This window comes from Neoarius graeffei, chromosome 9 (assembly GCF_027579695.1).
Source record: "Neoarius graeffei isolate fNeoGra1 chromosome 9, fNeoGra1.pri, whole genome shotgun sequence".
Classification (NCBI taxonomy): domain Eukaryota; kingdom Metazoa; phylum Chordata; class Actinopteri; order Siluriformes; family Ariidae; genus Neoarius; species Neoarius graeffei.
This window is the reverse complement of record NC_083577.1, coordinates 76,307,641-76,565,966: the sequence shown is the minus strand read 5'-3', so window position 1 is coordinate 76,565,966 and position 258,326 is coordinate 76,307,641. Positions and strand designations below refer to the sequence as shown.

At 41.4% G+C, this 258,326-nt stretch overlaps 4 protein-coding genes across 9 annotated transcripts; 1 reads left to right on the top strand and 3 right to left on the bottom strand.

Moving 5' to 3' along the window:
- The first annotated feature begins 30,149 nt into the window (after positions 1-30,149).
- On the top strand, positions 30,150-38,083 carry LOC132891359 (receptor activity-modifying protein 1-like). Of its 2 annotated transcripts, none has more exons than XM_060928870.1 (4): positions 30,150-30,508; positions 36,232-36,314; positions 36,681-36,825; positions 37,598-38,083. In XM_060928870.1, the coding sequence occupies exons 2-4, from the start codon at positions 36,254-36,256 to the stop codon at positions 37,824-37,826; spliced, it is 435 nt and encodes a 144-aa protein (XP_060784853.1). In that variant the 5' UTR covers positions 30,150-30,508; positions 36,232-36,253; the 3' UTR covers positions 37,827-38,083. The 2 variants fall into 2 exon arrangements, with proteins under 2 accessions (XP_060784853.1, XP_060784852.1); XM_060928869.1 differs by having other exon boundaries at positions 30,153-30,504.
- An 11,588-nt stretch (positions 38,084-49,671) lies between these two features.
- On the bottom strand, positions 49,672-254,502 carry slc4a3 (solute carrier family 4 member 3). 5 transcript variants are annotated; one of them, XM_060930294.1, is made up of 25 exons: positions 254,343-254,502; positions 251,952-252,053; positions 209,159-209,378; positions 170,574-170,728; positions 136,422-136,578; positions 131,979-132,226; positions 107,246-107,424; positions 103,651-103,871; positions 88,622-88,764; positions 84,534-84,714; positions 81,165-81,300; positions 71,790-71,943; positions 70,656-70,758; positions 69,934-70,118; positions 68,808-69,030; positions 64,103-64,318; positions 63,388-63,536; positions 62,824-63,018; positions 58,512-58,724; positions 56,990-57,079; positions 56,598-56,764; positions 54,659-54,912; positions 54,313-54,482; positions 53,670-53,843; positions 49,672-51,931 (listed from the first exon to the last, which is right to left on the bottom strand). In XM_060930294.1, exons 4-25 carry the CDS (start codon positions 170,625-170,627, stop codon positions 51,854-51,856), a joined length of 3,690 nt encoding a protein of 1,229 aa, XP_060786277.1. In that variant the 5' UTR covers positions 170,628-170,728; positions 209,159-209,378; positions 251,952-252,053; positions 254,343-254,502; the 3' UTR covers positions 49,672-51,853. The 5 variants fall into 5 exon arrangements, with proteins under 5 accessions (XP_060786277.1, XP_060786278.1, XP_060786279.1 ...); XM_060930295.1 differs by lacking the exon at positions 254,343-254,502 and adding an exon at positions 252,585-252,622; XM_060930296.1 differs by lacking the exon at positions 251,952-252,053.
- On the bottom strand, positions 217,632-219,816 carry LOC132892021 (putative nuclease HARBI1). Its single transcript, XM_060930299.1, has 3 exons — positions 218,734-219,816; positions 218,509-218,605; positions 217,632-218,350 (listed from the first exon to the last, which is right to left on the bottom strand). Exons 1-3 carry the CDS (start codon positions 219,459-219,461, stop codon positions 217,889-217,891), a joined length of 1,287 nt encoding a protein of 428 aa, XP_060786282.1. The 5' UTR covers positions 219,462-219,816; the 3' UTR covers positions 217,632-217,888.
- Positions 240,841-245,932, bottom strand: LOC132892194 (uncharacterized protein K02A2.6-like). Its single transcript, XM_060930585.1, is given in 3 exon segments — positions 240,841-242,152; positions 242,154-244,482; positions 244,513-245,932. Coding segments are annotated over 3 exon segments (3,822 nt in total). The 5' UTR covers positions 245,553-245,932; the 3' UTR covers positions 240,841-241,699.
- Positions 254,503-258,326: the final 3,824 nt, after the last annotated feature.

The window sequence follows — 258,326 nt, the reverse complement described above, 5'->3', positions numbered from 1 at the left end:
GGGGGACACACTGGCGGGGGGTCCTCTCCCAGAAAATTTTTAATTAATTAGATGCCATTTCAGGGCAGCACGGTGGTGTAGTGGTTAGCGCTGTCGCCTCACAGCAAGACGGTCCGGGTTCGAGCCCCATGGCCGACGAGGGCCTTTCTGTGCAGAGTTTGCATGTTCACCCCGTGTCCGCGTGGGTTTCCTCCGGGTGCTCCGGTTTCCCCCACAGTCCAAAGACATGCAGGTTAGGTTAACTGGTGACTCTAACGCTACGTTCACACTGCAAGGCTTAATGCTCAATTCCGATTTTTTTGTGAAATCCGATTTTTTTGTGAGGTCGTTCACATTAACAAATATATGCGACTTGTATGTGATCCTCAGTATGAACGAAAAGCGACCTAAAAGTGTTCCGCATGCGCATTGCAGGATACGACGACATCACACGCAGTGAGCATGGCCAGTGTTTATGGAAGTAAAACCGCCCGGTTGCGGTATGACCCATCCAATCTAGCTTGAATAGCTGTATCCCCCCAAATGGAAATCAGCTCCCTAACCTCTGCGTCCTTCCATTGAGAAGATTCAGAACTTTCACAGCCCAAAGCGTCCCTCGCATTGATGTCATGCGCAGGGGCGCAGATACGTTTTTTGAACTGGGAGGGACAAAAAACTGGGGGGGGGGGGGGGGGGAACAAAGCTGCCAGCAAACCAACCCCAACCCCGATATGCCTGTCAAACTCGTTGTTAGTAACCATAGCAACCAAGCTCGAGCTCGCAACCTGTGCAGTCTGCGCAGCTCAACCAACCGAATATCAGTCTTTGTTTTGTTTTATGTGAGTTGTTGCAACTATTTATATACTGCTGTGCACCTCAATAAACCGAATGGTAATTAGTCTTTTGATTTTTCCGTGAGGTTTGCCTTATGCAAAGAAAGACAGCATAGACGTTTTTTCCTCCCTATAAGTGGGGGGGACCGAACGAGGTGAATTTAAATCTGGGTGGGACGAATCCCACCCGTCCCCCCCTCTATCTGCGCCCGTGATTATGCGCCATGTTGTTGTAACTTTTTTGAGAGACCCGCCGCCTACTTCAGCGCAGAATAGTGACGTTTGTGGCTTGTTGATGTGTAAGTCGGATGAATGCGACCTGGCGGTTCAGACTGAAGTCGCATATGAAAAGAGCGGATAGGAATCGGAATTAGGACCACATATCCAAACGGCCTGGGTCGGATTTGAAAAAATCGGATCTGTGTCGTTCATATTGTCAATAAAAGATCGGATACAGGTCACATATGGGCGAAAAGATCGGATTTGAGTCACTTCAGCCTGCAGTGTGAACGTAGCCTAAATTGACCGTGAATGTGAGTGTGAATGGTTATCTGTGTTTATGTGTCACCCCTGTGATGACCTGGTAACTTGTCCAGGGTGTACCCCACCTTTCGCCCGTAGTCAGCTGGGATAGGCTCTAGCTTGCCTGCGACCCTGTAGAACAGGATAAAGCGGCTAGAGATAATGAGATGAGATGAGATTTTGGTAGAGGTTACCGGTGGCATGTGAAGGTCTCTTCAGGGGAAAATGCATGATGATGAAGTCCTCCTGGTGACACCACAGAGCTGAATATTCATTGCATCGTCATGATTATTTACCTATCAAACCGTGTTTTATGAAGAAGGGAGGTTTTCTGAATACAATACAGGGTGTTTCAAAAACTTTGATCTGTCAGAAGCATTTTTAATGTGGGGGGGACACACTGGCCGGGGGTCCTCTCCCAGAAAATTTTTAATTAATTAGATGCCATTTCAGGGCAGCACGGTGGTGTAGTGGTTAGCGCTGTCGCCTCACAGCAAGACAGTCCGGGTTCGAGCCCCGTGGCCGACGAGGGCCTTTCTGTGTAGAGTTTGCATGTTCTCCCCGTGTCCGCGTGGGTTTCCTCCGGGTGCTCTGGTTTCCCACACAGTCCAAAGACATGCAGGTTAGGTTAACTGGTGACTCTAAATTGACCGTAGGTGTGAATGTGAGTGTGAATGGTTGTCTGTGTCTATGTGTCAGCCCTGTGATGACCTGGCGACTTGTCCAGGGTGTACCCCGCCTTTCGCCCGTAGTCAGCTGGGATAGGCTCAGGATAAAGCGGCTAGAGATAATGATATGCCATTTCCTGCATTTCTGGTGTATTTTTAACAGGTTGTTAAACACCTAATTTTACCTACAAAAGTCACTTAATTCAATGACTATTTTAGAGACTCAACAATAAGTCCTCATTCAACTAGTCCATATATTCATCAGCCAAACCCATTGCTCTGCCTAAGATAATGAGATGAATGTGACACAATTTATCAACAACAATGACTTTATGGCTGCATTTTACTTTTTATTTTGTGTTTCCTTTTTTATTTAGTTTTAGATGCAACATAACATGCCACTGTGCCAAGCAATAGTGACACTCAACTGTGTGTTTAAAAATAAGAATATTCATAATTTCACACAATGAACAGGCATGACATGGCATCATGCAAACTTCATAACACAAAATCACACTGTGTCAAGCAACGGTGACACATAAAAAATAACTTCACACAATGAACAGGTGCAATTTTGTTAACCACCAACAGTAACTTTAGTGGGTGCATTTTACTTTTTTCCGATTTAGTGATACTCATAACAAAAATGGCATGGCATCATGCGGTCTTCATAACACAAAATCACACTGCGTCAAGCAATGACACATAAAAGATAACTTTACACAATGAACAAGTGCAGTTTTGTCAACCTACATGCAATGATGGTACTACAGTAACATTTACAGATTAGTATAACAAATAGATTTATAGATATAACTCCTTCTTACATTGGTGCAACCACAATTTCTACTACTTCATAACTTTTATCCCCCTTTCCTTCACAAGCCACCTGGAATAACATCCATCTCTCTCCATTGCTTTCCTTTCTACTATTCCTTCCCCATACACTGATTTCCCATGTTACTTTCCAGAAAACTGGCAAAGACCAGACAAAACAAGTTCTTCAAATCACAACAGGGAATCAATAAATATCATCAGAGCAGACTTGACCTCATTCTTGGCATTACAATAAGGCAGGCCTACTGGGTTTGAATTAAATGACAGCTAGCATTAAGCTAGCTGATACGTCTCCTAACATTGACTAGCCAGCTAACTGCACTAACATTTCCATTAGGACAAAAAAATCCCTGTCCTGTGGGGAAATTTTGACTTACTTTCCGCTTCTTTGTAAAGAATTTCCTTATGTCCATTGTGTCTGGGGAGGGAGCAAATATTGCAAACAATTCATCATCAACCAAGAATACTCCATTAGGCTAAGCTTATTTCCTTGTTTAGTTGAACAGTAATTTAACGTGGCCTAGGGTTAATTATGAGGGCATATAACAAAAGAATAAGGTTTTAGCAAAACCTAGACATTGTGAGGTGGCAATGGGGCTGACGTTACCTCCTCCACTTTCGAGCAGCCTGCACCTTGCACCAAAATTTCTCTGCTTGCACTGAGATTCACTTCACTTGTGCGCAGTGAGTTGTTGTAGGTAACGCCCGGAAAACCCGGAGTGGATTTTCAGTGGTATGTGTATTCTCTTATCGATCAAGTGGAATGGATTCTTTCACAAAGCAATAGAAACAGCGCTGGGTAAACTAATATTTTATGTTATATGTGGGGGGTCCAAATGAAGAATTATGAAATGTGAAAGGGACATGTCCCCTTCACATTCAATGGTGGCGACGCCCATGGTCTAGGCAAATGAAATTGAACAAGCTTAATGTTGCGCAATATAAGATTTATCCCTCAAAATTTGAACGAGAAATTAAAATGTATATGGATTCCATGAACCATTTCACAAATTTTCAATATGCGTGCCGTCTGAGACACGGCACATGTCAAGTCGGTAGTCCAGCTCCTGCCAAACACACTGCAACATGTCTTTGGTAACAGGCTTTTCTGGTAACAGTGCATTTTTAGAGAATTCTCTCATTGGCAGCACGGTGGTGGAAGTGGTTAGCGCGGTCGCCTCACAGCAAGAAGGTTCTGGGTTCAAGCCCAGCAGCCGGCGGGGGCCTTTTCTGTATGGAGCTTGCATGTTCTCCCTGTGTCTGTGTGGGTTTCCTCTGGGTACTCTGGTTTCTCCCACAGTCCAAAGACATGCAGTTAGGTTAATATGGGATGGCCTCGGGCTGAGGTGCCCTTGAGCGAGGCACCTAACTCCCAACTGCTCCCCGGGTGCTATTAGCATGGCTGCCCACTGCTCTGGGTATGTGTGTGTGCTCATTGCTCATGTGTGTGTGTGCACTGCTTCAGATGGGTTAAATGCAGAGAGGAACTTCACAAGTGTGTGATGAATAAAGTTGTGCTTTCTTTCTTTCTAAATGCACACTGCACAGTCTTGTTCAACTAGAGTAGACTAGAGCGTACTCTAACACAAAATGCCTTTTCTTTTCCAGTGAATGGCATTTCTATACCTAAAAAGATAAAAACAAAAAACATTAAACATAAAATTTTGACCTGATTCCATACATGCTGTTAAAATTTGAGGTCAATTCAACAAGAAATGGCAAAGTTATTAGATTGTGAAATGATATCAAATTTTTTGAAACTCCCTGTAGAATAGAATAACATCAGAATATTGTATTTCTTACAGAAAGAAGTGTCTGATCACTGCAAAACAAAATACTATAATTTCTATTAAAAACACAGGCAAAAACTGACAGTGACAGTATGTAACTCTTTTCAGGGAAGAGTACCTAATGCATAATCAAAGAGTCACAAGAAGTCACAAGGTGATGTCATAGACTAATTTGCATATCCATTATATCAACATCATTATTTACATATCAAAACAAGACACATGAAGAAGGAAGATTTTCTGAAGACACAGAATATAATAGAGTTTGATCAGAATAGTACATTACATTACAGGCATTTAGCAGACACTCTTATCCAGAGCGACGTACAACATACCCAGAGCAGCCTGGGGTGAGGCGCCTTACTCAAGGGCACTTCAGACATTCCTGTTGGTCCAGGGAATCAAACTGGTGACCTTTTTGTCCCAAAGCTGCTTCTCTAACCATTAGGCCATGGTTTCCTCAATATTAAAAAATATTAGTATATAATAATAGTAAATAATATTATTTAGTAAATAATAAATTATATATTATTTCTTATACTTGTAAATATAGCCAAGCAGAAACTTTTAAACAAAGAACAATAAAAGTGTGCAGGTGGGACAAACAATGGTGATCAATGATTGTTGAGAAGAGAAATGATCAGTTGTTGTTTGTTAAGAAAAATGGTGATCAGTGATTGTTTTTTGGGAACAATGATGAAGTATAGAGTTTATTCTTATTTCATGGGCACCTGTGTATGAATACAATTTGTCTTCATGGTGAAGGTGAAATATTTACAAAGGCTGGTCCCAATCTGATTTGAACTTAATTTTAACTTAGCTTTTTTTGAATAGAAGAAGCACCTGTGTTATTTGTCAAGGTTCTAGTATCACTGCCTTGTACAGCATGAACCATTTCCATTTGTAGCAGTCATCAGTGCTATTTTGCAGACTAACTTATGTTTTCTCACTTCTGCTCCTTCCCTACCATCAGCCCTGTAATTGTAGGGATCAGCTGTAACAAGACTTGTAGTGAATGGGAGAGCTGTACTTAGGGCTAATTAGTTTGACTGGAGCATTTTTCTGTTAGAAAATGACTACAGTATGGGCTATACTGCCAGTCAAGGGTTTCTGAACACCTGGAGTTTATAATGTTTTATTACACCTTTAATCAGTATTGGTATTACTGGAAAAAGCCAAGGGCACAAAATGGCATTTATTTAATGAAAAAAAAATATGAGAAACAAGTGTTTTACTGAACACATACATCTCTTGGCAGCACAGTGGTGTAGTGGTTAACACTGTCACCTCACAGCAAGAAGGCTCTGGGTTTGTGCCCAGCGGCCAACGGAGGCATTTCTATGTAAAGTTTGCATGTTCTCCCAGTGTCTGTGAGGGTTTGCTCCGGTTTCCCCCACAGTCCAAAGACATGCAGGTTAGACTAATTGGGGGCTCTGAATTGACTGTGCCCATGTTTACATTAGACCGTATCAGCGGATCATCAGATTAACGTTTTTAAAACGATTAGTGTGCACACAGCAACACCAATACACGATTTGCGTGCACATAGCAACGCCAATACACGGATACGCTCGGCTCCACAGGCATCCTGCGCTCCAAATCACTCCGCCCTGAACAGCGAGTGCCCTCTGGAGGGTGCGCACTCCGGCCCTGCGCAGCTCACACAGCGCGCGAGTGAAGTGCACAAGCCACGATTCGGGACTGAGCCGCTGTGTGTGTGATCCCAGCGCATATCACTTACCACTTGCAAGTGGAAGGATGGCAAGCCTAAAGACAATCATAACTACACAATGGGCAGTATTTGCATCAGTATTTGCAGTATTTTCATACTTTTATACTCTTTAATGAAAGGTGATACAAGGCGGAAGTCCGCGCCGTTTTTCAGCAGTCGCGTCACATGACCAACGCCAGCGAATCAGGAAGGTGGATGTCACAGTGACGTTGTCTAATGAGACGCCAGCTAGAGCTCAGCACAGCGTATCCGCGTATTCTGAATGTTTGCACAGCACCGGAGCTGACACGATCTAGATTGAATACGTGGACGCTGGCGGATTCCCGTTTCCCGGCGTTTCCAGGCGGTTTAATGTAAACAGACAGTGCATCCGCGAAGAAAACGAGACAGATACGGTCTAATGTAAACGTAGCCTGTAGGTGTGAATGGTTGTGAAGCTGCTGCAGGCCTAGCAAGCCTCGTGTGTGTGCTCTTGATAGACGCAGACAGCCTTGTAAGAGGCTGGTAACTGACAGGCCAATTGGCCTACAGGGCATCAGGATGAAAAAAAATATACATCTCTCAGATTTTAATGGGAGTTTAAATGAATGCTTTAGCAAAGACATATGCACTTAGCAGGTTAATAAGTTATTTCTGTAAACAAGTGTAAGACAAGCATAAATTATGTTCAAGTGTCGAATTAGAGTCCAAACTTTTTTCCAATTAGATCCAGATTATTTCTAAATGCATTTGCTTACACTGTAGAATTTCTCATTTTAGATTATGTCAACAATCCCATTGCTTGAAAGTAAACTAGTAAGATAAAATATTTAGGGTGTTCAAACATTTTGGCTTGCAAAGCATGCCCATATCTTCTGTAAGAACACAGACATACTCTCAGAAAAAAAAGGGTACTAAATTGTACCGTTCCTTATCACTGGGACAGTACCCTCAAGCATGCACCTTTTGTACATTTACAACCCCAATTCCCAAAAAGTTGGGACACTGTGTAAACTGTAAATAAAAACAGAATGTGATAATTTGCAAATCATGGAAACCCTATATTTCATTGAAAATAGTACAAAGACAACATATCAAATGTTGAAACTGAGAAATTTTATTGTTTTTTTTTTTTTTAAATGTATGCTCATTTTGAGTTTGATGTCAGCAACACATTTCAAAAAAGTTGACAGGGGCATGTTTATCACTGTGTTGCATCACCTCTATTTTTAACAACACTTTGTAAAGGTTTGGGAACTGAGGAGACCAATTGCTGTAGTTTTGAAAGAGAAATATTGTCCCATTCTTGTCTGATAAACAATTTCAGTTGCTCAACAGTTCGGGGTCTCCTTTATCATATTTTGTGCTTCATAATGTGCCAAATGTTTTCAGTGGAAGACAGGTCTGGACTGCAGGCAGGCCCGTTTAGCACTCAGACTCTTTTACTATGGATCCATGCAACTTTTATCTGTGCAGAAAGCAGTTTGGCATTGTCTTGCTTAAAGAAGGAAAGCCTTCCCTGAAAAAGATTTATATCACTTAGCATTAATGATACCTTCCCAGATGTACAAGTTACCCATGTCATGTGCACTAATGCACCCTCATACCATCACAGATGCTGGCTTTTGAACTGTGCACTGACAACAAGCCAGGTGGTCCCTCTCCTCTTTAGCCTAGAGGACATGGTGTCCATGATTTCTAAAAAGAATTTCCACTTTTGATTCATCAGACCTTGGGACAAATTTCCACTTTGCCTCAGTCCATCGTAAAAGAGCTTGGGCCCAGAGAAGGTGGTGATGTTTCTGGATATTGTTTATATCTGGTTTTAAATTGCAATTGTGGATGTAGTAATTAACTGTTTTCACAGATGATGGTTTTCTGAAGTGTCCCTGAGCCCAGACAGTGATTTCCACTACCAACACATGTCTGCTGTTAATGCAGTGTCTCCTGAGGGCCTGAAGGTCACAGGCATCCAGTGTCAGCTTTTAGCCTTGTCTCTTGCATACAGAGATTTCTCTGAATCTTTTAATGATATTATGTACCATAGATGATGTGATCCCCAAATTCTTTGCAGTTTTACACTGAGGAACGTTATTCGTAAATTGTTGTACTGTTTGCCCATGCAGTCTTTCACAGAGCGGTGAACCTCTCCCCATCTTTACTTCTGAGAGACTCAGCCTCTCTGGGATGGTCTATTTATGCCCAATCATGTTACTGACCTGTTGCCAATTAACCAAATTAGTTTTTTTTTTTTTTGTTTGTTTGTTTGTTTGTTTGTTTGTTTTTTCCTCATTACACAACTTTTTCAGTCTTTTTCTGCCCCGTCCCAACTATTCTGAAATGTGTTGCTGACATCAAATTCAAAATAAGCATATATTTTTCAAAAAACAATAAAATTTCTCAGTTTCAAGATTTGATATGTTGTCTTTGTACTATTTTCAGTAAAATATAGGGTTTCCGTGATTTGCAAATCTTCACATTCTGTTTTTATTTGTTACACAGTGTCCCAACTTTTTTCAAATTGAGGTTATAATTTGTATTTTGTATGTATAAATGTGCATAGTGTACATTTAAAGCTTTACATGGTCCAATTATGTACCGTAAATCTTTTTAAAAGTACACTATATGTATGTTTCCAGATGATATATACATATTAAAGGTACAAAAGATAAGTGTACGACCACCATGACAAGGAAAGATACACTTTAGTATGCGTTTTTTCTGAGACTGAAGAGAGGAACTTTAATGGGCCATATATAGCAATTTGCCACTGTAACAGCAGCAGCATTGCTATCTGTCTTCTTCTTGGCTCTTCTGAGATTTTCCCAAACCTTTGAAGGAATTTCCACCACGTAATCTGTATATGATCATAGCAGACAATATCCAGCTGATCTATGACTTTCAACATGTAGTAATTCATCTGATTAAATAGTCCTGCTGGAGCAAGTGTTGGAAATACATTTTTCATTTGGTTTTTAATTTAAATCCATTCATATGGTACCCAAGGGTTGAGCAACTGGCAGCAAGGCTGACCTATTTAAAGTAAGAGCCAACTAAGCATGAGGAACAATGTACTCTTACACTTTTGCATGGTTAACAAGCTTCCTGCCTGTGACCCACGGGTAAAGTCTGCGCTACTTAGCACAAAGCCATGTAGCAGAGTAAGAGCTGACATCTGGACCATCTCAGTATCTCAGACTGCGATGATGTAATGTCTAACAGGATACTTCATCATTCTGCCTTCCGTGGCTCACCTGATGGCATAAAAATAATAATACATTGGTAATGCTTTAAGCCCTGTGATAGATTGGCAACCTTCCCAGGGTGTACCCCACCTCTCACCCAAAGTTGACTTGGTTTTTCTCCAGCTTCCCCTGCAACCCTGACGGATAAGCAGTATTGAGGTATTTCACCTGACGTCACAGGGTCACGTGACGCCCCGGTGTCCACCATTTTGGACGGCAAGCTAGCTAATGTCAACAACAGTAGCTAGTATGTTACTGTAGCAATATTTACGTTCAGTCATTTGGATGACTGTTAAAACCTTTCAGTCTCAAGTTTTTCCTTTACTGGATTTACTAGTTTACTGAGCTAGCGCGCGATGGCTCCCGGCTCGGCCGGAGAGCGCGCGATGGCTCGCGGCTCGACCGGAGAGCGCGCGATGGCTCCCGGCCTGGCCGGAGAGCGCGCGATGGCTCCCGGCCTGGCCGGAGAGCGCGCGATGGCTCCCGGCTCGGCCGGAGAGCGCGCGATGGCTCCCGGCTCGGCCGGAGAGCGCGCGATGGCTCCCGGCTCGGCCGCCGAGTGCGCGATGGCTCCCGGCTCGGCCGGAGAGCGCGCGATGGCTCCCGGCCTGGCCGGAGAGCGCGCGATGGCTCCCGGTTTGGCCGAGCGTGCTAGCTCAGTAAACTAGTAAATCCAGTAAAGGAAAAACTTGAGACTGAAAGGTTTTAACAGTCATCCAAATGACTGAACGTAAACATTGCTACAGTAACATACTAGCTACTGTTGTTGACATTAGCTAGTGCTAACAGCTAGTTGCTAATACACTGCTACAACACAGACACCGACCCTAATAATACAGTTCTTGGTCATTGCCTGGTAACAGCAAATTTATAACGGGCCATGTCTCAACAGACTAAGAAGTTATTTCAATGTCATTTAATAACATTTTGTTTATCCTGAGGACCGAAAGTAAATGAAAATGTGAACAAACCTTAGCTGTAATCAGATGACGGCCACCGGCTCCAGGGACGACCCGCTGATGTAGGCATGTTACCCAGCCTGACACAAAATATTTGTAGGCATCCAAACTCTTATACGCTTTCAGATCAATACCTGTGTATGGCGATGGGTTTTTAACGACATAGGTATACAGATCATGTGGGCCGAAGTCAGGTAAAGACGAGGGCTTCGTGTACTTCCGTACGTCAGTGAACAATCCTGGTGGAAGCAGGTAAACGTTGTTCTCTAAGCCTGCTAACCTCAATTTTTGCAAATACCTCTCCCTCTGCTCGCCCTGTAAATGCCCTACGTCGCTGGATAGTGAAGGTGTTTTCTGCATCTCGCTCCTTTTTCTTTTGTTTTTCGTTTGTCGCCTTCCTCGCATTCAAACTGATTCGAGCCGTGCCGTCCAAAATGGCAGCATCACATGACTTGGTCACGTGAGTGAAATACCTCAATAGATAATGGACAGATGGATGGTCATGCCTTATATTAAGGTTGACTTAACTTGCATTTACTGCAAATGACAACTATAGATCATAATTCATTTTAACAAAGTACCTTTGAAAGTACTTATAAATTGACATTTGTTTGTTTGTTTGTTTGTTTGTTTGTTTGTTTGTTTGTTTTTCTCCAAAAGTAAAGTAACAGCATGTTCCTAAATGTTGATAACATACTGAACTCTGGTCTCTGTGTGTAAATATTGGAATTTGCATTTCAGCCTCAGATCTGGATTTTACCATTTAACCATTGCAAAGAAGTTCATTAAGTTCATTGATGCTGTTGTCATCTATGTTGTTGTTAATCAATGCTCTAAATAATAAGGGAAGAAGAAGCCTTTATTTGTCAGATGTACACTCAAGCACAGCAAAATTCCTCCTCTGCATTCAACCCATCTGAAGCAGTGAACACACACATGCACACACAAGTGAGCAGTGAGCACACACACATACCCAGAGCAGTGGGCAGCTATGCTGCAGTGCCCGGGGAGCAGTTGGGGGTTAAGTGTCTTGCTCAAGGGCACTTCAGCCATGATACAGAGGGAGGGGAAAGTGCTGTTCATTCACTGAACTCCCCTCACATTCTTCCTGCAGGTCCTAGGAATCAAACCGGCAACCCTTTGGGTCCAAGGCTGCTTCTCTAACCTTCAGGCCATTAAGAGACCCTTAAAGTAAACTGTTACCAGTAAAAATATAGTCCTTGACTGTTTTATTTAGCATGGCTAGTAAGGCATCTCTCTGAAAATGATAAATCAGACAAATCTCTGCAAATGCAATGGCAGCGACAAGCTATTTCTTTGTCTGTGTTGTCTATGCATTTGCAGAATTGAACAGAACTGGATAGCCTGTGACTGTTACAGTCTTTTGTTACTAACTGTGTGGTACTTCACATCCTTGCCTGTGACTGAGTGGGTTTCCTTTTGGTTCTCCAATTTTGTCCACCTCCCAAAACTTGCCAGTAATTGGACTGGTTAGACTAAATAGCATATAGATCTGAACAAATGCCCCATGACCCTGACCAGGATAATGTGAATGAATGTGCAAATTGACTTTTGTCTAAATTTGCTTTTTGTATTGTGGCTGCACTTCCAGTTAATGACTGTTCTACTAATAGAAATTCCTACAGACCTTTTTAGGTAGAATTTAAAGTCTGCATATTTTATGTTTCACTAATTATCCTTATTTGCCATAATTACTTTGAGATAATTTCCTTGTGGCTGTTTAGTTGACTTTGAACTTTGCTTTGAACCATGTTGACCTCTTTGCCATGCCAAAACACACAGTCTCTTATTATATTCAGATATAAATAGTTCTGCTGAGTGTGGAGAATTGTCTGAACATCCTCTTTCTCAGGCTCTTTGAATACTGGTAGGACAGACTTTATATTGTTAAAGAGGTTTTTAATGAAGCTCTGTGGAGTACTTATAGTGGACTGAGGTGGGGTTCTGCCTCTGGCTGCTACTTGTGGGTGTGTATCTCAAAAAAAAAAAAAAGATCTGAAGAGACCTGAAAAATTAGTTTGTGTTTCTGTGTCTCTCTGGGTTGTATGCATGCATGTACTGAACTTGTAGTTCTATGGTTATCTGGATTTAAATCCAATTACATCTATGCACATGTGCAATTTGCAAATCACTTGACCATAGCTTACTTCTGCATCAATCCTGTTTCCAGTTGTTTCATGCAAATGTTTTGCAGCAGTGGCTTTGTGTAACAGTTTTAATTTCCTTAAAAGTACCAAGTTTGGCCAATGCATTGGGAGAGGTTTTGGATGTTGAATGTGGTATGGAAAGAGATTAATTTACACTTGTGGCTAAAATGCATCTCAGACCCCCTGAAGTGGTGAGCTGAGCTGATTTAATTATTATTATTTTTTTTTAATTGGTGAATTCCTTGAATACCTTGGTGAATTTAAATATGCAATTATGTGGATCATCCCCAAGGTCACCTGGTATAAATGGGCTAATAGGGCTAAGCCCCTGTGGGTTTGCCCATCCTGGACCTCTTTACTGAATTAAATTAAGGATATTAGGTAGTTTTATGAGGTCAGAATTGCAAAGGACTTTGGTTTGTGTAGTAAAGCTTATGCAAAAGTCAGTGTGATTAGTACTAAATGATAGAAACAAATACAGGGAGTGCAGAATTATTAGGCAAGTTGTATTTTTGAGGATTAGTTTTATTATTGAAAAACAACTATGTTCTTGATGAACCCAAAAGACTCATAAATATCAAAGCTGAGTATTTTTGGAAGTTGGAGTAGGGCTTTCTTAGTTTTAGCTATCTTAGGAGGATATCTGTGTGTGCAGGTGACTATAACTGTGCATAATTATTAGGCAACTTAACAAAAAACAAACATATACCCATTTCACTCATTTATTTTCACCAGGGAAACCAATATAACAACTCAACATTCACTAATATACATTGCTGGCATTCAAAAACAAACAAACAAAAAAAATCAGTGACTAATATAGCCGCCATTCTTTACAAGGACACTCAAAAGCCTGCCATCCATGGATTCGGTCAGTGTTTTGATCTGTTTGCGATCAACATTGCGTGCAGCAGCAACCACAGCCTCCCAGACACTGTTCAGAGATGTGTACTGTTTCCCCTCCTTGTAGATCTCACATTTGAAGAGGGACCACAGGTTTTCTATGGGGTTCAGATCAGGTGAACAAGGAGGCCACGTCATTAATCTTTCTTCCTTTAGACCCTTTCTGGCCAGCCATGCTGTGGAGTACTTGGATGCATGTGATGGAGCATTGTCCTGCATGAAAATCATGTTTTTCTTGAAGGATGCTGACTTCTTCCTGTACCACTGCTTGAAGAAGGTGTCTTCCAAAAACTGACAATAGGACTGGGAGTTGAGCTTGACGCCATCCTCAACCCGAAAAGGTCCCACAAGCTCATCTTTGATGATACCAGCCCATACCAGTACCCCACCTCCACCTTGCTGGCGTCTGAGTCGGACTGGAGCTCTCTACCCTTTGTTGATCCAGCCACGAGCCCATCCATCTGGCCCATCAAGACTCACTCTCATTTCATCTGTCCATAAGACCTTAGAAAAATCAGTCTTGTGATACTTCTTGGCCCAGTCTTGACGTTTCATCTTGTGTGTCTTGTTCAGTGGTGGTCGTTTTTCAGCCTTTGTTACCTTGGCCGTGTCCCTGAGTATTGCACACCTTGTGCTTTTTGACACTCCAGTGATGTTGCAGCTCTGAAATATGGCAAAACTGGTGGCGAGTGGCATCTTGGCAGCTTCACGCTTGACTTTCCTCAGTTCACGGGCAGTTAGTTTGCACCTTTTTTTTCAACGCGCTTCTTGCGACCCTGTTGACTATTTTGAATGCAGCGCTTGATTGTTCGATGGTCACGCTTCAAAAGCTGGGCAATTTTAAGAGCGCTCCATCCCTTTGCAATATATGTCACTATTTTTGACTTTTCTGAGTCCGTCAAATCCCTCTTCTGACCCATTTTGCCAAAGGAAAGGAAGTTGCCTAATAATTTTGCACACCTGATATAGGGTGTTGATGTCATTAGACCACACCCCTTTTCATTACAGAGATGCACATCACCTGGTATGCTTAATTGGTAGGAGGCTTTCAAGCCTATGCAGCTTGGAGTAGGCCAACATGCATAGAGAGGGTAATGTGGTCAACATACTCATTTGCCTAATAATTCTGCACTCCCTGTATAAATAGAGGGTTATCAATCAATCAATCAATCAATCAATCAATCAATCAATCAATCAATCAATCAATTAATGTGATGTTTTCTATTTTATAATAATATATTATATATATTTTTTATTTCAAATATAAATAATATTTATAATCAAATGTATAATATATTAGGGTGAAGAATATGGGACATATAATGAAAGGGTTCTTTTGTCCTTTTTTAAACTTCAATACACATTTTTATTTCAAAAATTGATATAAATATGAAAATACTATGATATGACCTGATCATAACAGGCATTTTTCAGGGGATGGGTAAACAGAAAAAGTATCCAATAATCTGGAAATTTACCCTAAAAAAACACAGAAGTTCCATAAAAATCATTAAAATATCCAGACAGAAAATAACCACCTGTAAACAGCAGGGTCTTTGTTTTGCCTGCTTTGTTCAGTTTCACCATTTTCTAGAGGGACCACCAAAACCTGTTAATTTCTTCCAAGACAATTGATGATGAAAAGTACCAGTGGTGTCATCTAATCTCTGTCTCAGATCATTAAAGTAGTATGTGTGTAGGAGATCTATTTTGTGTGGTGTATATAGAAGAGTCGCGAAGTGCACAAATGGCTGCATGCTAGATCCTTCAAGTACAAAAGGGGCAACAGCCCACATTTACAGCATGTAAACTGCTTTTTTTTCCTTCCAGATATGGCACAAACTGTGAAAATATGAAGCCTGTGGTTAGAAACTCTCATACATGTGGATAAACCTCTAGTTTGTTCACAGGATTATGCCTTCATCTTGCTGAACGGATTTTTTTTTCTTACAGGGACTCGGAAATGTCTCCTAATAAATAGGTTGCAATTATATTATGTGCATGTTGCTTGGCAACTTGAGCCAGATGTACATTAACTAAATCAAGGAAACATTCAGTTTTCCACTACAAAAATAGCATGCATCGAATAGAGCTGAAAGGCATTTTCACAGCTTTTAGAGAGGTTTGTCATTCATGTGACAAAGAAAATCAGCATTTCACCACTGCATACTATTCATGTTTAACAGTAAATGAAGCAAACATACAAAATAATAACTTAGCCAAACAAATAGCCAAGACATAGGTTGAATTGATGGAGGATGCAGGCTCTTTATGAGAGGTCAGACAAAGAGTGGTTCAGAAGGACCCTTATGAGAGAAAAAACAGGTATCCGAGTGCCCTCGCCCGGATCATGGATACCGGGGCCCCATCCTGGAGCCAGGCCTGGGTGAGGGACCCATCGGCAAGTGCCTGGTGGCCAGGCCTATGTCCGTGGGGCCTGGCCGGACCCAGTCCAAATGAGCAACAGAGAACCACTCTCCTGTGGACCCACCAACCACAGGAGGTGCCGTAAGGGTCCGGTGCACTGTGGATCAGGTGGCAGCCAAAGGCAGAGGCCTTGGCGTACTGACCCCCGGCTGACAAAACTGGCTTTTAGGACATAGAATGTCATCTCTCTGGTGGGAAAGGAGCCTGAGCTTGTGTGTGAGGTTGAGCGGTACTGACTAGATATAGTTGGGCTCACCTCAACGCATAGCTTGGGTTCTGGAACTAATTTCCTGGAGAGGGGTTAGACTCTCTTCTATGCTGGAGTTGCCAAGGGTGAGCGGCACCGGGCAGGGGTGGGGCTATTGGTAGCCCCCCCAGTTCGGTGCGCTAAAATCAGAGTTCTCCCCAGTGAATGAGAGGGTTGTTTCCTTGTGCCTTCAGGTCGGGGAATGGTCTCTGACTGTCATTTGCGCTTATGCTCCAAATGGTAGTTCAAAGTACCCAGCCATTCTTGGAGTCCTTGAGTGGGGTGCTAGAGAGTGCACCATGAGGGGACTCCGTTGTTTTACTGGGGACTTTAATGCTCACGTGGACAATGACCGTGAGACCTGGAGGGGTGTGATTGAGAGGAATGGCCTGCCTGATCTGAACCCGAGCAGTGTTTTGTTGTTGGACTTCTGTGCTATGCACGGTTTGGCCATAATGAACACCATGTTCGAGCATAAGGGTGCCCATAAGTGCACATGGCATGAGGACACCCTAGGCTGTAGATCGATGAGTGACTTTGTAGTCGTTTCATCTGATCTACGACCGTATGTCTTGGACACTCGGGTGAAGAGAGGAGCGGAGCTGTCAACTGATCATTACCTGGTGGCGAGCTGGTGGGGGAGGAGGCCGGACAGACCTGGTAGGCCCAAACATGTAGTGAGGGTATGCTGGGAATGTCTGGCGGAGGCTCCTGTCTGTCAGATCTTCAACTGCCACCTCCGGCAGAGCTTCAACTGCATACCAGGGGAGGATGAGTCCAATTGATGAGTCCATTGAGTCCAAGTGGACCATGTTCCACACCTCCATTGCTCAGGTGGCTGTGCAGAGCTGCGGCTGCAAGGTTGTTGGTGCCTGTTGTGGCAGTAATCCCCGAGCCTGGTGGTGGACACCTGTGTTGAGGGGAGCCATCAAGCTGAAGAAGGAGTCCTATTGGGCTTGGTTAGCCTGTGGGTCTCCAGAGGCAGCTGACAGATACCGATGGGCCAAGCAGAACATGGCTCTGGCAGTCACTGAAGCAAAAACTCGGGTGTGGGAGGAGTTTGGTGAGGCCATGGAAAGTGATTTTCGGTTGGCCTCAAAGAGATTCTGGCAAACCATCCAGCGGCTCAGGAAGGGGAAGCAATGCTCTGTCCCTACTGTTTACAGTGAGGATGGAGTGCTGTTGACCTCAACTGGGGACATCGTCCGGCAGTGGAAGGAATACTTTGAGGATCTCCTCAATCCCACCTTCATGTTGTCCAAGGAGGACACAGAGTCTGAGGGTGCTTGGGAGGACTCGCCCATCACAGGGGCTGAGGTTGCTGAGGTGGTTAAAAAGCTTCTTGGTGACCGGGCTCTGGGGGTGGATGAGATTCATCCTGAGTTCCTGAAGGCACTGGATGTTGTTGGGCTGTCTTGGCTGACATGCATCTTCAACATTGCGTGGAGGTCGGGGACAGTGCCTCTGGATTGGCAGACTGGGGTGGTGGTCCCCCTTTTTAAAAAGGGGGACTGGAGAGTGTGTTCCAACTATAGGGAGATCACACTTCTCAGCCTCCCTGGGAAAGCCGATACTGGGGTGCTGGAGAGGAGAGTCCAGTCAATAGTCAAGCCTCAGGAGGAGCAATGTGGTTTTCATCCTGGTCGTGGAACACTGGACCAGCTCTTTACCCTTGCAAAGGTACTGGAGGGTGCATGGGAGTTTGCTCAACCGGTCTAAATGTGTTTTGTGGACCTGGAGAAGGCTTACGACCATGTCCCTCATGGTGCCCTGTGGGGGGTGCTTCGGGAGTATGGGGTTCAGGGCCCACTACTGTGGGCCATTCGGAGCCTGTATGACCAGAGCAGGAGTTTGGTTCGCATTGCCGGTAGTAAGTCGGACTCATTCACGGTGCATGTGGGACTCTGCCAGGGCTGCCCTTTGTCACCTGTTCTGTTCATAACTTTTATGGACAGAATTTCTAGCCGCAGCCAAGGGGCAGAGGGTGTCCAGTTTGGTGGCATCAAGATCATGTCTCTGCTTTTTGTGGATGATGTGATCCTGTTGGCTTCATCAATCTGTGACTTACAGCATGCACTGGGATGGTTTGCAGCCAAGTGTGAAGTGGCTGGGATGAGGATCAGCACCTCCAAGTCCGTGGCCATAGCGCTCAGCCAGAAATGGGTGGAGTGTCTACTTCAGGTCAGGGGGGAGTTGTTCCCTAAAGTGGAGGAGTTTAAGTGTCTTGGGGTTTTGTTCACGAGTGAGGGTAAGGGGGAGTGGGAGTCGGACAGACAGATCAGGGCAGTGTCAGCAGTGATATGGATGCTAAACCAGTCTGTTATGGTAAAGAGAGAGCTGAGCCAAAAGGCAAAGCTCTCAATTTACTGGTCCATCTACATTCCCACTCTCACCTATGGTCACAAGCTGTGGGTAGTGACCGAAAAAATGAGATTGCAGATGCAAGTGGTTGAAATGAATTTTCTCCACAGGGTGGCTGGGCTCTCCCTTAGAGACAGGGTGAGAAGCTTGGTCATTCCGGAGAGACTCAGAGTAGAACCACTGCTCCTCCACATCGAAAGGAGCCAGTTGAGGTGGTTTGGGCACCTTGCTAGGATGCTCCCTTGACGCCTCCCAAGGGAGGTTCTCTGGGCATGCCCCACCAGGAACATACCCTGGGTCAGACCCAGGACATGCTGGAGAGATTACATCTCTCGGCTGGCCTGGGAATGCCTCGGTATTCCCCGGAAGAGCTGGTGGAGGTGGCCGGGGAGAGGGAAGTCTGGGCTGCTTTGCTTAGGCTGCTAACCCCGTGACCCAGATCCAGATAAGCGGTAGAAAATGGATGGATGGATGCAGGCTCTTTATAATTGCATCTTTAATTAAATGAAATGTTATAGGGCTGGTCTCGAGTGATGTGATCCAAAAGAATTAGTGGCAAATGACTGGGTTTACCCATCCTGGACCTCTTTACTGAATTAGATAAAGGATATTAAGCAGTTTTAAGCAGTCAGAACCCCAAAGTACACTGTTTGCTGTAGTAATAATTATACAAAATTCAGTGCAGTTAGTGAAGTAAATAGAAAGGAATGTCAAGAGGGGGAATTTATGCAAGTTATTATTTTCATTATTATTCTATATATTTATTCATCTCAAGTATTAAGAATATTTATTAATTAATCAACAGTATAATATAAAGTAGTAAAATCAGGTAATGTGGAACATTTTATGAAAGTGTTCCTTTTTTTACTTGATTACACTTTTTTGAGAATTGGCAGATTAGATTAGATTAGATTAGATTAGATTAGATTAGATTAGATTAGATTAGATAAAACTTTATTGATCCCTTTGGGTGGGTTCCCTCAGGGAAATTAAGATTCCAGCAGCATCATTACAGATAAACAGAGAAAAGAAATAGAGAAAACTTCTAGATAAATTAAAATAAATTAAGTATTTACATATGAGTGATTCCACGCTTATGGGTACTGAAATGGGGACATGAACTTATTTTTAAAAATTCACATAAAACCATTTCTTTTTTTTACCATCAGGTCACAAAACATGTAATCTTTAATGAATGATATGTTAAAAGATAACTTTAATTTTCTGAGATGTAATAAAAACATATTTATATGCCAAAGTCAGAACGTAACAGAAGTGTTGTGGACATATATATTCTCAATTTTAACAATGTAGAATTACTTTTTGAAACATAGGAAGATGATGTTTTAGCAAATATAATTAATAAACATGTGTAGTAGAATAAACATACACATTCTTTCAATAAGATTAACATGGTATATAGCTAGATTGTAATTAATTTGTAACAGACGCGAGATGGACAATCGTAACAGAAGTAATGTAACAGACATCATTTTGGAACTCATAGGCTTGACTTTGGCATATAAATATGTTTTTATTACATCTCAGAAAATTAAAGTTATCTTTTAACATATCATTCATTAAAGATTACATGTTTTGTGACCTGATGGTAAAAAAAGAAATGGTTTTAGGTGAATAAGTTCATGTCCCCATTTCAGTACCCATAAGCGTGGAATCAGTCATATACAAATAAAAAGAATAAGATATGGGGAAGAGAGGAAGGGGGAGAGGGGAGGGAGGGGGAAAAAAGGTGGGGAGAAGGGGGGGCGCAGTAGGAGAGATATTGCACTTTATATTGCACATTGTCTGATATTGCTTATTGTTAGGCTAGGCTACTGCTCCTTCCCGTCCTCTGTCCTCCTGTTACCCCTCCCCCCCAGAGAGGATTTGTACAGTCTGATGGCGTGAGGGACAAAGGAGTTTTTCAGTCTGTTTGTCCTGCACTTGGGAAGGAGCATTCTGTCACTGAACAGCCTCCTCTGGTTGCTGATGACGGTGTGCAGAGGGTGACTGGCATCGTCCATGATGTTCAATAGTTTGTCCATAGACCTCTTCTCTGCCACTGTCACCAGAGAGTCCAGCTTCATGCCGACCACAGAGCCGGCCCGCCTGATCAGTTTGTCCAGCCTGGATGTGTCCTTCTTGGATGTGCTGCCCCCCCAGCACACCACGGTGTAAAACAGGACACTGGCAACCACAGGCTGATAGAACATCCACAGGAGTTTCCTGCAGATGTTAAAGGACCGCAGCCTCCTAAGGAAGTATAGCCTGCTCTGTCCCTTCCTGTATAAGTGTTTGGTGTTGCAAGTCCAGTCCAGCTTGCTGTCCAGCCACAGCTCGAGGTACTTGTAGGAATCCACAGCCTCCACCTCGACTACCTCGATCAGAACTGGTTGTGACCTTGGTCTGGACCTCCAAAAGTCAATGACCAGCTCCTTGGTCTTCGAGGTGTTGAGCTGCAGATGGTTCCTGTTGCACCACACAGCAAAGTCCCTCACCAGGCTCCTATACTCCTCCTCTCTGTCATCACTGATACACCCAACAATGGCTGTGTCATCGGCAAACTTCTGAATGTGACACAGCTCTGAGTTATAGCAGAAGTCCGCGGTGTACAGGGTGAAGAGAAGAGGGGCCAGCACTGTGCCCTGGGGTGCTCCGGTGCTGCTAATCACAGTGTCAGGCGTGATGTCCTTCAGCCTGACTTACTGCGGCCTGTCAGTGAGGTAGCTGGAGATCCAGGTAACCAGGCAGGGGTCCACTCACATCCTGTTCAGTTTGTCCTGAAGCAATAGGGGCTGGATGGTGTTGAAGGCACTCAAGAAGTCCAAGAACAGGATCCTCACTGTGCCATTTCCCTTATCCAGATGCGAGTGGGCTCGGTGTAGCAGGTAGAGGATGGTGTCTTCCACACCGACACCTGCCCGGTATGCAAACTGCAGACAGTCCTGGGCATGTTGTACCTGGGGTCTGAGGAGGCTGAGGAAGAGCCGCTCCAATGTCTTCATCAGATGTGAAGTGAGTGCCACCGGTCGGAAGTCATTCAGCTCGCTGGGCCGATTCTTTTTGGGAACTGGAATGATACATGATGTCTTCCAGAGGGTGGGTACTCTCCCCAGCTGCAGGCTAAGGTTGAAGATGTGTTGGAGTGGTTCACCCAGTTCAGCAGCACAGGTCTTCAGTAGTCGGGGACACACCTTGTCCGGGCCTGCTGCTTTCCTGGGGTGAAGCTTCCTCAGTTGACCTCTGACCTGGTCTGCAGTAATGCATGGAGGAGTCTGTGTTGAGGTGGCGGAGGAGGGGGAGGAGGGGGCTGCTGTGATGACTGGGGGGAGGTGTGTTGAGGGAAGAAGGAGAGATGGCTGCAGTGAGGGAGAGGGTGGGGGGACGTGGGCTGGTTGAACCGATTGAAAAAGTCATTCAACTCATTCGCCCTCTCCACTGTCCCCTCAATGACTCTGGTCTTTGTATTGTAGCCTGTGATGGTTTTCACACCTTCCCAGACCTCCCTCATGCTGTTCTCCTTCAGCTTCTGCTCCACCTTCCTCCTGTAGCTGTCCTTAGCTTCCCTCACGCAGCATTTTACCTCCTGCTGTGCTGCTTTCATCGCCTCCCTATCCCTGCTCCTGAAGGCAGCCTTCTTCCTGTTGAGGACAGCTTTGACTTCCTGTGTTACCCATGGCTTGTTATTAGGGTAACACCGTACAGTCTTAGCGGGGGAGACCACGTCTGCACAGAAGTTAAGGTAATTCGTCAGACAGTGTGACAGCCCCTCTATGTCCTCACAGTGTGGGCTAAGCAGCACATCCCAGTCCGTGATGTCATAACAGTCCCTGAGGGCATCTTCCATTTCATGGGACCACCTCCTGATGGAGCTAGTTGTTGCAGGCTGCCTTTGAACCAGGGGGGTGTACTTCGGCTGTAGAAGAACCAGGTTATGGTCAGACTTCCCTAGTGGGGGGAGGGGTGTGGCTCTGTATGCATCCCTCACATGAGCATACAGCAAGTCAATTGTCCTGTTGTTCCTTGTTGGACAATCCCCAGCCTGGTAAAAAGCACCCAAAGTAGAGTACAAAGTAGCATGATTAAAGTCCCCAGACATGATGATAAATGCCTCAGGGTGCTGTGTCTGCAGCCTTGCTGTGACAGAGTGAATCCTCTCACATGCAGCAGCTGTGTCTGCCCTCGGAGGGATGTAAACACAGATGGTGATCACATGACTGAACTCCCTCAGCAGATAATATGGCCGCAGGCTAACGGCTAGCAGCTCCAAGTCTGGGCAACATAAAACTGTCTTTACGGAGATGTGTCCTGGGTTACACCAGTGATTATTAACATAAATGATGAGTCCCCCACCTTTGCTTTTCCCGCATGTGTTAGTGTCTCTGTCGGCTCTCACAGCAGTGAATCCCCGCAGGTCCACATTAGCATCCGGTACGAGGTGTGTTAGCCATGTCTCCGTAAAGATAAATAAGCTACTCTCCCAGTAAATCCGCTGGTTGTTCAGAGTGGAAAGCTCGTCGACTTTATTCGCAGCGAGTGCACATTCCCCATGATAACAGAGGGAATGGATGGTTTGTAGTGCTGCCGGTTGCCCGCTAGCCTAGCCTTTAGCTTAGCAGCCCCTGGGTTTCCTCCTCAGCTCGGCCGGGATGGGGTGTCATATCCCGGCTCGTCCCATTGTTTTCAGGGCCAGCAGCTCCTCTCTCAAATAAGTGAGAAAACTGGCTCCTGGTTGCGTGTTAAAGTTAAAAATATCCATGTTATATAGTAAAACACACTCTGTCTTCGTAAGAAGAGCAGAAAAGTAAAAAAAGGTGTAAAAAAAGGTTTAAAGAGCTAAAAACTACAGAGCTACTGGAGAGGCAGCCGTCTCACACAGCGCCCAATACCATACCATACTAGAATACAATAATGTGATACCTCAGGCTTCATTGTGCATTTAAATGGAACTCTTTTTTCTTTCGACTGAAGGCAGACACAGAATACACTTGCTGTTCATGTGGTTATAATTGTGAGAAAACTGTCACTACACAAACTAAGAAATATCCATATATCCAAATATTTCAGCCAAGGGTAAGCTAGTTTAGGATTGAGACTATGGATGTAGCTATGGAATGCCATTTACAGTACTGTGCAAAAGCCTTAGGCACATGTAAAGAAATGGTGTAGACCAAAAATGGCTTAAAATAATGAAATAAAATGTTTCAGTATTTAAAAAAAATATTATAAACAGCAGCAAGCCATAATAAATTAAACAAAGTCAATATTTGGTGTGAGATGACCCTTTACTTAAAAAAAAAAAGTTGTCTCAGGTACAATGAGTGCAATTTTATAAGGAAATGAGCTGTAGGTTTTACTGAGCGTCTTGCAAAACCAGCCACAGTTCTTCTGGACACTTGCTTCTTAATTTTGCAGCAAAATCCAGTAGCCTTCATTATGTTTTCTTTTTTAATCTGAAAAGTGTTATGTAATATGCTGTGCTTTTGTAATATGCTACTGATGAAGAGTTTCATGTGTTATTTTGTCCCATTGTTTCTACAAACAAATCTTAAGGTGTGCAACAGGGTTGACATTGTCATTTTTCGTTCCAAATTCACCACACACTCCCTGTTGAGGACAAGAGGGGACAGGCACCCTCTTCTTCCACAGCCATGACATTGTAATGTGTGCAGAATGTGGTTTTGCATTGTCTTGTTGAAATATCCCTGCAAAAGATGTTGTCTTGAAGGCAGCATATGTTGCTCCAAAATCTCAATGTACTTTTCTGCATGAATGCTGTCATCACATAAGTGCAAGTTACCTTTGCCAAAGGCACTGACAAAACCCCATACCATGACAGACCCTAGCTTTTGGACTTGTTGCTGGTAACAGTCCGGATGGTCTTTTCATCTTTGGTCCGGCTCACACAGCGTCCATTTCTTACAAAAAAAAAAAAAACATGGAATACTGATTTGTCTGACCACAATACACATTTCCACTGTGTGATGGTCCATCCCAGATGCCTCCAAGTAGAGGTCTGCGCGGGTCGGATTTTTCAGTCCCGCCCCCGCCTGCACCCGCATTGTGCAGTCCCACTCCCGCCCGCGCCCGCAAAGAATTATGATTTTCAGTCCCGCTCCCGCCCGCGCCCACAAAAAAATTATGATTTTCAGTCCCACTCCCGCCCGCAAATCCCACATGATGCAGACGTTTGCGTTATTTCTCAGGAAAGTTCTTGTCTTGACACAGCGTGATGGTGCCCCACCCCCTACTTTGAGTGGATTTGAGCATAAATATCTACAGCTCATGTTTGTTATTGTTTACCTTGTTTCTGAATTCAGCATGTAGTATCTCTAATAATAATAACAAGTGCTGTCTAATGATTAAAATATTTAATCACAAATCACACATTTTTATCACATGAGAAACCATTGTAATTCTCTGATCAGCATAAAAAAGTGAATGGGCTTGCTTTGTACCAATGTTTTTTTTTTATTGCAAAGCAGAGCTAGTAAAAGAAGTGAATTGATTTACTGCTTGCGTTAGTCTACAACTTTAATCAGAGAGACATGTTACACAGTGACGGTAGGCTTGACTCAATGCTATCCCAGAAATCCTTCCTGTAATATGCAAATTTGGCCGCCTCTGATTGGACAGCCAAATTTGCATATTACAGGAAGGATTTCTGGGATAGCATTGAGTCAAGCCTACCGTCACTGTGTAACATGTCTCTCTGATTAAAGTTGTAGACTAACGCAACAAGTAAATCAATTCACTCATGGTTCTCTTGCTAGCTGGGTATGAACTGCGAGTCATTAGAGTGATCAATGGCAAGTTTAAGATGCTATTTCTCTGGCAGTCTGACTTTCTCTGCAAGTTTAAGCATCTTAAAATGTTTTTATTAATGCCAAATAAAATATCCAGCACAAATTACATATGATAGACATAAATTAATAATTTATAAATTTTATTTCAAGCACGTTTTTAGTTAGCGGGACTGCAGCTTATCACCGCTCCCACCCGTGCCGCATATGTGCACTTCCGGTCCCGCCCGCAATGAGCTTTCAAAATTTGTCCCACGCCGCACTGCTTTGCGGCGAGTCCCGCGGGACTCCCGCAGGAGTGCAGGGCTCTACCTCCAAGCCCAGAGACAGCGTGTCTGGGCACAGTTAACATAAGGCTTCCTTTTTGCACAGTAAGGTTTGAACAGGCATTTGTGAACGTAACTCTGTATTGTAGTGCTTGACAAAAGTTTACCAAAGTAATCCCAAGCTCATGTGGTTATATCAGCTATAGATGAATGATGGTTCTTAATGCAGTGCTGTCTGAGGGATTGGAGGTCATGGACGTTCAGCTTAGGCACGCAGTACATGCCTCAGATAGCAGTCACATGCAGCACCTTGGTCAAGCTTATTAGGACTAATTGCCATGTACCTGACCAGAGCGCTATCCTTGCTCGCACTTATAAGGACTCTCAGTAATGGACAGACTTTGAAAAGTATACCCTGTGTCTTACATTACCAAGCCTTTATATTCTGTATTGCTATTCTGGTCTGACTTCATTTTGTTTATTTGGATTCTCCATTTTGTCTGTGCCTCTGATACTCTGTTTGTACCTCAGCTGAACTCTGCTTGTTATTTTACCATGATTTTGCATCACATTTTGGATCTGTTTGCCAGCATGCTTTTTAATAAACTATCTTCCTACACTTGCATCTGTTTATGCCCCTTATACCTCCTCACCATTGAGCACGCATGCCTCCAAGACTCCATGTCCTTTGGTAAAATGCTTCTGTACCAAGCTCTAGAGAAGGAGGATCCCATAGTATTTTTTTTTGGGGGGGGGGCTGGTACTCCAGAAGCCTACACGCCAGCAGACGGGGAGACCTATGCTCCAGAGGTCCTTCCTGAGGCTGACACAGCAGCAGATGTGGAAGCCCTCACTGCAGAGCTTGCACCAGAGGCCAACAGGGAGGCCTCTGGCTCCAGAGCTCACTCCTGAGCTTGCTCCAGAGCCCGACAGGGTGGCCCTTGCTCCAGAGCTCACACCAGAGGCTGACAGGGAAGCTCTCACACCAGATCTTGGACCAGAGGCCAACAGAGTGGCCTTTGCTTCAGGCTCAGGGTAGGACAAGATCATCATGCTGCCAACAGGCTTCAGAGTGGACAAGATCACTGCTCATACCGTGCCATACCACATCTCTGCCAATTGCCCTGCTCACATCATGTATGTTCCCCCACACCTCAGGGGACATCAGACCGCATGAGCTCACACCTCACCTGCCATGGGCCACTTAAGTATTAAGGGCATGTACCAGCTCCTCAGGTCCAAATACTGGTGGCCCTACATATTCATTGACATGCATAATTATGTCTCATCCTGTGCTGAATGTGCCCGTACTAGTATGCCAGAGTCCACACTCATACCTAAATCTATGCCTGTCTCTGAGGCCATGTTGGAACCCGAATCCTTGCCTAAGCCAGAGTCCATACCCATGTTGATGCCTGGGTCCATGCCAAGGTCAAGGTCTAAGCTGAAGTCTGAGCCCAGTTCCATGCCTGAGTCCATGCCCATGTTCAGGTCCATGCCCATGGTGAGACCAGGGTCCATGCCCATACTCAAACCCATGACCATACTCAAGCCTATGTCTATGTCTGAGTCCAAGCCTGAGTCTAAATCCTTGTCCAAGTCCATGCCAGAGTCCACATTCTTGAGGAAACCCATTCCCTTGTATGAATCCAAGCCTCCACCTACATCCATGGCCCCGTACCAAACCAAGTCTGAACCCGAGTCTCTGCCTAAGCCCATGTTCCGGTGCCACATCATGCCAGAGCAGAACTCCAAGGGACGCTCCCGATCGTCATCTCCAGGGCTAACCAAGGAGCTTTTTAGCTCTTGGGGGGGGGGGGGGGGGGCTTCTGTTGCATCCATGTGCATTGGTGCTCAGACTGTGTAGCATGCGCCTTATACGGCAACTAGTGTGCAATGCCGCATTCAAGTTTATTATGACTAATTGCCATGCACTTGTTCCTGATCAGAGCACCATCACAGCTCATGCTTATAAAGACTCTCTGTAACACACTAACTTTGCAAAATATATGCTCTGTGCCCTGTGTCTGATGCTACCAAGCATGTTATTTGATCATGATTTTGCATAACATTAGATCTGTTTGCCAGTGTACTTTTTTAATAAACTATCTTCTTGCACTTGTATCTGTCTATTGCCCCTTAACATGATAATGATATTATGCCCCATAGAGGGTGAAATATTCAAATCCCTTCCTATCTTTCTTTGAGGAACATTGTTTTTAAACATTTCAATAATTTTCTCATGTATTTGTTGACAAACTGGAGATCCTCAACCCATCTTTGCTCCTCAAAGACTAGGCCTTTCCAGGATATTGATTTTGTACCAAATCATGATTACAATCACCTGTTGACATCACCTGTTTCAAATCACATAATTATTTCATTGTTTTCCCTCATTATTAGCTCTAAAGTGCCCCCATCCAAATGTTTTTGGAATGTGTTTCAGGCCTGATATGCATGAATGGATGTAAAAATTGAAGTGAAGTTGACCAGATAAAACATGAAATATCTTGGGTTCATACTGTCTGCAATGAAATATAAGACAAAGCAAATTAGAAATCACTGCTTTCTTTTTTATTTGCATTTTCCATACAATCCCAACTTTTTCTGATTTGGGGTTGTACTTCATAGGTTTATTTATTTATTTATTTATTTATTTACTGTATTTATTTATTATTGACTTAAATGGCATTCTGTATGCAGGAGGATAGCTTGAAACTATTAAGCCTTTCTAAAAACTATTTTTTAAAAAAGCCAGATGGACAGTGGAAACATGACAAAAATCATGTGAAATATCAATATTTTCCTCAGATGTTTTGGTCAAGTACTAGAAAGAGAGTGTTTATAGCTTACACTGTAATTATGCTTAGTCCCACATCCTGAATTTTGCAGAAACATCAACTGTTTGTCACAACTTGTGAACTTGGACTTATCAGAAAATCTCTGTGAATGCTATAAGAGTGGGCCAGTCATGTGTAATCTTCTGATGCTGGCTGATACAGTATACAGTATTATGACATTCCTAACCACAAAGTTTATATTCTCATGGCTCAGCTGTGTGTAATACTAGGTAGAAATTAAATGCCTATCAAGGTTTGAAAATCAGTCCGTATAATCAGCTCTTTCCATCTAGTCCTCATAAGTCTTCATTAAAGGAGTATGGCTGTTTTTGTTATAGACAACCTAACGTTGTTCGATGTTTATCTAAGATTACTATAAAAGCCCGGCAGAAAGAAAGTGGGACAAAGCTCTTAAATAATGACGGAAGACTTGTTCCTCTTGTGAAATTGGCTGCAGAATATTTTATGATCAGAATTCAGAGAAATGTTTATGAAAGTATTTCTAGGCACCACCCTGCAAGAATCAGCCCTTTGGATTTCTTTGTCCCCTTTTTCACACACACACACACACACACACACACACACACACACACACACACACACACACACACACACACGTCTTACTATTATTGTCAGGAACGTTCACTGAAATATACGTATGTATTATATTACAGAAAAAAATGCCATGTACAGTAATTAGAAAGTGGGTAGTGCAAACTTTTTGAGTGTCTAGTCTACATCTTAACTAAAATAGACAAGTATCAGCTTCTTTTCCCAAGCACCAGGTGTTTACCTCAAAACCTCGTATATACACGCACTCTAGTTTCAACCGCAGCTGCCTTGAATGCAGTCATAGTGTCTAGTGAGAGATAAACAATATGGGTGATTGGGTCTATGGACAAACTTTAAGTATCCTTCTCAACTGCTCTGAGGTCAGTTGAGAACCAGCAATCACTGCTGATTGGATAGTCTTGGAATGCAGGTTTTTCCACATAGTTGACTACAATCTGCAAATACATTATCAGGATGTCAGTGTTTCCGTATTGAATTTGGCAACTGGACATAAACTATGGGAGAGGTAAAAACAAACTTTTCCAAAACTAACAAAGCTTACTAATACTTGGTGTCCTCATAACTGATTACAACCATATTGACATAACTATTAATGCAGCTAATTCCTGCTTTGCCCTAAACTTGACTTCAGTAACCAAAAGAAAAAAATCAACGAGCATCAGCTTCTTTTCCCACGCGCCAGGTGTTTACCTCAAAACCTCGTATATACACGCACTCTAGTTTCAACCGCAGCTGCCTTGAATGCAGTCATAGTGTCTAGTGAGAGATAAACAACACACACACACACACACACACACACACACACACACACACACACACACACACACACACACACACACACAAAACTACAGTGAATTGCCTGTTTGTAATTCATCAAAGTAACTGACATAGTATTTGTGTGTATGAGTGGGATGATTATAATGGTGTGGGGGGAAAGGGGGTTTACCATATTTTTAAACGCAACTGTTCATGCATCTTACCAGTAGACAATCCTTGATAGTTGTCGAGTGAGATGGTTTCTTCTTCGTTAGAGCCTGCATGAAGGTATTGCCCATCTTTCAACTGGGAGGGCTCATTTTCCCAGTTCACATGGAATTGGCAAAAGACTTGAATATGCTTGAGAAAAATAAAAGGGATTACACCGCAGGGACATGGGAAAGGAAGCAGGGACATGGGAAAAGTCTAGCAGCTCAGGGTGGGTAATTGCGAAAGCCAGTTTCATTCCCATTGATAACACAACAAACTGCCAGAGGGTTTCACTCGGGGCTTCAGGAACAGCAAATGCTTCCTTGGTATTACTATACACACTGAGGAAATCTTCCTCTTAAGTTTTTCACAGGTGACATGAAGTAAGAATATATCCAAAGCCAAGGTAAGTAAGTACAACAGTTAAAATTTATTCTGTTTTGTTAGAAAATGCCATAAAAACAATTATCTCATATATAGCTACAAGTTTGGAAGATAAAAAATTGACATGTTTAATGACTGTAATTCGATAACTCTAGCTTTTTTTATTGCATGAATGTGTTTTGAATTACAGCTCCTCCCTTTTATAATGTGACATAAAACCACAAGTCTGTCTTTCCTCTCACTAAGCATAGCTGAATGAGAAACACTTGTGTTACATTTTGAGAATTGATTTATTTGATTTTTTTCAATATTTTTCCAATATTTTACGTGTGTTTGTCATTTATCAAGTCATAATTTCCTTACACAGAAATGTGTTTTAGGAATGTTCCATAGCCCCACAGCTGGTCTTGTAGACAAACACCATCTCTAGGGATAACTTTGTTACTGAAAAGAACAACAAAATCAGATTCTTCCAGAAAGAAAAAGAAAATGATCTGTTGTAGAGATGAGTCTTCCCCCCCATACACCAACATAAGCTTCTTGGAATGTGTAGAAATTTTGATCTGAAAATAAATTTTAGGTCAAAACCATACAAGTTGGACATAAATGTAAGTGTTGCTTTGTGTATACACATTGAGCTCTTTAATTCTATGCGTGGTTGCCATTTAGCCCTTGTTACTCTGCAACATTCATGCATTTATCCATTCAGAAATGCATTTTGTTCATAAATGAGTAACAAGGTTGATATTTTTCACGTAGGATTAGCAAATGCACAAAATATGGTTAGCTAACATCAGTGATAATCGAATGAAGACATTAGGAACATTCTGCTGATTTACTAAAAAAAATGTGTCTTTATAAATGAGTATTTTACTCTGTAATTACTTTACCTAGAATTTGAGTAATAGTCCTGTACATTCAAAAACTTTCATCAGCCAGTATCAAAATATTATTGAAAATGAAAAAAGAAGGCAAGAAAGTACTTTTCCTTTTCATATGATCTTCAGGAAATTTGGATGTTTCAACTTCCTAATATATTCATGGGGTAAGTGAATGTTGCAATATTAGAAACATACAGGAGCTATGTGAGTTTAAGATTAAGTTAAAACACCATCTTAAAGGACCCATGGCATGGTGGTTTGTTGATGCTTTAAACGGGATCGTGGAGGCTTCCGGATGTTATATCCGCAGCCTTTCTCAAAATGAACACTCGGAACATAGATATAGCCTCCTGGAAGAAAGCCCCATTTCAGCGCTTTTCCCAGTGCGTCGTTTTGCTAATGAGAAGCATGGAGGCGGGGAAGGGTAGAGGGTGGGGGCGTGCCATGGGGGGAGGGGGAGGGGCTGCCGTCTGCCTCCCAAGCCGGTCGAGAGCGCTCCTCGTCGGGCACGGCCAGGCAGGCGAATGCCCTGGTCCGTCCGCCCTGTCTAAAAAAAATGGTACAACTCGAGCCCATGGTAAAACTGGGACTTTGTCGGGTTTTTTCAGCCTGAGGCCCATGGTAAAACTGAGCAGTTTTACCATGGAGGAGTGGGGACTTTGCCATTTCCTCCCCCCAACTCGCCCCTGGGAGAACTGCTGCCTCCACGGGCGGGCGGTGCCGCTGGAGGGCCGCCCGCGCGACCTCGGCTCCCGACAAAAGATTGGATCTAGGGCTGACTTTCAATGGATTGCAGCGATGGAGCTGCTCTGCCACTCACGACACCCCGGCCCAGAATCAGGGAAAAATACCGCGCGCTGATGTCATTAAGGTGTGACGCGAGGGAATAAAATAAATTCAACAAATGTTTGGGTTTTTACTGAACAAACAAACAAATAAAATGAACGAGTGACTTAAAAAAAAGAATGTGGGTGTCTTTGTAAAAACTGTTTTGATTGGCTATTATAACAGAGGTAGCGCAGAGTACCTGGCTAACTGCAGGAAGCGGTTAGCTGCACAGCTAATGTAGCCATTGCAAACGCACCGATTTTAAAACACGGCAAAACGACTTAACAGTTATACACTTACTTGTTTGGTGTTTGTGGCTGATGCGGCAGGGATGCTTAGTACGGACCCAGGCTTCAGTGACAGTTGATGTGCAAAACCTGCCCTGTACTGTCCCAAGTTGTGGAAACATTCCTCAGGAAAATGCTTCCGACAAACATACACCGTCTTAGGTAGACTCGACGACGTATTATTGAAGTAAATAAAATTAAGCCACTGCATCTTCAGGGGCTCTCCCGTCAGCAGTAAAAACAGACTCTTTTCTGTGTTGTCACATCCATGTACAGCGCAATTTCCATGTTTCGCTCGCTTAGGTGGTGCCATGTTGTTGTGTCCTCTATGTGTCCTCACTACAACTGGGCGGGGCAATCCATACAGTGGGTGGGAATCCAGAGGGGGGGCATGGGGATCATCTCCCTTGCTGACGTAGTAAAGGGAAGAGCTTATCAATGCGCCGTTTTGACGCACCATTCTCAAATGTTGGGCATAGTTTGGTTTACACATTATGAAATTTCTAGCCACTGGGGTGACTTAAGAAGGTCAGAGGAACTCATTTTAACATTAAAAAACCTCAGAAAGTGAAAATTTCATGCCATGGGACCTTTAAGCAGTAACATTGCACTTTAAGCGATTTTTATCTACTTTGATATTGTGCTTTATTGTTTCCTTTTACATTACGTTACATTACATGGCATTTAGCAGATGGTCTTTTCCAGAGTGACATACAACGAGTGCAAAAGTCAGGTACACGAAGTGCTGAACTTCTCCACAATAAAGTTCTAGTGCTAACTGAACAATTGACAACAATACCTACTGTAATATTCTGTTGAAGTATCAATACTCAAAAAGCCAAAGAAACAAACCAACCATATAAAATACAACTAAATAGAGAACTCAAACAGCTAACCTCAGGGTAGACCGTACACAGCCTGGGTTGGTCTAGGCCGAAACGCAGTTATACAGTGGCCAGGGAAGGAGGCGAGTTGGCAGTTCTGAACTCAATGGGAAGGTCATTCCACCAACAGGGAACCAGGACAGAAGGCAGTCTTGAGCAGGCTGGGCAGGAGAGTAGAGGAGGAGGAGCCAGGCGACCAGTAGTAGCGGAGTGTAGGGATCTGGCTGGTCTGTAGGGGTGGATCAGATTCTGGAGGTATGCTGGCCCTAACCCCTTGACAGCCTGGTAAGCTAGCACCAATGTCTTAAATTTGATATGAGCTGTGATAGGTAGCCAGTGCAGGTCGGGAAACAGAGGGGTGACATGGGAAGAACGAGGGAGGTTGTAGACCAGGTGAGCTGCAGTGTTCTGGATGAACTGTAGGGGTCTGATGGCAGAAGCTGGAAGAATGAATTTAGAATGCCTTGCAAATTTTAACTTTTTCTTCTTTTCATTATATTTACATTCATTATGCTATATCAGGGCGGCACGGTGGTGTAGTGGTTAGCGCTGTCGCCTCACAGCAAGAAGGTCTGGGTTCGAGCCCCGTGGCCGGCGAGGGCCTTTCTGTGTGGAGTTTGCATGTTCTCCCCATGTCCATGCTCCGGTTTCCCCCACAGTCCAAAGACATGCAGGTTAGGTTAAGCCTAGGTCACAACCGGACGTACGATTTTTTGGCCGTGCGATTTTTGGCATTTCCCAAATCGCTGCGTTTTTTTTGTTCGTGGAGAAAGACGCACATTGGCCGTAAGTTTGTCTTGCAACCTGAAAAAAACATAAGCGCCTGTAGAGTTTGTTTGACATGACAAAGAACCTCTGCGGCCGGTCTGCGGCCAGTCTACGGCTCGAAAATCAGCACGTCACACACGCGCCCTCTGTGTGTTTCATGCGCTCCCTCCGTGCGTTTCTTGCGTTTTTTGCACGTATACCGGCCGTAAGAGCACGTACAGCCGGTTGTGACCGAGGCTTTAACTGGTGACTCTAAATTGACCATAGGTGTGAATGTGAGTATGAATGGTTGTCTGTGTCTATGTGTCAGCCCTGTGATGACCTGGTGACTTGGCCAGGGTGTACCCCACCTTTCGCCCATAGTCAGCTGGGATAGGCTCCAGCTTGCCTGCGACCCCGTAGAACAGGATAAAGCAGCTAGAGATAATGAGAGGAGATGAGATGTTATATCAGAGGGTGGCACGGTGGTGTAGTGGTTAGCACTGTCGCCTCACAGCAAGAAGTATCTGGGTTCGAGCCCAGCAGCCGACGGGGGCCTTTCTGTGCGGAGTTTGCATGTTCTCCCTGTGTCTGTGTGGGTTTCCTCCGGGTGCTCCGGTTTCCCCCACAGTCCAAAGACATGCAGGTTAGGCTAATTGGTGGCTCTAAATTGACCGTGAGTGTAAATAGTTGTTTGTCTCTATGTGTCAGCCCTGTGATGACCTGGTGACTTGTCCAGGGTGTGCCCCGCCCCTCACCCATAGTCAGCTGGGATAGGCTCCAGCTTGCCTGTGACCCTACACAGGATAAGCAGTTATGGATGGATATCAGGACTCCATTTAAACTAGCAATGCTAAACTGGATGTTCCTATATAAATGTTGATTTAAATAAATAAAAAGTAAAAAAATTGTCAAACTAAAATGTCCATTTTTCATAACCTATAATGGAAGGCTCATGGAAAGTGATATTTCAAGCATGAAATATTAATTGTAGTTATACATTAATGCCAAAAAAAAGACCTTGAGGTATTGTAACAAGTATATATCATGTTAAAGTGTAGTTGTAGGTTGGTGTTTTTTTCCAAATGCTATAAGTTTTATTGACGTTTTGTGAACATTATTTATCTGGAATATGCTTATAGGTTGCTGTGAATGACACTTTATGTTTAAATTGTCATATCTTTCATTTGTAAAATTAAATATCAGTGGGACAAAAATGGCTTCACAATCATGGAACCACCCTTTTGCTCTTTCAGAATGAAATAATGCCTGCTTGCAAACATACATGCAAGAGGCAATATACATTTTCCCAATGACAAATAAGTCAGGCATATCCAGGAAATATAAATCATAAGATATGGGAGACTCTTCAAATGCACAGTGACCAAGGAGCTCTTGAAACATGATGAGGCACACTCCTGGAGAAAGCTCATACAGATGTCAGGACATTGCAGATATCAAAGTCCTTCCCCGCACCATGTGGCGCATCGGGCGGCACCGATCTCCATTTCTATAGCCCTCAGCCTCTCGCCTATTACATAGCTAGGGTTACAGTGGGGGGCTAGTCCTCTGGTAACCACGAGAGTTTAACTCCCCACTCACATCTGTATTGCAGCGTGCCTTGCCAGATGGTAGTAGGTACCATTTTTATGATGGTCTTTGGTATGACCCGACCGTGAATAGAACTCCCGATCGAGAGGCGGACACGCTACCACTAGGCCACTAGCCCGTTTGCAGATATCACATCCGTATTTCCCCCCATTAAGACCACCCTTTTAACTTCCTGCAGCCTTGCAGCTGTAGTGTTAGTTCAGTCACTGATGATATGCCTTAGCAACCATAATGTTATGAGTTCAAATCTCAGAAAGCCATTTTTGGCCCTGGAACAAGGTATTTAACCCCTAGCCACTCAGTTGTATGCATGGATTGATTTCATCATCACTTAATACATTATGGATAAAAGTATTTGGCAAACAACCAAACCTGTGCACACTTTCCCTTCCATCACATGCTGTGAGAACAAGCAATCAAATCCAGAAGTCAAAATATCATGTGTAATTGCTCCAATGTCTTATGTGTTTAACTGTAACTTACTTTTGATATTCTTCTTCTTCTTCTTCAGCCTAGCCTGAAAGTGTGGAGACATGGCGCACATCGTGACCTCGCTGATTTCTGCCACTTTAATCATGTGCTTAGCATTCACAGGTAATCACAAACAGATGCTGGGAAATGTCACCAGTGACAAGATGAGTTCCAAGAGAAGTATCAGCTCTTTGAATATGCTCATTTTAAACAGTGCTTCTGCTCTTGGCCTTTATGCCATCTAAAATAATTGAAACCATACTCCTAAAGTTGGCCACAGTGAGCAACATGCTGGACTGAGGTTTGTTTTTCCCACTCTTCCCTTCTTTAGTAATGGACCAGGATTTATGCACAAACTAATTTGTTTATAGAGGAAATGGCCTTTTACAGACATTAAATCTAAGACTGTCTAATTTATTGCTCTATCTAATGGATGTTGGTTTTTTTGCAGTGCATCAGGGAAATTTTTTATTGATTTTCTTTATTTAGTTGCACAGCTTGATGGGTCAGATGCTTCGGTCTGTGACAGGGCCACGTTTGATTCTACCGTGCACAGCTCCTGTGTATCTATCTACAAGGAATTCATGGCAGCCACCAACTACCAGGATGAGTGTCCATGGCCCAGCACTCAACGGTGTGTGTGTGTGTGTGTGTGTGTGTGTGTGTGTGTGTGTCCTTTAAGTTACAGAAGACCTGTTGTGGTTCCAGATTTACTAACCTCACTCTTAAAAGTACAGATAATTTTCTATTTGTTTGTTGTAGTTATTGATTTATTCATAGTATTTACTGAATAATTTGCTTCATGGCTGGATCAGCATACAGCAGGTAGCATAGATACCTCACAGCTCCAGATCCCCTGGTAGATGGATCGGCCATGCTAAAATTGCCCAGCATGGTGCCCTGCAATGGACTGGTGTCCAGGCCAGTGCATATTCCCACCTCACACCAGAATCAGCACCATCCTGACCACCATTCAAACAGAATTTATGAATGAATAATCTTTAATACAAATAGCTGTTTAATAAATAGAGACTTTAATGATTTACTGCAATTACAGATAAGCTAAATGGAGTGCAAAGTAGAGAGTAAATATAGCAACCATAAATTTCTTGAATGATCTGTGACCAGTTGTCATGGGAAAGTCATAACTTTAGGTTTCCCAGGAGTAAGTTTTGATACTCCATTAAAGCTATGTCTGTGGGGATTGACTTCTTAAGAAAAAAAATGTTTGTTCTCCTATGTATTCTCGGTAGCTACATAAATAAATAGGAACACATAACCCAGTTCATGTACATAGCAGTGGTGGTGACAATTTTTGGATCAGCGAGAGAAAGAGAGAGAGAGAGAGAGAGAGAGACTAGTGTGTGCTGGGAATCTCCCTAATTCTGTTGTCTTTCTGCCCTCAGATACTACAATAATTTGGACTACTGTGTCACAATGGTGGGTAATATCACATCATGTAATGAGCCATCTCTGAAGAACAAGATCTTTTTGGATATCCACCACACATATTTTTTTCACTGCCCCTTCCAGAAGGATCCTGATGTGCTTGTACTGCTGTTGTTTACGCTGCCCTGCATCATCATCACTTTTATCATCCCCTTTTTCTGCACCTACATCACCCACAAGGAATGATTAACTCACATTGCTACAAAGGGTCTTGTTAGAGTAGAATTACTACTGATCCTTCTGACACATTTACATGACTGACTGACACCTCAGCATTTGAACACCTGCCTATTTTTTATCTTGCTTTTAGTTCACATAGCAGAATTAGATGTTGTAAGAACAATGTATTCATGTCAGTCACTTTTGTAATCTCAGGTAAATGTCAGTTCCAAATGTAACCTGTTTGCCATTAGTTGCTGACTGTTAAATTCTTCATTTTTATTGCTGAGTTTTTAATCAGTTTTTAATTTTCTTTTATTAAAGTATCTATAAAAAAAGCATGCCAGCATGTCTCATCTCATCATCTCTAGCTGCTTTATCCTGTTCTACAGGGTCGCAGGCAAGCTGGAGCCTATCCCAGCTGACTACGGACGAAAGGCGGGGTACACCCTGGACAAGTTGCCAGGTCATCACAGGGCTGGCACATAGACACAGACAACCATTCACACTCACACCTACGGTCAATTTAGAGTCACCAGTTAACCTAACCTGCATGTCTTTGGACTGTGGGGGAAACCGGAGCACCCAGAGGAAACCCACGCGGACACGGGGAGAACATGCAAACTCTGCACAGAAAGGCCCTCGCCGGCCATGGGGCTCGAACCCGGACCTTCTTGCTGTGAGGCGACAGCGCTAACCACTACACCACTGTGCCGCCCCATGCCAGCATATAAAGAACCAAATAATTTCACAGAATAGGACACAGTTTTTCACCTGAAGCACCTGCATTATCTATTATGAATTATTCAGTAACTACAGTGTCTTAGTAAACCTCCAGAACAGCTTTAATCTGCCTTGGTTTAGATCCTGCACATCTGTGAAACTGTATTGGCCTGAGTTTCCCAAAAGCATCGCAGCACAAAGATAATCGTTAAATGGTAGAGCGAGCAGCACAATGAACACTCTCTCCTAGTTAAGATATTCTTAGCGTTAAGAGGCTTTTGGGAAACCCACCCCTGGACTGATGAATGCCATTCTTCCAAAAGATATTTCCTAAGTTGCTGTGTTGGTAATGGTAAGGGAGAGTGTTTTCTAACATTCAGCAGTCCCTTGTTTCCTGTGGATTGTTGCAGCATCGTTCAGGAAAAGACCACTCCTGTCAGGATAGAAATGTTTATTTATAGAATAAAAGTGATCAATCAGAAGACCTTTTGATTAATTTTTCAAAACTCTTCCCTGAAAACATGCCAGCAAAATGCTCCACAGCACAATAGATCCACCATTTTTTCCTTTGTCACCTGTCTGTATGTACTTACATGAGTGAGAAATTTGAGTTTGTACCTGCTAACATGTCCTGAATGTTTAAAGACCTCAGCGTGGTTCATGCAGAGATTATTTTCTGCTGGCTTCCACAGAAAGTATGACATAATTGTGAAGCGATCAGGCATCGTGGGGAGGCTTCATTTGCCATCTGGGCGATCTCCATGGATTAATAGACCCCTTGCACTGACGTCACATTTACGTTCGCAACTGTTGCTACCCTATACCTGGGGGACAAGCGAACTTTGTTTACATACTGTTCACATACTGAAGCCGAGCAAAGATGTCTGTGTGTTGCTGTTGTCCGAAGAAAACTACAGCTAAAAAAGCTCTACTACCGGATTACTTGGATAATCTTAGTCAGAAAGAAGCGAATGCTAGATATAGGTGGAAATTAGAGATTATTAGCAATCATGATCCATACAAAATTCCTCGAAATGACTGGAGTGACAGTGCAGATTTGTGGCCTAGCATTAGCATTAGCTACGTGTTGGAATATACCTTCTTTTTCCCAAAGAGTCCCGGCACAGAAGAACAGCTAAAAAAAACCCTACAGAAGCAAGAAAACCTTCTTTGTGTAAAGACTTTTTTCTGACATCAGCTTTTGGGATCAGAATGTTGCGAAAGCCAAAGCATTTACTCTCAAAGGACACCGACCTGAACTGTTGGGTAGATGGTAAGCTATTCCTAGCCCTCTCTGACTCAACAACCCCGAGGACCTCTAGTTACAGAGCTATTTGCACTCTATCACTTATCCAGTGATGCTTATTATTGTTAAAACAATATCTGAAGTGTTATTATTTGGAAAATAATAAAATATCTTGCTCAAGACTTTCAAACAATATTGTAAGATCTTATTTAAATTTTATCTAATAGTGGATGGTACAATGATTACAAAAGCTAACAGAATCAGCACATTCCAGTTGTAGTTACAGCATGGGCGATTGCTCTAAGACAACGAGGGAGGCTCAGCCTCCTCTAAAAATGACGAACATCGTGTAGGATGAATTGCGCTAGGCTTATGTTATAGCCGACCTTATAACATTGCTATTTCAGATCCAGACTCATAGAAATATATGTGCTCAACCCACTACAGTGCGAAATCATTCCATTATAACTTTAATGTGCGCGTGAGTTTTTCCCCCTCATGACACTGCGATGCAGCGCAGCCTCAGTGGACTTCAATGGCATTTGGGAGCTATGCGCTTTTCAATCTCAAAATGCAAGATGGTTATTGGACAAATACTGCGAAAATGCCCGCCCACGGAGTCTCACGGACTCCCAGCCTCAGTGGACTTCAATGGCATTTGGGAGCTATGCGCTTTTCAATATCAAAATGCAAGACGGTTATTGGACAAATACTGCGAAAATGCCTGCCCACGGACTCCCATGGACTCCCAGCCTCAGTGGACTTCAATGGCATTTGGAAGCTATGCGCTTTTCAATCTCAAAATGCAAGACGGTTATTGGACAAATACTGTGAAAATGCCTGCCTACGGACTCCCAGCCTCACATGGGAGGGACATGGCAGTTTCCGCGAGGAAACTGGTGATTGGTGAAAGCGGCCAGATATTTTCTTTGATTGACAGCTTGTTTCAAATATAGACAGGCAGCGGTGAATTTCAGTTCAGTCCCATGCGGATTCGCAAGTGCTGTGGTGTATTGTAAGAGGTCAGCTTACATTTCGATTTCATTCATTACATACGGTTTCTACCAGCTTTTTTAGTTTGTATATATTTTCATTGTAAATAAAGTGTAAATATACTGTTGTCAAGTTTGCTATCTTAGTTCCAGAAATTTCGTTTATTTGAGTGACTGAACTTGAACTTGAGGGGGCTAGTCAGCTAGCAAGAAAGCTGCGCACGGATGCCAAGCATTTCTGATTTAATTTTGGCGAAGCCATTTGCCAGTCTTCCTTTCGAGGAAAAAATTAAAATTAAAGAGCAGGGTAGACCAACGCCTCAAATTGACTTGGTGAAAAAGGTGGGGAATAATACTCGTTCCTTTCAGCTCTCCTGGTACGAGAAAGTGAATTGGCTAACAGCAAGTGACCCACATCAACAACAGTAAATAGGCTACTTTAGTAATATGTCATGGATGGACCAAAAATATAGAATCTATTTAAAATGTTTATGCTGAGTATATTATATTGGAATATATATTTTTCTGGATATGAATTAAACACAGCTACAATTTGGAAAACATTTTTAAACAAAAACACAGCCGAGAACATTTCACACTACAGACCTGGATTAAAAGTGAAGGGTTATCAAAATTGTCAATAAAACATTTCTCAGTCAAAATAAGTAAAACATAGGGAAAGTGTCATTGAATGAAATGTGTGGCACCCAGCTCTACTGCTGAGGTTCCTGACAAAGAGCTGCTTTCAATAATGATCAATTTTTAAACAACATGCCACAATTTTAAAATATAAAATGTTAAAATATACCCCCCCTCCCCCCAACACCACCATCATGTATATTGGACAGTAGGCTAATGGGCCAAAAGAACCTGTTATTTCACAGTTTGTGACGCTGCCAACAATCAGCCAGATCAGAGGCAAGAGTATGAGCAAAATTGATGTTTTTTCTTTTAAAATCTGGAAATATCGTAACCGACCAGCCTCCCCTGTTTGAAAGACTACCAGCCGCCACTGTTACAGTCATATAGTAGCTATAATCACCCTTGCAATAATAATTTCAATAAACAGTTAATGTTCAGTTCCCTCTTCATTTATTCTCTATTCAAAAGGCACAACTGAATCACACAGGTTGATCAGTGTGTAACGGACAGTAACAGTTTTATCCAAAATAGTTTTTCCTGCCTTAGTTGATTTATTACCATTTCACATGCATGCAGCTATTGTAAAGTTCAGTCTGTTTGTGCAGAACTCTCTCGAACTGTAGGTTCATTACTACACTCTGGCTCCATGGTGACATTTTGCATAGGACTGGGTTCCTCTGATAACAGAAACAAAGCTCCAGCTCTCTCTGCTCTTAATCTTTTCTGTTCTTTCAGGATATATCGCGCATGTTGCTCCTTGTTTTTTTTTTTTGACTGAGTTATGTCCAAGTTGTTTGAAACAAATCTGGATTTTCCATGTCGAATAAGGAAGCTGCTTCACCTGTAAGAAAATCAAATGCTTTCACGAAGAAGCTAACTTGAATGTGAGCAGAAAAAAACGAGATTCTTAAGCAAACTCTTTCATTCTCAATTCCAACTTTCTAATTTTTTTAAAAATACATTTTAAATACAATCATGAATTTCTCTGGAGTTTTCAGGCTTAGCTCCTCTCATCGTATTCTTTTAACCACTCATTTCTTCATTGTTCTTGAAGCATTTGCTTTTCTTCGTGAACATTTTTCTTGATAGGGGGGAGATGGTAATACCTTTTATCTATTTCTCGATTTGAACAACCAAAAACAGCACAAAAATGACTCATATTGAAGACAGATTAAGCCTTGCTCACACAAAAGACGGTGTCTGTTTGACCCCCAGATGTAATTATCACGTGATGCATGACGTTATGCACAAGGGGTCTATATGCTACTCAGCCAAGCCTGTGATTGGTTAGTACAAAGGCATACCCAAGCTGATTCGTTGACAAGATGGGTGACATTTAGGAGTGCCAATCTTATTCATTAGTACATTGTAGTTGTGGAAATTGTGATTAAAAAATGTAATAGTGCCACCTGCAAAATGGGAACATTCCAACACAAGAACCAGTATCAAACCACAAGTTTGTAAATTGGCTTTGCACAACCCTCTGAATCAACTATGTTGAGGACTTAACAGGTTCCAATAAGAGCAGGTTTTTTGTTTGTTTGTTTGTTTGTTTGTTTGTTTTTTGTTACTCCTATAATAGAAAAAAAATTTACAACACAAAAATAGGCTGAAATCAATGTCTGTTGAAACACATAAATATTTATTTTGAGACAAAAAAAATAACAATTTGTTTTACAATGGTTTGAAAACATATTTTACAGTCATAGTAATTTCTACTGCTATTAAAATATCCACATAACGTCATTATTTCTTTCAGTATTGCTAACGCTATAGTAATACATTACTTATCATAAGAACTTGTTTGCCTTTTTGACAAACTATACCTCTTACCATAGTTACAACAAGGCAACACTGAGTTATACAAGTGGTCTGTTTGGGACTGACAACATTTAGACAGGATTTAAGGATAGCTTGACACATGGGTGCTGAATGAATTTAAAGCAAACTATACATTATATGCACTACAGTCCCAAAGAATGGAAACTACCAGGTGATATTTATAGGTTCAACAATAATTTACAATTAAGTCAATTTTCCAACAACCAAAATATTACATTGGTGTGCTGTTATGTACTTTTACATTTAATAGGGAAAAGCCTTCATTGTCTTTGCTGAGAGCAGCCCCTTAACTTGACCAGATGTTTGAGAAAAAAAATACTAATAATCTGATTCAGTTAATCAAGCTTTATGGAACATTTGAATGTGAGTCTGGTGTATATAAGGGTTGCAATAAATAAATATTATAATAAATATTGTCTCATCTTTTGTTTTTACTTCATTACATCATCTCAGTTTCTAGCTGTGCTTCCAAACTTTTAGCCAGTCGTATACGTCTCAGTACAGTCATTTTAATTTGTATCTTTTTTTGTGTGTGGTAAAAGTGCTATAACTAAGTCACATCTGTTTAAGGTTGACAGAAAGAAAGAAAAAAAACTTTAATCATGTGTAGGGATACATCAATGCCAATACTGGTATCTGATGGTCATGCTTATTTACTCAGACATACTTGTAAAAAATACCATCTGTTACCATGTGATATTATGTTACATAAGCGTGCTGGATGTTGACAAGTTAATGAACAGCCAACATAAATTGACAGCAATCTGGATGAGTTTCTTGATTAATGATGGCAATCGAAGCAAAGCAGGCTGATAACGGTACTCTGCAAATATATCAAGCGAGGGAACTAGTGCCTTCTTACTATATAAGTAATCTGATAAAACATCTAATGCCATTTAAACGGTATCTTTGATAGAGAGCAACAGGGTGAGAGCACTTCAGTTCTGTGAGCACTAAGACATGTAGTTCCTTGTGTCGGTGTATATACTACTGTACACTTGACACTTATGATTCACGCATTCTCTCTATTACCGAAACTGCTTAAATGCCATTACATCTTAAACACAAATCTCATCAGGAGGAGTTCAATGCTGGCAGCACATGATGCTCCATGTTCCGTGAGGTACCTGATTGCTTAATACTAAGTAAGTTACACATTTCTGTATCAGTATTGATATCTGCAAGTACCAGAAAACATGTACTACTGTAACATGTACTATTCATATTTGGTCTGAAGAACTTAAAAAGGTATCAATGCATCCCTAATCACATGCAGGTCTACTTGAATGGTGACAGAGGTTAGCACTGCCATTTTCAGTGGGTTAAAGAAATATTAACTTTCATGTGTAAAAAAAAAATCCTTCAGGTTTCACAGTATTAAAAGTGTGCTTGAAAATATGGTACATAAAAACATTTCCTCTCTTAAAGCACAGAATAACACAACAAACTTTGCTTTGAGAAACCACACTTCAAACAAATGAAAATATTTTGAATATATTCAAATGTATTTCGTATTTCCTATTACAAAATGACCATAAACCTAATATAAGACTATTAAACCTATATGCCTAGACATGTTTATTAATTTTTAATTACTTTTAATGTTTAATTAATTTTGTTATTCTATTGGCAAATAATTTTACATCTTTCTAAAAATAAATGCTTACAATTAACTGTCAGTAATAGCACCGCAAGTCTACGTTTGGAGCAGCATCCAAACATGGCCACTCCGAATGACATCTCCCAAGCGCCACAGCACCCCGCCTCTCCTGAGTATTAGGAGCGCACCCGTTCCCCATCATATCCTGAATCACCACTCTACTTACGCCCTGCTAACACTCACCTCAGTGCGAAGTATTGTTCTGTTTCGTTTTCACCCCAACCTTGACTTCATGCCTGCTCTTTGATATTCCGTCTGCACATCTACTGACCCCTGCCCGGCCCTGACTACGTATTCAGCCTTTCTATATGAATTTGGTTTCCAGTTTGTGATGCATCCGTTCTCCCCTGCACCTTCATCTCTAAGTGCCTGCACCCTGACATTAACAAGCTTACAGTATTTGCCAGTGGAACAAAACGGACAATTTTGAAATAAATTTTTAAAAAGTCTAGAAATAAACTTATTGTTTTGTTGTAATTCTGTAGGAAATTGTAGATAAATTTGACTATATTCAAGATATTTTCAAGATATTTTCACATTATTGCAAACAGGATGTCAATTTATTTGCAGTAATGTGAGAGAATATTTCCCCCTTTTCAGTTAGTGCTTGCTGAGGTTAAACCTGATGCAAAGATGATTAGTTTCCAGAAATGCAGCAGGGATATAAATTGCAAATTAGGGGTACACCTTGTGACAGTGTAACTGAATAATAATGGTGTGTGTGTTGTGTTGTTTATCTCTCACTATTCTTTGCACAAAGCCATATTAAATGATAATTAAAGGTGATAAAATACATAGGTAAACTGTTCAGTGTAGACATGACTGTGTGACCTGTTTGATGTAAATGAAAACTTTATCACAGGTTCTCTTTAAATACTATTGGTGATGTTTGGATGCACTCCTGGGAAGCCTACAGGAGGCAATTTTTACACTGTAGCCTATATTTTAAGACAGCTGTTTTCTGGTGGGTTTGGACTTTATATATGCAGTAAACTCAACTTCAACTTCTAGCTTATAGACATGAGTTAAATGAACATAAAAAAAACTCACAAGTAGTCAAAACAGTGGGGTTTCTTTCTTTCTTTCTTTCTTTCTTTCTTTCTTTCTTTTTCACTTAAAAACTTGAGTTCAATATCCAAAACTTTCGCATAACTTAATGGGGTTATCATACACTGCCCAGCCAAAAAAAAAAAAGTCACACACTCTAATATTTCATTTAACTGCTTTTAGCTTTGATTACAGCATATATTCATCATGTCATTGTTTCAACAACCTTATGAAAAGTTACAACATTTATTTCAATCTGGAGTTGCATTAATTTTTTTGCCGAAATCTTGTCTTGACAACAGGAGAGTCAAAGCAATCTATAAAGTCTTCTCCAGCACATCCTACAGACATTCAATGGGGTTAAAAACAGGACTATATGGTGGCTAATTCATGTGTAAAAAGGATTCCTCATGATTCCTGAACTGCTCTTTCATAATTTGAGATTTAATTTTATGCCTGTGCCAGCAGAGAATAAAAAAATCCATTGATAGGATAACCTGGTCATTTAGTTCATCAGCTGACTTCATTTTGTTGTCCCATAACGTTGCTGAGCCTTGACCTGACAAATGAAGTAACTCAGATCTTAACACTGCCTCCAGAGACTTGTACAGTGGCCACTATGCATGATGGGTGCCTCACTGCATGAGCTTCCCTTCCCTGATGCACCCATCACTCAGGAATAGGGTAAATCTGGATTCATCAGATCACATGACTTTTTCCATTGCTCTAGAGTCCAATCTTTGTGCTCCCTAGCAAATTGTAGCCTTTTCTTCTGATTATCCTCACTAACAAGTGGCTTTCTTATCGCCACACAGTTGTTTAGTACCAATCCTGTGAGTTCTTGTCGCACTGTGCATGTGGAAATGCTTTTAATTTCACTATTAAACAGCCATGATTCGACTTCATCAAGCATTTAAGCAATCTTTGACCACAGTCAGTCAAGATTATTCTGATGACATTTCTTTAATCAGTTTGATGGCCCACCACTATCCTTCCAGGTTTTAATAATGTGTTGGACAGTTCTTAACCCAATTCCAGTAATTTCAGCAATCTCCTTAGTTGTTTCCTTTGCTGGATGCAGGCCAATAATTTGACCCTTCTGAAACACAGTAACAACTTTTCCATGACCATAGGATACGTCTTCCAACATCTGTTTATAAAATGAGAAGCTACTCACTGCATCAGTGTAGTAACTATCCAGTCAATATCTCTTAAGTATTTGCTTATTTAAATCTAAATTGTGACTTTTTTTCTGGCCAGGCAGTGTAATTTGTGTGTGTATATTATATAAGTTTGGACACACCTTGTAATTCAATGGTATTTCTTAATTTTTATTAATTAAAAGGTCTCTTCATGTCTTAAATTAATGATGGACTGTCATTTCTCTTTACTTAGTTGAGTGGTTTATGACATATGGATAACTACAGTTGTGGAATAGGGCTACTTACTGTATTTTTATCATTTACTATTTCCTGTTTGATCTCAAATGCATTATGAAGGCAAGAAATTGCACTAATTAACTTCTGACGAGGCACACCTGTTAATTGAAAAGCATTCCAGGTGACAACCTCATGAAGCTGGTTAAGATAATGCCAATAGTGTGCAAAGTATCAATAAAGTTTCATCTAATCTAATCTAAGTGTCACCAAGGTAACTGGTGGTTACGTTAAAGAATCTAAAATATGAAAAACTTTGTTTTTTTAATAAATTCCACTGACAGTAATATGTTTTTATTTACCACATAACTCCATATACATTCCACATGTTACAGTGTTGTATTTCATTGTTTTGATGGCTTCGGTATTGTTCTATAATGTCGAAAATAGTCAAAATACAGAAAAACCTATGAGTTGGTGTGTCCAAACTTTTAAGTGGTACTGTAAACAATATCAACTTGGCCCTAATGTTCTGTTGGTGGAAAAATAACAGGAATAAAAAGCTCTATGGTGCCAATAAATAGCAAGAATATTATTGTGCATGTTTAAATAATTGTATTTGAATAGTTGGACTATATTCATAAAATAAGTCTGGGCTGAGGGGTCAGTGGAATTTATTTTACAGTTTAAGAGGTCCCTGGCTCCAAATTATTTTGAAAAGTTTTATTTTCAAGATATTGTGAAAATGCAGAAACTATGTTTTGGAAACAAACAGTACTTTCCATTGAACTCTCCCCACATTCTCTGTCTACTCCTTCCACACTGAATCTAATGCATTATGTAGAGTTCGGTACGATTGTGGTTTGGTTGACTGCTCTGACTGCTGAATATGCTGAAGAAGGAAGGTTGGAGAATTAATACAATCTGACGCCATCCATTTTTCAGTGTCATTACTTCCCTTTAAGTGGGGCTCTCTGGAAAGTGAAGCACACATTCACTGTCAAATGTAATAAAGGAAATGGGAGAAAATTGAAAGCAAATCATTCCGACATAATGTTACACAATAACACATCATTTATGAGACTGGTTTGGTGGGCCACACAACTAGGGTGGCATTAGTCAATTAGACCCATCTTGGATTTTTTCATCATGATTCAATGTCTGAAAAACCACAGATAGGAAGTAGGTCTGTGCCTTTTATTTTCTCACATAATACCCACACACCTCTGGATTCTTTTCCAGACTTAATAGTTTTAACTTTCTATTTCCTACCATTCCTGCGCGCGCGCACACACACACACGCACGCACACACACACACACACACACACACACACACACACACACTGGCCCCAGAAAATGTTTGAAGTACAGGTATCTGATTTTCCAGCCTGCACAGGTGTATTTTCTCACATCACCGAGCATATAAACATCCCCACTCGACAGTAGCTCTGCAGATTATTAGGCTGCTTAAATAACCAACAAGTCTGCAGTCTTGGTAACCACCAGTCCCTAAGAAATGCCAGCCATCATGACAATAGATGCCTTTTTAAGAGCTCCTTTTGTTCCCTATCCATCTCTGTTGATTCAAACCATTCCTCTACAAGGCCGTGTCCAAGCATTCATACCATTGGCGTCATTCTTACAGCTGCCTGCAGACACATTATTACAGCCACAATATGGCTAAGTCTGAAGGACCAACGAATCAAAAGGGAAACCAGATCACCTGTAAAGTTATACTAAAGCATTTGTGACCAAAGTGGTAATTACATATTCAACATTTATGTGATATCTATCAAGAAAACAAGCAACATAATGGCGGTGTTGCACCAAGCATTATTCATGCCATACATTCATTTATTCACTCATCTTCAGGCAGCATTCTATCTTAGATCAGGATCATGGTGGATTCAGGGCCTAATCTAATAATCCTGGGCATGGGATAGGAATACACCATAGATGAGACACCAGTCCATCTCAGGACACCATACATACATGTTCACATGCCCATTCACACCAGCTAATTTGGAGTTACCATTCACCATACTGAAGCACCCAGAGAAACACACAGGTGTAGGGTACACATCACACACACATCACATTATCTCTAGCCGCTTTATCCTTCTACAGGGTCGCAGGCAAGCTGGAGCCTATCCCAGCTGACTACGGGCGAAAGGCGGGGTACACCCTGGACAAGTCGCCAGGTCATCACAGGGCTGACACATAGACACAGACAACCATTCACACTCACATTCACACCTACGGTCAATTTAGAGTCACCAGTTAACCTAACCTGCATGTCTTTGGACTGTGGGGGAAACCGGAGCACCCGGAGGAAACCCACGCGGACACGGGGAGAACATGCAAACTCCGCACAGAAAGGCCCTCGCCGGCCCCGGGGCTCGAACCCAGGACCTTCTTGCTGTGAGGCGACAGCGCTAACCACTACACCACCGTGCCGCCCGGTGTAGGGTACATCCTGCAAAACTCCATACAGATACTAACCTGATCACATTTTTTTTCTCACTCTAAAAAAGTAGCATGCATCTCTAACCATATTTATTCACTGATTTGGCAGACACTTTTACCCAAAATCACTTTCAATTGAGCTGAACAAATAAGGGTTCTCTGGCAGACCTGGGAGTCTTTGCAATTTTCTTCTCACTAGCTCAAAACCTTAGCCACTGAGCCACCACCACCCTAATCACACTTCTGTACTGTAATTTCTGTCCAACTCTGGTCCCCCTTTAGCAACACTCCTTACTTCAAAATTGAAAACCCAAGCTAACATTTTTAGCATCAATACAGTGCTCAGATTTGTAGTTTGAGGACCACCAACCTACAAACTTCTGTGTAGTCTCACAACTGACAGCTTGTTTCAATGGGCAGCAGCCTACTTTATATGTTTGTATTTCACCATCCCCAAAACCTGTGAGTTAAACTGAAAAGAAAGAAAAAAACAAAACCTTCTGTGCAATGGTACGTGTAAAAAGTGAACCTGGTCTTGTGATTTGCGTAAAGTACACAGTGATGTAGCACAACCAACAGGAACTGGTCAGGATGTTATTTACAGTCTAAAGGGTGTTTTTTTTTTACTCTGCATGCTCTGTGCCTCCATGTGTTAAGAAACAGCAAAAATAATACTTCAGTTCATATAAAAACTATGGACAAAAGTTCACTGAACCCATCTCAGAGCTTCCAAGGTCCTCAGAGGAGCTTGTATTTTATGTAAAAAGATACAGCAACAGATAAAAGATATTTGACGGCTCATTTGTTGGCTGTGGCACAAGGTAGATTTTAAAAGAACGTACATGTCATTTAAACTAGTCAAACTTTGATAGATGGGACCAAGGCCAAGTTTCCTCTCTAAACTCATTCACCGATTTGGCAGCAGAATGCAATGGAGCCAAACACTCTCGCTTCCAGTTCAAGCTGTAATGCTAAGTGTGTCCATATACACTGTCAGTTCAGCAGCCAGTGGATTAAGTTTGATTTTATAATTAAACTTTATAATCTGTACATTACATCTTCAAATCATGTACACTATGGCTTAAACTGTTCCAATAAAACAATAACTCAAATATAACAGGCAATGTAACACACAAGTCTCACATTATGAACACAAAATAAATAGCATAGGAAAAGTATAAGGGTATGCTAACTTTCAGTCCATGACCAGTCCATGCTAATGTGCTGCTTCTCTTATGAAATGCCCATATCAATGCAAATTTAACAAGTGCTGTTCTGAATAAAAAGTAATTATGCAGTCAGGCAAACAAATGTCACAAATAAATAAAAAGTATAAATATTAGAATCTATCAGAAGAAATCTCACTTAGTGTTCATGTCTTCATGACAGCATTATATCATACCACATACGAAAAAAGGAGTTAAAATGAACAACAATGAGGATTCTCAGGTGCATGTTACAACTACTGAAAATCATACAGACTGTGGACGGTACCTACACTGCAGAAAAGAAGGCAGCTCAGATTGACAAGAAGTGGGCTCCTTTATGCAGTGTTTTCAGGATAGGGAGTAAATCATTCACTTTATACATCACTGTAAGGTGCATGGTCTATTTTGGGACTCATGGTGTAGTGTTTTCGATCCTGGTTCCTGAGTCCTTACATTTTAGTACTTTCCCTGCTCTTACACAATAGACTCATCTCAATAGCTCATTAAGTCCTTCATGAGGTAAAATGGGTGTGTTACTGGTGCTAAAACATTAAAATGTCCTGAACCAGGACTTCAAAACACTGGACATCATCAAGTTTCAGGGAGACCACTTATGAGGAACCAGAAGTAAATTTTAAAAAATATATAACAAATAAATAAGAATAATAACAACAAAAAGTATCTAAATATTGTGAATCTCTGGTATGAATATCTCCATTTTAAACAGAATAAGTACAATGAATATACACATGACACTATCCTGAAGAAGAGTAGGCTATCTGAGTTCATCATCATACATGATAGCCAGTGTCACCTTTACAGGCAGTTTATCCTGTGACTGGAGACCGGGACTACACAAGCATGTGAATCTCATTATACTCATCACGACCATCTTCATCAAAATTGGGTGTATCCTCATCTGCATCCAACTGTGGGAACAAAACAAGAAGCAACTTCACATCAAGTACATCATGTATGAGGATGCGACTGTTCCCTAAAGCTCATGTGCCTCTCATCGGCCAAAGGCATGGTTATGCTATCCACCTGCCTCAAAATTGGAAAGCATTGCTGATTTATAGGGACATGCAGACACAGCCAAAATGACAAAAACAGAGGCATACATGTAAGAGAGGGGTAAAAAGGAAAGGAAATCACAAACGAGTCATGTAATCAGACATAATGTAAGAAAGTGCTAAGTAACATTTAAGAAAGAAATTAAGAAAAAAAATCTTTTTATGGAGCTGTATTCAGATTTGGTTGTAATGAAAAATATAACGGTTGTCAAAAAAATCTTCTATGATGTATGAATGAGAAGATGGCAATAATTTAAATTAACATCTAATAGAAGTCTGGTAGACTGCAAACACATATACTGCTGTATGAATAGACCTCAGGGTCATGAAATCTTATTGTGTGGGGGGAATGTGGGTTAGTTTATCACACTTTTAATTTGCTATTTTGATTTAAAATGAGGGTGGCACGGTGGTGTAGTGGTTAGCGCTGTTGCCTCACAGCAAGAAGGTTCTGGGTTCGAGCCCAGCAGCCGACAGGGGCCTTTCTGTGTGTAGTTTGCATGTTCTCCCCGTGTCTGTGTGGGTTTCTGCTGGGTGCTCCGGTTTCCCCTACAGTCCAAAGACATGCAGGTTAGGCTAACTGGTGGTTCGAAATTGACCATAGATGTGAATGTGAGTGTGAATGGTTGTTTGTTTCTATGTGTCAGCCCTGCGATGATCTGGTGACTTGTCCAGGGTGTACCCGGCTTCTCGCACATAGTCAACTGGGATAGGCTCCAGCTTGCCCACAACCCTGCACAGGATAAGGGGTTATGGATAATGGATGGATTTAAAATGATAGAATAATGCCAATGTGCTCTTCTGTAAGGAAAATCTGCTCATGGTTTGAAGGATAAGCTGACTGAGCACTTATCTGCTCCTAAATAGTGTCCTATTTATGTATTTAATCATGGCCTCAAATAGAATTCCATAGTCTCTTTAGTGTATTTATTAAAAAGCCAAAAACATTACTTTCAGCTTGACATAGTGTGGTTACATCAAACTGTCAGATAGTGGCACTGGTTTCTCAAACCAATATTGTATGAGAATAACGTGCCTCGAGTTCAAAAGCACATGTAACTGAGACATGCCTTAGTGGTGGGCTTTTTTGTTTAGTTTTTTTTAGTTCTGAATATCTAGAAGTGCAATTTCAGAATTAAAACCTCACTATGCATGCTGAACTCAATTCTGAATACGGCCCAAAGAGCACTTAAAAACAGATTCTTAAAAACATAATTTTACTCTCACAGGGCTATTGACCTTTCATCACAAAAATTTTAAACACTTGTTCCAGACTGCTTTTTTTTAAATGTCCCAGCCTTTCTTTGTTGCTTTGATAATAAAAAAAACATCAATAAACTGTATCATGAAGAAGTAAAACAAATGTTATATGCATTAGGCAGGCTGTTAGGACAGAAAATAAGTGAATGTCACAGATGTAAGTCTTCAGTGTATTTTGTCATCAGTATATTACTTTAACAATACATTTTCCAATATCTGTTTTTGCATATCTGTATTTTTCCAGGTCTGGAAATGACTGCTTTTAAAAATCCATATTTCTAAGACTTCATAGACCTGTACAAGAACTCTAAGCTGATTTATGAGTGTGACTCACAACTGCCAGTTCCCTCTCCTCAAAGATCCTTGTAAGAATGAGTCTGCGCAGCGGCACGGTCATGATGAGGATGAAGGGGAAAGCCAGGGATGCCACAGTGGACTTTACCACCCACAAGAGTGCAATACACAACAGCTGAATTATGGTGAACATGTTCATACGCCATGTCTTCACCTAGGGACACATTAGAAAAAGTGGCACGAGTTATATCTAACTGGAATTTTATTTCTTTTAACTGACACATGACCAGTAATTGTTAAGTGGTGTAAAGTTTACCATATTGATTACATAAGCCTCGCTCACTAATACTGAAGATTATTTCGCAGGGGCAAAAAAAGAAAGTGAGGGATTGGGCACCACCTAGTGGGTATATCAAAAGGTTTTAAGGGGTACTGTTATTAAATTATCAAATGTTTCTCCAAGCAAATAAACCAAGAAATAATCTCCTTATTTGTTACATTTATTTAATAATTCAAAAGATGCTTTTATCCAAAGCAATCTAAATGCAGAATACAATACAAGCACACAGCTGTTAAAGGAGCCCCAAAACTACATTTCCTCCAAATGGCCAAAAACAAGTCCTGGATATTTTCAAGACAGCAGAGGAAATCTGAAAAGTGCTTTCCCAGTCATGCCTCCTTACTTTAGTGACATAGTTGTGATCAGGGTGGTGTTTTGAAGGCGTGACCATGAGCGTGATGCGCTCATAGAGCTGGATACCAGTCAGGGAAGTGATGCCCATGTAGAGAAAAATACCAAAGAGCACAGCCAGCGGAATATGCCGCAGCACATCTGTCATCACAATGGACATGCCTGCAGGTTTCAGAAAGAGGTAAAAAAAATTTAGCACAGGCAAGCATGAAATAGTGCATCAAAATACAATGCCACAGTGCCAGATCCTCACTGAAATTCAGCACAGTGAAAATAAAGAATTCAAAATTCAGTGATTTTTATTTTATTGTTACTTGTTAAGCTGTAACTTCTCTTACCCACAAGTATGGCCACACACATCCCAGTCAGTCTCTGCTCTTTAACCTCCTGGATCATGGGCTTTTCCCCAGGAGCTGTAGCTTTGCTCATTACTGTCAAAGCATTGACATGAGTGACAGAGCGTACAGTGGCAGCTGTCAGCCAGGGCAGGCCAAAGAGTGGGCAGATAGCACCCAGAGTCACGATCAGCAGCAGATCCAAGTGGAAACCTGAACCCTTCACCAAGCGACGCTCTTTCTTATTTACTATCAGCCTACAGAGAGAGAGAGAGAGAGAGAGAGAGAGAGAGAGAGAGAGAGAGAGAGAGGTAATGCTGGAGAGAGAGCGCTGATTTTATATTACCCTTAATTTCAATATCATACTAAGATACACTTCAGCCAAAGTATTTTTCAATATTCAATATCACAAATTCTGACTTTGAATGCATACATTTATTTATGTGTGGGCTGAACTGACATTCCATAAGAATAGCAATATCCTTCCGAAACAGTTCTTTTTGTGTTACGTGCACTGACTAACTTATTTTGTGCCTTAAAAGCTATGTGTCCATGTCTAGAAAGTATTAAGGCATCTAGCAAGAGAGAACCTATCACCTATATCAGGACAAAACACTTAGGGGTATGCTGTTATAGGAAAACCATCAATAACGGGGTGTCCAATATCAAAGTTCTTTATTTTCTTATAGTAGTAAATGCTGACATATTCTACTCCTCTTATACAACAACTATTTATCATGGATTACAATTTTGTAATTTATTAATGAAAGACATCATATGCTTTAACTGTTTATAGTCATGTTTCATATTGTGGAAACAGTATTACTGAAATATTATTGTCTGTGTTAATCACTTATAGCAGCTGTAAACAGCTGTTCCCTCACCAACGTTTTTCACACTTAATTTAATAAGAAAGAAAAAAAGCAACTTTTCCTCTGTCCTGAAGACTGTCCCATGTCGGAAAACTTAAAAAAAAAACTGACATTGTAGACTCTATCCATACATTTTAATTAACAAAAAATGAAATGACAAAACATCTGACCAATCAGAATCCCCCATTTAAGACGGTATCTAAAGGAATATATTTATTTATTTTTCATTTATAAAATAAGCCAACAAGATCTCACTGTCATGTTTTATTTTTTTAAGTTGTTATTAATTTAATACATAATATAATACAGATAAATAGCAATAATATAACTTTTCAAGGTTGCGAACATTAAATAAAATGAAACTGGCTACCTTCCCCTTAATAGTCTTATTTCTCAAATTCCCCTTTTCTGGTTAGATTTGAATTTTTGCTTTGACATTTCACATTCATATTTTTGAGTGACTTGCAATATCTCGGTCATCATTCAAAACAAACCTCTACTTTGAAACGTGCACCGTTTTCAAATCACATGCATTATTCTTATGAACAATAACATAAAATGACACACTCACAGGACAGTGTATCATTGCAGAACCAATAAAATGCACAGACTAGCAGCACAAACCTCCACTGCAATGCTCACTTGCTCTGGTTAACAAGCAGCTCTTCACAAATAGAGTGAGAAGATAAAAACCTCCATAGTTTTTACAGTTTTATAGTCCAAGACATACTTATGTAAATAATAATAATAATAATGAACAGAGACTCATTAATGAATATTACTTACTTAAAATGAATTGTTAAATGTACATATGAATTTTGAACTTAAAATCCACATCACATCCCAGTACAAATAATGGGTTTTGAATGCTCTGTTGGATTTGCTACTTGGTTTGGACTAGATATGCTTACTATGGTTGGATTTGTGGTGACAAAATAACCTCTGAAAGAACAACACAATGTAAATCCATTGTGTTAATAGGGGATTTTAATTTAGTGTAGATACAAGAAAAACACAAAAGAAGATTTAAAACTTCTGTAAAAGTAAAATGGGCATAAAGCCAAACTCACGTTGTGATCTGTGTCTCCATGAAGATGAGGATGAAGACGAGAAGGGCGGGCACCACAGAGGCTCCCATCATCCACGTGGGGAAGGCCTGTTTGTCTCCAAATGGGCTGATGAACCAGCCTCGTTTGTCAGGAGATGTGACCGAGAAACCAGAGGGCACGTTCAGTTTCTGCAACCACAAAAACACTGCTGCTCAGATCCCAGGCCTCACTGGTCACTGAGCCATGCCAAGCATTTAACCACATTCTAATATGCACTCTGAAAGAAAGCTGGCTTCAATTACAGGCAAGTATTTAATAAAGCATATGAGCAAGCAGAGGAGATCAGAGCCCACACTGTTGTTCGGTGGAGATGACATGGCAGAGTGAAACAGTTTAGATTTTCACATTATTACCTGTGTGTATGTGTCAGGGATGCAGAGGTCCACTATCACAGATAACAGAATAGAGATGGGTATTCCAAAATCTCCAATAATTCTCCTGACCTTTAAACAATGAAACAGAGGAACAACATGACTAAAAAAAATATGACTGGGCAAGATGTTTTACTCGTGTCCTTTCTCCATTAAGGTGAATTATTTTGTAATTGCATTATTTTCCATCAGGTATGGACAAATCAGCAGCCTGGGTGCTCAGGACAGGCAGGTTTCAGATCCAAGCTATTTGTTTTTTATTCATAGTAACCCAATGGACAAATCAGTTCAACAATCAGAAAAAGAAATAAAATCTACTCCTTATTTAGTTTTTCTTTGGTATATAGCTAGGTTTAAACTTAACGAGCATCACAGAGATATCATGCATCTTGATGCTGTAACTATCACAATCTAAATATCTCTGCCTGCCGCACTACACACATCAGCTGAAGTAGCCTAATTTCTGGCTGATGACATAATGGTTTTATTAACTAGCATGCACAGAACACAAGTGCGCAGATATATGGAAACCAAAAAAATTCCAGCACAAAGTTGTCATATAATTCTCCTACTATGAGTAAAAGTCACCTCAAAGTTAAACATATTGAGAGAAAATACAGACATTAGACAGCCTTTAGCTTTGACTTAAGTTTTTACATGTGATGTAAGAACACAAATCTCAAAGCCGTAATGTTGATCAATGACTACTTTTCTTGTTGTTGTTGTTGTTTTGTTGTTGTTGTTGTAGGTACAAAAAAGGTGTGCTACATTGGAAACTTTATTAGAAAAGGATAATAACCCTATACAGTTGATAACTTCAACAAAATAGAATTCATGTTAAAACTATAATGAATTTCCTGGTTACACAATTGTACTTTGTGATTGTATAGGACACTGTTATAGAAGAAGTTATTTATAATCACACTATCTGTTATCACCCAGATGAGGATGGGTTCCCTTTTGAGTCTGGTTCCTCTGAAGGTTTCTTCCTCATGACGTCTGAGGGAGTTTTTCCTTGCCACCATCGCCTCAGGCTTGTTCATCAGGGATAAATACATTTATTAGGGATCAAATTAGCTCATATGTTTAAAGTCTTTATTTTTCTGTAAAGGTGCTTTGTGACAATGTCTGTTGTTAAAAGCACAATACAAATAAACTGACTTGACAATACTTGTTTGTTTCACCAAGATTGTAACAATACACTTAACTAGCTAATTAGCTTGCCATATGTTATAATGCTAGTTACCACTTTTTAGCCTAGTTTCCAGGCAACCTAAACGATACACTCGGCAACAGACTGGTGCTTTTACTTGCCTTGTGATTTAGCTAATAAATGTATGGTTTGTCCATCCTGTACATGTATAAAGACAACATATCCTGCCTCCAGGACTAGGATGCAACATTATATAATTATACAAGGGCAGTACATTTCAATAAAATGACAAGTGCAGCACAATCACAATACAGTAGAAACAACAAAAGGGTATAGGTGTGAATCATTTACCTTGCCACCAAGGAAGCGACTGTTGCGGAATTTTCGAAGGAAGAAGGCCACAAAGAAGGTTCCCACCATGAGCACAAGGGAGAGCAGGGCAGTGTTGGGCTGGTTTAGAACTGGACCCTGATTTAGAAATTGATTTTCTGATCCTGGGTGTCCTTGCACAGGAGGGCCTGGAAAGACTGGGTAGGTCTTCATCAGTGGGTGTTCCTGGAATACCTACAACCAAAGTCATTGGTCTAATCAACAAATGCCTTCTTGTACCAAGTGTGTGATTGGTGTAGATGAAGAGTATTACTGGACTTTGTGTATTGACTGACTCTCAAAAAAAATCTACTAATAGTGCATTCAAGTCACATGGCTCTGACTTAACTGTGCGTTATGTCAGGTAATAAACAAACATGACCAAAAAGGTAAGTGGCTCTGACAGTTAAACTGCTGCTGTAATCATAAAAACTGCACTGTGCTCATTCAAGTACTCTTATTCACAGTACGCTCATACTGAACATCCTTTCAACATGCTTATTACAGCTTGTCTTTATTCTACTAAACCTGTATACTGTAAAGATTTATATCTCACTATCTGATACATGGATGATGAGGATGGGTCCGCTTTTGAGTCTGGTTCTTCTCAAGGTTTCTTCCTCATGTCAACTCAAGGACAAACTTTTCTTGTCTCTAACCTCTTTTACACATACTGTTGACTCTGATTGCTCTTAAGGGGTCTAGATCCATACTTGCTGCTTTATGACACTGTGTATTGCCTACATTTCCCCTCAGGATAAATAATGTATGTATGTATGTATGTATGTATGTATGTATGTATGTATGTATGTATGTATGTATGTATGTACAATTGTTGTCAGAAGTTTACATACAGTGACATGAATGTCATCTTGGATATGAATGTCATGGCAATATTTGGGCTTTTAGTAATTTCTTTGAACTGTTCTTTTTCTGTGGCAGAATGATTGTACAGCATACATCTTTAATTAAAAAAAAAACACTAGAATTTGGTGCACAAGTTTTAATTTTCTTTGGGTTTTCTGAAATCAACACAGGGTCAAAATTATACATACAAGGTCAAAAATGTACATACGCTCACTTAGATTATTAATTCAGAGGTGCTGAAACTTCCAAAATGTCTCTTATCTTGTCATGGCTGAGGTCTCTTAACTTCCTGTTAGTGATCATGATTGACTACAGCTGGTAGCTTCTCTGTGCCTTCATAAAAAGGGTTTGTTTACAGCACTCATTGGATTGACCAACACACAGTATGTTGAAAGTCCAAGGAGCTCAGTGCAGATCTGAGAAAGAGGATTGCAGATATACACAACTCCAGAATGTCTTTTGGAGCCATTTCTAAACAACTGCAAATTCCAAGACTAGTTCAAACAATTGTATCCAAGTTATTGTGAGGTGTAGGCACTTTGCCAAGCCATTTTGCTTCAAGAAAACCCAAACTGTCACCCTCAGCTGAAAAGAAATTGGTTTGGATGGTCAGGAACAACCTGGGAACCACTATGACACAGCCCTGCCATGAACTGGAATCTGATGGATCACTGTATACAGTTCGGATCACCATAGACTAAGAGGCTGCTATCCAAGAACTAATCCCCTGCTCCAAAATTGACACCTTCAAGCTTAACTAAAGTTTGAAACTGACCACACGGACAAAGAAAAAGCCTTCTGGAGGATAACTGTACGGTCAGATGAGACAAAGATTGAGTTGTTTGGCCACAATGACCACCATGTACAGAGGGACACTGTACCAGCTGCTGGTGGTGGTAGGATCATCATGGTCTGGGGCTGTTTTGCTGCCAATGGAACTGGTTCATCGCACAAAGTGGATTGAATAATGAAGGAGGACCACCTCAGAATTCTTCAGCATAAACCATCAGAAACTTGAACATGATTTGGGACTTGGGAGTTACAACAGGACAATGAACCCAAACACGCATCAGAGCTGGTTGTGGAGGATAAAGCAGGCTAACATTAAGCTTAAAACAAGTCCTGACTTCAACCCTATTGAAAATATATGGACTGTGCTTATAAGTCAAGTCCATGCCAAGAAAAAAAATTAATTGAGCTCTACCAATTCTACCATGAAGAGTTGTGAAATATCCAACCAGAATTCTGCCAGAAGCTTGTTCATGGTAAACAAAAATGTTTGATCAAGGTGAATCTTGCGAAGAGACATTTTACCCAAATATTAGGTGTGCTGTATGTATATTTTTGACCCTGTATGTATAATTTTGACCTCGTGTTGATTTCAGAAAGCCCAAAGAAAATGAACACTTGTGCACTAAATTCTAGTGTTTTTCTTTTTTAATTAAATATGTATGCTGTACATTCTGCCACAGAAAAAGAACAGTTCAAAGAAATTACTGAAAGCCCAAATATTGCCATGACATTCATATCCAAAATGACATTCATTTCACTGTGTGTAAACTTCTGACCACAACTGTATGTATGTATGTATGTATGTATGTATGTATGTATGTATGTATGTATGTATGTATCTATCTATCTATCTATCTATCTATCTATCTATCTATCTATCTATCATTAAAAACATGACATAAATAAAATTAAATAAATAAAGTAGTAAGGTTTTAACTCTACTAGTGCATCTCCAACAATTACAATATTGTTACAAAGTCCATTTTTTCGGAATTTAATTCAAAAAGGTAAGCTTGCATACATTCTATATTTATTACAGGTAAAGTGAAATATATCAAGCCTTTTTTTGTTTTAATTCTGATGATTATGGCTTACAGCTCATGAAAATTAGAAATCCAGTATCTCAAATTATTAGAATATTTCCTAAGATCAAAAAAGGATGTACAATACAGAAATGTCCAATTTCTGGAAAGTATGATCATTTACACACTCAGTACTTGGTTGGGGCTCTTTTACCATGAATTACTGCATCAGTGTGGTGTGGCATGGGGGCGATGAGCCTGTGGCACCGCTGAGGTGTTACTGAAGCCCAGGTTGCTTTGATAGTGGCCTTCAGTTCATCTGTATTTTGGGGTCAGGTGTTTCTCATCTTCCTCTTGACAATACCCCATAGATTCTCTCTGGGGTTCACATCAGGCGAGTTGGCTGGCCAATCAAACACAGTAATATCATGGTCAGCAAACCATTTGGTCAGAGTTTTGGCACTATGGGCAGGTGCTAAGTCCTGCTGGAAAAGGAAATTGGCATCTCCATAAAGCTTGTCAGCAGACAGAAGCATGAAGTGCTCTAAAATCTCCTGGTAGATGGTTGCATTGACTTTGGACCTGATAAAACACAGTGGACCAACACCAGCAGATGACATGGCACCCCAAACCATCACAGACTGCAGAAATTTCACACTGGACTTCAAACACCTTGGATTCTGTGCCTCTCCACTCTTCCTCCAGACTCGAGGACATTGATTTCCAAATGAAATGCAAAATTTACTTTCATCTGAAAAGAGGACTTTGGACCACTGAGCAATAGTCCAGTTCTTTCTCTCCTTAGCCCAGGTAAGACGTTTCTGATGTTGTCTCTGGTTCAGGAGTGGCTTGATATTAGGAATGCGGCAGTTGTAGCCCCTTTCCCGAAGACGTCTGTGCATGGTGGTTCTTGAAGCACTGACACGAACCTCAGTCCACTCCTTGTGAAGCTCTCCCAAGTTCTTGAATCAACTTTTCTTGATAATCCTCTCAATGCTGTGGCCATCCCTATTGCTTGTGCACCTTTTCCAGCCAGCCTTTTACTTGAACTGAAATACTCTCATATTTTGAGATTTTTTTTGTGCTGTAGACCATAATTATCAAAATTAAAATAGAAAAAAATTTAAACATTTTAGTTTACATGTAATGAGTCTAGAATATAGGAAATTTTCACTTTCTTAAATGACTGATGGAATTGTAATCCATTTTGAATTGTAATCCATTTTGGAGTTGTGTTTCCATATAAACAGCTAATTTCTCAGACTGAGCAAATAAAAATTTCAGATTAGTTTCTACAAACCATTACTTGTACCTTTTCAGGGTACAAATGCATGTCATTGGAGTTATAAACTCAAGGGTAAGTTAATGTACTGGACCATTTTAACTTATATGTTGTACACAAATGAACCGTTGGTATTGCAGGGGTACTTTTACATCATGTATAATTTGAGAAACAAAACTGTCCTTGTACAGCTCCTTTTTTAAAGTGTTTTAAATTGCGTGATTCCCAATTTAGACTGCATTTTGGTATAAGACACATGGATTTCATCCTATACACCTTTACATTTAACAATTTTGTCTAGTTGTTGTGATTGTGTGCACTGAATTATCACCTTGAAGAGTTTGGAGAAGGTCTCATAAATAAAGATGAGGGAAATAAGAAAGGCAAAGATCTCCTGAGTGAAGGGTGAGATGTAGCGCACAAGAAAGCTGCCTTCCGCTGCTACGATCACCAGCACAATGAAAATGAGCCAGAAGCCAATCCACACTCGACCTGTGAGGTACTCGAAGCCCTGCGCCTGGCAGAACTGGTCCAAAAGAGCAGAGAAATTACTTTCAAGATAGCCTTCTTTGGTGCAAATTAAATTTTAATGCAGGAAAAAAAGAATTTTGAATATTTACTTGGTTGAACTGCCCTATCGCCGATAATTTAAATAAAATCATGTGTGCAAAGTGCTTTAGTCAGAGATAACATGACTTTAATTCCTGGATAATCTCCAGTAAGTGAGTCAACATCATATCAATCTAAAGTCTAAAGGATTACTGTAACACCTGCACATTCTGTATGAAGTCATATAATGAGCTATGAAACATTCACAACTCAGCAAGTCCTTCATATTGAGCACTGGTAAAATTGTTGGTAGGCTCTGTGGCTATGTGATTTAGAGGGAGTTTACCTTGTAGAAGGCCTCCTCAAACACTAGAAGAGGTCCGGAGAAGCCAATAATGAGCAGTGGCTGTCCTGCCAGCAGAGAAAACAGCACTCCAACAGCTGATGTAGAGATAATGAGCTCAGATACTCCCATCATACCTTGAGTCTTCTCCCCTAAATAAACCATAACATTGGTGTCTGAGCATGAACAGTTCCAAATCAAACTAACTTGTGATTGCATCTATAAACCTCAGTCTCATGGTGAGAACATACAAAACTCCATACAGACAGTAATGCGAGCTCAGGATCAACTGTGTTTTAATTCATTTTCCATAACTGCTTTATTCTGGTCAGGGGTGAAGTAGATCCAGAGCCTGTCACAGGAACACTGGGCATGACATCAGCATACACCATGGATATGACACCAGTCTATTGCACGGCACTATTCGCTCATACAGTCACAGTTATGGACAATTTAATATAGCCAGTCTACCTACTAGCATGTTTTTGAGAGGTGGGCAGAAACTGGAGAGCCCAGAAGCATGCAAAACTCCACACTGACAGTAACCCGAGCTCAGGGTTGCAGGGAATTACTGTATTAGTATTTTAATTTTGTTTATTTAGATCCAACTCATATTTGGCCTTTAGTTTACTTTGTTAGTTCTGATTAATATGTTAAGAATGTAAGTCGGGTTAATAAAAGATATCAAAAACTACAACCTAACAAACATTTCAATTACCTAGCAGTCCTCCAAAAGTGATGGTTGGTGAGAGGGCAGCAAAATAGATGAAAATGACAGCGGCGATGCACTGCGTATCTACCGCATCCTTCAGATCGCTTATGTAGTGTGGGTAGCGGCGACGAATATCATGGATCAGCCCTCCAAAAGGGATCCCAGAGCGTTTCAGTGGGTCCACTTCCAGTTCACCATCCTCCTGATCATCTTGACTGAGATCTGACACAGAGCAGAAGATAGATTTACACCTTACCAGATTAGTACTTATTTTAACTGTCATGTGATTCAGTAAAACTGATACACTGACAAAAAAAAGGTTCCTTTGTGATCATTTGTACAGCTATGTTAGCTGTAATTAAAAAAAAAGGGGTTAGTTTAGCACCTGAAAAATGTATGTTTGAAAAATGTCTACAAAATTTATGATTCCATCCAAATTTTAAGTGATTTTTATGTCAATAGAAGACAAGAGTGCTTTGAGAGCACAATATCCCCCACTGGCAACCATGCCATAACTCTGGTAAAATGCAACTGAATTGAATGAAATTGCAATATGCGTATTGAGTCAAATCAAGTCAACTTTATTGTCAAATATGCTATACATGCTCGACATACAGCACAGATGAAATTTCAGTCCTCTCTGACCCACAGTGCAAACAGGCAATGCAATAAATAAAAAATAGAATAATTGAAATAAACAGTATAAACAGTATAAACACTGTAGATAAGAAATAGACATAGACTAAACACTCATCTACACACACGCACGCACACACACACACACACATTTTATATATATATATATATATATATATATATATATATATATATATATATATACACACACACACACACACACACACACATATAAATTGGAGCAAAAGGACATAAAATAAACAGTCAAGGGCACTTGAGGTATAGCAGGTAAACATGAAATAACCAGTATAAACAATAAACTAATAGCTGTTAAGGTGAGGTAGTGCGGAATAGTGCAAATGAGCGAGGTAAAGTGAAATGTGCAGTCCCTGAGTTCAGTGTGCAAATGAATGTTGAGTGTGTGTGTGTGTGTGTGTGTGTGTGTGTGTGTGTGTGTGTTGGGGGGGGACTGTGAGGGTGACATGATGTCAGATGCTGAAGGGGGAAGGGGGGGCAGGGGGGTGTACGGGCAGAATCTGTGGCAGGGGGCAGAGGGGGGAGGAGGGGCAGAACAGGGAGGGAGTTGAGCCTCCTGACCGCCTGGTGAAAGAAACTGTCCTTGAGCCTGCTGGTTTTGGCCTGGAGACTCCGCAGTCTCCTCCCCGATGGCAGCAGGCCGTAGAGGCTGTGAGATGGGTGGGTGGGGTCACCTGCAATCCTGATGGCTTTGCGGGTGAGGCGGGAGTTATAGATTTCCATAAGAGAAGGGAGAGAGACACCAATGATCCTCTCAGCTGCTCTCACGATGCGCTGCAGAGTCTTGCAGCAGGACACGGTGCAGGCGCCATACCACATGTTGATGCAGCTGGTCAGGATGTTCTCGATGGTGCCTCCGTAGAATGTGTGCATGATGGGGGCCGGGGCTCTTGCTCTCCTCAGTTTGCGGAGGAAGTACAGACGCTGTTGGGCTTTTTTGGCCAGTGATGCGGTGTTGTTGCTCCAGGACAGGTCTTCAGAGATGTGCACACCCAGAAACTTGGTGCTGCTTACCCTCTCCACTGCAGCACCGTCGATAGTTAGTGGAGCATGCTGGGTGTGCTCTCTCCTGAAGTCCACAACAATCTCCTTCGTCTTCTCCACGTTCAGGTGGAGATTGTTGTCCTTGCACCACATGGCCAAGTGGCTCACCTCACTCCTGTAGATTGTCTCATCGCCATTGTTGATGAGACCCACCACAGTCGTGTCATCCACAAACTTAATGAAGAGGTTGGAGCTGGATGTTGGTGTGCAGTCGTGGGTCAGCAGAGTGAAGAGGAGCGGGCTCAGCACACATCCTTGGGGGGCCCCCGTGTTCAACGTGATGATGCTGGAGGAGTTGCTGCCAACCCATACAGACTGTGGTCTCCCCGTCAGGAAGTCCAGCAGCCAGTTGCACAGGAAGGTGTTGAGTCCCAGCTGGTCCAGTTTATGAATGAGCTGCTGAGGAATGATTGTGTTGAATGCTGAGCTAAAGTCTATGAACAGTATTCTGACGTACAAGTCTTTTGTCTCCAGGTGGGTGAGGGCTGAGTGGAGGGCAGTGGAGATGGCATCATGAGTCGAACGGTTGGACTGATATGCAAACTGGAAAGGGTCTAGGGTGGGGGGGGCAGACTTGATATGCCGCATGACTAGCCACTCAAAGCACTTCATGAGGATGGGAGTGAGTGCAACCGGGCGGTAGTCATTGAAGCAGGAGGGAGACAGCTTCTTTGGGACCAGGATGATGGTCGTGGCTTTGAGGCATGTGGGGACAACAGCCTGGCTCAACAAGATGTTGAAGATGTCTGTAAAGACATCTGTGAGCTCCTCGGCACAGTCTCTCAGGACACGACCAGGAATGTTATCAGGACCCGAGGCATTCCGTGCATTTGTCGTCCTGAGAGCTCTCCTCACGCTGTCTGGGGACAGCATCAACACCTGGTCGCTGGGAGGCGGTGGGGTCTTCTGTGCCATGGTGCTGTTGTCTGCCTCAAAGCGAGCGAAGAAGTCGTTCAACTGATTCAGCAGAGAGGTGGAGTTATCACAGGTCTGCGGCAAGGACTTGTAGTCTGTGATGGTCTGAATCCCCCGCCACAGATTCCTGGTGTCTCTGCTGTCATTGAAGTAGACAGCAATGTTCCTGGAATACTGTCTCTTGGCCACCCTGATGCCTTGTGACAGGTTGGCCCTAGCTGTCCTCAGGCCCACCTCGTCCCCAGCTCTGAAGGTGGTGTTCTGAGCCCTCAGGAGCCTGTGGACTTCCCCTGTCAGCCATGGCTTCTGATTTGTCCGAATGGAGATGGTTCTGGTGACTGTAATGTCGTCCATGCACTTCCTCATGTAGGCAGTGACAGTCTCCGTATACTCCTGGAGATCTGTAGTGTTCTTGTAGGTGGCCGCCTGTCTGAACATGCTCTAGTCAGTGGTGGAAAAACAGTCCTGGAGTGCCTCTGAGGACCCCTCTGGCCACACACGTACCTGCTTTGTAGCTGGTTTGGTGACTTTAACCAGCGGCCTGTATGCTGGCATTAGTATAACAGTGGAGTGATCTGAGGCCCCAAGGTGGGGGAGGGGTAGTGCTTTGTAGGTGCCTTTGTGCATGGTGTAAACATTGCCGAGTATTGTTTCCACGTGTGGGAAAGTTGATATGTCCATAGAGTTTTGGAAACATGCTCTTGGGGTTTGCATGGTTGCAAACATATTACCGACATATAACAAAGAATCCTGCCAAGTTTCGTGAAATTCCTCCAAAAATTGTGAGAGGAGTTGATTTCAGAAGGTGAGTACCCTTCCCAGGATGGCCAAATGGACGGATGGACGGACGGACATCGCCACGACATAATCCCCCTTCGGGTCTTTCGGCCAGCGGGGATAAAAATCAACTATTCAAAGAAAATTCTAAGAAGAGGACTAAACAAGGTTACATAAATTCAACAAACTTCATCTGAAGGCAGTCAAAGGTTATATCCAGAACTGCACACTAGCATCCCAAATAGCATGGTGTTTAACTGTTTTGATATACTATTTCAATAATATTGCCTTTTTTCATGGTCTATCACATATATTCCATTCAGGTAGCATGATACTGAACAAGTCGAAGACGAGTAGCTGAATGGAATATATCTGATAGACCACGAAAAAAAAGCCAGCCAATATTATTATTTTTATACATACACACTTTCTTCATATCAGCATTCTCAAAAGCCAATGCAAGCTTACCTGCAACTCTGTGCAACATGGCAGCCAGTTACCTTCTAGCCGGTGTTCATTAATAGTGTTAGCAAAGGCCAATGCTAGCACAGTCAAGCCAATGCTTCCAAGAGCTCCTAGTACAGGCTAATGACCGAGAAACTAAGATTTCTGTCTCCAGATTCTTCTTCTTTATGCATGCTCACCACAGTATTTTTCACTCATACTTAAGTATTCATTTCCCTGTGTAATTTACTTAGTTACTTTTAAAATCAACATCAGCAACTACACACAACGGAGTGACCTGGCAGACAAACTTCTCTTAAAATCTTTCGTTTTTAACAAAGCAAACCTGGCGGCCATGTTTGTTTACAAATTGTCACAGTCGCTCACTAGCACGGAAGTTTTACATCTCTGACATGTGACATCGTGTTGTCTTGACAACATGCAATATTGCAATAATATTGCACGTTCATTCTCCATTGGGTAGAGTGGCATAATACACGTAGGATAAGCGATATGCTAACAATATTGCATGCTATCAAACCAAATGAATGAAACCCACTTGAAGGGAATAGAATGCATGTTTTTATTCCATTGAAAATGTATCCTGTATGTATAATAATCTATTTTACTCAATGATAAAAGTCTATTTGTTACACCAGTTGTCATAGCTTCTCTTTACTGACAACCTTTTCCACCAGAGGTAAGTGTAATCTTGTGAGATTTGCATTCATAGAAACTCCACACAGTCCAGGGACCATGAGCCTGTGAGGCGGCAACACTACCCTTTACAGCACCATGTCACATCTACTTATGTTCAAAATGTATATGTTTGTGGTTAGAAACCACTCGAGGGACTCACATTTGGTCTCCTGATTAGTTCCTGCCACTCCACTCATGCCCTTCTTATTCTCTCTCTCTTTGCGCTTGCGTAGCATCAGCTTCTGGAAGGAGGCCACTGTCTTCAGCAGGTCCTTGCCCTCTACATCTGAGGGAGGAATCACAATGCTGCAGTCTAGGAACTCATTAATGCCATTCAGCAGATCCTGACGGTCATCAGCAAAGTAGGCCACTTCATGGAAGTTCTGAGAAAAGTCAAAAGGAGCAATAAATATCATTTTAACTGTAGGATTTTTGTCCTTAACTATCACCATTTGTTCTCTAATGCTTAGAAGAGACTGAGGCTGATGATTATATAATGCAGAGCCATCATTTTATCTCAAATATGTATTCATGTATGGGCTGTATTCAGAGTTAGCAACTCTAAGGTGGAAACTTAAGTTCAAAAGTTACATCAATATTTCTGTGAGGAAAGTTACTCATATTCAGAGTTGGGTTGCACAATGTGATATGCTGTGGTTACACAGAACTGTCAGACAGTGGCATTGAATTAATACTGCTCTGTGCTTAAGCCAATACCACACAGGAAGTCCAGTGTCAGAGTAGCACGAAATTGAGACAAGCTCTTGTTATTGCAGGGAAAACCAACAAATTATATGAGGCTATGGTACTCCAGGACTAGAACTGCCAACCACTGGTTGAGCCCTGCATTTGTCACTCATTGCAGTGATACCAAATCCCGATCCAGGGCAAAGGTAGTTCAGCACAAGGCATTGGAACCACCACCCTATTGCATGCTCAATCTCCTCTCCTTGAAATGTTACTTACAAAGTTTCTTTCATTTATTTTACTAAATGTTTTTGAGTAGTAGTTCCTTTTCTTCCTGGGGTTGCTCATAGTTAAGAACCTACAATGTCCACTAAAACAACTTGAGTTTCGTATTTAAAAATAAACTTGACTTGATCTTTCTTGAAAGTGTTCTCACTCTATAGTCACTCTACATGTCCTCCAATTAAGCTTACTTATAAACCCCAGAATTTTTTTTTATTTGCAGTTACTCAAAAAGGCCATATATAAACAATGCAGATATTAACTTTAAAAATCTAAATGGTAAATGGAGTAATTATAATACTTGTGTGAGGACTAACTTTATCAGACATAAGTGTGGAGAAGGAACGTCCAATCTCGTGGTAGTCCATGTTACTCTGAGATGGACCCAGTAGCACAAAAATGAAGCGCACAGGAACTGGAACCTCCAGTACTGATTCTAACAGGACTGCTTCATTGAGGCGCACAAATGCCATAGCAGGCTGCTCCAGAAACTCCACACAGCCTAGACAGACACACACACACACACACACACACACACACACACACACACACACACACACACACTCTCTTGTCTGACTATTCTTGTGAGAGCCTTTAATTGACATAATTATCAATGCAGGTGATTAATGATATTCCTACACCTAACCCGAACCTTAACCTTTGGTCCATTACTATTTTTTTGGTTTGTTTTTTAAGAAACTTTTGTTTTGTTTTTAAAAGCAGATTTCTATGTGGGGACATTACCAAATGTCCCCACAATGACAAAACTATTAAATATTCCTATAATTGTTGGAACATTTGGAAAATGAGCATATAAAAACATGATTTTCTCTCTCTCTCTCTCTCTCTCTCTCTGAATCTGAGCATAAAAGTTTGTTATATTCATAACCAAAATCTGATGTGACAATATAAAATAGGGATAATCCAGCAAGGTCAAAGAAAAGTGTTATTGGCAATCTGTGACGTGATGACAACATTATCTTTGGCTTTGAAAATTAAACAAAAGAGAAAAGAAAACCTGAAGCAGTCCTTTGCTTACCCACTAAAACCACCGTGGCCTCAGCATCCTTGGGGATCTTTGCCAGCAATTTCATAGATCTGGCTGCAGCATGTGCCTCTGCAGGAACGGGGTGCAGGTTTTTCTTTCATTAACAGAAGAAAATAGTTAGTAAAGTGTTAAACACTGGCTGTGACTAAAGTGTTTTGGCAGGCAGTATACACAAACGTCACTCTATGGCTATATTAAAGATTATGGTTCCACATGTAAGTGTGCATACATATTCATTACTGCTCTTTAGAATTTAATGAATCATTTTGCCTGCCTTTAATCAAGAGGCATAAATGTACAGGACTAGGATACAATGTTGCCAGATGGTCAGTCATTTTAAATCATTTAACATCATGATTTTTTATATGTTTATATGGGCTGAATCTGCCAGGATTTTCAGTCATGGGTAACATTAAAAGTTTCACAGCTATTGTGTCAGGAAGCTTTAACAAGAAGCACCTGTGTACCTTCAAGTCATGCACATGTGCTAATATAAAGGCAATCATTACAGGTCCTTCTAAAGGTGCAAATGCACCATCACGTCACAGCACATACTGTATGCTCAAACCTCCAGTGCATGAGTGTATAAATGGAGTCTTCAAGCTTCTCCTCTGAAATAAAGCTAGCTTTATAATAGTGTCAGAGAAGAATCACAGAATGTGTCATCCAGGTAATAAGAGGTTAAGAGTAGTGCTAAGAACAGAGCTGCCTGAGCCTCATCTGCAGCACATGCATGTCACAGCGTGTAAGCAAGACACTCATAAAAAAACCCCTTGTATTGTTGCCAAAAAAAAAGCATGAGATAAAACCTTCATTCCTTTTGATGTTCCTTTACTGAAAAATTAATTTGGTGGGACAGCTTTTAGTTGTACTGCTCCATCATCATGGACTTACACAAACATTTAAAAAGCTTTTATATGGGATTTTTAAGGGGTTTGTTTGCAGTGCTGTTGTAAGTGTTATTTGTTATATCCCATGTCTGAATGTTGCTTGTGGTAACTATTGGGCGTCCTTCTTAGCCAGAGTTTGCTTGTATAAGAGACACCCCCTCCCCCCCCCCCCCTTTTATCCTGGTTAAATAAAGGTTTTAAAATTAACAAAAATAAATACAAAATTAACAAACACCTCTTTGTCGTGCTCTGGTGATTTGGTGTCATAATCCTGGGCCACTAGTGGCAGGCTCGTGTCATGAACATGGTTATGGTTATGGCGCAAGCTGCCCAGGCTGGTCATTGAATGGTTTCGGTGGAAACGGCCCTCCTTTTCATCATTCGGGTGACTGAAAAAAGGAAGGTCATGTCAAATAGAAAGTCATGATTTTCTTATTTCTCTCATATCTCTGTCAACCATAAAGTATTATTCTTTGTTTAATTCAGGAACATGTCTTCTGCCCTTCAAGACAAAAGAACACAATATGCCCATGTTCATGTTGATCTTGGTTTGCGAGTATTTATGATGGTTCCAGCTTCGGGTTCAATATGTGCAAACCAAACACAGAAACCGCACATTACATGATATCAAAATCCAAATTGCAAACCAAACCACATTTTCCATTCAAGCAGAGGAAATCATGCCAAAGACAGCAGTAAGAATTGCAAAAGCTACAAACAAGCCACATGTGGGCCTGATAACATCAGGGGCTATTTAAACAGAAAATATGAGTCTTCAGTCCACAGTGTCATATAAACATGTGCACAAAAGCATGTGAAACATCATTATTTTTGAAAAAGAATCATTCTTTCTTGAGTGCCACACTGCCTGCATAATCTGAAGTGAACTGAGGAAGCAGCTTTTCCACTTAGAAGATGCCGCTACTGGTGCTGGAGCTGGTGTTGATAATGCAAACCAAGAATATGTTAATAACTCTCCCATGTTTCATCCAGTTTGAAAGACAACCTATTGCATAATCATAGGTTGGATGCAAAACAAATATTAATTATGGAGGCTTTTACAAACTGTAAATCTGGCTTTGATTATATCAAGTCAAGTTTATTTTTATAGCACTTTTAACAATAGACACTGTCACAAAGCAGCTTTACAGAATTTTAATGACTTTAAATATGAGATAATTTTATCCCTAATCTGTCCCCAGTGAGCAAGCCTGTGGCGACAGTGGCAAGGAAAATCTCCCTCAGATGACGTGAGGAAGAAACCTTGACAGGAACCAGACTCAAAAGGGAACCCATCCTCATTTGGGTGATAACAGATAACATCATTATAACATTTTTAACAGTTTTAACTAGTGCTGTCAAAAATGTCGCATTATTAACGCGTTAACTTGACTCAATTTTAACGGCGATAATTTTTTTATCGTGAGATTAACGCTCTGTGACATGATGCCACACCCCGCACAGCCAGAGTCATCTGCCCTCCCCCGAAGAGCCACGGTGCTCAGCTTAGGTTTCGTTTTCCCATCGGCGGCTCCAGCCCCACTTTGCAGTGGCTGTGACAAGACGTGTTATGCTCTGCAATAAAAAACATTGGTACAACCAGTGTTCGAACTATGCCGATATTTTCGGGGGGGGTCCCTTATTTTCCCTTGGGGGGTGTGTGCTTGCGCTTATCTCAGAGCGCGGCTCTCCATCGCGCGCTCACTTCGGATATGCAAATGCTTCCCGTTACACACGATTGCTATGTCAATAAACATCATTTTGCCAATATTTTAGAGACCTCCCAACATTTCCCAAATCATGTTTTCAAGGGATCTCATGTCTGTTTCAGGGGATCTCGGATCCCCCGTGTACCCCCGTAGTTCGAACGGTGAGCAAGCCCATTCACTTTTTTATGCTGATAAGAGAATTACAATGGTTTTTCATGTGACAAAAATGTGCGATTAAATTGCGATTAATCGCGAGTTAACTATGACAGTCGCGACATTAATCGCGATTAAATATTTTAATCGCTTGACAGCACTAGTTTTAACACAACGTCTGTTTCGTTGTTGTTATAAACTGTTCATTGATGGAAACTTGAGTGCAAAACTGTTCATGACAACTGCAGTCCTAAAGTTAGCAAGTCAACTGTACAACCCCGATTCCAAAAAAGTTCGGACAAAGTACAAATTGTAAATAAAAACGAAATGCAATGATGTGGAAGTTTCAAAATTCCATATTTTATTCAGAATAGAGCATAGATGACATATCAAATGTTTAAACTGAGAAAATGTATCATTTAAAGAGAAAAAATAGGTGATTTTAAATTTCATGACAACAACACATCTCAAAAAAGTTGGGACAAGGCCATGTTTACCACTGTGAGACATCCCCTTTTCTCTTTACAACAGTCTGTAAACATCTGGGGACTGAGGAGACAAGTTGCTCAAGTTTAGGGATAGGAATGTTAACCCATTCTTGTCTAATGTAGGATTCTAGTTGCTCAACTGTCTTAGGTCTTTTTTGTCGTATCTTCTGTTTTATGATGCGCCAAATGTTTTCTGTGGGTGAAAGATCTGGACTGCAGGCTGGCCAGTTCAGTACCCGGACCCTTCTTCTATGCAGCCATGATGCTGTAATTGATGCAGTATGTGGTTTGGCATTGTCATGTTGGAAAATGCAAGGTCTTCCATGAAAGAGACGTCGTCTGGATGGGAGCATATGTTGCTCTAGAACCTGGATATACCTTTCAGCATTGATGGTGTCTTTCCAGATGTGTAAGCTGCCCATGCCACACACACTAATGCAACCCCATACCATCAGAGATGCAGGCTTCTGAACTGAGCGCTGATAACAACTTGGGTCGTTCTTCTCCTCTTTGGTCCGAATGACACAGCGTCCCTGATTTCCATAAAGAACTTCAAATTTTGATTCGTCTGACCACAGAACAGTTTTCCACTTTGTCACAGTCCATTTTAAATGAGCCTTGGCCAAGAGAAGACGTCTGCGCTTCTGGATCATGTTTAGATAGGGCTTCTTCTTTGAACTATAGAGTTTTAGCTGGCAACGGTGGATGGCACAGTGAATTGTGTTCACAGATAATGTTCTCTGGAAATATTCCTGAGCCCATTTTGTGATTTCCAATACAGAAGCATGCTTGTATGTGATACAGTGCCGTCTAAGGGCCCGAAGATCACGGGCACCCAGTATGGTTTTCCGGCCTTGACCCTTACGCACAGAGATTCTTCCAGATTCTCTGAATCTTTTGATGATATTATGCACTATAGATGATGATATGTTCAAATTCTTTGCAATTTTACACTGTCGAACTCCTTTCTGATACTGCTCCACTATTTGTCAGCGCAGAATTAGGGGGATTGGTGATCCTCTTCCCATCTTTACTTCTGAGAGCCGCTGCCACTCCAAGATGCTCTTTTTATACCCAGTCATGTTAATGACCTATTGCCAATTGACCTAATGACTTTTAACTTTTCCAGCCTCTTATTGCCCCTGTCCCAACTTTTTTGAGATGTGTTGCTGTCATGAAATTTCAAATGAGCCAATATTTGGCATGAAATTTCAAAATGCCTCACTTTCGACATTTGATATGTTGTCTATGTTGTATTGTGAATACAATATCAGTTTTTGAGATTTGTAAATTATTGCATTCCGTTTTTATTTACAATTTGTACTTTGTCCAAACTTTTTTGGAATCGGGGTTGTGGACCTCAGCCATAAAAGCATTACTGTGTCACTATATATATTTTATCATTCATAGTTAAATTGTTCACTGCTTCTCTGTAACAAAAATGCAAACAATACAACAGATACAGAGCAGGATAGTGGTGCAACAGGTGGGTGTCCTCCCACCTACCAAATGCATGCCAGTAGATCCATGGTGACTCAAAATTCCACCCGAGATGTGAATGAGCATATGAATTTGTGTTACCTCTTTTCCACCAAGGCAGTTCCAGGTCTGTTTTTTTAGCCAGTGCTTAATCTTGAACCAGTTCTTCATGTTTCGGCAGCCAAAGAACTGGCTTTTGGTCAAGAAAATTGGTTCCAGAGTAGTATCAACTCTTTGTGAGCCAAAAACCAAGAACCACTTGTGTCAGGGGTTAGGGGCGGGATGATTATGACCAACAAGACCACCTAAAACACCATAAAATTAAAGCAGAGCTAGTATAGCATCTAATCTGACTAATCCAAAGAGGAAGAAGAAAAAGAGATGATGTAGTCCACCATTGTTGCGTTTGTGCTTTGCGCTAGTATTCTAGGCAAGCGGTGCCAGTGGAGCTGGCTAGCAGCAGTAACTTGGGGCTCTAGCAGTGGGGCTAGTGGCTGGGAAAGCAGAGATGTATACAGTGACATAATGACATGGCTCTATAGTGGCTCTCTAGCCCATGGAAAAGCAAACTGGTTCTTCGACGGTTTGCAAGTTGAACCAACTCCAAACCAGGACTAGCACCAGCCCAGAACTAGCACCTGGTTTGCGTTGGTGGAAAAGAGGTATTTGTTATGCTTTGTGATTGGCATATTTCATATTCTGCCTCACACTTGGAATAGGCTCTGGAGCCACCATGACCCTGTCCAGGATAAAGTGATTACTGAAGATGAAAGAATGAATGAACTAATGAATGACTGATACATGTTTTTCAGTCATGGGTTGTTGTTTTTTGGTATTTTACTCAGTGTGTGTGTGTGTGGAGCTCCTCAAAGGATGTTTTTTTAACATTAGCAATAACAATACATCTACTAAAATGATGCAAGCACCAATAAAACAGTACTTACTTCCAGTTCAAAGTTACAAAATTTACTCCAGCTGTTTTCAACAATAGTCTGCAAAAAATCCCTCTCAATATTAGTGTTTTATTTATGGGCAGTCATAAACATAACTTGAGTTGCTTGAGCTATTGTCATGGTGATAATAATTCTGCCAAGTCCATGACATCACCAACTCTTGGTTCCAAAACAACAGCATTTTGGTGCTGAAATCAAATCTGGATTGAGAATCTTCATCTTTTTTGCTGTTAAATGGTGAGCATATACAAGAGCCTTATTTGTGGAAAAGGGCTTGCAGAGTTGTGTGTTTTGCCACGTCAAACTCATATGGTATGCTGTCAACACAATGCCAGGTAGTCACATCAGTGTTCTTGTTAAGTCAAAGCTTAGCTGGTCATCTAAATGCCACATACAGTATGTCCTGAAATATGAGTAAACTGCTTTTTATTGCATATTTACTCATCATTAGTCAGGAACAGGAAGATGAGACCTACAATTGTTAAAAAGTTCATTAAGCCTTATCAAGATTGATATTAAGTCTCATCATCAAGGTGCATCATTATTCATTAAGCCTTATCAAGAAAAATCATTTTATGTGAGCATAAGTGTGCCTGCCCAGGATCTGTGTGTGTGTGTGTGTGTGTGTGTGTGTGTGTGTGTGTGTGCACTTGTGTTTTATTACTGGACAATATATCTACTCCAGTAGATGGCTGCAGGTGCTCCATCTGGCCCTGGACCACCTAAGGAGTTAAGGATATATTTGGATCAGACCTGTAAATAAGTGTAATGTCTGGGGAAAAGAAAGTGCTCAAAGGAAAATGAAGCCAGAGCCATGTCTATGAAACTTTCTGCATTAAAATAAGGCTGAAATGGGGATAGATTGTGAGATGATAACAGGTATCTGTAGCATAGTTTTATTACTGAGCAATAGATCTACTCCAGTAGATGGCTACAGGTGCTCCATCTGGCCCTAGACCACCTAGGGAGTTAAGGATATATTTGGATCAGACATGTAAATAAGTGTAATGTCTGGGGAAAAGAAAGTGCTCACAGGAAAATGAAGACAAATCCATGTCTATGAAACTTCCTGCATTAAAATAAGGCTGAAATGGGGATAAACTGCGAGATAACAGGTCTCTATAACGTAGATATATAGGACAAAATAGATGATAAAACCTCATGTAGATATCTAAAACAGATTGTGAGAACATAACAGACGACATCTAAAACATAGACAACTAGAACTTAAATATCTAGGACATATTTCTGCAATGCAGATTATGAGAATGCAACAGACATCTATCTAGAACATAGATATTTAGAACATCATACACTACAGTGTCTTGCAAAAGTATTCATCCCCCTTGGTGTTTGTCCTGTTTTGTTGAATTACAAGATGGAATTAAAATGGATTTTTGGGGGGTTTGAACCATTTGATTTACACAGCATGTCTACTACTTTAAAAATGAAAATTGTTGTTTTATTGTGACATAAACAATAATTAAAATGAAAAAGCAGAAATCTGGAGTAGGTATTCACCCGCTTTCGTATGAAACCCCTAAGTAAGAGCTGGTCCAACCATTTCACTTCATAAGTCACATAATTAGTTGATTAAGATCCACCTATGTGCAATCAAAGTGTCACATGAGCTGTCACATGATGTCTGTATAAATCAACCTGTTCTGGAAGGACCCTGACTCTGCTACATTACTAAGCAAGCAACATGAAAACCAAGGAGCACTCCAAACAGGTCAGAGACAAAGTTGTGAAGAAGTATGGATCAGGGTTGGGTTATAAAAAATATCCCAAACTTTGAATATCCCACAGAGTACCAGTAAATGCATGATAGCAAAATGGAAAGAATATAGTACCACTACAAACCTGACAAGAGAAGGCCACAAATCAAAACTCACAGACCAGGTAAGAAGGGCATTAATCAGAGAAGCAACAAAGACACCAAAGATAACACTGAAGGAGCTGCAAAGATTCACAGCGGAGATGGGAGTATCTGTCCATAGGACCACTTTAAGCTGTACACTCCACAGAGTGGGGCTTTATGGAACAGTGGGCAGAAAAAAAGTCATTGCTTAAGAAAATACATTTGGAGTTTGCCCAACAGCATGTGGCAGACTCCCTAAACACATGGAAGAAGATTCTCTGGTCAAATGAGAATAAAACTGATCTTTTTGGCCATCATGGGAAATGCCATGTGTGGCACAAACCCTGAGAACACCATTCCTACAGTGAAGCATGGTGGTGGTAGCATCATGCTGTAGGGATATTTTTCAACTACAGGGACAGGAAAGCTGGTCAGGACTGAAGGAAAGATGGATGGCACTAAATACAGGGCAATTCTGGAGGAAAACCTGTTTGAGTCGGCCAGAGGTTTGAGACTGGGATGAAGGTTCATGTTCCAGCAGGACAATGATCCTAAACATACTGCTAAAGCTACACTGGAGTGGTTTAAAGGGAAACAAAGGTCTCGGAATGGGCTAATCAAAGCCCAGACCTCAATCCAATTAAGAATCTGTGGCATAACTAAAAGATTGCTGTACACCAACATGACCCATCTAACTTGAAGGAGTTGGAGCAGTTTTGCCAAGAGGAATGGGCAAAAATCCCAGTGGATAGATGTGCTAAGCTAATAGAGACGTACTCCAAGAGGCTTGCAGCTGTAATTGCTGCAAAAGGTGGTTCTACAAAGTATTGATTTTGAGGGGGTGAATACCTATGCACACTCCAGATTTCTGTTTTTACATCTTAATTATCATTTGTGTCACAATAAAACAACAATTTGCACCTTTAAAGTGGTAGGCATGTTGTGTAAATTAAGTGGTGCTAACACCCCAAAAATCCATTTTAATTCCAGCTTGTAATGTGACAAAACAGGACAAACACTAAGGGGGATGAATACGTTTGCAAGACACTGTATATGACCAAAAGTATGTGGAAACCTAAGCATCAGTTCCACACATGTTTTCGAATATCTCAGTCCTGGTTAATCCGATTTCACCAGTACGTCCATGGCCAGATATAACAGGGTCACTGAATGAGCCCAGACCTAACTACAACACCAAAAATTGTCCTTGTTCTTGCTTGCATCTCTCAAGGAGTTGTCTATCTCGGGTATATGCCTTGGGTGTATCTCTACCATTGTACTTTTCTTCAAAATCATTCTCATTATTTTCCAGTGGTGTCAGAGTAGCTTGGGGCAGTGCTTGGAAAACCTTGAAGGTGGTTTCATTTGGTCCCAGTGGTGAACTGGACCTGGCATTCTTAGACTTCATAGACATGTTCGACTTCTTTCAAGATTTGCTCTCTGGCATCAAAAGGTTGTAAGCTGCATTTTAACATCTTTAGCATGCTCCTTGGGATTAGTGCAGGTTCTCCCCACTTTGTTGTACTGCCCTAAATCTTGACCTCTGGAGTTGCTCAGCTTAGAATAATAATATCTACAGTACAATATCTAGAACATATATTTAAAACTCAATAGATATATGCAACATAAAATTCCAAAATATAACTCTAACAGATGTCTAGTAGATCAACAGACCATAAATAGTTAAAACATAGACTATTAGAACATAGAAGACAAGATTATAGTTCATGGGTCACTGAGCCTGGAGTTTTACATTTTATTGAAAGCTGTTGGAATGTGAGTTGAACCTCAGCAAATATTAAAAAAGGTATTCTGATTTAAAAAAAAAAAAAAGGTTTACAGACTTTAGAAGACAGCCTGCTCGTGTGTGTAATCATAAACCCCACGGGAACACTAACAAAGCATACAATCACAATATTAATGAAAAATCACAAAAGTAATGTCATCATATGGCTCTTTCAGACATTTTAACCAAAACAATCTTTCATTAAGCTCATATGTGTGCTATTTTCTAGTGTTTAGGAAAACAATGTCATTCTCTAAAAGGTTCACTGCTTCATCTGCAAAACATTAATTCTCTGTGGGTGAGACCATGCACTATTCATCATATTAGTCCCCAAGCAGCATGCTGGTTGCTCAGACCTCACTGAATGGTCCTGGTGTACAAGTTGAACCGAACACACAGAAACCCATCACGAAACACAGAACACACACAAGCTACTGACAACACATTCTGACCTCACAGCTTCATTTTTGTGGTGCCTTTATAAGGACAAATTCCACAGAGGAAAGGATACCTAACATTACAACATATATTTGGAATGTAATTGAATATACCCCTAGAAAAATGAACAAGGATTTGGCAGTAAAATTATATTAATTTAGCTAAATATTTTAAATCAACAATTTGCCAGTATAATTAGGGAGAACTGTCACAGGCAGCATGGTGGTGCAGCATTTAGCACTGTGACCTCACAGTAAGAAAGTTTTGGTTTTGAACCTCACAAACAACTGGGGTCATTTTATGTGGAGTTTGCATGTTCTCCCCTTGCCTGTGTGGGTTTCCTCTGGGTGCTGCCACAGTCCAAACACTTGCAGATTAGGTCAACTGGCTACTCTAAGTTGTCCATATGTGTGCATGTGTGTGTGAATAGATGTTTGTCTCTTTGTTAGTCCTTCAATAGATTGGCAACCTGCCGAGGGTGTACCCTGGCTCTTGCCCAATGTTAGTTGGGATTGGCTCCAGCTTCTCCCCTGACCCTGACAGTTAAGCAGTATAGATAATGGATGGATGAAAGGATGGAGAACTGTCATTATCTTGAGTTTGAAAAACATTGCATAATCATGCTCAAACTATCATGAAGCCAATACAGGCAGAGAGTTGGGCAAACAGCACAGAGCATGAGACCTACATTGGTGCTGGTCGATAACATCCCTGTTTGCAAAATTGATGTGTGATTCTCTGACCTGTGTTTCAGCAGTAATGCACGTAGCACATTGGCGCGGTCCTCAGCTCTGATCTGGTCTGAGATGATCATTGTTTCCACCAGCAAATGTGCAATTCCAGGAAGCGTGGTCTGTTCCAGGTCTAACATTATGGCACCTGAATAAGTGAAAGATAACTCGTGTTGTTGTCTTAGAAAATGTCCCAATATGCTTGTGCAGTCACACCCTTTGTACACTGGCAGGAGCACAATGTTCATTCAAAGAAATTGCAAAATGTACAGACAACAGAATTGTAAGCTTACTGTTTGATGGTTTTAAAGAATGGGTTACAACTTTTTGGTTAGTATGCTTGATATTTAAAGCAAACACAACATGACTCCAGTAGAGCATTATGAACTTGAAAGAAGAAATCATGAATACAAGTGCCAATCTACCTAGTTTGCCCCCCACCCATACAGTGTCTTGCAAAAGTATTCATCCCTCTTGATGTTTGTCCTGTTTTGTCACATTACAAGCTGGAATTAAAATTGAGTTTTGGGAGTTTAGCACCATTTAATTTACACAACATGCCTACCACATTAAAGGAGCAAATTGTTGTTTTATTGTGACACAAACAATAATGAAGATGAAAAAACAGAAGTCTGGAGTGTGCATAGGTATTCACCCCCCAAAAGTCAATACTTTGTATAGCCACCTTTTGCTGCAATTACAGCGGCAAGCCTCTTGGGGTATGCCTCTATTAGCTTAGCACATCTAGCAATTGGGATTTTTGCCCACTCCTCTTGGCAAAACTGCTCCAACTCCTTCAGGTTAGATGGGTTGTGTTGGTGTACAACAATCTTCAAGTTACGCCACAGATTCTCAATTGGATTGAGGTCTGGGCTTTGACTAGGCCATTCCAAGACATTTAAATGTTTCCCTTTAAACTACTCCAGTGTAGCTTTAGCAGTATGTTTCAGGTCATTGTCCTGATGGAACGTGAACCTTTGTCCCAGTCTCAAACCTCTGGCTGACTCAAACAGGTTTTCCTCTCTGTATTTAGTGCCATCCATCTTTCCTTCAGTCCTGAACAGCTTTCCTGTCCCTGCAGATGAAAAATATCCCCACAGCATGATGCTGCTGCCACCATGCTACACTGTAGGAATGGTGTTCTCAGGGCATTGGGTTTGGGCCACACATGCCATTTCCCATGATGGCCAAAAAGATCAATTTTAGTCTCATTTGACCAGAGAATCTTCTTCCATGTGTTTAGGGAGTCTGCCACATGCTGTTGGGCAAACTCTAAACATGTTTTCTTAAAGTGCATATTCTGGACCAATTTCGTTTTTTTTATATGAAAGTATGTCCCTTTACACACTCATCCAGAAGGGTAATTTTGCACAAGGCCATCTGTCTACAGCAGAAAAAAATAGAATAACAAAATGCATCTGGAAAAATCCCAAGGGAGTCTGGAGCCAGAATCGTGACATTATCTATGGAAGCGCGAGCAGGTTGCGCAAGCTTTGCACGGTTTCAGTGCACAGCCTGTGTAGACCAAGCACTCCCATTTCTCTCTCATTTTCCGGTCTTTTGGGAAACGATGAGTACTAATCCCATCAAGATTGGTGTTGCTACACCCTCCTATGATACATCTGTTAACCATTTTAATAATTACTTGATAACACTGAAGAAATTTGCAGAAAACCACCAGGTCATTTTCTCATAAACAAACCAGCGCTGACGTAGGATTCAGAGGGAGGTGTCCCGCATGTGATGTCACGAAAATCAATGTTTGCCAGGAAATCCAAATGCAAAGTTTTTTCAGAGGCAGACCAATTCACCTCAAATGGCTTGATTTCAACTGAATTTTTCTGGTATTGAGCAAGGTAAAAAAAATTACAGAGAATGCAGAATGTTATATATTTGACCAAAGTTTAATATAAAATAGGAAAATTACATTGATCTTGCTCCTGAATTTACCCATGATATGCCCTTTAAGCAATGACTTTTTTTCTGGCCACTCTTCCATAAAGCCCCGCTCTGTGGAGTCTCATCTCATCTCATCATCTGTAGCCGCTTTATCCTGTTCTACAGGGTCGCAGGCAAGCTGGAGCCTATCCCAGCTGACTACGGGCGAAAGGCGGGGTACACCCTGGACAAGTCGCCAGGTCATCACAGGGCTGACACATAGACACAGACAACCATTCACACTCACATTCACACCTACAGTCAATTTAGAGTCACCAGTTAACCTAACCTGCATGTCTTTGGACTGTGGGGGAAACCGGAGCACCTGGAGGAAACCCACGCGGACACGGGGAGAACATGCAAACTCCGCACTGAAGGGCCCTCGTCGGCCACGGGGCTCGAACCCGGACCTTCTTGCTGTGAGGCGACAGCGCTAACCACTACACCACCATGCCGCCCCGCTCTGTGGAGTGTATGGCTTAAAGTGGTCCTATGGACAGATACTCCCATCTCCGCTGTGGATCTTTGCAGCTCCTTCAGTGTTATCTTTGGTGTCTTTGTTGCATCTCTGATTAATGCCCTCCTTACCTGGTCTGTGAGTTTTGGTGGGTGGCCTCTCTTGTCAGATTTGTTGTGGTGACATGTTCTTTCCATTTTGCTATCATGCATTTACTGGTACTCTGTGGGATATTCAAAGTTTGGGGTATTTTTTATAACCCAACCCTGATCCATACTTCTTCACAACTTTGTCTCTGACCTGTTTGGAGTGCTCCTTGGTTTTCATGTTGCTTGTTTAGTAGTGTTGCAGAGTCAGGTCCTTCCAGAACAGGTTGATTTATACAGACATCATGTGACAGATCATGTGACATTTTGATTGTACACAGGTGGATCTTAATCAACTAATTATGTGACTTATGAAGTGAACTGGTTGGGCCAGCTCTTATTTAGGGGTTTCATACGAAAGCGGGTGAATACCTATGTACACTCCAGATTTCTCTTTTTTCATCTTAATTACTGTTTGTGTCACGATAAAAAAAAAACAATTTGCACCTTTAAAGTGGTAGGTATCTTGTGTATATCAAATGGTGCTAACCCTCAAAAAATCCATTTTATTTCCATCTTGTAATGCAATAAAAGAGGACAAACACCAAGGGGGATGAATACTTTTGCAAGTCACTGTATAGCATGCAAAGACATTCAAGACAATTCTGTGTGTCCTACTTTGTAGCAACAGTTTGGGAAAGGCCCACACATGGTCAGGTGATGGTCAGGTGTCCTCGTACTTTTGACAATATAGTGTATTACAACAGGACAAACATGTTTGCAATGCATAATGATACCTTCCAATCACTGTGTGCTGGATAATGCATCACATGAACACATCACAATGTACTCAGAATATGCAGAAAGGCTCATATCATGGACCTAATGTTCTATGTATACCATGTGTGATGGTCCTGCGAAGCTCAAGTAGGCTCCGGAAGGACAGTGAGGCCACATGAGGTTTGCCCCAGCGGTCCGTATCTTCCTCAACATCTTCCTCAAACTTAATCCAGCGAGCCATCTCCTTCCAATGCATCTCCTGGTTCTTGTCCACAATCAGCTCATTTAGCTCTACAAAGACCTAAAGATGCCAAAGTCACATCATAAATGACTTTCACAGATCATAACCACCAACCAATTCTGCCTATTATGACTATTGCTATCCAGATTTCTCATAAGTCATTACATATTGTATGCATTTAGCATGTGCTCTAAAATGCCTCCCTGCTTATGCACAGAACTTTATTTGGTACTCTAGACTAGCATCAGATCAGCACTCTTTAGTGAAATGCAGTCTGTTTGACCTCCGCATATTACAGAGAGAAGCCAGCTTCCTCTGGTTGAGCAGCTTGCCACAGTTTGATGGGAAGTGTTGATAAATGAACAGTGTGGCGGGCTGTGGGGTTAAATGAGGTTTAGACTAAGGGCAGATTTTGTGTAATTAATCCACTTCTCAGATCTGAGTGAGTCAGAAACACTGCCAATGAGGAGTACAAGTTGTGTTAGTGGGACAAGATCAATAGGGCCAGGGAGCAGTTGTCTGTTGTCTATTAACACAGCAAAGTACAAATATTGATTTTGCTCTGCTTTAAAGAAACTTGAGGATAAAAAGGTAAAATCACCATAGGAAGATGGATCAGTGATACAGTTTTTATTGTATTTCAGACATATTTATGATTTGACCCCTGGAACTTTCTTTCTCTCAGAGATCACAACATTCCAGAGTAAAAGGAACAGGGGGATTGTGTTCTTAATTAGTTAATTTCATGCTATGCTAAAGACAATAGGGATTTATGAAATATAAACAGACAATTGTAGTTGAGGCACATATGGATGAGATTAGACCCATAAGGGTCAGTTATGGCAATGACAAGTGTTTTGTTGGCCAAAATGGTCCAACTGTAAGAAGCTACATAAGTTTTACAACATGCTCACACAAGGTTTGAAATATGGGCCAAAATGTCCCAAATTCTGCAATAACCCTAGCATTTATATAACCCTAAACCCTGACTATGTTATCACTTGTTTACCGCAATGCATTATGGGCGATACCCGGGGTCAGTTCCAGCATATTGTTTACTTTTGCTTTTGTTAAACACTGCATTGTTCTGTCTAACTGGTTTTAACCATGCCTAAAGTGAATTGCTGTGTGCCTAACTGTGTCTCCACAACAAAGAGAACACCTAATTTGAGCTTTTATCAGCTGCTATTCAAGAAGAAGAGAAGAAAGAAATGGATAAGTTTAATCCGCAACGAAAACCTTCGTACTGAATCAAAATGGACAAGTGTTTGTAGCTTACATTTTTCTGGTGGGAAAAAGACGTACTTAAACTGTGACCCAGCTATATTTCCATGGTCTGTGGAATGGCCTTCGGTTATAGAAGATTACAACAATTGACAACTGTTCATTGTCTGAAACTAGCGATATTCCAAAGCCTGAAAAATACAGAAGCATTCGTTGGCCTTTGCCTCTTAACATACCAAAGCATTCAACAGCCAAACAAGCCTGTCGGACCGATAAAACTCCCAAACCACAAAGGGTTCTCTTTCAGGTATGTATAAATGTTCAGTGTACCTCACTAGCGCCATTCACTGAAGAAAATGCATTTATACTGAACATGACACAGCAGATCAGCGGGTTTTCCAAAGATTTTTAAAAAATATTTACTGATATCAAGTTTTATTTAACTAATCGCTCATTTATAAGTGTTTTAATAAGACATTCTGAGATTTGTTGTTGTTGTACAGTGTGGTAGACTTGGTCAATCTCTAGGTTGTATGAATTCTTGTCACCTATGTCTTACCTTCTCACCAAACTTGATTTGGATTCAGATTTTCCTGCTGTCAACCCTCAACATGTTATCCACCTCTTTAAATCACCAATCTCTTTGTCTTCCATGACAGAGCATGGCAGAATTGCTCCTCTCACATCTGTCTCACGTAAAATCAATCTAACATTCTCTATATTGCACAGCTATCGACCCCAGCTATCCCCCATAATGCACTGTGATAAACAAGTGATGACGTAGTTATTCTTGGGGGCCATTTTGGCTCAAAGGTCAAGTGCTGGTCCATATCATGCTTGAGATATGGTCTCATTATGGTGGAGTTGCGGTTGTGTTTTGGCAACTATATTTGAATGAGATGGGTTCAGATGAAATGGGCCACCACTTTTTATTACACTCTGAGATACTAGTTACCCAAAGCAGCACCCAAATACATCAAGATGTGAAGTTAGAGGATCATGTCATCAGACTTCTCTGCAAATACAGAACTGTGTATGGAGAGATCTATTCAAAAGTCCTATTATATTTTATAACAGTTAATATAAATGTTGTCTTAATGTAAAGGGGTTGAAGTATATATTCTGAAATGAATAAATTATATTTATTCTTAATGTTATATGAGAATAATTAACTATGAGGAAGTGTGATACGGTCTAATGTGAAGCATTGCCCTAAAGTTGATTATTTCCAATAACAGTATATCCTAAAGAATGGGGAAGCCATGGCCTAGAGGTTAGAGAAGCAGCTTTTGGCCCAAAAAGGCACTGGTTCAATTCCACGGGCCAGCAGGAATAGTTGAAGTGCCTTTGAGCAAGGCACTGAACCCCCAACTGCTCCCCAGGCTGCTCTGGGTGTGTTGTACATCACTCTAGGTAAGAGTGTCTGCTAAATGCCTGTAATGTAAAGTGTTCCTTTTTTTCCATTTTATATGGCAATATTTGCCAACAACAAGTATACATTAAACATTTAATGTTATATTTAATGTTGTGGAATGCCTGTAAATTAATTTAGTTTCTGTTATCTCTTATGTCAGCTATAAACAGTTGTTCCTTCAAGTTTGCGTCCTTTTTCTTTCTAAGTCAATAAGACAAAGAAAAGTCACAGCTTGTCATGTTACCAAGAAAATGGAATGTACTCAGTCCTCTGTCCTGAAGACTCTGCCATGGCAAACAAAGAAAATTTACTGACAATTACCAAGTGTTGACACTGGAGACTCCTGACATAAAATGGTAAATAAACACCTCACAAAAAGCTACACCATATCAACAAATAGAATTTTTTCTTTGTTAAATAACAACACGTTTCATTTTGTTTTTATTAGGCAAGCAAGTCCAACATACAAGTTTGTGGAACCTGTTACTGTGGAAACCACATGTTTTATTTGCCTTGCAACCACAACTACTGTCAAAGGTTAAAGTGAATAAACATCTTCTAACCAATCAGAATCAAGAATTGAACAACACTAAGGTACATTTCTAGTATTGGAGAAAATGTTTATCATTATCTTCCAATTCGTGTGGATCATATATCCTCTTTTAAATCATACATATAAAACATTTAAAATTTGACGCTGGAAAAAGCTTATTTTGACTTCCCCCACTGAGTCCTATTCCTTTCAGTTCTTGTCTATTTACATTTACATGCTTGCTGTCATCTCTGTTCTTCTAGCTCTTAATGCTGTTTATCATTCAGCTCTCGTGTTTATAACCCATGGTAAATATATCATCACAGTGTTTTATACAGAAAGTTAGATGGCCCTCTCAGTGGAAAAAAAACAGCACCCCTGATCAGTGTTTATTTATAAAGCAGTTCTTCAGAAACTGCTTTCATATCATGTATCATCACATATAATCTATTATACTGGACAATGCAGCTGTTTGGACCTCAGGTTCATTCTGACCTGGGAAAGTTTGTCCTCAGAGCCTTTGCCCATATTATTGGAATAAACATCAGAGAACCTTAAAACAGGATGCATTATAAATATTTATGGTTAAAAAGTTGTCTGTTGCTACTATCAAATTTTATGTCTTTCATAGAACTCTGTATCTGAATATAAAACCATGTGCTTGTGAGATTGAAATAAATTTTTGAAATTATGTTATTTCTTTTCTCTGTGTAACCTATGATTATTGTATGTCTATAGAACTGTTGCTCAGGACAGTGGTCTTAGACTGCATCCTTGTGCTTGGTACACAATCTTACCTCATGGGTCTTTTTGTCCATCTTCTTCCTCTTCTTCAGGCTAGACAGAGAAGGAGAGCCATTGTTTGTCCGTGTAACCTGACAGCGAGACGACTTCTTGACCAGGTGTCGTCTTACACCAGGATTGTCTTCAAATCGGTGACCTGCAATCAAGTATAAAGTTCAAAAATAAATGAAATTATGAAAAAATTGGCATATTAGTGGTAACACTATAAATGTTCTCATTATAAACATGTTTTGACTGAAAGATTATTTAATTAAAGCTTTCACTTGAGCAAAAGAACACAGATTAGTGAACAGAGAAACATAGTCAATGTGGCCAAAGGAATCTACAAGGCAGAACGAATTATTTTGTGTGGTTTAAGCCACAGGCTTCTCCAAAAACTGGCTCTGATTTAATATTATATCACTTCAACCCACAAACCAAGGTTCTTATTAAATTTGGGATAATTGAAGGCCCAAAGTCATGCATTCTCCCAATAGCAGAGAGCTGAGGGGCCTGAGGGATCAGGCCATGCCAGACCACAAAAGGCCCTTGCTGTTTTAGGTTGTCACAGTAGCTGCAGGATGTGTCATAAACAAAAGTAAAATTCGGTTTCTCTTTCTTCAACTACATTCTGTTCCTTGTCTTTCTGACCCTGAGATCTATAACTCCAGTCCAACCCTCATACAATCTCTCCCAACCCTGAGAGTCCACTCATTCCTAACTTTGCTTCTTTTTACAGAGGGAGATTTCTGACAAGCATGGCAATCATGCCTTCTGGTTGGACTCTGCTTGAGCTGGTGTGGTAGCAGAGCAACAGTCCTGAAGAAGAGATTTCAGGCCAAGTTCAGTGAAAACAAGGCTGAAACCAACTCGAGCCATAACTGTACATCAAACATACACTCTAGAATTGTTTGAAGGCCCTCCATAATAGGCTATAACTCATATAAACTAATATTGCTCTCATTATTCAAATCCTGCTTCTCAAGTAATTTACTTTATTATTAAATGCTACAGTTGTATTCAGTGGAGCATTGTAAAATCTGAACTTAGACTGGGTGAACCACTCCAACGCATCTTCAGCCTCAGCCTGCAGCTGGGGAGAGTGCCTACCCTCTGGAAGACATCATGTATCGTTCCAGTTCCCAAAAAGAATCGGCCCAGCGAGCTGAACGACTTCCGACCGGTGGTGCTCACTTCACATCTGATGAAGACGTTGGAGCGGCTCTTCCTCAGCCTCCTCAGACCCCAGGTGCAACATGCCCAGGACTGTCTGCAGTTTGCGTACTGGGCAGGTGTTGGTGTGGAAGACGCCACCCTCTACCTGCTACACCAAGCCCACTCGCATCTGGATAAGGGAAATGGCACAGTGAGGATCCTCTTCTTGGACTTCTTGAGTGCCTTCAACACCATCCAGCCCCTACTGCTTCAGGACAAACTGAACAGGATGTGAGTGGACCCCTGCCTGGTCACCTGGATCTCCAGCTACCTCACTGACAGGCCGCAGTACGTCAGGCTGAAGGACATCACGTCTGACACTGTAATTAGCAGCACTGGAGCACCCCAGGGCATGGTGCTGGCCCCTCTTCTCTTCAACCTGTACACCGCGGACTTCTGCTACAACTCGGAGCTGTGTCACATTCAGAAGTTTGCCGATGACACAGCCATCGTTGGGTCACCAACTTGGGTGTATCAGTGACGACAGAGAGGAGTATAGGAGCCTGGTGAGGGACTTTGCTGTGTGGTGCAACAGAAACCATCTGCAGCTCAACACCTCGCAGACCAAGGAGCTGGTCATTGACTTTGGGAGGTCCAGACCAAGGTCACGACCAGTTCTGATCGAGGGAGTTGAGGTGGAGGCTGTGGATTCCTACAAGTACCTCGGGCTGTGGCTGGACAGCAAGCTGGACTGGACTTGTAACACCAATCACTTATACAGGAAGGGACAGAGCAGACTATACTTCCTTAGGAGGCTGCGGTCCTTTCACATCTGCAGGAAACTGCTGTGGATGTTCTATCAGTCTGTGGTCGCCAGTGTCCTGTTTTACACCGTGGTGTGCTGGGGGGGGCAGCACATCCAAGAAGGACACATCCAGGCTGGACAAACTGATCAGGCGGGCCGGCTCTGTGGTCGGCATGAAGCTGGACTCTCTGGTGACGGTGGCAGAGAAGAGGTCTATGGACAAACTATTGAACATCATGGACAACGCCAGTCACCCTCTGCACACCATCATCAGCAACCAGAGGAGCCTGTTCAGTGACAGAATGCTCCTTCCCAAGTGCAGGACGAACAGACTCAAAAACTACTTTGTCCCTCACGCCATCAGACTGTACAACTCCTCTCTGGGGGGGGAGGGGTAACAGGAGGACAGAGGACGGGAAGGAGCAGTAGCCTAGCCTAACAATAAGCAATGCCGGATAATGCGCAATATAAAGTGCAATATCTTTCCTGCTTCCCCCCCCCCCACACACACACACACTTACCCTAACCCCACTTCTCCACCCTTTCTCCCCTCCCCCTTCCTCTCTTCCCCATATCTTATTCTTTTATATTTGTATATGTAAATACTTAATTTATTTTAATTTATCTAGAAGTTTTCCTCTATTTCTTTTCTCCGTTTATCTGTAATGATGCTGCTGGAATCTTAATTTCCCTGAGGGAACCCTCCCAAAGGGATCAATAAAGTTTTATCTAATCTAATCTAATCTAGACTTGAGATCAAAGATGTTTCTGGATCACTACTCAGAGAATATACGCTGTGTAAAATATTGTACATAGAGACAGAGATTATGTTCAAGCTGAAAGTTTAAATCATATATTTTAGCATTATCTGAATTAAGCAGAGGTGGCACGGTAGTGTAGTGGTTAGCACTGTTGCCTCACAGCAAGAAGGTCCTGGGTTCGAGTCCAACAGCCGATGGGGGCCTTTCTGTGTGGAGTTTGCATGTTCTCCCTGTGTCTGCGTGGGTTTCCTCTGGGTGCTCCGGTTTCCCCAACAGTCCAAAGGCATGCAGGTTAGGTTAATTGGTGGCTCTAAATTGACTGTAGGTGTGAATGGTTGTTTGTCTCTATGTGTCAGCCCTGTGATGACCTGGCGACTTGTCCAGGGTGTACCCTGCCTCTTGCCCATAGTCAGCTGGGATAGGTTCCAGCTTGCCTGCAACCCTGCACAGGATAAGCGGCTATAGATAATGGATGGAATTAAGCAGAAAGAAGTTTGCAATAAGAACAACAACATGGAAGCAACCTGGATGAATGTGAATGAGGACAGTTGATGAATGATTTAAACATTTTGAAGGTAAAGCCCAAATGGTTTATGGAAGTAGACTAAAGCAGTCGGCTTGTCCACTTGAGTTCCATATAAACAGATAAATTAAGATGAGTCTTGTCAAAGGAATCATGCTAGTTGTTTTATCGTGTTAGGAAATGATACAGTTTTATTCTGTGGAGCAGTGTAGAATCTGAACTTAGACTTGAGATCAAGGATGTTTCTGGATCGCTACTCAGAAAGAAAGAGGGTAGACAGGCAGGGAAGTTTTCCAGACAGACTGACTGTCGCAAAAACAGGGGTGCCCTGTCTGATAGAGTAGAGGAGCTCAACCACTGGATAAGTGCTGAGACGGAGAAGCCCAAGAGCTGCTGACATCAATGACAAAACCAAGGACGCCTTTAATGTTCAAACAGAGACTTCTTGTTTCCTGGCAAATGTTCAAAGGCTACTTGTTTGCCAAAAGTATCTGGATGGCTGGCTACTTTGAATGCATTACTGGTGTCCTAACATTTACTTTATTCTGATGTATATGAATTTTGTCTAGATTAGATTAGATTAGATTAGATAAGCATTGTTATTATCATAATCCAACATTTCAATTGCATTGATGTCAAAATTTCCTATAATGTTAATGGTGAAAGTAACCACATCAGTCAGTGGAATGTGCTCATGTCTCACTGAGCTGGATCCTGAACAGGACTGGCTTATGGGTGTGTGTCTGTGAGTGTGCATGGGCCTGTGTGTGTTTGTGTGTGAATGGGATGAGATGCCTGTTCAATAGCTTTCCCCACCATGTCCACAGCACATCACCACAGGCCCTACTTCACTTACTACATCAGTGAACTGTGTGCTTTACATTAATTAACTTGTGTTTCCCCTAGGAGAATCAATAAAACATTTGATTTCAAAATTCCCATTGATCAATTTCCAATGTTGGGTTTCCACACAACAGAGCATGCTTTCACAGTACATAATCAGCTAAACAGAAAAAGCTACAGGACCACATGGAAATTACAAGTCATTTTGGCATATTGTTGACTTTTTAACCGGTCCATGTGCATCAGAAATGTTCCATCTATCACCCTTAATGGTTCTCTTATTTGTACCACTAGAACACAGGTGTGTCCCCCCCCCCGTCCTGTAGTTATACCTATCCTACACACATTTTTCCTGCTCCAAAAACACCTCATTCAACTAATCAGGTAATTACCAGTCAGTTGGTGAGCAGAGGTAGAGCTGGGACAACATTAAAATGTGAGGACAGGGGAACTCCAGGACTGGGAATGCTCTATGCTGTAGAGGAACTCATAAATGGCCCAAATAAAACCCTGTAACAATGAATATCCAAATCAGAGAAGGGACCATGTTGAAACCCTTTATGAATCTAAGAATCTTTACCTATCCAAAGAATGCCTGAAGAATGCTTTTTCTAAGAGCATACCATTTTCTTACAACCTGAGAATAATCAAGCTTTCCCAGAAACTTTAGTGTTCTGCAAAGCTACTGGGGATAAATATGTGGTCTAAAGCCCCCCAGCTGCCTCCCAAATACGTTGCTGATGGTACTCACGGATAGGTTCAACAGGAGAGTTGAGGTGGCTGTGGATGGACTCCAGAAGGTCATAGTCCTCAAAATCCAGAGCAAACTCTTCAAAGTCTTCAAACCCATCCACATGAAAGATTCCAGGGTACTCCTCTTCTCCATTTTGTCCTTTCCCAATATTCATCTCCTTTAGATTCTCTTGTTGTTCAGTACTAGCACCAACTTGGTCCTCCTTCGTATCTGTTCTTTCCATGCCCAATGTTTCCACACCACCCTGGACAGGTGGGATGTTTCTATCCAGGATGCCCTTCACTTATTGACTGTTGTTCAGAAATGTTGATATTAGTACAACCCAGTATTCTCAAGCTCCATTAAGAGTTGTAAGTGTGACTGTCTGGAGTCAGATGGATGCAGCAAGCTTGGCTCCACCGGCAGTGATGGACCACTAAGCCCTGTAGATCCTCTATATCCACTGGGTGGAGTTCGACAATTCCAGTGGGAGTGCTACAATGCTACACATATCCTGTCATCAGCAGAGAAATGCCTCTTTCCACTAAAAATTAAACAATAAAGTATAGCATAAAAAAAGCGAAATAAGAAGAAATTGTTTTCAGGTTTACTTTGCATTCCACCGTTGTTTGAGAAGTCCGATCCTGTATAATCCAACTAATTTGTTCAGATAAGGCCTTTCTTGATGGATGAAAGCTTCTAAGAAGAGGATCTGGCTTCCTGGGTGGGCAGCATTTCTTTCATGTCAGTGAGTTGCCAGGACACAGGAGATACCCAATGATTCACCAAAAACAACTGATCTATTTTTATTTTCATTTTTTTACTTCAACACAAACCATTGGCTCTCTGTCTAATTTCCATGACAGTACTGATTGATTGTGCAGCAGTGCATGGATAAAAGTGCTTGTCTCAATGCTCTAGTGTTGTCCTGTTTTCAGCCCCCCTGTATTGCCAGACTCAATAATGTGAGCCAGAAGCCTGGATCACTGTCGGCTTCCAGCTGAAAATCCCTGGCGGGGGATCCTAGGTGACTGTCCAAAGCAGCAGCAGAAACAGCAGCAGGATTGAAAGAGGCTGATGATGCCGAGTAGCCTGATATATAATGAGCACATGATGAGTGGCTTCACCAGCTGAGCATCAGATGGAGGCGTTGGCTGATACATCACACTTAGTCAAAAACCGCCCAGACGCATGGAGCCTCACATTAGGGAGCACTGTCTCTCCATCACGGGTCTCCATGGAAACGGCTCCCGTTGCTGACACACTGTTACCTGAAATGCGCTTATGCACTCCACACACTTCATGTATACGTCAAAGTAACATACCAAAGTAAGGTATTTTCAACTTCATTCATTATCAGCTCTTACAGAATTACAGTTACTTGACATCAGGAGCTTAAAAATTTGATTATGGGAAATGCCCATTTTAAAGCATGTATTACTAGTTGATTTATCTTAATGCTTTCTGAAAATGGTAAGAGAGACACCAGAAGATATCAGCACACTTGATTCAAACCGATCCAACTTAAACAGCCAGGACTATAATGCATCTGCCCTGACATATATACTATAAGCAAATTAATGTTAATCAAATAATTAATACGGAAGAGAGGTAAGAGTTTGACGTGAGTATTGACAGGCCTCCCTCTCGGTCAGGACCAAAATGAGATTGCTTGTTCCAGTGCAGGCCCAAATCTGTAATTCACCACAGGAAGTGTTGTTAAGGGTAATCAATTAGAGTGACTATGTTAATTACAGCCTCAGGACCATGTTCCTAGCTCTCACGTAGACATGCCCCTCACCCCCAAGCACCCCCTCCTTCCCCACTGTCTCTGTCATTCTCTCGCCATATGAGGAAATAGGGCAGAGATTCATTAGTCAATTTTATCCATGAAATTAGTCATTTAGCACACACAAACCCTCAATGCAACAGGATCATCAGTCTAACAACTTTAACTGGCTTGATGAACATGTTAATGAACATGAACAAATCAATGAATGAGTTTACTTACAATGCAACTATGTGTCATTGACGAACTGTTGTTTTGAATAAGTTTAGTTATAACTTGCCATAATGACGTTAATAATATTTTATTCATAAGTCACGGTAAGTTTAATGATGTAATAAAATGATTAATAATTTTAGCTGTACAAAAGCAATAAATTATGTTGCATCTACATTAAGGCCAGCAGAGGGGAACCGTCAGGGCCTTCTAGGCCTTCAGAGAAGCCCAAACAGATCAGCATTTCAAATGTTATATTTAATTTATTTCATGCTTTCATAATTTCATTATAATTATTTCTCTTCTAATTCTAATTTGGCCTCATTTTCTATCAAATTTGCTTCAGAAATGAAAGGATTACCATCATAAAAACATTAAAATAGAGTTATCCAATGAGATTTTTTTGTTTGTTGTCTCTAGGCTGAGAAGAGTTTAGGGCTGGCTCACTCATTGGTTAGGACTTCATTGCCGGGACAGAAGGCCATGGCAGTGTATGTTTATGTAGGAAGTGACAGATGAATTAACCAATCAGACTTTGATTTATAGTGCAATGGACCAAAAATTTATTGCCCTAAGCCTCTCGAAGGCCAACGCGAGCTTAATCGTGAATCAGCACTGTTAGCACGGCAGTGAAGTCACCTTCCAGCCGGTGTAGCGTTCATCAGTAGTGTTAGCAAATGCTAATACAGTGGTCAATCCAGTGCTATCGAGAGCAAGTAGCACAGCCTAATGACCAAGAAACTAAAATTTCTGTCTCCAGACTCTTCTTCCATGCACGCTCGCCACAGTATTTTTCACTCATACTTGGGTATTAATTTCCCTATATAATTTACTTAGTTTTAAAATCAGCATCAACAACTACACACAACAGAGTGACCTGGCAACCTGCTGCTAGTCCCTTATAAAATCCTTTGCCCTGTTGCTTTTTTGGTGTGTCTGGCTAAGTTTTGGCTGATTTGAAGTCCCATCTCTAATAGTAACAGTTCGCCACTGAAGGCTGGCATGTTGGTGCAGTGGTTAGCACTGTTGCCTCACAGCAAGAAGGTTCTGGGTTTAAGCCCAGTGGCTGACGAGGGTCTTTATGTATGGAGTTCATATGTTTTCCCTATTTCTTCATGGGCTTCCTCTAGGTGCTCCAGTTTCCCCCACAGTCCAAAGACATGCAGATAGGTTTACTAGCTACTCTAAATTGCCCAAAGACATGCAGGTTTGGTCAACAGACTACTCTAAATTGCCAATAGGTTTGAATGGTTGTTCATCTTTGTCTGATAGATTGGTAGACTGCCCAGGGTGTACCCTGCCTCTCGCCTGAAGTCGGCTGGGATTGGCTCCAGCTTCCCCTGATGGATAAGCGGTATAGATAATGGATGGATATATCTAAATTAATCCTTGATTAGAGAATCACAGGTTGTTTAGACCCAATATACTAACAGAAATGGTGTCTCAAGCCATTTTAAAGTCACTACATATCCCATGCATCATAGGAAGAGAGATAAAGAGGAGCATAGTTCTCTTTGACCAACCTCCCAAACACCATGTGGAAAAGATGCCAAGAGGAGCTTTAATCTTTGGAAAACATGTTATTACAGGCACTGCACAGCCTTTTGAGAAAAGAAGGGATGATGACTTATGATTGCTGGTTTCAGAGAGATTACCCTAAAGCTCTAACCAAATCCATGACAGTTACATTGGGCATCCTTTACTTCTATGTCCTTCTGAAGCTTAAAGGACATGAGCAATGGTTACTGACTGTTTCCTGATGCCACACACTAAAGCTAGGAGGAGCAATCTGTGGCTTGTTTTCTCATGCCTTATGCTCAATTAAGCAGATTTTATTAAGGATAATTGCTGGGAAAATAACAGGGGTTCACATTCCAGCCCCAATGATCCCAACCATAGTTCTATATGTCAGCACTTGTTTACTACAATTTTTAATGGAGTTTGAGTACAATTGGCCTAATGCCGGACCACTGTTGGTTTAGTGCTGTGTTGACCCTGGTCCTGCTCTCTCTAAAAACAAATTTAAGAGTATGGACATCCACACAGCAGGCATACACAAAATGACCCATCCAAACAGCAGCCGGTGCAAGCCTCAAATTGCACACTTCCACCAAACATGAAATCCCTGGTTGAGTAGCTGTGTCCATTTCCCTTTGTATAACTGTACCACTGAAAGTCGTAGGATTTTTATTTATTTATTTATTTATTTATTTATTTTTGAGGTTCTGGGGTGGGGACTAGTGGGTAATTATTTACATAACCAACTAATTGATGAGTTAAATACTACAGCAAATTTGGAGTAGCAAATTCAAAATCAATTAAAAAAAAACATTTAGCTTATTTTCTATGAAAATCTGAATGGTGTCGTCACTTGTCTAACTTATAGGGCAGAGGTCACCAACTGGCAGACCGCGTACTAATTCGGACCCAGAAAAATTATTTCAGTGGACCAAGTGCTTGAAAACCTGTAGAAGAACCCATTTAAAAGTAATTGTCTCCATTCATTCATGTTGGTTGCTTTGAGTGGCACGGTGGTATAGTGGTTAGCACTGTTGCCTCACAGCAAGAAGGTTCTAGGTTTGAGCCCAGCGGCTGACGGGGGCCTTTCTGTGTGGAGTTTGCATGTTCTCCCCGTGTCTGCATGGGTTTGCTCTGGTTTCCCCCACAGTCCAAAGAAATGCAGTTACGTTAATATGGGACAGCCTTGGGCTGAAGTGCCCAAGAGTGGTGGTGCGCATGTACGCAGCAGCTTTGCTTTCCTATGATGAACTAAATTTCATTGTGCAGTGACACAAAAGGCATTCTATTCTATCCAAACCTACTGTATGTAAGCAATAAATTATATATAACAGCACATTTACAAATTTAAGTCGAATGCCCCTCTTATAGGGTAAAATCTTGTGCACAAGATGCAGCAAGTTTGTCCTGCAGTAATTGTGGCAAACAATAACATTTCAATCTCTGTTAAAATGGAGAGAACATGTGCAAACATGATCAAAAGGTTTTGAAATATACTGCAACACAAATACAAGGAGCCATACATTTTCTATGAATGAACATTAAATGGTGTTCTCTAAGGGCCTCTGCATGCTCTTGCGACAAGGCTTTCGCAGATAGCTTTTCGCAGACAGTTGTAATTTATCGTTGAGCGGGGAGTAATAGGCGTGCGCGATGTTATTCACCGCCACAACGCAAGGGGGCGCGAAGTCGCGAAATCGCTAGGAGTAGTTGGTGGGTGTGGTTAGTGGAGTGTTTATCCTCCGGTTACTTATAATGACTAGAACTGGAGTCGTATAGATGTACGTACTTCCTCACTTCCTCGATCAACCGCTCTTCGTGCTGCTCCATCTTCGCTCGTGTTTTTAAAAATGGCGGTAATGAAAACAAACCAAATCGGGAAAGTAGGGAAGCGGAAGTGCGTGTACAGCGGATGTAGAGTGGACCAATCAGAGCCCTCTTGTCTGCGACGCTGTCTGCGAGGCTTCTGCGGTGGTCACAATTTTTGGGAGGTGCGCGCAGAGCATCTGCGAAGGGGGGGGCTATGCTGACGCCATCTGCAACGCCATCTGCGAGGACTGGGTTGTCAGCATAAATTGGCCTTAAGGCATATAGAGCACTACGTTATATCATTATACTGACATTATATCTTCTATCAAAGATGCACAAAGTGAACAGGAAGCCATCTGGGATTCAGCCTAACATGAAGATGGGATGTACAAATATGAAGCATTACAACTACTGTCCACCCAAAGAACCTTTGAGGAATCCTTTTTTTGGAGGGGCATTACACCACAGTTACTTGCTTTAAGACTAAAATTTCATTAAAATGTTGTATTAACATGATTTTATATTAAATGTCCAAATGTGCCAATAATATTCATAAAGTTTATCCATCCATCCATCCATTATCTGTAGCTGCTTATCCTGTTCTACAGGGTTGCAGGCAAGCTGGAGCCTATCCCAGCTGACTATGGGCAAGAGGCGGGGTACACCCTGGACAAGTCGCCAGGTCATCGCAGGGCCGACACAGAGACAAACAACCATTCACACCTACAGTCAATTTAGAGCCACCAATTAGCCTAACCTGCATGTCTTTGGACTGTTGGGGAAACCGGAGCACCCAGAGGAAACCCATGCAGACACGGGGAGAACATGCAAACTCCACACAGAAAGGCCCTCGCCAACCGCTGGGCTCGAACCCAGGACCTTAGACCATATATAATAACTTAATATACCCATATCTGACCTACGGAAATATTGTATGGGGATGTGCCTACAAAACTACACTACAGCCCCTAATACTACTCCAAAAAAGATTTGTTCGTATGGCCACCGGATCCAGTTTTTATGGCCATTCTTTACCTCTATTTACAAAGCTTAAGATTTTAAATATTATTGATATCAGTAGACTTCAGCTAAATATCTTCACTTTCCAATTTCTTAGAAATTCTCTTCCAGACACGTTCGATAGTTTTTTAAATCTTAATTCCCAATTTCATGCTTACCAAACTCAACAAAGCGACCAACTACATATCCCCCTAGTGCGAACATCCCTAGGTCAAAAGAGTGTTCAATACAAATGTGCAATTGAATGGAATAACCTCCCCCTCCACCTTAAAAGTTTTACATCCATAATTAGTTTTAAACGTAATCTCAAAAACCACCTATTTTCATTCCCCAGCCACACTTGACCTTTATCTTTAAATATAGTTCAGTCTTGGATTAAATTGTAAAATATTACACTACACCATGCACCAGGCTTCTGTTATTAGTACAATATTTATTCACCATTTCAAAATCAATCAATTATACTTTTTTTTACTTTATGTATAGATCCTAAGTTACATTTTATTCATTTCTTATTTTCACTCGTTAACTTATATTTTGTTATCTGCAATTGACATTGTTTATATTTATTTCAGTTATGATACCTGTTACAGTTTAATGTATAATTTTGTTACCAATTATTATATTATTATTATCTTTGTTATTATTTGTTATTATTTACTATTGTTAATATAGTTATTCTCTAATTTGTTACATTTGTATTAATTACTTGTTAATTTAAATGGGGGAAGACTTAGAACAAGCCATTGTGCTTTTTTCTTCCCCCAGCACGTTTTCTGTTTTTGCTCCATTTATGTTTTCTTGTAAATCTCTTTTATCATGTGCAAATAAATAAATAAATAAACCACTACGCCACCGCCATACCATGGACGCCCTTCATAACATTTAGTGAATTTAAATATTTTAGTGAATCATATGATCAGATATCTCACTGCAATATCAGGCTGTTCATTCATTTGATGCAAGCCATTTTCGGTGGACAGCAGGGCCTGCGTTAAAATCCTGAAGCCCTTGACAGCGCTGATAGAAAACAAATGAAGCACAGCTTCTAAGGGACCTTATGGCAGCACTGCATTTTAAAGGGAACACAGATTTACAACTGAACAACAGGCTTTTAATATGTCATTTTGATTGCTGCCCAGACTCTGGGTGTGAATGTACAGTGGGGCAAAAAAGTATTTAGTCAGCCACCAATTGTGCAAGTTCTCCCACTTAAAAAGATGAGAGAGGCCTGTAATTTTCATCATAGGTACACTTCAACTATGAGAGACAGAATGGGGGGAAAGAATCCAGGAAATCACACTGTAGGATTTTTAATGAATTAATTGGTAAATTCCTCTGTAAAATAAGTATTTGGTCACCTACAAACAAGCAAGATTTCTGGCTCTCACAGACCTGTAACTTCTTCTTTAAGAGGCTCCTCTGTCCTCCACTCGTTACCTGTATTAATGGCACCTGTTTGAACTCGTTATCAGTATAAAAGACACCTGTCCACAACCTCAAACAGTCACACTCCAAACTCCACTATGGCCAAGACCAAAGAGCTGTCAAAGGACACCAGAAACAAAATTGTAGACCTGCACCAGGCTGGGAAGACTGAATCTGCAATAGGTAAGCAGCTTGGTGTGAAGAAATCAACTGTGGGAGCAATTATTAGAAAATGGAAGACATACAAGACCTGGAAGACATAATCTCCCTTGATCGTGGGGTCAAAATGATCACAAGAACGGTGAGCAAAAATCCCAGAACCACACGGGGGGACCTAGTGAATGATCTGCAGAGAGCTGGGACCAAAGTAACAAAGGCTACCATCAGTAACACACTACGCCGCCAGGGACTCAAATCCTGCAGTGCCAGACGTGTCCCCCTGCTTAAGCCAGTACATGTCCAGGCCCGTCTAAAGTTTGCTAGAGAGCACTTGGATGATTAGGAGAATGTCATATGGTCAGATGAAACCAAAATAGAACTTTTTGGTAAAAAAACTCAACTTGTGTTTGGAGGAGAAAGAATGCTGAGTTGCATCCAAAGAACACCATACCTACTGTGAAGCATGGGGGTGGAAACATCATGCTTTGGGGCTGTTTTTCTGCAAAGGGATCAGGACGACTGATCCGTGTAAAGGAAAGAATGAATGGGGCCATGTATCGTGAGATTTTGAGTGAAAACCTCCTTCCATCAGCAAGGGCATTGAAGATGAAATGTGGCTGGGTCTTTCAGCATGACAATGATCCCAAGCACACCGCCCGGGCAACGAAGGAGTGGCTTCGTAAGAAGCATTTCAAGGTCCTGGAGTGGCCTAGCCAGTCTCCAGATTTCAACCCCATAGAAAATCTTTGGAGGGAGTTGAAAGTCCGTGTTGCCCAGCGACAGCCCCAAACCATCACTGCTCTAGAGGAGAGCTGCATGGAGGAATGGGCCAAAATACCAGCAACAGTGTGTGAAAACCTTGTGAAGACTTACAGAAAACGTTTGACCTCTGTCATTGCCAACAAAGGGTATATAACAAAGTATTGAGATGAACTTTTGTTATTGACCAAATACTTATTTTCCACCATAATTTGCAAATAAATTCTTTAAAAATTAGACAATGTGATTTTCTGGATTTTTTTTCCTCATTTTGTCTCTCATAGTTGAGGTATACTTATGATGAAAATTACAGGCCTCTCTCATCTTTTTAAGTGGGAGAACTTGTACAATTGGTGACTGACTAAATACTTTTTTGCCCCACTGTAAGTGGACACGATGAATGGGTTTTTTCATACAATAATTGGGAAACATCTCAAAGGGGCAGAACCTTGTAACCAACTGCCAATCATTAAAATGTTAATGAATATGAATTACATCAAATCTAGACATACACTATATAGACAAAAGTTTGTGGACACTTGACCATTACAACCATATGTGCTTTTTGACACTCAGCTGCAGATTTAGTCCCCTTTTGCTCTTATAATAACCTCCAACTGTCTGGGAAGACTTTCCACTAGATTTTGGAACATTTCTGTGAGCATTTGCTCATTCATCTGTAAGAGCATTAGTGAGGTCAGACACTTTTTTCAGGCCTTGGGCGCACTCAGTATTCTAGTTCATCACAAAGGTGTTCACTGGGGTTAAGGTCAGGGCTCTGTACATGCCACTCGAGACCTACCATTCCAACCTTTGTATCATCATGTGTAAATCATGTCTTCATGGACCTCGATCTATGCACAAGGACAATATCTTCCTGGAACATTTTTGTGCCCCTTATTTCTAGTGAAAGGAAACTGTAATGTTACAGCATACAAGGACATAATATACGATTCTGTGCTTCCAAATTTGTGACAACAGTTTGGGAAAGAATAACATATGGTTGTGATGGCCAGGAGTCTACATACATTTAGCCATATGGTATATTGACACCTAGTCAGACAGAGCTCAGCGTTGCAGTAACGCAATACATAACAGTATTACACAACTAGTATAGCTTGTTATTTTATCTGTGTAGGTAAATATTGTAAATAAATTATTTGCATTAGGAATGTAGGAATGTAGTGACAACTACCGAGCATGCTGGCTCGGTAGTTGTCACTACATTCTTCAGTGACATTTAGCTAGCTAGTTAGTAGTTTAGTTGCAGGCCTTACTAATTAGTGTAACACGGCAGACACTATGAATCATGTTGATTTGCTCTGCTCTTATTTGTAAGGAAAGACTAAGAATTAAACAGGAAGCCCAATCAACAGATGAAACGGATAAAAAAAAAGAACACACATAGATATGTAGATATGTGTATACTTTAGTGACAGACACCTGTGTTTCCACTATTTAAAAAAATAACCAGTCACTAATGCAGCACAAATATTGTAACCTGCAAGCCCCACATTGCCGCTCTTACTCTTCATGTCATCCAGGTCAACTGTTGCGAGCATCTGAGCCTCTGCTTCATCCGTGGGCACTTTCTGATAAACGGCCGTCTCCATGGCAGTCATGCTGCCAATGCAAATGCGTTCTCTCAGGTCATAGTTGGTGCGCTGGGCTCCGCTCAGCCGGTGGATGGGTTTCCGGCAGAACCAGGCTCGTGTAGGGACACTGGCCAGCTCTAAAGATGAACTGAACCTGTACAGCAAAGACATAGCTTATTCAGAACACAAGGGCACAGGACACACAGTTTTCTTAAATATTTCTGATGCATACTGTGTTGTCAAATAATCTGAAAAGGGTCCTCAGGCCATAACAGTCACAAAAAGTACCGTACTGTAAATTATCTTCTGCTGTTCACACATGTGCTTAAGAATCAAGGTGACACAAAACTTTCTCTGGCTGTTCATCACACTTTTCAGATTTTGTTCAGAATCTCACTCCACCAGCAGAGGGAGCTCGAGTATAAATTTGCCTGGGCATCCCTCGTTCTGGCAGTCATTCCTACTTTTCTTCAATACCACAGTCATACACTATCACACTCTTTATTTAACATGTTAATTTTCTGTGCACCAGTTTAAATCTTCCAGATTTGTAAATGCTTTTCTAAATGCCATTATAGGAAGCACATAAGCAGCAATGGAGGACCTCGCTCTCTGCTTTCTTCTAGTGAATTATTTAGCATTTTACAAATTATTTATATTGTGCATCCCATAGTGTTGCATATCACATGCACAGTACATCTCTGGAGCATTACAAAATTTCACATTTATTCATATAAACATATTTAAATTTTACAAAGCATCTACAAAAAAAATGTTCAAATGCGCATGCTCAACAGTTAGATCTTTTGTGTTTCTTCCAGTTAATTAAAGGGAGATGTATTTGCTAAATTATAGAGAGGACAGTGATGTAACTGAAGCATTTTAAGGAACATCTTATTGTAAGATTGCATAACTAAAGGCAATTTCTTATCACAATACAGTGAGACAAATTAACACATACTAATGTTAATAAAATAGTAATAATAAGAACTTAAATAATAAGGGCTAAAATAACAATCTATATGACTAAAGGGAGGCTGTCTGTCTCTCTGTCTGTTCACCTATGTAAATCGACACAGCTCCATACTTTGCACATGGATTGGTGACACCCCAGAGGGCCCAAGATAACGTTTTCAATTTTCCAAAACACAGAATTAGTGCTAATCCAACACACTATTCATTTCCCATAGGGTACATGCTCATGCTAACACACTGTGCTAATCCAAACACTATTCATTTCCCATAGGCTACATGCTCACGCTAACACACTGCGCGCAGCCTCAGTGGGGAATCCCCTCCCCGACTCGCCTGAGAGTTTCGATTGTACAGGACCTCACAATCAGCGCTCCTCGCTGGAAACTTCCGCTAGGGCCGAGTCTCCGTCACTAAGGAGACATGGGGAACGATTTACGTCATTTTGACAGAACACAGTGAAAACATATATATATATATATATATATATATATATATATATATATATATATAACACATGTGTCCATTCAACTCTCCACTGGCCCTTCTGGACCTGTGTTATACAAAGGTACCATTCAGAGGAAATCAGGTTCATGGGCAATAACTACTAGTATATAATAATATCTAACATTAGCTAGCAAACTTTAGCTATCCTTACCAATATTTAATATTTAATTGGCCAAACCAATTAAATATTGCAATCTAAGTGATTAATAAAACTCTCAAGGCATACTATTATAGCAACAGGGTGGCGTGATACAGCCTAATGAAGTCCAGGTACTGTTATTATCCCAAAGATTATTTTCCAAAAACAGCATGTTCAGAACCGTTTTACTCCTCTTATACCTCAGAAATTTGCCAACACACAGTTTGTGAATCACACATCATACATTTTATCCATTTATGTTTACATTTAATGGAGTAGAAATATCCAGAAAACAAATTAGCTCCTGTTATTACTGATGTTACAACAGCTGTAAACAGTTGTTCCCTCACTTTCACAATGTTAATAAAACAAAAATCACAGCTTATTATGTTACCAAGAAACCGCAAAACCCTCTGTCCTGAAAACTATCCTGTATCAGAAAACTTAAAGTAACAGCTGATAGTGAAGAGTTATCCCCAAAATGCAAAAGAAATGCCTTCTTACAGAAAACTTCACCATGTCAACAATTACACACTTTTTAAATCTGTTCATATGAAACATTCACAATGCATTTCCATATAAATTATCCATTGCTATATAAATTATATTATTCTATCCACATTCACTGGATATGCACAATTGCGTGCTCTGATTGGATATCAGCTCATATACTGTGAGTAGAGAAAAACAAAATGGCAGAGCGTGCTGCTGAACCAACCAAGGACAAAATAAAAACTCTAAAACAAAACATCAAAAATTGCTATCAAGTATTTAAAAGACACAGAAATAGCTAAAATAATACAGTGCCCCCGCTCTTCCACCTTTGTACCTTTAAGTTGGTTTGCCAACCACCAAAAAAAAACCTGAAGAAGAAAACCCCAAAAATGACAAAAAAGCAACAAAATATGGAATACAAATATTTGATGGTAAGAACCTATCTTTTTTATTTTTCAATAATTATTATTATAGCATTTTTCACAAATTGCTCCTGTCATTTCACCGGTTTGTTTACATTCTAAGCAGAAATGATTTTGTTGGACGTTCTGTATAAAGTTTTTATTTATCAAATTTGCAAAGAACGTAAAATAAAAATGCTCTGTTTCTCAAAATCCAGTGAATGTGGATAGAATGAAACTTATGTAAAGAAGTCAACAGTTCAACAGTTATTCCACTCAATCTCGTCGTACATGGCTTAAAGCCAACTCGGTGTTACGTGCCTCATCAGCTATCAGTTCATGTACGACTCAATTTCATGGAATAACTGTTGAATGTATTAAAATAATTACATTAATATGCACTAGTGATTTATCATGCAGCCTGACAGAGACCATGCTGCTATAGAAAGCTAATCAACCATTTCTGCCCAATCAGATTTGAGAATTCAACGGTGCTGTGGTATAAGTACTGCAATTTAAACCTGTTTACTTTTGCAACCATAGTGCAATTTCTAAGACAAACGATGCTTTACAAAGACAATAAAAATAAAAGTAAAACAAGAAACACAAGACCAGTAAGACTGGGAAACAGCATGGCTACAGCATGACAGATTCAACTGGTGCAAGACTTCTGGAGTATATAAGGATATATTAAGAAATTTGTGTGACTGAAATTTCTAAGGCTAATATGAATCATTCACCATTCAAATGTATATCATTGACACTGTTCTGTTTGTGGACATTTGCGGTTTCTGCAAAAGATACAGAAGATATTGTTTCCTATTGGTTTTATCTCAGTGCTTCTTTAGCCTGTGATACCCCATATATTATAGTTGGTTTATGGGTAATATTAGCAGGGTATTACATAATGCATGAAAGATCCACCACTCTGACTTTGATATTCAGTGACTGTTTGCGGCAAAATCTTTTGGAAAATCAGCTAGTCATGGCTTGTTGAGCTTTGTCTCTGCTTACCTATTTAATGCCTTTTCATCCTCCTCTTCTTCTTCTTCCTGTTTGTCATGTATTTTTTCCTCGTGTACTTCTGCGGTTCTGGTGATGGGCAGCTCTGGGCTTGGGGGTCTCTCATTCTCCACATAGAATGTGGGGAGAGGAATAGGTGGCATCATCACTCCCTCACATCCCAAACTAAACTGAGAAAGGACAACATGCATTAAACTCTACTTCTTGCTCTCTTGTGCATGAACAAACACACTACACATACACTGAGAGAGAGAGAGAGAGAGAGAGAGAGAGAGAGAGAGAGAGAAACTGTCATGCAAGGTCTACAATGTGGAGTCAGCAGATGTGTATCTGTATATGTGTAACACACTGTTGTGTCAGCACTTTCCTGCACACCTCCACTAAACACACAGTCATCAGATATATCATACATACCAACATTTTGCGCACACAAACACATACACACACAAGCCAGGAGATATGTCATAATGTCATACACCAATTCCTGCATACAGTACACTCGCACAAAACCAACGCTATTATATTTTATATGTATAGGTGCTAACTTCATTGGAGATGTTTTGGGGGGTTTTGTAACATCTTTCTTTTAAACAAAGCAGAATCAATCCTATTTCGCAAAGCCATAACTAATGGTTTTCATAAAATATGACTTTATGCCTGAGAATAGAATGTTTATAACCACCAAGCTAACACCTACAAGTACAGTATCAGTCAAAGGTTTGGACACACCTTCAAATACAATGTTTGTTTTTTCTTTATTTTTATTAATTAAAAGCAGTGTTGTAAAGTCACTAAACCTTGAATCGGAGTCCAGTCTCGAGTCCCCAGTGTTCAAGTCCGAGTCAAGTCCAAGTCATTAAAAAAATTTCGAGTCGAGTCCAAGTCAAGTCCACGATTGAGCCGAGTCGAGTCCGAGAACAAGACTCTAACTGCACCATTTGACAGTGGTTGTTTTAGCGCCATTAACATTAATTTTTTCCTGAACATGACGTATGAACAGATGAATGTGCATTCTCTTTGTCTAAGTATTCTGTCAGAGATGACTGGGAGATGAATGTAAGTGCAGAAGGTGTGTTTATTAATACAAGTGAAGACAGGTAAACAATCCAGAATGGCAGGCAAAATTGTAAAACAGTGAAACAGGCAATAGGTCGAGCGAGGTACAAACAGGCTATCATAGACGCTGCAGAATCAAAGACGAGAAAAAGGAAATCAGGGATCAGGAAACCAAACAAGGAAATAAGGCTCCGGTAATGTGTCAGCAACCGAACTAGATACTTCGCAAAGTAAGTGTGTTTTCACAGTTTTTATATCGGCATGCTGATTGCGCCTTAATCCTGTGCAGGTGCAAGTTGTTAACAGTGCATGCGCGAGAGTCCGCTTGATGTGCACATTGTCTGGAGCGCGCCTGAGAGTCTATCACGCCACATGCCAAGGCACGCAGGTGTGACACTCTAGCATGAAATTAGTTCAAAAATTAATGTAGATATAAATATCTTATGCCAAATTCTTAGATTAGATTAGATTAGATTAGATTAGATTAGATTAGATACAACTTTATTGATTATTGATCCCTTTCGGCAGGTTCCCTCAGGGAAATTAAGAATTATGGCAGGTTACAAAAAATAAAGAAAAAATCAGAGTCCTCATCTCCAATTTACGAGTCTGCATGCAGTTAATGCACGAGTCCGAGTCCAAGTCTGAGTCATCAGTGCTCAAGTCCAAGTCAAGTCAGAAGTCCTTAAAATTAGGGCACGAGTCGGACTTGAGTACTACAAGCCTGATTAAAAGACACTTCAGGCCTTAATGTAATGATGGATATCGTTTTGCTTTACTTAGTTTAGCAGTTCTTGACATCATATGGATTACTACAGTTGTGGAATAGGGCTATTTACTGTATTTTTATTATTTATTATTTCCTGTTTGATCTCAAATGCATTAAGAAGGTAAGAAGTTTCACTAATTAACTTCTGACGAGGCACACCTGTTAACTGAAAAGCATTCCAGGTGACTGATGACCGCATGAAGCTGGTTAAGATAATGTCAGTAGTTTGCAAAGTGTCATCAAGGTAAATGGTGGCTACTTTGAAGAATCAAAAATATCAAACATATTTTGTTTAACACTTTTTTTGTTTACCAAATAATTCCATATATGTTCCACATGTTATTTCATAGTTTTGATGTCTTTAGTATTGTTCTACGATGTAGAAAATAGTCAAAATGCAGAAAAAAAAACTATGAATGAGTTGGGGCGTCCAAACTTTTGACTGGTACTGTGTATGCATACATACATACATACATACATACATCTTTGGATAGTCTTATGACTGCAATTGCTATGAACAGTTTTGCACTCCATTATTGAACAGCTGATAATTTCTCAAAAACTGCTTTGTTATTTAACAATTTATACACAAAGGCCACTTTTTCCATGGAATAAAAATATGTATTCTGTTCCCTTCTAGTGGGTTTATTGATGGCATGCAATATTGTTATCATATCACTTATCCTCCATGTATTACGCCACTCTCCCCAATGGAGAATGAGCATGCAATATTGTTATAATATTGCACGCTGTCAAGACAACATGACATCACATGTCAGAGATCATGCAAAGATCCAATGACAAAATTTTTCTGTTGTGCATGCACACAATCATTTCTTTGTCAGCCGGGAGAGAGAAGATGGGATTAATTCAGTGCTCGTTTTAAGCACTAAATAAATAAACTAAAACTAAAGATGCGCTAAACACCCAAAAGGCTACCAAAACTTCATTATATATTCTTCAAGCATATTTACAAGAGAAAAACATACCAATGGACATCGAAAAACTGGAAAAGAGACATGCTGGAGATGTGAAACTTCTGTGCTAGCGAGTGACTGACAGTTTATAAACAAACACAGCAGTGAGATTTTCTTAATTAAAATTGGAAGATTTAGAGAGAATTTTGAAAGAGAAAGACGCACTGAACACCCAAAAGGCTACCAAAGCTTCACTGGATATTCTTCACACATATTTACAAGAGAAAAATATACCCATAGACATCGAAAAACTGGAAAAGAGACATGTCAGAGACGTAAAACTTCTGTGTGAGTGAGTGACTGTGACAATTTGTACACAAACATGGCCACGAGGTTTGCTTCATTAAAAGTGGAAGATTTAAAGAGAAAGATGCACTGAACACCCAAAAGGCTACCAAAATTTCACTGGATATTCTTCACACATATTTACAAAAAAAAAAAAACATGCCAACGGGCATTGAAAAACTGGAAAAAAGATCAATAGTGGAAATATTATCAAAGTTCTACTTGGAGATGAGGAAAAGTGACGGAGACTTTTATAAGAGAACTTCACTCGTGGACTTCACTCAGCAAAGCCCTTTTGTTTTGAACAACTGCAATGTAATGGTTAACTCCGACCAAAAGTAACTTTGAACTTGAACTGTCAACCTGAATATAGCTTGTATATAAGTTGGGTTGTTGTTCAGGCTTTTTGGACTTGTACCATTTTTATTGTTAGAACTTTGACTTTGTACATGTACACTGGATTGACAGAACATTGAATTACATTTGATCAGATTCAACATTCAATATTGGTAAGTTATACCCCTGTTCTTAACTTTTTGTAAAATCTATAATTGTTCCAGGGGTGTATGGGGTGTCAGGGAGAGGTAGCACCTCTTGTGGAGGGGGCTTGTCGTGTTCTTCGGAACAGCTCATCCATATCTGGTCCTCACCTGATGCCCAGCTCTCACCAGTGGCTCCTCATAGCTGTTTGCATGCAACAGCGGCCACACCCCAGGCAACAGCTTCGACAGGCTGGCTAACCCTGGTTAGGATAACCGATGGGTCTCAAACCCTCAGTGAGTTAGGGATTGCCTACCCATTGCATGCGAAGACTGGTGCCGGCAGACTGGGCGGATGAAACCAACAGGAAGGTTCAACGGCTAGGAAGGCAGTTCCAGCAGGCACTGTGGGATGCTGAGAGCTTGGCAAGGCATGGAAGGAGCCCTGGTCATCCACTGCAGCTCGGGAGGTCTCCAGGTGTAACGATTCTCCGTGCCACTGGGTCAAGGTCTCCCTGGCTGAGAGAGTGGGATTGCCCCAGTGCAACGGCTCTACCACTTTAAACAACTTCACACACAGGTTCCGTTGTATGACTTCATCTCTGACCTTTTCATTTCTGATCTTTCATATCTCCTCAAGTCCTGTGGTGATAGGGGAGTACCAAAGCAACAGGTACAGGTGACCACTGGTGGTTGTAGTCATGAACCTACACGCAGGCAGCCCTGGACATTTGGGCTCCATTGGGGCAACGGAGACATTTGGCAACATCCAGGGTGGCTGGGCAGCCTCTTTAGGACAGCACTGCCCACCCTCATAGGAGGGAGGGGGTTAGAAAAGGTACCCCAAACATTGCTTGCCCTTAATAATCTGGCCAACATACCGCAGCTGGCAGATCATCCTTCATAGCGGTCGAACAACATTGCAAAGTAAAACAAATCAAAGAAACTCATCTTTAGAGCATGGAATGTCCGTACCTTGATGGACAACATAAGGGTTTCCAGACCCGAAAGAAGAACAGCATTAGTGGGGATCAAACTATATCGTTACAACATCGACATAGCTGCATTCAGCGAGACGAGGTTCACAGATGAGGGCTCTCTGAGAGAGAATGCAAGTGGATACACTTTCTTCTGGAAAGGAAAACCTGACAGTGAGGACAGGATCCATGGAGTGGGATTTGCAGTGAAAACAGTGCTATTGAAAAACATCACTACTCTACCATCTGGCGTTAATGAGTGCATCATGAAATTTCACTTCCTGCTCTCGAAGTCCCAGCACATTACCATCATTAATGCCTATGCACCAACTCTCACAAGCTCAGAAGATGCCAAGGAGCAGTTCTACAAAGACCTGGACCAGATCATCAGGTCAACTCCTGCCAGTGACAAGCTAGTCATCCTCGGTCACTTTAATGCCAGCATAGGACAGGACTACCAGAGCTGGGACGGTGTGCTTGGGAGGCATGGTGTGGGAAAACTGAGCAGCAATGGACTGCTACTCCTAAGCAAGTGCACTGAGCTTGGCATGTATATCACTAACACCATGTTTTGCATCGCAGACAAGTACAAAACCACTTGGATGCATCCCAGATCCAAACACTGGCACATGATTGACTTTGTCATCGTTCGCCAGTGTGACCTGCAGGATGTCAGAATCACTCATTCAATGCGAGGAGCAGAGTGCTGGACAGACCACAAGCTGGCCAGAGCAGTCTTCAACCTGCACATTGCTCCCCACCATCACAAGATCCCTAAAGCTGTGAGGGTGTCCTTCGACACAGCAAACTGAAGCATCCATCTGGCTTCATTCATTTCCAAGAGGCACTAGAGGAGAAATTCCCTGAGGATACAAGCCTCACCAGATCCAGTACTGACAAGTGGGCACAATTCAAAGACGCAGTCATAGCCACTGCAAAAGAAGTGCTGGGTCCCAAAGCCTGGAAACACGAAGACTGGTTTGACGAGAACCATGCTGCCGTTAGAACTGCCCTGGATGCGAAAAACAAGGCCTTTGCCGAATGGCAGAATAACCCTCTGTCCGTGTCAAAGAAAGACAAGTTCAAAAACTTGCAGACCAAGGTGCAAAAAGAACTGAGGGAAATGCAGGACCAGTGATGGCAGTAAAGGGCAGTGGAAGTTCAACTCTATGCCAATACCCACAACACAAAGCAGTTCTACAATGCCCTAAAGCAAGTCTTTGGCCCAACAAGATCAGGCTGCTCCCCACTATTGTCCTCAGATGGATCGTGCCTGATCAAAGACCAGGAAGGACTGAGAAAATGCTGAGCTGAACACTTCTCCACTTTGCTCAACCAGCCCTCAACTATCGAACCGACAGCACTTCAACAGATCCTTCAACAGCCTGTCCTTGAAGAACTGGATATGCTGTCCTCAATCAGTGAGATAGAAAAGGCCATATCATCCATGAATTCTGGCAAGGCATCAGGAAAAGACAACATTCCAGCTGAGGTCTACAAAGCAGCAGGCCCAAATTCTCTGAAGGCTTTCCAAGATGTTCTGCAAAGCATATGGATTGAGGAGAACATGCCTGAGGATTTTGGTGATGCTTTTATTGTATCCCTCTACAAAAACAAGGGAAGCAAAGCCGACTGTGGAAACTACAGGGGCGTATCACTTCTCTCAATAGCAGGCAAGATCCTCGCTTACATCCTCCTAAACAGACTCATCACTGTCTCCGAAAGAAATCTCCCTGAGGTGCAGTGTGGCTTTAGACCAGGGCGCAGCACTGTGGACATGATATTCACTGTGAGACAGTTGCAGGAGAAATGCATTGAGCAGAACAAAGCTCTCTACTCCGTCTTCATAGACATGACAAAGGCCTTCAACACTGTTAACAGAGAGGCCCTGTGGACAGTGCTGGAAAAATATGGTTGTCCTCCCAGGTTTGTGAAGATGATCCGTCTGCTCCACGATGACATGACAGGGCAGGTCCTCTGCAGTGGTGACCCTTCTGAAGCATTCACCATCCCAAATGGTGTGAAACAGGGCTGTGTTCTAGCCCCTGTCCTCTTCAACCTATTCTTCACCTGCATGCTGTCACATGCTGTTCAGAACATGGAGGAAGGTGTCTACATCAGATACTGTCTGGATGGCTCACTCTTTGATCTCAGGTGCCTAAATGCTAAAACCAAATGCCTCCAGAGAGTCATACAGGAAGTCCTCTTCGCTGATGACTGTGCCCTCCTGGCACATAAGAACAGAGACCTGGAGACAATGCTCAACGAGTTTTCTGAGGCATCCAAAGCTTTTGGCCTTACCATCAGCCTAGGTAAGACAGAGGTGTTGCACCAGCCAGCTCCAGACTCAGTCTCACTGGACCCAAGCATCAGCATCGACAGCACACTGCTTAAAACTGTTGATAACTTCAAGTACTTGGGAACCATCATCTCGAATGATGGATCACTGGACAGAGAGATAACCTCCAGGATCAGCAAGGCGAGCCAGGCACTGGGAAGACTGTGCAACAGGGTGCTCAACCAGCACGGCATCAAGCTCTCCACAAAGTTAAAAGTGTACACAACTGTTGTCCTGACATCCCTCCTCTATGGCTGCGAGACCTGGACTCTGTACTGCAGACATATCATTTACAGTACAAAGCTCTGTGCAGTAGTTGACGTGAATGTACGTTTAATACAGCAGCGTGGTGAGGTGCATACATTATTACTCAGGCATATTTTGAATGAGATGAGATAATGATCTGAGATAGCTTCAGACTGTGGAAGTATGACTATATTTTCCAGAATGTTAGTATTAGATCGAGGGTGTGACCACCGTTATGGGTTGGTCCTATGACATTCTGATTAATCCCTACTGAATCTAAAATGGACACAAACGCTGTTTTCAAAGGGTCTTCTGGGTTATCGAAGTGAATATTAAAATCTCCGACAACTAAAGCTTTGTCTAAGGAAATAACCAGATCTGAGATAAAATCTGCAAATTCAGAAAGAAACTCAGAATATGGCCCCAGGGGCCTGTAAATAATAAGTAACGGAATTAACTGGGTAGACCTATTTTTCGAGGTTACATACATTAGATGAGTATGAAGAACTTCAAATGTATTAAATTTATAACTAGGTTTGTGTGTTACACCTAGATAATCATTATAAATAACTGTGATGGCTCCTCCTCTGCCAGTTAGACGAGGCTGGTGTATATAACTGTATCCAGGAGGACTCACTTCATTTAATGCTAGATATTAATTTGGCTTAATCCATGTTTCAGTTAAACAAAGTACATTAAACTCCTGATCAGTAATAAGTTCATTAACCATTAGTGCTTTAGATGTAAGAGATCTAATATTTAATAGCCCCACCTTTAGATCAAAGGTGCTGGCAGCAGCTGTACAGTCAGTATGATCTAATTTTATATTGATTAGGTTACTGGAACAAACTCTCTGAATATTTCTACTTTTTTGTTGAGCTCGGGGAACAGACACAGTCTCGATGTAGTGGACCCTGAGTGATGACTCTGTGCAGCTAGCAGAGAGTCAGTTTGGCCTGTTCGTCTGCTCCCTGGCCTTGGCTATGAATTGTCGGAAATTAACTAGGCCTGTTCTGAGACTATGACCTATGCTGCAGGAAATGAGAGCAGCACCTTCCCGAGTGGGATGGATACCGTCCCGCCCTAACAGGCCAGCAGTGCCCTCAAAATAAGCCCAATTATCTATAAAGCCCACACTGTTTTCAGAGCACCACCTGCACAACCAGCAGTTCAGCGACCATAACCTGCTGTAAACTACATTGCCACGCCACATTGGGATGGGGCCAGAGCATACTACAGCATCGGACATCGCCTTCGCTAATTTAAACACCTCTACAAAGTTACTCTTAGTAACCTCAGACTGACGAAGGTGTATATCATTAGCTCCTGCATGGATAACTATCTTTGAGAACCTGTGCTTGCCTAGGACCCTAAGATTACCTGCTATGTCCGGCACCCTGGCTCCCAGTATACACCTGACTAAAGCTGCTGTTGCCCCAAAAGGCTGAGCTAATTTCACGTGCTGTATGATAGAGTCCCCTATAACCAGAGCTCTTTCAGGTTTCTCAGCGGGTGCATCACTAAGGAGAGCAAACATGTTCGACACGTGACGTGGAGAGGAGTGGCGCTCCCGTGGGCGAGCCTCAGTGGTAGCTTTGGCTCTATGCTTATGCTGCCGAGTCATCACCCATTTGCCCCACTGTAAGGGCTCTAATGCCGGAGTTGAGGGATTACTAACTCCACCTAGGGCATCCAGACTTTCCCCTACAGAAACTACACTGTTCTCATTCTCACTGGCCTTCTCTAAAGCCTGGATACGTGCTTCTAACACTATAATCTTCTCCATCAGAGAGATAACTAATCTGCACTTATCACAAATAAAGCTATCGCTAGCAACGGAGGAAGAATGAATAAACATCCTGCACTCAGCACACTTAACAGGCTGAAAGTGTGCCATGATGAAAGGATTCACGTACCTTAATAGAAGATCTGTTGATATCAAAGCAGATCCGATGTGGATGGCCTTGTGGTCTTTACACAGGAGGAGAAAGAAAAGAAAGCTTCCGGTCTCTGTGTTCTTCCGAAAAAAGAGAGAGAAAAAAACGGAAAAAGGAAAACAAAAGTGGAAAGTACAAAAAGGAAAGTGAAAGTACAATAAAAAAATGAAGAGGATACTGGAAAATTATTTGTAAAAAAATTAAAATATTAGTAATTAACACCAACACTCGCGAGAAAAAGACTCATCGCAAACAACTCGGGAACCAGGAAGTGTGTAGCACAGAATGCGCATGCGCAACCCAATTTAGATTAGGGATAAAATTAGCTCATGTTTTAAGTCGTTCAAATTCTGTAAAGCTGCTTTGCGACAATGTTTATTGTTAAAAGCGCTATACAAATAAACTTGACTTGACATATCAAACAGCTGGAGAGCTTCCACATGCGTGCCCTCTGCTCCGTGCTTGGCATCTGATGGCAAGACAGAGTCACCAATCTGCAAGTCCTGGAAAGGGCAGACTGCACCAGCATCGAAGCCACCCTGGTTAAATCTCAACTCTGTTGGGTGGGACACGTCATCAGGATGGAAGACCATCACATCCCCCGCCAGCTGCTGTATGGTGAGCTAGTGGATGGCAGAAGGAAGCAAGGTCGTCCACGTAAGCGATACAAGGACACCTTGAAGGGGAATCTCTAGTGGTGCGACATCGAGCCCAGAGAACTGGAGGCCACAGCCAGTGACAGAAGTCACTGGCACACACTGACCCATACAGCCTCCACAAATTTTGAGGACAAACGGTGGCAGAGACTCGTCCAGGCACGAGAGAAACACCACAGAGCACATTCAACAGCTGTCACAAAATCAAAATTCCAGTGCTCCATTTGTTCAAGACTCTGTGCTTCCAGATTTGGACTGCAGAGCCACATGAGAAGCCACAAATGAATCACACAACACACCAAGTTTTCTTCAGACACGAAGGACAACCAGCATACAGTTCTCATCTCATCTCATTATCTCTAGCCGCTTTATCCTTCTACAGGGTCCAACATACAGTTGTTCCATCAAATGTATAATAATAATAATAATAATAATAATAATAATAATAATAATGGCTCACTTTTTTGTGGTATATCAGATATATTACATTCAGCTACTCGTCTTTGACTCATTCAATATCGTGATAGCTGAATGGAATATATCTGATAGACCACAAAAAAAGCCAGCCAACATTATTTAATTGCTCAAAGAGCTATACAAAAAAAAAATTCAATACAATTGAATTGAATTTAATACATACTCATTCTGTCTCACTTACACACAGTCAGCAGGTTAGGATCATATATCATCTCTTTGCTGTTTAACTGGTTGGTTAGCAATGTTGCAGAGAGCAGAGATGAGATCAGGAATTTTTCACAGTTCTTATAGTTGACAGCTACTAGAAATCTAGAACTAGCTACTAGAAATGACTTCTTTGTTCATTCTTTACATTTTTACAGACTTCTTATATAACATTCAACAATTATTTGCCAAAGGCGAAGTCGAGGTTATAACAGAGACAAAGTCGAGGTTATTATTCTCCTATATTCACTGAGCCTGAGGTGGATAATTGTTTTTGTATAACTACATAGGTGATTATTTATATATATATATATATATATATATATATATATATATATATATATATATTGTATATACTGTATATATATATATATATATATATATATATATATATATATATATATATATATATTGTATATACTGTATATAAATAAAATCATATAAAAAAGTAATTCATTTCAATCTTCAAAAGTGGCATGCAAATGTAATGCATGGAGACTTGTGTCACTTATCTATGCAAGTCACATAAAATACTTTGTTTTGAAACAGATAAAATAAATCACAATTCCACCTGACCTTTGAATAGTTTTAGAGCAAACTTCATAGCATCTTTAGTGCTTTTAGGAACAGCATTTTCTTTCATAATTTGTAATTGCTCCTCACTTACGGTGACAAAACGATTGGCCGCCATTTTGCCGAGTCACTCAAGGTGATTGGTCAAGAAATTCGGACTATTTCTTGATAATCAGTGCACAATTACCTATAATCCCCTATATATAGTGGCAGTGGGGGCGTGACCGAGCACCGGTCTGTGAATGGAGGGCGGAGTCAGGGAAGGTGAGTGGTCGTGTTACTACACCTGTTGTCAGTTAACGTATGTTTGTGTGTCTCCTTCGGTGACCGCGCCCGATAAAAGGAGAGCGAGAAGGGAAGGTCAGCGCTGAGGGCTCGTTGACAGCCTGTATGTGTGTGTGCGTGTGTGTGTGAGAGAGTGAGAGTTTTTTGGAGCCCTATGCTGAAGAGTTGTAAAATAAAAACCCCTCTTCAACGCAAACAGCCGTCTGCCATGCTTCTGTGCTCCACCCACACCTGAATCTTGCTACAGTGGTGCCGAAACCCAGGACGCCTGCCGGCGGTGGCTGAGGGCAGATGACCGCGATGCCAAGGGAGTGATCGACCTGGTGACACTGGAACAATTCGTCATGCGACTTCCGGAAGGAATGGCGGAGTGGGTCCAGTGTCATCGCCCGGCATCGCTGGACCAGGCGATCGAGCTGGCAGAGGACCACACGGCGGCAGTTCTGACAGCAGGAAGGTGCCTCCTCTTCTCCCCTCTCTTCTCTCTCCCCCTCTCCCTCTGCTTCCCGTCCTCACCCCGTTCCCCCACCACGGAGGCAGGGGCTGGCTCCCCCCCCCCAGCCGGCCCAGCGCACCTGCGGTGTCCTTCCATTTCCCCCTTCCTTGTCTGTGTCTCCTTCCCCTCAGGTGAGTGACGTCCGTAACACTGGTGCAGAGGGAGAGCCTGGGCCAGTGTGCTGGCGCTGCGGGGAGCCGGGACATCTCCAACATCAGTGCTCCACAATGGAGGTCGGCACGGTGGTCCGGGTCTCCAACGCGCCAGAAACCGCCCTTGATCAGGCCAGAGCGTATCGAATACCGGTAAGTATCCAAGGGGATACGTATCAGGCTTTGGTGGATTCCAGCTGTAACCAGACCTCAATCCACCAAATTGTAGGTACATTCAGTCCGTCTCTTTAAGAAACTACATTTCCCATCAGCCAACTTCCGTGTTGACCTACGTCACACGTGGGCGGGATCATCTACGTCACATCCTCCAGGAAGGCATAAACCACCCGGAAACTCCTAGCTCCTCCTCTTTTGGCACTGTGATTTCAACACGGACACAGGGAGGAATCGCTCGCTCTGCAAGCAAACCCAAAAAGACATCTTTTCTTTTCTTTCTTGCAAGAATCAGAGTTTCGCGCTTTTCTTTGTTTACCTTTGGCCACGGTAGACTCTAAGATCGCGCGATTTTAAACTCAGCTTGAGTTACAACCAGTTTATTCATTATCAGTACATACGGACTGCAGCCCAACAGTTCAATTAAAAATTAGGAGCGACGGAATTCCTCCTAATTAAACAGCTGTGCACATTATTCTGATCAGAGACTCTCTTCTCATCACGAGCAACCACGTGTCGAACCAAGGGATCCTCTGCTCCACGGAATCGATTCACGGAGACCTCCACAACGGTGAAACTCCAAAGTCTCGGAACATCTCTTCATAATCTTGCTAGAGGCAAGATACTAAGTAAGACTGGCAAATTTTGGGCATAAAGACTAGTCTTAGGAATTAGCTTTTATCGAACTAGTGTGAATTTAAACTCAAATGGTTTAATTGTTTACACTGTTCGACACGCAGCATGTTGAATTGATGATTGTTATATTTTGTTTTAATCTCTCAATTGTTTTAATAGATAGGCTGTGCATGCTTCTCTTTATTCCTTACTAACATACTTAATTTCCTTATCACACATTTTGACCTTATCAAGGTTTCAGTGGATTCAGTACTGTTATAAGTTAGTGAAATCAGCCTACGGCTAATTTCTTTTGTCTCATTAGCATCCAAAGCTAAGTGTATTGTCTTAGAAACACCTGGCGGTCCTCCCCCACTCACAAACACACCTTAGCTAGCATCCCTTTGTCTTAGCTTAGCCACACGAGGTTAATCTAGGCCTACATGAACACGTGGTCACAGGCCTCACCTGGCCTCACAAATACACCTCAGTTAGCATCCCATGCTAGCCTTCTGCTCAGGCCATAGGGCCTTTCACACACACAGGCCACACACACAAGCACACATTAGCAACACATGCTAATTCTTTGTTTTACTTAGATAACATTCCTTTGTCTTAGCTAGCAACCAAGCTAGGCCTCACCAGGCCTGACACACACAAACACATCTTAATTAGCACACAAAGCTAATCCTTTGTTTTCATCACAACACACTCACACCCATACTCACACACACACACACGCTCATCAAGTATATCTCACTGTTTGTATATATTTCATCTGCTATTATCCATTTTTATCTTTGTTATAATAAATTCATTTATTATTGAAACTGTGTGTATTTATTTGTGTTCCAATATTTCTGAAGTTGCCCAATCTCCAAAGAATTCTAAAAGGTGCATATGATTTATGTAATATGGTAAATGATCATAATAATTTGGAATATACCATAATTTAGCTGTTTGGTAATTTATTATTAAGCACCAAAATTAATGGTATTAATTAATATGAGACTGATTCAATGAAAATGATTCACTGAAAATGATTCAAATGAGACTGATTCAATTTTAATTATTAACCTTCAGATTTAATGAGATTGATCACTCAATTACCCAAATGCACCTACATATTAAATTGGTGCCCCGTGTGAGGCGATTGGTTTGTTGACTTCTTGAATATTGTTGCAACAACAGATAAACCATCAGTTTGTTTAAGCAACTGCTAAAGTATATCCCCAGGTGTGTTAAACGGTTAACAGTAGCGTGATAACCATATCACAAAATACTAATAACCTATTGATAACTTAGGATAAGAGAGCATTGCCAGCAAAAACAGCCTTATCAACTGATTAATTAATTACATAGTTAATATTAATTAATAACAATTAATTAACCAATATCCAACCTAAGCGAAATGGCATCCCCTTGTGTCTCAAAAATTGAAGACAACGCTCAAGACGTGTCTCTCCTTGAGGTCATCGCAGACCTCATTCACTGCTCTGCCTCCGAAAAGGCAAACATTAAGTACATGAGTAAGAGTGAATGCCAAAACAACATAGACAACTCAATAAAACATGTGATAGATCCAAAAAGAACCATTGGTGTCCAAGAGGCACTGGGTAAGCTATTCCGATCATATTTCTGAGATACTGATTCAGAAATCAGACGCCTCCACGGAGAGGTTGAAAGGCTGACCACCAGCAACACTGAGCTGGCAGCCGATAATAATGATTTACAGAGGGAGTGTGAGCTCTTGAAGAACTCCCTTGATTGCGCCAAAAGGCTAGAGAAAGCCGAAAAGGCTGCCAAGAGGGCTGCCGAGGAGCAGACCCCCCAAGAAGGGCACGAGGGGCAGGAAAGACCCCCAACAATGCGCCAAAGCTCAGAGCGGGAAGAGGCGTCCGAACCGGACACCGTAGATTACCTGGTCGAGGACCAGACACCCTGCCAAACTCCATCGACTCGCTACACAACTTCGTCGTTTAGCCAGGGTGGAGCCGAACTGTGCTCATCCCGAGCCCAGACCCATAGCACACCCAAGTCAGTGTGCTACAGTGTCCCTTATCCATCGTCGGATGAATCAGGCTATGAATCTAGTGCAAAACGGGAGCAACACCAGAGTAGCATATGGCCCTTTTCCACTACCCTTTTTCAGCTCACTTCAGCTCGCTTCAGCTCACTTCAGCCCGACACGGCTCGCGTTTCAACTACCAAAAACCAGCACGACTCAGCTCGCTTCAGCCCTGCTTAGCCCCTAAAACTCGCACCGTTTTGGAGTGGGGCTGAAGCGAGCCAAACCGTGCCGAGTGAGGCTGGGGGCGTGAGCAGACACTCCCCTGTGCACTGATTGGTGAGGAGGAGTGTTCTCACATGCCCACACACGCCCTGCGAGCACACTGGGATCTGTAAACACCGTAAACCCGGAAGGAGAAGAATTACGAATTACGAGAATTTCTGAAGCCTTATGCGCCTCGCCTCATCTATACGCTCTTGCCAGTATCTGTTGGCGTTGTCGGTGACAACAAGCCACAGAACCAAGACCAGCAACACTAACGACTCCATGTCCTCCATGTTTATTGTTTACTATTCGGGTTGTGAGACTACCGCTTAAAAGCTCACTGATGTCACTGTTTGCGCTGCTTAACGACATCACCTGACGTCCACCCACTTTCGCTAACTCCACCCAATGTGTCCACCCACTTCCAGCCAGCACGGTTCAGCGCGGTTGTAGTCGAAATGCAACTCCAACAGCCCCGCTCAGCCCGACTCAGCACGGCACGGCTCAGCCCAACTCAGCCGCGTTTGTAGTGGAAAAGCGGCATTAGATAATGAGTACTCAGGAGAGCCAAGAAGGCCGCACAAGGACGTGCACCAAACTCTTTGCTTACGGCAAATTGACCTACTTGCCAAAGATGTCAAGCGATTCGATCCTGACAATCAAAGGACAAATGTGAATGATTATTTGCGAGAAATAGACTGATGCCTGATGGACCTGCCGAACACCACAATGCGAGAAAAACTTAAGCTGATCTGGAAAACCTCCAGTAGCAGCGTTCGGGCCCTTTTAGAGACTCTACCCCCAAACATTCGCAGTAGTTATTCGAAACTTCGCAACTACATGAGGGAAGAATATGCGCCATACACGGACGAAACCTCCGCGACATTGTGTGCATTACAAATCAAACAAAAACGGTCTGAGGCACCTCGTGAATATTATAGGCAGCTACGTACTGCCTATTTCCAGGGTAGTAGCGCACCAGGCTTGGAAGAAGATAGAGGCTTCAAATCCCTCTTCTTACATAACCTCCACCCAAGCGTGCGGACTCAAGTCGCACTGACGTGTTGACAGGGTTTCCACTCGATGAGGGAAATTAGGCAACTAGCCCAAATGACCTGGGAGACCATTGTCAAAACCGCAAACGGAAACAATGATGAACCCAGAGTCCTTAGGCTCCAGGATGCAGATGAGCCCCCGCTAGCCTTAGAAGGAGGCGAAGCTCCAAAAGGGGGACCCCCCGGAGAAATCCCGGTCCGAACCACCTCTTACCGAGCCATCACCAGCGTGAGCTGAGAAATCGGCAAGGTAAGCCCAGGAAGGACCGAAGACAAGTCCACAGTGACTAAGGCAACCGCTCATCACATGAAAAGGGTCGTAGGGAACAAGGTGGTTGGCAGCAAGACCGTCATCCCCGCTCTGGTCAGAGACGGCAGGAGCGTTCCGACTGTAACTCTAAACGTTGGGGTAGAGATGACCGACACAGTGACTCAGACCAACCTGGTGAGTTCCACTCAGAGCTGGAATCTTTAAAAGCCCAGTTGGCTGAGATTAAAGAACTGTTACAAAAGAGGTCAGACCCCTCAACAAAATAAATCGAAACGAGCATAAAAGAACAAAAGGCCTACTACGACCGAAAAGCCTCCCATCACAAATATCAAATAGGCGACAAAGTCCTATATTTTAACTTTACCAAACCGGTAGGAGTTTTAAAAAAAAAAAGTTCCTACCACACTGGTCGGGACCTTTCGATCGTAGGAAAACTGTCCCGTCGCGTATCGCATTAGGACATCCAGGCCCAATCAAACGCTCTCATATCAATTTCCATAACAATCAAATCAAGCCTTTTGAACAGTCCTCACTCCAAGAGGGGGGGACAATAGCTAGGCCCATCCTGTCCACCTAGCTTGTACGCCTCACTCACCCATAAGCGTACACTAACATTCCCGGTCAGACTTACCAACCCAATAAAGTAATAACCCTTCGGTTTAACATGGTAAATAAAATACTAAAATCCGCTATTATTACTAGTGTGTATTCATCGCAAATACACCTGGCATATAGTCTTGGCAGTGCTATCCTCATTTTTGTGAATCCACAAGACTTAGAGATGTGCACCTCCACTGGGTCTGCCCAGGCAACCCATACACAACACTACACGCCAAGCTGGATAAGATGGTCTGTGTCCCTGATAGCTTTAGCTGCAGTAGCGCACGCTTTCTGGCCAGACCACCTGCTGCTATCACCTCTCCAGAAGATTAGGTTTACCAACCCAATCCCTTTCTAGAAGATTAGGTTTGCCAACCCAAACACTAACACTTCTTTTCTTCCTTCATTTCTTCTCTTTTCTTGTTTTTTATGTGTAGGAAATGAAGTATATATGTTTCATGTTCAATGTTTAATTTTTTTTAGATGTGACTTTTACCTAGTTAGCTAGAGTGATTATATGCCCAAAATGCCCATAGCTTGAGTATATGCCCAAAATGCCTCTGCCTCCAACTGTCTTACTGGAACTCACAAGTTTACACAGTTTTCACAGGACACCATGGACTGTGCAGAGCAAGGCTGCCTCAAGGACTATGGACATGTGGACTGTACGGTACTGTGCTCTCAGTGCTACGACTCCATCATACCCCTGAGACCAAAAGGGGGATTGTAGGTACATTCAGTCCATCTCTTTAAGAAACTACATTTCCCATCAGCCAACTTCCGCGTTGACCTACGTCACGCGTGGGCGGGATCATCTACATCACATCCTCCAGGAAGGCATAAACCACCCGGAAACTCCTAGCTCCTCCTCTTTTGGCGCCGTGATTTCAACACGGACACAGGGAGGAATCGCTCGCTCCGCGAGCAAACCCAAAAAGACGTCTTTTCTTTTCTTTCTTGCAAGAATCAGAGTTTCGCGCTTTTCTTTGTTTACCTTTGGCCACGGTAGACTCTAAGATCGCGCGATCTTAAACTCAGCTTGAGTTACAACCGGTTTATTCATTATCAGTACGTACGGACTGCAGCCCAACAGTTCAATTAAAAATTAGGAGCGACGGAATTCCTCCTAATTAAACAGCTGTGCACATTATTCTGATCAGAGACTCTCTTCTCATCACGAGCAACCACGTGTCGAACCAAGGGATCCTCTGCTCTACGGAATCGATTCACGGAGACCTCCACAACGGTGAAACTCCAAAGTCTCGGAACATCTCTTCATAATCTTGCTAGAGGCAAGATACTAAGTAAGACTGGCAAATTTTGGGCATAAAGACTAGTCTTAGGAATTAGCTTTTATCGAACTAGTATGAATTTAAACTCAAACGGTTTAATTGTTTACACTGTTCGACACGCAGCGTGTTGAATTGATGATTGCTATATTTTGTTTTAATCTCTCAATTGTTTTAATAGATAGGCTGTGCATGCTTCTCTTTATTCCTTACTAACATACTTAAGTTCCTTATCACACATTTTGACCTTATCAAGGTTTCAGTGGATTCAGTACTGTTATAAGCTAGTGAAATTAGCCTACGGCTAATTTCTTTTGTCCCATTAACATCCAAAGCTAAGTGTATTGTCTTAGAAACACCTGGCGGTCCTCCCCCACTCACAAACACACCTTAGCTAGCATCCCTTTGTCTTAGCTTAGCCACACGAGGTTAATCTAGGCCTACACGAACACGTGGTCACAGGCCTCACCTGGCCTCACAAATACACCTCAGTTAGCATCCCACGCTAGCTTCTTTCTTTTGCTAGGCCATAGGCCTTACCACGTGGTCAACTCCTCCCCCCACAAACACACGTGGAGTTAGCTACCAGACCTAATCCTTTTTGTAGGCCACACACAAGGTCTCTCTCTCTCTCCCACATGGACACACATGAACATACCTAGCTAGCATTCCACGTTAGCCTTCTGCTCAGGCCATAGGGCCTTTCACACACACAGGCCACACACACAAGCACACATTAGCAACACATGCTAATTCTTTGTTTTACTTAGATAACATTCCTTTGTCTTAGCTAGCAACCAAGCAAGGCCTCACCAGGCCTGACACACACAAACACATCTTAATTAGCACACAAAGCTAATCCTTTGTTTTCACCACAACACACTCACACTCACACACACACGCTCATCAAGTATATCTCACTGTTTGTATATATTTCATCTGCTATTATCCATTTTTATCTTTGTTATAATAAATTCATTTATTATTGAAACTGTGTGTATTTATTTGTGTTCCAATATTTCTGAAGTTGCCCAATCTCCAAAGAATTCTAAAAAGTGCATATGATTTATGTAATATGGTAAGTGATCATAATAATTTGGAATATACCATAATTTAGCTGTTTGGTAATTTATTATTAAGCACCAAAATTAATGGTATTAATTAATATGAGACTGATTCAATGAAAATGATTCACTGAAAATGATTCAAATGAGACTGATTCAATTTTAATTATTAACCTTCAGATTTAATGAGATTGATCACTCAATTACCCAAATGCACCTACAAAAGCCTGGTGCAAGGTGAGGCATTGGGAAGAGCACGAATGGTGAAGGTGTTGTGTGTGCATGGGGATGTTCACAACTACCCTTTAGTGTCTGTCCACATTCTATTTCGAGGGGAAAAACATAGTGTAAAGGCAGCGGTTAACCCTCATCTCACTCACTTACTAATTTTGGGGACTGATTGGCCGGGGTTTAAGGAATTAATGACGCACATAGTGAAAAGTGGGTCCTGCTGTAATTCAGCTAGGGAAAGCCCTGGAGTAGCACTGGCGGGAGAAGCTGTCACAGAGCCGTCTATGTCAGCACCGCATCAGGGCAATACGCGGAGTGAGGAGTGCCCCGCCCCTCCTCCCTCATTTGGGGATTCCCTTGAGGATTTTCCATTACAGCAGTTGCGAGACGGGACTCTGCAGCATGCATTTGACCAAGTGAGAGTAATCGATGGTCAAATTCTCCAGCCAAATGCAACGCCGGCCTTCCCCTACTTTGCTATTATTAAGGATAGGCTATACCGAGTGACGCAGGACACTCAAACTGGCGAAAAGATAACACAGCTGTTAATTCCAAAGAGCTGCTGGGAATTCATATTCCAGGCGGCTGACTTTAATCTCATGGCCAGACACTTGGGGCAGGATAAGACACTAGCCCGAATAATGGCCCGGTTCTACTGGCCAGGGATTCACGGGGATGGCCATCGGTGGTGTGTGGCGTGCCACGAATGCCAATTAGTAAATCCCACGGCCACTCCAAAAGCGCCTTTGCGCCCTCTCCCTTTAATCGAGACCCCTTTCGAAAGAATTGGGATTGATCTCGTTGGGCCATTAGATTGGTCAGCAAGGCGATATTGCTTTATTTTAGTTCTGGTGGACTATGCAACGCGATATCCAGAAGCAGTGCTTCTCTGCAATATCTCAGCACGCAGTATAGCAGAAGCACTCTTCTGCTTTATCTCCCGGGTCAGGATTCTGAAAGAAATCCTGTCAGACCAAGGCACTACATTCATGTCACGCACACTGTGCGAGCTGTATGGGTTACTGGGGATTAAGCCTATCCACACCAGCATTTATCACCCACAAACAGATGGCTTAGTAGAACGGTTTAATCGAACCCTCAAAAATATAATTAGGAAGTTCGTAAGCAAAGATGCACATAATGGGGATAAGTGGCTCAAGCCCCTGTTATTTGCAGTACTAGAGGTCCCGCAAGCCTCCACAGGGTTTTCACCGTTTGAATTGTTATATGGGCGTAAGCCGTGTGGCATTTTGGACGTGCTACATGAAAATTGGGAGAAGGGACCTTCGCCCAGTAAGAACGAAATTCAATATGTTCTCAACCTGCGTGCCAAACTCCACACACTCACGCACTTAACCTAGGAGAATTTGCGGCAGGCACAAGAACGTCAAGTCCGACTGTACGACAGGGGCACGCGCCTTAGGGAGTTCACACCGGGAGACAAAGTACTCGTATTGTTGCCCACGTCGAGCTCCAAATTGGTCGCCAAGTGGCAAGGGCCCTTCAAGGTCACACGGCGAGTTGGGGATGTCGAGTATGAGGTGAGGCGAATGGACAGGGGTGGGGCATTACAGATTTACTACCTCAATCTGTTAAAACATTGGAATGAGGAGGTCCCTGTGGTGTTGGCATTGGTAATTCCAGAGAAGGCGGAGCTGGGGCTGGAGGTTCAAAAAAGAAAATTGAGATTGCCCACCGCTCCAGTCCCCTGTGGAGACCACCTCTCCCTGATCCAGCTCACAGAGGTAGCCCAGTTGCAGAAAGAATTTTCCAATGTGTTTTCGCCCCTGCCTGGCCACACCCACCTCATAGAACACCACATTGAGACGCCCCCGGGGGTGGTAGTGCGCAGCCACCCTTACCGCCTGCCTGAACACAAAAAAAAGGTGGTCCGGGATGAATTTGAAGCCATGCTTGAAATGGGCATGATCGAGGAGTCCCACAGTGACTGGAGCAGCCCAGTGGTCCTGGTCCCCAAGACCGATGGGTCGGTCTGGTTCTGTGTGGACTATAGGAAAGTCAACGTGGTGTCTAAATTTGACCCGTACCCAATGCCTCGCATTGACGAGTTGCTTGATCGATTAGGCGCTGCTCGTTTTTATTCGACACTGGATTTAACGAAGGGATATTGGCAGATCCCCTTGACTCCTCTGTCCTGAGAGAAAACGGTCTTTTCCACACCGTTTGGCTTGCACTAATTCGTCACACTTCCTTTTGGGTTGTTTGGGGCACCTGCTATGTTCCAGCAGCTTATGGACAGGGTCCTCTCATCTCACCCTTCACTCAGGAGATCTTTGCTTTTTTTATTTCCCTCATCTTTATTGACGAGACCTTCTCCAAACTCTTCAAGGTGATAATTCGGTGCACACAATCACAACAGCTAGACAAAATTGTTAAATGTAAAGGTGTATAGGATGAAATCCATGTGTCTTATACCAAAATGCAGTCTAAATTGGGAATCACGCAATTTAAAACACTTTAAAAACGGAGCTGTACAAGGACAGTTTTGTTTCTCAAATTATACATGATGTAAAAGTACCCCTGCAATACCAAAGGTTCATTTGTGTACAACATATAAGTTAAAATGGTACAGTACATTAATTTACCCTTGTGTTTATAACTCCAATAACTGCATTTGTGCCCTGAAAAGGTACAAGTAATGGTTTGTAGAAACTAATCTGAAATTTTTATTTGCTCAGTCTGAGAAATTAGCTGTTTATATGGAAACACAACTCCAAAATGGATTACAATTACAAACCTAAATTATACTATGTTATTTGGCCAATACCATAAACAATGGGGTGTGTTTGATAGACATATTCCATTGGCTCTCAAACAATTAAAATATCGTGAAAAAAGTTCAATATTTTCCATCAGTCATTTAAGAAAGTGAAAATTTCATATATTCTAGACTCATTACATGTAAACTAAAATGTTTAAATTTTTTTCTATTTTAATTTTGATAATTATGGTCTACAGCACAAAAAAAATCTCAAAATATGAGAGTATTTCAGTTCAAGTAAAAGGCTGGCTGGAAAAGGTGCACAAGCAATAGGGATGGCCACAGCATTGAGAGGATTGTCAAGAAAAGTTGATTCAAGAACTTGGGAGAGCTTCACAAGGAGTGGACTGAGGTTCGTGTCAGTGCTTCAAGAACCACCATGCACAGATGTCTTCGGGAAAGGGGCTACAACTGTCGCATTCCTAATATCAAGCCACTCCTGAACCAGAGACAACATCAGAAACGTCTTACCTGGGCTAAGGAGAGAAAGAACTGGACTATTGCTCAGTGGTTCAAAGTCCTCTTTTCAGATGAAAGTAAATTTTACATTTCATTTGGAAATCAATGTCCTAGAGTCTGGAGGAAGAGTGGAGAGGCACAGAATCCAAGGTGTTTGAAGTCCAGTGTGAAATTTCTGCAGTCTGTGATGGTTTGGGGTGCCATGTCATCTGCTGGTGTTGGTCCACTGTGTTTTATCAGGTCCAAAGTCAACTCAACCATCTACCAGGAGATTTTAGAGCACTTCATGCTTCTGTCTGCTGACAAGCTTTATGGAGATGCCAATTTCCTTTTCCAACAGGACTTAGCACCTGCCCATAGTGCCAAAACTCTGACCAAATGGTTTGCTGACCATGATATTACTGTGTTTGATTGGCCAGCCAACTCGCCTGATGTGAACCCCAGAGAGAATCTATGGGGTATTGTCAAGAGGAAGATGAGAAACACCTGACCCAAAAATACAGATGAACTGAAGGCCGCTATCAAAGCAACCTGGGCTTCAGTAACACCTCAGCAGTGCCACAGGCTCATCGCCTCCATGCCACACCACACTGATGCAGTAATTCATGGTAAAAGAGCCCCACCCAAGTACTGAGTGTGTAAATGATCATACTTTTCAGAAATTGGACATTTCTGTATTGTCCATCCTTTTTTGATTGATCTTAGGAAATATTCTAACAATTTGAGATACTGGATTTCTAATTTTCATGAGCTGTAAGCCATAATCATCAGAATTAAAACAAAAAAAGGCTTGATATATTTCACTTTACCTGTAATAAATATAGAATGTATGCAAGCTTACGGTACCTTTTTGAATTAAATTCCGAAAAAATGGACTTTGTAACAATATTGTAATTGTTGGAGATGCACTAGTAGAGTTAAAACCTTACTTCTTTATTTATTTAATTGTATTTATGTCGTGCTTTTAATGATAGATAGATAGATAGATAGATAGATAGATAGATAGATAGATAGATAGATAGATAGATACATACATACATACATACATACATACATACATACATACATACATACATACAGTTGTGGTCAGAAGTTTACACACAGTGAAATGAATGTCATTTTGGATATGAATGTCATGGCAATATCTGGGCTTTCAGTAATTTCTTTGAACTGTTCTTTTTCTCTGGCAGAATGTACAGCATACATCTTTAATTAAAAAAGAAAAACACTAGAATTTAGTAATACGTGTGTGTGTGTGTGTGTGTGTGTGTGTTTAGTCTATGTCTGTTTCTTATCTAGAGTGTTTATACTGTTTATATTGTTTATTTCAATTATTCTATTTTTTATTTATTGCATTGCCTGTTTGCACCATGGGTCAGAGAGGACTGAAATTTCATCTGTGCTGTATGTTGAGCATGTATAGCATATTTGACAATAAAGTTGACTTGACTTGACTTGAAGTTACTAAATATTTTTGTAATGTTGTTCTTGTAACTTTGTAGGGCTGCATATACATGGAAGAAAGTGCAAAGAGTCCTATTTCATATGCATAAGCTAACAGGCAATTGCCTAGTGTAACACTGAACCATCCTTCCAATTCAGACTGAAGGGCAAATTATGTCCTCGACTAGAACCACTGATGACTGGGGCATCCTTGGATTTAAACTCATGATCCCCCAAACAATTAGTCTGTTGTGCCACTAAGGACCCAGACAAGAGCTCTCTTTGACCTTATCTAGGACCTAAATTCATAATCCATCTTGAAAGCTATTATTAATTCCATAATAATGAAGCCAGTCTGCATGTAGGAATAAACAATGATAAAGGGCCTTCACATTTTACAAAAGTTTGCTGGTGGCTACCTTAAACTAGATCTCTCAAACTGTCTCTTAAATTCATTCTTCCCATAATTTGTGATTGATGTTGTGCTGAGTTTGAAATATTTATCCTGTAGAGCACTAATACTGAATCACAGACATAAAGGTATGTCACATATAATTACCTGCATCTGTTGTTCAGGGGGCTCAGTGGGTGTGGTGTCTTGGCCCTGCACTTCTGGCTCAGATTCCACCTCCTCCTCATCTACCTCATGGATGGTGGGCGTGACATCAGAGGGTGGCATAGATGTCTTCTTTTTCCTGCGTTTCTTCTTGCGTTGACGCTCCATGCTGAGCACCCTCTTCCTGAAGCGCTGCGGGGGCAGGTGTGTGGACAGCGGATGGTGTGTGTGGTGGAACGTGTGGCGATGGTCTTGTACAACAGATACACACACAGAACAATTCAAACATGTACAGTGATTAACTGAGATTTAATTGAGCGAGAATTTTCTCAGGAATTATAAAACATCTCAGCAGCAAGTCTTACTGATTTCACCAGGCTAATTTATAAATAATGCTGAAATAGACTATCTCTGTGTATCTCTATGTTTTTTGCAGTTAAAATTGTTATTTTGAGCACTCTAATATAGATTATCACTATGCATAAATAGTATAGACTATAAATCAGAACTATAATATTGTAATATGTGGTAGTAGTTTCGTATGGTGTCACACCTCCAGATGAGCATCTCTAAGCCAGTTGTTAAAGGTGTCGCCTCCTTCATGTATAGTGACATAGCCTCCTGGCACTGCTCTTACTGGGCAATGCAATACTAGGTGGTCAGTGTCTTGTGAGGATTCCTGACTTTTAGGGCATATTGGGGACTCTATGTAGCCCCAACGATGCAAACTGGCGGCTGTTCCAGCATATCTTGATCTAAGCCTGTTTGCTAGAGTCCCCGTCTTCTTGTTTGGTTGAGGAAGCCAGGTAGTGGATTGGTGGGGTCCTCTATTAGTTCCCCACCTCTGGGAACAGTAATATGTGCTACATGAGCAACATTTCTCGTACCAGAACTTACAGGTACTTCCCGAGTGCAAAGCAACTATTCTGTGGTCCAAAATTACTGATAAGCAGAGTATGCTGGCCAAGTAATCCATTACCCAGAACACAGATGTTTTTTAGGCTTGTTTTGCGAGGACAGGCACTCCAATTCAAAGTTCTACCCTTCAGGCTCTCTCTGTAGGGCCATGGAAGTTTTCAAGATTTATGCAGATGGCCATGTCTTTTTTAATTATCAGAAGCATCAAATGTGGCTCTCTGGTGTGAGAACATGTCAGCCAGCAAGAATTGATGGCAGTCTGGCCCTAAAGATCTTACCATTTCTGAGATGTTGTCAGATGCTAGTCCATTCAGACAATATTGTGACAGTCAGAAACATCAATCATCAAAGCAACATGATATCAAACATCTCTCGTTGCTTTGCAAAAACACTCCAGATGGTCCAAGCTACAGTTCGCTTCACTGAGAAAAACTAACCTACTGGGACTGTATAATGGTGCAGTGGGACAGTTATACAGTCCTGCAGCTGCAGAGTCTGCATCCAGAAGTGGTGTCCCAGATCTGGGAATAGTTTACCAAAGTGCAGGTGGACCTTTTTGCAGACGCCAAGTCAGCACATTGATGACTGTTGTGTACTTGGAAAGCCTGCTATAAAAGCATGCAATGACCCATAAAAACCATCATCTACTGTACGCCTTTCCAACAATGCCGCTGATTCACAGTGCACAAAACTCAGTCCTCCTTGTGGCCCAAAGATGGCTGACAGGGCCTTAGTTTCCACTGGTACTTTCTTCCCTGGTGGTCCCCTTCCTGAGCAAGTCTGCTACAGTGGTGCTTGAAAGTTTGTGAACCCTTTAGAATTTTCTATATTTCTGCATAAATATGACCTAAAACATCATCAGATTTTCACACAAGTCCTAAAATTAGATAAAGAGAACTCAGTTAAACAAATGAGACAAAAATATTATACTTGGTCATTTATTTATTGAGGAAAATGATCCAATATTACACATCTGTGAGTGGCAAAAGTATGTGAAACTTTGCTTTCAGTATCTGGTGTGACCTCCTTGTGCAGCAATAACTGCAACTAAACATTTCTGGTAACTGTTGATCAGTCCTGCACACCGGCTTGGAGGAATTTTAGCCCATTCCTCCGTACAGAACAGCTTCAACTCTGGGATATTGGTGGGTTTCCTCACATGAACTGCTCGCTTCAGGTTTCGATTGGATTAAGGTCAGGACTTTGACTTGGCCATTCCAAAACATTAACTTTATTCTTCTTTAACCATTCTTTGGTAGAACAACTTGTGTGCTTACAGTCGTTGTTTTGCTGCATGACCCACCTTCTCTTGAGATTCAGTTCATGGACAGATGTCCTGACATTTTCCTTTAGAATTCGCTGGTATAATTCAGAATTCATTGTTCCATCAACAATGGCAAGCTGCTCTGGCCCAGATGCATCAAAACAGGCCCAAACCATGATACTACTACGACCATGTTTCACAGATGGGATAAGGTTCTTATGCGGGAATGCAGTGCTTTCCTTTCTCCAAACATAACGATTCTCATTTAAACCAAAAAGTTCTATTTTGGTCTCATCCGTCCACAAAACATTTTTCCAATAGCCTTCTGGCTTGTCTACGTGATCTTTAGCAAACTGCAGACGAGCAGCAATATTCTTTTTGGAGAGCAGTGGCTTTCTCCTTGCAACCCTGCCATGCACACCATTGTTGTTCAGTGTTCTCCTGATGGTGCACTCATGAACATTAACATTACCCAATGTGAGAGAGGCCTTCAGTTGCTTAGAAGTTACCCTGGGGCCCTTTGTGACCTTGCTGACTATTGCACGCCTTGCTCTTGGAGTGATCTTTGTTGGTCGACCACTCCTGGGGAGGGTAACTATGGTCTTGAATTTCCTCCATTTGTACATAATCTGTCTGACTGTGGATTGGTGGAGTCCAAACTCTTTAGAGATGGTTTTGTAACCTTTTCCAGCCTGATGAGCATCAAGAATGCTTTTTCTGAGGTCCTCAGAAATCTCCTTTGTTTGTGCCATGATACACTTCCACAAACATATGTTGTGCTTTGATAGATCCCTGTTCTTTAAATAAAACAGGGTGCCTACTCACACCTGATTGTCATCCCATTGATTGAAAACAGCTGACTCTAATTTCATCTTCAAATTAACTGCTAATCCTAGAGGTTCACATACTTTTGCCACTCACAGATATGTAATATTGGATCATTTTCCTCAATAAATAAATGACCAAGTATAATATTTTTGTCTCATTTGTTTAACTGGGTTCCCTTTATCTACTTTTAGGACTTGTGTGAAAATCTGATGATGTTTTAGGCCATATTTATGCAGAAATATAGAAAATTCTAAAGGGTTCACAAACTTTCAAGCACCACTGTATGTCAAATGAATAGAAAGATTTGACACCCCCAACCATGTCACTGATGCCTGTGGCCTTGCCCCTTGGAACAAAGTACAGACTGAGGATTGTGACCTAGCAGTCCAGGAAGTAATCCTGAATTCAAAAGTCCCTAGCCCAAATAAGAATTCCAGAAGAATTTCATTTAATAAGTAATAAAGACTCCTACAGTTTATCCCGGTGGGGTAATTCATAGGGTTTGTTTGTTTGTTTGTTTGTTTGTTTGTTTGTTTGTTTGTTTGTTTGTTTTTAGATATCTACGGCATGGGGTTCCTTTCTTTTATAAGATTATAGAAATGAAATGTTTATTATACTACCTACTATATATGAGACTGAAAAGTCTCTGGGTAACTTGCAGCATATCAGCAAAACACAAAACAAATCTTCTGCTGTCCTACTCACACCCCATATGGCCACCAGGACAACCATTCTATCCTTTTCACATCTTTGTCTTTGTTGAGTTGTTCAGTTTAACTGAATATTTCAGTTGTCAGGACATTGTGCTCAGACATCAAACGCTGGGATGCAATGACATTATCATAAAAAACATATCAGTGTGCTACAGCCTTAGGTGATTTGCATTTTTAAATTGTCATTACAAGACACGTCTTGACATGTATAATTAGTAAAAGCTCACAAAGGAAAAGGAGACCCTTTTCATGTTGCCTCTGTGAAATCTTCTTATTCGTTTTCCTCAGTGAATTATTACCTCTTACCGAAATTGTACATTCTTTGCAGTGTATAGAAGGACAAAAAGCTTGATTTATGAGGTTTCTAGAGGAAACTGACTTAAGTAGTTATAAAAACTTGTAAGTGAAGACAGAAAAATGGAAAAATGGAAGCCAATACATGAAGGATCAGGCAGGTGTTCTTCTCAAGGCCAAAGCTTTTAAACTAAGAGTAATTAAAGGAAACTTGCTACATAGTCCTACAAAAATCATTCGCTTTGATGGATGCTTATGAAGAAGCATGATCATGTGTATTAAACACAAAATAATATCATTTGCAATTATTCAAGCAAGGCCTGGTATTATTTAACTAGGAATGTAGTATGGCGCAAATTTCCTCACTGCATTTTCTACTCTGAAAGACACCAGGAGTATTTTCTGTTGTCCAAAAACAGCTATACTTACATTCAAAGTCCTTTTCATTATAGCTGCGACCCATTTTTTCTGCACCATTCGTGCCAGACTCTGTAATGATGTCCCCAAAACGCTCCACAGACAAAGTCCTGTCCCAATCTTCATCCTCTAGGCCTTCTGTGGAGCCCTTCTCCTCCTCAGCCAGAACCTGAACATGAGAACAGATACACAATCACATAATCTAAGTCATGTACAGTGGAGTCCAAACGTCTGAGACAATGAGTAAAAATGTTTCTATTTTTCATTCTTTTTTAATTCTTTTACATGAATTTTAGAATTTCTTAGTATTTGGTATGTCCCCTTTTGCTTTAATGGTAGCGTGCATTTAAACTGGCATGGACTGCACAAATTTAAGTAAAACGAAAAAGAGAAAATATCCAATGAGCGGCAGTTCTCTGGGCGAAAATGCCTTGTTGATGCCAGAGGTCAGAGGAGAATGGCCAGACTGGTTCAAGATGGTAGAATGGCAACAGTAACTCAAATAACCACTCGTTACAACCAAGGTATGCAGAAAACCATCTCTGAACGCACAACATGTTGAGCTTTGAAGCAGATTACATTACATTACAGGCATTTAGCAGACACTCTTATCCAGAGTGACGTACAACATACCCAGAGCAGCCTGGGGAGCAGTTGGGGGATAGGTGACTTGCTCAAGGGCACTTCAGCCATTCCTGTTGGTCCAGGGAATCAAACTGGTGACCTTTTGGTTCCAAAGCTGCTTCTCTAACCATTAGGCCATGGCTTCCCCCAGATGGACTACAGCAGCAGAAGACTAAACCAGGTGCCACTCTTGTCAGCTAAGAACAGGAAAGTGAAGCTACAGTTCTCATGAGCTCACCAAATTTGGACAATAGAAGACTGGAAAAATGTTGCCTGGTCTGGGGAGTCTCAATTTCTGCTGCAGTGTTCGGATGGTAGAGTCTGAATTTGGTATAAACAACATGAAAGCATGGATCCATCTTGCCTTGTATCAATGGTTCAGGCTGGTGGTGGTAGTGTAATGGTGTGGGGGTATTTTCTTGGCACACTTTGGGCCCCTTAGTACCAATTGGGCATCATTTAAACACCACAGCCAACCTGAGTTTGTTGCTGACCATGTCCATCCCTCGATGAGCACAGTGTACCCATCTTCTGATGGCTACTTCTAACAGGCTAGCGTGCCATGTCACAAAGCTCAAATCATCTCAAAGTGGTTTCTTGAACGTTACAATGAGTTCACTGTGCTCAAATGGCCTCCATAGTCACCAGCTCTCGATCCAAAAGAGCACCTTTGGGATGTGGTGGCATGGGAGATTCACATCATGGATGTGCAGCCAACAAATCTGCAGCAACTGCGTGATGCTATTATGTCAATATGGACCAAAATCTCTGAGGAATGTTTCCAGCACCTTGCTGAATCTATGCCATTAAGGCAGTTCTGAAGACAAAAGGGGGTCCAACCCAGTACTAGCAAGGTGTACCTAATAAAGTGGCCAGTGAGCATAAATGAGATTTGAAGAGTGAACCAAAAGGCTATGGGTTTTTATGGCAAGTGATGGAGCTCTGTGGCTGTCACTGGCCCAGCGATTACACAGTAACTTCAAAGACACATATAAAAATTGACATATGACAATTAATTTGAACTAAGTTATAAACTAAATTACACAGTTGGTGTCATATTGTATTCATTTCATGAATGTTCATGCTACTCCTGAGTCATCTATGAAACTACATTGTGAATGCCAATTTCTGCTACCAAGCTGGGAATATGAAGGCTAATAAATGCCTTTCTGTGAGGTGCATAAAGCCATCACATCTTTCTAACCTGCTGCACATGCTTAGTCAATCTAAAGAAGCCCTACAGTAACTGCATTATTCAGTATACATGAGCTAACAGACTCCTGCAATAGTACTCATACTAGCATGAATATACTTCTTCCCATAGCCAGCAAGGGCACCACTGATGGCATTTTTAACAGTCCATCATTGGTGTGTTGAGGGCATTTAAACTTGACGTAGCCCATCCCTCTCCAAACTTGATCAAGGGACAATTTAGAATAGCACCTAACTGCATGTCTTTGCAGAAAATCAGAGCACCCATAGGAAACCCAGGCAGACACCATGCAAACTCCACACAGAAAGGCTCCTACCGGCCATGAGATTCAAACCCAGAACCTTCTTGCTGTGAGGCGACAGTGCTACCCACTGCACCACCCATGAACATAGTTATTCATTGTTAAATGTCATGAAACCAAGGTACCAGTAATGCTTGTGTTAAAAATGTGTTAAAAGTGCTTGAAAGATTACAGTAGTCTTTTAATATTATTACTTGTCACACTGTACGAGATCATCACTATCTAGACTTCAACTAGACTAATCTAGACTTCAAAGGATTAATATCTTCATTATTATACTAAATTAATAGAAATAATGACTAGGAAGAAGTAGGTAAATCCAAACTTTTGACTGGTCATGTAATTTTCAAGTGTGAAATAGCAAACTGCATTTAGAAAAAAAGATTCTTTGGATCATTTAGGGCTCTTTGCTTCTTAAAAGGTTCTATTTGGAACCCTCTTTGCTAGAGATGCTTATAAATTTAAGAAGGACTGGCTGTACCTCAGTGCTTTCATTTAGGAAAGAGAATGAGATTCAATACTATCTTCCACAGTGTGATTTACCATTAACTAATACATGATGCAACACTCCCCACAGTGGGGTCTGCAGTAGCATGGAGGCAAGAAGCTGTTGGCATCTTGGCCTCAAATACTTTAATGTCAGCTTTGAAGAGGTTCAGGAGTGATGGTGCAGGTCGAGAACGCAGGACAGCAGGCTACGAGGCTGCCAGATCAATCAGAATAAATGTCACCAGCCCCACAGGAGGCAGACAAAGCTCAGGGTATCTACAATGACTACTACTCTCACAAGCACCTCTCATGTTATACAAGCACTAAGTAGTAAGCCAGCAGAATCTGTGGGTCACCAAAGACAAGGAAATGCACTTCTGTCTGTTCTTTAAGATCCTGACAAAAAAAACCACACCAAAAAAAAAAAATGCTTTTAATCAGCTACATGAAAAGTGACAAATCCACCTGTCCCCAGAAAAATTGAGAGCTAACAAGGTTCCATCTTAAACTTCTTGCTTCAGAGAGGGCCTCGGGGTGTGCAAAGACTCGGCTGTCCCCTTAAAGTGCCTGCTAGCAATTAATCAGGACAGATGGGCTAAACATGCCAAACAGCAAGAATGATAGCAGAATGGGAAGCCACTAATTAAAGCAGACAAAGTCGTCTTTGTTGTCCATGTCCTTTAGCTTTACTTGAATTAATCAGGACAATATTTAATTTAGCTCTTGGTGCTCCTCCCATGCTTTCATCTATATTCAAATGCTTTCTTTCAATACAATAAGCGTTGACCTGTGAAATCAAATGAAACATCACATCCTGTGGGAACACAACATACATGTCACTTTCTACCATCTTCTGAATTCTTTCACGCTTGTCTTGTAAATCCATGAGATGTATATATGTAAAGGCGGCATGGTGGTGTAGTGGTTAGCACTGTTGCCTCACAGCAAGAAGGTTCTGGATTTGAGCTCAGCAGCCGACGGGGGCCTTTCTGTGTGGAGTTTGCATGTTCTCCCCATGTCTGCATGGGTTTCCTCCAGGTACTCTGGTCTCCCCAACAGTCCAAAGACATGCAGGTTAGGCTATTTAGTGGCTCTAAATTGACCGTAGGTGTGAATGGTTGTTTGTTTCTATGTGTCGGCCCTGCAATGATTTGGTGACTTGTCCAGGGTGTACCCTGCCTCTCGCCCATAGTCAGCTAGGATAGGCTCCAGCTTTCCCGCAACCCTGCACAGGATAAGTGGTTACAGATAATGGATGGGATGATATATATGTAATACATGGTCTGTTTCAGTCTCTTATACCCCATTTAGAAGTCTGAGGAGATCTGACTACAAGCAGACGTACAGGTATGAACGGGTTCAAATGCATCTCATGGTGATGTAATCATTCAAACAACCTTTGGAAGTAGTCAGAGGTACAGTACATATGGCTGCAAAGCATTTGTACTATGAATTCCAATGGTGCACCAATGATGCATCACCAACAAGTAAATATTGTTCAAATATGCGGTTATTTAAGAACAGTCATCCAAATAACAATTTCAGACAGAGTGGGAAAGCATCCCATTAATAATACTTAAATACTCAAAGAAAAATGTCCTCAAGTTAACTGATTCATGTTCAGTAACTGCTTTAGCCTGTAACACACAGTAACCCAAGTTCAGGATCAAGTTACTTTTTACACTGAATTTTAATTACTTACAGGTTTATCATTTGAATGCATTTGAATATTAATTAGTCTATATTGTTTTAACACTTCTGTAAGTCACTCTAGATAAGGGCATCTGCTACTTGCTGTCAGTATAAATGTAATGCCTCAGACAGAGGAAAAGTTAGCAGAAAAGTGTTTAATAAACCAGAAAAGGGAAATTTTGTACTTGTCTTTAACTAATTAAAAAAAATTAAAAAAAAAAAAGAAGGCAAAAATCATAATTCTGTCATGAAGTTTAATGTTTCAGATTTGCTTTTATTTATCCAGCGTAATCTAATACTGTTTGGACACACAGGCTGCATCCAAAATGGCTTTATCTTCATTACATACTGTATGCTCCATCTGCTATTTTCAGCTCACCCCATTGCAGGAATTTTTAAGCTCTTCCAATTGAAGCCGCATCCCATATGGCTTTATACATATGCTCCTTTATATTCAATCCATAAAGTCCCGACAAAGGTTATAATTTAGTGGCATGCTCGGACCTGTACAATGCACTATATATTTAGCTTCATTTGAGATTCATCAAGAGAAAGAAATCTAGCTCCTTTGGTCAGTTGTCTTGTTTTCACTGTAATTGTCTCGCTAAAATTACCAGCATGTAAAAACAAAAGAACAAACAAACATAAAACAATGGACGGCCTTTTAGTAGATCGCTTTTTAAATGCCACTTTCCACTATCTCTTTACTGTATTGAACCCGAGAGAGAACAGGGGACTCAAGCAGCATTTGTTTCTCTTCTCTTTGAGTCAGAGCACTGTCTTATTGTGCGAATGTTAATGGCCTGGCTACGATTGGGAGCAAGCGATGGCTGTAAAGGTTATGGATTGTAGCTCTATTCATCATGATGCTGAGGCAAACTGAGGCGATGTGGGCTGGAAAATCAGCACTGGCTAACAGATGTGTTCGCTCGCTCTTCATTAGCACACAGGGTAAGCTGAAGATAGAGTTACATGGGGCACAGGTGGACAACAGTTCCAACCCACCTCTACATTACTGTTGCCCTCTGACACAGTGAAGAGATGAAAGAGGCTCTGTGGTTCAACTTATAGTCTGTGTGCTGTTATACGGTACAATGATGATGTTATACAGTATAAAAAAGTAAAGCATTAAAGGAGCCATTGTAAGTGTATAAGAGAGTTCTCACAGGCTGCAGGTATCCCTCACAAGGCCACTGCAATGGGTATCATATCACCCACTCAATAGAGGCAGGTACTGTGTGCTCTTTCACAGTCAAAGCAGCAGTAAGTTTTGATTCTGAAAGAAGCAATTTAGCTGTGAATCCATTAAAATTGAAGTGAAGCCTGGGTCACAAAACTATCATAGTCCTTCACTGCTTAGGGCAATAGTTAGAAAAGACAATCTTAGCCCTAAATACGTCCATATTTATTAACTTGTATGGAGTGTGTATCATGCATTGACCCCATCCAGTGATGTCACATACCTTATGATGTAACATAGCACCACTAGCCAAAATACAGTAGAACTGAACAGACAGCTGTGAAATGACCTGGTTTGTATGTTCCTACCAAATAAAAGGATATGCTAAAATGCCTATGATCCCTAAATGTTTCTCCACAATACAGATTTAAATACACCTAACTTAAAGCAACATTATGTAGAAACTTTACCTTAAAATATCAGCTTCAAAATCATCTTGATGGTATACTGACTTGAAATAGGGAGAATGGCTTGTCTTCAATTCCAAGCCCGCACTCGGTTCACCAGTTATAGCACTATATATCTCTGGTGGCACATCCTGGAGACCTCTCATGAGAACTGCGTAATGCTTTATGGCATAGTGAGAACTGCATAATGCTTTACAGCACCATGGGAAGCTTCCAAAATCTGCCAGTGACACTACCTATAAGAAGAAGCTAAACTGATATTCTCAGCATGGACATCATGGCAGTCAAGGTAAAGAAACCAAAGAAGACACTATCGGGGGAAGCCAGGAAGAGGAAAAAGAGAGAGAGAGAGAGAGAGAGAGAGACCAAGCAAGAGACCAGACAAGAGTAAATTTTTGGACTGGCTTTTACTCTTTGGCGAGAGCTAAGAAAGATAAAATGCTGCAGTAGAGATACTGAGCTGGGCTTCTTTCTGTTGAATTTGTACATGATATTACATTAGCTGCTTTGCTATGTCTTGTGTTGTACTTGCTTGATGTTTGGCTGTATTAGCAAAGTTGTGGACTTGCTAACTTTTGATCATAAGCCAAGTGTCATGCCTTTGCATGCCCTTAGGACAGCTGATCACTGCACACACCTGTTGCTGATTTGGATCGTGATCAGCATGCGCATTAAAGGACGCTGCCAACACACACACACGGCGTGAAGTATTGTTTTGTGTAACACTGTTTTGATTGTTTATTGTCACATTTGTTTCCTGTCACATTTTCCTAGCTCTGGTTTATGACTTTGGTTTATGTTTATGTTTCATTTGTTTTAGTTTGTTTCTCTGATCTTGGTTCACGTCTTGTTTGTAAATAGCAAGAAACATCTTCCCTGCACTTACATCCATCTCTACGCCGCAATCGTGACACCCAGTCAGTCCTTTTAGGCAGAGCTACATCTAGCCACTCGCTACATCTCGAGGTACTGTTAGCAAACTTACTAGATAACACTGAGACATTGGTACTGGAAAGAAATGCACTTGTGTCGGTTGCTGTCTTGCTGTGTTGGCAAGCTTGTTGGCCACCCAAGTTTGCATCACTTTGTGTCAGGGGAATCCAAGTTTTGTAAGGTTAATTTAGTTGACGAGCTATTCTTTGTCAGTTCGCATCCCCCAGCATTAGATATGTTGGTGTTAGTATGATTCTGGTGATGTTAGATTAGCATGCTACCATTCCGAGTTGTGTGCAATACTTGTGCAAACCTTGACTGCAGCACGGTAACAAAATGTTTGAGCATGCAGAATGAAAAGGATGAGTTATGCTCAGAAAATATTAATACCACAGACCTCATCTGTTTGAAAAAAAAATCAAATCAATGTTTAATAACTTTTAAAAATACTTTCTGACAGTGAGTTTTCTTTTCAGTTCAGTGAGTGTATCTTGGTCTGAAAAGCAAATTGTTCAAAAGTTTGTTTTTTCACTGCAAAACAGCATACAGAAATGCAGACAGCCTATCAGATTATAACTTTCAAGCTCCTGAAGCTTGTGGCCAGAAACATGTACAAACCAGATCAGCATGTGAGGCTGAGACCAAACTATGTGTACATATTGCGTGTATATCAGGTTGTATGTATACATTATGCATATATTTGTGAGATCTATAGACTGTATTTTCGGTTCACTTTTGCTATTCATATATACTTTGGTCCATCCTATTATAAAATCAAACTTCAAATCTAATTAAAACAAATTCCTTGTACATTTGAGTGTACTTGGCTAATTAAAAAAAAGCTGATATCTGATTCTGATATATAAACACCTACACAAATTGACACACTATCCAATTACATGAGGGGATAAACAGCTCAAAGAAATCTAAACATGGGTTTGATCAGATACTGTATGACTCTTAAGCTGCAGCTGTACTGCAGCTGCAGCTGGTTAGCACTGCCACAGTGGCATTGTCATGGCAACACAATTCTAGCTGAACCCTGGGTCGAGACTGTGAGACTGACATTTATGCAAAACATCTGTAATGTTGGGAAAAGGCGCTTCAGTGACACAATGTTGAAAACTATGCAGCCTCCAGGATGGACAGCGAGTGCATTGTGTCAGTGGTTGACAGAGAAGAATCATGCAAACAATCTGATTTACCTGAATTATTAGAAATAGTCATTTATTGATGACTCGCTCCATCCATTATCTGTAGCCACTTATCCTGTCCTACAGGGTCGCAGGCAAGCTGGAGCCTATCCCAGCTGACTACGGGCGAAAGGCGGGGTACACCCTGGACAAGTTGCCAGGTCATCACAGGGCTAACACATAGACACAGACAACCATTCACACTCACATTCACACCTACGGTCAATTTAGAGCCACCAATTAGCCTAACCTGCATGCCTTTGGACTGTGGGGGAAAACTGGAGCACCCAGAGGAAACCCACATGGACACGGGGAGAGCATGCAAACTCCACACAGGAAGGCCCTCGCCAGCCGCTGGGCTCGAACCCAGGACCTTCTTGCTGTGAGGCGACAGTGCTAACCACTACACCACCGTGCCACCATGACTGGCTCTGTCAACAAAATTAATAATTTGGAGTGACTTTATGTCTCAAATCATTAACTGTCCAGTACATTACATTTCAGGCATTTAGCAGATGCTGTTATTCAGAGCAACGTGCGATACATCCACAGCAGCCTGGGGAGCAGTTGGGGGTTGGGTGCCTTGCTTAAGGGCACTTCAGCTAGGGAATCGAACCAGCGATTTTTTGGTCCCAAAGCATATATTTCTGAGCTCTATTGCTGGGTTTCAGTCATGTGACTTTTCTTAGCGGTTCTACGAGAAGTGAAATAGCTGGTGGTCTAAACAGCTGCCATAGTGCAAACAACTAGTGATAACTTATTAAAGTAATCTAGAAGCCACTGCTGACTTTAGATATAAGAAGATTGCTGTGTGCAATGGAACAGACCCCAGTCTGGGAAAGAAGAATTTGTCATACGATCTCAAAAACTACCCTTCAGTCAAGTTCCCCAATATCTTGAACTATCTGGTGTTGCAGACGTCCTTCTACACCGCAAAACAGATGAAAGTGTGGAAGAGTATAGAAGCTTACAACTTGTTTGTATGTGGCTGGGTAAAGGACCTCGCTATCAAGTCCCTGCCAAATTAATCCTGTATTGCTTTTGCCCGTGTAAGTATGTTTTTTTTAAGCTTTTCGTTCGCATCTTTACCACGAAGCGCTGCAAGTTGAAGTGTAAACAAACAACAGTTTGCTTGATTCTCACTCGTTTTGGCTCTTATCTCTCAGGTAAATCATTCACAAAGATCATCAGAAACCCCTTTAAAGACCTGGATCTTAGTGAAACAAGATGGAGAAGTGATCACGGCACATTGTAACTGTATGGCTGGGTAAGAATTTTGTCATAACCTTCATGCATATGGACTTTGTGAAGAGTGAGGAGTAAACAACAAAACAGCTGGCGACTTTAGCGTTTCGTGACTAAAAAAAGTACTGTAAAATAATGACACATAGCAAGAAAAGTACTTGGAAAACACTAAGGACATAGCTGAGAGGGATACTCATCAAAAAGAAGTATACTTCAAGTTCATTTTATTACATATACCTAAGTAAAGTTAAAGTATATTTCCTGAAGTATACTTTTGTGAGACGTCACACTCGGGGAAGAGCAAGCGGGTTTCAGAAAGGGGAGAGGATGCATAGACCAGATCTTCACTCTGCACAACATCATAGAGCAGTGCATAGAATGGAACACCCCCTCTACATCAACTTCAGGAAAGCCTTTGACGGCATCCATAGAGACAGTCTGTGGACTATCCTGAGGTCCTATGGAATCCCAGGCAAGCTGGTTAGACTCATCATTACCTTCTACCAAGACTTTGAATGCAGTGTCATCCTTGAGGGCACCCAGACTGAATGGTTTTCAGTCAAGACAGGTGTGCGACAAGGATGCATCCTATCACCAATACTGTTCTTGGTCTCCATCGACTGGGTCATGTGGAGAACAACAGAAGATGTACCTAGAGACATCCAGTGGACACTGTTCACCCAACTAGAAGACCTCGACTTCGCAGACGACATTGTTCTCCTCTCCTCATAATTTGACTCCATACAGCAGAAAACTAGCAGACTGAGCAACAAAGCCAAGTCAGTTGGCCTTACCATCAGTAAAAAGAAGACCAAATCCATGTACATCAACACCACCACACCAACCCCTGGCCTCACCCAAGATGATGAGGAACTTGAGCCTGTGGAAGACTTCGTCTACCTCGGCAGTCTCATCGCTGCGGACAACGGTGCAGAAAAGGACATCAAAGCCCGCCTAGGGAAGGCCCGGAGCACTTTTAGTAGATTCCGCACCATATGGAAATCAAAACAGCTCAGCCTACAGACCAAACTTCAACTATATAACAGCAATGTGAAATCCATCCTCCTGTATGGTGCAGAATGCTGGCGCATCACGAAGAAGGACATCAGAGCAGTGGAGGTCTTCCACAATGGATGCCTGCGTCAACTGTGCAACATCTTTTGGCCAAACAAAATTTCTAACAACGAACTTTACATCAAGACCAACTCCTCCAACATCTCCATAGACATCAAGACCAGACGTTTGAGATGGCTGGGTTACATGCTCAGAATGCCCCAGGGACGGGTTGCTAAAACAGCCCTGAGATGGACACTGCCAGGGAAGAGAAAATGAGGCAGGCCCAAAACCACCTGGAGGAGGACAGTGTTGGCCGAGCTGAACGAGATGTACATGACATGGGGGCAAGCGCAGGCAGCAGCACAGGACCTGGCAGGGTGGAGAGCGCACGTTGTGGCCTTATGTCCCAGTAGGGATGAAGAGGATTAAGTAAGTAAGTGGATACTTTTGTGTACCAAGTATACTGATATCAATGTACTTACAGTATAAGAAGTAAACTAATCTAATAATTCTTGGGACTAAATTGACCCACTTTTAGTTTATAAAAATATACTTTAAGTCTAAGAGAAGTAAACTTTGAGTATACAACTAGTATTTTTTTATTTTGTACTGCAAGTACAGTGCCTTGCAAAAGTATTCATACCTCTTGAACTTTTTTGCATTTGTCCACCTTACAACCACAAACTTAAAAGTTTTTTATTGAGATTTTATGTGATAGACCAACACAGAGTAGCACATAATTGTGAAGTGAAATGAAAATGATAAATGGTCTTCAAAATTTTAAACAAATAAAAATCTGAAAAATGTGGTGTGCATTAGTATTCAGCCCCCTGTCCTCTGATACTTCTTAATACAATCCAGTGCAATCAATTGCCTTCAGAAGTCATCTAATTAGTTAATAGAGTCCTACTGTGTGTAATTTACTCTCAGCATAAATACACTTGTTCTGTGAAGGCCTCAGTGGTTTGTTAGAGAACACTGAAGAACAAACAGCATCATGAAGACCAAAGAACTCACCAGACAGGTCAGGGATAAAGTTCTGGAGAAGTTTAAAGCAGGGTTAGGTTATAAAAAAATATCCCAAGCTCTGAACATCTCAAGAAGCACTGTTCAATCCATCATTCAAAAATGGAAAAAGTATGGCACAACTGCAAACCTACCAAGACATGGCCGTCCACCTAAACTGACAGAGCGAGCAAGGAGAGCATTGGTCAGAGAAGCAGCCAAGAGGCCCATGATCACTCTGGAGGAGCTGCAGAAATCCACAGCTCAGGTGGAAGAATCTGTGCACAGGACAACTATAAGTCATACACTCCACAAATCTGGCCTTTTTGGAAGAGTGGCAAGAAGAAAGCCATTGTTGAAAGACAGGCATAAGAAGCCATGTAGGGGATGCAGCAAACATGTGGAAGAAGGTGCTTTGGTCAGATGAGACCAAAGCTGAACTTTTTGGCCTAAATGCAAAGTGCTATGTGTGGCGGAAAACTAACACTGCTCACCACTCTGCACACACCATCCCCACTGTGAAACATGGTGGTGGCAGCATCATGCTATGGGGATGCTTTTCTTCAGCAGGGACAGGGAAGCTGGTCAGAGTTGATGGCAAGATGGATGGAGCTAAATACAGGGCAATTCTGGAAGAAAACCTGTTGGAGGCTGCAAAAGACTTGAGACTGGGAAGGAGATTCACCTTCCAGCAAGACAATGACCCTAAACATACAGCCAGAGCTACAATGGAATGGTTTAGATCAAAGAATATTCATGTGTTAGAATGGCCCAGTCAACGTCCAGACCTAAATCCCATTGAGCATCTGTGGCAAGACTTGAAAATTGCTGTTCACAGATGCTCTCCATCCAATCTGGCTGAGCTTGAGCTATTTTGCAAAGAAGAATGGGCAAAAATTTCAGTGTCTAGATGTGCAAAGTTGGTAGAGACATAACACAAAAGACTTGCAGCTGTAATTGCAGCAAAAGGTGTCTCTACAAAGTATTGATGCAGGGGGGCTGAATACTAATGCACATCACATTTTTCAGGTTTTTATTTGTTTAAAATTTTGAAGACCATTTATCATTTTCATTTCACTTCACAATTATGTGCTACTCTGTGTTGGTCTATCACATAAAATCTCAATAAAAAACTTTTAAGTTCGTGGTTGTAAGGTGGAAAAATGTGAAAAAGTTCAGGGGGTATGAATACTTTTGCAAGGCACTGTATTTCACAAGTAAACTTATATACTAATAGTTTACGAGTTCTATACTTGTAGTCCACTCTTTAGATTACAAAAGCATACTTCATACTATACTGGAAATATATTATGAGTTTACTTGTTTTATACATCCAGTCCACTTTTTAGTTTTGAAGTATACTTCAATTACCCTTCTAGGTATACTATTAGTTTTCTAGCCCTAACCCTTACCTCATGCACACTACCAGTAGACAACTTAAAGCATATACACAGAACCATGGCCTCACTTTTTATTTATAAATGCCTGAAACCTCAATAATGGCATAGGAATAGTTTTAAGTGTTACCAGTAAATCTAATATAGTAATTTTTACTATTCAAGTGATTCATATAGGTAGCGGTCTGAGTGAATCACCTTGAGATCTGTGACATCACAGCAGGAAGTCTATCGGTCTCATTGCTATTTCTGCTATACTAAAACACAGAGCTGACTGTAAATCCGATCCTCCATTTTGAGGTAATTTATTGCCATGCCACATAGATGTGTTGCTGGCGGGTGCAACAACATGACAGAAAGGGGATTTACGTTGCATTCATGGCCCAAGAATGTTCAAACTGCAAAGATTTGGATGCATTTTGTGAGAAGTTCACGGGCACGTTGGGTGCCTACAAAGTGGTCTCTCCTCTGTTTTGCACATTTTACTGAGGACTCGTATGAAACTTCTGATCTGTTGAGGAGCGTTGGCTATAAGCCCATATTGAAAGAGGGTGCAGTATCAACAATTAAAGGAAAATAAAACTATAAGAAAAGGGAAAGTAAGTTCAGTTGCACCAGTTCTCCCAGAGTGTGAGCCGAGGGTTGTTGCTAAAACCCGGGACAGAACGGGATGGGATGGGACATATTATCGCTCAGGCAGTTACCTCCCCGAGGTTGTTGTTAAAACCGGTGACGTCCCATCCCATCCCATCCCGGGTTTTAGCAATTGCCTGAGCCGAGCAGTAATGGCAGCGTACTCAGTATGGAGAAAATGGAGAATGATTGGACCAGCCGTCAGATTTCTCTGCTGGATATGCTTGTCTCAGCAGCAAGCTCGCCCTTTCGTGGAAGAAGCGAATGAATGGAGAACTGAACGAACAACTGAAAGTCAGATTGCTTCAAAACAATCGGTCACAAGATCGGCCTTCAAGAAGCGAGAACACAAAGCTCCAACTCTGATATATAAACACCTACACATGCTGATCTGGTTTGTACTGTACATGTTTCTGGCCACAAGCTTCAGGAGCTTGAAAGTTCACTCTGGGTAAGCTCCGACTCTCATTTGGATATAAAACAACAAAAACAACAACACTTGTTGTTTACATGCATTTAGATTAATACATGTAACTTGTATAGTGTATTTAAGTTACTGGTATAAGATTATTTAATTTGCTTCAGAATGTGATTGGCTCAGTTAATCTGATAATTTAATTAGCCTTTTATGTTTTATCAGTGAAAATGCATGCATGTACATGTATGTTGCATAAGTTATAACACCCATCCTGTTTTAATGAGAGTCAACCCACAATCAATGAAGTCAAATCAGTCTTAGTTGAGCAAGTCAGTAACGGTATTTCTTACTTTCACCATAAATTTTTATTTATATGGCTTTTTGGTCTATAGTTGTCAAAGGCCTCGGCCTTAAAACCAATTACCGCTGTGACGTCATGCACTCACAGATGGCTGGCTCAGCAAGGCAGCTCAAATGCCAACTTTGCGGTCGATTTTAGCTCTCAAAAATATATATTTTTTATTCCTATTTATGCAGCATACAAGGGTCAAGGATGGAGATACTATCCACTCAGAATTTTTTTTTTTAAATAAAGGTTCTGCGTATCACCTTTAAGTGTTTTGTACCTTAAGTTACAATGATGCTATAAAGGTAAGAATTCACAAAATAACAACAGATATGTGCATTTTCTTTAAAAATCAAAATTTAAAGCAACATTGTTTAAAATGCCAAAGTATAAAAACATGGCAATGACAACTGAAATTGACATCCAAGCTCTAAAGAAAAGGAAATAAATAAAAAAAAATTAATTATCCCACTCAGGAGAAATTTAAAAAAAAAAAACCTTTGATGAAATTTGACTTAATTTTGGATGAAATTGTAAAAATTCAGATGTATTTTGGTGATGGCGTATAATGACAGCCAGTATGATTCAAGTCTGTCACAATGTTCTCACCTTTGTTTTCAAATTTGTTGGCAAATAAAATAAGAGAAATGTTTATCTGTCTCTTTGTGGGTTAATAACACTATGTACATAAAAGAAAAGTTTAAGTTCCAACACTGTTTACTCTTAAGCTATTCCACCCCAGAGCTGACCACAAACTTATGGTCCACGTAGGTTTAAAAGATGGGATTTAAAACATGCTGCCGTATATCACAAAGAAGTCAATATGTGTGAAAAAGAAGTATTTTATAGGCTATTATCAAAAGGATAAGCACAACTACAGGGCAAGTACACTTAAACATAAGGCACAAATATTTTAATACTTTATTACACTTTTGTTAAGTATATCCTGATCAAAAGTTTAAGTATAAACTTAATATACTTAGACTTTTCTATATACCTTTAAGTATAAGCCAAGTATACCACGGGCGATTGCTCTAAGACAACGAGGGAGGCTCAGCCTCCTCTAAAAATGACGAACATCATGTAGGATGAATTGCGCTAGGCTTATGTTATAGCCGACCTTATAACATTGCTATTTCAGATCCAGAATCATAGAAATATATGTGCTCAACCCAACTACAGTGCGAAATCATTCCGTTATAACTTTCCCCAGTTCACCTAATGTGTGTGTGAGTTTTTCCCCCTCGTGACAGCGCGATGCAGCCCAGCCTCAGTGGACTTCAACGGCATTTGGGAGCTATGCGCTTTTCAATCTCAAAATGCAAGACGATTATTGGACAAATACTGCGAAAACGCCCGCCCACGGAGTCTCACGGACTCCCAGGCTCAGTAGACTTCAATGGCATTTGGGAGCTATGCGCTTTTCAATCTCAAAATGCAAGACGGTTATTGGACAAATACTGCGAAAATGCCTGCCCACCGGACTCCCAGCCTCACAGTGGGAGGGACATGGCAGTTTCCGCGAGGAGACTGGTGATTGGTGAAAGCAGCCGGATATTTTCTTTGATTGACAGCTCGTTTCAAATATAGACAGGCAGCGGTGAATTTCAGTTCAGTCCCATGCGGATTCGCAAGTGGTGTGGTGTATTGTAAGAGATCAACTTACATTTCGATTTCATTCATTACATACGGTTTCTACCAGCTTTTTTAGTTTGTATATATTTTCATTGTAAATAAAGTGTAAATATAGTGTTGTCAAGTTTGCTATCTTAGTTCCAGAAATTTCGTTTATTTGAGTGACTGAACTTGAACTTGAGGGGGCTAGTCAGCTAGCAAGAAAGCTGCGCATGGATGCCAAGCATTGCTGATTTAATTTTAGCGAAGCCATTTGCCAGTCTTCCTTTCGAGGAAAAAATTAAAATTAAAGAGCAGGGTAGACCAACGCCTCAAATTGACTTGGTGAAAAAGGTAGAGAATAATACTCGTTCCTTTCAGCTCTCCTGGTACGAGAAAGTGAATTGGCTAACAGCAAGTGACCCACATCAACAACAGTAAATAGGCTACTTTAGTAATATGTCATGGATGGACCAAAAATATAAAATCTATTTAAAATGTTTATGCTGAGTATATTATATTGGAATATATATTTTTCTGGATATGAATTAAACACAGCTACAATTTGGAAAACATTTTTAAACAAAAACACAGCCGAGAACATTTCACACTACAGACCTGGATTAAAAGTGAAGGGTTATCAAAATTGTCAGTAAAACATTTCTCAGTAAAAATAAGTAAAATATAGGGAAAGTGTCATTGAATGAAATGTGTGGCACCCAGCTCTATGTTTGGCTCCCCAAGGTCAGTGCTTGTGCCTATTCCAGAACACTCTGCTGTTACTGCTGAGGTCCCTGACAAAGAGCTGCTTTCAATAATGATCAATTTTTAAACAACATGCCACAATTTTAACATATAAAATGTTAAAATATACCCCCCCAACACCACCATCATGTATATTGGACAGTAGAAGAAGAAGAGAGGGTCCCATATATGATTCGTACATTGGGGGAGTGCCTGTTAGAGAGCGCACTTGTCCTGGGCCATCGGCATAGTGAGGTAGGGTGGCCAGTTCCTTTCCTCGCCGCCTTACTTCCCCCAGTGTTTCCACCAGGTCCCCATTCACTGCTGGGTGGACAGGGAGCGAGCCCCAGATCCCCGTCGAGCCGAGGCTCGAACCGGGGACCGTTCGCTTAGTGGTCAAGCGCTCTAACCACTTGGCCACTTTGCCTCCGTTGGACAGTAGGCTAATGGGCCAAAAGAACCTGTTATTTCACAGTTTGTGACCCTGCCAACAATCAGCCAGATCAGAGGCAAGAGTATGGGCAAAATTGATGTGTTTTTTCTTTTTTCTTTTAAAATCTGGAAATATCGTAACCGACCAGCCTCCCCTGTTTGAAAGACTACCAGCCGCCACTGAAGTATACTTATGTATAACTTTATTAAGTATATCTCTGATAAGTAAATAAAAAGTAAACTGAAAGCATACTCTCTTATTTTTAGTTTAAAAGAAGTATACTAGAAGCACACTTAAATAAACTTCTTTTTTGTAAGGGTATACAAATCTTTCACGAAGTGATCACTGCAAACTCGAGCATGCTTTGACTTGGCTCCCTTTGATTTCAGTGAGAGGTTCAAAAGCCACCTTTCTCTATGTCTTTTTGTGAAATCCTGTGTTCGTTCACCCTTTTTTATCAGTTCACGGGGAACCCTGAAGAAACTTTTTATCCGTTTCACAGTTTGATCAATTCAAACAACCGAAAACAACATTTTTCGTAAGGCAAAAATGTAAGGCATTTTTCATGCGAGCAATGCACCTTCCCCGTACAAATGCTTTGTCAACTGAGCTTTGGTAGATCACCAGCTAAAGTTTTGAATAACTAATGAGGTGGATGTGACATCACATGAAACCCAGCAACATACATGTATCTACATGTATATCCATCATATTTAAAGCATTAAAAATGTCATTAAATGTCATTTACTACAGATATGTAAATCACAATATTGTCGATGAACTTTGTGTCTGAGTTCTGACAAATAGCGCACCCCCCCAAAAAAAAAATTGGTTATTTTGGTTTTGGCCAAAATAGGGGTTTCCTGGCTATATATACTTTCACATTTCTGTTTTAAGAAATCATCCACACATTTCGCCAAAATGACAAAGAAACGTTTTATTTACTATTGGGTGAGGAACCAGTATAAGAAATGTGGTGGTAAAAACAGTCAGTCTAAAACCTTACAAGCTAAGTGAGATTTCTTCACACAGTGAACATCATGTCATGCTTTGATCAAGATTCTGAACAGCTATGTGGCAAAGTGAAAAGGATAAAAGCCTAACTCGGTTTCTAAGCGGATACTGGCTGTCAAAATATCCGTGACGCTCCTGAGTAAACAGTGAAAATGGAGTATTTTATTTCACTTTTAAGGGTAACAAGTTTTTAAAATGCTAAAACATTATTGTGGTTGATTTACATGCAAAAGAGAAGCATATTTCAGTGTAGAAAAACGTGTAGTTTTTGGAAATTATATATAATATAAAATGTGAAGTTTTCCCAGACTGCCACACATATATTAAATTAGGTTAAAGGGGACATGCTGTGGAAATGTTCTGTTGTTGCTGTTTTTGAAATGAGATATGTTGATGTGACTTGAGGATGTCCTGGGCCTTGCAAAGTAGATTGTTACCTAACTAGTCTGTAATGGCCATAGAAAGGAAATTGGTTTTCCGGCAAAGAAATGGGCAGAGAGAACAGACCAGTTAGAAAAGTGTCTGTTTTCTATGTACGTAGAAACTTCCCTCATTAACATATGACTGCCCATAGTAGTGTGAATCAAGAAAATTGAGAGGAGCCATCTACCTCGAAGGAACAACCAAAGACATCAGGAAGAAAAAGCACAAGTATGGATATTCTTCCAAAGGAAGTTAATACACAAAAAGAGTCCCTGAAAATTTCAGCCCGACACTGGCACATTTGAGTGAAGGAATTTTTATCAACTTTCAGTCATATCAGCCAGGCTTTGGTACAAAGCTGATATTGTAAGATGGAGCTGTGCTAACTCTGTTGGAGCACACCGCTAATTCTGTGGGTGTGGTTGACAGAGTTCTCCTTTAAAGATGTTAGCCAAACCGAGTGAAGCTATTTACATATTTAATATTTAATGGCACAGCTCCAAATTCAGCCTGCCTTATCCTATAAGATGTTCAAGCTAAAATGGCATGAGAAAAAAGAACCAAAGTGTTTTTTTTTAAATATAAAAGCTCACAAACTATACAAAAGCATCTCAGGGAATAATATAAAATAATTGAAAAGTGTATGGGTGGCATGGTGGTGTAGTGGTTAGCACTGTCGCCTCACAGCACTGGGTTCGAAGACCTTAAGCACTACTGTTTTTATTATTCATATGTATTTTCTCACAGTGCATTATATTTATTACATTATATTTATTACTCTTAAGAGACACCCAGATCACACCAATGTCATGAATGTTTCACCTCTGCTGCAATAGTGGGGGCTCTGGGCTAGCGCTCAGAAAGTTGTGAGTTCAAATCCCAGCACCACCAAACTACCACTGTTGGCTCCAGCTTGCTTTGCATAAAGATGTGAGCGAAATAAGCTTTTAAAGAGAAATTATTCTAGTTACGTTTTAGTACTAAGGCTCTTGTCTGATATCATTGTATATCATTACATTGTATAAGACCTTAAGCACTACTGTTTTTATTATTCATATGTATTTTCTCACAGTGCATTATATTTATTGCATTATATTTATTACTCTTAAGAGCCACACAGATCACGCCAATATTTCAGGTACTAAATCCAAGACTGAGCCTCAATGGATATGACATTTTCTACACAAGACACCGATGACTCATTGTGAAAATTTCATTACAGATCCTTTCTGTGTCAGCCCACAATGACAGAGAGGCTTTGGAGAGATAAAATTGCCAATCTTCCCATACTGTAGGACAATGGATCTGTGTCAGACCAAGATCAAATGGGTGCCAAAGGCTAAGGAGAGAAAACAAGATGATCTGAGCAGATTCACAAAAGCAGATTTACTCGTTATTTCCCAGTCTTGTAGTTCATTTAATTATATCCATTCCCATTACAACTGATTTGATTAATTTGATCATATAGAGTAAATTACACCACCACTTTGAAAAAAAACCCCACACATTCAGATGTGTATCATTTATTGTACAAGTGTATCCTCACATTTTATTGTAGAATACAAATTTGTCCTCATTTTCATAACAGACTCAGTGAGAAGAGAGAATAACTAAAAGTGGATTTCTAGCCATGAACATGTCTTTATACCACAGACTTTACACCATTCTAGGGCATAGATAAAGGTAGAGGTAGATCAGATGGCTGGCTGTGGAGGGAGAAGACAAAATCAGAGACAAATATATAATGGGACAACAAGGAAATAAAGCAAAATAAATTAATTTTGGTGCCTGGGGGACCTAAAAGTAATACTCCATTTTTACCCTGCCTTATCTGAGCTGTGGCATGCACTTTAAATCTTTTATCTACTGGTGGTTTTTTTTTTTTTTTTTGGCTGACTCAGGTGCTTGCCTCATGTTTTATTCATCTCCATGCCTGGACCAAACCGCGAGTTGGCCTAGCGTGTCCGCCTCTTGACCGGGAGATCACGAGTTCTACTTGCAGTAGGGTCATACCAAAGACCATCATAAAAATGGTACCTACTACCGTCTGGCAAGGCACACTGTAATACAGATGTGAGTGGAAAAGTCAAACTCTCGTGGTTACCAGAGGACTAGCCCCCTCACTGTAACCCTAACTGTATAGGCGAGAGGCCAAGGGCTATCGAAACAGAGATCGGTGCTGCACCCATATGCCTTAAAGAGTTGGTTAGTACTGGGACAGGAGACTGCCTGGGAAGACAAGATTCTGGCATGAAAGGCACTTTGACTTTGATGCCTGGACCAAAAAGGAAGCTCAAAATGGCTTCTTTCTTCCTTGCACCTGGTATGTATCTAAACATACAGTGCTCAGCATAAATGAGTACACCCCCTTTGAAAAGTAACATTTTAAACAATATCTCAATGAACACAAACAATTTCCAAAATGTTGACAAGACAAAGTTTAATATAACATCTGTTTAACTTATAACGTGAAAGTAAGGTTAATAATATAACTTAGATTACACTTTTTTTTCAGTTTTACTCAAATTAGGGTGATGCAAAAATGAGTACACCCCACAACAAAACTATTACATCTAGTACTTTGTATGGCCTCCATGATTTTTAATGACAGCACCAAGTCTTCTAGGCATGGAATGAACAAGTTGGCGACATTTTGCAACATCAATCTTTTTCCATTCTTCAACAATGACCTTTTTTAGTGACTGGATGCTGGATGGAGAGTGATGCTCAACTTGTCTCTTCAGAATTCCCCAGAGAAAATAATTTCTTTACACCACAAAGGTGAAGGCTACAAGAAGATCAGCAAAGCTTTACTTATCAGTCAGAATACTGTAGCAAAAGTGGTGCAAAAAATTTAAGAAAGATGGAACTGCAACCATCTCACAGAGATGTCCAGGTTGTCCACAGAAGTTAACACCTTGACAGGAGCGTCTTCTGATGAGAAGGGTTGAAGAAAATCGGCATGCAAGTTCACTGCAGTTATCTAAAGAAGTAGAAAGCCAAACCAGGGTGACTATTTCCCGTGACACAATACGACGTACACTGCAGAGCAGTGGCGGCTGGTAGTCTTTCAAACAGGGGAGGCTGGTCGGTTACGATATTTCCAGATTTTAAAAGAAAAAAGAAAAAACACATCAATTTTGCCCATACTCTTGCCTCTGATCTGGCTGATTGTTGGCAGGGTCACAAACTGTGAAATAACAGGTTCTTTTGGCCCATTAGCTTACTGTCCAATATACATGATGGTGGTGTTGAGGGGGTATATTTTAACATTTTATATTTTAAAATTGTGGCATGTTGTTTAAAAATTGATCATTATTGAAAGCAGCTCTTTGTCAAGAACCTCAGCAGTAACAGCAGAGTGTTCTGGAATAGGCACAAGCACTGACCTTGGGGAGCCAAACACAGAGCTGGGTGCCACACATTTCATTCAATGACACTTTCCCTATATTTTACTTATTTTGACTGAGAAATGTTTTATTGACAATTTTGATAACCCTTCACTTTTAATCCAGGTCTGTAGTGTGAAATGTTCTCGGCTGTGTTTTTGTTTAAAAATGTTTTCCAAATTGTAGCTGTGTTTAATTCATATCCAGAAAAACATATATTCCAATATAATATACTCAGCATAAACATTTTAAATAGAGTCTATATTTTTGGTCCATCCATGACATATTACTACAGTAGCCTATTTACTGTTGCTGATGTGGGTCACTTGCTGTTAGCCAATTCACTTTCTCGTACCAGGAGAGCTGAAAGGAACGAGTATTATTCCCCACCTTTTTCACCAAGTCAATTTGAGGCGTTGGTCTACCCTGCTCTTTAATTTTAATTTTTTCCTCGAAAGGAAGACTGGCAAATGGCTTCACCAAAATTAAATCAGCAATACTTGGCATCCATGCGCAGCTTTCTTGCTAGCTGACTAGCCCCCTCAAGTTCAAGTTCAGTCACTCAAATAAACGAAATTTCTGGAACTAAGATAGCAAACTTGACAACACTATATTTACACTTTATTTACAATGAAAATATATACAAACTAAAAAAGCTGGTAGAAACCGTATGTAATGAATGAAATCGAAATGTAAGCTGATCTCTTACAATACACCACAACACTTGCGAATCCGCATGGGACTGAACTGAAGCTCACCGCTGCCTGTCTATTTGAAATGAGCTGTCAATCAAAGAAAATATCCGACCGCTTTCACCAATCACCAGTCTCCTCGCAGAAAGCTTTGCCATGTCCCTCCCATGTGAGGCTCGGAGTCCGTAGGTGGGCATTTTCGCAGTATTTGTCCAATAATCATCTTGCATTTTGAGATTGAAAAGCACATAGCTCCCAAATGCCATTGAAGTCCACTGAGGCTGGGAGTCCGGTGGGCGGGCGTTTTCGCAGTATTTGTCCAATAATCGTCTTGCATTTTGAGATTGAAAAGCGCATCGCTCCCAAATGCCATTGAAGTCCACTGAGGCTGGGAGTCCGGTGGGCGGGCGTTTTCGCAGTATTTGTCCAATAACCGTCTTGCATTTTGATATTGAAAAGCGCATAGCTCCCAAATGCCATTGAAGTCCACTGAGGCTGGGCTGCATCGCGCTGTCATGAGGGGGAAAAACTCACGCACACATTAAAGTTATAACGGAATGATTTCGCACTGTAGTTGGGTTGAGCACATATATTTCTATGATTCTGGATCTGAAATAGCAATGTTATAAGGTCGGCTATAACATAAGCCTAGCGCAATTCATCCTACACGATGTTCGTCATTTTTAGAGGAGGCTGAGCCTCCCTCGTTGTCAGAGCAATCACCCGTGCTGCAGAGGAATGGCATGCATGGATGCTGTCCACGAAAGAAGCCTCCCCTAAAGCCTAGGCACAAAAAAGCCCACCTAGAGTTTGCCAGGGCCCATGCTGACAAAGATGAAGACTACTGGGACTCTATACTCTGGAGTGATGAGACCAAGATAAATGTTTTTGGAACTGATGGCTTCAAAACTGTATGGCGTCACAAAGGTGAGGAATACAAAAAAAAACGCATGGTGCCTACAGTGAAACATGGTGGTGGCAGTGTCCTTATGTGGGGCTGCATGAGTGCTGCTGGTGTCGGGGAGCTGCATTTCATTGATGGCATCATGAATTCACAGACGTATTGCTCTATACTGAAAGAGAAGATGCTACCATCACTCCGTGCCCTTGGTCATTGTGCACTTTTCCAACATGACTAAACACACATCTCAGGCCATTGTTGGATTTCTGAGGAAGAAGAGGGTGAAAGTGATTCAGTGGCCAAGTATGTCTCCTGATCTGAACCCAATCGAACACCTATGGGGAATTCTGAAGAGACAAGTTGAGCATCACTCTCCATCCAGCATCCAGTCACTAAAAGAGGTCATTGTTGAAGAATGGAAAAAGATTGATGTTGCAAAATGTCGCCAACTTGTTCATTCCATGCCTAGAAGACTTGGTGCTGTCATTAAAAATCATGGAGGCCATACAAAGTACTAGATGTAGTAGTTTTTGTTGTGGGGTGTACTCATTTTTGCACCACCCTAATTTGAGTAAAACTGAAAAAATGCGTAATCTAAGTTATATTATTAACCTTACTTTCACGTTATAACTTAAACAGATGTTATATTAAAAACTTTGTCTTGTCAACATTTTGGAAATTGTTTGTGTTCATTGAGATATTGTTTAAAATGTTACTTTTCAAAGGGGGTGTACTCATTTACACTGAGCACTGTAACTGAATAACTCTATGATTATTAGCACAAAGGACAGTAAACATGTTATACTAGGCTATACTAGATGTGATCTTTCAACAGTTTCATGCTTGGTCCACAGTGGCTTGACTTGCGAGTTCTTGGGATTCCTGAGAGGGATGTACTTACAACACAAAGGTCAAGAAATAAATCATGCTGGCTATGTGGTCACCTAATTTGTTTTAATTTGTGTTAAATCATATATTTGCATGCAGGAATATGTCACTGCTATACAGTTTGAACATAGGAGTGAATCACTAAACTTCTGTTGGTGCTTTCAGTCACTGAACTTCTCTCAATACAACAAATAAGTAAGGTTTGTTTTCTCTTGCTAGCTGCTACTAGAAAACTTTTTTTTCCCTGGACAGCCTACTTGAGCTGCTAGAAGAGATACTAATGGAAGAAAGATCTTATTCTACCCATTCTGTTCTTAGTTTTACTCTCCTCTAGGTTTCCACTTCTTTACAAATAGAACTGAAACAAGATCTGTTGATATCCAAAGCACAACCACCACACAGCCTTGGACTGGACTGAGCTGGTATCTGAGACCACAGAGAACAAAATGTAGCCTTTCCCCAGCCAAGAGTTTCTGAAATGCAGCTTTACTCCAACCCTCAGCCCCTGTAAACAAGCCCAACCTTGGGTCAGACTCAATGGCTCAAGGTATTGAATTTCACACCTGCTTTCAGTGAATGTTAATGGAAGTTTTGCAAAGTGTTTTTGCTCTCTTTTTGCCAGCTGTCTGTAGATCCTGTCTTTGTAGTTTCTTATGAGATATCAACTCTGATAAATAAAGAGCCATGTGAGAGAATGTCAATCTGAGAAGTGTTACCAGCACACACACAACACGGGGCTGAACATTAACAAATTGCTTTCTGAATGTCTAGCTTCAATGAGCCACTTCCGTTCAAATGATTTTCTCAATATTTCTATTCATCAAAAGACCTCACAGCACACCCTAATGCTTTCACAAAATAATTATTTTCACACACACACACACACACACACACACACACACACACACACACACACACACACACACACACCTTCTCAGAACGGCATCTATTTTTTGCTACATTCACAAAAAGAAAAAGCCTAGAAGCAGTGCGGAATTCAAATCAAACATTTCAGCATTTTAGCGCTCTCTTTATATGAATTCCCAAAATATCTGAAATCTGTATGTTCCAAAACTGTTAGATCAGAGGACAGACCTCACTATTGACTACTGCCACATGTGCATACATGTCAACCTATACGGAATGTCCATATTTTATACGGATTTGATTCAATAAACGTAGTATACGGGCGTAAAAATAAAGTTATACGGATTCTTTAAAAAAACTTCAATATTTATTTAGAGCTATACTCAATTCCCACGATGATAAAAGAGCGCATAACATTCATTTACAAACGTACTGTACACCACAGAAAGCACAAACAGCCAGTAAAGAGTCTTATGAAATCGCGCGTTATCTTGTGGTAGCGAGACTTCGTTCCACTTTTGATCATGCGCACACCGCATTGCGAGAATCCCGCTAACCGGGAAGTAACAGTCTGAAACGCGTATTTCCACCTGAGCGACTTTCAATAGCGACTGAAAAGATTCTGAATGGGCACTCCGGCAAGATCAACACAGACACTTGCTGTGACATTAGGGGTGGGCAAAATTATCGATACGGCGATATATCGCGATACTTTGTCTTCCGATTCAATATCGATACTCAAAATTTGAATATCGATATTTTTTCAAATAATAAATCATGTTTCAGATGGGTTGTAAATCCAGTACAACTTCCGCACCTCCGCTCCGCAAGGTGTCGCTGTGCCGCTACCTCACTGCAAGGCACTCTTCGTCTTCTCTTTTTTTCCCGGTGGTTGCAGTGAGGGAAAAAAAACAAGCAAGCATGGCTGTTAATGTAAACCTAGAGACGCCGCCGAACTTTAAGGCAGATGTTTGGAGGCACTTTGGATTCCAAAGGAAAGGAGAAAAAAAAACAGTGAGCTGGACAAAGAGTACGCACTTTGCAAAACCTGTTTCGCTCCAATTAGATATTTAGGTAACACAACAAACTTGCGAACTTACTTAGCACGACACCACCCCGACATATTAGCTCAGCCGGAGCCACCGAAACCCGACCCGAAGCAAACTACACTGGACAGCGCCAAAGTCCTCCCATCTACTTCAGTGATGTGTGACTTACTGTAACTGTGAACTTAATTTTGTCATTTAAGGCCAAAGGCAAGAAGCTGCACTTTATTTTGCATTTTCAATTTTAGTGTGTGTGAGACACTGCATTTTATTTTGAGTATTTACTCAAAGTTCAGAAGAAACGTGATTCACTGAGGTTTCAATTCAGTTTCAGTGTGTGGACACTGACCCACACTGCACTTTGTTTCATAATTGTGCTCAGGGAGACTAAGATGCACACTGCACTTTTCAATGTGTTCCAGACAGTGTGTTGTTCCTGCAAATATGTTGTAACTTGCGCTTGTATAGTTACAATAAAATGGCATGGATAATTAGAATTACATTGTTTTGACTCAGTTTGTCCCATGAATTATCACTATCATCTGATGTACATACAACTCGGATTTTAAGATGCATATTGCGTTTACATTTTTCAGTGAACTATGTAGAATATTTCAATATATCGCAGTATCGTATCGTGACTCAAGTATCGTGATGCGTATCGTATCGTGACTCAAGTATCGTGATGCGTATCGTATCGTGAGGTCCTTGGCAATACCCACCTCTATGTGACATGCAACCTAGTGAGGTATTGGTGCAGAGTGCTAAAAAAAAAAGCTGTCATGGAGTACAATTCAGAACATTCGAGTGACACTTTGTGTTTTTGTCGAACATTAGAGCTTGGTATTCATTCTGAAGGTTTATTGTTATTAATATTGAATAAAAAGTAACTTGGATATATCATTGTTAATTATCATTCAAATTTTAGGTAAATTATTTTAATTTGCATCTTATACGGATTTTATAAGGGAAATACGGATTTTGGAGGTTGGTTATACAGGTTTGATTGACCAAAGGTTGACATGTATGCATGTGTAAGATCTTTTAAAACTACTTGTTTGGCCTTGTGCATTGTATTGATTAAACATTTTGAGTCTTTCTCACATTAGTCCAAAAGTTTTTAGACATTTTCAGAATTTGGCTTATATTACAATAGAATACTATAGGCCAGCGGCGAACTATTACTATTAGAGCTGGGACTTGAGCTCAGCCAAAACTTAGCCAGACACACCAAAAAAGGAACAGGGTAAAGGATTTTGCAAGGGATTAATGGCAGGCTGCCAGGTCGCTCCATTTTGTGTAGTTGTCGATGTTGATTTTAAAAGTAACTAAGTACCATAAATGACACAGGGAAATTAATACTTAAGTATGAGTGAAAAACACTGTAGCGAGCGTGCAGCATGGAAGAAGAGTCTGGAGACATAAATCTTAGTTTCTCGGTCGTTAGGCTGTGCTACTTGCTCTCAATAGCACTGGCTTTATTAGCATTTGCTAACACTACTGATGAACGCTACACTGGCTGGAAGGTGACTTCACTGCTGTGTCGATGGCACTGAGTCGCAGTTAAGCTCACAATGACCTTCGAGAAGGCCTAGGGTGATACATTTTTGGTCCTGCCCACTATAAATCAAAATCTGATTGGTTAATTCATCTGTCACTTCCTACATAAACATACACTGTCATGGCCTTCTGTCCCGGCAATTAAGTCCTAACCAATGAGTGAGCCAGCTCTAAACTCTTCTCAGCCTAGACACAACAAACAAAAAATAATAATTGGATTTTTCTATTTTAATGTTTACAGGACAGTAACCCTTTCATTTCTGAAGCAAATAGAAAATGAGCTCAAATTAGAAGAGAACAATTATAATGAAATTTTGAAAGAATAAAAGAAATTAAAGAATGAAAGAAATTAAATATAACATTTTAAATGCTGATATGTTTGGGCTTCTCTGAATGCCTAAAAGGCCCTGACAGTTCCCCTCTGATACAGGCACATTGAGCGGTACACTCAGTGCTTTTGGGAGTGACAGGAAGTTAGGATTTGGCACATGAATGCAAAGGGAAATTAAATGTTTTGCAATACCATTGAGTCATTCACGAAGAGACAGGCATACAAAATCTGGTCAACATGAAGCCTCTAACACACAACAAGTCCTTTTGCTCTGTGCTCCACAATATTTTGCAAGCTTCTTGTTTTAAAATTGAAAAGGCTGCCTACCTATCAATATTTATGGTGGTGTGAAATAAGTTTATTTTAGGGTGCTTTCACGTATACAGAGTTTAGTCCATTTGAATTTAGCCCTTGTGTGTGTGAGCCCAGCAACCACACTCAGGTATTGGCTAAAACAACCAGTCTTGGGGAATCTCAGTTCAGGTCCAACTCCCTTCATTCAATTGTAATGAAAAAGGGATTGAGACTGAGCATGTAATCGGACAGACGGACGGACGGACGGATGGGCGGGCGGACGGACGGACGGGCAGACATAAAATGGTTAAACTGAGCTGTGAGGTGAAAACTAAGCCAAAGGACAGAGCTGTTGAACTGTAGAAACGCAGTGTGTTCTGGATATTCTGAATGACAAAAATAAACACTCAATGCACACTGTCAGGCCAGCACTGGAATCCATCAGAGACCCCACTTTTCCAGAGCACACCTCGGCCAACAAACATGGCCGCCACAGACTACAATCCCCAGCAGCCCACTCCACCTGCACGTTCACACTCACCAGAGTTATAATAATGTGCACCTGTTTTCAATCACACTCATCCTTTAGAAACAAACTTTGGACACAATCTCATGGCGAAGTAAGTGTCACTGTGCCTTACCTGAACTTACCAAGCCATTTGATTCTGTGTTTGATATTCTGGTTTTGATTTTGCCTTGTTACCTGGTTTTAGCAGTTTGGATTTTCCATTGTCTTTCTGTTATGTCTTTTGCTTCATGTTTTTGATCTGTTTGGCAGTTCTTTTAATAAATTCTAAACTGCATTTTAATCCATCTCTAACTCTGTCACATGACACAGACACAAAATACCTTAAACTAATTATTTATATAATTATAATTTATTTAGCATTGGCTCTATGTTGCATGTGTTTGGGTGATTTTTGTGATTTCTGTGCACACTTGGCAAAGGTTTCTTTTCTGTAGCCATATTTCTAAAAAACAAGAGTGCTCTGAGAGCACAATATCCCCCACTGGCAACTATATCTATGTTATAAGGCCATAACTCTGGTAAAATGCGACTGAATTGAACAAAATTACAATATGCATATTACTGACATATAACAAAGAATCCTGTCAAGTTTCATGAAATTCCTCCAAAAAATTGTGAGAGGAGTTGATTTCAGAAGGTGAGTACCCTTCCTGGGATGGACGGACATAATCCCACTTCGGGCCTTTCAGCCAGCAGGTGATAAAAATGACTGAAAGAGTTTTAAGTATGTTTTCAGTGACAGACACCTGTCAGCCAAGTCATTTTGTCTTCATTTGTTTCATTATGTGCAATGTGAAACCAAGCCCAACCAAATGACAAACAAAATAAAATGATCAATTTTGTTCTGCTTCCGATTCTTACTTTGCAAATGGATTAAAAAGGGTAAAAAGTGCACTTTTTTTTGCTCCATTATCGTTATACCAGCAAATTTGCAAATTTCTTTGTTTTTACAGTATTTCTATATGTAAATGGCAGATTTTGTCATTCAAAATCTGCCAGTGTAGCAGTGTTTTATTTTGTTTTGTTTGTTTGTTTGTTTGTTTGTTTGTTTGTTTGTTTGTTTGTTTGTTTGTTTGTTTGTACCCACTTTGACCCAAAATTGCACTCATGCTACGTCCTACCAAGACCGCTTTATATAGCAGACACAAGGCTACAAGTTCCAACAAAATAAATATAACAGAGTGTATATAAGAGCACATAACATTAAACATCTCATATGTGGCTGCTCAAACAAAACTAATTTATACTAACTGTAACACAACTAATTTAAATAATACATATATTTAGTCACTGCCTTAAAGTGGAGCTCCTGATGAGAGTATGAGTAAAATATTTGCAAGGGTACAAAATCAACCTGAATAGAATAATAATATTTAAATAATATTGGCCAGCATTGAGTGATATATCCATTCAGCTAGCATGATACTGGACAAGTCGAAGACAAGTAGCTGAATGGAATATATCTGATATACCATGAAAAAAAAGCCAGCCAATATTATTATTATTATTATTATACATACACACTCTCTTCATATCAGTATATCAGCATTCGTGAAGGCCAATGCTAGCTTACCCGCAAGTTGGTGCTGTTAGCACGGCAGTGAAGTCACCTACAGCCGGTGTAGGGTTCATCAGCGCGCCACTGAATTCACCTTCCAGCCGCTATAGCATTCATCAGTAACACAGGCTAACGACCGAGAAACTACGATTTCTGTCCTAAGACTCGACACACATGTGCCACAGCATTTTTCATTCAGACTTAAGTATTTATTTCCTAATATAATTTACTTAGTTATTTTTAAAATCAACATCGACAACTACACACAACAGAGCAACCTGGCAGTCAAAATTCTCTCTAAATCTTCCACTTTTAACAAAGCAAACCTCGCAGCCATGTTTGTTTACAAACTGTCACAGTCACTCACTAGTGTGGAAGTCTTACATCTCCGACGTGTCTCTTTTCCAGTTTTTCAATGTCCATTGGTCTGTTTTTCTCTTGTAAATATGCATGAAGAATACATATAATGAAGTTTTGGTAGCCTTTTGGGTGTTCAGCGCATCTTTAGTTTCAGTTTTCAGTTTATTTATTTAGTGCTTAAACCAAGCACTGGATTAGCCTCGGCTTCTCTCTTTTCCGGCTGACAAAGAAATTGTGCGCATGCGCAGCAGAAAAGTTTTATCATTGGATCTTCGCATGAGCTCTGACATGTGACGTCATGTTGTCTTGACAATGTGCAATATTATAACAATATTGCACGCTCATTCTCCATTGGGGAGAGTGGCGTAATGCATGGAGGATAAGTGATATAACAATACTGCATGCCATCAATAAACCCGCTAAAAGGGAACAGAATACTTGTTTTTATTCCATGGAAAGAGTGGCCGGTGTGTATAATAATATAGCATTGAACCATCAAATTGTGTAGTGTAGTGTATTGTATTTCATATTAATAAATAGCTGCATTGTCTTGTAACAGTGAGACCAATAATGAGATGCTCATTGCAGTTACGGATACATATTTATTCCTTTCTTTGACACCACATGCCATGCACCAGAAACAACACCATGACATTTATTATGATGTGACTCTGCTGGGTGCCTGGTGGACAGCAGTGAACCAGCGCTTTCACTTTAAATCATTACTATATAGTTACAATCGAATATCAAACTTGATGTCAAAGTGTGTGCACACCATTAGAACTAATTAGCATGCACCTGTTACTGATTAGAACTCAATCACAACATATACATATATAAAAATAACTGCTGAATAAAAACTCATCTATCTTATGTAAATAAAGGTACAAATTTTGTTGTCCGGTGGTCAAGTGTTTTTATGAAATACGTGGCCTTGTACTTATGATCAGGTACCCTGTGGTGGTACACGTTCATCATTCGTACATACATACGTATGGACATTATATGGTCAAGCCATTAAAATCAGGTCAATGCATTACCGTATCCTCTGAAGTATGGGGCTCTGCTCTGTGCGCAAAGATTCAGGAGCTCCATTATCATTGTTATTAAACTTATTGCCATCATAGGGGCAAGCAATTAGCTGGTACCAAAAGAAAAGAAAAAAGTTTTGAGTGAAGGCCAACAAAAGAGCATACACAGTACCAGTCAAAAGTTTGTACACCCCTACTCATTCATAGGTTTTTCTGTATTTTGACTATTTTCTACATTGTAGAACAATACTGAAGACAGCAACACTATGAAATAACATCTGGAACATATATGGAATTAAATGGTAAACAAAAAAAAGTGTTAAACAAAATATGTTTCATATTTTAGATTCTTCAAAGTAGCCAGTGTTTACCTCGATGATGCTTTGCACACTACTGGCATTATCTTAACCAGCTTCATAAACCTGGAATGTTTTTCAATTAACAGGTGTGCCTCATCAAAAGTTAATTATTGAAATTTCTTGCCTTCTTAATGCATTTGAGATCAAACATCCATCCATCCACCCATTATCCGTAACCGCTTATCCTGTGCAGGGTCGCGGGCAAGCTGGAACCTATCCCAGCTGACTATGGGCGAGAGGCGGGGTACACCCTGGACAAGTCACCAGGTCATCGCAGGGCTGACACATAGAGACAAACAACCATTCACACTCATACCTACAGTCAATTTAGAGCCACCAATTAACCTAACCTGCATGTCTTTGGACTGTGGAGGAAACTGGAGCACCCGGAGGAAACCCACACAGACATGGAGAGCATGCAAACTCCACACAGAAAGGCCCCCATCAGCCCCTGGGTTCAAACCCAGAACCTTCTTGCTGTGAGGCAACAGTGCTAACCACTACACCACCATGCCACCTGAAATCAAGCAGTAAACTAGACAGAGACTGTGACTAAAGTCACAGTAATTTCCGCTAGCTGTTACAAACCAGGACGTCTGGTCACCGTACCCTATAGATCTGGAATGGTAAGAGATAGAGAATGCCACTTGGTGAGGAAAAGTTGTGCCCTGCCACCCTGAACAAAATAAAACAAATTGATTGAAAAAATCATGAAAATTGACAGGGTTATAAGTGATTGGAAAAAATAAAAATAAAAAGCTCGTTTTTCATGGATCTTTCTCATTTGGTGATCCAGATCACCACCAAAAGTCAGCAACATAATTCAGCCCAGAGGTATTCTTCATTTGAAATTTGGTGATGATTGGTTGAAAACTGAGGGAGAAATAGCATCCTAAAAATGTTACAAGAAGAAGAAAGTAGAAAGATCCTGAGTGAGATTAACAATTTGCGCCAGCACTGCTAATGCAAATTAATAATAAAAATACAGTAAATAGCCCTTTTCCACAACTGTAGTAATGCATATTATGTCAAGAACCACTCAACTAAATAAACAGAAACAACATCTATCATTACTTTAAGATATGAAGTGACTTTTAATTTATAAAAAAAAAAAAAAACACTGAATTAGAAGGTGTGTCCAAACTTTTGACTGGTACTCTATTTGTTATATGTGTTGCCACATGGTTATTTACTGCAAATGTGAAATGCACAAGAATGTGCTGAGATCAATTTCTTGAGATTAGAACCACTGTTCTTTGTAAAGTTATATTTCTGCCACACTGATACAGTATATACCAATGCATTTAGCTTACAAGCATTTTCTATGTCATAATAATAATATCATGTACTACTATGCCTTTTATTGGACCCAAGATAGTGGAATTCCTATTTCCCACTTTTCTGTGCCCCTCAGCACTGAATATATTGTATATATACCAGGCTACACTGAAACCCAAACTGACAGTCCTATGCATTTTGAGTGGCACTCGAGAAGCATACAAGGTAGACAATACTGTCTTATGCATGGTACTGTCTTTCCTTTCTGTCTGGTGTAACCAGGCACTTCAGTCACACATCTGCCACTCCATCCCTAGTTCTTCCCCTACCATCTGCCAATGCTCAGGAGACACAGCAGCTCTGGCTCTAATTAGAGATATTTGAGTCATTTCACTATATAACCATGAATGCAGCCTCATTCTCGCTCTAAATATGGAGTTATTACAAAGAAGTCTCTTGAGTACCATTTAACTTGGCTGAGACAGTCTACACTAGGGCAAAAACATAGCACAGTGCATACACATAAAAATAGGGCAAAAAAAAAAAAACAGATCTATTTTAAAAGATTTTTTTTTTTCAATTTCATATTATGACAGTGAGCAGTAGAACAATGATAACCACAGCAGCATGAGACGGGGGGGGGAATTCAAGCAAGTCTTACCTGATGCAGGTTGATCAAAACATCTTTCTCAGGGGCATAGCCTCCTGTCGCCATGGGGACAGGGAGGGGCACAGCAGCAGGAGTGTGTGGGGGGTCTGAGATCAGCCCTTCTCTTTGACCGTTGGGTTTGCAGTCAGCCTGTGGGGTGGCATAACCTAAAGCACGCGTGCGCGCGCGCACACACACACACACACACACACACACACACACACACACACACACACACACACACACATAAGCACACAATCACTAGTGCAGAAGTGCTTAATGTAAAAGAAATGCATTCAAATAACTAACACATCAGCCACTTATTGAACTAAAACCATGTGTTCACACAATGCATGAACCAAAAACAGTCAATATGACAGCAGAAATCCTTGGTAAACATCATCATCTACCTGCAAACCTCCAGCTGTGGTATTTAAAAACATTAAATAAGTGTTTCCATTTACCCCAGACACCTCTACTTTAAGGAAGTACCCTGTTCAATGGAGAAGAAAAGGCTGCATGCACACCAGTCCATACCTCCATGCGCCAATGTCATGTGAACAGCAAGTTTCAGGACAGCACAGATGTGAGTTACACACAGTATGATTAAAGTTAACGTGAAATGGAAATCATAACACATTGCTCTTCCACAATGTGATGTTTTATCGACTTTTTGCTCTCTTAGATTGAGGAAAGGAGAGGTGAAATGACTTTACCTCCTACTGATATGTTTACATGGTCCCACTTTATATTAAGTGTCTCTAATACCTGTGTAATTAGACATAAACTATACAGGCAGCTCTTATGTACCTACTAAGAATGCTTTCACTGTTACAAATGGATTACTGGAGCACATAAATAGGCTGTAAATCAGCTTTCGTTTGTGTCATTTTGACAGTTTAGCAGGATATCCAGATTAATTGTGAGGTTTCAGATATTTTTTTTCTGATTGTTACAATACTTGCAGACTAACTACACAGGAAATATCTACTTATTTTAAAGTGTAATTTTATATACTTTAAAAATAAGGCAGCAGATTCGTTGGGTTAACATGTTACAATTCAAATACTGGACAGAAATTTTATTCAAAATAAAATAAAAAAAATTTTTTAAATCCCACTTTATATTGTGTCTCTTTTACCTGTATAAGTGAATCTAGCACCTGTATAGCTACCCATAAACTATACCGGAAACTGCAATGCATCTACTGAGGATGAGTGCACTGTTACAGATGGACATCTGTAAATAACCATACATTTTGGTTCATGTGATCATGACCAAGAATTCGGAAAGTTACAGGGAATGAAAACAACATGATTTTTTATTATTATTATACATAATCAAGAAACACAAATAAATCAGTCTAAATTGTTTCAGAGTGAAAACTTTTAAAATAAAGTGCTTAACTGGATAATAACAATATTTTCCAGTGTGATTCCAAGAAAGTATAGCTTAAACCTTAACATTTTCCCAAATTCCTGTCCAGGAGTTGTCATTTCCTGCATTACGTAAATGCTATAGCGATGTTTTCACAGATGGGAAAAGGCATCAAAACCCATGTAGAATGTCTCATCTCATCTCATTATCTCTAGCCGCTTTATCCTTGTACAGGGTCGCAGGCAAGCTGGAGCCTATCCCAGCTGACTATGGGCGAAAGGCGGGGTACACCCTGGACAAGTCGCCAGGTCATCACAGGGCTGACACATAGACACAGACAACCATTCACACTCACATTCACACCTACGGTCAATTTAGAGTCACCAGTTAACCTAACCTGCATGTCTTTGTACTGTGGGGGAAACCGGAGCACCCGGAGGAAACCCACGCGGACACGGGGAGAACATGTAAACTCCACACAGAAAGGCCCTTGCCGCCCCCGGGGCTCGAACACAGGACCTTCTTGCTGTGAGGCGACAGCGCTAACCACTACACCACCGTGCCGCCCCCATGTAGAATGTATTTTCCCTAAATTCTGTAAGCAAAAAAAAAAAATCAGAATGAAAAGTAGAAGGATGCTGACATAATACCTGGCAACTATGGTGGTAATCTGCAGTGTCATATTCAAAGAAAACAACCCTCAGTTTCTGTTCAAGGTTGGAAAGGTGACCCATCAACTAATGTCAGCACTAAGATGGCAGGTGACAGCCAAATGAAAGTCTCTTGACCATATGTAAAGAACACTTTTATTTGTTATTATCTGTTATTTCATTCTAACTGGTTTCTGCTCTATTCTGCTTTATCAAGCAGGAATGTAAAATTATTATTTCTGATGAGAAAGAACAAAAATGGAAAATAAATTGCTTCTGACCTTTATTTTTGTAACAGGACACCAGTATGAACTGCTAGTTTTTGATTGTTTTAATATCTGAAAACTAACTACACAGGAACTGTCTACTTACTTTATATATATTATACTATAAAAGGCACTGGAACTGTCCTGATTTGTATTGGCCCATGACATTTTGTTGGGTTAGCAATTTACATCACAAATATTATAAAAGAATTCACATAAACCCTTCAGTATTTACATGGGCCAAAATCTGAAGTTCATACAGGGGCTTATTTACAAACTCAATCCCAAAAACGTTGGGACGCTGTGTAAAATGTAAATAAAAACAGAATGCAATGATTCGCAAATCTCATAAACCCATATATGTTTCACAATAGAACATAGACAACATATCAAATGTTTAAACTGAGAAAATGTCCCATTTTAAGAAAAAAAAAGATAATTTTGAATTTGATGGCAGGAACAAGTCTCAAAAAAGTTGGGACAGGGCCATGTTTACCACTGTGTAGCATCCCCTCTTCTTTTAACAACAGTCTGTAAATGTCTGGGAACTGAGGAGACCAGTTGCTGGAATTTTTGAAAGAGAAATGTTGTCCCATTCTTGCTTGATATAAGATTCGAACTGCTCAACAGTCCGGGGTCTTCTTTATCATATTTTTTGTTTCATGATGCGCCAAATGTTTTCAATTGGTGATAGGTTTGGACTGCAGGCAGGCCAGTTCAGCACCTGTACTCTTCTACTACGAAGCCATGCCGTTGTAATAGATGAAGTATGCGGTTTAGAATTGTCTTGCTGAAATATGCAAAGCCTTCTCGGAAAAAGACGTAATCTGGATGGAAGCATATGTTGCTCTAAAACCTTTATATATCTTTCAGCATTGATGGTGCCTTTCCAGATGTGCAAGCTGCCCATGCCATAGGACTACCTTCAGAGATGCAGGCTTTTGAACTGGGCGCTGATAACAAGGCGGATGGTCCCTCTTCCCTTTAGTCCAGAGGACGTGACGTCCATGGTTTCCAAAAAGAATTTCAAATTTTGATTCATCTGACCACAGAACAGTTTTCCACTTTGCCTCAGTCCATTTTAAATGAGCTTTGGCACAGAGAAGATGACAGTGTTTCTGGATCATGTTCACATATGGCTTCTTCTTGAACCTGCATTTGTGGATGGTATGGCAAACTGTTTTCACAGACAATTATTTCTGGAAGTGTTCCTGAGCCCATGCAGTGATTTCCATTACAGAATCATGCCTGCGTTTAATGCAGTGCCGCCTGAGGGCCCGAAGATCACAGGTGTCCAATATTGATTTTTGGCCTTGTTCATTGTGCACAGAGATTTCTCCAGATTCTCAGAATCTGTACATTTTTACCTCACCTGGGACGGAGTCCACCAGGGACCGAGGTGTTGTTTTTGGTCGGGTTTCTTTCTTTCTTTCTTTCTTTCTTTCTTTCTTTCTTTCTTTCTTTCTTTCTTGTTGTGTTAACGATATTACAGGAAAATGGCTGGCTCTATCTTCATGAAACTTTCAGGATAGATGGGCATTGGTCTCAAATAGAACCTCCAACATTTTGAGGGTCATCCGGTCAAGGTCACCAAAAAGGTCAAAATTATTTTTGTTGTGGCTACTGCCTCATATAGAGGTGCTGGCCACTATGTTATCGTGCTGTAAGAATGTAAGAGTGTAACAATCACGCACTGCGCATGTGCATACATGTGTTCCGATTAAAATGGCTGGTGAGTGTATACAATTTGGTTCACCATTCTAAATAAATGGACTAAAGAAATCGCTTTCAGACATGTTTATGCTTATTACAGAGAGAAAGTGTGTTCCACTGAGCTCTAGTGCTGGGCCATTTCCAGGAAATAAGAGTTTGGGTCATGGCGACAGCATGTGTATGTCAGCCTCGGTTCAGAGGTTTCAGTTTTGAAAACTGTAAGAGGGAAGAGTAGAATAATATAAAGTACAGACACTTGGTATATTTTATTTCTGTGATTTTTAAATTGTTCATTTTTGGATTACGCTTCATTTTTGTGGCTACTGCCTCATAGAGTAAATATATATGTTATATTTACTGTATGAACATGGTATCAGAAAGCAATTTTATTTATAAGCAGTAGCCACATGTACCCATAGGGTATCTATTTTTTTTTTCACGATATCTTCCTTCATGTTAATCATAAGTGCTACTAGGCGAGGTTTGTCTTGCCTGGCAACACTTGTTATGTACTGTAGATGATGAGATATTCAAAGTCTTCGAAATTTTACAGTGAGGAACATTATTCTGAAATTGTTCCACAATTTGTAGAAACAGTTTTTTGCTGACTGGTGAATCTCTACCCATCTTTAATTCTGAGAGACTCTGCCTCTCTAAGACCCCGTTTACACGTAGCCGGGTATCTGTAAAAACGGATATTTATTTATACGGTTGCACCCATCATTTACACGTAAACGGAGGTTTCAGTCACTGAAAACTGCTGCTTTCGAAAACTCCGGGCAAAGTGGAGATTTGTGAAAACTCTGTTTTCATGCCTGCATGTAAATAGTGGAAAACGGAGTTTTCTCCATGTTATGGGGAAAACGGAGTTTTAGCATTGTGATCTCACGGTCCCTCCTCCTTGGCCTTCAGATCTCTGGTTGGCTTTCTATTTGTTTGACATGTTTTTGACAGCCTTCCCTGGCTGTTTTTGAGCATTGTGTAAACGGAATTATTTTCTAGTACGGGGAGGAGAAGATACCCGTTTTCATAAATACGTGTAAAGGAAGTATAAGATGCTCTCTTTATACCCAATCATGCTACTGACCTGTTGCCAATTAACCTCATTAGTTGAAAAATGTTCCTCCAGCTGTTTCTTTTTAGTACCACTTACTTTTCCAGCCTTTTGGTGTCCCTGTCCCAACTTTTCTGAGATGTGTTACTGCCATGAAATTCAAAATGAGCTAATATTTTCATGAAATAGTAAAATGTCTCAGTTTAAACATTTGATATGTTGTCTATGTTCTATTGTGGGGGGAAAATTGGGTTTATGATATTTTCAAATCATTGTATTCTGTTTTTATTTACATATTACATAGCATCCCAACTTTTTTGGAATTGGGATTGTATATAAAATGTTCTACTGTAATCCATATATAACTATACTGACATCCACATTAGTTAAAGTACAATTGCATGTATAATTTATGTCTAACTACACAGTCATTAGAGACATTGAATATAAAATGGGACTTTTTTCATGTCATGTTAATGCAAGTAAAGGTTACTGAGTTTTGATGGAAGATTATGGAAAAACATGTCTCACAAGCAAAAGTACTGATAGGTTTTGAACAATATGACAAAGTATATAAACTTAAAACATAAAGGTCAAATCTGCATTCGGACTGTATTTAAATGCCAGGAATTTTACCAGCATTGAGAGGAACTAAGTCCATTGGAATAGTGGCAAAATGCCTTCAAGATTATAATAGATTGTAATTTACTACTGCTTGACAATCAGCTGAGTTGTACTGGCTTTCTTTGGCTATTTTAAAAAACTGCACTCTCATGCTGCTGTGTGTCATTTTCAATATTCATGTTGTACTTTCAAGTAATCACACCTGGACAGGTGCTCTGTGTCTGAATATGTACAACAGGGCCAAAATTAGAGCACAGTGAAATTAATTACAATAGTCTGGCAGGGAAGACAAGGGCAAAGCCATTTTCTCCCAAACATTCATGACTGTAAAGGATTATAAACAAGAGAAGATAAGCCAAAGTCACATTGTGAGAAACACAGACCTGCCTACTCAGGAAAGGTCAGGCCCTAACAGTGCCTCAGTCTGTCTAGCATCTGTTCCCATTTGTGCAATTATAGCTAATCCAGCCAATTTGGGTCATTTGACCAAAAAAAAAACACTTGACCTCTGACCCCAATGTGTGTCATCAAAGAAGCTAGAGAGCTGCTAGAAGTCAACAATTCAACACCGATGTTATCAATGACATCAAACATAATACGAACACATACTGTACATACAGACGTGATTCCCCAGCACTTGAAAAATCATTTGATCCATATCTTTATATCTCTGGAATGTTTACATGGATGTGGGACATCTGTTTCTTTCCCAGCCACACATTAATCTCTCTGCTATTGGTAAGGCTTTTCGTAGGAGTTTATTAATTGCTCCCGAGATAAGATGGCTTGTATGCACACTGGAACATTAATAGCAGTTTTCCACTTGGGATAATTTCAGAAGGCAAATGATTCACTAGAAAGAATAGCCTGTTCTATATATATATGCTTGACAAATAGCTTCCCTGCTGCATCTATTTGGTAACAACATCGAGAGAGGGCAAGAAACTGTTGCGAATGAATTGGCTATGAGTTTTGTGTAGAAAACTAATGTTTTTTGTGAATTACACAGGTTCTTACTCTACACACACACACACACACACACACACTGTATGGTAAAAAGTATGTCCATATGTGATTCTTGAATATCCAATTCCAAAACCATGGGCAACCCAAAACAATGCTGCTATTAAAAAAAATAACCTCTGCTCTTCAGGGAAGGCATGAGAGCATTCGTCAGAGACCTGAGGTAGAGTCAGTCAGTATGCTTATGTACACACAAATATTCCACCAACATATGGCACCTTATGATGAGATTATCTGTTGGGGGTCCACCCAGATGTAAAATGCATGGTGTCTCTTCCATCTGATAACCTGATCACTGTACACCTCAAAGAGTCTCAGGGGTGTAAAAGTGTACGCATTTTTTTCGGGAGGGGGGGCAGCCTAAAGATTAGAGAAGTAGCCTTGGGCCCAAAGAGTCACCTTTTTGATTCCCCTAGACCGGCAGTAAAAATGTGCAGGGGGTGAATGAACAGCACTTTCCCCTCCCTCTGTATCCACGGCTAAAGTGCCCTTGAGCAAGGCACCTAACCCCCAGCTGCTCCCCAGGCACTGTAGTGTAGCTGCCCACTGCTCTGGGTATGTGTATGCTCAAGTGTACATGTGACCAAAAAAAGGCTTATTATTATTTATTCCAAATATGACAATATTCAGAATTTGATCTGGGTCATGTAAAAAGCATATTCTATTTGGATCTTCCAAATTTGGCCTTATTCCGAATTTAGCGTTTTCCAATTATGACATAGGATATGCCGATTTTATTCAGGTTTTAGGAGCATTCTTTGGGCGGCACGGTGGTGTAGTGGTTAGCACTGTCACCTCACAGCAAGAAGGTTCTGGGTTCAAGCCCAGCGGCCGATGGGGGCCTTTCTGTGTAGAGTTTGCATGTTCTCCCTGTGTCTGCATGGGTTTCCTCTGGGTGCTCCGGTTTCTCCCACAGTTCAGAGACATGCAGTTAGGTTAACATGGGGCAGCCATGGCCTGAGGTTGGGCTGAAGTGTCCTTGAGCAAGGGCACCTAACCCACAACTGCTCCCTGGGCGCTGTAGCATAGCTGCCCACTGCTCCGGGTATGTGTGTGTGCTCATTGCTCACCTCACTTGTGTGTACATGTGTGTGTTCACTGCGTCAGATGGGTTAAATGCAGAGGTTAAATTTCACTGTGTGCTTAAGTCTATGCTTGAGTGTACGTGTAACAAATAAAGGCTTCTTGGCTTCTTTGACATGTTTACAGTCCATTCTGAATATGCATCTCACTTAGTGTTATTACAGCAGTTTGCGACACATGGCTTCTTGCCTCATTATGGTCAGCTCTGTGTGTAGACAACTAGACAACCATTTGCAAGGCTGAGGTAGAGATGTGGTTGCATGTAAATGAGACTGGAAGTGGAATATTCATTTTCATTAGCCATGTAAACAGCTTAGTAGGAATATTGTCAAATACTGTAATATTTTATGCATGTAAATGTAGTGAGTGTTCCAAATCATCCCAAAGGTTTCCAGTGGGGTTGAAGTCAGAGTCTGTGCAGACCTGTCAAGTTCTTCCACACCAACGTTGGCAAACCATGACTTTATGGACCTCACATTGTGCACAGGGGTATTGTCGTGATGGAACATGTTTGGGCTAGGCCCCTTAGCTCCAGTTAAGGTAAATCTTAATTATGGTAAAGCATACAAAGATATTCTAGTCAATAGATGACTTGCAACCACGTGATCAAAATGTGCTACGTCATGAGCGTCTGCCATGATGGTGGATATACAAAGCAACTAGGATGACAGCCACTGAAAGCGTGTCTGTAAACAATGCTGAATTTTCTCAGTATTACCACGATTTGAACGATTGAACGAAGATTCGATACAAAGAGAAGATAGACATGTGTGGTTTTGACCCATATTATTTTAAAAAGTCAGACTTTTTTGAAGATAAGATGCTTCTACCAACCATCAAGTATGAATACAGGTCATTTCGTCCAATGCCTTTTCGTCCAATAGTTAAGACATTTCGTCCAAAGCCTTTTTCATATGCACTATCAATTATTTTATATTTCAGGTATTGTTCGAAAAAAGGAGGAATTCTCAATGGAATTTGACCGAAGCAAAACACATTTTTGTAAAGCGAATGAGTGCCACACTACGTGCACTTCGACACTAAAGAGCGTACTAAGGGGGATAACCATGTAGGCCCATGCCACTTGCTGACCCTGGGATGAGTTAACTCCCTTGTCATTGCAGGCTGATCGCTCGCATGTCTATGTTTCCGGCTGGATCATATTAAACCTTCAGGCGTAGAGCAGCGCTCTTGCGGGGGCGTCATTTGCAAATCCTGGGCCGAGGCGCGGTCCTACTGCCCCAAGACCATGCTCTTTCAAAGGGGGAGGCTTAGAGGGAGGTGCCTGTAAAATTTGGTTTCGTTGTGAGCTCCCCTGGCTGAGTTATTAATTTTTTAAACCCGGCTGGATCATGTTAAATTTTTAGGTGCAGAGCAGCGCTCTCACGGGTCTTTCGTTCACGAACACCGGAATACCTGAAATATAAAATAATTGATTGTGCATATGAAAAAGGCTTTGGACAAAATGTCTTAATTTTGGGGCGAAATGGTCATTGGACAAAGTGATCACCTCGTCTCCTCTCCGTACTAAGCCTCAGACTTTCCTTGCCCTCTTTCCGAATCACCGACGGAATTCTAAAAAATTGGAATGTGCCACGGTCACGAGTACTGTTGTGACCACAACCATATACAGCACAAAGATATGGCAGAGCTAAAAGAACGCTTAAAGCAGTGGAAAAACAAAGAGAGTTGCGCACGCATGACTATGTTTTGTATGGAATGTTGCTTGACCCCGCATTTGTATATCCACCAACATGGGTGACATCCAGGTTTCTATTTTGCTTTGACGTCACTTGCAAGTCAAGGATTGTGTACTTGCAAGTCAAGGATTGTGTGCTTCCAACTTTGTGGCAATAGTGTGAGCAGTGGCATCTTTAGGCCCTATCACTCGGGGCTATAGTTCTGGGCATTTTGAGCCTAACCCTGGGTATTTTTGCCCTCAAAAAAAGTAAGAGATTAATAGAAAATAACTGACTGAAACAGATTGGAACTTGACTTGCAACATCCGAGGTGGGAGGGGAGGGACATAATTGAGCGCTGCACAGTGCACATTCAAAATTTTAGTAACCGCCAACAGAAGAACATTCAGAACTGGTTGGAAGATGACTTCAAAAAAACAATCCACTATTGTCGGATTTTTCAAGATGAAAACAGGTGGTAAGTCATTGACAGTGGGTGTTTATATAGAATGTATCAACAATGTAACCTACTGAATTATGTTGATACGCAAAAAATGCTCCGTGTAGCTGGTTATATTAAATTTACAGCGTAGGGTCTGTATGATTAGCGAACCAGGCTCACTCAAAAGTTCGAGTGGTTTAATGAATATTTTCAGTGGTGTTCTATTTGCCCTGACTAAATTTATTTCACAGGTCAACAACAATTTGTGTTCATGTAGACACCAATAATAGTTGCCCTGTCATAATTTAATCATATGTTTTAATGCTACATGTAGCCTATGCAGAACCATCCAGCCAACCATATGTATACCATAGCCAGCCTTTGGCATATTAGTCACATATAGGAATAAAACAGTGTTTTGTTTTGTCACGCAGTATTAATGTCAACATAAATTTTTGTTGTCCAGACACTACCAATGCACTGCTACAGTCAACTGAGCCTGAATGCATTGGAGAAAATGGTATTTATATGTGTATATGTGTGAGAAACTTGGAAGACATATTTATATGAACATAGTCTTGTAAGATGGGATGTCATCTGGGATTTTGAATGATGTAATATAATAATGTAGCTTAGAATTTGTGTCTTTGTGGTCCTAAAGGAGAGATATGTGAGTCAGAAATGATATATTTTTATTAAAGTGATGAAAAATTTTACTAGCAATATTTAATAGTCAATTGATACATGCTTCAGTTTCCTGAGACAATATGGGTGTTAATAATAACTTAATAATAAGGAGACGGAAACTGAAGTGAACTATGTAAATTTAAAAAGAGCAGTGATAAAGATATCATATCACCACCTTTGAATGTGTGTGGGTGATAATATTTCTTGTAAAGTTAGATATAACCTCACCAACCTATTTTTGCCAGTCTCCCTGAAAAAAAAAAAAAATACAAGCCCCAGGAAAACTTGACTTAGCCCCTGGTCTTTTCAATAGCAAGAAATACTCTTGAGAGTGGGGAAAACTTTCATATGGCTGTGAGGGTCAGATATAAAATCTAGGGAGTAAATGCATGGTAATTACTGTCAGTGTTGTAAAAGTTATGCAAGGTACACAAGGTTTCTAAAGAATCTGGATATTTCTGTCAGTAAAGGCATTGAGAATGACAGAGCTAGCCAAACTACAAACATGGCTACTCAGAACTACAACACCCAATGAGCACAGTGCCCTCTGTCACCGGTTTATTGAACTCAGCTGTCGTTCGTTCACAACTCATCAGCCACACTGCTTAAGCCTCACTCACACTCCAACTCATTGTGAAGTATTGTTCTGTGGTTTCCAGTCCATGCCAAGCTTTTCTATCTCTGCCTGATTCTAGTTATTCTGACCCTCGCTATCTCTCTCTGTTTACGCTACTTGTCTCTTCTGTATTGCCCTGTTTGCCGATCGATCGACCATTGCCTGCCTTTTGACCACACTTCTCGTTTTGCGATTTGGCTTCATTACAAGTTTGCTCCCCGCTCTCCTTTGCACATACATCTGTAAGTGCCTGCACTCTGACAATTTCAGACAAAAGTCTTTGAAGAAAATCCTTTGGTCTCTGAAGCAAAGTACTTGATGTAATAGCTGTTGTCAAAACATGCCTTTCATTTGACGTGATTCCAAATTTCTGAGAATGTAATAAACTCTTTTTTTTCATTACATTTCTCGACATCATTCAAAATGAAGATTTTTTTCAATAAAGCACCATTTTTGTGTCACTTATCAACACATCACTACAAGAGTAACACTGTATACTGTCTCTTCTGCAAGCAGTGAAATTAGCTGTACTGTAGAAAGCAGTTTTTTTCAAGAACCTTCATACCAACAAAATGAAGAATATCTCCTTCAACAGCAATGGATGTAGGATTAATGACATCTCTCTTTGCAAAGCTAGTTGTTTATTCCTGAGCAATGAAGTAAGGAAATGTAAGGAGAAAAAGCCCATCTAGTTGTACATTTTCTGACCTTTTGAACCCCATGAAATGAATGTCATGTTTTGACAAAACCAATTACATCATCAGGCATTTAGAAGATTAGCTATTTCACTTCCTACAGACTTATAAGCACTGTGCTTGCACAGCTGATGGAATTTTGTCCAAAACAGCCTGTTTCAAGAGAAACTGTGTACTATGCTGCAATTTTTTTATTGCCCATATAATTATAGCGGATTCTGTGTAGGTATACAATTACTAATTGTGCATAGCAACAGATGGTATACAATTACCATCTGTTGCTATGCACAATTAGTCAGCCCCTTCTCTTCCTGTCCATCAGTGCAAAGGGACCGCCATAGTCACTGCTGAGTATATCATTATTTGACTGCTTGAACATTCTCAGAACAACAGTAACAATGATGTGGTAGTGATTGGTGTTTCAGGCATACCAGCATTATTGGGGTTTATTATTAAAGCCCACTGACCATACAGTGGTGCTTGAAAGTTTGTGAACCCTTTAGAATTTTCTATATTTCTGCATAAATATGACCGAAAACATCATCAGATTTTCACACAAGTCCTAAAAGTAGATAAAGAGAACCCAGTTAAACAAATGAGACAAAAATATTATACTTGGTCATTTATTTATTGAGGAAAATGATCCGATATTACATATCTGTGAGTGGCAAAAGTATGTGAACCTTGAGGATTAGCAGTTAATTTGAAGGTGAAATTAGAGTCAGGTATTTTCAATCAATGGGATGACAATCAGGTGTGAGTGGGCACCCTGTTTTATTTAAAGAACAGGGATCTATCAATGTCTGATCCTCACAACACATGTTTGTGGAAGTGTATCATGGCACGAACAAAGGAGATTTCTGAGGACCTCAGAAAAAGTGTTATTGATGCTCATCAGGCTGGAAAAGGTTACAAAACCATCTCTAAAGAGTTTGGACTCCACCAATCCACAGTCAGACAGATTGTGTACAAATGGAGGAAATTCAAAACCATTGTTACCTTCCTCCGGAGTGGTCGACCAACAAAGATCACTCCAAGAGCAAGGCGTGTAATAGTCGGCGAGGTCACAAAGGACCCCAGGGTAACGTCTAAGCAACTGAAGGCCTCTCTCACACTGGCTAATGTTAATGTTCATGAGTCCACCATCAGGAGAACACTGAACAACAATGGTGTGCATGACAGGGTTGCAAAGAGAAAGCCACTGCTCTCCAAAAAAAACATTGCTGCTCGTCTGCAGTTTGCTAAAGATCACGTGGACAAGCCAAAAGGCTATTGGAAAAATGTTTTGTGGACGGATGAGACCAAACTAGAACTTTTTGGTTTAAATGCGAAGCGTTATGTTTGGAGAAAGGACAACACTGCATTCCAGCATAAGAACCTTATCCCATCTGTGAAACATGGTGGTGGTAGTATCATGGTTTGGGCCTGTTTTGCTGCTTCTGGGCCAGGACAGCTTGCCATCATTGATGGAACAATGAATTCTGAATTATACCAGCAAATTCTAAAGGAAAATGTCAGGACATCTGTCCATGAACTGAATCTCAAGAGAAGGTGGGTCATGCAGCAAGACAACAAACCTAAGCACACAAGTTGTTCTACCAAAGAATGGTTAAAGAAGAATAAAGTTACTGTTTTGGAATGGCCAAGTCAAAGTCCTGACTTTAATCCAATGGAAATGTTGTGGAAGGACCTGAAGCAAGCAGTTCATGTGAGGAAACCCACCAACATCCCAGAGTTGAAGCTGTTCTGTACGGAGGAATGGGCTAAAATTCCTCCAAGCCGGTGTGCAGGACTGATCAACAGTTACTGGAAGCGTTTAGTTGCAGTTGTTGCTGCACAAGGGGTTCACACCAGATACTGAAAGCAAAGGTTCACATACTTTTGCCACTCACAGACATGTAATATTGGATCATTTTCCTCAATAAATAAATGACCAAGTATAATATTTCTGTCTCTTTTGTTTAACTGGGTTCTCTTTATCTACTTTTTGGACTTGTGTGAAAATCTGATGATGTTTTAGGTCATATTTATGCAGAAATATAGAAAATTCTAAAGGGTTCACAAACTTTCAAGCACCACTGTAAATACCTAACTGATGGTTGTCCTGTGGTCAGAAACTGACACTGACAAAGAGCTAGAAGCTAACTTACACACCCTTTATATTGAAAAGTAGGAGCTTTAGTCTCATATGAGTGGATGGACAGGGTACTGTATGTATGTCTATTTATTTGTATGTATAAAACTGCATTAATTATGCTGTACCTGTTTCACATGGACCAGTGTCATATACACACACCATGTCAGATTCACTGAAAATAATACAGTGGTGCTTGAAAGTTTGTGAACCCTTTAGAATTTTTGATATTTCTGCATAAATATGACCGAAAACATCATCAGATTTTCACACAAGTCCTAAAAGTAGATAAAGAGAACCCAGTTAAACAAATGAGACAAAACTATTATACTTGGTCATTAATTTATTGAGGAAAATGATCCAATATTACATATCTGTGAGTGGCAAAAGTATGTGAACCTTTGCTTTCAGTATCTGCTGTGACCCCCTTGTGCAGCAATAACTGCAACTAAACGGTTCCGGTAACTGTTGATCAGTTCTGCACACCGGCTTGGAGGAATTTTAGCCCATTCCTCCATACAGAACAGCTTCAACTCTGGGAGGTTGGTGGGTTTCCTCATATGAACTGCTTGCTTCAGGTCCTTCCACAACATTTCGATTGGATTAAGGTCAAGACTTTGACTTGGCCATTCCAAAACATTAACTTTATTCTTCTTTAACCATTCTTTGGTAGAACGACTTGTGTGCTTAGGGTCGTTGTCTTGCTGCATGACCCACCTTCTCTTGAGATTCAGTTCATGGACAGATGTCCTGACATTTTCCTTTAGAATTCACTGGTATAATTCAGAATTCATTGTTCCATCAATGATGGCAAGCCATCCTGGCCCAGATGCAGCAAAACAGGCCCAAACTATGATACTACCACCACCATGTTTCACAGATGGGATAAGGTTCTTATGCTGGAATGCAGTGTTTTCCTTTCTCCAAACATAATGCTTCTCATTTAAACCAAAAAGTTCTATTTTGGTCTCATCCGTCCACAGAACATTTTTCCAATAGCCTTCTGGCTTGTCCACATGATCTTTAGCAAACTGTAGACAAGCAGCAATGTTCTTTTTGGACAAATGTGTTGTGAAGATCAGACTTTGATAGGTCCCTGTTCTTTAAATAAAACAGGGTGCCCACTCACACCTGATTGTCATCCCATTGATTGAAAACACCTGACTCTAATTTCACCTTCAAATTAACTGCTAATCCTAGAGGTTCACATTCTTTTGCCACTCACAGATATGTAATATTGGATCATTTTCCTCAATAAATTAATGACCAAGTATAATATTTTTGTCTCATTTGCTTAACTGGGTTTTCTTTATCTACTTTTAGGACTTGTGTGAAAATCTGTTGATGTTTTCGGTCATATTTATGCAGAAATATCGAAAATTCTAAAGGGTTCACAAACTTTCAAGCACCACTGTACATCACCAAAATAACATCAAGACAGTGGTGGTCCATTGTTGGCTCTAAGGTTGCTGATAGTGGGGAAGTTAGGACAATTCTAAGGGCCCAGCATTGACAGAGGCCCCTCAGAGAACAGTATTAATATTATTAGCATGTGTAAGTTATTTTAATAATAATAATAATAATAATAATAATAGGGTGGCACGGTGGTGTAGTGGTTAGCGCTGTCTCCTCACAGCAAGAAGGTCCTGGGTTCGAGCCCCGGGGCCGGCGAGGGCCTTTCTGTGTGGAGTTTGCATGTTCTCCCCGTGTCCGCGTGGGTTTCCTCCGGGTGCTCCGTTTTCCCCCACAGTCCAAAGACATGCAGGTTAGGTTAACTGGTGACTCTAAATTGACCGTAGGTGTGAATGTGAGTGTGAATGGTTGTCTGTGTCTATGTGTCAGCCCTGTGATGACCTGGCGACTTGTCCAGGGTGTACCCCGCCTTTCGCCCATAGTCAGCTGGGATAGGCTCCAGCTTGCCTGCGACCCTGTAGAAGGATAAAGCGGCTAGAGATAATGAGATGAGATAATAATAATAATTTTGTCCCCTAAAATGAGTAAATACAACAACCTTCCGGTTTGGTTTTCCATTTTCCGCAAAATTATTAGAATGGATAGTCTTTATATTTCACCCCTCTCCCTATTCATTACATGGTACAGTCTTGTGTAGGTGGAGCCAGAGCATGACACCACGTTAGGTTTGTTGCTTTCCAATCCAGCACTAATGTTAGTTGCGCATGGTAGAAGCAGAATTTACTGTATGGTGAACTATCAGTAGATTGACACCATCATGAAGAAGTCGGGTTACCAGAAACGTAAAGGGGGGTGCAATATTATATTCTTTCACTGGGCCCAAAATTTCTAGTGGCACTCCTGGTTGGCTCTAAGGTGCCTCTTCAGGCTCGAGCAATGCTTACAATCGCATACGCTTAACTACAGTCCATAGAAATTAAAAATGGATCTGCTTCTTGTATCTGATCAGTGTTTGAATTTCACTTCCTCTTCCCTTCACTGAAGCATGAAAGAGCCACAAATGATTTATGAAGCTTGTCAGCATGAGTTACCACTGCAGAGCCAGGCCTGTAAAGAGGGAACTGCCAAAGTAACTCAGAGCCACTCAAAACTCACAAGATGGAAGCAGACACAAAAGAGAAGAAAATAGTTTTGTGTGATTGAGTTTTCCTAATCATGATTACACTGATAATTAAAACTGCAAAGGATGAAAATCAAGTTGTCTTAAAAATTAAAAAAATCTTCAGTACAATTGCCATTATCTTTACATGTTGGTGCTTCCATTACCATGAATGCAGATATGAATTTTGTTCAAAGTGCAGCACTTATATGACTGCCAGGACAAGGTGCTCAGATTGGCAGTTTTATATATATATATATATATATATATATATATATATATATATATATATATATATATACACACAATGTAGGATTAATGGCTTTATGAATGTATACAACTTGGGAATGGGCTAGAAACATCGGCTATAAATTGCACACTGGTCATGGTAAGCTCCACCTTTGGACATCTGTGCACATTAGGCACACTTTTTTTTTCTTTTTCCTTGGTTGTTTCATTCCTTACACTAATGGCTTCTCAAGACCAACAGTTGGGCCACGTAAGCAGGATTCGGATAATGGCTTTTAAATGATTCCCCTGTGGCCAGGGACTTTATGGAATTCCACTGCCACTGCCTACTAACACATGCTATAAGTGCCTACTCATAAATGTCCTTGAAAACGCATTCAGAAGTGACATGGTCAACGTATAGCCACAAGGACAGCTTAGTTACAGCATTGACTGGCTTTAGCTTGCATGATTCTTGCAATGTTCAGAGGTGCCTGGAGTACAGAGATGAAACTGCTTGATAGTTTGACTAGAACAGTCCATTGTTTCATCATTTTTCTGTCTCGTTAAAGAGAGCTATCTAAATACAGCGCAGGCTAATGGCATGTGGCCATTCTCTGAATAAATCTATTGCACTCACTCAGCTCTGACAATGTCTTCAGAGCATAATGTGTGGTTAATATAGCATGTGCTTAGATAATTATTTGTAGTTGAGCTATCCATCAGTCAGTAATTTTCCTTCTCAGAGAAAAAACAAAAAATATACAGAGATATCCTATTCATATCCATTCATGGGATTTAACTTTAACCTGACTCAAATAGTTGAGCAGAAATAGTCAAATGGGCATGGAGTACAATACATCAAATCCATAAATTCTTATATCAAAATATAACTTGATAGTTTGAGTGTTGTACTCTTAATCACCAAATTGCAAATGATGTTTAGAAATGTTTAAGAAAGTACCAAGCAACTATGGGAAAAGTACATCACAGGAAAGAAAGAGAATAGTAGCTACTGGTGTTTGCAAATCATTAAAAGTAGACTGCCTTTCAGTTTTTTCAAGTTTAGATCACAAAAATAATTTTCCCTGACATGCAAATATTTTTGTTTAATCAACCGAAAGCTACTGAATTCGAATCACAGACTTCCAATTTTAATATATTTTTTTAAAATAGAACAATGAATGAATTTAGTGCCACCTGGCACTAAATTTTTCGCTATTTTTTCCTGCTTCACCATGACCCAATTAAAGATACTACGTCATGCATCACGTGGTGGGCTTTCCCCATTCGCGTAAGGCATTGTGGGATACAAATTTGAAACAGGAGAGAGAAAAATGGAGGACGTGAGTGTGCAAATGAAACATGAAAGACCGACTACAGTAACGGAAAGTGAGAAGAAAAGACATTATGTTGCAAATGAAAAGAAAACGCAGGGCCAAACTAATAAATATCGGTGGTCAGCGAGCACCTTGGTGTGATCAGCTGTTCATTTAGTGACAGAATGATGGAACTGTCAGTGCACGGTCAAGGTAAACCTGTTGATGGCAGTAATGCAACACTGTGGATGCCAGCTGCTGTAAAACCCAAAAGATGAAGAAGACGACGACTCAGGTAAGCGTGCGCATACACATACGGACTTCCTTTGTCTGCTTGACTGCGCGAAACAAGCGAGTTCATGCACATTATTTGCTAGGGAATCCCTTCAAATGAAATAACTTCCCAGCCGCAGAATGGCCTGATTTTTTTTAAGATATTACAAAAATAAACATATATCACAATGACCAAATTTCAGAGGGAACTAAATTTCACCTATGTTATGAAATCAAAAGGCTGTCTACTTTTAAGGCTGCATGGCCTGTAAGTGCAAAACATATTAACAAACCAAATACACAACAGCAAAGTCTGAGAGACTGCAGAAACAGAAAGCTGGAGAATGTTTACAGTGAGAGGAAATATAAGCCAAAGTATAAGCTTTTATTCATGTTTATTTTTATCGAGGGCATTCATAAGATGCAATTTTAAATATGTTGTCAACTTTGGATGCAATTAATAAGTATATAAATGATGAAAAACTGCCTAAAGGAAGATGAGTTATTCAGGAAAAAAAAAATTACTCCGCACGATAACAGCATAAGTAACTGCACATTAAATAATTTTCGTTAGGCTAACTAGACTGAAAAATCTGCAATCATAATGAATTAATTTACACTGATAATCCCAGCAGCTCTACAGCTCTCCATCTTTTCATCGACACCGATTCTTCAGTGCTGAACTTTTCTCATGGGTTTGAATGTGATAATCTCAGTTTGCAGAAGCCTCTCAAATCCTGCTAACAGGTGTGATCACAGCACAGTTCCTACACAGTGAAAATTACCACACCTCTGTGTGCACTTGGGAAATTTCCATCACTTCAGTGGCTGCAGAAGTTCATTCTGAGTGAAGCACGAGTGAACAGGCTCACACTTTTTCCGTCTTCCTGCAACAGCATCAGCTGAGCCTAGATGATCACTAGGGTGCCTTGATCACATCATACAACCAGTGACCTCACACTTTTACAGTTTCATGCATTGTAATCATGAGAACATTGCTTCAGCTTTTGCCTCAAACCTGAAGCTTATGATAAAGACAGTAGTGGCTTACAATTACAGATTTTGGTGTGTCAGGATAACAGTAATAACAGCAAATTCTCAAACAAAATTAAGTCAGGAGTAGGGTGACCAGACGTCCCGGTTTTACCGGGACAGTCCCGATTTGGGGTTGTGTGTCCCGAGTCCCGACAAAAGTCTGTCGGGACACAGATATGTCCCGGTTTTCGCCACTCACGACGTTTGCGACTGAGCAGCGTGGGAATCATTAGCGGAGAAATGTCTGCATTTACTATTTTGATGAATTGACAGGAATCGCAAACTTTCCTGGTTACTGCCCCCTGGCCCTGTGACATGGGTGTTTATTTAGCCACATTATTCCAGACAACAGAACATGTTGCCATGCAACAATAAAATAAACATTAACTGGCGCGAATGTTCTTTGTCTAGCAGCTAGCAGCAGTAATGCCGCAGCAATTATGCCGAAAAGAAAATGTACCTTTTCCAAAGATTTACAGGGCACCTACCCCTTCCTCCGAGAGGTGCAGAACAATGCGCACGAAGCCTACTGCACACACTGTAAGTGTTTTGTTCTTGTACTGAGTTGGGTAGCCTATGTTGCAAATGATGTGCGCTCCTGTGGGGGCTTTCCTCGGGCTGTCGCCCCTCTCCTCCTTTATTGCTGTTTTGTTTGAGTGTATATTTACGGAAGCCGCGAGAGGCCCTTCATATAATCTTTTTTTATTCACCTTGTTATCCCGAGATAACGACATAATTAATTCAGGATCTCGAGAAAACAACACAACTAATTCAAGATCTCGAGAAAACAAAACCGTTATTCCGAGATCTCGAGAAAACAAAACCGTTATTCCGAGATCTCGAGAAAACAAAACAATTGTTTCATGATCTCAGCTGGATCACTGTATCTCCGTCAGTAGAGACGAAGCCAGGCCAGTCTTCTGCGGAGGTGCCGCGGACTAATTTTGAAATGATCCCTTATTAAAAGACTTAATGCAATCTCTCCCTGTGTCAACCCCTGATCAAAATATTGCCTTATTAGGTGATCGATTATTCCAGACATTCTAATGACCAAAGTTGCGTCTATACAGAATGAGAAATAGCCCCAAAGTCAGCATATCACAAGTCTCTTGGCGCACCTGAATGAACCATTTCTCAGCTGTTTACTCGAGATCATGAAATAATTGTTTTGTTTTCTCGAGATCTTGGAATAACGGTTTTGTTTTCTCGAGATCTCGAATTAGTTGTGTTGTTTTCTCGAGATCCTGAATTAATTATGTCGTTATCTTGGGATAACAAGGTGAATAAAAAAAAGGATTACCGTATATGAAGGGCCTCTCTTAGCTTCCATAGTATATATTCTCAAATCACTTGTCTCTTTTTTTGTTTCTGTTTAACATACCATTCTGACAGTTTGGCCATATTGCTGTGTTGAACAGCTTGTTGCACCTTCCATTAAAGTGTTCACTTTTGTACACATCATCTTGCTTTATTCATTCAGTTGTGGGGAATGGTTAGTAAGGTTGATTCTGACCTAGGCTATGTTGAGGTCACATATCTACTTTTTAAGTTCATGCTATAGTGCATACAATTTTAGAGATATAGCCTACATGTGCATATGCATTCTTCTTGGTGTTCTCACAAACAGGTGAAATAAATCAGTTTAAATTTGACCTATGGACATAGCCTGGCCTATTCTCAGCCATTACAAAATCTGTTGTCTGACCATAATTTAACTGATCTGTATACCACTATGCTACTAGATAACAAAATGCCTGTTTGTTTTATTTCATGTGAGATGTTGATAAATGTGAGCTTCAACAAAATGATAAGAGCACCTCTCTGAGTGTCATGTTTACGTAAAAAAAAAGGTGTGCGTGCACGAGCATGGTCACGCGCAAAAGTGTCCCGGTTTCAGACTAGGGAAATCTGGTCACCCTAGTCAGGAGGCTAATCGCAGTTATGCTATAGGCAACAGTCTAGTGAATTTTTCCATTAAATCTGTATACATCAGACATACTGTCTGCACTTACATTTTTGCCTTTGTTTGCAGTTTGTAGGAGATTTAATTCAGAATATTGGCTTTAAACAAAATCTTGGTGGCAGTGGAGTGTTTTTGTAGCTACTGCCTCATATAGAGGCTGTAGCCACTATGTCATCGTGCTGTAAGAATGAGTGTAACAATAGTGCAGTGCGCATGCGCATCCAGGTGTTCCTATTAAAATGACCGGTGAGTGTATACAATTCGGTTCACCATTCGAAATAAATGGACTAAGAAATCGCTTTCAGACATCCATCCATCCATCCATTATCTGTAGCCACTTATCCTGTTCTACAGGATCGCAGGCAAGCTGGAGCCTATCCCAGCTTACTATGTGCGAGAGGCGGGGTACACCCTGCACAAGTCGCCAGGTTATCGCAGGGCTGACACATAGAGACAAACAACCATTCACACTCACACCTACGGTCAATTTAGAGCCACCAATTAGCCTAACCTACATGTCTTTGGACTGTAGGGGAAACCGGAGCACCTGGAGGAAACCCACACAGACACGGGGAGAATATGCAAACTCCACACAGTGTCATCCTGCTTTCAGACATGTTTATGCTTATTACTGAGGGAAAAAGCATTCCTATTTTAAAATATACTCCAGGTTGTCCCCCTTTCCTCGCCCTCTTCGGCCACTGGTCCCATGTGTGATGTAGATGTGACGCACTCCCGAGTTGTTACAGGAAGTTGTAGAAAACAGTATTGAGACCACTGAGCTCTAGCGCCGGGCCTTTTCCGGGAAATAAGAGTTTGGGTCATGGCGACAGCGTGTGTACAGTGGTGCTTGAAAGTTTGTGAACCCTTTAGAATTTTCTATATTTCTGCATAAATATGACTTAAAACATCAGATTTTCACACAAGTCCTAAAAGTAGATAAAGAGAACCCAGTTAAACAAATGAGACAAAATATCATGCTTAGTTATTTATTTATTGAGGAAAACGATCCAATATTACATATCTGTGAGTGGCAAAAGTATGTGGACCTCAGAAAAAGCGTTGTTGATGCTCATTAGGCTGGAAAAGGTTACAAAACCACCTCTAAAGAGTTTGGACTCCACTAATCAACAGTCAGACAGATTGTGTACAAATGGAGGAAATTCAAAACCATTGTTACCTTCCCCAGGAGTGGTCGAACAACAAAGATCACTCCAAGAGCAAGGCGTGTAATAGTCAGCGAGGTCACAAAGGACCCCAGGGTAACTTCTAAGCAACTGAAGGCCTCTCTCACATTGGCCAATGTTAGTGTTCATGAGTCCACCATCAGGAGAACACTGAACAACAATGGTGTGCATGGCAGGGTTGCAAGGAGAAAGCCACTGCTCTCCAAACAGAACATTGCTGCTCATCTGCAGTTTGCTAAAGATCACATGGACAAGCTAGAAGAGAAGGCTATTGGAAAAATGTTTTGTGGCTGGATAAGACCAAAATAGAACTTTTTGGTTTAAATGAGAAGTGTTATGTTTGGAGAAAGGAAAACACTGCATTCCAGCATAAAAACCTGATCCCATCTGTGAAACATGGTGGTGGTAGTATCATGGTTTGGGCCTGTTTTGCTGCATCTGGACCAGGACGGCTTGCCATCATTGATGGAACAATGAATTCTGAATTATACCAGCGAATTCTAAAGGAAAATGTCAGGACATCTGTCCATGAACTGAATCTCAAGAGAAGGTGGGTCATGCAGCAAGACAACGACCATAAGCACACAAGTCATTCTACCAAAGAATGGTTAAAGAAGAATAAAGTTAATGTTTTGGAATGGCCAAGTCAAAGTCCTGACCTTAATCCAATCGAAATGTCGAAATGTTGTGGAAGGACCTGAAGCAAGCAGTTTATGTGAGGAAACCCAACAACATCCCAGAGTTGAAGCTGTTCTGTACGGGGGAATGGGCTAAAATTCCTCCAAGCCGGTGTGCAGGACTGATCAACAGTTACCGGAAATGTTTAGTTGCAGTTATTGCTGCACAAGGGGGTCACAGCAGGTACTGAAAGCAAAGGTTCACATACTTTTGCCACTCACAGATATGTAATATTGGATCATTTTCCTCAATAAATGAATCTCATCTCTCATTATCTCTAGCCGCTTTATCCTGTTCTACAGGGTCGCAGGCAAGCTGGAGCCTATCCCAGCTGACTACAGGCGAGAGGCGGGGTACACCCTGGACAAGTCGCCAGGTCATCACAGGACTGACACATAGACACAGACGACCATTCACACTCACATTCACACCTACGGTCAATTTAGAGTCACCAATTAACCTAACCTGCATGTCTTTGGACTGTGGGGGAAACCGGAGCACCCGGAGGAAACCCACGCGGACACGGGGAGAACATGCAAACTCAGCACAGAAAGGCCCTCGCCGGCCACGGGGCTCAAACCCAGACCTTCTTGCTGTGAGGCGACAGTGCTAACCACTACACCACCGAGCCGCCCCTCAATAAATGAATGACCAAGTATAATATTTTTGTCTCATTTGTTTAACTGGGTTCTCTTTATCTACTTTTAGGACTTGTGTGAAAATCTGATGATGTTTTGGATCATATTTATGCAGAAATATAGAAAATTCTAAAGGGTTCACAAACTTTCAAGCACCACTGTATGTCAGCCTCAGTTCGGAGGTTTCAGTTTCGAAAATTGTAAGAGGTAAGAGTAGAATAATATCAAGTACAGACACTTGGTATATTTTACTTCTGTGATTTTTAAATTGCTCATTTTTGGATTATGCTTCATTTTTGTGGCTACTGCCTCATAAATACCGTATATATGCTATATTTACTGTATGGACATCTCATCTCATCTCATTATCTCTAGCCGCTTTATCCTTCTACAGGGTCGCAGGCAAGCTGGAGCCTATCCCAGCTGACTACGGGCGAAAGGCGGGGTACACCCTGGACAAGTCGCCAGGTCATCACAGGGCTGACACATAGACACAGACAACCATTCACACTCACATTCACACCTACGGTCAATTTAGAGTCACCAGTTAACCTAACCTGCATGTCTTTGGACTGTGGGGGAAACCGGAGCACCCGGAGGAAACCCACGCGGACACGGGGAGAACATGCAAACTCCGCACAGAAGGGCCCTCGCCGGCCCCGGGGCTCGAACCCAGGACCTTCTTGCTGTGAGGCGACAGCGCTAACCACTACACCACCGTGCCACCCTGTATGGACATGGTATCAGAAAATCATTTTATTTATAAGTAGTATCCACATGCATCCATAGGGTACCTATTTTTAAACTAGCTCACCATGGCAATCATGTCATTAACTTTTTAAAGGCCGGCGAGGGCCTTTCTGTGCTGAGTTTGCATGTTCTCTCCGTGTCCGCGTGGGTTTCCTCCGGGTGCTCCGGTTTCCCCCACAGTCCAAAGACATGCAGGTTAGGTTAACCGGTGACTCTAAAAAGTTTCCCCGGTTTCCCCTGTTGCTCCTCCCTGCTCATGGGGCAGCATTATTCTTGCCCCAGTGGACCTCAAATAGCTTTTGTTGCAGTTACCATTTTTGACCACCTGCTTCAATAATAACTTCATCGAAACTAACTGGGGCAGTAAACAAGCTGCCCAATGACTATCCAACATCAAGGATAAGCAAATCGATGGAATGGATTGATGGCTTTTATTTGTCAGATAGCTTTTTTTTTAATTATTGGTCACTCAAAATTAGTATTTAAACATTTTAAAACGTATGGAGTTGTGAAAGAGGATTATATGATGATTAACATTTATTGAAGAACTGATATAAATGGTTGGGCTGTGCTCTGCCCTGATGAACAAGTTGCCAAAGATATATCCAACTCTATTAATTCCTATGCTGAAACAATTTAGTGTGTAAAACATGAGTCTGTCTCTATAAAGCAATGAGTAGTTCCTCCTTAGTATGCTTGTTTCTTCTCAGTTAACTTACTTCTCAGTTACATTCCCACTTGTATCTTCACAAAGATAATGACTGTTGATTGTTATTGTAAACTGGCCTTTGCAATATTGATACCTAAGATATATGAAATATAGCAAATAAGTGTAGCAACAACAATGTATTCATGTTTATTGTATTGTTGAGGGTTCTCATCATCTCTGAAATTCATGTCTGATAAGGTTCATGTTAGTATCTTCCACTGATATAATTAAAACCATTTTTAAATTCTTTTTTTTAATTATTATTTATCCATGTTTACCTTTTTTTTTGTTGTTGTTGTAAAGCATGTCACTATCCCAATGTAAAGCTATAAACTGCAAATATGCCATTTTTGTCTGTCCCCAATACTGACCATTGTAGTTCACTGGGTGAATAGTTTTGACAAGAACAAACATGGCTCAAAGGTATGGCTTTCCAACAATTTACAAGACACTGGCAGTTCCTATATTGAAGCCAGTCATGATAAATAACACAACATCCATGAATGCCCAGGGGAAATAGCCAGAACACTCATTTTCTTAAAACTGTAACCTGACCTTCCTGAAACAAGATAGTGTTAACTCGTAATGTGTGTAAATGATACCAACATACTCTCGTTCAGCATTATGTGGTGCTTTATGGTTGACGTTACATCCATAATATTTCCCAAAGAGTATGAAAACAAAGTCAAAATCACTATATCTCATTTGAACAGTGATTTATAACCATGTCTACAGTGTGGGGCTCTTTTTTTTCCTTGCAGTAGCAGTAATTAAGGCCAAGTGTATAAAAACTCACCAACGCTTTTCTCTAGCCACCAGAAAATGACTCAGCTACTGGAGAAAATAAACAAATTGAGAAGTTCGCAGTCCAACAAGAGTTTTCCAAGTGATGTATATGGACTGCTGGGTTATAAACAGGTAGCTGGTGCAATTAATGAATTTATGACTCATAGCTTCAAGCCTTCAGGCTGCTAAAGTGACCCAGACAACCACTCAAGGAATTTACTCTATTTAGAATAGTAATAGGGCTCAAAATAATTTCACTGAGATCAAATTATCCCATTAAGATAAGAGATGCTTTAATGTCTGTATGACTGGAACCATAACAGAATCACTCCAGCATACAGACTTGATTAATATTTAAGACTGAAAAGTGCCAATGTCTATGCTGTAACATTTATCTTTAGCATTTTCAATTTTCAACCCTTTTAGTCAGGTGGTATTTGTTTATATTTGCCAAGTCTTGGTTTTGGTAATAATATACAAGTTCAGATATAAATTCATAAATCTGGACTTGTTGTAATGTTTGTAGGCTGCTGTATCATAGTTAATCATGCAGGGGAACTTTGCGCATTAAAAGAGCCCTGAAACCACATATAGGAAATTGGTATAAAAGTATTACATCATTAATATGCAGTTATTATATCCATAATAGGTGTTATTTGTGGCACACAACCTTTTTACTCAGGTCAAAAGCACGGTTCATACATTAGATACCCATTTAACCCGAAAAGGACCTAAACTACTGAGTGGGATCAGTTCGAACCTCAGAGGTGGTGTGGTGTGCTGCTCAGTCTGTTCAACTGACATAACTTTTTGCTTTTAGGAGTTTGTTACTCGAAAGATTCTTTATCTAAAAGTATGTTTGTTTCAAGATTGATGAAAAAAAGTGTTTAACAAGGTGAGTGATTTTCCGTTGGGGTCCCATAACTCTGAGATTTGTTGCAAAAATATTTCAGCAAGTTAGTCGCTTCTTTGTGTGTCTATCTTTGCCTATCTGTACGTTTACATGCTTGTCTCAGATGTCTGCCATAATTAAGAATATAACTCTTTCTTACAAATTGTAGATAACTCGTGAACCTGTTAGTTATAGAGTTACTGAAATGTCTGATGCTTATCTGTCCATGCACTCTCCATACACAACCACATACCACAACAGATTCCTCATCCTTGCACCTATCCTGTAAATATGCTTTGTGCTAATATGCTAATGCTTAATAACAATGTGTCCACATACCAACTCTTCAATAAAAAGATGTGATAAGTGATTCCTTATTTGAATAAAAGATTTTATAAGACAAAATTTGAAACCTGCACGTCAAATATAATATTTCGAATTAGAAGTATTAGAAGCATTTTTTACTTATTCATTAATGTGGAATATCAAACTATGAAGAGTTCATTGCATCATAAACATGTGGACACATTTAAAGGTAGCTTAATATGCATGCTCTTAGAAAATGCTCATTCTGCTTTATTTCTGGTCATGTGTTACCAATAACTGCTTTTATCTTCGTGTTTTGTGTTTGAATCCTTAGGCAAAGTGTTATTTCTTGATGTAGTTTGGACATAAAAAAAACAGAAACTGCTAGCAGCTTAGTAATAAATGTATCACAGAAATTTCTGAAATGAGAGATTGTGAGCTGAGTTCTGGAATGTAGATAAGCTGTAAAATATATTCTCAAGTTCTATAGCAATAGTGTAAACTATTTCTGGTTTTTTATGTTCTCTATGTACTTAAATGTCTTATTTTAAACTTAACTTGATAATATAATGTAAATATATGATTTCTATTCACATAAAGTTAGTAACTGGGTAATAAAAAATACAGATGTTATAATGGACTTAAGTGATACGGATGTGGTTTTTTTTTACATGCGATATTTAGCATTTCCTTTTTTGGTGAAAATGGTGATTGCTGACATTACAACAAGTAAAAATAATTTGTTTGGGATGTAAATAAAGGGTTAATACTGAGAAATCAGACTTGGCAAATTTTGCAAAGTAGATTACATATGCTCCCTGACTATTTGCTGTAGTGATATGAGCCACCTGAAAACTATTTTAGGAAAAGCCAGTTCACGATATGGGATGTGAAAGGCACACATTTGCGACTGGTAAAGGTTACTTTCATTTTGCATCATCTGTATCTAGGTTGATCTTGGTCTCATGAGCCGATAGAAACAACATAGGCAGGACTGTTGGCTCTTTGGTGGGTAAAAATGCAGGAGTTGCTTATTATTAAGTATCGTCATACCTCACTTTTGCCTCGCTGTTTTCTTACTGTTACTTAGTGCATATTTCCTTGCAAGGATTTTAATATAAGCAATTCTGCAATCTCGAGGATTAATGTGTTAGTAAGGCAGTGGGTTGTCAGATTCTGGATTAACCTTCTTAAAAACATTATCACCATCCAGCCAGTATCCGTAACTGTTTATCCTGTGCAGGGTCGTGGGCAAGCTGGAGCCTATCCTTGACTTGCAAGTGGCGTCAAAGCAAATTAGAAACCCAGATGTCGGCCATGTTGGTGGATATACAAATTCGGGGTCAAGCAACATTCCATACAAAAGATAGTCACGTGTGCGCAACTCTCTTTGTTTTTTCACTGCTTTAAGTGTTTATTAGCTATGCCATATCTTTGTGCTGTATACGGTTGTGGTCACAACAGTACTCGTGACTGTGGCACGTTCCGATATTTTAGAATTCCATCCATGATTCGGAAAGAGGGTGAGGAAACTCTGAGGCTTAGTATGGAGAGGAGACGAGCATGGCTGAACAACATCGGCAGGGCTGATCTAACAGAGGCTAAAACCAAAACAACTCGTGTTTGTAGTCATAATTTTATCTCAGGTGAGATTCAAAAGTTTTCTCAATAATATCATGGAAGAATTTTATTTTGTGCTGCTAGAATTTTGCTATAAAATGAGCATTCTCTTGTCATGGTTCACTCAGTTGTTGTTAGAATTTTAACACGTGTTACCATTTTGCTTCTAGGAGCGCCAGGAAAATTATATGATAGAAACAATCTAGACTGGGCACCCACTCAGAAAACGGGCTCTGTTTCGTCCAAGGTTGGATTTGATTCTTCAGCACCCAAACCAGATAGAATGCGATATCTAGGTACTCGATGGTCGGTAGAAGCATCTTATCTTCAGAAAAGTCTGACTTTTTTTAAATAATATGGGTCAAAACCACACACATCTATCTTCTCTTTGTATCGAATCTTTGCTCGACCTTTCAAATCGTGTTAATACTAAGAAAATTCAGCATTGTTTACAGACACTCTTTCAGCGGCTGCCATCGTAGTTGCTTTGTAAATCCACCATCATGGTGGACACTCATGACATTGCACATTTTGATCACGTGGTTGCAAGTCATCTATCCCAGCTGACTATGGGAGAGAGGCGGAGTACACCCTGGACAAGTTGCCAGGTCATCACAGGGCTGACACTGATACCCCTTTTCCACCAAATCAGTTCCAGGGCTGGTTCGGGGCCAGTGCTGGTGCTGGTTCACAACTCGTTCAACTTGTGAGCCAGCTGAGAACCAGTTTGCTTTTCCATAGCTCGCGGTGCTAAGGGAAGCCACGTCATTACGTCGCTGTATACGTCAGTTACATCGCTGTATACATCAGTTACGTCGCTACGTTTGCATAAACCTTGGTGCGAATATCGAAGCAAAAACACGGAAGAAGCAGCAGCAGCAACAACAACAACAATAATAATAATGGATGACTTCGCGTTTGTACAGCTTCTCGCCGCTTAAAAATGGCGATCTTTCGCGGTCTTGTTATTGTTGTTGGTCTTAACAACTCCGCCGCCCTGCTGATGTAAGTGGTTCTTTCCTCTGGCCCAGCAGAGAGCTGGTGCTAGCCTGGAACTGGTTTTTCTGGCCCCAGAGCCAGTTCTTTGTCAGTGGAAACAGAAACCCCGGTTCCAAACTAAGCACTGGCCCCGAACCAGCCCTGGAACTGCTTTGGTGGAAAAGGGGCATATTGCAGACAAAACAACCATTCACACTCACATTCATACAGACAAACAACCATTCACACTCACATTCACACCTACAGTCAATTTAGAGCCACCAATTAACCTAACCTGCATGTCTTTGGACTGTGGGAGGAAACCGGAGCACCCGGAGGAAACCCATACAGGCATGGGGAGAACATGCAAATTGCACACAGAAAGGCCCCGGTCAGCCACTGGGCTTGAACCCAGAACCTTCTTGCTGTGAGGCAACAGTGTTAACCACTACACCACCATGCCACCCAAAAACACTATCACTTGTCTTTTAAAATGTTACTCAGCGATCTTTGTATTCAGAAGTGTTTTACTCTTAGAAAAATAAGTTTCTAAGAGTAGACTATATTGTTTTTGGTTTGTCCTTTAAAAGGATCCTAATTACTTCCAAAGAATGCTTGAAGTAATCTTTTTTTTTCTAAGCATGTTCTTATGAATTCAGGCATCTTGTTCACAAAATAATCAGCATTATGTAAAAGTATTTTCTTGATTTAGAGTTCAGAGTAATGTACAGCCAGGGGTTCTGCAATTTCATTATTTTTTTAAATGATGTTTACTACTAACTACTATTAATGATGTTAGAATAAAATGTATTTTATAGTGATTCATTTGAAGTGTAATTGCCTGAATTAAATATATGTGTTACACTGTGCTTCATAGAAGAGCAAGCACCTTTTAAAGCTAGTAATATACATGTTTATAATGTTCTTGGTTGAGTACCTCAGGCATCGTGGAATGGTTTCTCCAGCACTGGCTCTCTTGTTATAACATATTTTACCATTTCTATCTATAAATGCCTGTTGTGTCTTTGCATGAGCAAAACTAATAGTCAAAAGCCTCATCACAAATCTTCCAACATGCTCACATCACTTGAGAGACGATACTTTTCCACTCATGTAACCTGAACCTGTATCGTAGTGAAATATCAGTGTTAAATATATCTGCAAAATCCACATATCTCATCTCATCTCATTATCTCTAGCCGCTTTATCCTGTTCTACAGGGTCGCAGGCAAGCTGGACCCTATCCCAGCTGACTACGGGCGAAAGGCGGGGTACACCCTGGACAAGTCGCCAGGTCATCACAGGGCTGACACATAGACACAGACAACCATTCACACTCACATTCACACCTACGGTCAATTTAGAGTCACCAGTTAACCTAACCTGCATGTCTTTGGACTGTGGGGGAAACTGGAGCACCCGGAGGAAACCCACGCGGACACGGGGAGAACATGCAAACTCCGCACAGAAAGGCCCTCGCCAGCCACGGGGCTCGAACCCAGACCTTCTTGCTGTGAGGCGACAGCGCTACCCACTACACCACCGTGCCGCCCCAAAATCCACATATGTCCAAAAAAACGTGTGAAAATGCCCATATTTACCACTACAACTCCAAAAGCTTATTGATTACCCAGACAATATTAGACATCTCATTTCATTATCCCTAGCCACTTTATCCTGTTCTATAGGGTCGCAGGCAAGCTGGAGCCTATCCCAGCCGACTACGGGTGAAAGGCGAGGTACACCCTGGACAAGTCGCCAGGTCATCACAGGGCTGACATATAGACACAGACAACCATTCACACTCACACCTACGGTCAATTTAGAGTCACCAGTTAACCTAACCTGCATGTCTTTGGACTGTGGGGGAAACCGGAGCACCCGGAGGAAACCCACGCGGACACGGGGAGAACATGCAAACTCCGCACAGAAAAGCCCTCGCCAGCCACTGGGCTCGAACCCAGACCTTCTTGCTGTGAGGCGACAGCGCTACCCACTACACCACCGTGCCGCCCCAAAATCCACATATGTCCAAAAAAACGTGTGAAAATGCCCATATTTACCACTACAACTCCAAAAGCTTATTGATTACCCAGACAATATTAGACATCTCATTTCATTATCCCTAGCCACTTTATCCTGTTCTACAGGGTCGCAGGTAAGCTGGAGCCTATTCCAGCTGACTACGGGCGAAAGGCGAGGTACACCCTGGACAAGTCGCCAGGTCATCACAGGGCTGACACATAGACACAGACAACCATTCACACTCACACCTACGGTCAATTTAGAGTCACCAGTTAACCTAACCTGCATGTCTTTGGACTGTGGGGGAAACCGGAGCACCCAGAGGAAACCCACGTGGACACGGGGAGAACATGCAAACTCTGCACAGAAAGGCCCTCACCAGCCACGGGGCTCGAACCCGGACCTTCTTGCTGTGAGGCGACAGCGCTACCCACTACACCACCGTGCCACCAGTATGTGAGTATTATATATTCATATTTAGGCCTCTGGTTTATTCCTTTAAACATGCCTTTGCATATGTTGAGTGCAATATGTTACACATACACATACTTTTCCTTACATTTATCTAAAAGATAGAGAACAAAGGCGTGGAGGCCTTTTACAATAAAGGAGTGGTTGTCATATTCTGTTGCCATAGATGCAAATATCAAATTTAACTTTCACCAATCTGTGGTGGGTTTCCCAAAAGCCTCTTAACACTAAGAGCATCTTAACTAGGAGAGAGTGTTCATTGTGCTGCTTGTTCTACCATTTAACAATTACCTTTGTGCTACGATACTTTTGGGAAACTCAGGCCTGTGCAAGACAATGCAAATATGATTTCAATATCACATGTCAGGGATTTAAACCCTATAAAAGAATTACATCAGCAATAATGTTCTTGGGCCAAAGAAAGATTAAAAAGAGGTAGCATGATTTGGACCAAGCTATCATTCAGGAGGCTGTTGGAACGTTGCAAAATTTATATGGATATAGGAGCTTTGGGTTCTATAGTTTAGCTATGAAAGACATTAGACAGTGTGTGCTTTATGCCCAGGTCAGACAGCAGGCTGCAACTAGTTTTCAACTACTTGCGTCTACCTGCAATAGCAAAATCGCAGGTAGACGCAAGACTGGTCTTGCGTCGACGCACGACGATGCAGATAATGGCAGTGTTGCAGAGGGTCTTTAGTAGAGGCAGGTTGACGCAAGTGGATCATGATCTGTTCGCATTTCAGCTGTGATTCACTTCCAATCGGTGCCAATAGCAGGCTGACGCATGTAGAGGCAGGCGGTCGTGCAACGCTTGAGCGACCAATTGCAGGTTGAAGCAGTTTGGAGTGTGTGAAGAAGAAGAGAGGAAGGCAAAAATGCACGTTCACACGAACTCTGGGACTTCCACAATACTCATAGTTTATTAACTTACTACAGCAAAATTCTCAGAGTTAATTTCCCAGTGTTAAGCAAAAGTGTTAAAATATAGAGTTGAAATTACACTGTAAAAAGTTTATTTAACTTTAGGAAGTGTTAAATTAACTCTGCAGAGATTAAGACAAAATAAACACCAGCATAGTGTTAAAACTGACTCTCAGAGTTGATTTAACACTATAAAATTTGCTGTGTACACTTCAACCTTACCATGCCCGGTTGAATGGCTCTATTTTATCATGCATGAACAAAATAGAGGTCACATATTCCCTAAACGTTACTCTTGAGCTGAGGAGCGAAAGGAAAGGAGCTCATTAACAGACACCCATTTCCAGCAAGGTGCATGGCTCAAGTAACAGAAAACACAAGCGCGAGCTGATGATACCGCCTCTCTAGGTAACACAGCATGTCTTAAAGGCGAACTGAAAGCAAATTTTTTATCATCAAAATTCTATTTATCTAATTTTCTTAAATATAGGAATGCATTTTTGCTAGCTACAATACCGTTCAAAAGTCTGGGGTCACTTTGAAATTTCCTTATTTTTGAAAGAAAAGCACTGTTCTTTTCAATGAAGATCACTTTAAACTAATCAGAAATACACTCTATACATTGCTAATGTGGTAAATGACTATTCTAGCTGCAAATGTCTGGTTTTTGGTGCAATATCTCCATAGGTGTATAGAGGCCCATTTCCAGCAACTATCACTCCAGTGTTCTAATGGTACAATGTGTTTGCTCATTGCCTCAGAAGGCTAATGGATGATTAGAAAACCCTTGTACAATCATGTTAGCACAGCTGAAAACAGTTTAGGTCTTTAGAGAAGCTATAAAACTGACCTTCCTTTGAGCAGATTGAGTTTCTGGAGCATCACATTTGTGGGGTCGATTAAATGCTCAAAATGGCCAGAAAAATGTCTTGACTATATTTTCTATTCATTTTACACTTATGGTGGTAAATAAAACTTTTCATGGAAAACACAAAATTGTCTGGGTGACCCCAAACTTTTGAACGGTAGTGTATTTTGTCACTGCTATAGCAAGTCATGAGTGTTTGAAATATACTATGTAATATAGCAGTCCATATGTCAAAGCAATGGCTGTAAACAAGATTCGTTGAGCCCTGTGTGGGACATCGTAGGATGGAAGTAAAACGTACAGCGGAAATCAAAGTGACCAACATCTGCCAACATTGTCAAAAGATGCGTGCTCTCTCTTTCGAATGCTAATATAATCAAGCCGGAAGTTTTGTTTGTTTTGATACCAATCAGGAAAGTTTGAAAAAAGTAGGCAGTAATCATCCTTTAAACTCGTTTTTGTGCAATATTTCATTTGGAAAACAGTTTTCAAAATGGCGGCACTGACACCTGGCTAACACTTCATGTTTCGAAGTCTCACACAAGTCTCATGAAGATCACACGGATAAGTGACACCTGCCGTGGACCAAACAAACTAAATTCAACATTGCTAAAAACCAAATAGGCCGATAAGTCTCATCTCATTATCTCTAGCCGCTTTATCCTTCTACAGGGTCGCAGGCAAGCTGGAGCCTATCCCAGCTGACTACGGGCGAAAGGCGGGGTACACCCTGGACAAGTCGCCAGGTCATCACAGGGCTGACACATAGACACAGACAACCATTCACACTCACATTCACACCTACGGTCAATTTTAGAGTCACCAGTTAACCTAACCTGCATGTCTTTGGACTGTGGGGGAAACCGGAGCACCCGGAGGAAACCCACGCGGACACGGGGAGAACATGCAAACTCCACACAGAAAGGCCCTCGCCGGCCCCGGGGCTCGAACCCAGGACCTTCTTGCTGTGAGGTGACAGCGCTAACCACTACACCACCGTGCCGCCAGGCCGATAAGTGTAGTATTTAATTGCCATTAGTTGCCAATACGAGTCACGATATAAGGTTACTAAAACCGAAAACGTAATTGAATAACGTTAATTAAGAAATAAAGCAAGTTTAAAAATGACTTCAGTTCTCCTTTAAAGGCAAATTTCACAATTTCGACTCTTACAACATCTGACCACACCGAAGGATTTGGTGCAAAATGCCTGTGTCCTCTCGCCACCTGACCGATCGCAGGTCGCAGCATGCGTTTTTCTGCCGTCTGACCTGGGCATTAAGACAGTTTGTGTCCTGTATTCAGGTGCATGGGTAGCCGGTGGTTTAGCCCCCTGGTTGTTTTCAAGTGTTTCAGCCCCATTTTCATGTGGTTTAGCCCCATGTTTAAATGTGAATAAAGTTGATCAAACGTGTCTATGATTGATCATTTTAGATTTAAAGAGAACAGAGCTTTTTTTAAAGGAAAGTTTGAACTTGAAGTTTTTGACTGGATCTTTCCTTTGACTTGTGTCAACTAGCTTAAAGTAGTTGAAGAAACTCTGACTAGCTAGCTGAATCAAATCAAAGATTTGCATTTTTAAATATATGCGAGCTCAACAGAGCAGTTTCAAATGACACTGTAAAGATGTGATTGTCATTATAAGAAACACTATGGTTTGCTGGTAATAATTTGGCACAATGTCGAATTCTCATCTTTAATACCATTTGACGTGAATAACTGTCGGTAATAATTTGGAGTGATTTTGAATTCCTCTTGTCTTTATTATGTTCAATCATGTCACATATCAGACATTAAACAAACACAAGCAATAATCCTTGATCCTTAACTCTAAAAAGTGATAAATTACTGTTATTGGTGTCTTAGAAGGCAAAATTATGATCAAACTTAGTTCAATTCAATGATGGGGCTAAAACACCTGAAGATGGGGCTAATATACTGGGGAATAAACCACCAGAGAGCTGAACCACCATAAACCGGTGCATGATATGTGTTGTCACATCAGTGAATCAGAAAATATGTCAAGGCCAATCCAAACCCAATCCAACGTCTCAAGACAATATCGCCTCTTGGTATTGAATTGGTACATCCCTAGTATCTGGGGTTTGCTCTAGGGGAGGGCGATATGACAAAAATATCATAATACAGTACTTGAAGACATTTCTATGATATATGACATGTATCATGATATCAAAGTCCCTCTCGTGCCAGGATCTGATCTTCCCAGGCAGTCTCCTGTCCCAGTACTACCCAGCTCCTTGAGGTGCATGGGTGCGGTGCCGATCTCCGTTTCGGTAGCCCTTGGCCTCTCGCCTATAATATAGCTAGGGTTACAGTGGGGAGCTAGTCCTCTGGTAACCGCGAGAGTTTGACTTCCCCACTCGCATCTGTATTGCAGCGTGCCTTGCCAGATGGCAGTGGGTACCATTTTTATGATGGTCTTTGGTATGACCCGACCACGAGTCGAACTCACAATCTCCCGGTCGAGAGGCGGACACGCTAACCACTAGGCTAGCTCGTGATGTATCATGGTATATAGGTTTGCTAATAGTAGTGTTGTATTTTTAAAAACTAAACATAAAAATTCTATTTAAGGATACTTTTATTTAATGCCTTCTTCTTTCGGCTGCTCCTGTACATTCGGGGTTGCCACAGTGGATCTGTTCCACATATTTGATTTGGCACAGGTTTTACACCGGATGCCCTTCCTGATGCAACCTTCCCCAGTCTATCCAGGCTTGGGACTGGCACTAAGTATGCACTGGCTTGTACAACCCCAGTGGCTGGGTATTTTACCTTACCTGCATGTCTTTGAACTGTGGGGGAAACCGGAGCACCCGGAGGAAACCCATGCAGACAAGGGGAGAACATCTACACTCCATACAGGTTCGTCCGTGAGGTTCGAACCTGGAATCTTCTTGCTGTGAGATGACAGTGCTAACCACTACGCCGCCCTTTTTATTTAATGTCTACAATGTAAAATTATTGTGTAGATATGCTGTTCATGTCATACATCCACACCTGTCATATGATGAGGGTCTGTCTGTACTAAATTTGCCAAGGTTATTTGATCATAGAGAATCTCTGTGTAAATCCTTTTATAAAGCTAATTTTGGTACGGATAGTAAACTGTATGATTTGCTACCTGAACATAAAAATCAGAGGTCTCAGAGATCCAAGAAAGCTACCTTTGTTCAAGTGCAGAACCAAACGTTTTAAGAACAGCTACGTGCCTTTTTGCGTTAGAAAATGGGACTGTTGCATAAATTTACTTATATTTTGCCAAAGACTAATATATATATATATATATATATATATATATATATATATATATATATATATATATATATATATATGTAACCTCCTGGGAACCAAGAAAAAATGTGTCTCTCAATTTCTCTTTTGTTGTGATTTCCTTACTAGGAATTTCCCAATGATATATCATTGGAAAGCCCAGGATGTACTCTTTACAAAACACCAAGATTCAAGTGAATAGCTTGAAAGAGTAAGAGGGAGTGCACGTAAAACAAATGTCAACTACAGAGGACACAAGTCTATGGGTTGGTTCTCAGGAGGATATATATATATATATATATATATATATATATATATATATATATATATATATATATATATTTTTTTTTTTTTTTTTTTTTTTTTGGTAAATTTATAAATTATATCCTCGAGTTTTTCAATTTCAATCATCTCTGATTGTTAATTGCAAGTCAAGTTTAATAAAGTTATTATTATTATTATAATAATAAACATATGATCCTTATAATATTACAGAAAACTGTATTGTGACAATTTATCTTGATATTGATATATGATGCCATATTGCCCAGCCCTAGCTTGCTGCAACCTTAACCCATTAAAGAGGTCAAGAAACAGGGCTATTTGACACTAAATGCAGCCATAGTCTAATATGAACTGAACAATGGATATAAGTACACAGCTTGACATTTTCATGAATGACCACATTAATCACCATGTAGTATATATTTAGTATACTAAAGAGACATGGCATATATCCCATCCAGCCAGCCAGCATCATCCTGTTCACGCCTCCGACATCCTTCACCTGCCTCTGATCCTACACGTAGGCTATTTAGCACACGTTCTTAAACACACACCCTTCTTCACAGCTCCATGACAAAGACGGGAAGCTGGTGTTGGAGCGCAGAGGCTCGGTGCAGCGCAGCTGTCATTTCAGCGGATGACACCGAGGTAAAGCTCTTTAAGGAGGTGGCGCATCTTCGGAACAGAAATGCATGAAGATCAGGGTGAATGACAGCATCCGGGAGCGAGTGAGAGCCGTGTGAGCTCGCCTACCTGCATGTGTGCGTTTGGGCAGTGGTCTCGGCTGAAAGGGTGTGAAGACGCGCGGTCAGAGAGCGCAGCGCTCCCGGAGCTCCATGCTGCTGCTGCTGATGATGATGAAGGCACTCTCCTCCTCCTCTCCTCTCCTCCGCCTCTCGACCGACCGCCTGCTGCCGTCTACAGGCGTGAGAATGACGTCTGGAGCTCACGTGATGCGCAGCGTCGTCATCTCCTACAAGCATCCGACATGTAGTCTTGCTCAATTGTATCCACACACACATCATATACAGATATACAGTCCTGTGCAAAAGTCTTAGGCACATAGAAAGAAATGCTGGAGACTAAAAATGGCTGAAAAATAATAAAATGAAATGAAATGAAATGTTTCAACATAAACAGTAAGCACTAAGCTATAGTAAATGAAACAAAGTCAATATTTGGTGTCAGATGACTCTTTGCTTTAAAAACTAGATAGAACTCGACGTCGATGGAGATGCCTTCGCCTGGTAGACTACACGCCTTATTAAGTTGTGATTTGGGGATGGATATTTGACCTCACAGTAATCTTGACCTGTGACCTTTTAACCGCAAAATCTAATCTGTTCATGTTTGTCCCCAAATGCACAAATGGTGAAAGTTTGGTGAAATTCCTTTCATTTGCCTTGGAGATATTGTGTTCACAAGGTTTTTGGACAAACATTTGACCTCACAGTGACCTTGACCTTAGACCTTTTGATCTCAAAATCTAATCAGTTCATGTGTGTCCCCAAATGCACAAATGGTGAAAGTTTGGTGAAATTCCTTTCATTTGCCTTGGAGATATTGCGTTCACAAGGTTTTTGGACAGACATTTGACCTCACAGTGACCTTGACTTTAGACCTTTTGATCTCAGAATCTAAGCAGTTAATCTTTCTCCCCAAATGCACAAATGGTGTAAGTTTGGTGAAATTCCTTCCATTTGCCTTGGAGATATTGTGTTCACAAGGTTTTCGGACAGACATTTGACCTCACAGTGACCTTGACCTTAGACCTTTTGATCTCAAAATCTAATAATTTCATCTTTGTCCCAAAGTGCGCAAACGGTGAAAGTTTGGTGAAATTCCTTTCATTAGTTTTTGAGATATGGTGATTACAATGTTTGGGGATGGACATTTGACCTCACAGTAATCTTGACCCGTGACCTTTTAATCTCAAAATCTAATCAGTTCATGTTTGTCCCCAAATGCACAAATGGTGAAAGTTTGGTGAAATTCCTTTAATTTGCCTTGGAGATATTGTGTTCACAAGGTTTTCGGACAGACATTTGACCTCATAGTGACCTTGACCTTAGACCTTTTGATCTCAACATCTAATCATTTCATCTTTGTCCCAAAGTGCACAAATGATGAAAATTTGGTGAAATTCCTTTCATTAGCCTTTGAGATATTGCGTTCACAAGGTTTCGGGACGGACGCACGCATGGACGGATGGGCGCACGCACGGACGGACGGACAACCCGAAAACATAATGCCTCCTGCACCTTAAGGTGGCGGAGGCATAAAAAATAGTAGTCTCAGGTACAGTGAGTGCAGTTTTATAACAAAATGAGCTGTATGTTTTACTGAGCATCTTATAGAACCAGACACAGTTCTTCTGGATACTTTGACTGTCACACTTGCTTCTTAATTTTGCCCCAAAACCCAGCAGCCTTCATTATGTTTTCTTTTTTAATCTGAAAAGTGCTCTCTTATGGACTATGCAGCTCAGATACAAACTTTTTTTTTGTAACATTTAGTTTTTTGCTGGAAAACAAACTTTTTTTTACTGACTTGATAATATAGAACTCATAAAATAGAAAGAAAGAAAGAAAGAAAGAAAGAAAGAAAGAAAGAAAGACCAACTTCATTCATCACACACGTGTGAAATTCCTCTCTGCATTTAACCCATCTGAAGCAGTGAACACACGCACGTGAGCAATGAGCACACACACATACCCAGAGCATTGGGCAGCCATGCTAACAGCACCTGGGGAGCAGTCGGGAGTTAGGTGCCTCGCTCAAGGGCACCTCAGCCCAAGGCCGTTCCATATTAACCTAACCGCATGTCTTTGGGGGAAACCGGAGCACAGACACAGTGAGAACATGCAAACTCCACACAGAAACTCCTCCACTCGAGCTGGGCTCAAACCCAGGACCTTCTTACTGTGAGGCAACTGTGCTAACCACTTACACCACCGTGCCGCCCCAGTAGAAAGCTGTAACAAAGTTTGTATGAAAAGAACAATAGGGTGCCTAAGACTTTTGCACAGTACTTATATACAGACGTGGACAAATTTGTTGGTACCCTTCCATGAAAAAAATAAGGGTTTATGGTTATTTTGCACAAAAGTCTTTTAGCACAAATCCAAAGTCTTTTAGCACAAGTTCTAAAGTCTCTTAGCACAACTCTAAGTCCTTTAGCACAAGATCCAAAAACACTTAATCTTTATTATAAATACTTACTGATCAAAAGGGGTTTATGAAAGTTGCCAAGATTCTGATCTTACACACACACAAAAAAAAAAAATTTAATTGAACTCTACCAATTCTACCATGAAGAGTCATGAAATATCCAACCAGAATTCTGCCAGAAAATGTTTGGTCAAGGTGAATCTTGTGAAGAGACATTTTACCCAAATATTAGGTGTACTGTATGTATATTTTTGACCCTATATATATAATTTTTACCCTGTGTTGATTTCAGAAAACCCAAAGAAAATTAAAACTTGCACCAAATTCTAGTGTTTTTTTTTAATTAAAGATGTATGCTGTACATTCTGCCACAAAAAAGAACAATTCAAAGAAATTACTGAAAGCCCAAATATTGCCATGACATTCATGTCTCTGTATGTAAACTTCTGACTACAACCTTTTAGTTAAGACAGTTCATCTCACACTACTGAGATTCTGGTCAAAAACAAGCAATTGTATTTCCCCCACTCCGCCATCTTGAAACTGCCATGTTTGATGTAGCCTGTATGTTAGAGGCTGTCCACATGGTAACGGATTCAGGTGAATCTGATAAAATTGTTTATTGTTTCGGCCTGGCGTCCACACGGCACTGGCGTTTGGGTGCCCCAAAACGAGAACGGGTTCCAGAGTGGAAAAATCTGGCAATGGCGCCGTTGCGAAGTCGTCTGGATGAGTAGAACGGATTTGTTTACGATGACGTCACAACCACATGACTAGAACAAGCAGCACTCTCGCTGTTTTGTATGAACCACTGCATTGCATTCACTTTTGTATACAGCTTTTCTTTTAAATAAACAAGTAACTGAACCATTTCTTGAATTTCTTTTTTTCATTGGATAAGACTGCTTTTCAAAATGTTCACACACAATATAAAAAGTTATATAAATTATATAAAAATGCTTTTCAAAATGTTCACACACAATAAGAAAATTAAGTTATATAAAACTATGCACACTAATAAAACTAATTTGTACACACAGAAGGCACGATTCCCTCGCGTAGTCGCAGCCATCTTCTTCTTGTTGTTGTGTGCTTGTTCCTGTGAGTGCTTCATGCCGGGTAGAAGAAGGGGTTTATGCGCATGCGTCTACTTCTATTGTTCGGGTGTCTCCGACGGGACCGTCTTACAGCGCACGTAGAGGTGTGGCATGTGTATTGCATCGTTTTCAGCAAGCGTTGCGTTGCCATATGTACCTGATATTTTACTGATCCGTTGCCCATGTGGACACGATATTTTTTTTAATAAAATCTCGTTGCCATTGTCGTGTGGATGTAACCTTAGTCACCAATCCTCCCTCTAAATTACTTTACACTGCACGTACCCTGACACAGTATACCACTACAGCCAACTTCCAGGCTTGTTTTGTCTTTATTAAAGTGCTAAGCTTAAATTAGATCATATTTATTATTTACAATTTGCTAACTAGCCACAGCTTCGAGACTTGACTTTTTCTTTTTTGTTTGTTTGTTTGTTTGTTTGTTTGTTTGTTTGTTTTTTATTGTGACCATAATCCAGAGTTGTGCTAAAGAATAGAGTTGTGCTAAGAGACTTTAGAACTTGTGCTAAAAGACTTTGGATTTGTGCTAAAAGACTGTTTTGCTAAATAACCAGATTCCAAAAATAAGAACCCACGATTATCTCTGGAATATCTCGAAACTGACAAAAGCTAATGCCATCCATCATGGTTTATACCATGTTTAACACAAAACAGACTTGTGGGTTGGCTAGTGGGTTGGCTATAGGACTATCAAAATGCATGGCGTTTCCTCCAACAGTGCATGCAAATCTGTCTGCCAAATGCTGAAAATATCAGCAATGCACCTGCATCCTGTCCTTGTTTGGTCACGCCCACCACCAGGCATGTCCGGGCACAGTGCACACCGGGGCAGCCACACACAGTTCATGGACCATGGCGGCAGCAAAGCCAGCACAAGGGCTTGGTGGGCGGAAAAGACGTGATGATTTATGGACATATTTTACACATAATCCAGCAGAAAATAAAACGGAATGCCTTGTAGTGGGAGACAGAAGTACACGCTGTGGCTATAAACTACGTGGCAAGAATACAACCAACCTCAAGAAGCATCTAAAGGCTCACCATGCTGCTATTTCTGCGACGATAAGTTAACGTTACAAGAAGTCCTTAACAGATCATGTATATGTTCGCTAGCTTTGGTTAATGTCACTCAACAATCCGTCTGTGATGAATTTCCTATCAAGCTTTCCAAAACACCATGACCTGGCGAAAATGAATGGGACCGCTAGCTTCATGCTAAATTTGGCTTGGTTAAGCTACCTTAAATTCAATTAACATGTGATGAGTAAAACTTGTCCTGCAGGGATTTTTGGTGGGACAGCAACTGAATGCTTTGTCATATATTGACCCATATTTGAGTTACTGTGAAACACAAGGGGGGAAATGTAGCTTTTCAGACCTGTTGCTGTGCCTTAATATGTCTAAATGAGCAGCAGCACACCTGGCTACTCTAACATTAGCAGCATGTTTAGCCATCATATTTAGCCATCATATTTACATTAACGGAGAGCGTGGTCATCTTCTAGTTGTGTGTTCATCATGACATGTTTGTGCTCTATCAGCACATTGCGACATGTTAAACAGAGGCAGAAACACGAGTCTGTGAACAATGGAGTATACACACTCGACAGCGTTTATGTAGAGAGCATGCACACTAGACAGCGTTTATGTAGAGAGCATGCACACTAGACAGTGTTTATGTAAAGAGCATGCACACTAGACAGCGTTTATGCAGAGAGCATGTTATGCACAACCTGTCAACTTCGATTACAATTTCCTATCTCTGTATTGACCTAATTTAATGTTTTAAAGTAATTATTTTTTCGACTAAAATGAATGACTAAAACTGGACTAAAACCCTTTTAGTTTTCGTCGACTAAAACTAGACCAAAACTATCAAGGATAGAATTGACTAAAATGTGACTAAAACTAATAAGCATTTCATCCAAAAGACTAAGACTAAAACTAAATCAAAAATGGCTGCCAAAAACAGCACTGTTTTGTTGCAAAACTTTATCAGCAATCACTGCTTACAAGTGATCTCTGTAGCTCTCAATGAGACTTTTGCATCTGCCAACAGGTAGTTTGGCCCACCCTTCCTGAGTAAACTGCTCAAGGTGTCTTAGGTTTGAAGGGTGCCTTCTTCACACTGCATGTTTGAGCTCTTTCCAGAGATGTTTGATAGGATTCAAATCAGAGCTCATAAAAAGCCACTTCAGAATATCCAATGTTTTGTTCTTAACCATTCTTGAGTGCTTTTAGCTGTGTGTTTTGGGTCTTTATTCTGTTGGAGGACCCATGACCTACGACTGAGCTAGAGCTTTCTGACACTGGGGAGTACATTTTGCTTCCGAATGTCTTGATAGTCTTGAGATTTCATTGTGCCCTGCACAGATTCAAGATACCCCAAGCCAGATGCAGCAAAGTAGCCCCAAATCATAACCAAGCCTCGTCCATGTTTCACAGTAGGTATGGTGTTGTTTTCTTTGAAAGCTTCATTTTTTTCTTCTGTGGACATAGACCTGATGTGACTTGCCCAATAAGCTTGAGTTTTGTCTCATCTGTCCAAAGGACATGCTCCCAGAAGCATTGTGGCTTGTTAATATACATTTTAATAAATTCCAGTCTGGCTTTTTTTTTTTTAAAGTTTTTCTTTCAATGATGGAGTCCTTCCATTGAGCCCACTGTCACTCAAAAAGCAATGGATGGTGCAAATAGACACTCAGTGCGTTTACATGCATGTAGAGAAAATCGAATTTCTGCCGTTGCTCGACTGAAATCGAAGTTCTAAATGCCATGGAAACACATTAACTAGGCTGAAATCGAACCGAACTTGATTTCTCGTAATCGAGCTACACGACCTAGATTATGCGATTTTAGCCGAGCTACTTAGTGCATGTATACCCTATCGAGCTACGTAGTCGAGCTACTTACTTCAGCACTGCCCCTTCAGGAAGTGATGAGACCACAAGCGGGAAACACAACAGCCTCGGTCGGCATGACAACAGTAGTAGTGAGCAGCAGAAGAGGTCAGGAGGAACAAGGAGAACGAACGAACGAACGAACGAACGAAGAAGAGAAAATGGCGAGCAGAAATGTGCACTTCTGGAACAATGAGGAGACAGAGTTCATGCTCATTCAGCTTAAGGAGTTGAATATATTAAAATTCATGGACGGGAGAAAAACGCGCAATGGAGACCTCTTCAAGAAAGTGGAGGAACGGTTGGCCAGCGCAGGCTACAGGAGGACCCCGGAGCAGATCCGTGTACGCTGGAAGCACATGAAACAGGCTTATTTTAAAGCCAAGAAGAATAATCAGACAAGCGGGCAAGCTCCTCAGTCATGCCCTTTTGCAGACATCCTCGAGGAGCTGCTTGGACGCCGACCTTTGTCGCAAGCCACTGAAAACGGTGTGGACATCGGATTCACTCCTCAATCAGGTGAGTTTCTGCAGCTAACAAGAGCTAATTTAGACTGGCGATATTTCGACTGCAACAATAGCCTACTTCCCAGTCGACCAAACTACTGTTTCATACCATGCGATTTATAGGCAGAATAAATGTATTTTAGATTTACTATATAGCATGCTGTTTGTTACAAATGTACTGGTGATGTGGTGCGTAATCTGTTGTTCTACGCTGTAATGCAGTTAGCCTGAAGCTGAATTGCGTTTCACACTCATAGCACTATGCAGTCTACACTTACATGGCCTATTAGCACCCAATTGTCTACCCTGTGTCCTGCCCATGGAGCCAAGGGACCAAAAACCGGTTTGGCTGGCTCCTGAAGAAGCAGGCAAAGATTATCAAGAGGCTAAACAATGCATACCTAATTCAAACCCATTATCTGACAACTCCATCTGATTTGTAGAGACAACATTGGAGAGAGAGGACTGCAGTGAGACATTGGAGCCACCATCATCACCAGGCTCTGAGCCAGCAGCATCCCCCTCCACAAGCAGCACAGAGTCTGTGGAGTGTGAGACAGGGGAGGAGACTGAGACTTCGTCCACTACTGCTGTGCCCAGCAGTACTAGCACGCCTGGTGAGTTTATCTATCTGTGAACATGATGAAATTTAACATTATCACAGTACATAATTTTGTGCAAAGTGTACATTAGGGTAATTAATATTGTATTTTCTATGCAGTGGTCAGGAGACGAAGGCGTGGGACCCCAGCCACAGACGTAGTTTTGGATCGGCTCCAGTCGATGCAGACTGTGTGGATGCAGGCCCTCCATCAAAGCCAGATCCACCAGGAACAGTTGGTCAACAGAATTATGGATGGCACTGACAGAGCAATGTCTAGGCTGATGGACAGCATTGATCGCCTACAGAATGCCATCATGCCATCCACGCACACACCACCACCTATGCACACACATCCGTCCATGCACACACATCCATCCATGCACACATACCCGCCCATGCACTCGCAGCCGGACAGGTATCGCCACCCGGGTCTGGCACCTGAGGAGCATGGCTCCTCGTACGTAGACCTGTAGTCAGCTTCGTTGGCTGTTATTATTTTTTGTATTATTACTTTGTTTGTACTTTGTTGCAATACTGTTTGTATACGCCATATATGAAGACTGACAAACTTGGTTGAATTTTTTTATTTAAATTTTTTTTAAATATCTGTGGCAGTCTGCACTGTCTGCATCAAACTCATTTACTGTAGCACATCTGTACACAACATGTACTGTTAATTATGTTAAAAAAACACACTGCCACCACGTCTGTACATAACACTCGGCTGAATCTTTTCTTTTTGTGGCATTGTTTGCACTGTTAAAATTTAGCTCACTTACTGTATCACCAAATACATCTGTACAGCTGTTGCATAGCTGTGAATTGTGTATATAAACAAGTCACTGTATTTGTGTGTGTGTGTGTGTGTGTGTGTGTGTGTGTGTGTATATGTCCAACATCTGAAGAATGTCAATAAAAACAAAACAATTTAACTTTTTGTGTGTTTATTAAGACATAAGTTAAACTGTAAGCAAAAAATGGACTTTAGAAAAATATACAATTGTGCAAAATAAGTTGTCTTACAAAACAGTGGTCTGCGCAGGACAGTTTGTAGCCATACAGTCTGTTAGAGCAAGCCTAACAGCTTGAGCACCAGAGTCCTTGGGTGCATTCTGGGCCTAGGCAACGGGCTGCGACAACTGATGTCCAAGGTGGTCCGCTTCGCAAATTGAGTAGACAGTGGTCTAAAACAGTGGTCTGCGCAGAGGAAAGTTTGCAGCCATGTAGTCTGTTAGAGCATGCCTAACAGCCTGAGCACTAGAGTCCTCGGGTGCGTTGTGGGCTCGGGCAATGGGCTGTGGCAACTGGTGTCCGAGGCGGTCCGCTTCATCTATCCAGACAGGATTGACCGTCTCCTTCTGAAGCTCACAGAAATTGTGCAGTGCACAACAGGTGGCAATGACATGTGGTGTGAATGTAAAGTGGAAATCACTCCTCTTCATCAACACGCGCCAGCGTGACTTCAGTCTTCCGAAAGCGATCTCCACTGTAGTTCTGGCTGAACTGAGGTATACGTTGAAGGACTCTTGCTCAGCTGTAAGTCGTGGTGAATGGGTGTAGCCCTTCATCAACCAGGTCATGAATGGGTATGCGGGATCTGCAAGCAGGAAGAGGTTGATCGACGTTCCGTTAATGTCTCTCGGCTCCTATTACATAACACAACACAAATGGAAGTCATTATGCATTTACCCAAAAACACCAAAGATTCAAAGCATGTTAGCAGCGTCTATGGAACTCACATTGAAACGCTATAGGATTATGTATCAAGTCTGTGAAGTGTCATGTTTGTGTAGGAACTACCAACCTTTGGTAGCTGATGTGCCGCAGTAAACAATGCCGACTGCCTGAGGACGTTGGCATCATGCGCACATCCTGGCATCTGGCAGTTGATGTTCCAAAACCTGAGAGTATACAGATTACACAGACATACATTGTAAACCTCATGTACAGAATAAGAGCAGATCAGCAGCAGACCAAAGAATGTACATTCATACAAAGGCACAAGCATAATGTTGTCCATGCAACTCACCGGTACATATCATCCACCACCGCTTGCAGTACATAGGAAGGCCACCCTTTTCGATTCACAAAGTCTTTGTAGCCATCACTTGGCGGCAACAGCGGAATGTGTGTGCCGTCGATGCAGCCAATGATTTGAGGAATGAGAAATTTCTCTTCAAATCTTCGTGCGATGGCAGAGGCCTCCTCTGCTGTGGGCACCTTGATTAGTTGGTGGATGATGGTCGCCACCATTCCTTTGCAAAAGGCGTAGACAAACTTCTTCACTGTGCTTTTATGTACACCAAACTGGTTGGCTATGAGTCTATATTCTGCACAGCTCGCAAGTTTGTACAGAACAATGGCGACTCTCATCTGCAGGGGTATCGGTGCTCGCACAGTAAGGTCGTTGGGTCTCATAACGTCTTGCATCAAGGTGCACAACCGGTTGAATGATGAGCGAGACATGCGGAAATTCTCCTTCCATTCGCTATCTGTGAACTCTTTCAAAACAACCCTCTCCCACCAGTCTTTGCTTCTCACCCGCATCCAACATGAGCGCGAAACATGGGGTAGAAGTACTTGACGGTTGAGCTGAATAAATGCATCGGTTGTTTGGTAGGCAGCATCCAGTATCATCTGACGATGTCTCCTTCCTTCTTCAACAATCATTATTGCAAGATTTCGCGCATAGTTCAAGTACAACGCAATGGTGTACAGAATGTTCAGCAAGTGCTGAGCTGCTTCGTTGTTGTCCATCTTCTCTCTCTCTCGATGTTGCTGTCCTCGTCGTCGTTCTTCTTGTGAACACGGAACTGATAACTTTGTTTACACTCTTGAATAGCTCTTCTTCATGATGACAACCGGAAGTGTACCAACACGATGGGGCGTGTAGCGCCACCTGTGGCTCGGGTGCACAATGTACCTCACACAATAGCTCGATTTCCTTGTGTGCATGTAGGATTGGATTTCTCTGGCACCCCTGCTGGGACCCTTAGCTTGATTACCGACAGTAACTCGATTTGGATGTGCATGTAAATGCACGGACTGATGTACAACCCCGATTCCAAAAAAGTTGGGACAAAGTACAAATTGTAAATAAAAACAGAATGCAATAATTTACAAATCTCAAAAACTGATATTGTATTCACAATAGAACATAGACAAGATATCAAATGTTGAAAGTGAGACATTTTGAAATTTCTTGCCAAATATTGGCTCATTTGAAATTTCATGACAGCAACACATCTCAAAAAAGTTAGGACAGGGGCAATAAGAGGCTGGAAAAGTTAAAGGTACAAAAAAGGAACAGCTGGAGGACCAAATTGCAACTCATTAGGTCAATTGGCAATAGGTCATTAACATGACTGGGTATAAAAAGAGCATCTTGGAGTGGCAGCGGCTCTCAGAAGTAAAGATGGGAAGGGGATCACCAATCCCCCTCATTCTGTGCCGACAAATAGTGGAGCAATATCAGAAAGGAGTTCGACAGTGTAAAATTGCAAAGAGTTTGAACATATCATCATCTACAGTGCATAATATCATAAAAATTCAGAGAATCTGGAAGAATCTCTGTGTGTAAGGGTCAAGGCCGGAAAACCATACTGGGTGCCCGTGATCTTCGGGCCCTTAGATGGCACTGCATCATATACAGGCATGCTTCTGTATTGGAAATCACAAAATTGGCTCAGGAATATTTCAAGAGAACATTATCTGTGAACACAATTCACCGTGCCATCCGCCATTGCCAGCTAAAACTCCATAGTTCAAAGAAGAAGCCGTATCTAAACATGATCCAGAAGCACAGACGTCTTCTCTGGGCCAAGGCTCATTTAAAATGGACTGTGGCAAAGTGGAAACCTGTTCTGTGGTCAGACGAATCAAAATTTGAAGTTCTTTATGGAAATCAGGGACGCCGTGTCATTCGGACTAAAGAGGAGAAGGACGACCCAAGTTGTTATCAGTGCTCAGTTCAGAAGCCTGCATCTCTGATGGTATGGGGTTGCATTAGTGCATGTGGCATGGGCAGCTTACACATCTGGAAAGACACCATCAATGCTGAAAGGTATATCCAGGTTCTAGAGCAACATGTGCTCCCGTCCAGACGACGTCTCTTTCAGGGAAGACCTTGCATTTTCCAACATGACAATGCCAAACCATATACTGCATCAATTACAGCATCATGGCTGTGTAGAAGAAGGGTCTGGGTACTGAACTGGCCAGCCTGCATTCCAGATCTTTCACCCATAGAAAACATTTGGCACATCATAAAATGGAAGATACGACAAAAAAGACCTAAGACAGTTGAGCAACTAGAATCCTACATTAGACAAGAATGGGTTAACATTCCTATCCCTAAACTTGAGTAACTTGTCTCCTCAGTCCCCAGACGTTTACAGACTGTTGTAAAGAGAAAAGGGGATGTCTCACAGTGGTAAACATGGCCTTGTCCCAACTTTTTTGAGATGTGTTGTTGTCATGAAATTTAAAATCACCTAATTTTTCTCTTTAAATGATACATTTTCTCAGTTTAAACATTTGATATGTCATCTATGTTCTATTCTGAATAAAATATGGAATTTTGAAACTTCCACATCATTGCATTCCATTTTTATTTACAATTTGTACTTTGTCCCAACTTTTTTGGAATCTGGGTTGTACCTTGTCCTTGGAGTTCAACTTTTATTTCTTTGGAAGTTGTCCTTGGCTCTTTTTCTGCCACTGGCACTGTACTTCTGTTCAATCTGTGCTTGAGTTTCCTCTTGCGACACTCGTCCATTTAGGTTTCCTACAGTCCCATGGACCTTAAACTTCTTAATAATATTTGCAACTGTAGTCACAGGAACAGCAAGCTGCTTGGAGATGGTCTTATAGTCTTTGCCTTTAACATGCTTGTCTAATTTTCTTTCTGATCTCCTCAAACAGCTCTCTCCTTTGCTGTCTCTGGTCCATGTCCAATGTGGTTCAGACAACGATATCAAATGGCACAGTGATGACTTTTCTCCATTTAAATAGACTGAATGACTGATTACAAGATTGAAGACACTTGTGATATTAATTAAGGTTCAACAATTAGTTTGAAATATCACCATAATCCAATTATTTATAATCTTTTCTAAGTGTACCAACAAATCGGTCCAGGCTATTTTAGAATATGTTTGTAAAATAAACAATAAATAATTTGTTTTCACACTTTTTTTTTTGCTTTACTCTATGGCATACCAAACGCATGCAAGTATACATAAGAAAATTGTTTTTCATTTCATTACTTTTCAGGAGGAATAAAGCATTGTTTCAACGAGCTGTAAAAGTACTAACAAATTTGTCCATGTCTGTATATATATGTGTGGGAAAGTGGGTATTAGGCCCTACACTTTTTGTTTTTTACAAAAATTATATGGTATAATGAATGAATGAATGAATGAATGAATGAATGAATGAATGAATGTAACTTTATTAACAGTATAATTGAACAAACAAACACATAATTACAAATTGACCTGCATCAAATTCAATAATAAAAGTGAAACAGTTTTCCAACAAGTCACCCTTTTTTCAGTAGAGCCTATTCCCTACAGGTGTGGAGCAATAAGACCCCAGCAGAAGAGTCCAACTTTCAATTTCTGTTTCATTTTACTGGGTACAGTTATCACGCATTTCGATTGGCTCCTGAGTAATCTGCAATAATGTCTGACATGCTGGTGATAAATTCCATGCATTTTCAACATAGTGGGCCTAATACCCCACAGGACCTAATGCCCCCCTTTCCCCAAAAGAATACAATTATTTGCAAATTCTTTTCAACCTATAATCAATTGAATACATGCTAAAATACAAGATAGCTAATGTTCAAACTTATAAACTTTATTGTTTTTTGTAAAATACACACTCATTCTGAATGCCTGGAGCATATTCCAATGAATTTGGGGCAGGGGCATGATTACCACTGTGTTACATCACCTTTTCTTTTAACAACACTCAGTAAGCATTTGGGAACTGAGGACACACAATGACACAGTAAAATTCTTTCCCATTCTTGCTTGAGATACGACTTCAGTTGTTAAAGAGTCAGTCCATGGTCTCCATTGTCCTATTTTGTGCTTCATTATGCCCCACACATTTTTGGACTACAGGCAGGCCAGTTTAGCATCCACACTCTTTTACTATGAAGACACGCTGTGGTAACATGTGCAGAATGTGGTTTGGCATTGGAATAAGCACATCCCTGAAAAAAAGATATCATCTGGATGGCGACATATGTTGCTCCGAAACCTGTATTTCAGCATTAATGGTGCCTTCACAAATGTGCAAGTTACCAATGCCATGGGCACTAACACACCCCCATACCATCACAAATGCTGGCTTTTGAACTTTGTGCTGGTAACAATCTGAATGGTCCTTTTCCTCTTTAGCCTGGAGGACATGACAGCCATGATTTCCAAAAGCAATTTGAAATGTGGACTCATTAAAACACAGCACACTTTTCTACTTTGTGTCAATCCATCTCAGATGAGCTCGGCCTCAGAGAATTCAGCAGCATTTCTGGATGTTGTTGATATATGGCTTTCACTTTGCATTTTTGGATGCGAAGAACTGTGTTTAATGATAGCAGTTTTCCAAAGTGTTCTCAAGCCCATGTCGTGATGTCCTTTATAAAATCATGTCAGTTTTTAATGCAGTGCCACCTCAGGGATCAAAGATCACCTGCATTCAATGTTGGTTTATGGCTTTATGTGCAGAGATTTCTCTGGATTCTCTGAAGCTTTTGTCAATTGTGAAATCCCTAAATTCCTTGCAGTTGTACTTTGGTAAAAAATTTGTTCTTATGCAGGTGCATTGTCGTGCTGGAACATTTTTGGACTCAACCCTTTAGTTCCAGTAAAAGGAAACTGATAGAAATATGTTTGGCATGCTTGAAACTGAGTACAGGCTGTTCTGATTGCTGCTTGTTTTGGTTCATTAAATCCTTGAAATTTATCTTTGCTTGCACATTCTGCTCTCTGCTTAATGAAGGTTATGTTGACCAGTAATGTCTTTCTTCTTTCATAAGATTATGATCCTGATGGGTGATGTAATGGTACATCATGTCTCTCTTCTTTAATAAAGTAGTGTAGTCTAAACCAGTGATGTAATGCTTCATCACCCATTGACATTACCCTGTCATATATAGATAATTTAGCTTTGTTAATCACATCATCATCTAATCATTTAGCTACAACACACTCTTTAATGTGAATATATACTCATGTTTGTCCTACAATAAACTGAGAAACATCTCTGAACAGCTGAGTCTGTCTCAGTGAATTTTTGCTCCTGAATTGATCCATGAGGCAGAATCTCCAAGGCGGCAGAAGTCAACATTCCTAGATCATACTTTATCAATTCAACATCCTTCAGTACAGACAGATCAAAACCTAGCACAGTACAGACAGATCAGAAACTATAATGCTACAGTGTACAAGATTGTCTATAGTGTGAAAGCTCTCCATTCATGTGGTCAGCTATTTGGTCAAATCATGAAGCACAACACAGTTCCTTTGAGTGATCCAGTACATCGTGTTCGTTATTATTTATCTATCATTCACAGAACATTCTTGTTCTTCATACTTGTTTACTAAAATGGGGTACCCAATGTACTTTGGAAGCCATTCATATCTAAGTAACATCTATGTGGGGGAAACACTGCGTAAATTATGATGCAGTGATATTATGACAAAATTACTAACGCCTACATATTCTGAATATTCATACTGCCTCACTGTAAAGAGGTCATCAGCAATTTCAAAACAACATGGAAAGAAAACATTGGCAGATATGGCTGGAAATTGGAATGAATTATACATAATATCCAGTTGTGTATGTTTTACATGTCTTGCGGAGGTTTACACTCTGTAGCATTCTGTTAAATCCAGTCAGGTGGGTATACATGGCACTCATTACTTTACCATTATGGAAGCGTGAGTGGGAATGAAAATTATTTATCTATCCCATGTTGTTATTGTTGTTGTCATTGTTTTTCCTGATACATTAACATCTTTTGTATGTGAAAAGGTACGGGGAGGTGATATGGGCACATTCAGGTTGGCTAGACAAAACCTCAAGAAGGCCATGAAATGTGCCATGAAGAAGTACAAAGTCAGCCTAGAGTGTGATTCAAGCACCATTGACTCTGCAGCTATCTAGAACACACTCAGGCCCTGTCCACACGGCAACGGATTCAGGTGAATCCGATACAATTGTTTATCGTTTAGGCCTGGCGTCCACACGGCACCGGCATTTTGGGTGCCCCAAAACGCAATCTTTTGAGAACGGGTTCCAGAGTGGAAAGATCTGGCAACGTTGCCGTTGCGAAGTCGTCTGGATGAATAGAACGGATTTGTTTATGATGACGTCACAACCACATGACTGTCAGTGCTTCATGCCGGGTAGAAGTGTAATGAACTCGATGAGAGTTGTCAACAAATCCTATAACTTGGTTCATGAAATGCGCTTACAAAATATTTTCACTGTGAATATTTATTGTGTAATGGTGCAAAGTGAGAGAGAGAGAGAGAGAGAGAGAGAGAGAAAATAGCCCTTAGGGCAGAGTCAATCCCGCCAGCAAAAATAGGGAAAAAAAAGGAGCGATCTCACCTCTTCAGATGTTGGTTTAAGTCCTACAATACATTCCTCAAAAAGGGCGTAGAACAACAAATTAATCCATCAACGTGTAGCATTCAATTTATTCCGGACCATTAAAGACGCCGCCTTCCGTGTAGAATCATACGTCATCCTCGCCGCCATATTGGATGGGTCAAAGCGGAGAATAAAGATGCCTCATTCATGTGCTGCGTTTAACTGTACCAACAGGTTTACCGTCCAAACGAGATCACATGGGATTACCTTTCACAGGTGAGACTGGAAAAATACTTTTCATTGTATTTGGTCATTATAACGTAATTTTACGAACAGATTTTCCTGACTTTGTGGCTAATATGAAGTCTCGCGCATAATAGTTTATGCGCATGCGTCCTTACTTCTTCTATTGTTCTGGTGTCTCCGAAGGGACCGTCTTACAGCGCCCCTAGAGGTGTGGCATGTGTATTGCATCATTTTCAGCAAGCGTTGCATTGCCATATGGACCTGATATTTTACTAATCGTTGCCCATTTGGACGCGATATTTTTTTAAATAACATCTCGTTGCCGTTGTCGTGTGGATGTAGCCTCAGGATAATCACAACTCAAAATAAGACAAGCTCTCCCATCACCCCATCCCCTGGACTTGCTGACAAACTCCAAACCTTTTAGACTAGGTTTGAAAGGACCCCATCACACACACTGATGGCCCATCGTCTGGACCAATCCCGTCACTGAGACCATCAGCCTACCCCCACCCCATTTCAGGAAAACACCCCAGAGTCATCAGCTGTGCAATGAGCCTCAATCAATTGTGCAATCAGCTCAGCTTCCACTAAGGCCCTGTCCACACGGCAACGGATTCAGGTGAATCTGATAAAATTGTTTATCGTTTCGGCCTGGCATCCACACGGCACCGGCATTTTGGGTGCCCCAAAACGAAATCTTTTGAGAACGGGTTCCAGAGTGGAAAAATCTGGCAACGGCACCGTTGTGAAGTCGTCTGGATGAGTAGAACGGATTTGTTTACGATGATGTCACAACCACATGACTGTCAGTGCTTCACGCCAGGTAGAAGTGTAACGAACTCGATGCGAGTTGTCAACAAATCCTATAACTTGGCTCATGAAACGCGCTTACAAAATATTTTCACTGCTTTCCAAAAACAAAAACAATCCCGCCAGCAAAAATAGGGGAAAAAAGGAGCGATCTCACCTCTTCAGATGTTGGTTTAAGTCCGACTGTCATGGTCCTACTTGTGGGCTTCTCTCTTCAGGTAACATCTCCACTCAGCATTACCGGCCACGCCCGCACTCACTTCCTCTTATTAACTTCTAGTGGCTGTCATTGGCTGTTGCCGATCACCTGCTTCCCCCCTGTGTGTATTTAAGCTGCAGTCCTCCCAATCTTCTGTGTCAGATCGTCTGCAACTTCCAGCATGATAACCTGCTCGGTGTTCCTACTACTCTGACTCCTGACTATATTCTGTTCCATCTGACTCTGTCTGCTCTCCAGCCCCGGTAATCTGATCTGCCTTCTGTCCTGTTGACTCTGCCTCTTGCCTGCCTCTCCTGTACCTTCGCCTGATCTCCAGCCTGCCCAGCCCTGCTGCTCGCCTGCCTCTCCATCAGCCCGGTGTGAGCAGCCCTGCCTGGAGCCCTACTCTCCAGCCCCGGTAACCTGACCCTGCATTTCTGTCCCCTATCTTGCTATCTGATCTGTGACTCTGTGTTCCAGCCTGCTCCCTAACTCCAGCCTGCTGAGGGACTACTGCTGGGAGCCTGCCTGAAACCCAAGTGTTATCAGCCTACAGCCACAACTCTCTGACAACGCCTGATCCTGTCTGATCTCAGAAGTTAAGCAGGGTTGGGTCTGGCCAGTACTTGGATGGGAGACCTCAGATGTTACCACCACGCTCCCACCAGCCATCCCTGCCACTGAATTTCACACATACACATTCTCCCAACTCCCTTTTCCCCTGTTATTAATAAACTGTGGTTTAAGTGCATTTGATCTCCTCTCCTGTCTGGTCCCTGACAGAACGATCTGACCAAGACATGGAGCCATTGCCCGAACCCTCTGCCCTAGACTGGCTGCAGCGCACCGAAGGAGATGTCAGTCGGATGTCTGCTGACGTTGCAGCCCTGATCCAGCTTGGTCAACAGCAACAATGACTGGACCAAGCATTCCAGCTGCTCACCGCCCTAGCACCCCCTGCACCTCTGAGTCAACCACCGCCCCCCCTCGTTGCATCAGCCGCTGACTTGCTAGCTCCAGGAGGTGCTCCTGCTGCACTCGATGCCCCGGAACCCAAGGTTGGCAGTCCGGAGCGTTTTGATGGTGACCCCTCCCAAGTCCGTGTTTTCCTGACCAGCTGCCAGTTGCTGTTCGACCTGCAGCCCAGAACCTTCGCGTTGGAGGCAGTGAAGGTGGCCTTCGTCATCACTCATCTGACTGGCCGCGCCCGCCTGTGGGGGACTGCTGAGTATGAACGCTGGACACTGGCGTGTGCCTCCTTCTCCCTGTTTGCAGCAGAGATGATTAAGGTCTTCGACCTGGGCTCGTCATCAGTAGAGGCATCCGGAGGACTGATGAGTATTCGCCAAGGCAGACGTACAGTGGCTGACTACTCGATCGATTTCCAGACCTTGGCCTGGCGCAGCAAGTGGAACATGCAGGTGCTGGTGGACGTCTTTCTGCACAGCCTGGCCAACTACATGAAGGACGAATTGGTCTCGTACGAACAACTGTCGACACTCGATGAGGCCATCGCCCTGGCTGTCCGCATTGACCGCCGGGTCCAGACCCGTCGACGAGAGAGGGCCCACCAGACTCAGTCAGTCATCAGCACATGGAGAAGCCCGAGCTTGCCAGACATAGGAGGGGCCCGGCTGGGTTCTATGATCCTCCAATCCTCCACCAGCCAGAAACATATGCTCCAAGTTTGCCTTCGTCTGTCGGATTCCACCCACCCCCTGGCCGCCCTGGTTGACTCTGGTGCTGAGGCTAACATCATGGACACCGAGCTTGCGCGCCAGTTGGGTCTGCAAAGCCGTCATTTATCCTCTCCCGTTCCAGCCAGGGCACTGGATGGCCATCTCCTTGGCACCGTCACCCGCCTCACTGCCCCTGTCCCGATGACTCTGTCTGGTAACCACCACGAAACCATCCAGTTTCACCTGCTCCATTCCCCCGGCCAACCTCTCATCCTGGGCTATCCATGGCTCCGCCAGCACAGTCCTCACCTCGACTGGGCCACTGGAGCGATAAGAGAATGGGGCAAGGACTGCCACCAGACCTGCTTACGAGCCGCCATTATAACCTCTCGTACTCCACCTGCCAGCTCTGCCCCCGACCTCACTAATGTCCCAGTGTGTTATCACAGCCTTCAGGAGGTATTCAGCAAAGCCAAGGCCACTTCCTTGCCCCCTCACCGGCCCTACGACTGCACCATTGATCTCCTCCCAGGCACTGCACCACCCAAGGGCCGTCTCTACTCTCTGTCCACCCCGGAAAGGAAGGCGATGGAGGCCTACATCAGTGACTCTCTGGCTGCCGGCCTCCATCCTTCCTTCTTTCTTCTTCATGGGAAAGAAGGATGGATCCCTGCGCCCCTGCATCAATTACAGGGGTCTCAACGACATCACCATCAAGAACCGATACCCTCTTCCACTGCTTACCTCCGCCTTCGAGCTGCTCCAGGGAGCCACGGTCTTCACCAAACTCGATCTCCGGAATGCCTACCACCTGGTTCGGATAAGGGAGGGAGACGAGTGGAAGACTGCGTTCAACACCCCCACCGGTCACTATGAATACCGGGTGATGGCGTTTGGCCTTACCAATGCACCAGCGGTATTCCAGGCTCTGGTGAATGATGTCCTGCGAGATATGTTGAACAAGTTCATGTTCGTTTTCCTCGACGACATCCTGATCTTCTCAAAGACCCTGTCCAAACACACCCAGCATGTCTAGCAAGTGCTCCGTCGTCTCCTTGAAAACTCCCTCTTCGTCAAGGCAGAGAAGTGTGAGTTTCACGCCAAGTCTGTGGGGTTCCTGGGGTACATCATGGCAGAGGGGAGCATCCAGATGGACCCTGCCAAAGTCTCAGCAGTGACTTCATGGCCAGTACCAGAGAGCAGGAAGAAGCTTCAGCAGTTCCTGGGCTTCGCAAATTTCTACAGGAAATTCATTCGTAATTACAGCACCGTTGCGTCACCCCTCACCGCCTTGACCAGCACCAAACAGCCCTTCACCTGGACTCCGGCTGCCAACGAAGCCTTTGCCACCCTCAAGGCTCGGTTCACCACTGCTCCCGTCCTCCAGATGCCAGATGCAGAGCGGCAATTCATCGTTGAGGTGGACACCTCGGATGTGGGAGTTGGGGCAGTGCTCTCACAGAGGTCAGCGAATGACAAACTCCACCCCTGTGCGTTCTTCTCCTGCCGGCTATCGCCGGCCGAACGCAATTACGACATAGGCAACCGGGAACTGCTGGCGGTCAAGCTCGCCCTGGAGGAATGGCGTCACTGGCTGGAGGGGTGCATAGTCCCATTCCTGGTCTGGACAGACCATAAGAATCTGGAATACATCCGCACCGCCAAACGACTCAACCCCAGACAGGCCCGCTGGGCTCTCTTTTTCACCAGATTCAATTTCACCCTTTCATACCGGCCCGGATTTCACAACACCAAGCCTGATGCACTCTCCCGCCAGTTCCAGAAGGATGATGCCCCCTCCAAGGATCCAGCTCCCATCCTACCTGACCCCTGTATCGTTGCTGCTCTGACCTGGGACATCGAAGAATGAGTGCGGGAAGCCCTCCATGACCAACCCAGCCCCAGTGCATGCCCTGCTAGTCACCTCTTTGTTCCTGAAGACCTGCGATCCCAGGTTATACAATGGGGACACGACTCCCATCTAGCCTGCCACCCTGGTTCCACTCGCACCTACCACCTGCTCGCCCAACGGTTCTGGTGGTCTTCTATGAGCAGGGAAGTGCGAGACTTCGTCCGAGCCTGCCCTACCTGTAATCAGAATAAGTCCTCCAGCCGGCCTCCTGCCAGTTTGCTCCAGCCTCTGCCCGTGCCAATGCGACCCTGGTCCCACATTTCCATGGATTTTGTTACGGGTCTGCCCCCTTCTAACGGGATGACTGTCATACTCACCATCGTGGACTGCTTTAGTAAGATGGCACACTTTGTTCCCCTCCCTAAACTACCGACGGCCAAAGAGACCGCCCAGATCGTCCTGCAGCAGGTCTTCCGCATCCATGGGCTGCCCAGGGACATCGTTTCAGACCGGGGGCCGCAATTCACCTCCTCTTTCTGGAAGGAATTCTGTCACCTACTCGGGGCCACAGCCAGCCTCACCTCCGGATTCTGACCCCAGTCCAATGGCCAGTCAGAGCGGACTAACCAGAAGTTGGATAAGGCACTTCGGTGCATGGCATCACGCAACCCTAGGGCCTGGTGTGAGCACCTGCTGTGGGTGGAATACTCCCTCACCAGCTCAGCCACTGGACTGTCCCCATTCCACTGCATGTATGGCTACCAACCACCCCTGTTCCCCAGCCAGGAGGGAGAGGTCACCTGCCCATCTGCCCTCACCTATGCACGCTGATGCCGCTGCACCTGGTCTCAAGCCTGCGCTGCACTCCAAGTCAGTCACCAGCTACTCCATTGGAGCCAACTGGCAGAGGACGCCTGCACCCACCTACTGGGTGGGCCAGAAGGTGTGGTTGTCAGCCAAGGACCTGTCCCTCCAGGTGGAGTCTCATAAGCTGGCACCTCCGTTCATCGGACCATTCCCGATCCAGAGGATAATCAGCCAGTCTGCTGTCCGGCTCCGACTGCCCAAGTCTATGAGAGTGCACCCCACCTTCCACTTCTCAAAGATTAAGCCAGTGCATGAGAGCCCGCTGGTCCCAGCTGCACCTTCTCCTCCTCCTCCTCGTCTCATCAATGGTGGCCCGGTCTACTCCATCCGGCGATTGCTGAAGTCTCGGCGCAGGGGCAGGGGCCTCCAATACCTGGTGGATTGGGAGGGCTATGGTCCTGAGGAGAGGATGTGGGTTCCTGCTGGGAGAATCTTAGACCGTACCCTCATCAGCACCTTTCATCGCCTGCATCCGGACCAGCCGGCCAACCGGAGGGGTCGACCAAAGGGCCCTTGTCGGAATGACGATGCGCCAACCGCTACTGTCCCCGAGTCCGATTCTGAACCAGATCCTGAGGCCTTGGTCATGGACCGGTCAGAGGAATTCTGACCCTCCACCAGTATTCCCCCTCCTCCCGCCCGTCTTGGTGGATCTGTGGCTAGGGACTTCTGGAGCCGTCCATTGAGGGGGGGTTCTGTCATGGTCCTACCTGTGGGCTTCTCTCTTCAGGTAACATCTCCACTCAGCATTACCGGCCACGCCCACACTCACGTCCTCTTATTAACTTCCAGTGGCTGTCATTGGCTGTTGCCGATCACCTGCTTCCCCCCTGTGTGTATTTAAGCTGCAGTCCTCCCAAGCTTCTGTGTCAGATCATCTGCAACTTCCAGCATGATAACCTGCTCTGTGTTCCTACTACTCTGACTCCTGACTATATTCTGTTCCATCTGACTCTGTCTGCTCTCCAGCCCCGGTAACCTAATCTGCCTTCTGTCCTGTCGACTCTGCCTCTTGCCTGCCTCTCCTGTGCCTTTGCCTGATCTCCAGCCTGCCCAGCCCTGCTGCTCGCCTGCCTCTCCATCAGCCCGGTGTGAGCAGCCCTGCCTGGAGCCCTACTCTCCAGCCCCGGTAACCTGACCCTGCATTTCTGTCCCCTATCTTGCTATCTGATCTGTGACTCTGTGTTCCAGCCTTCTCCCTAACTCCAGCCTGCTGAGGGACTACTGCTGGGAGACTGCCTGAAACCCAAGTGCTATCAGCCTACAGTCACACCTCTCTGACAACGCCTGATCCCATCTGATCTCAGAAGCTAAGCAGGGTCGGGTCTGGTCAATACTTGGATGGGAGACCTCAGACGTCACCACCACACTCCCACCAGCCATCCCTGCCTCTCAGTCCTCCTGCCACTGAACTTCACACACATTCTCCCAACTCCCTTTTCCCCTGTTATTAATAAACTGTGGTTTGAGTGCATTTGATCTCTTCTCCTGTCTGGTCCCTGACACCGACAATACATTCCTCAAAAAGGGCGTAGAAGAACAAAGTAATCCATCAACGTGTAGCATTCAATTTATTCCGGACCATTAAAGAATTCTGGAGGATATCAGAATGTTGGCGTACCGGCTTCCATCTACCCCCATTCATTCCTCTTTCTGTGTCTTTCGTTTTACGCTACTGATTAATAATCAAAACTTTATGTGGCTAATGCTACAGAAGAAGGGGTTTATGCGCATGCGTCTACTTCTATTGTTCTGGTGTCTCTGATGGGACCATCTTACAACGCACGTAGAGGTGTGGCATGTGTATTGCATCGTTTTCAGCAAGTGTTGTGTTGCCATATGAACCTGATATTTTACTGATCCGTTGCCAATGTGGACGCGATATTTAAAAAAAAAAATCTCATTGCCGTTGTCGTGTGGATGTAGCCTAAGATAAGATAAAATACTGTGGCACTTGGACACACCCAACACCTCTGGGCTTTGTTCATAGACATCAGTTCTGCAATTCCATCCTCCCTAACTGTATGCCCACCAAGCTGCTACAGCTGCAGGTTTACAGACCTCCTGGTCAGCATTACAGACTTCCTGACCAACAGGAAGCAACAGTTGCAGCACTGCACCTACCTGTCTGCCTCCATTACTACCAACACGAGCGCACACACAGGGTGTTCTTTCCCTATATCTGTACTCTCTGTACACCAATGACTGCACCTCCAGCCACCTCTCCAACAAACTGGTCAAGTTCACTGACGACACTATGGTCCTAGGCCTCATCCTGAACAATAACCAACTGACCTATAGGAACACTGTTACAGCATGGTGTACAGAAAACAACCTGGAGCTCAATGTCACCAAGATGGTTGAGATGGTCATTATCTTTCAGAAACACCCATCTTCTCATCCCAAATACTCATCCCACCCCATGTAGCCATAAATGTGATGGAGTCTGTTAGGTTTCTGGGTACCACTAGGAACCTGAGATGGGAGATGCACCCATCTAATGTCATCAAGCAAGCTCACCAGAAGATTTCCTTCCTCAGAATTCTACAGAAGATGAACATCTCCTCAAAGGTCTGCGCTCAGTTCTATAGAGTCACCATTGAGAGTGTCTTCACCTCCCCCATCACTGTGTGATACCCGGCATCCTCTGCCCACATTAAACACAGACTGAAATGCATTGCATGTACAACCAGCCAGTTCACAGGTCAGGAACAGGAACCTGTGAGTGTCTGGCATCATCATTCTGTATGATGCCAGAGCCAGGAGGAGGGCTAGCAGGATAGTGGTGGACCCATCACACCCAGCTCACTGCCTCATCAGAAAACTTAAATCCGGCTGCAGGTTCTGCTCCATCATTCAGCTCAAGATTTGTCAACATGCCACAGAGCAGATCACGATGTCCATTGTTTAATTCGCTATATTCAATGTGTACTTAATAAAAATAAGTAAAATATTAATCAGATGAGCACAAGAAACTACAAAATGGACAGTACACGTCTCTATAGATTATGCTCATAAAGAATTCAAGGATTTATTAATATGCATAAATATGCAAACTACAAACTATCACCTGGCATACTACACTAAAATGAAAAGAGACAGTGTTTGGGAAATGCAATTCTTTATCTTTACTACAAATATACTGTTGTGGTCAGAAGTTTACATACAGTGACATGAATGTCATCTTGGATATGAATGTCATGGCAATATTTGGGCTTTCATTAATTTCTTTGAACTGTTCTTTTTCTGTGGCAGAATGTACAACATCTCTTTAATTAAAAAAACACTAGAATTTGGTGCACAAGTTTTAATTTTCTTTGGGTTTTCTGAAATCAACACAGGGTCAAAATTATACATACAGGGTCAAAAATATACATACAGCACATCTCATCTCATCTCATCTCATTATCTCTAGCCGCTTTAGCCTGTTCTACAGGATCACAGGCAAGCTGGAGCCTATCCCAGCTGACTATGGGCGAAAGGCAGGGTACACCCTGGACAAGTCGCCAGGTCATCACAGGGCTGACAAATAGACACAGACAACCATTCACACTCACATTCACACCTACGGTCAATTTAGAGTCACAAGTTAACCTAACCTGCATGTCTTTGGACTGTGGGGGAAACCGGAGCACCCAGAGGAAACTCACGCAGACACGGGGAGAACATGCAAACTCCACACAGAAAGGCCCTTGTTGGCCACAGGGCTCAAATCAGGACCTTCTTGCTGTGAGGCGACAGCGCTAACCACTACACCACCGTGCCGCCCCATACAGCATATATACCTAATATTTGGGTAAAATGTCTCTTCGCAAGATTCACCTTGATCAAACATTTTTGTTTACCATGAACAAGCTTCTGGCAGAATTCTGGTTGGATATTTCACGACTTCATGGTAGGATTGGTAGAGTTCAATTATTTTTTATTTTTTTTACTCGGCATGGACTTTACTTATAAGCACGGGCCATATATTTTTGAAAGTCGGAACTTGTTTTAAGCTTAATGTTAGCCTGCTTTATCTTCCACAACCAGCTCTAATGCGTATTTGGGTTCATTGTCCTGTTGTAACTCCCAAGTCCCAAGTCGTGTTCAAGTTTCTGATGGTTTATGCTGAAGAATTCTGAGGTAGTCCTCTTTCTTCATTATTCCATTCACTTTGTGCAATGAATCAGTTCCACTGGCAGCAAAACAGCCCCAGAGCATGATGATCCTACCACCACCACCAGCTGGTACAGTGCCCCTCTGTACGTAGTGGTCATTGTGGCCAAACAACTCAATCTTTGTCTCATCTGACCATCCAGCTATCCTCCAGGAGGTTTTTTTCTTTGTCTGTGTGGTCAGCTTCAAACTTTAGTTAAGCTTGAAGGTTTCAATTTTGGAGCAGGGGTTATTTCTTGGATATCAGCCTCTTAGTCCATGGTGATGTAAAACTCACTGAACTGTAGACAGTGATCCATCAGCTTCCAGTTCATGGCAGGGCTGTGCCATGGTGGTTCCCAGGTAGTTCCTGACCATCCAAACCAATTTCCTTTCAGCTGAGGGTGACAGTTTGGGTTTTCTTGAAGCAAAGAGGCTTAGCAAAGTGACTACACCTCCCAGTAACTTACATACAATTGTTTGAACTGATCTTGGAATTTGCAGTTGTTTAGAAATGACTCCAGGAGACATTCTGGAGTTGTGTATATCTGCCATCCTCTTTCTCAGATCTGCACTGAGCTCCTTGGACTTTCCCATTTTACTGTGTGTTGGTCAATCAAATGAGTGCTGTAAACAAACCCTTTTTATGAAGACACAGAGAAGCTACCAGCTGAAGTCAATCATAATCACTAACAGGAATTTAAGAGACCTTGGCCATGGCAAGATCAGAGACATTTTGGGCGTATGTAAACTTTTGACCCTGTATGTATCATTTTGACCCTTTGTTGATTTCAGGAAACCCAAAGAAAATTAAAACTTGTACACCAAATTCTAGTGGTTTTTTTTAAAGATGTATGCTGCACATTCTGCCACAGAAAAAGAAAAGTTCAAAGAAATTACTGAAAGCCCAAATATTGCCATGACATTCATATCCAAGATGACATTCATGTCACTGTATGTAAACTTCTGAACACAAATGTACTTTTTTTTAAAGAAATTAGGACATTCTGATATATTAGAATAGTGAGTTTCTTTAGCTACGGTTACTACAGCATTAACTAATATTTTCACTGCAAACTGTATTGCACATAGCAAGGCATGAATATAGTGTGCAAATTTGTTTTATGTGAAAATTATTCTACCTTCTTTATACATAAAAACATTTTATACATAGGAACACTGATAACATTTTCATGAATATAACAGATAGGATTTTCTTGAACCATTGATGCATGCATTTGCATTTTCACTCTTTTTTCTCCTCAGTTGGCTTAGCCTGCATGCTCAGGTGCTAAATATTCAGTTACCACATTGCTATCCTCTGATAATTAGCATATTAGACCATGATATACTCTAGCCATTGAGCCTGTGTTATGAAGTGAGCTCATATGTGGATCAGTTTAAGCAAAAATATCAGTTTGTACTTTGAAATGCATACTACAGGTTATGAAAAATGATTTAAACAACCACTAAGCCATATTACCTGAACTCATTCCACAAGTCACACATTGAACATCAGGTTTCATCATCTGAATTCACTGAAAATCATTGGAAGAATTTAAAAAAATGTTATTTCTTCTTTATTTTTAACGATATTGTGAAATTGACTGATAAGGTCACTTCAACCCTGTTATCCCAACTTTATCAGCAAAGAAACTATAAATAATGTATTGATGAGATGGCTAAACACGTTTTTTAATTGGGATGTATGTTGCCTGCAACCCTGTAGGACAGGATAAAGTGGCTAGAGATAATGAGATGAGATATTTTCTCCTTTCAATGTTGAAAAAGATACCAAATATAAAAATATTTAGTTTCATATAAATAAGAGTGGGTGGTAGGGTTGCCACCTGTGTCTGACAAAAATCCTGGACATTTCGACCATCCAATCGACCTTTTTGCTTGTAAGCAACGGCGCCCTTCACACATCTAACCCAAGACAAAAATCGCCCTTCTACGCTGAAACTGTATTGCTCTAATTAGTAAAAATGACGCTTTTGCTAGTTATTTGTTTAGTTAATTGCTTTACATAATATAGCAGGTCTTCATTAGCCTGGCAAGCCAGACTAAATGTGAATATTTAGTCTGGCCTCGATCCGTAGACATTTCCGAAGTGGGTAGGAGGAACAAACCGCTGTCTTTCAAACTGTCTCTGTGCGTATAGGCCAACGCTCTGACCAATCAGCGCAACAGTGACTGTGACGTAGTCAGAGCGACAGAAAGCAGTGGGGGAGGCCTTGAAATAAATAATTTTTCAAAATGCGTATTAATTAATAAACATGTTCTAGATATTAAGAAGTTTGGAGATAATGACCACAAGTTTGGAGTCTGTACCACATACATAACATACACTCATTTTTTTTCCCCAAGTGTTTTTCAAGGGTTTGCTTAAACTGTTTTTGAGAGTTTTTATTTAGTGGTGTTTGGTGAAATAATTTCCCTTAAATTTAAAATAATGGGAAAATAAGAAACAATCAAAAAGTAATGTTTCAAAGCTGTTTATTAATTCTTCGTACTGCACAAACTAGCCCCATCCTTTTGGCTACGAGCGGAGCCAGCTGGTAGATCAGACTTTTGCCATAGCCGGTCGGCAAAACAGCGAAAACGTCCTTCTTGAAAAGGAATGAGCGGAGAGCCTCTTCCTGCTCATGTTTCAACCAAAACTCCAAGTCTAATTCTTCTAAAACTGATTCCAAAGCGGAGTCAAACGCGTGCTGTTCACTAGCCGTAGCCATCTTTCCTGCTGTGCTTTCTCCAGCGTCGCGCAGCTTTGTCGTCACTCCTGCAAAAGCCCGCTCAAAGAATCCAAACAAAAACCTTGCGTTGTGATTGGCGGGCACGATTTGATGCCCGGAGTGTTTTTGTTTACATGGTGCGAGGCTAGACCCATTCGCTAGGCAAAAATATTTTTGGCCGCTAGGTGGGTGGGTCTAGTTTACTAGGCTAGGTCTTCAGTATTTTGGTTTATTTCCAACAGTTTTTGGTTGTGGACAACTGGGGGCAGTAGTGGGCACAGGTAAAAGGGAAATACATAATTAAGTTCTGTTTGTTTGCTTATGTGGAATAAAAATAAATAATCTAATTTTTCATTGTATCTAAGAATACCTGAATATAACAATGTAAGGTGTAGTGTCAAACAGCTTACCTGATTGCTTAGAGTGTGGTGTGTGCTTTGCTTGTGCTTGCCTGTGCCTCTGCTGCTCTTGGCTAAACAAATACATAGGAGGACATGTAACTGATATAACTTGGCACATACAGTACATACAGGAGTATGTTACTACACTATTTCATTTAATTCACCAAAACCTTACCTAATTTTCCATTTATATTTGGTGTTTTTCTTTGCTGCTGCTATGAGTCCTGGCTGATTTTCAATGAATGTCTTGAACTCAGTACAGGACAACTGAAAGTTTAGCCTGACTTGAAGCTCAGCCTTCACCATTGCAACAGAGAGTCTGTTTCTTTTATCAGTCCAAGCCGGTTCCAGGCTAGCACCAACTCTCTGCTGGGCCAGAGGAAAGAACCGCTTACGTCAGCGGGGGGGGCGGAGTTGTTAAGACCAGCAACAATAACAAGACCATGAAAGATCGCCATTTTTAAGCGCCGAGAAGCAGCAGCTGTACAAACGCGAAGTCATCCATTATTATTATTATTATTATTATTGTTGTTGTTGTTGCTGCTTCTTCTGTGTTTTTGCTTTGATATTCGCGCCAAGGTTTATGTAAACGTAGCGCCGTAACTGACGTATACAGCGACGTAAGTGACGTATACAGCGACGTAATGACGTATTCAGCGACGTGATGACGTGGCTCCGCTTAGTGGGGCTTAGCACGGGCGAGCTATGGAAAAGCAAACTGGTTCTCAGCTGGCTCGCAAGTTGAAATACACATTTTGCCCATCATGTACAAAAAACCGGGACATTCAGTGTCCCGGATTTTTTTTTTTTTTTTCCGGGACAGACCATGAAAATCCGGGACAATCAGGAAAAACCGGGACAGGTGGCAACACTAGTGGGTGGCATGGTGGTTTAGTGGTTAGCACTGTCGCCTCACAGCAAGAAGGTCCTGGGTTCGAGCCCAGCAGCCGGTGAGGGCCTTTCTGTGTGGAGTTTGCATGTTCTCCCCATGGCTGCGGGTTTCCTCTGGGTGCTCCGATTTCCCCCACAGTCCAAAGACATGCAGGTTAGGTTAATTGGTGGCTCTAAATTGACCGTAGGTGTGAATGTGAGTATGAATGGTTGTTTGTCTCTGTCTCAGCCCTGCAATGACCTGGTGATTTGTCTAGGGTGTACCCCGCCTCTCGCCCATAGTCAGCTGGGATAGACTCCAGCTTGCCTGAGACCCTGTAGAAAAGGATAAGTGGCTACAGATAATGGATGGATGGATGGATAAAGAAAAGAAAAAAGAAAGCACAACTTTATTCATCACACACTTGTGAAATTTCCTCTCTGCATTTAACCCATCTGAGGCAGTGAACACACACATGAGCAATGAGCACACACGCATACCCAGAGCAGTGGGCAGCCATGCTAACAGCACCCGGGGAGCAGTTGGGAGTTAGGTGCCCCGCTCAAGGGCACCTCAGCCCAAGGCCGTCCCATATTAACCTAACCTGCATGTCTTTGGATTGTGGGGGAAACCAGAGCACCCAGAGGAAACCCATGCAGACATGGGGAGAACATGCAAACTCCACACAGAAAGGCCCTTGCCAGCCGCTGGGTTTGAACCCAGAACCTTCTTGCTGTGAGGTGACCGTGCTAACCACTACACCACCGTGCCACCCAGGATGGATAAATAAGAGTTACAAGGGCTAAATGGCATCCCAATTGTGGAATTATCCCGCATTGGGCTACAGTAGGGGAGACAGTTTGTATTCCCATAAAATAATTTCAACCAATCAGGTTTTAGATTACATCAGAAGTTAGATGTTGCCCCTTAAGGCCTCTGCATGCTCTTGCGACAAAGCTTTCGCAGATAGCTTTTCACAGACAGTTGTAATTTATCGTTGAGCGGGGAGTATAGGCGTGCGCGATGTTATTCACCGGCACAACACAAGGGGGCACGAAGTCGCTAGGAGTAGTTGGTGGGTGTGGTTAGTGGAGTGTTTATCCTCCAGTTACTTATAATGACTAGAACTTTTTTTTTTAATAATGACTAGAACTGTAGTCGTATAGATGTACGTACTTCCTCAATCAACTGCTCTTCATGCTGCTCCATCTTTGCTTGTGTTTTTAAAAATGCCGGTCGTGAAAACAAACCAAACCGGGAAAGTAGGGAAGTGGAAATGCGTGTACAGCGGATGTAGAGTGGACCAATCAGAGCCCTCTTGTCTGCGACGCTGTCTGCGAGGCTTCTGCGGTGGTCACAATTTTGGGGAGGTGCGTGCAGAGCGTCTGCGAAGGTGGGGGGGCTACGCAGACACTGTCTGCGATGCTATCTGCAAGGACTGGGTTGTCAGCATAAATTGGCCTTTAGAGTAACTTACTTCCTTTGGACCCACAAAGCTGGACACTGCAGTAAGGTTTGTGCAGGTAAATAATTTTTGCCTACCAAAGCTTGTATTTTCTATTTTGCAGTTCACCTCCATTCTATGGTGTAATGTCTGCTGGTGAACTCAGGATTTGTTAGGAATTAAAGTATGTAGCTTCGAGTTACCATATATAGTATTATTTATTGTGATAATGTGTACTCATCTCATCTCATTATCTCTAGCTGCTTTATCCTGTTCTACAGGGTCGCAGGCAAGCTGGAGCCTATCCCAGCTGACTACGGGCGAAAGGCAGGGTACACCCTGGACAAGTCACTCGGTGGATCCAAGGCCTGTTGTTTGTCTCTTTATTGCACACGAACACAACTACTCACATACACGTTCCCTGTCTCGTCTAGGTATTCTCTTATCTAACTCTAAGTGTATTTACTCAATGGTCCAACAGGTATTATACCCTCTGGTGGCATGGGGTGGTAATGCATGTCACAATAATTATTCAGGATACCACATCCCTCCCCTCTTAAGTTTAAACTGCTCAGGTGAAAGTACCCATTAACTGCCACCTTAACATTAACCTTACTTTTGCCTTTAACAGCAAAGTTGTAAATATGCCATACTATCAAGAACTAAGAATGTCTTAAAAGAATTAAACACTGTTATACTCTACTCTCTCATAAAAGGCTAAATGCCAAAATCTAACTCAAAAATCTCTATGGCAATATAGGTTTACAAATAGTTTTTTTTTACCTTTTAAAACAACAAAAGAACTAGCTAGGAAGGTGGGTAGACTGCCATCCTTCCAGTGAATCCCAGAGTGCATTCTTGCTCTTGCTTGAGGGATGTCACTTACTATCTAACAAAGTCTCTCAGATAAGCAGGAGTCTGTCTGGTATGCTCAGATCTTCGCAGTACAGGTGATGGTTCAGCTCCTGCCTCTGGCATGAATTCAGCTTGAGGATTAACCTGGGCTGGCTCAGCAGGCTGCTCAGCCACTTCCTCTCCTACTGAAGTCGGAATGACCGGGTCTGCAGGCACGAACTCCAGTGCTCGCTCTGGCAACTGAAGGCTGTCAGGCTCCCCTCTCACCTCAGGACTAGACATGTCACTTGGACATGTGCTTTACTTCTGTAAAGCACATTGAACTGCCATTGTGTATGAAATGTGCTATATAAATAAACTTGCCTTGCCTTGATGATGATGCATGACGCTTACGAATCTGGTCGACATGACGTCTCATCACGCGTCCATCCCCTGTCTGTACCGTGTAGGATACAGGTCCGGTGTTCTCGTCTACCACGGCTGGTATCCACTTTGGTCCATGGCTGTAGTTACGAATGTAAACGACATCTCCAGAATTAAAACTCCTCCCCTTACTGCGTGTGTCGTGATGTTCTTTTTGCTTGAGTTGTTTCTTACGAATCTTGGATTTCACATCAGGCAGTAAAAGATCCAGTGTGGAGCGCAGTCTTCTGGACATGAGCATTTCAGCCGGTGATAAGCCAGTAGTACTTTGTGGTGTAATTCTGTAGTTGAACAGAAATCTGGCTATTTTTGTTTCCAGTGTCTCCTTTTGTTTTCTTGATTCCTTGTTTGAATGTCTGAACAGCTCTTTCCGAGAGGCCGTTGGATGCCGGGTGGAAAGGTGCGGATGTTTTGTGCTGTATTCCATTCTGCTTCAGGAATGTCTCAAACTCTTGACTTGTAAAGCATGTTCCATTGTCAGATACTATTGTCTGGGGCAGACCATGTGTGCTAAAGCACTGTCTCAGCTTCTCAATAGTCACCTGGCTTGTTGCACTATTTGTTGGGTATACATCAATCCATTTGGAATGTGCATCGACAATGATCAGGAACATCTTGCCTAGGTAAGGACCGGCATAGTCAATATGCAGTCTGCTCCAGGGTGTTTCAGGCCACTCCCAGGGATGAAGCGGCGCCCCTGCAGGACACTTCCTGTTTTCTTGGCAGGTGTGGCAAGACTGAACTTCCTTCTCGATGTCGGAGTCCATCCCTGGCCACCACACATACAAGCGTGCCAAACCCTTCATCCTGGATATGCCTGGATGCGTGGCATGCAGCTGTCTCAGTATGACACTCCTTCCTTTCGTCGGGACTACCACTCTTGACCCCCAGAGTACACATCCATCTTTCACGCTAAGTTCCAGCTTCCTCTGGCTGTATGGTTTGAACGCTGTATCCACCTCCTTTGGCCATCCTTTCAGACACCAGAGTAACACTTGCGAAAGTGTGCCATCCTTCGCTGTCCACTGCTTCACCTGAGCTGTGGTGATTGGTGGATCTTCCATCACGTCTAGCATTAGGACTTGGTCTGTGTCGTCCTCTTTCTCTGTATGTGGCAGAGGCAACTGGCTCAGCGCGTCCGCATTTGCGTGTTCTTTTCCTGGGTTGTATACGATTTTGTATTCATACGCTCGGAGCAAGGTTGCCCATCGCTGCACTCTCCGTGACCCCATCTGAGGCACCGGCTTCTTCTCATGGAAAAGCGAGATCAGTGGTTTGTGGTCAGTGCTGATTGTAAACATTCGTCCATAGAGGTACTTATGGAACCGCTTAATTCCAAACATGATGGCTAAACCCTCTTTGTCGAGTTGCGAGTAGCGCTTCTCGGCTGGTGTCAGCGTGCGCGACATAAAGCCTAATGGCTTCTCGCTGCCATCTTCCATGACCTGAGACAATACGGCACCTATTCCGTATGGTGAGGCGTCGCATGCCAGTACCAACTCTTTGTCTGCTGAGTAATGACTCAGAACTTTGGCTGATTTTATCATCTGCTTGGACACTCGAAAAGCATTTTCCTGCTCTTTGTTCCACATCCACTGGGTCTCTTTTCTCAACAATTGATGGAGCGGAGCTAAGCATGTGGCTAGGTTAGGGAGGAACTTGTTATAATAATTCAGAAGACCAAGGTAAGCTTTCAATTCGGTCACATTGGTTGGCTGTGGAGCATCTTCAATGGCTGTCACTTTGCTTTGCACTGGGTGCAGGCCTTCTGCATTGATAATATGACCTAAGTACTCCACCTCATTTCTTAAGAACGCACACTTGCCTCTGTGAAGCCGCAGGCCAGCTTCCTTCAGTCTCCTCAGTACCTCGTCCAACTTGCGTAGATGCTCGGCTTCATCTCTCCCTGTTAATAATATGTCATCTAGATACACCGCTACTCTAGGCAGGCCCTGTAGCAAGCTTTCCATGGTTCGCTGGAAAATTGCTGGAGCAGATGACACTCCAAAGGCGAGCCAATTGTAAGTAAACAGGCCACGATGTGTGTTGACCGTTAGGTATTTCTTGGACCCCTCGTCCATCACAATCTGCTGATAAGCATGACTTAGATCTAATTTGGAGAACTGTTTCCCTCCTGCCAGTGTATTAAACAAATCTTCGATGCGGGGAATGGGGTACTGCTCTAGTGAGGAGGCCCTGTTAACTGTTAGTTTATAATCGCCGCAGATCCTGACAGAACCATCTGGCTTCAGAACAGGTATGATGGGTGCTGCCCACTCAGCATACTTAACTGGTTCTATGATGCCTTCTCTCTGTAGTCTCTCTAGCTCCTCTTCTACCTTTGTTCTCATGGCATACGGGACTGAGCGGGGTCTGTAGAACTTGGGACAGGCTTCAGCTGACACTCGAATTGTTGCTTTCATGCCTTTTAACATGCCTAGCTCTTCTTTAAAAACATCTTCATGCTTTGAGAGCACTTGCTGTAGCCCTTGTGTCTCTGTTCTGACATGTTTTATCTCATCCCATTTCAGCTTTAGTGTCTCCAGCCATGCTCTTCCTAGCAAACTAGGTCCAGTACCCTTCACCACCACTAGGGGCAATGTCTTCACTTGCTGGGCATATGTTACTTCCACATCTGCTACTCCTACAACTTTAATTTTCTCTCCTGTCTACGATTTCAGTGTGAGTTGGGTTTGTTTTAGATGTGGGCGCTTGTTCCCTTTCCACATTTCATTAAATTTTGTCTCATTCATCACACTTACACTACATCCAGTGTCAATTTCAAAGCTTACTTCCTTCCTATTCACTTCCACATTTACTTCAAACAGCTTAATTCCCCTAATTGACGTTTCTGCATTAATGCAAGCTAATGTGAATGCTTCTTCTTGCTCTGAAGAACTACCACCATCTTGCCTCTCACATACCTTGTGTGCTTTCTGTGGACGCACGCGCCGCTCTTCTCTGTTTGGATTCCTTTCATCTGGTCGCGAGCTCCCTTTACTTTTATTTCTACACGCCTTGGCGATGTGTCCTACTTTTCCGCAGCAGTGGCACTTTACTTCTTTAAATCTGCACTCAGCTGCACTGTGTTGTTTTCCATTGCATCTGTAGCATTGTTTCTTTTTCCAATCTCCCCTTCTCTCCTTTCCCTCCGTTTTAAGGCTGTTGCATGCCAATGGGGCTTTGGTCTGTAGGTCTTGGACATTTTTACTGGCAGCTTCGGCAGCTACGGCAATCTGAAATGCCTTCTCAAATGTTAAGTCGGTTTCAGACAATAAACGTCTCTGAATCCTATCATCATGGATACCGCATACAAGGCGATCCCTTAACATTTGCTCCAGAGTAGTGCCAAAGTTACAATCCTGAGCTAGCCGTCGCAGCTCTGCTACGTATGCACTCACAGTTTCACCAGGCTGACGGGAACGAGAGTCAAATTTGTATCTCTGCACAATCTCGCTCGGTTTAGGATTGAAGTGGGCTTTCATCATAGTTACTATCTGGTCATATGTTTTTGAACTGGGCTTATCCGGACTCACCAGGTTCCTTATGAGCTTGTATGTGGCTGGTCCCACAACGCTAATGAGGATAGCTCTTTGCTTGTCTCCATCATTAATTCCATTAGCCTCAAAAAACTGATCCAGAATCTCGCAGTACTCTTCCCAAGTCTGCTCTTTCGCATCAAATGCTGACAGGTTTCCTACCATCACATTCATGTTCGCTTTTCACGTGCTCACCGCCTGATCCCGTGTTCGCCCTTTAGCCAGTTTTGTCCTTTTTTTTAATTTTTTTTACCGTTCGCCCCGTGTTTCAATCCACTGTCCGTCTTCAGCCAAGCACTTGTCTTTGTACGTCCAGTATCCTCGTCGTCAATATGTGATAACGTGTACTAAATTATAAAACACTCGGTAGATCCAAGGCGTGTTGATTGTCTCTTCATTGGACACGAACACAACTACTCACATACACGTTCCCTGTCTCGTCTAGGTATTCTCTTATCTGACTCTAAGTGTATTTACTCAATGGTCCAACAGGTATTATACCCTCTGGTGGCATGGGGTGGTAATGCATGTCACTATAATTATTCAGGATACCACATTTCTCATCTCATCTCATTATCTCTAGCCGCTTTATCCTTCTACAGGGTCGCAGGCAAGCTGGAGCCTATCCCAGCTGACTACGGGCGAAAGGCGGGGTACACCCTGGACAAGTCGCCAGGTCATCACAGGGCTGACACATAGACACAGACAACCATTCACACTCACATTCACACCTACGGTCAATTTAGAGTCACCAGTTAACCTAACCTGCATGTCTTTGGACTGTGGGGGAAACCGGAGCACCCGGAGGAAACCCACGCGGACACGGGGAGAACATGCAAACTCCACACAGAAAGGCCCTCGCCGGCCCCGGGGCTCGAACCCAGGACCTTCTTGCTGTGAGGTGACAGCGCTAACCATTACACCACCGTGCCGCCGGATACCACATTTATTAAAGTTAAATTCTTGGGGAAAACATTTAAGGATTTTTTTAAATAAATGGCCAGATGGGGAGAGTTGGGACAGTTCATAATATTACAGGTTTTTTCTTTTCATCTCATTATCTCTAGCCGCTTTATCCTGTTCTACAGGGTCGCAGGCAAGCTGGAGCCTATCCCAGCTGACTACGGGCGAAAGGCAGGGTACACCCTGGACAAGTCACCAGGTCATCACAGGGCCGACACATAGGCCAAGTTTACATTAGACCGTATCTGTCTCGTTTTCTTCGCGGATGCACTGTCCGTTTACATTAAAACGCCGGGAAACGGGAATCCGCCAGGGCCCACGTATTCAATCCAGTTCGTATGTGATCCGGTGCTGTGTAAACATTGAGGATACGCGGATACGCTGTGCTGAGCTCTAGCTGATGTCGTCATTGGACAACGTCACTGTGACATCCACCTTCCTGATTCGCTGGCGTTGGTCATGTGACGCGACTGCTGAAAAACGGCGCGGACTTCTGCCTTGTATCACGTTCATTAAAAAGTATAAAAGTATGAAAATACTGCAAATACTGATGCAAATACTGCCCATTGTGTAGTTATGATTGTCTTTAGGCTTGCCATCCTTCCACTTGCAAGTGGTAAGTGACGCGCATGCCCGACATGCACTGGGATCACACACACAGCGGCTGAGTCCCGAATCACTGCTCGTGCGCTTCACTCACGCGCTCTGTGAGCTGCGCAGGGCCGGAGTGCGCACCCTCCAGAGGGCACTCGCTGTTCAGGGCAGAGTGATTTGGAGTGCAGGATGCCTGCGGAGCCGAGCCAGTGAGGAGAACACATTTCAACTTACGTGCCGTCTAATTAGTCATGTGATTAGCATATCCGTGTATTGGTGTTGCTGTGTGGATGCGAATCGTGTATTGGTGTTGTTGTGTGCACGCTAATCGTTTTTAAAAACGTTAATCTGATGATCCGGTCTAATGTAAACCCCACCATAGACAACCATTCACACCTATGGTCAATTTAGAGTCACCAGTTAAACTAACCTGCATGCCTTTGGGGGAAACCGGAGCACACAGAGGAAACCCACACAGACACAGGGAGAACATGCAAACTCCGCACAGAAAGGCCCTCACCGGCCACAGGGCTCGAACCCGGACCTTCTTGCTGTGAGGCAACAGCGCTAACCACTACACCACCGTGCCACCCGTTTTTTTTCTTCTGGTTTACAAATATAAAATTGTTTTTATTTATTTATTTTGAGGATAACCCCTTGAGATGTGGCATCTCATTTTCAAGGGGGTCCTAATAACAATACAAAAAAGAAAAAAAACCCAGAACTTAAATACACACACTAAACATATACACATATACACAATAGACATATAGACATATACACATAAACACACTCCCACACTTGCCAACGTTGCTCTCCAAACTACCCGACTACCCCCACCCAGCATACTACAGTAATGTCATTTATATACGGTATCATACGGTATCAGTACAACTAATCCAAAAAAGAGAGGAAAACCAAAAACAAGCAAACAAAAAACATTCAGAAACAGGAGCAAGATGTTTGAAAATGAGTAATTAGAGATAATCTAAAAATGTGAAGGGAAGAAATGGACCTGAGTGTTGAAGGAAGGCTGTTCCAGTCTGATGGTGCTTTAAACTTAAATGCACGACGACCAATTTCTTTGCGAATTCTAGGTGTAACTAGAAACAAATGGTCAATGTGCCATAAACTGTAAGGAGAGCTTAAAGGAGTCAATAACTGTTTCAAGTAAGGAGGAGCCTTTAAGTGAATACATTTGAAAATTAGGGTTGACCAATGGAGCTGCCTTCTGATCTTAGGAAGTAAACAGACCCTGCGCCATTTTGGAAGACCAACAAACTCGTGATTAGGGGGAAATAACGGCAGCGATATTTGAACCCACGAGAATAAAGCGGAGTGGCAAACAACTTAAACAAACAAATCTGAGCTGTTTTATTTATGATTTATTGGCCCAACAGTAGATTTGAAAGAAACCTGTGTGAGACTTGGCAAAAAACTGTGGATATAATGGATAAGTCTGTGCATGATCTGTGGACACTTTGAGGTAAGCAAACGCAAGAAATTCAGATTTAAAACATGCTAAATTGGCCCCAAGTTGATAACTGGATGAGGAGCAAGCCTCCCAGACTTCTACAATTTATTAATAATAATAATAATAATAATAATAATAATAATAATTTAGGATGGTTTGGGGCTTGCTCTCCCTCCTATTATATAAATAAAGCATAGTTGTTGTGTAGGCATATATCATAAATACATATGTATAATGGATAAATTAACCTAAATTATGGATACCTTAATAGTAACAAAAAGTATTAATTTTTCAACTGAAAAGATATATTATTAAAAGATATCAACAAGATTACCTTGGCCATAACTACTGTATGTGTAGGTTATTCTTAATAACAGCTGTAATATCACGAACCAAGCCACTAACAACATAATTGTAAGCCTGTAGCCCTTTGTAGGCTTTCAAGTCATCAGCAGTGTAGGCACTGGGTGTAAACAACAAATAGTTTACAATGTCTGGGTAGCAAACAGATGGCAGAATTGGTGTCAGGTCCTCCTTATGTTTCCATTCTCCCTTGCCGCGAGTCTTATCATATGGGTCAAACCCATCAATCACAGCCAGTTTCTCCACATACCGTGCCCTTTCTGCAGCTGGTAATGTACTCACATAACCCGAATTATCATCCATCATGTCACTTTACTCTTGCTCGTACTTTGTTTTATATTGTGAGTGCATGTACTTGGTCTTCCAATATGGCGCCTAACAAAATCTCGCTGCGCGGTGACATCATGCGGTAGCCCTCTATACGGACATCTAAGTACAAATCTACAGAGACTGTTACATTAAGAGGGCGAAGATGTGTTTCAGAGGTGTTGCCATAGACAACATCCGCATAATCAAATATTGGAAGAAGTAACTGGGTTACAATTCTTTTCCGGACTTCTTGTGAAAAGCAGTCTACTGAACGATAAAGAGATTTTAAACAACCAGTTATTTTTTTGGAGATTGCATTAATATGGGGTTTGAAGGATACCCGAGAGTCAAGCCAGACACCTAAGTATTTAAACTCCTCTACTCTTTTAAGTAATGTTCCATCAAGAAGAGTAATTGACCAATTAGTCAATGACAGAGAGCCAGGTCGAGTACAAAAAAGCATACTGTACGATTTTTCCTTATTCAGGAGAAGCTTATTTGAAAGAAACCACTGTTGCACTTTATTGAAGTCTGATTGGAGAGATTGCTGAATTTGAGAAATACTGGCACCGGAAGAGTACAATACAGTGTCATCGGCATATAAATGAATTTGACTATCAGAACATATTTGAGGCAGATCATTAATAAAAATTGAAAACAAAAGTGGGCCCAACGATGAACCTTGAGGAACACCCTTATCAATTAATTTAAATTTGTATTCACTACCCTGAAAGGAGACACACTGAGTTCTATTATGAAAAAATGAGTTAAAAAATAATAGACTTGTTGGAGAGGCCAATAGCATATAACTTATCTAATAAAAGGTAGTGGTCAACCATGTCAAACGCCTTAGAAAGGTCAATAAATATGGCCCCAGTAGTCATGTTACTGTCTGCCGCTGACATTATATCATTAGATAATTTAAAGAGAGCAGTGGTGGTTGAATAGCCAGGTCGGAAGCCTGATTGATGTTGCGATAGTATGTTGTGGTCTGTGAGATATGTGGATAGCTGATCAAATATTAGCTTTTAAAATATTTTTGATATACTATTAATTATTGAAATTGGTCTGTAATTATTCATGTCAGAAGTAGTGCCGCCCTTATAAAGAGGGATTACTCTAACACTTTTCCATGAGGAAGGTATTTCACATGTTGTTAAGGATAAATTAAATAAATCAGCTAAAGGGAACAACAAAATATGAGAGGCCATTTTAAAGAACCTTATATCCAGGCCATCTGGGCCAGCACTACATCCAGATCTTAAACTATCAATAACCCGCTGAATGTCAATTGGAGATATAGAATTAAAGCAAAAAGAACTGCTACCCCTACCTTGAGTCAGAATTGACCCATGACTGGAGTTAACTGACATAGAGCGGCCTATTGTAGCAAAGTGATGACTAAATGCCTCAGCAATTAATAAAGGTTCACTTACCATTTGGTTATTTAAGCTAATATGAGTTGTGGAGATTTTTGAGGATTTGTTTGTAAGATTATTAATTTTTTTCCAGAATTTCTTGGGGTTTTTAAAGTCAGTTACTAGACTATCTTTAAAATAACTTGCCTTAGCATTTCTTGTGTTAGTTTTGCATCTATTCCTTAGCTCCTTGTAAATGTTCCAGTCTGCAGCATCTTTGGGTTTACGAAATTTTTCCCAGGCCTTGTCTCTTTGTTTAAGTAAATTGATAAATTCTCCTTTAATCCAGGGTAGATTATGACCTCTGACCTTCTTTGAGATCAATGGTGCATGTTTGTTAATTACCTGCAAAAACTCAGAGTAAAAGAAGTGCCAGGCTTCTTCAACAGTTGGAATTAGTTGAAATCTTCCCCAATTCACATTTAAGATGTCTTGAATAAAGTGTTCAGAGTTAATTTTGTTAATATGCCTAACGTTAATTAGCTTACGAGGCTGATGGACCATTTTAATTTTCCAGACACAGAATACCATTGAATGGTCACTAAAATAGTCGGGTAACACACCTGATTGAATTATTCTGCCCGGGTGGGAGACTAGTATCCAATCCAGCAGAGATAAAGAGCTGGAACCAACTCGAGTGGGTTCAGAAATTATTTGTGTTAAATTTATGCTATTATAAAGGGTGCGATCCTTTTGTGAAGAACAGTCCAACCAGTTAGAGTTGAAATCACCAAGTATAATTTTTTCAGTAGAACAATTTAGAGAGTTAATAGTAGACAAAATACAATCAGTGGTTTCTGCCGGAGCAGACGGTGGTTTGTAAATGTTTCCAATAATTAGACGTTTGTTTTCATGAAAAGTAATGTTAATAAAAAGTCCTTCAGAATGCTGGGGGCTCTAGCCGGGAAAAGCGAGTTCAGCAGTCAAATTTGATGTGACATATGTTAATAGTCCCCCACCTCTAGATCCTCTGTCTTTCCTAAATGAGACATAGTTATGAAGTTTAATTTCCTCATCAGAAATACTGCTTTTAAAACAATTTTTAAAAAATTGTTAAAAATGTAGGCATGTCCCTGCATGAGAATTAAGTTTATTTCATTCCTTCTTGAGAATGAAACTGTTTTGTCTTGTCAGGTTTGGGGTAAACTGATATTTTTCTATCACTGTACCAACACTGTGTGTTCATATAATTCATATATTACAAGTTTTGATAATAAATAAAAATTAAACATGTAAGCCTGGGTATTTTATTTTTGTTCCATGTCTCCCTACTGTGTCCCATGTCTCTCAACATAATGTCCCATATCTCCCCTCAATGTTTCATGTCTCCCTGCAAAAAATATTGACAGAAAAAGTGAAGCCTGAAGGCCAGTATGTGACAAGCTGAGAAACTAATGTTGTGGTAAGAGGGTGTAGTAAATACTCTCTAATGTAATATGAATGTGACGCTACCTGAAAAGAATTTCACACAAACTACAAATGCTGAAAACTTGCCCCAAGTCTCCCTTACTGGGATGCTGTTTCTTCTTCTTCTTTGTTTTTTCTTTCCTGCAACTGCACACAGAAAAACAGTGACAAGTTCACCAATAAACCAGGTGAACCACCTTTACTGGAACAGGTAAGAAGAGAGGTAGTGCAGATGGATCAAAGACCCATTTGTGGATGCCAAGGAATGCACACACATTTGAAATAAACAGACACAATTGCTGCTGTACAACACCACCAAAGGAAAAGAGGCTCAGTGAGTTTTGATGTTGTGCAGATAATTCAACTGGCATGTTGAATTTAAGGAATGTTAATTGTTTGGCAGCTGCCTTCTGCACACTGGATTTACGAATCATATTATTACAGTCAGTGGTTTTTTGTGTATATTGTATACATGCATTTACAAATGCATTTGTTTGTTTGTTTTCATTTGCATGTATACTTTAAAATGAAATTCATTTTTGCTGTAATGTATACCTATTTAGCCTGAGTATTTATTAATAAGACAGTTTAATCTACAGAAAAATAATGAGATGATGAGAATTTTCCAATTAAATTGAATGAGTGATGAAGTAATATACATTCTACAACATACTGTACCTCCAGGTGGAGCCATTGATCCAACCTTGCTCTGAATCTAGAAAATAATTTCTTGATCCTTTTTAATCCAGTAAATACTCTGCTCACACAGTAATCTCTGTGAACAGATATTCCACCTGATTTGTTATAATAATCCGCTTCCAACTTCATGGCAACAGTCTGGGGAAGGACCAAATATGGGTGTAATGGGCAGGTGTCCACATAATTTTGGTAATACTTTAGCTGGTTTGTGAAAGGAAATGTGTAAGAACAGAAACAATCGAGGTTCCTTTTTTTTCTAGAGTAAAATATACACCTATGGTGACAAAAACCAAATATTGAAAGTTATTATACATACAGGACACTTTTTCAATGGAATCAAAACATGTATTCTCTTCCCTTCTAGTGGGTTTCATTCATTTGGTTTGATAGCATGCAATATTGTTAGCATATCGCTTATCCTACATGCATTATGTCACTCTACCCAATGGAGAATTAGCGTTGAAGATGGTTTCTGAAATTGCATGGTTTTCAAGACAACATGACATTACACATCGGAGACGTAAAAGTTCTGCGCTAACGAGAGACTGTAGCAATTTGTAAACAAACATGGCCACCAGGTTTGCTTCATTAAATATGGAAGATTTTGAGAATTTTGAAAGAGAAAGATACGTTGAACACCCCAAAGGAATGTGTATGTATAATAATAATAATAATAATTGGCTTTTTTCATGGTATATCAGATATATTCCATTCAGCTAGTATGATCTTGAACTCATCTTCAGCTCATTCAACATGATGCTAGCTGAATGGAATATATCTGATATACCACTCAGTGCCAGCCAATATTATTTAATTATGTATACAATATATTGTTATATCGTATTATGTCATGAATCATAATGAATAACTGGGACGAGTGTGCAAGTAGGCAGAGCAAGCTAGCTGTAATGAATGTCGTGCACAAGGCCATACACTGACATCCTGTGATGTTGACTACTGGAGGAACTCCATTTTTTCTGGCCATCTCTCAGATGGAGAAGACACTCCAACTCTCATCACATGCTGCCCCCTTGTGGCAGGAATCCCCACATATTGCTTTATGGATGTCCAATGCTCCACCTGAAAATCTTCTTCAGAGTTTAACTCAAACCCACATCTAACATACCTGATCCAGGTTATGAAGACCTTCAGTCTGAAACTTAAATCGGACTTCTTTAATGTTGTTGTTTAGCTTTTTTTTCACTTTCATACTGACTCAAGTACATTTTGGTTCTGATTCAATAAAATATACCTACCTTAGTTATTTATCATGGTAACACTTTACTATAAGTTCCACAGATAAGCAACATATTAATACTTAACTAATGTGTCCATAATGGTTCAGTAATATGTGCACTAATCCTTCATACATCGGGTAATAATAAAGTGCATACATTAACAATCAACTGAGTTATATATGACTAGGCATTAATAATGACAATAGTTAAGGATTTATATTTTATGAACATAATTTATTAATAAATTTAACAAATTATGGAGTATTAATCAGGAACATTTACAGATTTTCACTGGTTGCTACTTGTGCAAATAGTAATCATATACAATCCTCCACAGCTAGTACTGCCAAAAAAAAATGTAGACGTGATGAAACAAAGAACAAGCGCTAGCAATGTTCAAGGAAAATGGAGACGGAGCTGGAGCAAAAGAAAAGCATATCAAAACCGATTCATCACAACACAGGACATGGTATTGTTAAAACTTTTTTTTAATGCTTACCCTGGTAATAAAAAGCTCCTTTACAACAAGGATGACCTGAAAAGAAGCAAACTCTCTTGGGAAGGGAGGAGACATTCATATCCTTTCCAAGCCATCAAAAGACTAGTCAGCAATGGCAGCTGAAACATTATCTAAGACATTTCAGTGAACAACGCCTTTGTCTCTCTGGCTCAGAGAGATGTGACTAAGGAAGCTGAATCATTGGTTGCCAAGCCTAATATTTATTACCAGGTGGAGTCCCAGTGACATAAGTACATGATTAAAGAGGGCTAAGCGTATAGTCAGGCCCAAAAGAAAGGGATCTGGGTCCGGGTAATTAAATGCAGAAGTAATGGATTTATTTATTTATTTATTTATTTACTGACAAGCAGCAGTACAAATTTTAAAAAATGAATGCTAATTTGGGCATCATGGTGGTGTAGTGGTTAGCACTGTCACCTCACAGCAAGAAGGTTCTGGGTTCGAGGCCAATGGGAGCCTTTCTGTGTGGAGTTTGCATGTTCAAGTCAAGTTCATTTTTATAGCGCTTTTAACAATAGACTTTGTCACAAAGCAGCTTTACAGGAAATTAAAGACATTAAACATGAGCTAATTTTATCCCTAATCTATCCCCAATGAGCAAGCCTGTGGCGACAGTGGCAAGGAAAAACTCCCTCAGAGGACATGAGGAAGAAACCTCGAGAGGAACCTGACTCAAAAGGGAACCCATCCTCATTTGGGTGATAACAGATAACGTGATGATAAATAACTTGCTTCTGTAACAGTGTCCTATAGAGTCACAAAGTATAACTGTGAAACCAGGAAATTCATCGTAGTTTTAACATGAAGTCTGTTTTGTTGACGTTATAAACTGTTCATTGATGGAAAGTTGAGTGCAAAACTGTTCATGACAACCAACTGCAGTCCTAAAGTTAGCAAGTCAGCTGTAGTCCTCAGCCATAAAAGTATTACTGTTCTCCCAGTGTCTGTGTGGGTTTCCTCTGTGTGCTCCGGTTTCCCCCACAGTCCAAAGACATGCAGGTTAGGTTAACTGGTGGCTCTAAATTGACTGTAGATGTGAATGTGAATAGTAGTTTGTCTCTATGTGTCAGCCCTGCGATGATCTGGTGACTTGTCCAGGGTGTACCCTGCCTTTCGCCCGTAGTCAGCTGGGATAGGCTCCAGCTTGCCTGTAACCCTGTAGAACAGGATAAAGCAGCTACAGATAATGAGATGAGATGAGATGTGAATGTGAATGGTAGTTTGTCTCTATGTGTCAGCCCTGCGATGATCTGGCGACTTGTCCAGGGTGTACCCCGCCTCTCACCCATAGTCAGCTGGGACAGGCTCCAGCTTGCCCGCAACCCTGCACAGGATAAGCGGCTACAGATAATGGATGGATGAATCACAATTCTGATTCATGACATTTATGCCATTACCTTTGATAATGTGGCCAAAATAGTCATGTGTTTTCTTGGTGGTGCTTAGAGACATGCTTAGATTTCTACCATGTCATAATAATCATGGTGGTTAACCACATGTGCTGAGCAGCCAGCGAATTTTTTTTACAATTTGTTGCCAGTAAATCACTCTAGTTCCATTGTCTTGAAGTCAAAACCTAGCACTAACAAATAAATCAGTGATCATCTGCATGTCATGATGGAACACTTGCACACACCATACTTTTTCAGTATTCCAGTGAAAGATCAGGTCATATCTTCTATCAGCGAATTTTATATGGGTACAGAATGTTTTGTCTTGCTCTTCGTTTAAGGGAAGTGAGATTGAGAAACTTGGCAGTTATTTTCCTTGATGTCTGCGAGATATACTGAGGCATGATGTGAGTCAGTTCTGTTATGGTTGCATTTTATGATCTTAGAACATGATGTTCGATACTGTATGCTTCTTTTCCAAGCCAGGGCCAATTACACAAGAGCAACTCAGTACTTTTTTGGGCATTGCTGAATTTCCGTTACCTGTCATTTGTTTTATTTATATGGATTACATTACTGATAGAATTTTCAGAAGAAAAAAAAGAAAAAAACCCAATCCTACTCATTTTCAAAGACCAAAGGAGATCAAAATGAACTTGGATAAAAAAGAGCAGACACTATATAATTTCTAAAGGGTGGGATGTAGAAATGGAAAAAATGCTGTTTTCCTGACAGCCTACCTCACATCTATTCATAAAAAAAAAACATGAGTCATGTCATGTACGTAACAGGGCAGCAGCCCATCACATAATCTTTCTCAAAATGTCTTTGTTCAAGTTAAAAAATAGTCATAGTCATACACTGAGAAGGGGTCCAACATTTTTCTACAGAAAGTGCATCAGCATGTGACCGGGGGAGAGATGCCATTCTTACAGGGCTTCGGTTGCTCATGTGTTCCATAAAAAGTGTGTGTGTTGAAGTGAATGTTTCATTTAATGAACACTAAGGATTTATGAAGTCTGCCTCTCTAATAACAGAAGCAGCAGAGTGGAAACACCACCCAGCTGCTAGTGTTAAAAGAGATGAGGAAGAAGGCAGCACAGTTATGCTTTAAACATGTAATTCATGCTGTGACTTGTCATGCTTTGAGGAGTTTACAAGGAAAAAAACATCTAGGTGAAATATGGTACAGTTCAAAAGTGCAAAATTGTTATTCAGAATAGCCTATATCCTGAAGGAACAAAGGTTTACAAGGGTACAAGTCATATGTGTGGAAAGATTAAATCTAGACATCGTACAGGTATTCTGTTACTCAGGGAGAACTCTTACAGGCTCTATATTGAACCCTATACCAGGATGTTTCCTGATCAACAGTTATAAGAACCCATGAGGAATGGCTTATTTATTTTTTTAATGCTATTAAGAATTATACATTTTTTTTATTTGGCTGTTCTGAAAAATCTTTTCATCTTTGAGCTGCCAAATTCCTTACACAATATCTGTGAGGCAAAGTCTGGAGATGTTTTAACATAATAATAATAATAATAATAATAATAATAATAATAATAATAATAATAATGATTACCTAAGATGAAAAGTATAAAAACAGTTTCAATTTATTTTGCTAAATTTGGGTAATATCTAAAGAGAAAAGCTTAAAGATTCAAATTGCTTGGCCAGAGATAAATAATTTGAATAATGTACTTATAGATAAGACAAAATAAGATAAGATAAACTTTATTCATCCCTCAGTGGAGAAATTTACATGTTTCAGCAGCTCACAAATAGAAAAAGAGTCAGGAATAAACAGCAACCAAAAAAGAGTGCAATGAAAGTATGAAAAAAAAATCAATAGGGGAATATATATATATATGTGTGTGTGTGTGTGTGTGTGTGTGTGTGTGTGTGTGTGTGTGTGTGTGTGTGTAAAAATAAAAAAAGTTCAGAAAAAGTAAAGACACGGGCTATGTATATAATATACGCAACTAAATATTGCACTAATAAAATACTTGCAACTGAAATAGAAGTAGAAATATTGTCCCAGGTAGTGAATGTTATTTCACAGCAGATGTTTCACCAAGGTAATGAATGTCATTACACAGTATAACTTGGATAATGAGTATGGAATATGTGTATAAAGTAACTAAAAAATGACAGAAAACACCAGTTATGAACATAATTGCACATGACAAGATAAGAATGAGACTAAGAATATACTTTATACCTATAACTGAATATAATAGGCTGTCTTCTTCAGAATAAAACTTATTCTTGTTTAGAGATTCAAAAGCATTCATTGTGTGGATGCATAGAATACTAGATGGGAGCTGGATGGACAGTCCACACAAGTTTCATGATAACTGGCTCATGCTAACTCTGTTAAATGCCTACTGAAAGTTGATCGGACACTGATGCGTTTCAGTAAATCATGTCACACAGGGCAAGCTAATTTCATACATTTATTTGAATGTTATAGCACCCCTCTTGAGACGATGTGACAAAATAGGTAGGCTGCTTTAAAGTCATGTACCATACACGTGTAGCAATTTGGGTGTTAATCAGATCATGTGTT

What these genes read in the sequence shown, in the direction of transcription:
- LOC132892021 (XM_060930299.1), bottom strand. Translation starts at nt 219,461, where the DNA reads ATGGACAACAACGAAGCAGCTCAGCACTTGCTGAACATTCTGTACACC. An exon ending in GTGGTGGATGATATGTACCG is followed by an intron (nt 218,606 to 218,733) that starts GTGAGTTGCATG and finishes GTATACTCTCAG; the next exon opens with GTTTTGGAACATCAACTGCC. An exon ending in CGGCACATCAGCTACCAAAG is followed by an intron (nt 218,351 to 218,508) that starts GTTGGTAGTTCC and finishes GTTATGTAATAG; the next exon opens with GAGCCGAGAGACATTAACGG.
- slc4a3 (XM_060930294.1), bottom strand. Translation starts at nt 170,627, where the DNA reads ATGGCGACAGGAGGCTATGCCCCTGAGAAAGATGTTTTGATCAACCTG. An exon ending in TGACCTGGATGACATGAAGA is followed by an intron (nt 88,765 to 103,650) that starts GTAAGAGCGGCA and finishes ACTTGATTGCAG; the next exon opens with GTCACCGATTTGAAGACAAT. An exon ending in AACTAATCAGGAGACCAAAT is followed by an intron (nt 64,319 to 68,807) that starts GTGAGTCCCTCG and finishes GCTCTGTGTCAG; the next exon opens with ATCTCAGTCAAGATGATCAG.
- LOC132891359 (XM_060928870.1), top strand. Translation starts at nt 36,254, where the DNA reads ATGGCGCACATCGTGACCTCGCTGATTTCTGCCACTTTAATCATGTGC. An exon ending in CATGTGCTTAGCATTCACAG is followed by an intron (nt 36,315 to 36,680) that starts GTAATCACAAAC and finishes TTCTTTATTTAG; the next exon opens with TTGCACAGCTTGATGGGTCA. An exon ending in CCATGGCCCAGCACTCAACG is followed by an intron (nt 36,826 to 37,597) that starts GTGTGTGTGTGT and finishes TTCTGCCCTCAG; the next exon opens with ATACTACAATAATTTGGACT.